Source organism: Pan troglodytes, chromosome 17 (genome assembly GCF_028858775.2).
Source record: "Pan troglodytes isolate AG18354 chromosome 17, NHGRI_mPanTro3-v2.0_pri, whole genome shotgun sequence".
NCBI lineage: Eukaryota > Metazoa > Chordata > Mammalia > Primates > Hominidae > Pan > Pan troglodytes.
The window spans coordinates 51,202,395-51,490,752 of NC_072415.2; the positions used below are offsets into that span (position 1 = coordinate 51,202,395).

Genomic DNA, 288,358 nt, shown 5'->3' on the forward strand with positions numbered 1-288,358 from the left:
AGATTAATATCTCTCTTGAACTTGTGCAAAAAAATTACTAATAACATTATCAAGTTGAATTCAGCAATATTTAGAAAGTCTAAAACATAATGACAAAGTGAGATTGATCCTAGTAACACAAGATTTGATTAATATTCAAAAACGCTCCAATGTTATTCACCACATTAACAAAAGCAGAAGAAAAATCACACAGCCATCTCAATAAATGAAGAAAAACACTTGGAAATCCAGCATTCATTTATGATTTAAAAGAGAAAAACCTATCAACAAACTAGGAACAGAGGGAACTTCCTCAACCCGATAAAGGGCATCTATGCAAAATCTGCAGCTAACTTCATACTTAATGGTGAAAGGCTGAATGTTTTCTACTTAAAACCAAGAATAAGAAAAAGAGTTTGTTCTCACCACTTCTATTCAGCATTGTGCTAGAAGTCTTATCATGTTCAATAAAACACAGATAAATAAAAGACAAACAGATTTGAAGAAAATATAAAATAGTAAGAAGCCTACAAAAATACTAGAACTGATAAGTCGATTTAACAAAATTGAAACACACAAGTTATATATATAATTCAATTGTAATTCTATGAGTATTTTAAAAATCGGTAACAAAGGTCGGGCACGGTGGCTCACGCTTGTAATTCCAGCACTTTGGGAGGCCGAGGCGGGTGGATCACCTGAGGTCAGGAGGTCAAGACCATCCTGACCAACATGGTGAAACCCCATCTCTACAAAAATACTAAAAAAAAAAAAATTAGCCAGATGTGACGGCAGATGCCTGTAATCCCAGCTACTTGGGAGGCTGAGGCAGGAGAATCGCTTGAACCGAGATTGCACCACTGCACTCCTGCCTGGGCAACAGAGTGAGACTCCATCTCAAAAAAAAATTGGCAACAAAAATGAAATAAATAATACCATTTGTGATATCAAGCCCCACAAAATAAAAAGGGGGAAAACTTAACAAAATATATGCGATACCTATGTGCTGAAAATTACAAAATGTTGTTGAGAGAAATTAAAGAAGTTCTAAATAAATGTTCATGGACTGGAAGTCACAATATTTTTAAGATGCCTCTTCTCCACAAATTGTTCCATGGATTCAATGCAATCTCAAACAAAAATCACAGCAAGCATTTTGTAACAAATGACAAGCTTTATCTAAAACTTATATGCCAATGCAAAGGACCTAATGTGGCCAAAGTATTCTTGAGAAAAAACAATTTTAGAGAATTGATGGTACATGATTTCTGGATCCATTATGAATCTGCATTATTCTAGGCAATGTATTATTGCATAAAGAAACATAGATAGATTAATGGAGCTGAATGGAAAATCTGGAAATAGACCCACTTAGTGTTTCTTCAATTGATTGTGAGGTGTTAAAGTACTACAATGCAGAAAAAGAAACACCCCAAAAATATTCTGGAACAACCACATATCTATTTGTGGGGAGAGAGAGAGAGGGCAGAGAGAGGGAATCAGTCTCTACCTCACATTATACAAAAAAAAATAAATAATTCTAGATAGCTCATAGTCCTAAACATAAGTCCATAAGGCTCTAGAAGAAAACAGGAGGTTATTAGCATAGGCAATGATTTCTTAGACAGAACAGAGGAAGCATTAACCATAATTAAAAGCTGATACGTTTATTTTATCTGAATTAAAAACTTCTGCTCATTAAGAAACACTTAAGAAAATGTAAAGGTAAGCCACATTTTGGGAAAAGAAATTTTGTAATGCATATATTTGACAAAAGATTTGTCTAAAATATATAAAAAACTTGGAAAAGTCAATATAAAAAACCCAATTTTAAAAATATGTAAAAGATCTCAACAAGTGCTTCCCAAATGAAGGTATGCAAATGCCTAATAAAAGCAAAAAGAAACACCCAAAATTACCTATCAGGGAAATATTAAATGAACAATGGCTAAAATTAAAATATTGGCAACAGTAGTGTTTGTTGATACAAATGTTGAGCAACCAGTTTGCTTAAATATTGCTGTTAGAAGTGTAACAATGTTTAAACACTTTGGAAATAGATATTCCAGTTTCTTACAAAGCTCAACATGCATATTTCCAATGACTCAACAATTATAGCTTAGGTATTTATACAAAATACTTGATAACACATATCCACAAAAATGTACAGAAATATACATAGGAACTACAGTCATAGATAAAAGGTAAAAACAATCCAAATATACATCAATAGAAAAATATGCTAAAATGATATTGTGTTTTACTCATACACAAGGGAATAGTATGCAGCAATGAAGAGGAACTATTGATATATGAAACAATGTAGATGAATCTTGAGAACAATATATTGAAAGAATAAGACATGAGTGAGTACAGTATGATTCTATTTCCAATAAGCACTAGAATAGGCAAAATAAATAGATGGTAAAAGAAATTGAGTAAGTAGTTGTATTTGAGCCAGGATGGAGATTGACAGGGAAGAAAAAATTTCTGAAGTAATGGAAATTATCTATTTCTTAATAGAGGCATAGAATATATAAATATATCAATTTTTCAAAACTTATGAAACTATATTCTTTAGATCTGTGCATCTCATTGTCTATAAATCATACCTCAATCAAAAATTATTGATCAAAAAAATCCAATGGACGGCATAATGCATGGTACATATTAGGTGCTCAATAAATATTTGTTGGATGATATTATTCCTAGGAAGAATCTCAGATAGTGATTTTTTTCCCTGCAAAGAACTATGGCCAATATTGAGGAAACAACTCAAAGAGAATGTCAGTTGCATCATCTTTGTTCATAATGGATGTGAAAATTATTTTTGCAATATTGATTTTTGTTCTGAGGGAAACTAAAACAGACCAATTTGTTCAATCTTCAGAGAGATTTAGGTAGTGTTAAAGTGGCTCATTGGGAGAGTAGAAACTAAAGCTAACACAGCTCTCTTGGCCTGACCTATACCTTTATCAAACCCAAGCCAAACACTGTGGTTGCATTTTTCAAAGTCCATTTGACAGACAGGAACTGTCAGTAACAGTCATACTTAGCAGAAATTCATTAACCTGTAGACCTTCTCCATTTGAGGAAATATTTTCTCACTATATTGAAAGCATATTCATTTCTCTAAGAAAAACCTCTCATGCACTTATTCCTTGAAGTCTTTTTTTTTTAAGCTTTGCAGCCTGAAATGATCTCTACATCTTCTAGATCTTATGGCAATTTCCTAGTGCTTCTATTATAAAACCCATCACCTTCCACTTTATATTACAGCAATTTGGGTACCTGTTTTATCCCCTCTTGGATTGCAAACTGCTTTAGAGAATAGAGCTAGTTATTCATTTTATATTTTCACAGAATATACCACACTGTAGTTTTCTACCCACATATTTGCCAAATAAGTGTATAAATAAATAAATAAATGAAGAAATGTTTGGGTCAATGACAAGAGAGAAAAAACTCACAATTACGAACAGCAGAATGTGATTTTGCATAGTAATTTTTAGCCATTTTATTCATTATTTCTCTCAAATGTATTCATGGAGAGCTATTGTTTGGCACATATTGTTCTAGCTATATACTAAGGGTGAAAGTTGAATGAGACATGGACTTTGCTCCTCAAGGAGGTCACAAATACAAATAGAGAGGTAGATATAATTGTAAAATAATGTAATGAGAGCTTGAATGGAGGAGAGATTCAGAGGAGAGTGATGGCACAAAATAAAAAAGTAATCATGAAAAATGGAGGTTTGGGTAACATCTGTAGAAAATTCCAGATGACTTTAAAGGGCAATGATAACATCTAACATCAAGGGTTTACTAGACTCTGAACTTCTTGAATCCTGTCAGCAATGCTAGAGGTACTACTATTTTTCCCATTATGCAGAAGAAAAAAAAAACTGAGACACCGAAATTAAATATTTTGCCTAAGGCCACTACAGCTCCTGGTAAAATCAGGTTTTGAGTACAGCATGTTTGGACCCAGAGCCGTATCCTCAATTGAAATGATCTGGGTCTTGAAAATGAGTAGGCCCCACCTGGTATGTGTGAAGATGTTCCTGTGAGGTTAGTGGTTTTATCAGTCAAGGTTCCTCACTGTTTCACTCAAGTTGAATTATTGAATATTGCTACTTTATGCAACAACAGATAAATTATCAGAAGGATACTAGGGTTTCTCAGAGTATCCAAGCAGGTATTCAATATTCAGACTTCAGGAAGAGCAAGAAACCTGCCAGACTAATGGGTCTTAGCAGCTGGAAATAATGGGTTTTCTCTCTGGGTATCTTTTAATTCTTGGATCAGATATAAATCCCTGGATCAATCAATTGTGGACAGGGACAGGGTCATATTATACCAGGGCTAGCACTCACATATTTATAAAAGGCACCGTTTATATTATAAACTATACACAGGCAATGTAAAAGATGTTACCTGGAGGTGTGCAATATGGATGCTCAAATGGAAACTTAATAGCAGCCATGTGATTGGTAGGGCATCACATGGCTACCCAAAGTGCAGATTTGAGTAGAAACAAAGTGAAAGAATATAATGGCTATCTGCTACAGGGATTGGGATTGGAATAAAATTCAGAATTCTCATATATGAGTCTCAGATATTTTATAACATCAAGCCATGGTTTTTTTTCCTTAGTTCTTGCCTGCCTCCAATGTACTGTGAAGTTTCCAACAATCAGGTCTCATTTCCTGTGATTTCTTTTTTTTTTAACTCAAAATTATTTTAGACTGATTTCACTTGGATTAAAATAAAGTACATTGCCCCCCTGACTCAACACATTATTTGGAATTGAACTGACCTTCACATTCTCAGCTATTCTGCCTTATGGTGTGATGGTGTGGGTAACTGATAAAGTGAATGACACATGATTTGAGTCAATTGGTGGAAGAGTCATGATCCGAGTACTGTATTTAAAGGCAAGTCTAAAAAAGGCCATTTGATTGCTCTTGTGGTGTAGGCACTCCTTAGATGCTTCACCTGCTTTGTCTTTGTGAAATAAGGGAGAACGCACAGAGAAAATAAAATAATGGTATTATCCCACCATGTATCTATTAAATGTTACATCCTATATGTGAATTATTTTATTTACTCTTCCAACTGACATACAGATTTTCTTCCCCTTATTTTAAAATGCTGAAAACAAGCTGAGGTTGATTAAATAATTAAAGTTCACTGCTAGAAAATGGCACAGATGGAACTGAAACCCACATCTCTATGTATGCTTTCTGTGACAGGTCCACCTAAAATTACATAACACCAATTTACCTAGGCTCTGTGGCTACCACCAGAGTAGTGGGGCACTCCAGGTTTATTGACTCATCTAGCACATTTACAGAGGCCCAAAGCAATGGGCACAAGCACCTCCCTTTAAATTCAACACTTCCTTCACTTCCAGGGTCTATTTTAATAGATTCAGTCAATCCCAGCTTCATAGTGAAATTGAGGTTTTCATTTGGTAAGCTCTATTACTGAAGGAAGGTCGCGTTACTTTTTTAAGTGGTAGAATTATTGTTTATTAATTACAGAATTTATGCCATTGGTAACTTCCGTCCAGCATGCCTGTGATCTTCCCAAGTCTCTTTATCTTTTTATCTTTCTTTTTTTTTTTTGAGACGGAGTCTTGCTCTGTTGCCCAGGCTGGAGTGCAGTGGCTGGATCTCGGCTCACCACAAGCTCCACCTCCTGGGTTTATGCCATTCTCCTGCCTCAGCCTCCCAAGTAGTTGGGACTACAAGCGCCCACCACCACACCCGGTTAATTTTTTGTATTGTTAGTAGAGACAGTGTTTCACCGTGTTAGCCAGGATGGTCTTGATCTCCTGACCTCGTGATACACCCGCCTTGGCCTACCAAAGTGCTGGGATTACAGGCGTGAGCCACCGCGCCAGGCCTCTTTATCTTTCAACGGGAGACACATTCCTTTGTTAGTGTTGTGTGTAACTACATTTAATAACAACTCATGTGAAAAGTGATATCTTACTCAGTAATATTTAATTAGACTTGAAAATAGCAAGTTACCGCCAACATGTAGAATAAATCCTATCTAAGGAATAAGGAGGCTGTACCCACATTCTTGGTTTTTCAGAGACTTATCAGGTGATGCCACACAAATAATATAACCACTCAAGGTTTCTCTTTCCTTATCTATCAGTTATAACATTTATTCTACTCTCTAGAAGACAAAACAAAGACTTGAACCAGCTCACGTCTGTGCAAGTGCTTTAATGAAACGTTACGTATTACTTTACCTCCACACACTTTTTTTTTAATCCACTAATTCTTCACATTTTTCAAAGTGGAAAAAAATCAGGAAACAGGAGCTTAAAAATAGAAGGGGTATCTTCCAAGAGGCTGGAAAGGGTCCTAGGGGCCAAACAGCCGAATGGGATTTGCTCTCAGGCAGGCTGGCTGTGGCACGTGTTGATTTTCTTAAACTTTAAGAACCCACTAACTTCAGCTAATAATGTCTGGGATTATAGCACCCAAAATGTCACGATCTACTGTATTCACCTGTCTATTGCCCTTTCTCACATTTTTGCACCCTACGTGATACTTGGCAAAATCCTTCCTGGCTTTCTCCGTTAGGTGTCACTCTCAAGAATGTGAAGTTATACTGCAAAATGTGCAGCCTGAAGAATCAGAGGTTAGAGGCAAAAATCTCTATCCTGCTAATAAAGTTTCAAACTGAAGGACTCGCCAGTCCCTCTGAGATTTTGTTTTATGTAAATACTCCTACCTCCTGGAGAGTCCTCCCTTATGACTTTGTTAGAAAGGCCATATATTTCCAGATTTCATTTAGGGAAAGCATTTGTTCATTCAGGGAAAGAGAAAAACTAATTCCCTGAGGCACATTGACATTGATGGGAAATAAAGCCAGAGCCCAACAAGGAGGCGAGACCAGGAGAACTCCAGCAAAGTAGAATGAAAGTCACAAGATGTTTTAACTGCATACAAGGAAAAGGGTGGAACCTTCTGAGAAACGGATCCACCTACTGGAAACATCTCATGAACTGTATTTTTTAGGGACAGAGAAAGTAAGAGGAGGTTTTCTCTGGAGGGACAGCTTCTAGGGTCTTCAGAGCCAAAATTTTGGCCCAGTCTTTCTGGGTAAAGAGGGTTAAGTCTGTGCGAAGCAGCATCAACTGGCTGGAAAACTATTTGACCTTCACTGGATCGTCAGTCATTCTTTTGCTTGAGTGGCTGAATGAAGAGTATGTCATTCTGTCATAGCAAAAATCTGGAGAAGGGGAAAAAAATTAAATCGATCCTCTCCATCTCAGAAAGGCTTAGTTTCATTGGCATCTAACTGTCACAAATACTCTTTGCTAGGTTTCTGTTTGCTGATAGTAATTAAATATTCCTGTCTCTGACTTCACAGCCAAACACCCTGGCTGACGACGAGGACAGTATGCTCCACTTTTAAAGGACAGGGTTGGAAATTTGCTTATTCTAAATGCCTCTGATTATAGACATGTATATGTATGTCTGGGTTCTCTCTCTTTCTCTTTCTAAAATCTATTCCACTCACCAGATGCAAAAAATTCTTAACAAAACAATAAAATTTACAATGTGCAATACATTGACATTTGTAGTCCTATATTAGCTGTTAATTAGAGCTTGTCCATAGACTAATCTGGATTTCAAATTAATAATTTAAGCAATTTACCAACTTACAGACTTTTAGTTATTTATTAAAGCATTAAAAAATGAATTTAAAAAGGAAGAAAAGAGGAGAGTAATAGAGATCTAGGTGACAAGGACTATTGTAATTTTGCCACAAATTGTTCCAACTGAGAGGCATTGATTGCCTTGCCTTTGTTTGTTTGTTTGCTGGCTTGCTTCTGTTTGTACCTCACCATCTCCCTGAAGTAAGATGGCAATGAAATGGTACTGTGGCTGACCGCAGTTTTTTCCCCAGACAATGGTAAGATATGGAGACTTTCCTCCCTTAAGAAAAGAGTGAATAGCAATTGTCTTGTGTGCCTTTCAATAACTAGTAAGATTAACCCCAGAGAAACCTCCTGTAGCCGAGACATTGATTGTTCTTTCTCATCTGGGCCAGAGTCTATTTGAGGAGACTCAGCCCCATCTTTAAAAGGGAAGGGGGTAAGGTAGAGGTCAGGAGTTAGGCAGTCTCATTTTCTTCTTTAGAATTCCTGTGCTCAGGACAGGTATCTCTACACAGTCTAGCTGGGAATTGGGGCCATCACCCAGAGACTTGAGAACCTAAAAATGCTTTATTTAGAGACTTATATACTTTAGGGAGTTTTGCTTTTTATTTCTTGCTTCAACTTACCTGAAGGACTCCATTCTGTTTTGCTACAACTGATCAAACAACAGTCTTCTTACATTATCCAAAAAATGAATGTCTGAAACGAAGCAGCAGAAATCCAAGGAATATCTTGAATAATTCTAGGTGCTAGATAAATGAAATTAAGATTGTCAAGGTCTCAAAAATGAGTCTTTTCTTTTTCCCTCTTTTTTCCTTTTGTTATTTTGATTTATACAATTTTAGAAACTTTTTCATTCTGATAGAAGGTATGTGAATTAGACAGTTGGAACAGCCAAAGTGTCTTTTGGAGCATCTTTCTTGTCAATATTCAAATAAAAAACATTTATGATGACCTATTAAGGTTTTAGGGCTCTTGTTAACTTTAGAAGTTAGAGCAATGTGAATCGATAACATAAACATGCACAATTCAAGCCACTGTGTTAAGAAGATTTGAGATTTGGTCTGAGTTGGGAAGTAATTAGTATTAAAAAAAAAAAAAAAGACAGGGGAGTTGTGTGTGCAGTCCTTTCCCTTTGCTAAGATAGCCACAGAGCTAAATCATCTGGATATGACCTATTTCTTACCTGCTGACTTTATAAATAGATTTGTATTTATCAGGCTAAGTTTTGTTCATATCTATGCTTATATGTATAATATCTTATCTCTGATCTTCATCACAACCCTGAAAGTTGATATTCATCAGGTTAGATTGTCAAAGTTGGGCACAGCTTATAAGTGACCCATGTTGCTTTGAAGTCAGTATTATTCCAATGCACCATGCTACTCATACGTAATGATGTGGCATGGAAGTAAACATATGTGTTTAAAGAATGGCAAGGACTCCATGGGGGCTAGGTTGAGCATATATGTTGGGGAACAGCCAAGTTAAGTTTGAACAGAAGGATTAGGGTCAGTTAAGGAAGCTCTTCAAATACAAGAGGTGAAGAATGAACTCTATTCTGAAGGCTATAGAGGATCATTTAAGTAAGACGATGGTGTGAATACTACTGAGATCATAAAGAATATAAATATTTCAACATAACTTTCATTTTTCATACATAGGCACCTATGTAGATCCAATAATATAATAATTACTAGTCAATAACACATGGAATTCAGTCATAAATCTTTTTACTAGACTAATTAAAAAGTAAACTAGGAGCCACAATCAGTTCTATTCATGGATTAGACTTCATTGATCCATTTTGATGCCAGAGGCAGGATTTGAACCTAAGTTCTTTTCATTTCTAGATACTCATTAAACAATTACATCTTAAGTACCAGCCATGTGCAACAAACATATGTTAAGTACCTGCTATTCACAACAAACTTATATTGAACACACGCTATAAAATTGGATGCTTTATAGATATCAAGAAGTGTAAAATAATGCCTCTCTTTCAAAATGCTTAAAATCTTGCTGCAGGGATTAGAATTAGTCATTTGAAAGCTTTATTAATAATAAAAGAGCAATAGAGTTTCACTAGTAAAAATATAAGGAAATACGTAATTATGTAGAAAGTAATGGTTCAGATAATATTAACTAAGTTGCCCACTATAGCAAATTATCTCCCATGTTCAAAGGGAAGATTCTATATACCTGTTACGAATGTCAGAATGTTAAATGCATAAACTTAGCAGACATTCAAATTGGATGCTTAAAGTGTTTCTAACCAATATATTACAATTGCATGAAACCAAATCTGAAAAATTATACATCTATCTGGTGAGTTCCAAGTGAAGAGAATGTTACTTTTTTATTTAGGCACTGACTTTAACTATCAGATAACAAAGGAAATGATTCATGGAAATGAAAGAGATGACAGGGTCCTACCACTGTGACTTTGTAACTACACCATAAATCAAGAGTAAAAGTCCTCAATGAAGTCAACCCATAGTCTCCTCTAGAAGGCTTCTTATTACTCTTTTTGCTCTTTAGTTCCATGTTTTTTGAAGTCTTTTTCATCTGTTGAAATCTACTTGGGAGGCTGAGGCAGGAGAATCTCTTGAACCCAAGAGGCAGAGGTTGCAGTGAGCTGAGATCGTGCCATTGCACTCCAGCCTGGCCAACAAGAGTGAAACTCTGTCTCAAAAAAAAAAAAAAAGAAAAAACAGAAAAAAAAAGACTCCTACTGATATTTGGACCTATTCCCTAGCCATAAATGGACTCTGAGAAGTGTTCATTACTGCCTCTGGTTTCCCCTTCAAGTTCAGTGTATCCATTTTGATTGAAGTCACCCCTTCCTGGATCTCACATGTGATCATATGTGCTTGTGTAAGTCAGCTCATCTTCCATCTAGACAGTAAGGTCATCACTGTACCCATGGTGGAGCAACCACTTTACCAAAAGAAGCATCTCACAAATGAAGAAACCACTCCCAACCACCTCCTCTGCAGAAAAGAAAAGCAGGTCATCCAAGTCATGTCCCATCTCAAATCTAAATCTAGCTCTATGTATTGGATTAGAGGGTGGCTATATATTATAAGGGGCATTAGAGAGGTACTCACATCCCTAAATAATCTGCAAAAGTGTGCTTCCCTGCAGTCAGAAGTCCATGCATTAGTAATCCTTGCATAAGACACAGATTTAAATGCAAATCTTCTCCCTATAGAGAGACATCCCTGCACATTAGCAACTTCAATTTTTGATTCACATAAAACCTACAGTTAGATGTCTCCTATAAGCTAGACAATTTTTAACAGGATTGAAGAACCAGGAAAGAAAATGTGACCAACATAATTGCTTGAGAGAGAAGAGCTTATTTGGGAGGTCCAAATAAGAGAATTTGCCAGGGTTCACAAGACCATTCATTAGCTGTCTAGGAAAGGAGGCAGTTTTATTTTTTATTTTTAACTTTTATTTTAAGTTCAAGGGTACATGTGCAGGTTTGTTACATAGGTAAACTTGTGTCATGGGGGTTTGTTGTATAGATTATTTCATTACCCAGGTATTACTACTCATTAGTTATTTTTCCTGATCATCTCCCTCCTCCCACCCTCCACCCTCCAATAAGCCCCAGTATCTATGTGTCCATGTGTTGTCATCATTTGGCTCCAATATATAGGTGAGAACATGTAGTATTTTGTTTTCTGTTCCTGTATTAGTTTGCTAAGGATAATAGCCAACAGCTCCATCTATGTCCCTGCAAAGGACATAATCTCATTCTTTTTTATGGCTGTGTAGTATTTCATGGTGTATATGTACCAAATTTTCTTTATTCAGTCTATCACCAATGGCATTTAGGTTGATTCCATGTCTTTGCTATTGTGAATAGTATTGCAGTGAACATATGTGTGCATGTGTTTTTATAATAGAATGATTTATATTCCTTTGGATATATATCCAGTAATGGGATTGCTGGGTCAAATTGTATTTCTGCCTCTCGGTCTTTGAGGAATCACCACACACTGTCTGCCACAATAGTTGAAGTAATTTACACTCCCACCATCAGTGTATAAGTGTTCGTTTTTCTCCATAACCTCTCCATCTTCTGTTATTTTTTGACTTTTTAATAATAGACATTCTGACTTGTGTGAGATAACATCTCACTGTGGTTTTGATTTGCATTTCTCCAATGATCACTGATGTGGAGTCTTTTTTATATGATTATTAGCTGAATGTATGTTTTCTTTTGAAAAGTATTCATGTTCGTTGCCCACTTTTTAATGGGGTTGTTTGTTTTCATCTTTTAAATTTAAGTTTCTTATAGATGCCAGATATTACACCTTTGTTGAAAGTATAGTTTGCAAAATTTTTATCCCATTCTGTAGTTTAGACAAACTCTATTGACAGTTTCTTTTGTTGTGCAGAAGCTTTTTAGTTTCCATACACCAACAACAGTCAAGCCAAGAGCCAAATTGGGAATGAACTCTCATTCACAATTGTCATGACACACACACACACACACACACACACACAATACCTAGGAATACAGCTAACCAAAGAGGTGAAAGATCTATAAACCACTGCTCAAAGAAATCAGAGATGACACAAACAAATGGAAAAACATTCCATGCTCATGAGTACAAAGAATCATTATCATTAAAATGCCCAAACTGCCCAAAGCAATTTAAAGATTCAATGCTATGCCTATTAAACTACCATTGACATTCTTCACAGAATGCAAAATAGCTATTTTAAAATTCATATGGAACCAGAAATAGCCTGAATAGCCAAGGCAATCCCAAGCAAAAAGAGCAAAGCTAGAGGCATCACACTACCCAACTTTAAGCTATACTACAGAGCTAGAGTAATCAAAACAGCATGATACTGTTACAAAAACAGGCATATAAACCAATGGAACAGAATAGAGAATGCAGAAATAAGACCACAAACTTACAACTATCTGATCTTTGACAAACCTGACAAAAACAAGCAATGAGGAAAGGATTCCCTATTCAATAAATGGTGCTGAGATAATGGGCTACTCATATGCAGAAGATTAAAACTGGACCCCTTCCTCATACCATGTACAAAAATTAACTCAAGATGGATGAAAGACTTAGACATAAAACCCAAAACTATAAAAGCCCTGGAAGGCAAAACTAGGCAACACCATTCAGGGCATAGGCATTGGCAAAGATTTTATGAAGAAGATGCCAAAAGCAACTGCAACAAAAGCAAAAATTAACAAATAGAATCTAATTATAATAAACTAAACAGCTTCTGCACAGCAAAAGAAACAGGGAGGCATTTTTAAATGAAAGTTTTCATGACTATGAAGCCCCAACATTTTTTTTTTTAATTCCACAATCTGGCCAATGGCTAGGCTATAAAGTTTACCTAAGGTATCTGAGATTTTACTGAATTTGGAGACAGTTGAGCAACTGTGCCTCTTTCATTTGATCTACCCTTCTAAAGGTTAAGAATATTTAGTTATTTCTAGATTTTAGATATTCTCCCTTCATTAGCGCCATTAACAAGACGTCCCATCAGTGCAGACGGAACTCACTGAAGTTCATGACCCTGCTATGGATAAATGTTGGTTAAAGGATTCAGACCTAAGTCTGCCTCTTTATTTTAATTCATTATGTAAATCCTGAAACACTTCTTCAGATATATTCAAACTCTTCTTTATGTTGTAATCTATATGATAACGCCATGAAAATCTGATCAAGAATTCTATCCTACTCCATTCTTTGGTGATTTACAAACTGATGGTACCTACTCTATCAGAAGACACTTCTCTCCAGCTATCGACAAATACATCAATTTTTAAGGTGGTTGAGTTGCATGTCTCTATTACCTGTCAGCCAACAAGAAGTGTGACTATGTTAATATATGCTAGTAAAAGAATGTAAGAGCAAGGAGATTACCCTAGCCATTCAATTCACCAATAATTTATTGAACTAATTTGTGCATAACACTGACCTAAATGATGCATTTGATTATTAATGGAAGGGAGGGAGGCTTAATGATAGTTGCCATTTACTTTATTACAAGAATTTTAGAAAATTTATCTTGTTTAAGAATTTCGGCACCATGTGAAACACAAATTATCCCAGATATACTTTTTAAGACGAGGAAACTAAGGCTTAGTAAGAATAACTTTTATCGAGGCCACATGAATATCTAGTGTTGAAGCTGCAATTTAAACCAGTTCCATGTCTCTGAAGCCAGCACTTGACACTTAACCCTCTAGTATATTACTCGCTAAATAGCCCTCTTAGTACTGCCATAGAGCAAATGTCCTCCCTAATCAGACTTGAGAGCCATCTTTGACATGGTAAAAATGGGTGGAAAGATGAAGCCTCTTTCTTTATTTCTATTGATTTATTTTTTTGAGATGGAGTCTCCCTCTGTCGCCCAGGCTGGAGAGCAGTGGCGCGATCTCGGCTCACTGCAAGCTCCGCCTCCCGGGTTCATGCCATTCTCCTGCCTCAGCCTCCCGAGTAGCTGGGACTACAGGAGCCCACCACCACGCCCTGCTAATTTTTTTTTTTTTTTTTTTTTTTTGTATTTTTAGTAGAGACGGGGTTTCACGGTGTTAGCCAGAATGGTCTCGATCTCCTGTCCTCATGATCTGCCTGCCTCGGCCTCCCAAAGTGCTGGGATTACAGGCATGAGCCAGCGTGCCCAGCCGCCTCTTTCTTACAGCTTTTGTTTTTTGACTAACCAGATCAATGGGTAGCACATTAACGCAAACTATATGCTTTCTAACCAATTGTCAGGAAAGCGGAATTGGTCAGCAAGCTCAGTCACAAGGTGAGGTTTAATAACTTGTTAATACAAATCGACATAGCATCTGGATTTCTTGCAGCTATAGCCTTTTCTCTTCTATACTCCCTTTGCCCAACCCACTGCTCCCAGTATCATACTCAGGTTAAGCAAGTATCTATGGCTTGCCTGCCTTAAATTCTGTTTTATTACCCTCCCAGTTCACTCCTCTTACCCTCCTATTGAGGCCAAGCTGGGAACATTGGCCTGTATATCTCGGATAGATATGCCTGACTAGTTCTTACCAGCTCCTCCAAGTAAAGCAGTGTTTCTCACTACATTAGAACCATTAAGGAAAATTGTCATCTCCCTCTCTACCATTCATTACCTTTTCTACTCTGATTGCTAATCCTGGGTTGGGTTGCAGTTTTCTATAACATAACAAAATTTGACAGCCAAATTCTAAGAGATGCTAGTGTTCATATCTCTTGCTGTAAAGTGTGATTACAGCATGGCTAGAAGAATTCTTGTAACCCTAGCATGTTTATGTCTGATTATATTACCCATCAAGGGAAAAATTCACTTTGCAAACTCTAACTTTCCTGTGAATACAGATTATGTCTGTCTTGTTTGCTAGTGTAACTTGAAAGGCACTTATAGGGCATGGCACATATTAAGTGCTCCACAAATATTTGTTTGATTTAAATCAATGGCTGGAAGACTGAACAGATGGAGCAATGGATGAATGACATTCTTGTTGGCTGAGCTAGCTTATTTCTTCTTCCCCACAACACATACCTTTTCCATATGATAGTAATAACCCTAAACTTCTCCTGAGCCTTGCAATTATGGCCTTGTTATATCACATCAGGCCAGTCTATTTCCCAAGATACCTGGATAAAATATATATGAATGATACTATGGATTAGGAGAGTTTTAGACAACCTAAGTGATGTATCAAGTTCTCCTATCACTCCTCTTTGTCTCCTGGGAAAGTGAGTTTGTTGTGTTACACAACATAATTATCAAAGTGGCAAACACATCACATATTTTCTTATCATAATTTTAATTACTTTTGTTTGCTTGTCTTTGCCTTTTCCATTGAAAGCCTTCATTCATATTGACCCACTTCAATTTTGCTTAGTTTATAAATCCTGGTGAAATTTTAGCTAGAAGTGGCATGGCCATAGCTGAAGTTTATATTCATAAGTAACAATATGGGTAAGAACATGCCTTTGGTTTTTATGATAGTTTTTGAATCAGATTTTCAATGACTTAAAAGTTTTCTTAAAATGTGTACCATATGCCTACATTTTTTTGACATTTATAAAGAAGGTTATTCTGCGCCTGAGCTCTTTGGTTATCTGACTACTAGAGAATATGAGGCAGAGAACACTTACTGCAAAGAAAATGTTCTTTTATAGCATCCTTTAGTATGCATTATAGCTCTGAAAGAAATAGAAGCCAAGATTTCCAAATATATTAGTTTCCCAAAGTTATCACTCAACAATGTTTGACACAGCGGAGGCAATAGGTAAAGTTAGTACAGTCCTTGTTAAACCCTGGGTTTAATGATTTTTTTTAGGACATTCGTATTAAAATGGGATCGTTAAAAATATACTGCCATTCCAGCAGCATAAAAAATGCATACAATAAGTTCACACAATGCATACCAATAATGACTCAACAAAATAAATGGCAAAATGAAACCAGCATTGCTCACGGTGTGTTTAAAATAACCTTTAGGCATTTGATGAGTTTTATTGGTAACCATTTGGTGGCAAACTACTCAGTGTAAAAGAACGGTTTAAAACCTAATAGGAAAAATCTGGCATTAATAACGTGGTAGAGTACAGTGAGAACAATAGTGAAGTTACTGCAGAAAGCAATGTATCTAGATAATTAAACTTAAGTCATTTTGGTTCTATAGCAGTAAAAGATATGCCTGCTAGGAACATGAGAGACCCCATATGCAAAGCTGACTTTAAGAGTAAAAAGTCGGCTTCGTGGTTACACAAATAGGTTGAAATAGAGTGTGGAGCAAGGCAGAGAAGTGTAGGCAGATCACTGGGATTCATTAATTATCCTCTCTCAGCTTTATTTTTCCTTCACTCAAAAGGTTATTACTATCGTTCTATTCTTAAATTATGTTGGTAAACACTATGCCTCCCTCTTAATCTGTGCCAGAATCATGAATAAACAACTTAAATGTGCAAAAGACCTTGGAAATGCATGCCAAGATAAACTATAGATAAAATTATCCATAGCTTGAAATTAAAGTTAAAACCCTAGTGCAGTTACTTAGTTGAGATATATGAGAATAGGCCAGTAGCATCTTTGTTTTTCCTTTTCTCAGTATGCATAATAATAAAGCAAATGTTAATAACACTTTTGTGATGCAGAGTGATTAATAAGCAATTAGGTCTGTGTCTAAATGATTTTGTTGGCAGTCTTGGATATGCGTTTCTTGGAAGTCTACTGCTGTCTGATACTGATTCTAACAACTAGTATAACATTTTTTAAAAAAATTATAGGATTGTATTAATAGCTAAACCATAACAAGAGTGGGTCTGGGCTCAGGCAATGCACAGAATATGATCAGGGATGTTTAGGTATCAATGTAGAAGACACATTTGAAAGCCACCTCATCACTGATATACAAAAAGGACCGTTGTGGGATCATCCTATTTGTTTTATTCTATTTATTATTTTAAATTTTAAAATTTACAGTGTTTTGTGTTTTGTGTTATGCTTTTCATCATTTTAATCTTGTCAAAAATCTAGATGAAAGATACACTATATTGGACACGTTTTAAATTATGGGACCCTTGAACTCTATATTTAAAAAGAAAAAGCCAAGTAGTTTTTATTCTACCTAATCTAAACATGCCTTTAAAATCCTGAATTCAGGCTGGATGTTGTGGCTCACACCTATAATGCCAGCATTTTGAGAAGCCAAGGCAGGTGGATTGCTTGAGCCTAGGAGTTCTAGACCAGTTTGGGCAAAATGGTGAAACCTCACCTCTACAAAAAATACAAAGATTAGCTGGGTGTGATGCCATGTGCCTGAAGTTTCAGTTACTTCGGAGGCTGAGGTGAGAGGATCAATTAAGCCCAGGAGGTCACAGCTGCCATGAGCCATGAGCGCACCACTGCACTCTAGCTTGGGAGACAGGGTGAGATCTTGTTTCAAAAAAATATAAAAGTAATAAAAATAAAATCCTGAATTCAAAATTTGTTGAAGACTCAATAATTTCTTATACATGAAGACCACATGAAACTTTTCAATGTGTATTATTCACATTTAGTATTTTACTGAGTAAGCACAACAACTTTATGACGCTGTATGATAAAGATGAGCTCCTCTGGGCTGATAAAGAAACCGAAGCCCAGGGAGTTCAGCAAACTTGTTCAAATAGAAAGTTTAGGTCTTGGACACAGAAACTCTGCATGTTTGAATTAAACACAGCATCAGCTGTCATGAGAGAAAGGAAATTTTGAGTTCGAGTAATGAGACTCTGTTAGAATTTCACAAAATAGCTACTGAAAGTGTTCCAAACAAAAGAGTCAGGAATTTGGACACCACCACTACCACCACACATACCCACCAAACCCAGATCATTCGAGGGAGGAGGCAGGAGAGGCTTTTGCTCTGCTTCACTTCAACAAATGACCCTGAATTTGGATTTGTAATATAAACTTTCAATACTTTTATACATTGAATTATTAGCAAGGGGAAAATGTTATTATCTCCTGGATGATATTCTCAAACATGCCAAAGTTTATTTTATATCCTAGAATCATCTCCCAAAAAACAATAAATGGCAGAAGAAGCAGGAGGGGGAGAGATGGGGAGGGAGCAGAAGAGGGAGCTGGAAGAAGAGGAAGGAACTTCCAGTCCCCACTTGCTCCTGAAATTTTTAGTCACAGACTTAGCATCATGATGCTCTTCAAATTCAATTTAGTGTGGTTTGATTATTAGTACAGAGCACCCAGAATGAGCTATGCTAGATGGCAACAGTATGTAAGGATCACTTCCTGATACCTTCTTCTCTCTTTTACTCCTGGCTCATGGCTTTGCTTTCTTAAAGCAAGAGGTGTCTGCAAGAATGGGGAGGGGGAGGCTGCTAGATGGGAAAAGAAGAAGAAAGTAGCCTGATTGCAGCTTAGCTTTGTGAATTCAAGAAGTGTGTGTTTGAAAAATGAAGGTGCATAAGTTAGTGTAGCTCCAGGGCGCCAGCTTCCCTAGTGTTAGCATAGCTGACACACTGACAGTTTATATGGAATTTATGTGCCTATTTCCTCTGCTTTTTATGGGAAAACATGTTGTTACCTTACAGCTGCCCACATCACATGCCGCCAATCCACCTCTGAGCCATAGAGCACCTTTCTTGAGGAAACATACATACATCAAGGGCTTATGTATTTTTTACAATGTCGTAAGGGGAAAATAATAAAATATGGGTTATTGTGTACACCATTCCACAGTTTAATTTTTTTTATTTCACTGGCTTAATTGACTCTGACCATTTTTATTGCCCCTTTCCCCACCTCATCTCGCCATTTTAATTGTTTATGTGTTTGTGTACAATTGGATCGCATCTGGAGAAGGACAGAAGCTGTAACCACAACTTAAAAGCCAATTGCAGAGCTTTAAAAAGTAAATAAAGCATTTAAGCTGCCACATCAGTAGGAAGATCTATGCAGATGTAAACAGAAGGAAATGTACGTTTTAGAGTGAAATGCTTAAAAATCAGCTCCTCTTTTCAATCACCTTCAGGAGCCCTGGATCCTTTGTGATCTCTGGCTGGTGGAAGGCAGTACACAAGGAAGCATGGCAGGGGTCTCGCTCTGCCTCTTCCCTTCCACTCCGTGGGCCAGAAGCTCCGCTTGGGCCAGAAGCAGAACCTTCACCTGAGCATACTTCAGAGGCAGGCTGTTCAATGGCCGAGGGCCTGGGGTCACTCTCACCTATTGCTTTGTCCCGCTGTCTTGCCCAGACTCTCGATGCCTGCGGCAGTTTTTTCTGGACACATCTCGTTTTCTACTTAGCCTCTATTCCTATTTTTTGAATGACCTGATAGGAGAAAAATAAGTGATTTATGCCAATTTACATTTCCCACAGTCATCTACACTTCCAAATAGAATCTCATTGCTATAAATCAATCTTTAATTGGGAAGTGAAGAATGTAATGCAATGAGAGAAAAATAATGGGGATAGATTAATGAATCCAAATCATAGAAGGCAACTTCTTTGCAATACAGGGGACCAACTGGCTCTGTACCCTTCAATAAGCAGTAAATGGAAATATGGTTCAACATTTATCTTGCCAGCTCTCCTCAAACTTGTATGCCTAGGTTTCTCAGGATACCCCTGCTTTGGGGCACGTTATTAGACAACAAAATGTGAAGGAGATTTTCACTTAAGGGGGAAAGATAATGTATGTGAAACTTAGCCTTCTAGTGAGTAGGTTGGACCCTAAATGATGTAAAGAATTATCTTATTTCTCAAGCCTGTGTGTGTGTGTGTGTGTGTGTGTGTTGTGTGGTGTGTGTGTGTGCTTGTGTGTTTAGGTACATCTTGAACATTCCTGCTTGAAAATCTTAGAGTCAGTGCTCTGATGCTTTTACATTGGCTAAGGTGGGTGCTTTAGCACTGAATTTTGTACCTCTCCACCAAACTACCTTTTGAAATAAAAAATATTTTCTAAGTATATAGAAAAAACTGTCATAACCTAAGATGCTGGCCCCAGAAGGATTGCCTTGTAGTAGTGAGAGGCACACAATCAGCACCTCCTGCAATCTGCCTGCTGATATTTCCTTTCCTCTCAGGGTGCTTGGTGAATTATGGAAAAATCAATGAAGTCTTCTTGTGTCTTGTTCTCCTCCTTGTAATGCTTTATCCCCCAGAATGACACATCTCCGTCCTTTAGTACTCTGTAGCAAAACTGAGACAGGGCTAGACTATTTAACTAACACATTTAAAAAGGATCTGCAATAACAAAGCAAACCCAGTTTTATGAATTAATTTGCCTTCTTGCCAAGATGCAGCTTATTCATCTTTGTGTTCATTCCACCCTGGGACTGGTCCCTCCTGTAACTCCTAACCTGCCTCCACATAGCACAGGTCCTGTTTAACCCTGCCTGTTGAAAATTCTCAAAGTTCAGGTCAAGAAAAGTCAAGAAGTCAAGATAGTTTACTTCAAATACATGAGATTCTATCATGTGGGATTTAAATTTGACTTGCTTTGTGCAGTTCTGGTGTGTGAAATTATGACCAATGAAGGTGACATGAAGAAAAAGCTCAGCCCAGGATAAGTAAGAATCCTCTAATGAGCAGCCCTAGGTTACAATGGAATGAGATGCTTTTTGAGACAAGGAGTTTGAAGTAGAGCTTGGAAGAGCAACAAAGACATAGACACTCACATTTAAGGGCTGGAATGATTTTAAGTTGCCTATAGAGCAACCAACTTCTTTACCTGAAGGTCTATGACTCTATCATGGTCTCAATATAATGTTAAGATTCTTAAAGAAAGGTTTCCAAAGCAGAGGCCCCACACTGATTTAACTCACCCTCCTGTGAGGTAGAGATGGCATTTGCCAAATTTTAGATCTGCACGGATGTCTAAGGTGGAATAAATTCTGGGAGGATGTGATTACCTGCAACACATAAGTCTTTGTGATATCACAGACAGCAGGGTGGTATTTGTTCTCTCTTGCAGTTATTTAGATAATGTTTCGGATAAGTTTTCAGTTTGGTTTTATCTCTTATTGCTTTTAGGTTTCATGTATGCTTATCCTATTTATAAAAGGGTTGTGTATGTCTTACTTCACATCTCTCTTAGCATTGTTTCTGAGGGATAGAAATATATTATGCATTTTTCTTGTCCTTCAGTTGTTCCTCCAGATCAGGAATATATATGAGAAGAAATATGACAAATGTAATCTGCTCTCCTGCAAACCTGAATTTATTTAAAGTGAAAAGGCAAAGAGATCAGAAAGTCTGTGTAGCAAAATTTGTACAGTGTCACCTGACACTGACATAGAAAAAATAGGAAAAAACTTCAACTTCTTGCAAGGGGTAATGTAATAAACAAGAAGAATATGGTTGACAGTATGCGTATGTGTGTATGTATATGTGCACGTGTGTGTGTTTATGCTTTCATTGAAAGGAGCCATTTGAAAAGCAACCCATTTTGATAGATGTTTTTCCTATATCCCCTAAATTTATTCTTTAGAAAACAATAAAAACATAGCAAGACTGGCCTGAGAGCCAATCTTAGAGAGTAGTCAACTCCCTCATTTTAGTGATGGGGCACTTGAAGTCATGGGGGACAGGGGTGGTAAAATGTCTTGTCCACAGTTGCACAGCTCTTTAATGGCAGAACCAATACTTTGCAGCAGTTTATTGCTCTTACTATCATAGCACCTCTTAGACAAACCACTGATGAATTGTCCAATGGCTTGAGTGATTGGGGGTTTAACAAGATTGCTATTGAAGTTAATTTTGTGCATCAACCATAGTGAATTATAAGTTTTTCTTTTCTTTTCTTTTCTTTCTTTTTTAAATGGAGAGGTGGTCTCTCTATGTTGCCAAGGCTGGTCTCAAACTCCTGGACTCAAGCAATCCTCCTGCTTCGGTTTTTTAAAGTATTGGAATTACAGGCGTCAGCCACTGTACCCATCTGAAAGTTGCTTTTCATAGGTATCCTAGTGTACATGAAAGTGACATGAAGCTCACTATGTTTTTGGTAGAGATTGAGCCTTAAGGACTACTGATATGACAAAATATCTAACATTGATTGAATGTTTGTCCTGCTCCATCTCACTTCTAATTGTTGTCATATATTAACCTTAGATAATCCTTAATACAGAACAACAATGTAATTAACATAAATATTCTACTTCACAGAATAAGGAAACTGAGATTCAGGGCGTGTGCCCAATTTCACAGTTCGTAAGATTGGAAACAGAATTGTAGTGTAGGCAATACCACTCCAGGAGCTGCTTTTCTTAACCACCAAACTATTTTGTCCCCCTGCAGAATTAGCATATTATGGATGATTACCTATGCTGTGTGAATTAAAAAGAGATAACAGTCACAGAATGTCTTTTCTTTGTCTTCATCAGTTCCTGAACTCTCTAGTGAATCTAAGCATTCTCAGCAGGCGTGTGTCTGCGTGTGTGTGTGTGTGTGTGCATGTATGTCTGTGTGGTGTTCACATATGTTACATAAGAAAAGTACTATAGTATTTAAGTTTATTACCACTACATGGTTCATTGTCACTTTAAAAAAGAGAGCTTTAAAAAAGGCACTCAGGATGGGTAATGTTTTGAAATGTGTTTGGTGGAAGCAGTGGAAAAATCTAGCTTCTAAAAGGATTCATCTAGAATCCAAGTAAGATAAATTATGCTAGTAAGAAGCTTCAGAAATTTAGGGGAAAAAAGAGAAAGAACTAGGATTCCAGAGAGAAAGAAAACAAAAACAAACAACGAAACAAAACAAGAAAGAAGATGCAAGGAGTTGGCAAATATATACAATACATATACTGGCAAATATATGGGTATTACAGTATGTATGCCTGTATAACCTGCTTCATAATTTATGCTCCTATATTCAGTTGTTTAACTCTTATAGCTGAAATTACAGCACATATGTCCACTCCTATCCTTTATTAACTGAAGTCCCATTTTATGTTCAGTGCCTCTTCAGTCTTTTCATTAAGTTTCCTCTACCCTGACTCAGGTCATTAGAACTTCACCTCTGGATTGGTGCACTAGTTTAGATATTATTATATGAATTTGTCTTTTGAACACTGCTCCTTTTGTTCTCCAGTCCCTCTTATTCCATTTTAATCAAGCCATTTGCTAGCTTAAATGTCTTCTTTAGGCTTCTATCTTTCAAAACATAAAACTGTTTATCATAGCGTTCAAGTTCTAACCTGAACCTGACTTTACAACCTGCGACTACTTTGACAAGTCCAGTCAAATGGATCCATTGTCCACTCACAGAATGTGTTCTATCTTCCTATTTCTGAAACTTTATGCCTGGCATCTCCTCCACTTAGAATTTCCTCGCCTATTTCTGACTTCTAAATCCTAACCCTTCTCAAGGTCCAGCTCATCTGCCACCTACTTCTGAAAGTTTTCATTGTTATATCAGAAAAATAGTTTATAGTGAATTCTAAAAGATCTTTAATAATGCAATGCCAATTGCATGCTTCCCTGAATTATAGTTATTTGTATGTAAGTTAAGAATATTCAATAGTGACTCAATCAATGTCTTCAAACCTCTGTATTGCTGGACACATTTTTCATAAGCCTAAATCATAATATGTTCCATTCCAACCCTGTCTCTAGAAATGTACCTGAAATTAGGCTTCATAAACATAAGAAGTTCTAAATGAAGCTCTGATAAATGAATACATGATAAATGTTTCATGATCTGTTCACTTGCTGGCTTTCTGACTCCATCCTTTCCTGGTCTCTCCTATACTTGTAACAGTGGAGGGAGGCTCAGCATACTGACTCCATTTTGCCTCTGAGCAGCACAACCCCCCATCCCCTGAGCCATGCCAGCAGTAGTATCTTTTAGATTAAAAGTTTCTGCTTAACTTTGCCTGTAAACCAGCTAATTATAGGAGGAATTTAGCTTGTAGTGCAGCTTTAAAACAAAATAATAGTCCCTTTCTCAAAACTAACTCCTGAGGAGATAAGGAAATGTTAAAGACTAACAGGAACACTATGACCTGATCTACTTCATCCCAACCAAAGTCAACTGACGAAGAACAAAGAAGTGTTACAACTTCTTTGAATCTTCACTAGTGCCCAGATGTCTGTGGTCTTAGGGCACCTTTTAGCCTCAACTCCCTCTTCTCCTCCCTTCCCTTAACATGAAAAGGAGTCTGAAGTTAATACTTACTAACTTAAGGTGATCCTTTAGGATGCTATTCTATCATCTTCTTGGTTAGCTGACTGTGTAAATGAAGTTGCTTTCCTTGCCCTAAAACCTTGTCTGTCAACTTACTGGCTGTTGTGGGGAGAGTAGTGCAAGATTGGACTCAGTTACATATTCACTACTAGTTACTATGTGATATGGTTTGGCTGTGTCCCTACCCAAATCTCATCTTGAATTGTAGCTCCCATAATTCCCACATGTGTGGGAGGGACCTGGTGGGAGATAATTGAATCATGGGGGCGGTTTCCTAAGGGAAACCTGGTATTTCCTAAGGGAAATACTGTTCTCCTGGTAGTGAATAAGTCTCACAAGATCTGATGGTTTCATAAGGGGTTTCCCCTTTCGCTTGGCTCTCATTCTCTCTTGCCTGCCACCATGTAAGATGTGACTTTCACCTTCCACCATGACTGTGAGGCCTCCCTGGCCACATGGAACTGTGAGTCCATTAAACCTCTTTTTCTTTATAAATCATCCAGTCTTGGGTATTTCTTTACCAGCAGCATGAGAACAGACTAATAGACCATGCTTCTTTTGTGATTCCTCAAAACTTCAAGAACAGGCTCCCTCAGAGTTTTGCTCTTGTTGGAATGCTTTTCCCATGAATATCAGCCAGACTTATTCTTCCAGTGGAAGGAGGCCTCTACTCAAATGTTACTTGATTATAAAGCCTTCTTTGACCACCTTATATAAAATAGTAGTGTTTTCACACTACTGCAATTTCCCTGGCACTGCTTTGTTTTCTTTATCCACTTGTCATCACCTAGCATTTTACTCATTCTTGTATTTGTTTATGGTCTGTCTCTCCCCATCTGAAACTAAATTCCATGAGAACATGGAATTTGTATTACTCATGGAAAGCATGCCCAGGATCTAGCAGGACCTCGATTAATATCTTTTGAATCAATAAAGAGTGAATTATTTAGTAGTTAATTTTTTTGTTGATTTTAACAGGACATGAATTAAAGAGAACGCTGAAAGCATCAGGACTCCCTAATCAAGATAATTTTAGATAAAACTATAAAGCAAAGCTATATATTATACTTTATGCCACCTTAATATACAGATAAAGGAGTTTGACTCAACAGTATTGAGCCCAAGTCTGATCCATTCTCTGGACCCAACTGCCAGTTTGTAGGAAATTCTGAGGACAGTGGAACATGTTGAACTGTACCAAGAGTCTCCTCTCAGCAGCAGACAGACCACGGGAGACTCTCTATAGGTCAAACACCTAAGAGTTTTCAGCAGATAAATTATAAAGACAAGAAGAGGCTGAAAGGAGAACTTATAGATAAAAAGAGACATATTAAGTTTAAAAATAGGCAAGATAAAGCTAATTTAGAGATCCACACTTGGGTGATAAACTATAAAGCAACACATGGAGGTGATTACTATGAAAGTCAGAAAAGACAGTACATGTGGCAGAAGGAAAGGGTTGAGTTAGGACACAGTCCATGGATGGACTTCTGGGGTGGGTAGTTTCATTTTTTTGACCTGGGTGGTAAGTCAGAAGAACTTGCCTTACAGTGAGAAACTAAGCTATGTATTATGCGTGTATATATGTGTGTGTTCGTACGTATAAAAAAATGAAATGTATTTTACAGCAAAGTGAGGAAACAAAAAGCTTGGTGCCAAAGTAGAGGGTCTATACTTTAAAATTTCAACTTTTTCTCCTGTGCTGTTTGCTCCATGTTTACTGTCTGGTGCCTGTGTCCTGTTATCTACCATGAATGCACTGAACAATGCATTTGATGAATTCTGGAACTTAATCCCTCTGCCTCACTAATTCTACCCATCCTCATCTCTCTTTCACTTTCTACTTTCCCACTGAATTCCAGAATCAGTCTGTATGTTCAGTGCCTTGTCACTTGCTGCTTATGTAGCCCTAAGAAAATCACTTTCTAATTTCCTCATTAGGAAGAAAAGCAGGGAGGGAAGGGAAGAGGAGGGAAGGGGAGGGAAGGGGAGGGAAGGGAAGGGGAAAATGAGGAGAGAAGAAAGAGGAAGGAGAGAGGAAAGAAACAAAAAATAATTTATTTATATTGTGTATTTGCCCATAGCTCTACCTTGAGTGAAAGAGAGAATGAGTTGGGTGTCAATGAAGATTCTGTTTATTCATTTATTTTCCAAACGCAGGAAACATTGGTCCTCAAACAGCTTTAAGGATAATTAAAGCAATGATGAAATACATTGATTGATTCCAAATTTCCTCACAGAAGTGATTGCATTTTGGACTTTGAGAAATTCCAAAGGAGATTGCAAGAGAAGAGAATCTTGATCCTGGGCTGTGTCAGGCATGTTTTTTTTTTTTCTTCTTCTCCTTTCTTACTGTTATTAAAATTGCAGCTATGGATGCACACTGACAGGAAGAATGTGCCCAGTGCTTAATAATATTTAAAAAAAGACCCCCACCATGTCACTGCACATCAGTGGACATGTTATAATGTTCTATAGACACTCAATCAATAGTTTAAAAAGAAAACAATCAATATATGAACACTACAGAAGCCCACAGCCAGAGTACCTTATGGAAATGTTGGCAGTTTCTCTAATGGTACAAAGTGATGGGACTGGGATTTTTTTGCTTCTTTGGGAACTGCAATGGAATAATTTAATTTAATATGGTCATGATCTCAAGAACACAGAGAAAAGAGTTAATTTTTCCTCCTGGGGAACTACGGCTCTGGTAGCTCCTTTGGCTCATTTCCCTGCCCTGAGGTACATGATGGGTTGCATCCCCAAAGCTGGCAGCCTCTATGTGGCTAGGCAGCAAAAACCCTCTCATGCAGGGCAGGCGAGCCCCAAAACAGGGGCCTAGACCAAGGGGGTTCTTGGTTTCTCCCAGGAAAGAGTTCAAGGATAAGCTGGTGGTGTTCACAATTTTTATTGGAGCAGCAGTAAGGAGCAGCAGCAGAGACACTTCTCCTTGTGGAGCAGAGCTACACCATAGGCAGTGTGCCCAGAATAGCAGTTCAGAGGCAGTTCTGCTGTCTTATTTATACTCACTTTTTATTACCTGCAAATTAGGGGGTGGTTTATGCATAAATTTCTAGGAAGAGTCATAACTTCCAGGTCATGGGGTCACTGCCATGGAAAAGGGTGGTAACTTCTGGGAGTTGACATAGCAGTGGCAAACTCACATGGCACACTGGTGGGCATGTCTTATGAAAAGCTGCTTCTGCCAGCATTGTTTTAGCTGGTCCTCAATTTGCCCTGGTGTCTGAGCCCCACCTCCAGAGTGGAGCCCTGCTTTGGTTTCTACCTCACCGTGTCCTCTGTATGATAGGAGCAGAAACTAATATTGATCATGTGTACTAAGAATTCTAGGCACTGAGCTAAGGCCTCAGATTTACTGTCCCACCATACTCTGCAGGAGACTCTACCATAACTATCATAATTAGATAAAGACACATCGGTTTAGAGGGTTTAGGAGACTGCCCTCAGCCAGAAAGAGAGGAGATGGAGTTTTCAATCCAGTAGAACATTTCAAAGCCCATGCTTTCAAAAGCAAACGCCTCACTATTTATAGTTCTACCAAAATTGCATATTATTCCTCAGGTCATCAAACATCACAGGGTGAAATCTTAAAATATTAGCCTTGTGATAACACTGAAGGGGGCAAGATGAAGGGGAAATTCCATAACATCTTGTATTGGAAACCTGGAATTCAAGTCGAAGCATACACATTCACGGGCTCTGTGATCTAAAACAAGTTTCTTATTCTCTCTGGGCCACAGTTTCCTTATCTGTAAAAGAGACACTTATACCTTTTAGCTAAAAAGGTGGAATAACAAATGTGAAAGCTTATAATACACTCTTAAGGGTCATGTGAATATAAGTTGTTGTCTATGAAAAGGAAACTGAGGCCTAGAAATATTAACTGGCTTGCCCAGAGCCACAGCACTGGTTAGATGGTTAAGGCCTGAGCTGAAAAGTCAAATCTCTTGGCACATATTTATAAACTTTCACTCAACAAGCATCCAAAACTAAATTGAATTAATACCTATTAGTCTTGGGGCCATTATAGGTAAAATAGTAATTTTAAACACTGTGCTTGGCACACTGTAGTTAATCAATAAATGTAAGGTATTATAATAATTATTATTACCTTCTCTTAGCATTGTTCAAAATAAGAAATTAGATAAGAAATATAAAAATATTCTTTAAATAATAATATGCTCTACTAATAGTATCAGGCAAAGTTAGCAGATTGTGTTCAGTATCTTCTTCAAATTTAACAACTTCTAACTTAATCACATATATTGAGTCCAGAATTGTTTGGCCATGATACTATCAGAAAGATAACAATTAATTCTTTCTGCAAGGGAAATTACCTTCCAGTCCAACCCAATTTTTAATTTGAATTGTCTCATAACCCCAATCAATGCAGACTTCCAATCTCTCTTTTTCCTCAGTAGCCAGTGTAGGTTTAAAAGGCTTTAAAGGAAATTCAACTATTTCCACCTGTGTTTGTTGTAACTGTAATCATATCTCTCTCTATTTGGGACTCAGAGAGAGGGTGCAATGCCAGTAATCCTTTGGTTTGCAACCTAAACTATGTGCTTCTTCAATGTGTCCTTGAGCTAGAGGCCATTTCTAGGGGTGAAGTGAATGAATCATTCCATAAGGACATCTACTCACACCCTACCTGCTTCAATTGCCCTCAATTTTGTACAGCTGAAGCTGGGTCACATTTAAATAATACCTGGGTAGGTACAGGTATGGATGTGTGGTAGAAAATGGGCAGGAAAATAGGAATTAGCAGTACAATTAGGGTAAAGGCCGTTCTCATTATTTTAGATGCGAGTATTGACAAGGGCAGAGCTACAATGCACCATTAGTCCTTTTAAAGGACTTGCCACATCCTCATGAAGTTCTCTATGGTAATTTGATATCCTTATCTCTGGCTCCTGGTATAGACCCCACAACTGCAGACCAGGGTTCAATTGTGTCTTGGCAGCTCACCTCTCTCTGCTGCCCCTTGCCGCACCTGAGCTCCAAATAGCTGCTGAACTTCTTATGAATCAGAAACACGTGGGTCCAAATCAATTGGCCCAACTCTTCTCTCTATAGCAGGAGATGTGTTTTCTCTGTTTAGCCTGCACAAAACAAAAGCCGATATTGGTCCCATGGCTCCTCCGTAGTCAGGAGATGGCGACACAGCTGGGTGAAGCCAATGACAGCCTCTCCTTAGAGCTGAGGGGTTTTTCAACTTGTTTTCTTTTTTAATTTGTCGACCTACGCTGTCTCCCTGCGTTTTGAAAAGGACATAAGAAGTCTGAGCCCAGGAGCTTCCCACCAGTAGTGCCTGCCAGGAACTGAAAGGACCAATTAGCAGGGTCCCCTATCCGGGATTTCTCCTCCTCTGGCTGACTTGCTGGGGACTCATAAATTACCCATGCTGAGGCAGACGCCAAGACCCTGGGCACTTGCTCACAGCTCTTCAGACACCACAAGCTGAACAGGAGCTTCCCTGTGAGAGGGCCTGTGGGACTTTCACTAAACTTGCCTCAGTGGGAAATCAGTGGTTAACTAGGTCATAGGCAGCTGATGAAATCTCTAAAGGGAGTGAGTATGCTAGGGACTAGCTTTCTTTAGAAAAGTTTGTTCTTTCGTCAAGGAGGGAGGGTTGCAAGAAGCTATAAAAGGGGCCAATGCTTTAAGAAAGAGAAGGGAGGGAAGAGAGGAGGGAAGGGGGTGAGGGAAGAATACAGGAAGGGAAATTCTACATTTTAGCTGCTTCCCAAAATAAACAGAGATATTTGGGTGACTTGAGATATTAGGACCTGATATTCATAATAAAGTCTGAATGAGCAAGAATTTGGATGTGTAAGTTTACAAGCAACCACCTTATATGTCATTTCCTTTCATTGTGATGGACATAAACTGGGACAGAGTTGGACATAGGTCCTCTTGTTAAGAATTATAAACACACACACACACACACACACACACACACATATTTTAAACACCAAACTGTTGTATTGGTCTGTTTCCTCAAGTAACAGATTGAACTAATTTTTTTCCCAACATCCTTTGTGTTCTCACTAATAAAATATTAGTTTTCTTTGGATATGTACCTCAAACTTAATTTATTTAAAAGCAACCTTCCCATCCTCTCCTTCACTCACTACCCTGTGGGTCAGTCCCTGACCTAGGGGCATTGAGGACTTCTCCTTCCCATTCTATCCAGTCATGAGCCACATTCTGCCAAATCCATGCCTATAATGTCCCGCATGCTTGTACTCTGAATGCTTGTGGCCAGACCCTCATTTCCACTGGCTGGGATGGCTCAGACTGTCATAATTGACATTCCTGCTACTGGCTTACCTCCTTTTCTGTCCTTGCTACACACTACTGTCATAGGTCTCATTCTAAAATACCCTCAGAAAACTAACAACAAATATGGAATATAATCATTAATTGCCAATTAGTCATTCAGGGCCTTCTACACCTAGACCAGCTTTCCCACCTTGTCTGGATTTCTCCCTTCACCCCCAAACTGCCCACTTCAGCCACAGTGGGAGTACAGTACACTGCATTTCTCTAGTTCATGCTCTGCCACTCCCTGCATTGCCTTTCCTACTATCTTTACTTCTCTCATGCAGGCATCTAAAAAAGATGATTTTAGATTTGCACCAAGGCAAATGTGACCTCTTGTGTCTCACCTCTTCCATCCACTGCTGAAGCACCATATCCCCAAGAGAAATTTCCTGAACGCTCAAATTCAAAATATCCCTTTCCAACCCTTTCAACGTTTTAGTTGTAACCATGCTATAGACCTGTTCTGTCTGGTACAGTAGCCGCTAATCACAGGTTGCTACTGAGCTCTTTTAATGCGGCTAGTCCATATTGAAATGTGCTACAAGGGTAAAATGCAGACTGGATTGTTATGACTTAATATTTAAAAAATTAAAATATCATATTAACCATTTTTTATTGATTACATATTAAAATGATAATATTTTGGACAATAATTTGAATTTGTCAAAATAAATATATTATTGGAATCAGTCTCACTTGTTTCTTTTTACCCTTCTAATGTGACTGCTAGAACATTTAAATTTAAAATTACATATGTGGCTGAAGTATGTTTCCAATGGACAAAGCTGCTATAGAACATTTTACATGTCATCTTACATTAATGTGTTGGTCTCCCTCCCCAGCAGATTGTAAACCACAGGAGGGCAAGAAGCAGGTTATTCTCTTTCATCCACAGTAGTTGCATATGTAGGGAACTCAATAGAAATTATTTGAATGAAATTCCAGATATAGGTAGGGTTTATTAGTTCATTCTCACATGGCTATAAAGAATACTACCTGTGCTAGGCCTGGTGGCTCACGCCTGTAATCCCAGCACTTTTGGAGGCTGAGGTGGGAGAATCACCTGAGATCAGGAGTTCAAGACCAGCCTGGCCAACATGGTAAAGCCCTCTCTCTACAAAAAATACAAAAATCAGCTGGGCATGGTGGCTGTACCCATAGTCCCAGCTACTTGGGATGCTGAGGCAGGAGGATCACTTGAACCCCAGAGGCAGAGGAGGTTGCAGTGAGCCGAGATCATGCCATTGCACTCCAGCCTGGACAACAGAAGGTGACTCCGTCTCAAAAAAAAAAAAAAATTACCTGAAACTGAGTAATTATAAGGAAATAAGTTTAATTGACTCAGTTTCATAGGCTTAACAGGAAGCATGGCTAGGAGGCCTGAGGAAACTTGAAATCATGGTGGAAGGTGAAGGGGAAGCTGGCACCTGCTTCACAAGGAGGCAGAAGGGAGTGCAAGCAGGGGAAATGCCAGAAGCTTATAAAACCATCAGATCTCCTAGGAATTCACTCACTATTACAAGAACAGCATGGAGAAAACTGCCCTCATGATCCAATCACTTCCTTCCCTTGACACGTGGGTATTACAACTCCCTCCCTTAACACCTATGGATTACAATTCCAGATAAGGTTTGGATGGGGACACAAAGCCAAACCATATCATGGGGCCTTTGCCTTTTTAAAACATTTGGTCTTTAATAAGTTTGCTTGTTATTTGTCATTTCTTTTCTGTTGGTTTCTCTCTATAGGATTTTTTTTTGGTCATTTTTTGTTTATTTGCAAAAGTCATTTATATATTCTAGATACACATTTTACATACATAAGTTGCAAACATCTCCTCTCTGTTTATGAATTGCCTTTTATTCTCTTGTTAAAAGAGAGTTTGTTATGGACAAGAAATTTAAGTTTAATGCAATTGAATCTGTTGACTTTTCTTTTATAATTTAGCATTTTGAGTGCTATTTAGAAAATACGTTATACCTATCCTGAGTCATAAAAAGATTTGTCTTTATTTTCTTCTAAAATGTTTAAAATTTGACTATCAGATTTAATTTATTGATCTATCCTAAACTAATTTTTGAGATGGTGTGTTCTTTTTTTTTTAATTTAGTATTGCTATGCCACCTCTATAATCTCAAATTTAGTGTTATATTTCTAGTAGATAAGAGTAGACTTCACCTACCTAGGAACTGCTATGAGGGCAAAGTAGAACTGTTTGGATAGTTCTTTTTGACAAGTAAAAATACAGAGGCTCAGCTTCTATTTGGAGAGAAGATTTAACAACTCCAGGATCAACCCAATGGATTTTAGATTTGCACAAAGGCAAATGTGACCTCTTGTGTCTCCACCTCTTACATCCAGGCTGCAAGCAACCTTAAACACTTCTCATACAATTTCAAGAATCCTAATGGTGATAGGTTCCTTATTGCCTGTTACCATTATTTCTCAACTGTGTTTTCACTGCTGCTAGGGACTTCTACAAGATAACGAAGGATAGAGGCAAAGAGAGAAAAATAACCTTTCATATATGTGAGACAAGGCAAAAAACTTTGTGGAGCTGGTAGATGGGCATATTTTGTGGGTAGAAGATACAGAAACAATTAACCCCTTACATGTTTTCTAGAAGTTTAACAAAAAGAATGCTTTCAAAAGTAGAAAATTATATTTTAAATATAAAAAATATGGATAAATATAAAATACAAAAATATAAACTATACATATATCAATCATTATTCTAAAACTAAAATTATCCTGTTTACTTTTATTATGTATTTGTATATTATTAATATATTATGGGTATTTTTCCATGCCACAAAATATTCTTTGCACATAAATTATTAAAGATTGTTCCATTCTATGAATGTTCCAACTCTCTTTTTGATTGGGTTTTTTTTTTTTTTTTTGCCTCTCAGAGTTTTTGTCATTGTAAGTAACAATAAAAGTATATGTATATTTTAAACAGATTTTGGTTATATCATAGTATTTCCTTGGAACAACTTCTGTAAGTGGAGTGATTGGATTAAAGGAAATGTATATTATAAAATCTTTGATACATGCAAGCTAGAGTAAATATATAGACTAATTTTAGTAAAAAAGCACTTTTTTGCATTTTATTCTTGTTCCAGAATGATGAACTCAACATATTTTCTGTCATATGGCAGAGATTGAAAGATTATATCTTCCTTCCTTTACTGTATGAATTGCTAATGATTTGGGATCTGTGTTCCAAGAAATAGTGAACTCTATTGCAAAAGAATGAAAAGAGAACAGGATTTAAGGAGAAGGCCAAAGAAATCAACAGCACTTGAGAAGGAAAGAGAAAAATATCAAATAAAAAACAATTCCAGGCTGGGGCATGGTGGCTTATGCTTGTAACACCAAGTCTTTGGGAGGCCAAGGCAGCAGTATCTCTTGAAGCTAGGAGTTTGAGACCAGCCAGTGCAACAAAGCAATAAAGCGGGACCCTATCTCTACAATAAAACATACCAAATAAACAAATTAATCAGGTGTTGTGGGAGACCTGTATTCCCAGCTATTCGGAAGACTGAGCCCAGAGGATCCTTTGAGCCCAGGAGTTCAGAGGCTTCAGTGAGCTATGATTGTACCACTGCTCTTCAGCCTGGGTGACAGAGTAAGACAAGGGAGTGGGGGAGGGAAAGGAGGAAGGAAAGAAGGAAAGAAGGAAGGAAGGAAGGAAGAGAGGGAAGGAGGGAGGGATGATGTGGGAGGGAGGGAGGAAGTGGGAGGGAGGGAGGGAAGAAACAAAGCTATAGGATAGTGGGATGAAAGGTGGTAGGATGATGGGACAATAAATCAGAGATTTTAAATACAAAAGGGTGAGGGGATTTCTTAAGCATTTACTCTTTTTTAAGAGCACAGGACTCAAGTAAAATTAAAGACTTTAAGAAGAAAGGACTTTTCTAAAACAAAATGATCAGAGAACGGTGGGATAAGTGAATAGGAGAACAAATACGTTCCCTGAGAGAATGGACACTGATCCTCATCATCCCTAATTTGAGGCAGAGCCCACAGGAGCTGTAGTGATGACCCCCTGGAGCAAAGAGTTGCTAGATCATCTTGGGCACACTGTCCCAGCAGTACAGGATGTGTCTTCTGACTTTGCCCACTGATGCAGTTTGGCTGTGTCCCCACCCAAATCTCAACTTGAATTGTAGCTCCCACAATTTCCACGTGCGGTGGGAGAGACTCAGTGGGAGGTAATCGAATCATAGGGGCGGGTCTTTCTTGTGCTGTTCTTTTGGTGGTGAATAAGTCTCATGGGTTCTGATGGTTTTATAAGGGGGTGTTTCATTGCACAAGCTCTCTCTTTGCCTGCTGCCATCCATGTAAGATGTGATTTCCTCCTCCTTGCCTTCTGCCATGATTGTGAGACCTCCCAAGCCATGTGGAACTGTGAGTCCATTAAATCTCTTTCTGTATAAATTACCCAGTCTCAGGTATGTCTTTATTAGCAGTGTGGAAATAGACTAATACACCTACAGTCATCTCCTTCTGCAACAGAAGTGAGCAAGAGGAAAGCCTGCCTTGCCACAAGACTTGCTGGTTCTTTCTGAATTTGTAGACCTCACAAAGCCTAACTTCTAGTTAAACAGACAGACTTCCAAGTATACAGGCTAACAACTAGACATACAAGTAAATGAGCAGAATATGGTCAGGAGCAAATAATTAGGACAGCACAGTAGAAAGTAAGAAGGGTGCCTACTTTAGATAGACTAAAGATCAGCTAGGGAGAGACTATCAAAGGAGGTGATGTTTAGGCTGAAGTCTTAGGGATGAGCAGAGGTGAATCAGGTGGAGAACAGCATTCCAGGTAACTGATGTACACTGAAGCCCCCAGGAGGGTAGAAACAGCCCAGCATTTGATGGAGGAGCAGGTGAGTGCAGGGCACTGAGTAAGCAAGATGGCTAAGACCTGAGGCATGAGGATGAGTTTAGTTCATATGTCTAAGTGTACAAGAAGTGGTCAAATACAGTCATGCACGCATAACAACATTTTGGTCGAAAAACCTCATATACAGCAGTGGGCCCCTAAGATTATACTGGAGCTGAAAATATTCTATTGTCTATATGATATTGTAGCCAACCTAAAGTCATACTACAATGTATTACTCATGTGTTTTTGGTGATGCAGTTGTAAAGAATCCTACAGCACCAACAGTAGAATAAAAGTCCAGCACATATGATTATGTATTGTCCATAATATTTAATAATGATAATAAACAACTATGCTACTGGTTTATGTATTTACTAAACTATACTTTTAACTGATATTTTAGAGTATACTCCTTCTACTTATTTTTTTTTAAAGTTAACTATAAAGCATCCTTAGGCATTTCTTCAGGAAGTATTGCATAGGAAGGCATTGTTATCATAGGAGATGGCAGCTCCATGTCTAGTACTGCCCCTGGAGGACCTCCCAGTGGGACCAGATGTGGAGGGAGAAGACAGTGATACTGATGATCCTGGACCTGTATATGCCTAAGCTAATGTGTGTGTTTGTGAGTTCATTTGGGGAGGTTTTTTGTTTTGTTTGTTTGTTTGAGGTAGTCTCACTCTGTCAACTAGATAGGAGTGCAGTGATGCAATCATAGTTCATTGTATCCTCAAGCTCCTGGGCTCAAGCCATCCTCCTGCTTTAGCCTCCCAAGTGACTGAGACTACAGGCATGTGCCACTATGCCCTGCTAATTAAAAAAAAAAATTGTTTTGTAGAGACGAAGTCTCATTATGTTGCCCAGGCTGGTCTCCAACTCTTGGACTCAAGTGATCCTCCCACCTTGGCCTCCCAAAGCACTGGGATTCCAAGCATAAACTTCCATGCCCAGCTGTCTTCATTTTAAACAAAAAAAGTAAAAAAACAATAACACTAACTTTAAAAATTCAAATAGCTTCTAGAATGAGGATACAAAGAAATAAAATATTTTTGTACAGTTCTACAATGTGTTTGTGTTGTGTTATTACCAAAGTGCTAAAAAGTTATAAAAAATTAAGTTTAGAAAACAAATAAGTTACAGTAAGCTAAAGTTAATTTAGTACTGAAGAAATAAATTTTATATAACTTTAGGGTAGCCCAAGTGTACAGTGTTGATAAAGTCTACAGTAGTGTGCAGTTATGCTCTACATCTTCACAGTCTCACTAGTCACTCACTGACTCACCCCAAGCAACTTCCGGTCCTGTCAGCTCCATTCACAGTAAGTGCCCTATAAAGGTATACCAATTTTTATCATTGATGTCATGTTTGTACTGCACATTTTCTATGTGTAGATAGGTTTATATAGCTTTAGATACACAAATATTATCATTGTGTTACAATTGCCTACAATATTCAGTACAGTAGGATGTTGTACAGGTTTGTAGCCTAGGAGCCATAAGCTATAACTTATAGTCTAGGTGTATGGCAGGCTATACTAGGTGGGTTGCACTACTCTATAATGTTCACAGGAGGACAATATCTTCTAACAACATATTTCTCAGAATATATCCCCATTGTTAAGCAACATATGACTGGTGATTGCATTTTTAAATGAAAGTATTATGTAATTTGTAGTTACGTTCTAATGATGTTTCCAGCTGCCTGGGTCAGGGACAAATTGCAGGGTGACAAAGATAGAAGTGGAAGGTTCTAGGAGAAGAGAGATAATGGTTGCTTGAATAACAATTATATCTTCATGTTTGCATCATGTTGTTTTAATGTTCTACCTTTTTATGACTTTAATGCCTAATGTCGGAGCCTCTCACTACTCTTTTTCAAAAATATTGGATATTTTTAGTTATTTTATTTCGGGAATAAATTTAATAATTACTTTATTACAGTTCATACCGCCTAATGGCCATTGAGATTTTGAGCAGAATTACATTAAATTTTTAAATTACTGTACAGATAATTCCTGTATGTATAATATTAAAATGAGTTTTTTCAACCATTAGGAATAGATATCTTCATTTACTAATTTTCAAAATCATGTCTCCCAGCAATTTTTGGTAGTTTATCATTGACATCCTAGACAAAATTTTTTTTTTTTTTGCATTTATTTCCAGGTATTTTATATTTTCAGCAATTCTTACAAATTACATTTTCTCTTTATATTTTCTAATACTATAACTTGGTATAAAGAAAACATACAGATTTTTTGTATGTTGTTATTTTTAATGTTTTTCAAATTACTTTTATTGGATTTTCCAAATGGATAATCACATCATTTATCAATATTTACAAATTTCTCTCTAATTTTCCATTTTATCTTATTTTTCATCTTTCAACTTTTATTGCATTCTTATTTAATTTTATTTTATGTATTGATTGATTCGCTGTTTTATTTTGGGTTCAGGGGTATATATCCAGGTTTGTTATATAGATAAATTGAATCTCATGTGGGTTTTGTGTACAGATTGTTTTGTCACCCATGTAATAAGCATACTACTCAATAGGTAGAATAGGTAGTTTTTCAAATATCACCCTTCACCTACCTTCCACCCTCAAGTAGGCCCTGGTATCTGTTATCCCCTTCTTTGTGTCCATATGTACTCAATGTTTAGCTTCCACTTACAAATGAGAACATGAGGTATTTGGTTTTCTATTCCTGTGTTAGTTTGCTTAGAATAATGGCTTCCAGATCTATCCATGTTGCTGCAAAGGACATGAACTCGTTCTTTTTTATGGCTGCACAGTATCCCATTGTGTATATGTACCACATTGTCTTTATTCAGTCTATACCATTGATGGGTATTTAGGTAGATTTCATATCCCTATTTTCAGTCTGAAATAGTTTGCTATTATAATGAACATGAACGAATATGCAAGCATGTGTCTTTACATTAAAAGGATTTATATTTCTTTAGGTGTATACCCAATAATGGGATTGCTGAGTCAAATGGTAATTCTATTTTAAGTTATTTGAGAAATCACCAAACCACTTTCCATAAGTGGTTTGGTGATTTCTCAAATAATTCATAATGGCTGAACTAATTTACATTTCTACCAGCAGTATATAAGCACTCCCTTTTCTGCACAGCCTCACCAGCATCTGTTATTTTCTGACCTTTTAGTAATAGCCATTCTGAATGGTATGAGATGGTGTCTCATTGTGGTTTTGATTTGCATTTGTCTAATAGTTATGTTGAACATTTTCTCATATGCTTTTGGCCGCATGTACGTCTTCTTTTCAAAAGTGTCTTTTAATGTCCTTTGCCTACTTTTTAATGGGGTTGTTTGTTTTATGCTTGCAAATTTGTTTAAGTTCCTTAGATTCTGGATATTAGACCTACTTCAGATAGATAGTTTGCAAATATTTTCTCCCATTCAGGTTATTTACTCTGTTGATAGTTTCTTTTGCTGTACAGAAGCTCTTTAGTTTAATTAGGTCCCTGTATTAGTCAGGGGTCTCTAGAGGGATGGAACTAATAGAATAGATGTATATATAAAGGGAAGTTTATTAAGGAGTATTGACTCACACAATCATAAGGTGAGGTTCGTCTGCAATAGGCCATGTGCAAGCTGAGGAGCAAGGAAGCCAGTCCGAGTCCCAAAGCTGAAGAACTTGGAGTCCAGTGTTCGAGGACAGGAAGCATCCAGCACAGGAGAAAGATGTAGGTCGGGAGACTAAGTCTCTCTAGACTTTTCAGGTTCTTCTGCCTGCTTTTATTCTGGCCACACTGGCAGCTGATTAGATTGTACCCACCCAGATTGAGGGTGAGTCCATCTTTCCCAGTCCACTGACTCAAATGCTCATCTCTTTTGGCAACACCCTCACAAACATACCCAGGAACAATACTTTGCATCCTTCAATACAATCAAGTTGATACTCATTATCAACCAGCACAGTCCCATTTGTCAATTTTTGTTTTTATTGCACTTTCTTTTGACATCTCTATCTTGAGGTCTTTGCCCAGTCCTATGTCCAGAATGGTATTTCCTAAGTTATCTTGCAGGATGTTTATGGGTTTGGGTTTTAGATTTCAGTCTGTAATCCATCTTGAGTTGATTTTTGTATATGGTGTAAGGTAGGGTCCAGTTTCAATCTTCTGGATATGACTAGCCAGTTATCCCAGCATCATTTATTGAATAAAGAGTCTTTTCCCCACTGCTTGTCTTTGTCGGCTTTGTGAAGATCAGATGGTTGTAGGTGTGTGGCGTTACTTCTGGGCTCTCTATGCTGTTCCATTGGTCTATGCATCTGTTTTTGTACCAATACCATGCTGTTTGGGTTACTGCAGTTTTGTAGCATAGTTTGAAGTTAGATAATGTGATTTCTTCAGCTTTGCTCTTTTTGCTTAAGATTGCTTTGGCCATTTGGGATCTTTTTTGGTTCCAGATAAATTTTAAAATAGCTGTTTTTTTCTAATTCTGTAAAGAATGTCATCGGTAGTTTGATAGGAATAGCATTGAATCTGTAAATTGCTTTGGTTAGTAGGACCATTTTAACAATATCGATTCTTCCTCTCTCTGAACATGGAATATTTTACTATTTGTGTCATCTCCAATTTATTTGAGCAGCGTTTGGTAATTCTGATTGTAGATGCCTTTCACCTCCTTGGTTAGCTGTATTGCTAGGTATTATATTCTTTTTGTGGCTATTGTGAAAGGGATTGCATTCCTAATTTGGATCTCAGCTTTGGTGGTATTGGTGTATGAGAATGCTACTGATTTTTGCACATTGATTTTGTATCCTGAAACTTTGCTGAAGTTGTATATCAGATCAAGGAGCTTTTGTACAGGGACTGTGGAGTTTTCTAAATATAGAATCATATCATCTGCAAACAGAGATACTTTGACTTCCTCTCTTCATATTTGGGTGCCTTTTATTTCATTCTCTTGCATTCTTATTTTAAAGAGTATTTTTTTAAATGTGGCAAGAGCTTCCACCATTATGTGTGATGTTGACTCTTGATTTAAAACAAATATCATTTTTAGGAAATATTTTATTTTCATTTCACTAAGCATTTCTTCATTAATATTAAGCTCAGGTTATTTTCATTTGTATTAACATTTAGACATGAATTTTAATTATTGCTGTTTAAAAACATCTTTTGTTTATCTGGTTTAAGGTTAGTGTTACATTAACATAATGAATTAAAAGTTTTTATCTTCTAATATCACACAAAAGTTACTTTTTTTTTGAAAGTTAGAAGTAACTTACTCATTGAGATATTTAAGTTAGGTAACATTTTAGAAATTGATGATTTGAAAAAATTTTCCATTTCTTTTGTAATTTTCCACTGCTGAAATTTTCTATTTGTACCTGGGTCTATTATAATTTTTTTTGAAAATTATTAATTTTCTCCATATATTCAAATATAATGGTATATATATATATTTAATTCTGTTATTATTTTCATTTCATTATCTGTCCATATGTTTATTTCTGTGGCTATATTTTAATATTTATGTCCTTATATTTTTATTACTTATGTTATTCAGAATTTTGCCTCTGTTTTCAAAGAAACTACACTAATATATTAATTTTAGTTTTCCTGCTTTCCTAGTTATTATTTTTTATTTTTAGCTTCATCCGATTTTTATCAAAAATTTCAAGACTGCACACTTTTATTAAATAATTATTTAGAGAAATGTTTTATAATTTTTCATGTAGTTGCATTTTTCTCTTTTTTAACTTTCGCTATTTATTTTAAGCTGTGTTTTAATCGAATCTTTGCATAAGATCTGGTTGATCTCTGGGTCTTTATATTCTACCCAAAATAGAAAGTTTTCAAGTATCTATTACATCAATTTATAATTTTGTCTCCTTAATCTGTTAAAGACTGAGGGTTACATTAAAATTTCCCACTATAACAGTTTTTACCGTACATATTTTACTCATTCTATAGTAGGATGCTAATCCCATGGTAAACTATACCCTGTATTTTAGAGATTTTTTTTGATGCATGATAATTCTCCCAGATGTCTACAGAACTCATATTTGTATAGAAATCACTGCTTATTTTCCCTTCTTTCCTTCCTTCCTTTCTTCTTTCCTCCCTCCCTCCTTCCATTACTTCGTTTCTTCCTTCCTTCCTTCCTTCCTGCCTGCCTGCCTTCCTTCCTGCCTTCCTGCCTTCCTTCTTCTCACCTTTCTTTCTGTCTTTTATTCTTATGGTATGCTTTCCTTTCTTCACCTTCTGAATCTCTTAGTTTAGGTATGTACTTGTCAAAGCTTTATTTTATTATACTAATCTGAAAGCTATGGTCTAATAAATCAGATGAAATTCTTATTAACTGTATTGGCCAAATGGGTATTTATAGTTTACATCATATGCTTAATGCTTGTTATGCATTCTTGCTATGTTCTTGATTTTTTATCTTTTGCTAAATGAACTGTATTTTACCTCCCATATTCTGTTTCCTGCCCAGAATTTTGGAAGTACACATTTAACTTTATAAATTCTACTTGTAGCTATTTTTAAGTTTTGAAAAACAAATATGTACTTTATCCTGTTTTTCTCTATTATCAATTTGTCTTACTGATATTGACTGTTAACATTTATTTAAAATATAGAAGCATGAGATTTACCAAAAACATTTAAAAATTACAATGGTTTTCCTCATAAGATAGCAAACAATACTAAAAAGTTCAATGACTTGAAAAATAGGATTCTATTGTGGAATACATATCTAACTGGTGGAAAGCAGGAGCAAATTAAGAAACAGCCTCAGGAGTTCAAGAGAATTAAGTAGATAAATATGCTATCATTTCAAATAGGAGAAAAAATGATGAATTATCCAATAAAGGATACTGAGGGAGATAATTATTTTTTTCCACACAACATGTAGATGAGGGAGATAATTATATGTTTGGGAAAAATGTTAAGTCTAGGCACTATATCAGCAGCACATATTCAATGAAACAAGACAAGTTGACAAATAAGATGATTCCAGTCATTTCTAAGAACACAAAAGAAACTAAAAGGGTGGAGAGAGGGACCAAGTTAGGGATAGTGGGGAATTTCAATAGGGCAGCTCCAAAAGATTTTTTAGGAAAAATATCAAGAAATCAAGATACTTAGGAGAAATCCATCATGTAAAATTTGGGAAAGTATATTCTAGGCCAAGGAGCCATAAGTGCAAAGACCCTGTAGTAGAAATGGGCACAGGAGGCTTGACTACTGAATGAAGGCCAGTTTTGCTGAAGCTGAGGGAAAAAGTGAAGAGACAGAAAATTAAAGTCGAATTAAAACAACAGTCCTCATTTTAAAGCCATATTGGCAAAATTTATTTCATAGCTAATACCTAGTTTGGCAGGCATTTGGGAAAGCAATCACTATTATAAATTCTTAGCTAGATCGTAGATTGGTAAAGTCTACTTGGCGAACAATGGGCTACATCCATCCAAATATGGAAATGTATATCTCTTTGCTTAAGTAGCCCCTCTTCTTAACCTTTATTTGACAGAAAAACTCACACAAATAAGCAAAAGTATATCTATTGCCACATTTGTAATACCAAAAAATGGAGACAGGTATGTTATGGTGCAAACAGTACAGTGGAATACAAGATGACTGTTAGAATAATCAGAGAGATCTACCTATGTGTATTAACCCAGAAATCTTCCCACAGTACATTTGCAGTTCTTGTTTTCCTTTATTTAAAATTGGCTTTCACCGGGTACCTTTAAGTGGAAAAAGATTGCAGGAACAGTAATACTATGCTCTATTGTCACTGAAAATATAATTTATTTTATTATATGTAAATATACATATGCAATGTTGTATATTTATGTATGAATTTGACAGTGAAGCAAGTCTAGAAATCTAAAATCAATATGTGCTGTAATAAACACACTTACAAGTTTTCTCTTCCATATTTTGAGTGTTATTTCTGACTTTTATGTTACAAAGATTCCTCATTGTCCCGAAGTCCTTAATTGAGGCCTAGAGTTTGCCCATATTTGGAGGGAGCAGTGTCGTCTTACCCTGTGGGTGGGTACTGACTACTCTCAGAATTTGCCTCTCAGGTGCTAAGGTGAGTGATTGATTGGTGTGCATTTCTACTGTCAGTTAAATACCTGAGATGTGTGGAAAGGAGGGCACATCTGTGTATGGGGAAGTCTTGTGTTATTTATTCTTCCAGAAACCAGCTTTATTTGGTAGCTGAGTTTCATTTAAAAAGTCATCAAATAATAAAGGCTATATTATTGTCAGATAATAAGCCTTTAAGGAGAAAGCAAGGTAGCCCCTATCTTATGGTTTCATGGTTAGCGTGTTCCCCACCACCTCCCCTCCACAAGGACTGGGTTTAATCATTCTTCTTTATAGTGAATAAAATATCTATCTTAGAAAAGCAAAGTTTTTCTAAATTTGTGTCTGAAGAGGTTGTTTTTTGTGTGTACGATGAGAAAAACCCAAGCATTTTTTTTCCACATATCTTCAATTAGCTTTTGGACCCTAGAGTAAGATTTCATTTAGCACTTAATGGTGGTGCATAGTCAAAACATTCTTAAGTGATTATAAGAAAGTGCAACAAAGCATTATGTTCAGAACTTTCACTGTCAACTTCTCAGAATGGACCACTCCCATTTCCATTACCCCACTGTTACCAAAAGAAAAAAAAAGTAAAGAGTAAAAAACAAAGTGTATTGCTATAAATACCACTTTCATTTCTTTTATCAGATAATCTTCACTTCCAGGTGAATGGCAATTGGTTTTATTCACTCAGTCAGCAAGGAATAAAGCAGAAAGGGTCTGCAGTTTTGAATAACACTATTTTAGGCAAACTGGAGATGTATCACACCCCAAAACTCACCAGCTCAAACATGTTTGCTGCTGTATCATTTTAAATAAGTAAGGACCTTCATAAATTGACTTCTTGTATATGTTTTGCTCAGCTTGCTGGTGTATCTACTCTAAGTCTATTAAATTTATCTGTTTTTTTTTGTTGTTGTTGTTGTTGTTATTTTTGAGACAGTCTCACTCTGTGGCTCAGGCTGGAGTGCAGTGGCATGATCTCTACTCACTGCAACATCCACCTCCTGGGTTTAAGAAATTCTCGTGCCTCTACCTCCCGGGTAGTTAGGACTCCAGGCATGTGCCATCACGCCTGGCTAATTTTTGTATTTTTAGTAGAGACAGGGTTTTGCCGTGTTGGCCAGGCTGGTCTGGAACTCCTAACCTCAAGTGATCCACCTGCCTCGGCCTCCCAAAGTGCTGGGATTACAGGCACGAGCCACCATGGCTGGCCTTAAAATTATCTTCTAACAGTCCTGCAAACACTCCTTCACATCTTGCCATTTCTATGTCTTTATTCAGGCTTTACATCACTGCCAGAATGCCTGCCTTTTCATCTTCCACTTGAGTGAATCCTCCCATTTTTCAAGGTCTCTCAATATTCATCTGCATATTGAAGCATGACTCACATCTTTATTCACCTTCCTTTCAGTTTAATTTGTGCAGTACTTAGTTTATACTATATTATTCCAATGAGTAATCATATGTTGTCATTTTAGGTTGTTCAACTTTCCTTGCTTTCACAGACTGAGTTTTACCAATGTACAGATAATACACCTTGTGAATTCTCTCCAGAAAAGAGACACAAGGTATAAATTTATTAATAAATAGCAGAGACATTAATTGATTTTCTAATTCATTCCAGAAAATGATGGCTTCTCAAGTGTGTCTACTGCAGTGACTCTGCTGGTAGACAAGTGCACCAGTGTAGTCCCTGCAACAGCCATGCTTGAGGACTATGGGGACTCCTCAAGTCAGGTCACCTGGGGACTTTTGAAATCATACACAACTCCTGTGTCCTCTCATTCTTCCTCCATGTCTCCACTGTGTCAATCTGATGACCCTCCTCAAGAGGACATTCTTTGTGGGAATCATCATCACAGTGATGGAATGTGTCATTGTCTTCTATGTGGTAGAGCATTAAAAAGGTTTTAACCACCCAGCTAAAGCACAGAACATGTGAAGCAGAGTAAAGGTATAAATATACGAAAGATATGTTGTTTCCTACTCCTTAATGAAAAATTCTTACCTCTGGCGAATTTGGAAGCAGGATAGGCCAAATTATAGAAGGCCCTGGATAACATGTGAGCATTCTGCTTATATTTTTACAAAACACATCTTGCTTTGGACCTTGGCTTTTTTCACAGAAAAAAATATTAAAAATATATCTTTGAGATTTCCATATTAATGTTTAAAAATTATGTTATTTTACCACTTCATACCTATTAGGTGTTATTTTCAGAAAAGTGGGAAATAATTGTTGGCTAAACAGAGGAGAGGTCAGAAATTTTGTATACTGTTAGTAGAAATGTAAAATGGTGCAGTCACTCTGGAAAACTGTTTGTTGATTCCTTTAAAGGTTAAACATAGAATTACTGTATGATCTATAAATTGCACTTCTTGGTGTATACCCAAAATAATTGAAAGCAGAGACTCTAACAGATATTTGTACACCCATGCTCGTGGTCACATTACTCATAATAGCCAAAAGATTGAAGAAACTCAAGTGTCTATCAACAGATGAATGGATAAGCAAAGTGTGGTATAAACATATAATGGAATATTATTCAGCCTGAGAAAATGAATGAAATTCTAACTCATGATACAAAATAAATGAACTTTCAAAACATGCTAAGTGAAATAAAACAGACATAAAAGGGCAAATATTGTACAGTTCCACTGATCTGAGGTACCCAGAATAGACAAACTCATACAGACAGACAGTAAAATGAAAGGTTACTTGGGGTTGGGGAAATGAGGGGTAGAGAATTATTGCTTAGTGGCTATAGAGTTTCTGTTTGGGATAATAAAATATTTCTGGAAATGTATAGTAGTGATGATTGCACACATTATGAATGGCCTAAATGCCACTGAATTTGTACACTTAAAATGGTTTAAGTATGTTTTACTACAATAAAACAAATATCTATTTTTAAAAAGTCTTATGGATTCTATAGGACTAAGTTGGATATTCGTATTTGTTTATTTTTTGTTTTATTTTTGTTGCTATTGTTGTTCCAACTGTGCCTACCCCAGAATGAGTTTATAGGTCATATTTATCTCTATTTGTGTCTTCTAAGTTCCCATGCATGAAAAACTTAGTCCTTTAGTCTGCCCATCTCCCTCCATTAAATGTGCTTACACGGCAATCTCTATCATACCATTGCCTCACTTTTCTACGGTGCAGCTACAATACTCCCTCACTCCTAACCACACTCCAGATGTTCAGTTTAACAGAGTGGCTACCTCAGACACATGCAAACCGAAAAGAATTGCATTATAATTAGGAATCTGATTATATTGCAAATGAAATGAGACTCTGTACTGTTGCTTTCTCATGAAATATATGTTTCTACTTAATTCAATCAAGGTTTCATAGGTTTAACGATATTTCCTCATTTTAATCTTATCTCACTGTTGACAACCAAGCTGTATTGAGTCTGTAAGTTTATTTTTTAAGGTAATTATTTTCATTCCAGTAAGCCTTCTTCTCCATAATTATCTAACTAATGAAGAGGTGGATCTTCTATGATTCAACTCAAACAAGTCTATTCAGATTACATTGTCTGACAATCTGACCAACAACTTTATGTTACCTATTTCTTCGTTTCTCAGGTAAATACTTACCATTCATTCTCAGGTAACATTAATCATTCTAATTAGTTCCAGTATTTTCTCTTGTAACTAGAAGCTAAAGTAATTATGCTTTTGGCTTAGTTACCCCAGAAATGTCTCTTCAATGACTGTCTAAAGGTTATTTAGCCTTCATAGAATTTTCTAGATTTCTATCCATTTTCTGGAAAAGAAATTGAGTCAATGTTCTCTTATCATAATCAATGTATTTATTTTATTCACCATTGTTCAATACCATTTTAAATCTTATAGCAGAAGCAAACTGATTAGAAAGTCAAATTTATTGCATAACAACAAATTTGACTTTAGTTACGCTGCTATTTACCCATAGTGTTAACTTTGAAATTTCATTAACTCAGTGTGACTCCAAGGAGTAAATATTAAGTCAATACATGTTGATAGTAAAAACTTTTAAGATCTCCTTGCAATAAATAAAAACTTTTATTGTGATAGGAGAGCACATTACCATCAGCCACAGACACATTATCTGAGGAGGGGGTATAATGAAGAAGGAAAGGGAAAAATTTTAATTAAATAAATCAGTCATCACAAATTAAACAACAATAACAGTAAAACATAAGTCTGCAATTTGTTTCATTAGGTATATGAAACGTAAACTCTATCCCAAAGGCTCTTAAAACATAGTGGGGGAGATAAAATAATGTGAACAAGCGGGTTGCCCTTTTTCATTGCTATGGGTTCACAGAAGAAAGCTCTGAGAGAGTCAAGGCCCAGAAATGGCTTTGCTAAATTGTTAGGTACCCCAGCATCATCAAGTTGGATAAGATTGGATTAATGCAGAGGAGGGTGTAACACCCAAGAAAGGGAAAGATCCACAGCATATGGGGGCTGTGGCAGATTTGATGTGACTGGAGGTGATTAAGACCATCAGGCTGATAGGAGGAACTGATACTAAATAGAGTTATCAGTGACTCAGATGTAGTCAAGTGGCTTGTGCAGACAGCTTGTGCAGAAAACCTGTGTATGGCTTTGAAGTCCAAAAGATCAGACTCTGTGTTTGAGCAGGGGAGGCACCACTTTTAGGGTAGCACTTTTGGAGAACAAATATACTTTGAAGAGAGAGACTATGGAAGAAAATAAAAAGAGGAAAGAGAAGAACTAAGGTTGCCTAGTGTAACCTCATCTCCATGACTTTCCTGGTGGGGTGGAGTAGGTGGAGAAAAGTACATCAGGTTTGCACTTTTCTTTATGGGGAGGGCAAAGCATTTCGTCTCACTGTTTATTTTTTTTTCATACTATATACCTTGATATTTCATAAACTAGGATTTATGGCTGGATTCAGTGGCCTATAATCCCAGCCCTTTGGGAGGCTGAAACGGGAGGACAGCTTGAGCCCAGGAGTTAAAGACCAGCCTGGTCAATAAAGTGAAACCTTGTTTCTGTAACAAAATAAAAAAATTAACCCGGCATAGTGCCATGTGCCTATGGTTCCAGCTACACAGGAGGCTGATGTGGGGATATCACTTAAGCCTAAGCCTAAGCCTAGGAGGTCAATGCTGCAGTGAGCCATGATTGAACCACTGCTCATCACTCTGGGTAACAGTGAGACTCTGTCTCAAAAAAAAAAAAAAGTTATGTATTAGTTTGTATTATTTCATTTTCACACTGCTGATAAGGCATACCTGAGAGTGGGCAATTTACAATACAAAGAGGTTTATTGGACTTACAGTTTCATGTGGCTGGGGAGGCCTCACAATCATGGCAGAAGGTGAAAGGCAGGAAAGATCAAGTCACGTCTTACATGGATGGTGGCAGGCAAAAAGAGAGCTTGTGCAGGGAGACTCCCGTTTTTAAAACTATCAGATCTTGTGAGACTCATTCACTATCACGAGAACATCACAGAAAAGACCTGCCCTCATAACTCAATCGCCTTCCACTGGGTTCCTCCCATGACATTTGAGAATTATAAGAGTTACAATTCAAGATAAGATTTGGTTGGAGACACAGCCAAACCATATCAGGATATATTATATTTTCCAATGGGGAAGTTCTTGAAGGTTAAGATCTATGGCTAAGTAATAGTTTGAACTTTTCTTGTTTATTTTTGTTAGTCCATTTTTCAATTTATTATAAGTATGAATAAAATTTTTTAAAGGCACAAATAATCATCTACATTTTTAAGACATATGTAGGATTAAGTCAAAAAAAGATTTTAAGATAACAACAATAATACAATAGCTAACATGTATTGATATTTACTATGTACCATCTAATATTCTAAGCATTTTCCTTATAAAATCTTATTTAATTAGCACAAAAATCTCTATAAGACAAGTACTATTATTGTTCTTACATTATAGGTGAAGAAATCAAGACACAGAAAGAATGAATATGTAAAGGATATCAGAACTAGGAAGTGATGGAATCAGGAAGAGAGCCTGGACAGCCTGCCTTGTGACTCATAGGTCATCTGGCCACAAAAACAATGGTAAACAAAATCCAAGATAAAACCTCAAAGCATAGGTACTCCATTAATCAATAACAATAAGAGGAATAGTTGGGATGCTATATAGTCATTTACAAATTCTTTTACCAACATATTGTTGCTTGAGATTTTCACCACTTAAGAGGAGAAACTGAAGCACTGAGAAAACTGAGTAAGACTACTTGATAGAATCCTCTCAAAGCATTGAGTTTAAGCTTGAAGTTATTTCAGTGCTTCAATACTCTTCCACTTTACTTAGCATACACACAATTACCACCAAAATTTAGCAAGTAACATAAAAAATGTGAAATGTTCCCAAAGAGAAGAAAGTCACCAGCAATCAAAACTGAAAGGAATGTCAAAATTAACAAATAGCACCTGCAGAAAATGAATAAATTAGGCACTTGTAATGTTTTATTATTTTAAATTATGGCACCACTAACTGAGCTGGGAAGGCTTTTTTTCTGATTATTGTATCTTTAAAAATATGAATTCCATCTTGACTGCCTCTTTAAATAAGATTAATTCATAGCATTCCCCATTTAATTGCTTTATCTGTTTTGGTCCATTAGATTCTATTCGAGAATATAGCTTTTATGATAAATTAAATTCTAGGGTTTTATTTTGACATCTAAGTTAATTTTTAATTCTGGAAAAAGTTCTGCCCTGTGCAATTTAGTTCTTTCAGAAGTGCTGAAAAAAATGAGAGTTGAATCGCTGTAAGTTTTCTATAAAACAGGTATTTCACAGCCAGCCTGGCTGGGTTTTCTTTGGTTTTTCTTAGGCCTTAGCCACTCCAATAAAAGCCTTCTTTGAGGGATGCTTGCATATTAGCTTTTCCTAAAATTTCCAAGAAGCGACTTCATCACAGGAAATTGTTTGTTTGGTACATGCCTGCCTGTCAGGATGGATTGAACCTCTGATATAGTTTGGACATTTATCCACTCCAAATTTCATGTTGTATTTGACCATCAGTGTTGGAGTTGGGGCCTGGTGGCAGGTGTTTGGACTATGAGAGCAGATCCCTCCTTCATGACAGTCCTCATGATAATGAGTGGAATCTCACTCTTGGTTTCCATGAGACCTGGTTGTTGAAAGGGTCTGACACCTTCTCCCCTCTTTTTCCTCCTCTCTTGCCATGTGATGCCTGCTGTCCTTTCCCTTCTTCCATGAGTGGAAGCTTCCTGAAGCCTTCACCAAAAGCAGGTGTTGGCAGCATGCTTCCTCTAGAGTCTGCAGAACCGTGAGCCAAATAAAACACTTTTCTCTATAAAGTATCCAACCTCAGGCATTCCTTTGTAGCAATGCAAATGGATTAAGATAATGTCCATGCTGTTTTCACTTGAACAAATAAAAATGCATTTGAAATTTCCATATAGGCCATTGTCTATGAATTAGTCTGGGTTTGGTCATGGCCATGGAATCAGAGCCACTCTAACAATTAGAGGGAGAAACAAATTTAATATAGGAATTAGGGCTAACACATATGTAAAAAAACAGCAGGGAGGCTGAAGGTCCAGAAGGTTGGAGAAACCGTCCTCCCACCAGCACTAGCCAATATAAAATTTTGACATATAATAGAAGCTTAATAAATATTTGAGGGATAAATGAAGATTGGATTTCAATTAACATAATATTTTTGTTTGTTTCTTTGTTTGTTTTTTTGAGAAAGGCAGAAATATATCTTTAGGCTGAGAGTAAACTCCTTGTTCCTTGTCATGGATGGTTCCCCAGTGCTAGGTAAGAGCATCACAGTTAGTGGTTAGATACCTAATCAGGAGTGCTTTACAGAGGTCTCAAACCAACAAATTAACTTTGAAACATTAGGAACTACGTAAAGAAGGACAAACTAAACACAAGCAAGCAAAAAAAAAAGGAAATAAAAAGTAATAGAGCAGGATAAACAAAATATACAGTAGAAAAATCAATGGAGAAAATTATAAAATCAAAAGTTGATTTTTTTGGAAAGATCAACACAATGGATAAACTTTTAGCTAGATATAACTAAGAAAAACAGGCCTGGCACAGTGACTCTAACAGAGTTTCTCTTGCCTTCTTTTGGGCAGCACTGTTTCGTAGAGCCACTACTACAATTCAGAGCAGGCCAGAAGAGCAAATGATAAACTTTCTTTAGTAAAAACAAAGAAGAAGGTTGAGTGCGGTGGCTCATGCCTGTAATCCCAATACTTTAGGGGGCCAAGGCAGGTGAATCATGAGGTCAGGAGATCGAGACTATCCTGGCTAACACTGTGAAACCTTGTCTCTACTAAAAATACAAAAAATTAGCTGGACATGGTGGCACACACCTGTAGTCCCAGCTACTCGGGAGTCTGAGGCAGAAGAATTGCTTGAACCCAGGAGGCAGAGGTTGCAGTGAGCCGAGATCGTGCCACTGCACTCCAGCCTGAGCGACAGAGCAAGACTCCGTCTCAAAAACAAACAAACAAACAAACAAAATTAAGCACAGAAGACACAAGTTACTAAAACCAGAAATGAAAATGGGAACATTACTACCAGTTCTAGAGAAATAAAAAGGGGTTATAAGACAGTACTGTGAATATAGGCCAGCGGATTGGATAACTTGGATGAAATGAACAAATTCCTAACAAATTCTAAATCAGAAATAAATAAAAACTATGAATAGATCTATAATGAGTAAGAAGAATGAATCAGTAATCAAATCTCCTAATGCAGAAAAGCCACGGACCTGTTAGCTTTATTGGTTAATTTACCAAACATTTAAAGAAGCACTAACACCAATCCTTCTCAACTTTTCCAAAAATATGACGAGGAGGAAACACTTTTTGATTTATCTGATGAGGCCAGCATTAACCATGATACCAAAGTCAAACAAGAGACTATAAGAGAAGGTCAACATGCCTTATGAATATTGATTTTTAAAATTCTCAACCACATACTAGCAAGCTTAATTAAGCATTAAAGGGATTATATACATTATGACCTAGTAGAATTTATTCTTGGAATGCAGAGATGAGTCAACACAGAAAAATCAATTAATGTAATATATCACATTAACAGAATGAAAGGAATCATATGATCATCTCTAATAATGCAGAAAAGGCATTTGAAAATATGTAACATCATTTTTTTCATTAAAACACTTAACAACAAAGGAGTAAAGGAAAACTACTTCAACATAACAGAGCCATATATGAAAAGCCCTGAGCAAACCTCACACAAAATAGTGAAAGATTGAAAGCTTTTCCTGTAAAATCAGGAACAAGGCAAGAATAACCACTTTTACCACTGCTATGCAATATAGTACTGGAAGTTCTAGCCAGGGCAATTAGGCAAGAAAGATCACACACACACACACACACACACACACACACACACCTGTTAGAACTAATAAATAAATTCAGCAAAGTATCAGAATACAAAATCAACATATAAAGATCAATTGCATTTATATATACTAACAATGAGCAATCTGAAAAAATGAAATTATAAAAACAATTCCATTTACAGTAGCATCAAAAAGAAAAAAAAACTTAGAAATTAACAATGGAGGTGAAGGACCACCATATATTGCTGAAAGAAATTTAAAAAGACATAAACAAATGAAAATACATCCCATGTTCATGAACTGGAAGACCTAATAGTGTTAAGAAGCCAACAGCACCCAAAGTTATTTACAGATTTCATGCAGTCCTTATCAAAATCACAATGATTTTTTTTTTTTTGCAGAAATAGAAAACCTATCCAATAATCAATATGGAATCTCAAGGGATCTCAAATAGCCAAAACAATCTTGAAACAGAAGAACAAAACTGAAGGACTCAACCTTTCTAATTTTAAAACTTACTACAAACCTAAAGTAACTAAAACAGTGTGGTATTGACATAAAGACAGAAATATAGACCAATGGAATAAAATAAAAAGCCTGGAAATAAATGCTCACATATATGGTCAAATGATTTATGACAAAAATGCCAAGACCATTCAATGGAAAAAAGGAAATCTTTTCAGCAAATGGAGCTGGGAAAAACTGGATACACACACAAAAGATTGAAGTCAAACTCTTCCCTCATGTCATATACAAAAATTAAATTAAAATGAATCAAAGGCCTAAATGTAAAACTTAGAATTACATAACCCCTAGAAACAAAACACAGGAAAAAAGCTTCATAAAATTAGATTCAATTATTTTTTGAATATGACATAGTCAATTATTTTTTGAATATGAGACCAAATAAATAGGCGATAAAGGAAAAAAATAGATAAATTGGACTTATGAATTTTTAAATGTGCATAAAAAACACTATCAACATAGTAAACAAGCAACTTATAGAATGAGAGCAAATATTTGCAAATTATATATCTGATGAAGGATTAAAATTGAGAATCGGCAGAGAACTCCTAAAATGCAACAACAAAGAAATAAATGACCAGATTCAAAAGTGGGGAAAACACTTGAGTAGACATTTCCCCAAGGACAATACGCAAATAGCTAATAAGCACATGAAAAGATGTTCAACATTAGAGAAATGCAAACAAGAAACTGCAACAAGATACCACCACACACCCATCAGGATAGCTACTACTGGGAAAAAAAAAAGTAAAAACAAAATAATAATAAGTGCTGTCAAAGATGTAGAGTATTTGAAACCCTTGGGCACTGTTAGTTGAAAGTAAAATGGTAGAACCACTGTAGAGAGCAGTATAGCAATTCTTCAAAAAGTTAAAGGTAGAATTACCATATGATCCAGAAATTGCTCTTCGGGGTTTATACCTAAAGTAATTGAAAGAAGATGCAAAGAGATGTTTGAATACCCATGATTATAGTAGCATTTATTTATAATAGCTAAAATGTAGAAGTACCCCAAGTATCTATAGGATGAATGAATATGCAAAATGTAGGCTGAGGTATGAGAGAATTTGGAGTTACTGTTTAATGGGTACAGAGTTTCAGTTTTACAAGATAAAAATTTCAGTGATAGATGGTGGTGATGGTTACTTGACATTATGAATATTTAAAATCACCAAATTGTACATTAAGAATGGTTTATAAGGTGATTTTTATGTTGTATATATTTTTGCACAAATAAAAATGTGAGAAAGAATCTTCTATGACATCTACAAAATGTCATGAAGGAAGAAATTTCCTGTCTGTGTTTTCAATATTGATGGAACTGGCAAATTTTGGAAAAACATGCATGGTATAATATTATTATAAGAAATATATACCTAGTTTTAAATCTTGGAAGACTGATTCATATTCCTATTTGACAGAAACAATTCTGAGGACTCTAGGCTTAAAACCTTTTTGTAGCCACCTTGAGCCTTCAAACAGTCCTTCAAAAACTCAGTTTTTTAACCCAACAGACATTCAATCCTATACTAAGTTATGGGTTATTTTAAATCATTGTCTTGGGTTATTATTCCCTTGTACAATCAATTCACTTTGCATAGGGGTGATATTTTTTTTCTTTAAGAACTTAAGTAACTTGAAGTTATGAATAAAATATAACAACATTTATTTGATATTGGGTTTTGTCCAGTCCAATTCAATATATAACAAGTAGTCAAGATATATCTTTAAGTCAATTCTTGATTATTTAACTCATCTCAATCAAGTAAATGGTTTAGTGACTAATGTGTGTTCAGCACTGTTCAGTGCGCTGTAGGAAGACAAATCTATGCAGGCTCCAGCATATTTGGAGAAAGAAGAGTGATGTTGCAAGGTTTCTCATCAAACACAAGGAGGTATTTAGAAATGTCTACAGTGCTTTTGGTTTTCACAGTGACGGGGCACATTGAAGCCATTAAATGCTAGAAATTTAGGGATGATCAATATTCTGCCATGTGGGGGACAGTCCCACAAAAGTAAGAATTATGTTGTCCAAAATGTTAGTAGCACTCTTAGTTGAGAAACCCTGGCTGGGTATTGTGGGAATTAGTTAGAGTTATGTGAAATGATAACTCATGCTGAAGAAGTAGGTTGTTATCCTTTAGACAATGGGAGCTATCAAGTGTGTTTAAGCATGGGGGAGACTTGATTAGCTTTTGATTTTAGAAAGGAAACTGAACATGTATAGGCAGAAATAAGATGCAGGAAGACCACATAGTGGGTAATGTCAGCAGTGCAGCTAAGGAGTTGTTTCTTGTTTCTCATCTTGGTGTAGCTCTGCCCAGGGCATTGTAAGACATAAAATCATCAAATATTTTTTAAAAAATAGTCAGGAAGAAGAGATTCTAGCAAAAGTGACATGCCCATCTTTAAGCACATTTGCATGCTCAGGTGATGGGACATGCTAATTGGATTATAGTGATTGGACTAACCCTTAGAGCTAGGAGTATGGCCAATCTTAAACCAGCTACCTGAGAATAGAGTGATATTCTATGGGAATTCAGTGTTCTTTCACATATACCAAAGAAAGAGGAATAGGAACACACAATAATTGTATATACAATGGGGAAACACATAAAATAGTTGTAAAATAGTACATAAAAGTACACATGGGAATGTGGAAACTTATTCTTCCAAAAGCTCTTGGAAGTCTTACAATACTTAGCATAGAATCAAATATGTAGTGAATCTCCAGTAAAAACCTGCTCAATTGTATTGTGGGAGGTGTAATACATTTTAATTTTACCTTTTGCAAGAGAAATATCTAAAAATTGCTTATTAATTGATTGACTGCATACAATATTTTGAGATATCTATGTAACCGACAACATACTAAACATTCTGTTCTCTGCAGAGAAATCAAAATAGCAAAGGTATTTATATACTAGATAAAAAGGTAAAAAAGAAACATATGAAGAAAGTAAAATCTAGTACTTAATTGAAGATATTTAATGCCAAGAATGAAAGCATTTCAGAGAAGAGTGATTGATATAAACTGGTGTAATCAGTAAAGTTTTTGGGGAAGAGAACAGCCTAGAAGAACAGAAAGAAGTTGGGTAAAAGGGTAAAGAATTGGGGCAAACAAATGAGACTTAAACAAATTGGGTCAAAAATGGTGATGTAGGCCTTGTCTCAATTTTGGCATTTACTTCTCTGCGATTGATCCTTTTTGGTCTCAGATTTCTGATCTGTAAATGCAACTAAAGAGGCTTATCTTACAGGACTGCTATGAAAACTAACTGAGACGGTATGTGTCATAGCTCCCGGAACTGTGCTCAGAATGCGTGCTCAGATATTCTCAATCATTTGTTTGTTCATTCTTGGAATGAGAACTTGTAACTTTCACTGTGACAAGTCAAAATTGTGAAATGTTATTTTTAAGGGACCTAAGGATCACCTCTGACCATTTCAATGTCCTCTAGCCATTCAGTTGAGTTGCCCACACTGCAGGACTGGATGCTACTTTATTAGAAAACATATTTCATTTAGTACTGTTTCCACCTCTATTCACAAAAAATTGGGGAAAAGAAACCTGTTCTCATTACTCCACAGACACTGCCATTACCCAGGTTCCTGCATGGAAACCTCTGGTTAGAAATAGGACCCCTTTCATCACCAAGGAGAAGGAGGCCCCCATTCTTCCTCATCAAGTGTCTTTAATTAGGTTCTTGAGAAAACCACAGGAATCAATGTTTGACGCCAGAGATGACTAAAATAAAATTCAGTACTGAAACTTCCATTGTATATCCTGATTCTTTCACTTGACAAAAATTATTGACAAGTCATTGGGATGTCTTTTTGTAAGACTTGTTTCCTTCTTTCAGTTGCATAATTTATTTTCTGTTTTTTAAACATTTTTATAAGCTTTTTAAAGAATGATTTTATTATTTTTTCAAGCAGTATATTGTATATAAGTTCCCAAATTCAGGTAAATTTCTTTATTTTCCTTCTGCCTGAATTCCCTTTATAGACTCAGTTTTCCTTTTCTCTTTCTTCGGTACTTCACTGTCTGCCTTCCAGTCCTCCCTCCATATGCCCTGTTTCTTTCCATTTGTTGGTTTAATTTTCTGTGGTAGTTTGATTCCTCTCCGGTTGATCCCAGTCAACATAACAAAGATGGCAGCAGAGCGGGGATTGGACCAAATTCTAGAGACAGGCGCTGTTCTTCAGTCAGAGCAGGTGCACGGAAGCCAGAGGGATGCTCCGTGCCGGCAGAGCCAGCAGCTCTGTCAGCATCAAGGTAGCTGCTGCTGCCTTACTCAGAGCTCGTTACGCTAAATGGAAGTCAGCTTTAAACATTCATTCAGATCGATTTATTTAAAGGTGTTTAAGGTTCAGCTGAGTTTATTACTACAGATGTGGCTGGGGCCCTTACAGTTTAGCATAATGTTTCATCAGTTGCAGTTCCAAATACACCCATGTGGTGTCCGTTGACAGGGGTATAGGGGTCTTTTATAGCAAAACAGAGATTGCCGGAGAAGGTTTGCTAGAGAACTTGTTTCCATAATACTCTGAGGGGGTTAACGTTTATGAAGATTTTAAATCTTTCCTCTTGGCTTGAATTATCTTTTTTTTTTCTTTTTACCCATCCCTGTCTCCAAAGAAAGCAATAAGCCTGTCAAAGGAGGAATTAATTAAGCAAATCAATCAGTCAGTTTTATTAAGGAATTACAAAACCCAAGTGGAGCATTAATTATTCAGATAATGGGATATCTCTGAGCCTTTCTTTTCAATTATTGATAAGCTGCTATCTATCATTCAAACTGCTTTAGTACTGATTTAGCTGTGAATGAAGCCAGGTCATTCAGCCAGAGCATATGCTAGTTATGAGCAGTGCTGGGAAGCTGAGGATATAGGAACTGGCTGGGGTACTGTGTCCACCCAGTGTGAATGCAAGCAATAACTATCATGAGGCAGAGACTGGGCTACACTGCAGATATCTCAGTAAAAGTCTCACCTCACTGGCATCACCCACCTGATTAAAAATGTGCACTGAGGCGATGAAGCCAGGGACTTCTTTTCCTTTACCACATTTGCATTTTTTCTTGGCCTTACAAGAATGGCTACCAAGCAAAGTAACACTTGCAATAAAGCGAATGCTGTTGTTTTACAGCTAAGAACAATTTTTTAAATGGCCTTTGTTTTTATACCTGCAGAAACTTTAGATTTTTCCCCTCCAACATCAGGGACAAAATATTTCCTTCAACCTCAGAAATATCTGGAATGCTCCTTGTTTTAATGTTTATACATATATCGATATGAATAGATATATACAGATGTAAGATTAAAAGTTCGCTCAAATCTTTTCTAATTTGTTTTAGGAGTTCGATCAATTATTCTCTCTCATCAAAGATTTATTTAGTACTTACTAGGTGCTGAATCCTGATCATGTAAAGACTGAGATTACAAGGCACTCATGGTGCTGTGACAACGGCACATACTAATACAAGATTTATTTTATTTTAATCATACAAACCATCAGTCTCTCACAAGGAAATTTAAGATAAGCAGAACCAAAGATCTCAGTGTGGTACAGAGGATCACAGCAATGAGTAAAATAAACAGATAATTTGTTCCTCATAAATCATAGAAGAAAATGTATAAAACCCAAAGGGTCCACCAAAAGGTTAAAGAAACGCTCATGGAATAAAATGATATGTGGCTGGCACCAGGGCAAAGGGAAGAGTTTCTGGGCAGAGCCTGAGAGCATAGGAACAATCCTGACTCTTTATATCACTAATGGCTTAGTTTTGGGCTCACTGGCCACAGATAGATACATTTCTTAAGCTCTGTGCTCAAGCCAAATTTTGAAACATTAACAATATATCTCAATACTTAGAAAATTCAGGAGTCAGCACCAGCTTATTGGAAAACTGTTAAGCAACACTGTAAAACTACCTACTTCCAAGTTATATCTCCCTCCTCTGAACTCTTATAGCACTTTACATTACTCATATCCCACTTAACATATCCTGTGCATGTTCAGCCAAAGGCTTTAAGCCTGATACCATATTAAAAGCTACTTGAGGCAACACCAAAAACATGAGCCATAAACTAAAACCTTGATTAATTAAAATTCATAAAATTAAAAATGCTTGCTCTGCAAAAAACACAATTCAGAGAATAAAAAGATCAAAGCCAAAGATAGGGATAAAATATTTGCAAATTGCATATCAACAAAAAAGTTACATCTAAGATAGATAAATAATTATCAAAACTCAAAAGTAAAAAACAATCAACTAAAATGGCTAAAAGTTTTGAATATAGACTTCACCAGAGAAGACATATAAATGACGAATATGCACATGAAAAGATGTTCACAATCATTAATCATTAGTAAATGCAAATTAGAACCATAATGAAATACTACACACCTACTAGAATGGATAACACTTTAAATCTGAAAGTACCAAATAAATATGCAGAGCAACTGGAATTCTCATACATTGCTAGTGGAAATGTAAAATGGCAAAACTACTCTGGAAAATAGTTTGGCAGTTTCCCGTACAATCAAACTTACACTTTTCATATGATCCAGCAATTTCACTCATTACCCAAGAGTATTAAAGACATGTTCACACAGAAACTTGTAAATGAATGTTCATAGCAGTTTTATTTTTAACTGCCTAAAACTGGAAACAACTCCAATGTTGTTCAACAGATGAATAGATAAAGACAATCTGGTACAACCATTCAGTGGAATACTACTTATCAATAGAGCGCATTGAGCTGTTTATACATGCAGTAATATAGAAGAATCTCAAAAGCATTACGCTAAGTAAAAGAAAAACAGACAAAAGCTTACATATTGTATATTCTATAAGTATAAAATTCTGGAATATGCAAAACTATAGGAACAGTTTTTCACATATTGGCAGCCGAGGTTTGGGGGTGGAGATAAGGTTTGTCAACAAAGGAGCAGCATAAGGGAATATTAAGCAGGAGGATGAAACTCTTCTGTATATTGATTGTTATTGTGGTTTTTTTTACAAAAAAAGAGTAAAGTTTACTATATGAAAATTGAAAAATATATTTTGAGAAAAGAACTTCTTGAGTGTAGGAACTGTGCCATATTCACTCTTGTAGATGTCAAAGTATCAAGATATATACATGGTAATAGTTTAACACACATTTATTGAGTAAAAGATACTATAGTTCAAACTTGAAACTTCCACAATTGTTCATAAATATTTGATAATTGTTAGAATAAACTGATTTAGAACATTATGCTTCTGCAAATAGTGATTTTTTAAAAAGATTTTATGTAAGTCCTGGTAACCAGATCTTTCTGCAAGAAATGCTCTTACTAGTGAACCAGACATCATGATAAAACAAGCTTGCCTTTACATTACTATTAGTACAGTTCTTGACTCAGCACAACTCAGCACTTGAATGACAAACAAGAAAAGGCAAATATTTGTTGAACGTTTGGGATATGCAAGGAATTTTAATAAATTTTGAACTATTTTCTAATTTGCTCTTTAAGCAACAATTCAGGAAGGTATTATCTCTGTTTTGCAGATAAGAACAGTTAAGTATCTTACCCAAGTTACACAATTGTTAATGGGGAGACACATGACTCAGCTGAAATCTTACTGGTTCTAGTCCCTGTCTTGTCCATTAATCAAAGCACTTTATATCAGTAACCACACATGGAAAGCAGCAGGTGGGAAAAAGAAAAGCAAGACATCGAGATGAACCAGGAATCAGGGCTGAGTCTGGGATAAATCCCAGAAATTATAATGAATTTTGAGCTGCTACTCTGAACCCAGATAAGTGGTGCGGGTTGATACGCCAGGGCTTGATTATTATGACCAGTGCCAGAAGGAAGAAGAAGCATGTATTAGGGAGTAAGGAGAGGGGAAAATCTTTTGCAGATGAGCTAGTAATTAAAGCATACCAATATCAGATGGCAGAGGAAGACAAAGTTCCAAATGTTTAATGTGTTCCTATTATATGCCAGACCTTCTGGTGAGCAATAGGGCCAAAAGATAAATGAGACAGTGTCAGCCTTTGAGGAGCATAGAATATATTAGAGGGAGACCATAGGGTTTGTGGCTCCTTTCTTTTTTAATTAAAGCATGCCAAAATATGCTGCAATAGTTGTAGGCACAGGATACAGAGTGGTCATAAAAAAAGGAATGGCTGCATCTATTTGGAGGATTTAGTGAAGCCTTCAGGGAGGAAAGGATGTTGTCATAGTCTCAAAAGACGAGTTGATTAATCAGATGGCCAGAAAAAAATGGAGATGGTGCTAACATTCCAGGAAGAAGGGATAGTGGGATTAAAGTGTGAAGCTGATACTGGCATGGTATGTGTGAGGATATGAAAGACATTCAAGAGGATTAGGTCATGAGATTTGAGCCAAGAGTCTATGGAAATAAGATTAAAGTTACGGGCAGGTGCATATCATAGTGACCTTTGTTTTAGTCATGGCAAGAAAATTTGACTTTATTTAGTAATTACTTGAAATTTTTGGAGGCTTCTTCAAAGAAGCATAGTGTAATCAGACATGCAATTTAGAAAGATGTGGCAAATAGTCTTAAGGATTGCAAAACTGGGGTGTGAAATCTAGTTAGGACACTACTGTTATTCCTCCAGGCACCAGACAATGAATGCCTTCTAGGTGAAGAAGATGGATTAATATTCATACTCATCTCCTTTGCTCTTCTCCTCTCCTAAACATCCTAAAGTACAATGTTGTAAAGAAACAATACAAAATGTAACTAAAAGCAAAAATATCATGAGTAGAATCATCAGTTCAAAAGAAATGTCGACCAGCCTGGCCAACATGGCGAATCCTCGTCTCTACTAAAAATATAAAAATTAGCTGGGCGTTGTGGTGGGTGCCTGTAATCCTAGCTACTCTGGAGGCTGAGGCAGGAGAATCGCTTGGACCTGGGGGACGGAGGTTGCAGTGAGCCAAGATTGTGCCACTTCACTCCAGCCTGGGCGAAGGGGTGAAATTCCATCTCAAAAAAAAAAAAAAAAAAAAGAAAAAGAAAAAGAAAAAGTAAAAGAAAGAAATGAAATGCCTGTAAACTTTTAGAAGCTAGAAAACAGAGGAGAAGTAACTGATACTAAAGAACAGAAAATACCATGGTTTGGGAGCACATTAAAAAAATTAAGAGCAAGAAGAAAGCTCTTTGTTTTGTTTCTGTAGAACCAAAAAATGTGCCAAATTCAAGGGAAGTTTGAATATAAAAGAGTTTGCCTCCTACTCCCTCACCTGGTTTCTTCTGCATGCACTAGGCTTGTATACATGTTTTGCCCCTCTTCCTGATTTTCCATCCCAACATTTTGACATCCCTTGTAGTGACTATAGTGGTTCTTTGCTTGTAGTGACTCCTTTTAAATATTTATTCAATGAATCAGAGTCATAAACCATTCATCTCTCACTATACTCAGCCACCTTCAGAGCCCCTCCTAATTTGAATGATCAGATCATCTGACTGCTATTTTAAAATACTGTTATGTACTAGACATCATGCTGGGTTGATTAAAATAATTCAAATCAGCAAATTAATATGGAAAGGATTTTGGCAACACCACCTGTAATCCCATTCAGAGTTGAGTTGCAGAATTATCAGATAGGCTATGTGATTTCCTCGGCCTGAGCACTATGTGACAGGGAGGCTATGTGCTTTGGTGGCTTCCTGGTAGAACAGCCCCCCACATCACAGAGAACTCAAGTGTATGTATTTTCTTTCCCAGCCTATTTTTTATTTCTCACCTCTGTCTCTAATGATAGACCAATAGCAATGCCTTTAAGATGGAATTTGGGTTTCATAAATAAATTTGAAAAAGAACTTAAAAGTGTTAAAGAATTGGGTGGAAAGGTGTCACATTGTGATTCTGACCTTTTGGTTAGAAATTGACTTCTGCATCTGTTTCCCCCACTTCACCACTATGACATTATAAGCCTAAGAGAACAGTATGCCAACCCCAGTAGCACTATTAAACTCTCTTGTCTTCCCAGCTTTGACATGAGGTGGTCCTCTGACTTCCTCCTTTTGCCTCTGGCTTCTTGATGTTACTTGATATTACTCTTCCTCCCCAACAGCATTGACTTCAACTCTGACTGCAGAAGGAGCTATTATATTTACGAGAAAAGGGTAAAGACGACAGACCACTTGGCCCTTGTTCTGAACTTAAATATTCTCTGCAGAGCAGTGGAGTCTTTTGAAAGCTCTGTTTATTGGTGTTCTAGGTCTGGATTCCTCATTTTCTTCTCTGTTTGAGAGGTGAGGATGAAGGGAATTTTGGTATTTGGATGCTTTCCAAAGCTGATTTTTTGTCAAAAGCTGGCTCCCCAAATATTACCAACACAACCTCTTAATAAGAAAAAACCCTAATTATTTGCTTATTATTGTAAGGAAGAACACCACTTGGCAACACTTTGTCAGTGTCTCGTGGAGAGAAGATAAGGTTAAAAACTATTGATTTTAGGCAAATCTTTCAAAGTTGGAGTTTGATTACATTTGGGTAAGGATTGTAATAAAACTGTCCAGGATTTGTGGAAATAGCACAGTGAATATTTTGAGTTAGGAATTCAAATAATTTGGGAGAACAAAGTGTTGATGTTTTCCATCGAAGAATTGAGTCTTTCAGGAAGTTCCTGTAATGAACAATCAAAATATTTGCCCAGGCAAGAGACTTTTGAAAGAATAAGGCCATGCTAATGAAGACAGAGCAATAAGAAAGACAAGCTAACAGAGACAGAAAAACGGCACAGTCATGCTATTGTAGGTGATAAAATGTGGTTTCAGTTCTCAGTGCCCAGGCAGAGTGTGGAGATCAACGGCTTTGGCTCTCATTGTCACCACAGTATCTGTCAGTATTTTCTGATTATTTTGCCCATTTGTTTTTCAACTTTATTAATTATCTCATTGTGCTCATTTATTCCACTTAGTGGAACTGAAGATATTCATATTTGATAGGATTAAGTTTGAATTCAGGGTCTGCCATTTCCTAGCACTGTGACCTTGGTTGAGTTACTTCATCTCACAGAGACTCAGCTTACTTATCTGTAAATTGGGCGTCTTAGTCTGTTCCTGCTGCTATAATAAAATACCTCAGACTGGATAATTTATACAACAGAATAGTATTGTTTTCAGTTCTGGAGGCTGGAAAGTCCAAGATCAATTCTCCTACAGATTTGGTTTCTGGGCAAGGTTTGCTCTCTTTTTGAAATATGATGCCTTATTGCTACATCCTTCCATGATTAAAGAAGGCAAGAGAGCTCACTTGAGACTCTTCCATAAGTACACTAATCCCATTTATGAGAGTGGAGCCCTTATGACCGAATTATATCCCAAAGGCCCCACCTTTTAACTATATTAGGTATTTGGGTCCACCATATAAATTTTGAGAGGATACTAGCCTTCAGACTATAGTATTGGGATAATATTACTTACCTCAAAGAACAGTAGCTCAGATCAAGAGTAGGATTTCACAGCGTTGTGATCTCTTTGATAATGCTATGTGTGTGCATTTTTACTGGGTTTTCTGTCCTGACTTTGTTTATTGTCTAAGTCCTCATTTTTGGACAATCATTTCCCTGAAAAACTGGCTAAATTTTTTATTTTTCCCCCTCAAGTTTTTTGCATTTCCAAGGCACTGACAATTTTGCATGAACATTTGATGTATTATTTGGCCCAACCTTCTGAAATTTATGCAGCCTTAAGCATGGCGAATTGGAAAGAGCACTGGAATTGAAGTCAGAAGTTCTTGACTTAATCCTCAACTCAGCTACCAACTCTCCCTGTGACCTTGGGCTAGGATAGCCAGGCTGAAATTTGGCTCATTTACACCCCTAGCTCTAAATCAGGCCCTGCTGAGTGTTTGGACTTTGAAATACTTCTCTGAAGAGCCATATACTCATCTAAGCAGTTTGCCAACAATTTCATGGAGTTTCCTGACATATCTCCATGGAACTCTCAGACTTTTCAGAGCATGGTTGGAAAACAACTGCCATGAAATCATGGCATTGAATTAACAAAACTCATTTTTTTAATCCACTCATTTATTCCACAAATATTTATTTTTGATAAGTGCCAAGCTTAATAGGAAATAAATAGAAATGATCCTAGGGATAGAAGATAATAATTTCTTTGACTTAGAAGTCTTGTGATTCCAAAGTCCTTAAAATGAAAAGAAACCCTATCTCCCATTCTACCCTACCCCCAACACACACACACATATGCACACACACTTCACCACCACCATAGCTGCCAAGCTTCATAAGTTCCTCCATCTCTGCACTGCTTGTTCATTAAGAGGGTGCCCCTTCAGCAGCACTGGGGCCAGGCTTCAGCTGCTCAGTCATTCTCAATTTGTCTCAGCCATATTATTTCTTCTACCAGCCATTTCGGAGCATGTCTATGCCTTCCTTCCATCGTTACTCCATCTCATTTATTTTTTAGTATTTTCTTAACAGTTCCTCCAGACGCTCTCATTAAGTGCTGGGCTAATTAACCTCCTGTTTCTGAGCAGTGGTGCTGTGGTGAGCTGCCTGGCCTTGCAGGAGGGCTCCCTGTTGCGTGGGAGGAAGTCGGCCCAGCTCCAACCACACCTGGCACCTACTCAGCAAGGTTGTTTTTGTTTTTGTTTTTTGATTTTTTTTTTCAAAACTGTTGTTCTTTATTCCAGACAAGCATACACCATGGCCCCGGCCACCCTCACTCACTGACAATATCAGTGATTGAAATCTCTCAGCCCCAGAAACCAGAGCTCTCCATTAACGTTGCAGACATGTTTTCCATGCTACAGACTCAGTAGGCACTTAGCAGCTCCTCTCCAAGATGCTCTGGTTCATGGTTAAGAGCAGCTGATACAGCCAGTACCACAGAAAGCCTGCACAGAATCAAAAGCTAGGGATCTCTGGAATTCTGAGGTATGCAAAATGACATGTCACCACTGTGGCTTTTCATCCCCATTTTTATATCCAAGCGAAAATATATTTGAATCTCTTCTCCTAGATTCCTAGCATACCCAGCTTTTTAGGGTCATGGTTGATGGAACAACTGTTCAATTCTGAACCCCACATTTATAAGAAGGAGAGCAGTAAAATAAACCCTCTCCCTGACCTATTCCATATATAGCTAAGAGAGGAATTTAGTATTTTGCCCATCCTTGGCTGAGTCTTCCTAGGCTGGGATAATTGATGAATCACTTTTTACTCATTCATCTTTGTGTATCCTGTGGACAAACTTTTTTTTTTTTTTTTACCATAATAGCATTGTAAGTTATTAGATGCTCTCTACTTTTTCTTCCTTGCTCTAAATAACATTAGTGTACCACTTTATAGTTAGCAAAACACTTTTAAGCCTGTCATCTTATTGATTCCTCAGTTGGATGAAAGTGTTAGCACCATCTGAGATTCAGAAAGACTTGCCCAAAGCCACCCAAATGAAAATGGGAACACCAGAAAAAAAAAAAAGGAGAGAAACTTAACTGCCTGAATCTCTGGAGGCTCCCCAGGCCTATTAGGTTTAGCCCCGATGTTACCTCCCTCCATGCCCAACCCTTTTCTTCTTTCCTTCTCACCTCCACATTCTGCAGACCTTTCCCTTCTACCTCTACCCTCTCATTTGTTCCTGATCCCCTTTCCCAGAGCATGGCACAAACATTTTCAAGGCATAAATTTATTTATACATACGGCAATTTTCTTAGTGTCCTATGTCTGATAAATGTCAAAGCTATTCTTCACCAGGTTTCCGATAAAAGTAGGGCAAAGCTTGATTAACACTATTGTTGAGGAACCACTTGAGAGGTGATATGCATGACAGATTAATATCATTTCTACTTACATACTTTGCTCTTATTTCAGCCAATAAAGCTAGTGTTGTTTTGATGTAAAAGTATTACCCTCCCAACTCCCATTCTGGTTGCTTCTCCAAGTTTTTCTAGCTGCACTTTTGATGAAGGGAGGTAGACTCAAATCTCATTGCTTGAAGCCCTCAGCTTCTCTCAGGACTCCTGAAAGTAGAACAAAGGAAATAAGGTTTTATAGCTAGAGAGCAATGGAGCAGGGAGTCAAGCCATGTTTTCTGATTCTGTATGCCTCCTGTGTGACTCTGTGAAAGTCACTAAACCCAACCTGACCTCAGTCATCTCACAAGTCAATTGAGAAGATAAGCTAATATGATTTCAGAGTTTGCTTCTAGCAATGAAATTTTACAATTTTATTTCATAAGGTAGACAAAGTTTTTTTTTTCCCATTGAGCCAAAGTTTGCTCACTTTTTACCAATTGATAGAAAAAAAATCACCTTTTCCCCTTCTTCACACAGTAATTGCCTCGAATGATCATGGCAACTTCCACTATCTCTGTAGTTATCTTCTCCTAAGGCTAATTAATTTTCCAGCAATGTACATGGCTTGGTTCTGATGCTTTAACATTTTGAATAGCTTTAACACATCTATTAAAATAGAGTATGGCTTTTTGGGTAGGATGTTCTTTATAGAAAGTGCAATTACAACCTATGGGCTGCTTTTCTTTTTTCTTTCTTTTTTTTTTTTTTTTCGTTTTTTTGTTTTTGTTTTTTGTTTTTGAGACGGAGTCTCACTCTGTTGCCCAGGCTGCAGTGCAGTGGTGCGATCTCAGCTCACTGCAAGCTCTGCCTCCCAGGTTCACGCCATTCTCCTGCCTCAGCCTCCCGAGTAGCTGGGACTACAGGCGCCCGCCACCATGCCCAGCTAATTTTTTTTTTGTATTGTTAGTAGAGACGGGGTTTCACCGTGTTAGCCAGGATGGTCTCGATCTCCTGACCTTGTGATCTGTCCACCTCGGCCTCCCAAAGTGCTGAGATTACAGGCATGAGCCACGGCGCCCAGCCTGCTTTTCTTCCTTTGTAATGTTATTCTTCCTTCTAGAAGACTATTTTTTCCCCTGATGACATTAGAAGCACAATATATACACCATCAGTCAATCTATGCTATGGTGTCTCTGGCCTCCTGGGGCTCCAGGTGGAGGTGTCCCCAACCCCAGATGCTGACTGCAGACCCCTGGGCAATATTGCTGATGTGTCAGACACTGTTGGAATGCTTTTCCTTCTTAAGTGTTCAATAGTCAGAATAATGTGAGGTATCTCATATTTCCACTATAGATGAAAACTGGAGGATCAGCTTGCCCAAACCCCACAGATCATTTGACTCCAAATCTCAAGCTTTAACCATTAGACTATGAAAAGTGGTGAGGAGGTCATAAGGAAACATAAAATAGATTCCAAGGTAGGATAACAATATCTCTGATTCCAACATAACTTAAATAATTGAAAATATCTCAATTCTTAGCTGAAATATTAAGGAAGGATTGAGCAGATGGCTTATAGCAAAAAGATGAACCAGAGGTGCCTTTGATTATGATGAGGATGAAAGAGTAAGAACATATAAACTGCTTTCAGCATGCTAACTTCTGCAAGCCTCAGAGTGGTTTCTAGTTGAGCAGGTAGAAACATGAATGTGGAGCAACTCTGGATCAATACCCTGGTTTTCCTCCTGCCATGCTATCTGCTAATTCTCAAGCCTCTTCCCCATCTCCTGACTTCGAAATGCCTGAGTACCCAGCATTCTGTGCACACCCTCAGCTCTTTTGTATCCACAGTCTCTTCCTAAATGTCCTTCACCCAGGACTAAAATCAGCCTTCTAATCTTGGAATCTGGAGACCAGAATTTGAGAGTCCTATAGCCTAATCAGTCATGGATGCCTCATTTTATTTTTTCTTGATTGCTACTGAAACTCCAACTCTTAATTTGCTACCTTTTATTAAGATGCAACTATTTGTCAGAGAGTAACATTAACTAAGGTTTTAATTGCCAATATGTTGGTTCAAATGTATTTACCCAGGTCCTTTCTTGAGATAAGCCAGTACAGGGATAAAGCTCAGCCAACATATAATACATCATCTCAAATGTGCAGTTCTTGATGGGATACCTCAGAAAACCAGGAGGCAGCATGAGGGAGACATGAGAAGGAGAGGAGAAGCAGACCATGGGGCCAGGAAGAAAACTGAGGGTGTAAACTCATATTAAATATCTCTGAGCAGGTACTATGTTGAGCACCCTCTGGAGCCTACCTCATTTGATCTTCACAAAAATTCTACTACATAAATATTGTTATCCATATGTCATATGTTATGGTAGAAACATTCTCAGAGAGTTTAGTTAATAGACCCCAAGTCAGCTGATCAAGGATGATGCAGAAATTTAAATCTGAATTTTCCTCCATAGCCCAAGCTTTTTTTCACATATGAGCTTCTCTTCCTGGTAAGGACAATGCCTAGTACTTGGAAGTAATATTTTAAATGGACTTGAAGGCTATTAGATATTATCAGATTGTACTACCTCAACTTGCAAACCACAGTTGCATCACTGTATTTGGCAGGCTGATCTTTGGTACATTGTGAGGTCAGAAGAGCTGTTGTCAAGGTTTCCCTTTTCTTCTTTTCTCCTTCCTCCAGGTGCCCACTGCTCTCCTTTCCCTTACATAAATCCATGTGCAGTTCCCTCCTTGACAGTATGGGTTTCTATTCTCTCCCCACAGCTTCTCCCTAAAATCTGATATCCTCTGCACCCAGAAGTTGTGGGAAGCTGGACAACAACCACTGCCATATTGAACTACAGTTGCAAATGGAGAGTGGCATATTTTTCAGTTGTGCTGGGTTTATAAAAAAAAAAAGTCTGAAAATTGCTTGTTTTAAATGAAAAAAAATTTTTTAAAGCAGAATTTGCATTTTAATAGGGATTGGAATGTAAAGTGAAAGGAATACAGCTTAGAAAGCAAGTTTTGAGTGAGGGATTGACCATGGCGTTTCAAGATCCCTAAGACCATGCCACAGAAGCATGTAGTTAGCTCTTGGGTTACATTCTGATTCTTAAATATGCTTCCTTGCAGTATAGAAAATACAACTTATCTTTTATCCTTTTAGACATTGTTTCCAAATGTTGTCTTAATCTGAAAAATAGGTTTCCTAAAGAATAAAAGATAGGTTTTTATTTTCCCCATCTTCAGCGTTAGAACCTTGACCACCTCATCCATGCTCTGGTGCAGATGGCCGTATTCAGAGGAGCTGCAGCAAAAGTTTGACTCTACATCTTTATGCTGCTTTGCTTTCTTCTCAGTTCATGCACAGGACCCATAGCCATAGCTGTGTGGACTATTTTTTCTTCAATCAGTGTTTTCACAGCAAGCTTGATTCTGGCAGCCAACCACAATAGAATCATCTGAGACTGGCTGCATACCAAGCCCCTTGGAACTTTGGTCTGAACCTAGGGAGAGGATCACTCTGGGGGTTTAATGCTCACTTGGCAAGTTGACCTTGAGTAAATTATTTAACCTTCTGTGACATAATTTCTTCATTTATAAAATAGAGGCATTAATAGCATCAAGCTCATAAGGTTGAGGATTAAATACCATAATCCAATATAAAGAGCTTTTTACAGCCCCTAGTACATATTCTATATTCAATTAATGTTAGTTATTAATACAATACACTCTTATTCACCCATCTTTCTTCCTTGTCAAAACATTCCTTAACTCCCAGAAGGAAGGGAAGACACCTTCTTTCAGAGAACTATAAGTATTTTCAGAAGTTTCTTGTCCCAATGTCTGCTTATTATAAAATAAATGAATAAATAAATATTACAAAGTCATTATAAGCTATCTGCCTAATATTTGTTTTATAATATACATGCTGTGGAACAATCTCACTGGTCACTCCGAGCAACTTTAGCTAGCAGGATAGAATTCTCTTTCAAGTTATAGGCCAAATTGATGGGGTCGTAGAAGGCAACTATCTGGTCAACCCCAAAAGTAAGCTAAATGAAACAGTTTTAGGCTCTATATGGACACTTGTAGCAATGACATTAATTCACTCTGAATGAACAGCTCATTGTTTAAGACTTCAGAGACACCATTGCCACTCAACTCAACTAAATTGTGATGACTACTTTTGGATATGAATTAAGCTATTGCAATAAACACTACTTTGTGCATTTACTATGTATACCCTTTGGGAAAGAACTAGGCAGTGCAGTTTTAGTTTTACCTGACCACTTCAACTTTGCAAGATCTTAACCTGGAAAATTACCTCCAATGTTATATATGTTATATAATACCTCTATCTCATGGGAATGAAGGTGATCTAATAATCTCATTACACTAAAGTGTTAAGGGTATCATGTATTAGTGTTACTAGAAGGAATTACTTTTTAAATGAGGAGTCTGGGCAGGTCAGTGGGTAATCAAAAGCAGCGAAGATTGATAAACTTTCAGATAACAGTAGTTGAGATATTTGAAGAGAGGAAAATACTTGGTATCCATCAAATCACACCACTTAAATGACTCCTTCTGTATATAAAGTTTTTTTGTAGCTACTTATTTGTTCACACAAAAGTCTTTGATGAGAAGTTACTACTTGCAAGTTAGAGGTGCTGGTGCAATAACCAAGACAAGAAAGGTAGACATTTAATAATAAATTAAAGAATTACTATAAGTTACAAAGTATAATGAGTATGTGACAGGACTTGAAGGAGTTTGGAGAGTGAGGGAAGGCTGACTTCAAGGTTTTCTACTAAGTCTTGGTAGACATTATACATAAAAGGGAGTTTAACAAGGGAGAGGAAAAGCACTTCAAGAAGATGGACTAACACTTGCAAGGGTCCTAAAGTGAGACAAGTATCATTTCTACGAAGCATTGAGAGGTTGGTATAAACAAAACATACAGGGTGGAGGAAAAACGTTAATGAAATAGGAAACTAATAGAGCCCACAGGCTTAATTTGTTTATAAACTATGGTTAATGGTAGCCCCAAGAATATTTGCAACAATGGAGTAATCAGATTATATACGTGCCTTTAGAAAGCACTCTCTGGCTTCATTGTGAGGAACAGGTTAGGCAGAAAGAAGGGAAGAATAAATGGGGGAGAGACCACACAGGAAGCTATAGAAGCTTCCCTGGGAGTTTGAACAAGAGTGGAGGTTATAAATGGAGAGGAGCGGAAGGGTTTGAGAGATAGTCCCAAGGTAAGAATTAATAAGATGTTGCATTTGATTGTATAAGAAAGCTGAGGGCAAAGGAGACATCAGGAATAGCCCTTGATTCTTTGATTTGCTTAGCTGGATGAATGATGATGCCATTTGCAGAGTCAGAATTGTCTGGAAACTCCAGGTGTTTCTTCTTCAAGATGACTCTGAGTTTGTACTCTGATCACTTCTTCTGCTTTGCCACATTTTAATTATGGGCAAAATATAGAATGGGAAAACCACAAAAACATAACTTGGAAACAAATAAAGGAAATATTTCCACAATCCAGAAATAAAAATTGAAAATAAGGTCATTTTGTTTAATTAAAAGAATAATTTAAAAGAAGGGGCTAAACCTGAAGGTCACCTTACCCCAGATTTAAAAACAGGTGGTGGTGGCCAGGGATTCTGCTTCTCTGGGCAAAGGAGACCAAAAACACTGCATTTTGGAAAGTGACTGAATTCAGGCTCTTTGTTTGAAAGTACAGGATGACTTTACCACATTCATGAAAATAGGCTACATGAAACAACTTTCTATTCTGATTTCTATTAAGAGAAATGAAAACCAATTTGCTTACCTATAGAGAATGTTTATAGCTGCTTTATAGGTAATTGCCAAAAAATCGAATCACACCAAATAACTCTCAATTGTGAAACAGATAAGCAAGCTGTGGTTCATTCATACAGTGGAATATTGCTTAACAATTAAAAGGACTAAACTATTGACACATGTCACTACATGCATAACATTCGAATACATGATGCCAAGTAAGGAATCCAGATTCAAAAGCCTGCACACTTTATGATTTCATGTATATGACATTCTGAAAAAGCCACAGCTGTAGGAATGGAGAATACATCAGTGGTTCCCAGGGGCTGAATGGTAGAAATGGGAGAAGGATGTGGAGGATGTCACTACAGAAGGTAGCACAGGGGAATTTCATACATGATGTGCTGATGAGGAATGTCGATAGAGCAGTTTTGTTTCTTGATTATAGTGGTAATTTCAGGATTACATGCATTTGTCAGAATCTTCACTGTATACCAAAAACAAGAAATTTTGTTCTATGTTTAATTAAAAATGAATACAATTAAACCTGGATTATGATTCTCAGATGCTTGCACTTATGAGACCTGGATCTTGAAAACTAGTGGAGGTAGTTGCAAAACCACTAGGAGTGAGAGACGAGCACAGAATAGAAAAAGAACTAGAGAAAAATAATCTCCACACAACATACACCTATAACCCCAAATTTCAAAACAAATGAAAACGTCAAATACCAAGTAAGAAAGTCAAAAGAAAAAAAACTGACTAGAAGAACGATTTCCTCACTTAAAACCAATGTTATAGTCAGATGAAGAATTTAAGATAATTATGTTTTATATGAGTAAGGATATAACTGATAAAATAACTTTATTTTAGAAGAAGAAATTATTTTTAAAATAAACTGTAATAAAATAAAATGCGGATAAATAAAAGAAACAACTAGAAAATCTTGCATGATCAAATATTCCTATTGATATAAATATTTTATTGGTAATGACAATTCAAGATGGGCTACAATCATAATTGTGGTACAACAATAATATTTAGAGTTGAAGAGAATATTTTTAAAAATCCGTTCCCAAAATGCAGCACAGAGAGACAAACAGGTAAAACAAGGCTAAGATATTATAACAAGGAAAAAAATCCATTTCACTCACGAATTCAGATGCAAAAATTCTAGACAAAATATTATCCAACAGAATCTGCTATCATGTAGAAAGCATAATTGCCAATGTGGGTTTATTTTAGAAACACATATTAATAGATTAAAAGGGAATATCCATATAATTGTTTCAATAATTTCATAAAACACTTAATAAAATTAAATATAAATTACTGTTAAAAGGTTCCAGCAAACTAGGAAGGGAACAAAATTCTCTATTATTAGCATTATTTTAAACAGGAAATGTTAGAAGAATTAGAAATGAGATAATACACTCACTTTTATCAATTCAACTGCTTGACTTTGTATGGGAGATCCTAGCTAGTGTGATTGAAACAAAATAAAAAGCTTAAAGTTCAGAAAAGAATAATCAAAATCTCATTAATGTAAATGATACGTGACTTTATATTAAAAATTTAAATAAACTATGAATAAATTTTAGAATCATATGGGAGTTTAGCAAGATTGCTAGATAATAAGATAACCAAAAAGAAGTCAGCTGCAATTTCATACTCCAGAAAATATAACTAAAAAGAAGACAATATCATAAAAGAGCACCAAGTAACCAAGAATGAATCTAACAAAAGATAAGCAAACCTGTACTTAGAAAATTATATTTTATTTATTTATAGTCATTAAAGAAAAGCTGAAGTGAAGAGATACTGTGTTCAAAGAAGGAAAAGATTAGTATTGTAACATTGTCAATTATTTCCTTAATTTATAAATAGATTTGATAAATTATAAATTTAAAAATATGTATGAAACAATAAAGAGCCAAAAATAACCAAGACTGCTTTGAAAAAGAGTAAGAAGAGAGAATTAGCACTATCCAACATCAAGTTTTATTGTAAACCTATAGAAATAAGTCCATAAAGCACTGGCATAGGCAGAAACAAATTGACAAAAGAAGTGAGGTTATAACCCCATAATTGACTCATGCATTTATGAAAAAAGTGGCCTGGCATACAAATGGACAGCTGTGGCCCTACAGTATTTATTAAATGGAGTTTTTCAAAATTGGCTATACACTGAAAAAACTGTTTTTGGATTTCCCACCTAATATCATATACAAAAAAATCATCTGTAGATGTGTGAGTATGTATTTAAAGGTGACCTCCAAAACAGTTCATGTGTCAAAGAGGAAATTGCAGCAATGTGAATTATAAAATATTTAGAAGTGAATGATAATAAAAGCATGATGTAATCAAATTTGGGAGTTACAACTAACACAGGACTAGTGGGAAGTTTAGCTTTCTAGACAGTAATTTAGAAAGAAAAAAGAAAGAAATTAAAGATTGGAAGTAAATGATTTATGTTGAACTCAGATGTCATAGAAAAAAACAATTTTTTTTTTAAAAAGATAAAGGAAACAAAACAATAAAAAGCAGCAAATTAAAGAAAATAAGATAAAAATTAGTGAAAGTAAAGGCAATTTTTAGGACTATCTCAGCAAGTCTGATTTAAAAAAACACAGAAAGATGGAGAAGAGAGATAAAGAAAGGAAATATGTCTATAAATTATGATTAGAAAAGAGAATAAAAATGCAAACATAGTAAGGATTTTGAAAATCAAAACAATGGCTGGGCGCGGTGGCTCACGCCTGTAATCCCAGCACTTTGGGAGGCCGAGGCAGGCGGATCACGAGGTCAGGAGATCGAGACCATCCTGGCTAACACGGTGAAACCCCGTCTCTACTAACAATACAAAAAAAAAAAATTAGTTGTGCGTGGTGGCGGGCGCCTATAGTCCCAGCTACTCGGGAGTCTGAGGCAGGAGAATGGCATGAACCTGGGAGGCGGAGCTGGCAGTTAGATAAGATCGCACCACTGCACTCTAGCCTGGGCGACAGAGCGAGACTCCATCTCAAAAAAAAAAAAAGAAAGAAAGAAAATCAAAAGAGTGGTACATAAATCAGATACAATAAGTAATTTTCTAAAACAATATCTAAATTACCAAAGTATATCAATAAAAATTTAATAACCATTAAAATATGTACCTTGTAATAAAATTTTCCTCTCTTTCAAAAGGAAACCAGTTATAGATTAATATATGGTCAAGTTTTGCCAAACTCTTAAATAACCAAATAATATTATTTTCTGAATATTTCAGTCTAGGACTTGTGATGAAGGTTACCAATTCATTTTCCAAAGTTAGTTTCACTTTAATTCTAAAATTATCAAGGGCAAGTATAAGAAATAATAATTGAAGACCAACTGTATTGATGAAAATATTGACCAACTTATAAAAAACAGTAAACCAATTTTAGCATCAGGTTCATGCATTGTTTATCCTAGGAATGCAATGATTGTTTAAATCAGAAACGTATTAAAGTAATCCTAATGTAATTCAGCTTATTAATAATTAAAAGAAGAAAGAGAAAATAGGATCTTCTCATAATACTTATTTCCCGGTTAAATCAGAAAAACATTTGATTTAATTTTACATTTGCCTATGATAAAACACTCAGCCAACAGAAGTTTCAGGTTTCTAAAGCTCACAAAGAGTACTGTATTAGATTTTTTTTTAGAGCTGCTATAACAAATTATGACAATTGTATTGGCTTAAAACCATACACCTTTATTATCTTACAGTTTTTTGTGTTAAAAGTTTGGTACAGGTCTCACTGGGCTGAAGTCAAGTTGTTGACATGGCTGTGTTTCTTCTAGAGGCTTTAGGAGAATATCTGCATTGCATTTTTTAGTTGCTAGAGGCTGCCCCTTTTCCTTAACATGTGGCTCCTTCTTCCATCTTCAATGCCAGTAATGGCTGGTTAAGTCCTCACACTCCGTCACTCTTATCTTCTCTTCTAACTCCCTTTTCCACTTTCAAAGACCCTTGTGATAACATTAGACCCCTCTGGATAATCCAGGATAATGTATCTATTTTAAATTCATTTTAAGGTTAGCAATCTTAATTCCACTGGTAACTTTAATTCTCTTTTTCCATGTATTTTAATATATCCACATCTTCTAGAGATTAGAATGTGAATACATTTGGGAGGCCATTATTCTGCCTACCACAAGTACATATGAGTTAGGTTTGTTTTCAACAAAGAACAATCAAAATCCTATCAGAAAGGGCTTACATAAGAAAATCCTCACTTGTTCCATGCTTTGAGAAGAAGCAGTTCAGGACCGTATGGCAACACAAGCATGACATCAGAGTCTCCAGCCTCTTCTACTTTTCTGTTATATAATCTTTGATGCAAAAGATGGCTGCTTCTCTTAGAGGCATCATATCTGCATTCTAGGCAAGAAGAAGAAAGTGGAAGAGGGGAGGGGCAGTGCCTATGTCAAGAATGCAAAAAGATTTCCCAGAAACCTTAAATTTGCATGTCATTATCTAGTACTGGTATTTTAGCTGCAATGGAGTTTGAAAAAGTAAGATTTTTTTAAAAATCTGGACATAGTGCTGCCCTTTTCAAAATCAATTACCTATTAGTAAGATGGAAGGGGGGTAATGAATACTGCATAGGAAACTAGCAGTGTCAGCTACTAAATAACTATCATATTTAATGGTGATATTTTAGAAGTGTTTTAATTCAAGTCACGGATAAGGTGGAGATGTCCACTATCACTTCTTCTATCCATTCTTTTGGAGTTTCCAATCAATGGTAATACCAAGAAAAATAAATAGAAGGTATAGGAAAAGAAAGCAGAAAATCATTGAAGATGGGCATATTGTCAGTAGGACATCATAAATTGTTTTGCAAGGATTTTTAGGCACCTAGATAATAACCAAATAAAACTGTTATTGTTGAATATATGGGTACATGAATAGAGATGCAAATTTGAATCATAAGGGAACAATGGCTCATGCCTGTAATCCCAGCACTTTGGGAGGCCGAGGCAGGTGGATCACCTGAGGTCAGGAGTTCAAGACCAGCCTGATCAACATGGTGAAACCTCGTCTCTACTAAAAATACAAAAATTAGCCAGGTGTGGTGGCACATGCCTGTAATCCCAGCTACTTGGGAGGCCAAGGCAGGAGAATCTCTTGAACCCGGGAGACAGAGGTTGCAGTGAGCCGAGATTGTGCCATTGCACTCCAGCCTGGGCAACAAGAGCAAAACTCCATCTCAGAGAAAAAAAGAAAGAGACAAAGAAAGAAAGAGAGAAAAAAGAAAGAAAGAAAGAGAGAGAGAGAGAGGGAGGAAGGGAGGGAGGGAGGGAGGGAGGAAGGAAGGAAGGAAGGAAGGAAGGAAGGAAGGAAGGAAGGAAGGAAAGAAGGAAGGAAAAGAAAAGAAAAGAAAAATCTCTGTAATTGAGTACAATTGCCTGGTGATAGAGAATAAGGTTAAATAGAGGGGAAGAGTTAAGACTGAACATTAAATAATTACAATATTTAAAGACAAAACTAAGAAATGTCCAGAGAAGTAGGAGTAAATACAGAAAATACAGAGAAGTATGGTGTTGATGTCAATGAAAAGAAGAAAGTTTCAAGGGGAAGAAGCGAAAAATGTTTCATTTTGCTGAGAAGAACAAAAAATAAAAAATAAGACAAAGTTGACTTCATGATATGGTAGGCTTTGATGACCAAGGCATATACTGGAATAGTGGCAATTTTGATGTGAGCCTGATGAAAATGAGTTCAAGAGTTCGTGGGGTCACAATAGTCAAGATATGGAAGCAACCTAAATGTCCTTGGACAGATGATGGGATGAAGGGTAACGAAGATAGGATACATACATACAGTGAAATATGTACTATTCAGATGTACAAAAGGACATTCTGGAGTATATGACAACATGGGTAAGCCTTGAAGACAATATGCTAAGTGAAATAAGCAAGTCATACACACACACACACACACACAAAACAAATACTGCATGATATCACTTATATGAGGTATCTAATAAAACACATTCATGGAATCAGGTATTGGAATGGTAGTTTCTAAGTGCTGGAGAGAGGAAAATGGGGAGTTAATAATCAATGGACATGAAGTTTCAGTCAAACAAGATGAATAAACCCTACAGATTGCTTATACAACATTGTACTTAAAACCAACAATAATGTTTTACACTTTTGAGTGTAGATCACATGTTAAGTTTTCTGACCATAGTAAAATAAAATACAGTTCAAGGGAAATAGAGACATTGAAACAGCATAAAAAACTTTTGAAAATTTTAATTTTCAAGTAAGCAGAAATATAGGGCAATATTGGAGAGTGGGAATAGGGGTGGAGTTGAGAGTATAATTTTATTTATGAGCGACTAGAGTTTGTTAACTGCTAATTGGGATGATCCTATAAAAGAGTCTTGTGGAAGTATCAACGAAGGGATTGGTGAGCAGAAATATATCGTTCCTAAATATCTAGAAAGGAATTGGTATTAAAATAAGATGTATAACTCGCCTTTTTTAACAAGTTATAGAGATGAAAGAATGGGTGTAGCTAGAAAGATGAAAAGACACAAGAGCTCCCATATGACGGCTTCAATTTCCCCTGTGAAGAATAAGATCATCTGCTGAGAATTGACAGGGGCAGATGGGGAGAGCCAGAAGATTAATGAAAATGGAATAGGTTTGAAATAGCCATTGTAAATATTGGAAAGAAATTGACCAGATCAACATACTAGAATTATTGGTTAGTCTTGTTATGGGAACTCAGCTGAGGTTAGCAATCATAAATTCACAATGGAATCACACTGTTATGTGATATTTTTCCAGGAAAACATGATATTTCCTGGCAATAGTTTTATCCAAGATTTGGATTTGTCCCAGATAAAAGCAATATAGAACAGAGGGGCAGAAGGATTTAGCATTTATGTAAGGTTTAATTGTAATGTTGGGTCAAGCAATCTAAGCTGCATAGGAAGGAGAGTGACAGCAGATTTAAATCCCACGGATAGCAAAACAAATAGGGGTGAAAGCTGCAGATCTGAACATTCATGGTAGGGTTGTTTGAACAAACAAGCTAGAAAGGTGGAAAATTCAGGCCAGAGAGTAGTAACTTTGAACTAGTTATTTTAAAAGTAAAATCATTTCAAGATTAAGGCAAAGAGCTGGAAAGAGTATTCAGGAGATAATTTGAGACTATGAAGAAATACGCTGCTCCTAGAGTAAACATCCCAAAGAGGAAAATAATAATTTAGGGTTGGAGTCAAGGAAAGCAATATAGAATATTTGGGCAAGATGGTGCAGTTTATAAAGTGGAATGAAAACAAGGTGAACTCATCCCTCAGATATTGACCAGGGAGCATTGAACACTGGGCAATGCCATGAAATGTGGATCTCTACTAGCCACAGTCATGAATTGAATCATGGTATGGGATCCTTTTCTATATTCACAGAATGTTCCACACATCTTCAAATAGTACTCCCTCTGGGATGACTTGGTTCATCTCAGTGATAAGTGGCATCTTCTGTTATTCATCAATTTCCTAAGCAGCCTAGACATACAAAACTGGGGGGCACAAATTATGCTGAGTGATAGTATGATCACATGATTTGAGGTTGTAAGTTCGGCTCCACAGCCAGCCTTTGACACACGATAATTTTGGGTGCAGTTTTCTTCCATCAACCCCTCCTCCTCTTTATTCATCCCACCTCCATGTATACACAATTGACTTGTTTATCCCGACTCTTGGTTTTTCAGACCTTACCTTGTTGCCTCTCAGAAGTCTTGAAGCAGACCACAATGCTCTAGGCTCTATCCTCTTGGTGTTCAAACCCACCAAATGGTGACAATCTCTTTAGATTCTCATTCCTTTTGGGTCTTGTTGGTGACTGATTGGCTAATCGGTCAAAACAATTTATGCAGAAGAACAAATGGCTGAAGGTAGCATGGTGCATTGTAATGTCCTTGTAACCAATTCTTCACTCAGGTTATCAGAGCTTTAGTCTCAAAGAGTGATTAATGGTATGAGTTTAAAGCACTGTGCAAAAGACAGTTGGAGTCTCTTTTCCAGGAAGAAAATACTTAAAAGTATTTCTCAAGTTCATTCCTTAATTCATGCAATAGCTGAGAGTCTGTTATATCTGCTATATCCCAGACATTGCTTAAGGTTCTGGCCATAAGAAATGCCTAGGTCTCTGACCCACACCTTAAATAATTTATAGTCTGGGAAGAGACAGATGCATAACAAAAATGGGTAATAGCTGCCACAATAGAAATCTGTAAGTGTGCAAAAGAGACATAAAAGAGAAAGTGAAAATCCTCATTGTCTCATCTCCTCTGGGAACATGTTTCAATAATGAACCTTTCTCTTCTGTTTACTTTTTGTTTCTTCTCTACTGGTCCTTTCTAGTCACCCTATAACTCAAGTCTATTTCATCTAAAAACAAAATAAAATAAAACAACAGCCTATTATTAACTCTGGATATCCTTCCATTTTTGTATTTCTCCTTTATAGCCTTCTTAGCAAAAATGTTCTTAAATTAGGTTGCATATTCTAATTACCTGGGGAAGGGGACTCATGCCTGGACCCCACTCCACAGAAATTCTGTTTATTTGATCTGGGAAGTAGGCATCAGGATTTTTAAAGTCTCCCGGGTATATTCTAATATGAATGAGCCAAGAATGAGAGCTGCCATTCTGAAGAACGATAAGACTGATCACTCCAACATTATGTGCAGTGCAGGACATATTAAGAACTCAATAAATGGCTATTACCATTGCATTAATCAATAAATACGAGTGTGCTTTGAGTGCATGGGTGTCACAATCTAGTTAACAGAAAACTGGTAGACATATTTGCCTGATTGAGGTGGAAATGACTTAGTATTTACCAGCTGTTCCAGATTTGTTTCATCTTCAAACTTTTGACAGCTAAAAGGCAAGACTCTTAGCACTCAGTTTCTCCATCTGTAAAATGGGAAAAATCACTTATTCTGAATTACGGGGTTGGTTAGAGGATTAATTAGCTCATCTTCATAAAATGCTCCGCAGAGGGGCAAAAAAAAATTCATAAGAGCTAAGGATTATAGTCTCTCTGAAGCATCTATAATTTGTAGAGACTTTCATAGCCCATCTGGTCAGTGAAGTCTATAGTTTGGAGACTTACTTTTGCTTCAAAGCTTTAGAACACAGACTCTGGTTAAACTAACTGGGCTTCACTTAGCCCCCGGGAAAATGACTATAAACTTGTTGCTGTCGAAAATGTCCACAATCTTTGCTCTTTATACTCTGAGTGATTGTTCAATCCTACATGTTCCCCAAATGCCATCTTTTATGTCTTCTCTTGGGAAAGACAGTGGTGGAAGTGAAGGAGAAGGGCAAATGGGACCTCCCCCCACTTAAACCTATCCATCAGTTGGATGATGTGTTTGACAACTAAACTGGATCTTTACCTATTTTTCTTGCAGGATTTTCTAGTAGCTGCTTTCATACCCCATTCCAGTAATATTTAATGTTGCCTCATCGTTCCATTGTGCTCAAAGGTCTTCATAAGGACACTGAAATAAAAACAATGATTCCTGGCATCTGCACAGAGTGAAGCAAGAGAATGTTACAAATGAGAAAATAGAGCTGGGGTCTGCTTTCTTTCTTTTGGCAAAAAACCTGCTATAGAAACTAATGTAGATGAGGGGGCACTGAGCCATATATAAGTGAGTAATTATCTACTGTTACAGGCCTTATTATCTCTCCAAATGTTTGCTAAAATTCTGTTGGGCAGCCATCTGGACCCAGAGATTTACCCGTGGATAGAGAGTAGATTGTTGTTTTAACTTGAGATAGGAAAATTTCTTTCTTTAATTCTTTTCTGTCATCTTCTGTTAAATAATTTAAGTGAATGTCTCTTACACAGCTCTCTGTGAGTCCTCAGAGTAAGTGGATTCAGTGTGATAAACTCATATAAAATATTTTTTGAAAGTTTTCTTTTTTCCCTTTTCCCCTACCGGAGAATCCAAGGACAGTTTGCCATCTGTTGTAAGAATTTCATTAATGCACCTATTTTCTCTTCCTTTTTGCAAGAGTGGTCAGTCCAAATAATTTGTAGCCCTCTCCTGTTATGGGAAGGATTCGCTGCCCGGAAGCATCACCCCATCACAGTTAAGTCCCTGCTCTCCATTATGGCTTTCTCTCAGGTGGCTTTGTTAGCTCAGAACAACAAAGCCTATGTCCCAAAGCCTGGTTGGGTATCAATAATTTAACAACATGTCATAGACAACAGTGAACCATGCTGCTAGGGTTGAAATATTCCTAAGGCTTACTATCTATTATGCTGGGTTTTCTCACTATGCAGTGAATGGAGTACACGTGGGCCCAGCATTTTCCCAATTCAGAAACTTACAAGATAAGATAATGGCACAGGGGAGGGTTTATTTGCATTACAAAAGATTCCCTGATTTACCAAAGGGTTTACTTTGGATCTTCTTTAAATTAAGGGCTCGTTTTCAGCAATTAAATGTTTATAGGCTTAATTTGTTTGGCACTTTCATGATAACACTCCCAAAGAACTGCCTTATTCAGACAAGATGACTCTCCTTCAGACTTGACTGGTCAAAAGTCTGTGCAAAAAATATTTGAAACATAATATTCAAAACAGAACTTTTACTTCGTATTTTCTTTTGGTCTAGATTTCATCACAGTCTGGTACATATAAGTGTAGCTTAGAGTCGGCTGCACCTGATTTGAACACAACTGACCCCAAATTCTCACTGTCTCACTTAGACACATGACCCAGTTACTCCCCATAGTGCCAGATAAAATGCCCAGGCACCAAAAACATCAGGCAACAGTGCAGAACGTTCTGTTCTAGTAATTACATTTGGGAGACAGAGGAAGGTTTACAGTGCAGTCCCGTAGCACAAAACCACATAGATACCCAGACATAGTTACATCATTCCTAAAGTCCCTCTCCAAGAATCACAGGTCCTCTCCTGTCTGTCTGCCTCAGCAAGTGCCCAAACTCAGGACCTGTTCTTCACCCTCTTGGAGTTTGTCCCCGCTGTGCAGAGAATTCTGCCCTGCCCAGTCCAGTTTCTGCTTCCCTACTGTCAGTCATCACTGTGGTTAGCTAAAAACCATCTCCCCAGCTACCAGAAACTCCCAGTATATGCCTTCTGCTCTTTTTCTTTTATATAATGGTTTCATTTGTTTGTTTGTTTTAGCTAAATTATTCACCTTCACTAGAAAGGTTTACTCTCTTTGAGACTGGCCTGCTGCCACATATCAAAGAGGACAAGCCCAAGTTTGGAGCATGACACAGGGCCATCTGCCATAAATCATCAGAACAGTTTGAACAAGGGGCAATTATAAATGCCCAGGAAAGCCAGAGAATCATTGCACAACTGTTTCTTACACTGTCTGAGTAGTTTACTCCAGATCAAGTCAGAGTGATTGGGAGCCTCACCTCCCCTCCTCAGGATGGACTAGATTGGCCCCCTGATCATAGGGGTTTCCATCAATCATGGGTTGTGGGTCTGCACAGGAATTTTCCTAAGAAGGGCTTGAGAACTAAGTGAGGAATATGAGGGGTCAAGGGTCAGATTTAGGAAGAGGGTACTCCTTTCCTCCTGCTTTTCTTACTAGGATTTATCAGGAACTCTCTTCTCCTATAACTATCTTTGTGTTGTGGGTCTCCATTTCTATCCATAAGAGCATCTTTGCTGCTCTCCTGGCATTCACCCTCTAAGCCCCTTGGATGTCGTGGCCACAGAAATCTCACTAAAGCACCACTTCCATCCCAGCATTTCCCCTGCTCAAAAACCTACGCTGCTCCTTATGTTCCTGCATCAGTTATAAAAGGCATGACCATATAATTTATTGCCCAAACCAGGACATATTTGAGAGTAAAAAAAGGTGCACTTAATATTTATGTCAAGACCACAGGTGTAAATGGAAAATGCTTCATGTAACAGGGATATATGGTCACCTTAAACATAATCTCCCTACCTTGTGTTTGAGACTATGTTTCCATACTACTTATCAACCTAATCTTATTCCAAAGGTCAGAGCACTACTGCAATACTAAAAATAATAGCAGCAAAAGCAACCATAATACTAGCAACCACTCATGAGTTCTCTTCTGTATAGCAAGCACTATGTCTCAGTGACATTTACTTTTTCACTTTCCACATTCTTATGAGATCAGGGTGCCATTTTTGCCATTTTACAAGTGGGTAAACTGAAATAAAGACGTTTAAATACTTGGCCAAGGTCATGCAGCTGGTAAATGGCACCCCTGGAATTTAAGTCCAGGATAGTTTGACCCTGTGCTTACCACTGTTTGCCAAACCATCTCCTTACTTTGTTGTTGTTGTTGTTGTTGTTGTTGTTATGGAGTTTCGCTCTTGTTGCCCAGGCTGGAGTGCAGTGCCGCGGTCTCGGCTCACTGCAACCTCTGCCTCCCAGATTCAAACGATTCTCCTGCCTCTGCCTCCCAAGTAGATGGGACTACAGGCACCTGTCCTCATGCCTGGCTAATTTTTGTATTTTTAGTAGAGAGGAGGTTTCACCATGTTGGCCAGGCTGGTCTCGAACTCCTGACCCCAGGTGATCTGCTCGCCTCGGCCTTCCAAAGTGCGAGGATTACAGGTGTGAGTCACTGTGCCCGGCCCATCTCCTTACATTTTTAAAGTACTTTGTAAAGCACATAAAGAATATTTAGGATTACAACGGATGGAATGTTCTCCTAGTCTGGATGTGGTCTCCCCCATACTGCTGAATGGCTGAATTAACATTACCCAACTCCTTCCCACCCTTCCATCTTTGCTTATGCTGTTGTCTCTAAATTTATTGCCCTTCTATGTTTTTCGTGTCGATCCATGGTCAGTCCATCTGGCAAAGCCCAGTTTAATTTCACACCCTCTGTGAAACCATAGCTGGCTACTCAGTTGACATTAATCCCTCCCACCTGTATCCTCTTAGCCTAATTATCGTTCGTATGGTACACAAATTTGTAATAAATTAAAATTTTCCTTTTCAGTTCTCTAATGATTTTATGTTTGTTATTCTTCTCTCCTTAACCTGTATGCAAATCCTTCAAAGACAGGGGACCTCCTAGAACAAAATTTAACTTGAAATTTGGCCAGATAAATATTGTTTAGACATTTTTTTTAACAAACTCAGTTAAGATAGTAAATAACTGATCTAAAATTCATATTAAAAAAAAACGCCCTAAAAAGATTAATTGTTTAATATTTTTTTCTACCAAAAAATGAGATATTCCTAGTAGCATTATTAAGACACTTCGAAATAAGATTTTTATTTAAGTAAATGGACACATACTAAAACAATTATCTTAAAATAAAATACTCTTGCTTTTTAAAGAAATATATCCAACTGGTTTGAGTTGTCTCACCTTGTGATGAGGAAAAGTAAACTCCAACATTTTCCTCACACCTGTAATGGGAAAAACACAATATCCTGCTGCCTGGGCCAGAAAAACCAGGAAGAACCCCAGGGATGTTCTGTAGTCTCAAATTCACTAGAAACTTATTTGGGGGGAACAAGAAGGAAACTGATCTCAAAATAGACGTGTTGACTATATTGCCCCAACAATAATGTATTGAAATTCCTGACGAGGCTGAACAATACCTAAACCATCAGCTTCACTCTGGCTTCATTCCTTTTGCTAATAAATTGGTGTGAACTTCCCTGGCCATGCTGAGGTCATCTGCCAGCCTGTGACTGATGATTCTACATGGGGAAATAACTCAGTAAGTACTACTCAGATAGCCAGCAATCTACTCCCATTGTCCCCAGGCCCAGGGCAGCATGCAAGCCCTGGCTTCATGGAGTGGTGGCTTTGGGCCTGATGAAATAGGCACTGGGCACATCACTTTCCAAAAATGATCAGAGAGCCATGATGGAGAAAGAAGGCACTAAAGGAACAGGAGGCATTCTAGAATACAGACAGTGCAGAATATTACAGTCACTAATTTGCAAAAGATTATGCCAGTAGGAAATCTTATGGCCTATTTGCAAAAACACTTACCTGAGTTACTCTGCAGGATCAGTCAGTGAAAAATTACAAAATTAGCTAAGGTGCTTTTTTTTTTCCTTTTGTTCCAGCATCCTTGGTACACTTCTGATGCCTGAAGTCCTTATGCTCCTCACTGTTCTTTCTCTAACACTCTATTGCTTCTCAAAATAATAATAATAGCAAACATCTAGAGATTGCTTATTATGTTCTAGGAACTACACTTTTCATAGAACACCTCTTTGATTCTTACAAATCCACCTTGAAATTGGCTACAATTTTTACCTTGACCTGAAGTTGTTGACAAATTTTCCCAGACACACGGAACTAGTTAAATGGCAGAACTGGGTTGTAAAGCCAGGCAGGGCCACCTGAGTCCTGAGTTTCGGCACCCACATAAAGCATACACCCAATTCACTCATGCAGCTATTTTTCCACCAAGAAGGAATGTGGTTTTAGAAACTAGTTTACTCTGAGATTACAGACTTGACCAATCCCCTTCCCAAGGTTGCTCATATTTTAAAAAATCTCAGAATAGAAACATTGCATGTGTGTCTAGTAAAATGTCATCCCAATGGTAGATAAGATTTTTCTTTGTATAAGACTAGTCTTTTTTACTTTTTTTAACTTTAAGTTCTGGGATACATGAGCTGAACGTGCAGGTTTGTTATATAGGTATATATGTGCCATGGTGGTTTGCTGCACCTATGAACTCATCATCTATGTTTTAAGCCCCACATGCATTAGGTATTTGTCCTAATGCTCTCCCTCTCCTTGCCCCCCTCCCACCCAACAGGCCCCAGTGTGTAATGTTTCCCTCCCTGTGTCCGTGTGTTCTCATTGTTCAACTCCCACTTATGAGTGAGAACATGAGGCGTTTGAATTTCTGCTCCTGCGTTTGTTTGCTGAGGACGATGGTTTCCAGCTTCATCCATGTCCCTGCAAAGGACATGAACTCATTTTTTTATGGCTGCATAATATTCCATGGTGTATGTGCCATATTTTCTTTACCCAGTCTATCATTGATGGGCATTTGGGTTAGTTCCAAGTCTTTGCTATAGTAAATAGTGCTGAAATAAACATATGTGTGCAAGTGTTTTTATAGCAGAATAATTATTATAATCTTTTGGGTATATACCCACTAATGAGATTGCTGGGTCAAATGAAGACCCATCTTCTTAATCAGCCTGTGAATTATACTAGAACAAATGTAACCTCTATGGATCACAGGACTAGAGTGGTAGGTCCTCTTCTGAGTTGCCCAGAAGCTCCAGAGGCTGAAATAGATTATTTCTTTATCCTTGGATTCAAATCTTCATGATTTCAGTTCTTGTACATGTATTCCTCCCCTCCACATAGCCGGGAACCACCTTTTTAATTTATAAAAAAAATTCCGCTAGTTCAAGACTCGTGTTTTTCTTAATGTAAGTCCTTATCAGTTACAACTCAAATATATATTTCTTCTTTGAATTTGCCGTACATACATGACTTATAGCCTATAGATGATTCTTATACTTGATTAATTCTATCATGCTTTTCTCTGGTAAATGTGTTGTTTCACTTTCTGACAAAACTCAAATGTGTTTATGTCTTACTTCCTGATAAAAGTTTCTCAGTGAATGGAAATGCAGAGAGTTATCAATATTTCTGATTATTTCTAGCACAAACTAAGTATGAAGAAGCTTCTTAAATGAGATAATGTGTGGGAACCACTTATGAGTGGCTGGTATATAGAATGTGTTTACACACACACAGACACATACATTACATTACATTATTTACCTCTCCCTTCTTTTACCTTAAAAAAACACTTTTGGCTAAACAAACAAAAACCTAGCCTTTCTATAGTTAAATTCAAACATATATTTAGTGAAATTAAGAATTGTGTTTGCCTTAAAATCCTGTGTATAACTAGGAACTGAACAGATGGTGAAAGACCTGGTCTCAGGCACATATTCCTTCTCTTCAAATAAGATGCCCCTTGATTTAAGGAGAGCAACTCCTGGGAGTCTAATTCCATCAGTAGGCTAGTCTCATCATGCAATCTTGACACATTTGAGGAATGTAGACCAAGATAATCAACTGTCCCCACTTGGGCCACCATCACCTTTGAGATCAGTGGAGCTTGTCTCATTGCAATTCGCCAGAGTAAGTCTGCTCAGAAAGTACCTGGCAGGACAGCCTAATTAAGTATTTACCCTGGCAGCCAAACTAGCTCTTTCAGATTCATTACGGTTTCTCAAACGACTAAAACTAATTTCTTTAAGTGAATAGAGAAATGACATTTTAAAATAACCTTATAAGGATACAATATTTGAATTATCACAATTGTTAGCTATTTTTAAATTCTATTAATTAATATTATTTTATCTCCAACATATGTTCTTGTTTTTATGAAACTGTACTCAAGACTCGTCTGGGATAAAATGTCATCAGTAGCCTCTGGCAAGTAGAGATTCCACATCTGGGTAACTTCACCTGTCCTTACTTTATAATGCATGAGCACCAGTCTGACACTCTGGAGTTCTTCCATTGCCGTGCCAGCAGGTAAAGGGGGCGAGGGAGAATCTGTGTTGAAATCTTATGACACAATGGCCCAGATTTTAAAATGGGCATAAAGAAGGGGGAGGAGTCCTTGGGTTTATGTGAAAATCCTCTCTCAAGCAAGACCTTTTTAATAATATAACTAAATATGTCAACATATTAAAATATTTTTTAAAGAAAGAATTAGATATACAAGTTGATATCTTTCTTGCTCATTCCTGAAGTATTTCCTCTCACTGTTGATTTGTTACATTTTTCTTTGAAATTCAGGGCTTTGGTGCATCTTCCTAACTAGCACATAATTATTCTTATTTATGATTTCGCATTGGCAATAGAACTTCAAAAACAAGAGTATTACTAGAAACAAGGGTGTATTCACTTACAGCAATATGTAGCAAACCAGATACTTTCTAATACTTAAAATGACATTAGACTAGCAAGTCACAGTAGAAAACAAAGCAATTATTTAAAATACGTCTCATCAAGTTTATATATTATTTGATGTCAGGTACTTTTTGTCTACTGGTTTTACTAAGAAATTGGGAATAGAAATAACCATTCTTTTTATGCCAGTGTTATTACTCGGGTGTTAAGGTCAAGTGTAACTGCCTCCATTAAAATCTTTTTTTCTTCTTCTTCAAATAAAGATTTTGGCTTAATCAATGGAGTCCCATGTTTACTCACACCTACGTTTGCAAATTATAACCATTCTAAAACTACACAAAAACTGTTTATATGAGTTTCCCACTTCAATAAAGCCTCCCACTCTCATATCACACCCTAAACTTTGACCCACCAGTAATGTCATTTCCTCCAAAATTTCACTTGTATTCCTATTTAACAAATCCCTCACACATTTATGCCACTATCTCCAGCCAACAGTCCATCAACATTGGTCCCTAATTCATAGCCCATCACTCTTTCATTATCAAAGAGCCATTTTTTTTCTTCTCTCCTTTCCCAGCTTTGACTCCAGAGTCAATTACTTACTCATTCTCTTGCCCTCCGGTCTCTCCTTGGTGAAACTCCTTTTCTCAACTATCCCACGTGTCCCCTAAAGCTAGGGAACATGGATTGGGAAAAATATGATAATGCTGATTGCTTTCACTTTAAGTTTATAACACTCCATCTCCTGTAGGCTCTTAAAATGTTTCTGCAGTCTTTCTATATATCCCTAGTTCCTCCACTCTCCAAATCTCCTCTAGAACACCTTAACAACTTTTCCTTTTTTCTCAAACTTTTAAATATCTTCACCCTCCTTTCTCCGTTGATGACTTCAACTTTCATTTCTGTGAGAAAACAAAGAAATCAGAAGAGAGTAACATCCTCATCTCCCATTACCAAACCCACCAATATATCTCCACTCTCATTTTACAATGCTTTTCTTTTGTTACAGTGGCTACATTTTTCTTACCTTCACTGAAATCCAAATATTCCTCTCCCACACTGGATCCCATTGTCTCTAAAATACTCAAAGGGCTTTGTTCCTGCAACTTTACTTATCTCTCTTTAACTGCATCATCAATCACTCCACTGTTTGTTCTCGTCAGTCTAAGTACTAGTTGTAATACCTCTCATTTTAACAATTTCTGTGGCCCTTCATTTCACTCATACATATTTCTTCTTCTCATTGTAGGAAAACTGCTGGAAATAGTTGCTTATACCCATTCTTTTCATTTCTTAAACTCCAATTTTATTTTTGAAGCCATTCCAGTCAAGTTTTCATCCAGTCACTCCAATAACACTGTTCTTGTGAAGTCACCAAAAACCTCCATGTAGTTGAATCCATTAGTGAATTCTCAGTTCTAATCTTCCTCTACTCTGTAGCAGCATTTGGCACAGTTAATCATTCCCTCATCCTTGAAACACTGTATTAACTTGGCTTTGGAGATACCTTCCCCTCCAGTTATACATCCTAACTCACTGACTGCTTTCCCAGACAGAAGATGATTTGTCTTCATCTTCCCAACTGGTGTTAGACTTCTATTATCTTGACTTGTCTTGTCTTGTCTTGTCTTGACTTACCTTGTCTTGTCATCTTTTCTGAATTATCACTTTGTGCATTGGAGTGCCACCAAGTTCATGGTTTTAAGAATCATCTGGGCTGGGTGTGGTGGCTCACACCTGTAATCCCAGCACTTTTGGAGGACGAGGAGGAGGATCACAAGGTCAGGAGATCAAGACCATCCTGGCTAACATGGTGAAACCCCGTCTCTACTAAAAATACAAAAAATTAGCTGGGCGTGGTGGCTGGCATCTGTAGTCCCAGCTACTCAGGAGGCTGAGGCAGGAGAATGGTGTGAACCTAGGAGGTGGAGCTTACAGTGAGCCAAGATCCCGCCACTGCACTCCAGCCTGGGTGACAGAGCGAGACTCCATCTCAAAAAAAAAAAAAAAAAAAAAGCATCATCTGTCCACTAACACTTTCACACTGGTATTTCTTACCTTAGCTTTTCCATTCAGCTCTGGAGTTGAATGACAAATAAACATCAAGCTAAACTAATAGTTGAATACAGAAGTTTTGAGACCTCTTTTTACCACCTTGTGCTCCAATCTAAATCTGGTTCTTCCCCATTTTCACAAATGGTTCCAGAATTCAGTTAGTTCTAAAGTTAAGTGTCATTCATGACTTCCCTCTTTACCTCACATCATCATCCCAAACAATATTACACAATCATTTGTTTATTTTCTTCTTTGTAGTCTATAAACCCCAATAGGTCAGGAGATTTTTCTAGCTCATTTATCATTGCATGTCAGTGCATAGAACAGTCTTTGTCACCTGGTAATAAATATTAGTTTTTTTCAATGAATGAGTGAATGAATGGTTTCTTCTAATCTCTGAACAGTTTTGTTTTGCAAGTTGTAGTTGAACATCCTTCTGTTATAGAGTAGTTCAAGATGTATTAATTTTCACTGTATGTGTTTTTATTTAGCATATATCCACATAATCCAGCAGTTGATCATGCAGTGTTGAGTGTTATTATATAGATGCTTTACATATATGGAGTTTTATCCCATCTAAAATATAAAGTTCCTTGTGGGCAGAAACCACACCTACATTCCTAGGTCTCTTAGTTTCTCACATTGTGTTTAGAACCTAAAAACTGAAGAAGCACAGTTCTTCTAAGGCATTAAAAACTACTTATGATTATTTCTGATCCTAGAGTTAGAAAGACTCTAATATTATTTGAAATATTAGTAGTATTTTACTTTAGTAAAATATTAGTAGTATTTTACTTTAGCATTTTACTTTGCCCTAGAACAAAGTAAAGGAATAACTTTCCTTTACTTGTTTCTGGGGCAAAGCTTATGTACATGGAGGCCATAAAAGGCACCAGCCACAAACAACAACAATGCCTCAAAAGTTATTCTGATAAGAAAAGATTGAGTGAAGTGTAACATTAAATAGGAGTATTTGCACATCTCATTAGTACTTCTAGGATGTTGAATTCTGATTATAAGTGAAATATATGAATTTAACATTTGAGATTATAGAAAATAACAACTGGAAGTCATTCTGAGAGAAAAATATCTGTTCTGGATAGCTAATGTGTGAGGGTCTTCTTAATATGCTGAGTGCACCTTTTCATCCAATCTTCAGGCCAACTGGGTGAGTAGAAGGGGAAGTTAGATGATTTTGTGTGACAGATCAAAAAAGGGAGGACCAAGGCAGAGGGAAGTCCAGTCATATGGAGAGAAGAGTCACGATTGTCTACACCAGTGGATTTATGTCAAGTAGCAAACTCCTCTAGATATCACCAAGGAAGACATGACAGAGAAAAACTAATTAACCAGTCCCCAGTATACATTAATTATATTAGAAGAAGAAACCAAATCATGTGTACACTCTGCTTCCATGAATGTTCAGACTTGTATCACCGTATATTTCTAGAGAACAGTCTGAAAACTTTTCTCTTCATAACCTCCCCACCACCCCCCCTTTTTTTTTTAACTTGGTAGGGTTTGTCTGATGGCATTCCACATAGAAGTCTCCTAGTGAAGCATGAATAATACCAAAGCTTCCCCTTTAGCAAAAGAGGCAGCTGTTGCAGAAGTATAACCATCTCTGCTTGTGGCTTTGGTAATTGTTGGGAGGTGGAGCACTGAAGTACAATGTCCATGTGCTTCCATCATCACATCCAATCCTCAAGACTTTTTATTTTTTGCTTTGATGAAGAGTGTATTTGTGTGTCACCCCTCATGGTATTTCCAATTCATATAGCTGTTTCTTATGTCTTTTAAATGTCTTTCCATTTTTTTGGTCCTTATCTTCATTTCTCTTGTTAAGAAAGTTTCCTAAACTAATTCAATTGATTCCTAATCAGTTATTATTCTACTTTTCACACAGTCACTAAAGTGCTCTTTTTAAAATGCATCTGACCCAGCTAATCTCCGTTTACAGGCTTTTGTGAATCTCCATCACTCACAGAGAAAATTCTGTGGCTTCTAGCATGACACTGTAGGTCATCACATGGCATGGCTCAAGTCTATCTTCCCAGTCCATCTAATGAACTAATGAACTACTACTCATCCGTAAATGACTTATGATCTAATTATATTAACCCACTTGTAGTTTCTTGGCCTTAGCATGTTCTCTCTCCCCTGCCTCAGTGTATTTCATTACCTCTGCAATACCTCCTGTGTGAATTCGTCTCTGGAAGCTCCAGGCAGAGTCCTATTTTCATACCAGATCCTATACATAGCACCTACGACATTGATGAGTGTGTTTTGCTTTTGAATTACCTGACTCTTTCGCTAACTGTCAACTCTTAAGGCCAATAAAATATCTGGCTCATCTCTGGTCCCCTAACACTCAGAACATGAAGATAGGAAACAGTTAAATGAGGAAAGAAGATAAAACATGATTTTCTGCATACATTGTATTCAAGGTACACAATATACATTGGATTCTTTATATAGTATCATATTTAATGTTTACCATAGATGATATAGTCATTATTATCCCCAGTTTATATAATGGGGAAACGGTATGTTGAAAAAAGGGTAAATAAGTTGTCAAATAAACCATTTACAAAGCAAATTCTCAAACCTAAGTAAGTTTGTTTTAGATTCTTTTCCTGGTCACACTGTTCCTCCCAATAAGCATGCAAAGCATTCATTAAATAAATGAACTAATGATTTTTCAAGCTAAAATGAAGTTGTTATTGTGGTTGTCTCTCTCTCTCTTTCTCTCTCTCCAGTCATATATGGGAACTTTGCTCTTTGGCAAAAACTGACTCTTAAAGCAAATCTGTATGTTGCTTGCTCTCTGAAATTTATGTGGCAAGAATTTCTGATTTTTGCTGTGGAAATTCCTTCTTCTTTTGATCAATGTATCTTTCTTCAAAGCATAAGGCAAGGCACATTGCTAATTTTTAAAGTGAACCAGTGTGATGACTACATCTAGATGAAATAACACAGACAATCTTTAGTAAACTCTTATGTTCCTTAATGTATACCTTAGAGTGTTTGTAGTAACTTTCTGGATTTGAGATATCTAGAAAGCATTTCCCAATGGAATGAGTCTGCTTCTTCAAAAAGCATATTCTGCACTAATTTATTGGAATTATGAAAGTATGTTTCTTCGCTAGAGCTAAAATTCATGTTGTAGATACAACCATGTGGACAGGTCACCAGATATCTGGGCTTAAACTGAACTGTTTTGAAACTGTAAAAAATAAGTCAGACATAATGATGTTTAAAATTGATAAAAGGTGAAAAGTCTATGCAAAATATGTAAGAATAGCATATATAATTGAAATTTTATGTCAATATTTTGCTATATCATATAAATATTTTTGATCAAAAGGTTTTATCATGTATGTTTAGTTGAAATGTGTCAACTCTCTATATATTTCTTATTAATCTTCTTCTGTTTATTCACTTATCCCTAATTGTTTGAGTTTCTCAGTTACCCAACCTAGCTCTAGTTTTTTTCCTACATAATAATTATGTAAATGTTACAAAATTCATTGATTATCACCCTAACAAATTTAAACTTTTTGCTATAGATTATTGTTTCAAGCAGGAAATTAATGTTGGTATGTGGGAACACAAGTATATCATGATCCTCTCTTCTGCAAGTTATAAATCAAATTGAAAAAAAAAGAAAGGAGTCAAGTATTACAGATGAACCAGTATCCATTTTACATTTGACAAGATTGGATGAGAGAATGTGGCTCACATGGATGGTCATAAGCAGGCTTCCTACTACTTTCCCTTTTTGTCTAGAGCTCAACTCAGCCCACCCCAGGAGGAATATTTGTCTTCAGGATTTGATACACTTATCTAAAATTACTGTCCTTCACACTGGTGTGATTACCCATTTATTTATCTAACAAATATTGAGAACCTACTATGTGCCAGGTTCCAGATGCTGTAGATACTGTGTGAATCAAACAAACTAATTCCACTTAAAGTTTCTTAATGCAGGAGAACAGAAACTGATAAGTCTATGCAATCCTGCAGCCAGCCAGATCCTAAAATGGGAAAAAGAAAGATCTGGGATGTAGGCTCTCTCTTTTTTCTTTTCTTTTTCTTTTCTTTTCTTTTTTCTTTTCTTTTCTCCTCCTTCCTTCCTTTTCTTTCTTTTTCTTTCCTTCTTTCTTTCTTTCTTTTTTTTTTTTTTTTTGACAGAGTCTTACTCTGTTGCCCAGGCTGGAGTGCATTGGCATGGTCTCAGCTCACTGCAACCTCCACCTCCTGGGTTCAAGCGACTCTCCTGCCTCAGCCTTCCAAGTAGCTGGGATTACAGGTGTGTGCCACCATGCCAGGCTAAGGTTTTTTGTTGTTGTTGTTTGTTTGTTTTTTAGTAGAGACAAAGTTTTACCATGTTGGCCATGCTGGTCTCAAACTCTGACCTCAGGTGATTCACCCACCTTGGCCTCCCAAAGTGCCGGCATTACAGGCATGAGCCACCGCGCCTGGCCAGCTCTCACTTTCACCAGTCATTGAACCATTCCCTATCCACCTTCAGGGAGGAGTGAGTGAGAGGATGTGAGGAAAAAAGGCTAACATGTTTCTTATATGACATTCCCTCCTGGCAACCATAAATTCCTTCCACAACATGGGAGAAGGTATATGATAGGCTTTGTGATTTAGAAAAATAGTCCTATTGGAAGTATAAAAGATAAAGAGAAGAGGGACATGTTAGTCTCAATGCCTTTTGTAAAAATTCTCTTAAATTTTTTTGGGCAAGTTGCCTTAATGATGGATGCACAATAAGTATAACATGAAGAAATGCCTATCTAGAACATAATGTTGAAATAAAGATTAAGAAATATAGCATTGTCCCCAATTCCCTTTGCATAATCACCTTTCTGGTAGACTAGACATTGTTTCTAGAATTGCTTGAGAATGTGAATATATTATTACATTAAGAGGCCATGTCTTTACACTGCAATCACTAGAATATATGATAGAAATAATGAACAGAATTTGCAGTGAGATTTTATATCAATGCTGAATTTTTCCCCTGCTTTATGATTTTCTATTGAAAATTAGAATAACTGCCAGAGACCTTGCAATTTTACTTACTCACAATAAATGCAGTTGCTCTTTCTGTGGTATCGTTCTCATACATCTTAAATTGTGAGAGTATTTTGTAATACCTTTCTAAATCACTGACACAGTTTGCTCTCATATCTGCAAAAATTGTAAGGAAAATATTTTTCTTATACAAAACCACCATTCTCTTTAATTTGCACGGACTTTAAAAAAATATTCAGGCCTGGTGCTGTGCACCCCTAGTGTCAGTTAGTCAGGAGGTTGAGGCAGGAGGATTATTGAGCCCAGGAATTTAAGGCTGCAGTGCGCTGTGATGGCTCCTAGGAATAGCCACTGCACTCCAGCCTGGGCAACATACAGACACCCTGTCTCTAAACAAATAAACAAATAATAGGCTTTAATTTTTTTAGATGTTTTAGGTTAATGGAAAAATTGAGCAGAATGTACAGTTTCCTTATAGTCTCTAATCTCTTCCCCTGCTTCTTCTGCTCTTCTAGTATTAATATCACACATTGTTGTGGTACATATGTTATAATTGATAAATCGATATTGGTACACTATTATTAACTCAAGTCTATCATTTACTTAATTCACTTTCTGCATTTTACATTCTATGGATTTTGACAAACATATAGTATGACATGTATCCAACTTTGTGGTATCATATAGTATACTTTCATTGCCCTAAATATCTCCTTCAATCTGCCTATCTCTGCCTCCCTCTCCCCAGACCTCTGGCAACCACTGATCTTTTTTTTTTTTTTCCTTTCTTTCTTCCTTTTTTTTTTTTTTTTTTTTTTTTTTTGAGACTGAGTCTCGCTCTACCACCCAGGCTGGAGTGCAGTGGTGCAATCTTGGCTCACTGCAACCTCCGCCTCCTGGGTTCAAGCAATTCTCCTGCCTCAGCCTCCTGAGTAGCTGGGACTACAGGCACGTGCCACCACGCCCGGTTAATTTTTGTACTTTTAGGAGAGATGGGGTTTCACCATGTTGCCCAGGCTGGTCTTGAACTCCTGACCTCAGATAATCCACCTGCCTCAGCCTCCCAAAGTGCTGGGATTACAGGCGTGAGCCACTGCACCTGGCTGATCTTTTTACTGTCTCTGTAGCCTTGCCTTTTCCTGAATGTCATATATTTGAAATCATATAGAATGTAGCCTTTTCATATTGGCTTCTTTCACTTAGCCACCTGCATTTAAGTTTCCTCCATGTCTTTCTGTGGTTTGATAGCTCATTTATTTCTGTTGCTGAATAATATTCCACAGCATATATGTATCACAGTTAATTTATGCACTAACCCATGGAAGTAAATCTTGGTTACTTCCAAGTTTTGGAAATTATGTACACTTTTGATATAAATATTTGTGTGCATGTTTTTAATTCATTTGGGTAAATGTGTATACTTTTAAAGCTCAAGAAAGAAGAACTTAATTTTTGAATTAGTGTATCTCCATTATATTCAACGGGTTGAACGTCATTTGTACGCATGCAATACTTTGGAGATGGCATTATAGTTCTATATGTTTTTGACCATCTGAGCTTTTATCTGCTGATTATCTCCTCCATTTACCCATACCTCACCATTCTTCCTAAGGTCTCAGCCTTGGTGCTTGCCTATCCATATATTTCTTACACCATCTTTACTTTATCCTTTCTACTAGTTCCTGGCTAAGCTTTTTTTATAAAAAAATTTTGCAGGAGATCGGAAACATAAAGTTACTGGGTTGGGGGCTGTGGCATAAATAGCTCCCTCTTGGTTCATCTGTAAGTCAGCTTTCCTTTTATCTAATCCCAGTTAAACAATTGTTAATATGTGAGTTGGGGCAGGTGAATGAGCAACATTCCTTTAACCAGTTAAGAAAAAACAAGCTGATTGGAATACACTCCTGGAACATGGTTGAGCTATGGCGAATGGAGGGAGGGAGTTGAGTTTTGAAGCATTAAAAACTATAGCAGTGACAGCATTCTTGGAAAGCAGTTCTACCAGCACAGAGAGTTTAGTCTAATTTGCCCCACAAACTGGCCTTTCTTTCCACGAAACCCATTTGTTCCAGAGTAGTCAATGAATGACTCTGGACAAAGTAGAGTTTCATCAAAACGTTGCAATACACTCTACATCTGTGGAGTGCCATATTTTGCCTTTTCTTTTCTATTTGTTTTGCAATCTGTTTTTTTTTTTTTCCACAACAAACTTCTAAGAAAGGGAATGAGGGCACAATTCCCATTTTATGGGTGGGGAAACTGAGACACACAAAGGTTCAAGGCCATGACTAATGCCACATGGGTAATTATGGGAAAACAAGAAGACAAAATCTGGTGTTCTGGACCCTTAGCCCTATGTACTCTCTTCTATAACATGCTGCCTTCACAACTGCAGTCATTAGTCTGTGGCTGGGATTGTGATGGTGTCATGTCAGTGGAGCCAGAGCAACAAACTTAATGACACAGCTGGGAAAACTTAAAAGTCTGCCCTTGGCTGGGTCATAAGTGGAGGTTAATACAATGGTGTCATTACAGAGTTTTGCCCGCCTCCCAAAACCACAGCACAGTTCAAGAGAATCAAAAAGGTTCCACTGGGGGTTGGCTCAGGTCTGAATGAGCAGCCAAGGTCAGAATGGAAATGTGGAATAGACAGGGAACTGTTGAGCCCAGTGCAAAGTTCAAAACTGCACAGTGAATCCCCCATGACCCAAAGCCTACCTTTGCCTGCCAATTAAAAGATCATCCTCAGTTAGAGTTTAAATTAAGGCAGCATACTGCTTCTTGGGCTACAGATCTGATGATTTAATGCAACTTACTTCTAAATCAATCCTTTTCAAAGTAACATGCTTGAAACAAGGCTCTATTACCTGTCCAAACTATTTTTAAAAATATTCCCACTGTAACTAAATACAACACTCCAAGGTCCCGTTGCACACTTCACACCCCCTACCGTGTACTATACCTTTAATTTCATAATATATGCAGTCTTAAATTCAACATTTATTTTTAACACCTATATTTTAATGAAACATGAAATATAAAATGAAACTCCAGTCTGCCTTGTATGAGCACGAAGAAAAATCCTAATTACCTGTTTCAAAAGTGTGAAGCGCTTTCTAATTTTCCACCAGCCAGTTTCCTTAGACAGCACCTAGTATTATAACTATTTATGCCAATTGTGCTATTTCATGCATAAAATTACCGCATTATTGTTGGAATAGATGCCAAAGAGATATCTAAGCAGGGTGCAATCACTTCAGTTTCTATCAAATTGGGCTCCTGAAAGGTATCATAAATTTTATTAGAAGGCAAGGGGCTAATGGCAGCCAATCAGTGTTAATGCTGATAAAATTGCTGTATTTTACATTATAAAAACCAGATGATATTTTTGTCAGAGGGCCACCTTTTGTTTTATTAAGAATGCATCATGAAAACTATATTGTAATCACAGAAGATACTTAGGAAAGCTGCTTCCCTTCCTCAGGATGTGGGGGTGACATTCCTCTCGGGGTGCCCTGACAGTGGTTGGTGAGGCAGCCTTTGCTCTTGGCTGTCTGATTAATGGTAGCATAAAATGAAGCAATGCAAAATGCATCCCTCACACTATGAGTACCGTAATTCAATTGCTTGCAGCTTTATTCTCTTAGGGTCCACTCTTTGGGAAACAAATATTAATGTTCCACTGTTCCCAGGTCCTTTATTGTGCTATAAAAAATTGTTTTCGATTAACCTGCCAATCGAATCTGGAGAGCTAGGTGGTTTTTAAGACTCCCTTGCTTCTTCCTGAGGCACCACAGTAAAGAGTGGCAGATTATGATGATATTGAAACGGAAAAGAAGAAAGTTTGGTGCAGAGTTCAGGCCCTTTGATACAGTCCTGAGTTGCATTTTATCAATAGTAACAATAATTTCCATAAGTTGAAGGCTAAAATGTGCGACCTTGGGCAAATCAATTCCTCTCTCCAAGGCCTCTGTGTCCTTATTTCTGAAATGATGGTATAAAATGCTGCAGTCTCTAAGGCACCTTACACACACACACACACACACCCACACACCTGGAGAAATAACTTGATATCTTACCTTTGCTTCTATTGGCAACTCCTTACTTGAACTGATATCTGAGAGAAACGCTAATGTTATCAGACTTGAGGAAGCATAGGTTGAATGATCTGGCCTTTTGTTGCTGCTCCATTTCGTGGAGGAAAAGCTGGACAATGTAACTCTCTATGGTCAGCAACTAGCAACAATAAAAACAGATTAAATAATCATTCAAATGTTCTTTCAGACACCCAAAAACTTAGCACACAGGAATTTTCTCTCCCTAGTTTCTAACAACTGCATCAAGAATAAAGTGCAATCTAACTCTCAGTTATAATAGGACTTGTGTTATCTTGTGTTCAATCAGATACAAATGCTTCAAGGAAAAAGACCTATTTTCTACTTCGTTTGAATACCCTTTATTGCTCAACACTAAGCAGTCACTTATAAGTGACTTCAGAACTCAGTGGTTAATGGTAAGTCGTTGACAGAACATGAAGAAACCATCAGTTGGCTTATATGATCGAGCATACTGGATTAAGCAAACTGTTTGCTACAGGATAGTAGGCAGACATGTTTAAAACTATGTCTTCAATTTCTATTCCCATTAGACTATCACCATAAATCCACTTTTTTAAAAGTAAATTTCATATTTGTTTGCTTCTCTTTAGGTTGATTCTGGTATTTCCCCAAAGAACCACTGATGGCTGCCTTTTCCATGGCATTACAACCCCCCTGCTGGAGCTAATAATTATAACTCTGTTACAAGTATTTCTAGAAGCTTGGGGGCATGCCTTACCAAAATGAACACATATTTATGTGACTAAACAATATATTAGTGTTTGTATAAATCAAGTTACATACATTGTATACAGTAATAAATTACCAAGATTCTGTGACTAATGACTATAACTTTGTACTAACCAAACAGGGGTGCCATATATGATTGTGCAGGTTGTGTGCCACACCAGAGTAAAGCCAGAACAGTGAGTGGTGAGTCACCAAGCTGTGCACCTGGTGTACGTGAGTAACTATCAGAAAGACATTGCGCCTTTTTATTCTCAAGAAAGCATTTACCACTCTACCAGCCATGTACCCACAGGGAGAAGCCATATTTTTCAATTCACACAAAGGGGTCAAAAACATACCAGTAACTAGTAAAGCAAATGATCTTGAAATTCCGCTAAGAACCTCCTACATGCTGAATCCCAACTGATCTTTAATTCAGTTTCTACAAAGCAACAGAAGCTACAATCTGAGAAATTTTAAATTTCCTGAAAATAGTTCCCAGACCCTAGATCCCACTGACACCAAATGAAATCAAGCCATGCAAGACAATTTTTACTTGGATTTCCTAAGGAGGGGATAAAGATTGGAACAGATCCACAAATAAATGCTCAGAAACAAATGAAACAATGAGCTAAGAGACGTGGAGAAAGCCAGGCCTGCACCTACCAACCTGCATGTGCAATGGAGAGGCACAATGTTCTCATTATGTACATCATGTGGTTGCCCCATTTTCAGATGTCTTAATGGCCTAGGAAGATTATTCCATTAGGGTTTCCTTAATTATTTTCACAGTTACTGTTACCTTTGCACCTGGCCTCAGAGTAGTTTGAGAATAGTGTATGAATGATGCTGCGATGCATTAACTACAGCTGAGCAATTACACCATTCAACCAGAATACAAAGGTAATTCAAAGCAATGAATCCTTAGCTATGTATATGACAGAAGAATTGGTTCTTCTCTACGGTCTTTCAGTCAGCCAGTTAATATGCATGTAATACAGGTAATTAGAAGTAGTTATTTTCAAGGGGAGTTAAAGAAGCTGGGACATGTTCCAAAGCTAGACATTGTTATTGATATAATTTTTTTTGTATTTCATTTAAAATAGTCAAATAATAAAAGTAAAATATGTGTAATTACCTAATTAACCTTGGTGTGACATGTACTTATGACCCTTGCCTCATGTTTAAATCACACCCTGTTCCTAATCCCTGTCACCATCCCTCATACTATTCTTGAACCTCATACCATCCCTGAAAGTGATCATTGTTTATCCCAATCCTAGGCCACTTTCTATCTCAAACTGCCTCCCTAGGGTTTAATATTTGCTTTTAAGCCAAATTAAAATGTACCTGAAGTGAAAACAGAGGCTTCAAAATGCCATGTGATCAACATAGCCTGGTCCCTCTAGTTGTTTAAATACTGTTGGGAGATTAAGCCCATTAAAAATCTAACAACGAAACCTTAACAAATATTGCCCTCACAGAGTTGTCAGAAGCTGATAAATATGACTAATATTAAACAAATGGATCTGTTAAGTGACCCAGGAGGTTGTCCCAGGAGGGACCCAGGAGGTGTGTGTATGCTTTCTCAAGTTTTATTTCTAATTGAAGATGCCTTCTGAAATTTGTTGACACCGTTAAGATGAGAAACCCTAAATAAAGAAATCTTAGCATGGATTGTGATCAGTGTGATGTGGGAGAGTTTCTTATGTCAAGAAGGTTAGGTGCCCAAGTTTCCCGACAACAAATATTCTCAATAATCTATCTCACTCTTTCAGAATCTGTTAGTCCATTTTGCATTGTTATAAAGAAATACCTGAGTCTGGGTAATTTATAAAGAAAAGAGCTGTATGTGGCCTAAAGTTTTGCAGACTGCACAAGAAGCATGACACCAGCATCTGCTTCTGGTTAGGCCTTAGAAAGTTTACAATCATAACAAAAGGTAGAGGGAGAGCCAGGAGTGTCACATGGCCAGAGGAAACAAGAGAGAGAGAGGGAAGGGGTGCCACGCTCTTTTTAACAACCAGATTTTATGGTAACTCATTACCATGGGGAGGGTATCAATCCATTCATGAGAGATCCATCCCCATAACCCAAACATCCCCCAGTAGGCTCTACCTCCAACACTGGGGATCACATTTCAACATGAGATTTGGAAGGGCCAAAATATCCAAACTGTGTCAGAATCCAAACATGGGCTCTTTGACTACGTGGAAAATTGTCCAGGTTTCCTTATCGCTCATGAAACTCTTTTATATCCATCCTACAGAGAGATGACTCATGCCCCAGGTGAAATTCAGGTCCAAGCTCTGGAGAGTGTGTGGGGACTGGTGAAAAGACATGGTAAGATGAACACATGTGTAAGTGTAAGAGCATAAAGGGGCTTTGTTTCTATTGTTTGTTAGTGATTGTTTTGGATACTGTTTTAAATTTTTCAGTTTGGAAATTGAGTAGTAATAAAGTCTCCTTGGAGTAGAAAGTTAAGGAAGAGAAGAATAAAGTGGGAATAGGTAGGTCAGAGGACAGAAGCCTGGGAGTTTTACTTTTTTTGATAAACAAAGGGAATTCAAGGAAAATTTTAGTAAGACAGTCGTGTGATTAAAGTGGGTTTACGGAAACAAAACTGGATACTTGGACAGACTATGTGAATGTGGATGATGACACACAGCATATTTATGTAGCCTGCAGCTAGTATTTCTATAAAATTATTTTGTGATCTCATAAAATCTCAGTAGTAACAATAACATATTATTTGAATCCTCAATGGGCTAAAAGTTTCACGATTCCATCCACATGCTGATTACATGAAACCTTGGTAATATACCCATAGCCAATATATCCTAAAGTCCAGATTGATTTATAACCTTGCAATCTTTTTGTACCCATTTAATATCTTTTATATAAAATCAGACATCCTGTGTTGTCTCTGATGCTGTATCTAAAGAGTTGAAAGAAGAGGAGTTTAGGCCACAGGAGTCTTTTTGGAGAGAGAATATAATGCAAGAGATCAGTAAAGCAATAAAAGGGTCTGACTGTCCCATTCCTAGTATATGAAATTCAGTTAAAAATATAACACCAAGATTTTTTAATAAAAGGATAGAAGCTTGTGGCTCCTGTCATTGAAGGTTCTAGTGCCAGATGAATCTTTACAATTCAGATCTTGGGTAGGAGGAGGAGGGATATGGGGGAAAAATGAATAAATCTCTAAAATTTGACAAGTGACAGATCTTTGCCTGGTTAACTGGCTATGCAAAGATTTTAGTAAATTCTTCTGTCATTCCCAATTTATCTTATTCATGAGAATTTTATAATATTCAAATGACACAATGGAAGGTAATCCTATATTTGCTTTGCAGAACATTTTAAGACGTGCAGTCAGAGTATGTAATGTAGTCCTAGTTTCACCACTTTGCAAAGACAAAGTTGTATAATAAACTCCAAATCAGGGGAGAAAAACATATGGTATTATTTTCATTGTTTCAGAATATAGTAACACTGATAACACAATAGTCCATAGACTTAGAGCTGTTTTCAGCCAAAATACCTAAAATGCATGAATTGCTGCAACCTCTTGGCCCTCTTTTTCTCTTCGTGTCGGCAACCCTATCTCTATCTGCCTTTTTTTCCTTTGTCTCTGTGCCTGCTATTTTTGTCTCCCTCTGCCTTCTCTGTGTCTTTCTTTGTGTTGGTTTCCCTCTTCTCCAGTTCATCTCCTTCTCCACATTCCGACCTCAATAGACACTTCCCCGTTTGCTGTCCTATGTCTTCATACTTTTCCTAACATGAAAAAGGAAAATGCAAGCCTTTGCTTGGATGTTTAGTTTGCATTTCCTTCTAATGTACTTTCAGAAAACTCTGAACAAAATCAAGAATTTCAATCCAAACTCAAGGGAAAAATTGCAATAAAGTGGTACAAATTAGAACAGGGATGAGAAAAAGAAATATTGTCAAGTTCTTGGAATATTTTAAAATATTATTACTGTAGGGAATGGATGAAGAAACTGGTTTTAAGCAACTGATGCAATTTTGATCAATAATTGAAGTTGAATAATTCTAAAAAACACTATTAGCTCACAGATTGAGGTGCTCACTATGGGATCAGAGAGGCCTCAAATTATGGATCAGAGGGACTTCGCTTCAACCCTCCCCTGTTATTTCTGGCTATAGGTCCTGAAGACTTATTTATCATCTCTAAGTCTTGGTTTACTTAACAAAACAAAATAGAAAATAATACTAGGGTAGCTGAATTAAGATAATTTAAGTAAAGTGCTTAGCACCACTCTGAAACGTAATATATGTTCAAACATGTTAGTCATTATCATCAACATTATGGTTTTTCTTATTTTTATTGGGTACAAGAATAACAATTTCCACATTAAATATTTACTCTCATAAAGACAATTATCCATTTAGAGCTCTGTGTTCTCTTCTTTCATGAAAGTTTAGCAAGTTCTTATTTTGATTTAATTTTTATTTGTATAAAACATATATGTACAAAGTTTAATAATCAGAGTATATACGTACAAAGTTTAATAAGCAAGGTTTCTCAAAAATTGTGAAGAAAATAACAGTGTTTAGCCTTATCCATTTGCACTCTAAATTCTCATTTCCAGAAGTAATTATCTTTATTTTCCAATGTTACATTTTTTTCTGAATATTCTTCCCTCCCTATGCCTAAATAACATGTTTATTCTATTTTTTTCAGGTTTTATTATTATCTGTTTAGTTCCTGCTGCGGAAGATGAGACTCTCGCTCTCTTTGTCATTTCCCCACATGCACAGAAACACACATACTTCTACTTTTCTCATCCTCTCAACAGGCTATCATAATTTTTGTTAAATCAATAGTCAGTGTTTGTATATTATTATTGGATAAATATTACTTACAGTGGAACCCATTTTGTGTATGATTAGATATTCTTTCTTGTAGAACTTTATGTTTATCCAGGAGTTAATACTTATCTGATTATTTTCAGTTGCTTAATGTCCTATACACCTGTTATTAATTTATGCTGAACTCTCCAACAGAAACTGAAATCTTGTCTTACTATGTTTAAACACATCGGGTATTCTACAAGTTTCTTTTCTTATTTATGTATAATCCTCCTAAGGCTTTCCATCTTCCTGCTCTAGTCTAAACTGGTTGTTCTCTAGGCCACTGGCAATGTTATCATCCTGATATTCTCCTTCACCATCAGCCTGGGAGTTCTGTTGGTTTTTCTCCTGTATGGAATCCTCTATTTCCTGTTATTTTTAAAAACTTGGTGTCAACCCTAATTTTCATGGGTATATTTATGCAATAACTTTTCAGAAAAAGATACAAAAAAAGCAACATTTTTTTCCTGTGATTTTGCTTACTTGAAAATATCTTTATTCCATGGGTCAGCCAACTATAGGCTGTAGGCTAAAATCCTCCCATTTTAGTGAATAAGGTTTTATTAGAATACAGCCACATCCATTTGTTTACTTATTATATATTATGCCACAATGGAAGATTTGAGAAATTGCAATAAAGAACATTTAGATGATAAAATCTACAACATTTATTATCTGGACCTTTACGAAGCAAATATTTGCTAACACTTGCTTTATTCTATGTTCACACAAAATTGTTAATTTTGCTAGATATAGAATTTTAAAGGGCTTTTTTTTATCTTCTAGCTTCCAGAGTGAATGTTTAATAGCCTTACAACATTCTGATTCCTAATCCTTTATATAAAAACTGTTGTTTTGTTTGTTTTTGGAAGCTTCTGAAACCTTCTCCTTGTTCTTGGTATGAACACTTGTTTTTCTAATGCAATAAACACATGATGAACCCATTCAACATAAAATCAAACAGTGTATGTGATAATTTTTTATCTTCCATTATTTTTCTCTTTTTCTGAACCAAATAGTCAAAGTATAGGTCTCCCAGACTAAATTAAAATCTTTTTAAGTCACATAAAAGCTGAAATAATTTATCACCAACAGACCTTTATTATAAGCAATGTTAAGAAAACTTACCCAGAAGGAGGGAAAATGATGTCAAACAGAAATACTAATCTCTAAATAGGAATGAATAGCATCAGAAATCTAACTACATAAATCAATATGCAAAATTTTTTCTTAATATTTAAATCATTTTATAAGATATAATGAAGTTTGTTGTACAAACAAAAATAACAATAATGTAAAATAAAGCATAATGCATAGCCCTAGTACCAAAACTGAGAGGTTTGTAACAATATAAAGTCCATGACCATAACACAGAAACTGAGATGTGAGAAACATAGGTATATTATTGAAGCATTCTAGTACTATTTGTGAATTGTAAAATACCATTTGAAGAGCATCTGTGATAGATTAAAATATATTCTCTGAAAACTAGCACAACCACCAAAATAACAGAACAAAGAATAATAAATAACAAGCCAACAATGACAATAAAGTAAATCATCTTTACATAATGGAAAAGAAGTCAGAGAAAGACGAAAAGGAAAGAAAGAACACATGGGACAAATAGAACGCAAAAAGCAAAATTAGAGATCAATGATCATATTACATGTAAATGTTCTAAACACACAAATTGGAAGGCAGAGATTGTGATTAGATTTAAAAGAAAGAAGGAAAGACTCATCTATATGCTGCTTATAAGTGTATTCTAAATAAAAGAAGGAAATAGGCTAAAAGTAAAAGGATGGGATAAGATATACAAACTAACACTATTAAAAAATACTCTAGAGGGAGGAGCCAAGATGGCCGAATAGGAACAGCTCCGGTCTACAGCTCCCAGCGTGAGCGACGCAGAAGACGGGTGATTTCTGCATTTCCATCTGAGGTACCGGGTTCATCTCACTAGGGAGTGCCAGACAGTGGGCGCAGGCCAGTTGGTGCGCCTACCATGCGCGAGCCGAAGCAGGGCCAGGCATTGCCTCACCTGGGAAGCGCAACGGGTCAGGGAGTTCCCTTTCCGAGTCAAAGAAAGGGGTGACGGACGCACCTGGAAAACTCGGGTCACTCCCACCCGAATATTGCGCGTTTCAGACCGGCTTAAAAAACGGCGCACCAAGAGACTATATCCCACACCTGGCTCGGAGGGTCCTACACCCTCGGAATCTCGCTGATTGCTAGCACAGCAGTCTGAGATCAAACTGCAAGGCGGCAGCGAGGCTGGGGGAGGGGCGCCCGCCATTGCCCAGGCTTGCTTAGGTAAACAAAGCAGCCAGGAAGCTCAAACTGGGTGGAGCACACCACAGCTCAAGGAGGCCTGCCTGCCTCTGTAGGCTCCACCTCTGGGGGCAGGGCACAGACAAACAAAAAGACAGCAGTAACCTCTGCAGACTTAAATGTCCCTGTCTGACAGCTTTGAAGAGAGCAGTGGTTCTCCCAGCACGCAGCTGGAGATCTGAGAACGGGCAGACTGCCTCCTCAAGTGGGTCCCTAACCCCTGACCCCCGAGCAGCCTAACTGGGAGGCACCCCCCAGCAGGGGCACACTGACACCTCACACGGCAGGGTATTCCAACAGACCTGCAGCTGAGGGTCCTGTCTGTTAGAAGGAAAACTAACAAACAGAAAGGACATCCACACCGAAAACCCATCTGTACATCACCATCATCAAAGACCAAAAGTAGATAAAACCACAAAGATGGGGAGAAAACAGAACAGAAAAACAGGAAACTCTAAAATGCAGAGCACCTCTCCTCCTCCAAAGGAACGCAGTTCCTCACCAGCAACGGAACAAAGCTGGATGGAGAATGATTTTGACGAGCTGAGAGAAGAAGGCTTCAGACGATCAAATTACTCTGAGCTACGGGAGGACATTCAAACCAAAGGCAAAGAAGTTGAAAACTTTGAAAAAAATTTAGAAGAATGTATAACTAGAATAACCAATACAGAGAAGTGCTTAAAGGAGCTGATGGAGCTGAAAACCAAGGCTCGAGAACTACGTGAAGAATGCAGAAGCCTCAGGAGCCGATGCGATCAACTGGAAGAAAGGGTATCAGCAATGGAATATGAAATGAATGAAACGAAGCGAGAAGGGAAGTCTAGAGAAAAAAGAATAAAAAGAAATGAGCAAAGCCTCCAAGAAATATGGGACTATGTGAAAAGACCAAATCTACGTCTGATTGGTGTACCTGAAAGTGATGCGGAGAATGAAACCAAGTTGGAAAACACTCTGCAGGATATTATCCAGGAGAACTTCCCCAATCTAGCAAGGCAGGCCAACGTTCAGATTCAGGAAATACAGAGAACGCCACAAAGATACTCCTCGAGAAGAGCAACTCCAAGACACATAATTGTCAGATTCACCAAAGTTGAAATGAAGGAAAACATGTTAAGGGCAGCCAGACAGAAAGGTCGGGTTACCCACAAAGGGAAGACCATCAGACTAACAGCGGATCTCTCGGCAGAAACCCTACAAGCCAGAAGAGAGTGGGGGCCAATATTCAACATTCTTAAAGAAAAGAATTTTCAACCCAGAATTTCATATCCAGCCAAACTAAGCTTCATAAGTGAAGGAGAAATAAAATACTTTACAGACAAGCAAATGCTGACCGATTTTGTCACCACCAGGCCTGCCCTAAAAGAGCTCCTGAAGGAAGCGCTAAATATGGAAAGGAACAACCGGTACCAGCCGCTGCAAAATCATGCCAAAATGTAAAGACCATCAAGACTAGGAAGAAACTGCATCAACTAACGAGCAAAATAACCAGCTAACATCATAATGACAGGATCAAATTCACACATAACAATATTAACTTTAAATGTAAATGGACTAAATTCTCCAATTAAAAGACACAGACTGGCAAGTTGGATAAAGAGTCAAGACCCATCAGTGTGCTGTATTCAGGAAACCCATCTCACGTGCAGAAACACACATAGGCTCAAAATAAAAGGATGGAGGAAGATCTACCAAGCAAATGGAAAACAAAAAAAGGCAGGGGTTGCAATCCTAGTCTCTGATAAAACAGACTTTAAACCAACAAAGATCAAAAGAGACAAAGAAGGCCATTACATAATGGTAAAGGGATCAATTCAACAAGAGGAGCTAACTATCCTAAATATTTATGCACCCAATACAGGAGCACCCAGATTCATAAAGCAAGTCCTGAGTGACCTACAAAGAGACTTAGACTCCCACACATTAATAATGGGAGACTTTAACACCCCACTGTCAACATTAGACAGATCAACGAGACAGAAAGTCAACAAGGATACCCAGGAATTGAACTCAGCTCTGCACCAAGCGGACCTAATAGACATCTACAGAACTCTCCACCCCAAATCAACAGAATATACATTTTTTTCAGCACCACACCACACCTATTCCAAAATTGACCACATAGTTGGAAGTAAAGCTCTCCTCAGCAAATGTAAAAGAACAGAAATTATAACAAACTATCTCTCAGACCACAGTGCAATCAAACTAGAACTCAGGATTAAGAATCTCACTCAAAGCCACTCAACTACATGGAAACTGAACAACCTGCTCCTGAATGACTGCTGGGTACATAACGAAATGAAGGCAGAAATAAAGATGTTCTTTGAAACCAACGAGAACAAAGACACAACATACCAGAATCTCTGGGACGCATTCAAAGCAGTGTGCAGAGGGAAATTTATAGCACTAAATGCCCACAAGAGAAAGCAGGAAAGATCCAAAATTGACACCCTAACATCACAATTAAAAGAACTAGAAAAGCAAGAGCAAACACATTCAAAAGCTAGCAGAAGGCAAGAAATAACTAAAATCAGAGCAGAACTGAAGGAAATAGAGACACAAAAAACCCTTCAAAAAATTAATGAATCCAGGAGCTGGTTTTTTGAAACGATCAACAAAATTGATAGACCGCTAGCAAGACTAATAAAGAAAAAAAGAGAGAAGAATCAAATAGACACAATAAAAAATGATAAAGGGGATATCACCACCGATCCCACAGAAATACAAACTACCATCAGAGAATACTACAAACACCTCTACGCAAATAAACTAGAAAATCTAGAAGAAATGGATACATTCCTCGACACATACACTCTCCCAAGACTAAACCAGGAAGAAGTTGAATCTCTGAATAGACCAATAACAGGAGCTGAAATTGTGGCAATAATCAATAATTTACCAACCAAAAAGAGTCCAGGACCAGATGGATTCACAGCCGAATTCTACCAGAGGTACAAGGAGGAACTGGTACCATTCCTTCTGAAACTATTCCAATCAATAGAAAAAGAGGGAATCCTCCCTAACTCATTTTATGAGGCCAGCATCATTCTGATACCAAAGCCTGGCAGAGACACAACCAAAAAAGAGAATTTTAGACCAATATCCTTGATGAACATTGATGCAAAAATCCTCAATAAAATACTGGCAAACCGAATCCAGCAGCACATCAAAAAGCTTATCCACCATGATCAAGTAGGCTTCATCCCTGGGATGCAAGGCTGGTTCAACATACGCAAATCAATAAATGTAATCCAGCATATAAACAGAGCCAAAGACAAAAACCACATGATTATCTCAATAGATGCAGAAAAAGCCTTTGACAAAATTCAACAACCCTTCATGCTAAAAACTCTCAATAAATTAGGTATTGATGGGACATATTTCAAAATAATAAGAGCTATCTATGACAAACCCACAGCCAATATCATACTGAATGGGCAAAAACTGGAAGCATTCCCTTTGAAAACTGGCACAAGACAGGGATGCCCTCTCTCACCGCTCCTATTCAACATAGTGTTGGAAGTTCTGGCCAGGGCAATCAGGCAGGAGAAGGAAATAAAGGGTATTCAATTAGGAAAAGAGGAAGTCAAATTGTCCCTGTTTGCAGACGACATGATTGTTTATCTAGAAAACCCCATCGTCGGGACATATTTCAAAATAATAAGAGCTATCTATGACAAACCCACAGCCAATATCATACTGAATGGGCAAAAACTGGAAGCATTCCCTTTGAAAACTGGCACAAGACAGGGATGCCCTCTCTCACCGCTCCTATTCAACATAGTGTTGGAAGTTCTGGCCAGGGCAATCAGGCAGGAGAAGGAAATAAAGGGTATTCAATTAGGAAAAGAGGAAGTCAAATTGTCCCTGTTTGCAGACGACATGATTGTTTATCTAGAAAACCCCATCGTCTCAGCCCAAAATCTCCTTAAGCTGATAAGCAACTTCAGCAAAGTCTCAGGATACAAAATCAATGTACAAAAATCACAAGCATTCTTATACACCAACAACAGACAAACAGAGAGCCAAATCATGAGTGAACTCCCATTCACAATTGCTTCAAAGAGAATAAAATACCTAGGAATCCAACTTACAAGGGATGTGAAGCACCTCTTCAAGGAGAACTACAAACCACTGCTCAAGGAAATAAAAGAGGATACAAACAAATGGAAGAACATTCCTTGCTCATGGGTAGGAAGAATCAATATCGTGAAAATGGCCATACTGCCCAAGGTAATTTACAGATTCAATGCCATCCCCATCAAGCTACCAATGACTTTCTTCACAGAATTGGAAAAAACTACTTCAAAGTTCATATGGAACCAAAAGAGAGCCCGCATCGCCAAGTCAATCCTAAGCCAAAAGAACAAAGCTGGAGGCATCACACTACCTGACTTCAAACTATACTACAAGGCTACAGTAACCAAAACAGCATGGTACTGGTACCAAAACAGAGACATAGATCAATGGAACAGAACAGAGCCCTCAGAAATAACGCCGCTTACCTACAACTATCTGATCTTTGACAAACCTGAGAAAAACAAGCAATGGGGAAAGGATTCCCTATTTAATAAATGGTGCTGGGAAAACTGGCTAGCCATATGTAGAAAGCTGAAACTGGATCCCTTCCTTACACCTTATACAAAAATCAATTCAAGATGGATTAAAGATTTAAACGTTAGACCTAAAACCATAAAAACCCTAGAAGAAAACCTAGGCATTACCATTCAGGACATAGGCGTGGGCAAGGACTTCATGTCCAAAACACCAAAAGCAATGGCAACAAAAGCCAAAATTGACAAATGGGATCTAATTAAACTAAAGAGCTTCTGCACAGCAAAAGAAACTACCATCAGAGTGAATAGGCAACCTACAACATGGGAGAAAATTTTCGCAACCTACTCATCTGACAAAGGGCTAATATCCAGAATCTACAGTGAACTCAAACAAATTTACAAGAAAAAAACAAACAACCCCATCAAAAAGTGGGCGAAGGACATGAACAGGCACTTCTCAAAAGAAGACATTTATGCAGCCAAAAAACACATGAAAAAATGCTCATCATCACTGGCCATCAGAGAAATGCAAATCAAAACCACTATGAGATATCATCTCACACCAGTCAGAATGGCAATCATTAAAAAGTCAGGAAACAACAGGTGCTGGAGAGGATGTGGAGAAATAGGAACACTTTTACACTGTTGGTGGGACTGTCAACTAGTTCAACCATTGTGGAAGTCAGTGTGGCGATTCCTCAGGGATCTAGAACTAGAAATACCATTTGACCCAGCCATCCCATTACTGGGTATATACCCAAATGACTATAAATCATGCTGCTATAAAGACACATGCACACGTATGTTTATTGCGGCATTATTCACAATAGCAAAGACTTGGAACCAACCCAAATGTCCAACAATGATAGACTGGATTAAGAAAATGTGGCACATATACACCATGGAGTACTATGCAGCCATAAAAAATGATGAGTTCATATCCTTTGTAGGGACATGGATGAAATTGGAAACCATCATTCTCAGTAAACTATCGCAAGAACAAAAAACCAAACACCGCATATTCTCACTCATAGGTGGGAATTGAACAATGAGATCACATGGACACAGGAAGGGGAATATCATACTCTGGGGACTGTGGTGGGGAGGGGGGAGGGGGGAGGGATAGCATTGGGAGATATACCTAATGCTAGATGACGAGTTAGTGGGTGCAGCGCACCAGCATGGCACATGTATACATATGTAACTAACCTGCACAATCTGCACATGTACCCTAAAACTTAAAGTATAATAAAAAATAAAAAATAAAAAAATAAAAAAATAAAAAATAATAAAAAAAGATAATTGACATGGAAAAAAGAAAAAAAAAAAAAAAAAAAGAAAACCCCATCGTCTCAGCCCAAAATCTCCTTAAGCTGATAAGCAACTTCAGCAAAGTCTCAGGATACAAAATCAATGTACAAAAATCACAAGCATTCTTATACACCAACAACAGACAAACAGAGAGCCAAATCATGAGTGAACTCCCATTCACAATTGCTTCAAAGAGAATAAAATACCTAGGAATCCAACTTACAAGGGATGTGAAGCACCTCTTCAAGGAGAACTACAAACCACTGCTCAAGGAAATAAAAGAGGATACAAACAAATGGAAGAACATTCCTTGCTCATGGGTAGGAAGAATCAATATCGTGAAAATGGCCATACTGCCCAAGGTAATTTACAGATTCAGTGCCATCCCCATAAAGCTACCAATGACTTTCTTCACAGAATTGGAAAAAACTACTTCAAAGTTCATATGGAACCAAAAGAGAGCCCGCATCGCCAAGTCAATCCTAAGCCAAAAGAACAAAGCTGGAGGCATCACACTACCTGACTTCAAACTATACTACAAGGCTACAGTAACCAAAACAGCATGGTACTGGTACCAAAACAGAAATATAGATCAATGGAACAGAACAGAGCCCTCAGAAATAACGCCGCTTACCTACAACTATCTGATCTTTGACAAACCTGAGAAAAACAAGCAATGGGGAAAGGATTCCCTATTTAATAAATGGTGCTGGGAAAACTGGCTAGCCATATGTAGAAAGCTGAAACTGGATCCCTTCCTTACACCTTATACAAAAATCAATTCAAGATGGATTAAAGATTTAAACGTTAGACCTAAAACCATAAAAACCCTAGAAGAAAACCTAGGCATTACCATTCAGGACATAGGCGTGGGCAAGGACTTCATGTCCAAAACACCAAAAGCAATGGCAACAAAAGACAAAATTGACAAATGGGATCTAATTAAACTAAAGAGCTTCTGCACAGCAAAAGAAACTACCATCAGAGTGAATAGGCAACCTACAACATGGGAGAAAATTTTCGCAACCTACTCATCTGACAAAGGGCTAATATCCAGAATCTACAGTGAACTCAAACAAATTTACAAGAAAAAAACAAACAACCACATCAAAAAGTGGGCGAAGGACATGAACAGGCACTTCTCAAAAGAAGACATTTATGCAGCCAAAAAACACATGAAAAAATGCTCATCATCACTGGCCATCAGAGAAATGCAAATCAAAACCACTATGAGATATCATCTCACACCAGTTAGAATGGCAATCATTAAAAAGTCAGGAAACAACAGGTGCTGGAGAGGATGTGGAGAAATAGGAACACTTTTACACTGTTGGTGGGACTGTCAACTAGTTCAACCATTGTGGAAGTCAGTGTGGCGATTCCTCAGGGATCTAGAACTAGAAATACCATTTGACCCAGCCATCCCATTACTGGGTATATACCCAAATGACTATAAATCATGCTGCTATAAAGACACATGCACACGTATGTTTATTGCGGCATTATTCACAATAGCAAAGACTTGGAACCAACCCAAATGTCCAACAATGATAGACTGGATTAAGAAAATGTGCACATATACACCATGGAATACTATGCAGCCATAAAAAATGATGAGTTCATATCCTTTGTAGGGACATGGATGAAATTGGAAACCAGCATTCTCAGTAAACTATCGCAAGAACAAAAAACCAAACACCGCATATTCTCACTCATAGGTGGGAATTGAACAATGAGATCACATGGACACAGGAAGGGGAATATCATACTCTGGGGACTGTGGTGGGGAGGGGGGAGGGGGGAGGGATAGCATTGGGAGATATACCTAATGCTAGATGACGAGTTAGTGGGTGCAGCACACCAGCATGGCACATGTATACATATGTAACTAAGCTGCACAATGTGCACATGTACCCTAAAACTTAAAGTATAATAAAAAAAAAAAAAGAAAGAAAAAAAAAATTCTAAAACATTATTAACATTAATTTGCATTAAAACATTTAGAAATTTACTCACTGTGTTGGAAATATTGAGAGAGATGGACATTTGTGTGTTATGTCAAAACAGTATATACACTGCAGTATCATGACTTTTGTTGATATATCAACAATTTTAATATATCACAATTTTTCTTGTAAGCTTTCATACTCATAGAGCAGGATAAATTTTAGTCTTAATTGAAATTTCTATATGTAACAAGAAAGTAAAAATAAACTGGTTTGGTTTTGAGGTAAGCTTTATAAAATTTCCTTTCTAAGATGTATATGATTTATTGATTAACTTAATATAACTGAAACAGTTTATCAACTTGTGTCTCATCTTCATTATCTGAATTGCCCTATTTTACATAAGTAACCCTTGATTTGTATATTTAATTTTATATATACATCATAAGAAGATAGCAAATGTTCTCTCAGTTTTATTTTTTATAATGGTGTCAAAATTCTCTGTGATTTTCAGGATTTCAGCTGTAAGTAAAACATTTATGAACAATTATAATCTTTCTAATAAAACTGTAAAATTGAAAAAAAAATACTCTAGAGTAGTTATATTTACATAAAATAAATTAGATTTCAGGACAAAGAGTATTACTAGGGTTTAATATCATACTTAGAATGACAGAGTTAAGTCATCAAAAAAATAACAATTGTAAATATTTATGTAACTAAAAACAGAGCTTAGAAAATTCATGGAGCAGAACTAATACAATCACAAGGAGAAATATAAAAATCTCCATATAATTAGAAATTTTAATACCTCTCTGTCCTGATTGGTAAAACAAGTGGACAGAAAACCAGTAAGTATATAGAACAGCACAGTCAATCCACCTGACCAAATGATATTTATAAGACACTCTACTGAACAACAGAAGAATAAGCATTATTTTCCAGTACACATGGAACATTTACTAAGATGTATATTATTCTAATCTTAATACATTTAAAAGGATTTAAGTCACACACAAAAATGTTCTCAGATTACAGTGAAATTAAATTAGAATTAAATAACAGAATGATATCTGGAAAATCTTTTCAAATACTTGAAAACTAATTAATATACATCTAAATGACTTATGTATCAGATAAAAAATCAAAGGGGAAATGAGGAAGTATTTTGAATTGAATGAAAATAGAAAGACATGGAATTTGTATAATGCCAGTAAAGCAGTACTTAGGGGAAAATTTGTAGCACTACACGCCTACATGAGAAAAGAGAAAAACATCAGATCAATGATCTCATCCCTCTCCTTAAAAAAAGCAGAAAAAGAAGTAAAAATAAATGCAGATTAAAAAGAATAAAGGAAATAATTAAGATCAGAGCAGAAAGCAGTGAAAGAGAAAAACTAGAGAAATAAATGAAACTAAAAACTATTGTGTGTGTGTATTTTGAGATATATAAAAACTTATAACTTTGTCCAGATTCAACAGGAAAAAGTACAGACAAACTATTACAAATACCAGGAATGATAGAAGTGATTTCACAAGAGTTTCTATAGATACCAAAATCTGACAAAGAGATTGCATGAAAGAATACTATAGACACACACACACACACACACACACACACACACACACAAATAGGATCATAGGGTTATCGCTAAACACAATTTCAGCAAATAAAATTCATCTCTCTCTTTGTCTCTCTCACACACACATTTGTTTAGTGTTAAAACAAATTTGGAATTCCTGAAATAACCCTCATTTGGCTATGATAATATTGTGTGTTTGTGTGTATATGGTGTGTATACACATACCATATTTATATATATAATATAGATACACACACCATATATATATACACACATACGCATATATATGTAGTACTATACTACATATAGCATACTGTAAGTTATATACACACCATACACACACACACGTACACACATACACAATATTATCATGACCAAGTGGGGTTTATTTCAGAAATTCCACATTTGTTTTAGCACCAAAGAATCAATTAATGTAATCCACCATATTAAGAAAATAAGAAAAATAACATGATCATATGAGTAGCCACCGAAAAAAGCATGTGGCAAAATCTATTTCTGATTAAAACTGTCAGCAAACTAGGAATACAATGGAATTTCCTGAAGCTAATAAAAAACATCTACTATAAGCCTACAGCTAACACGATAGTGGTAAAAGACTAAATACTTCTCCCTAAGATTAGGAATATGATAAGGAAGTTCCCTCTCACCACCTTTATTCAACATTATACTGAAGGTTCTAGCTAGTTTAATACAGCAAGAATAAGGTATGAAAGACATCCAGATTGACACGGAAGACATAAAACTGTTTTTATTTGCACACAACATTATCATTTACATAGAAACTTCAGTGATATCTCAAAAGAGCAACTAGAATAAGTGAGTTTAGCAACGTTGAATGATACAACATCAATATGTACAAATCAATTGTGTTTTCATGTACTAGTTACAAACCATCAACATTGAAATATAAAGCAATAACATTTATTATAACAAAATATGAATACTTAGAAATAAAGCTGACAAAACATGTATGCTGAAAATTAAAAAAAAAATTACTAAGAGAAATTAACCTAAATAAGTGGAAGTATATACCATGTTTATGGGTCAGATGAATGAATAATATTAGGATGTAAATTTTCCTAAAATTGTTCTATAGATTCAATGCAATCCCAATCAAAATCCCAGCAGGGATTTTTAGAAAATAGAAAGCTGATCTAAAATTCATGTAGAAATGCAAAAGACCTAGAATGCCCAAAATAACTTTTAAAAGAAGACTTAACTTAGAGGACTAACATTTCTTGATTTTAAAACATGTTATAAAGCCACAATAATCAAGACAGTGGGGTTTTAATGTTTCTTAACTTTAAAACACGTTATAAAACCACAATAGTCAAGACAGTGGGGTTTTGGCAACAACAGAGCTAAATAGTCCAAAGGAACACAGCCTAAAATTCAAACTTCACATATCTATAAAAGGAACTTTTTGACAAAAGTGCAAAGATCATACTTTAGAAAGAGATTGTCTTTTCAACAAATCAGGGTGGAACAAATGGATATTTATATGCAAAAATAAAATGATGTACTTGGATCCATAACTCTAATTAGCTAAAAATGTATTATAAACTTAAATGTGCAACTTAAAGTTTTAAAACTTCCTGAAGTAAACACAGAAAAAAGCCTTTGTGATCCTGGCTTAGGGGACAGTTTCTTAAACATGACAGCAAAAGCACAATCAGGAAAAGTTAATAAATTCAACTTCATCAAAGTTAAAAACTTTTGCTGTTTTAAAAACTGGGAGAAAATATTTTTAAATCTTATCCCTGATAAAGGCTCATATCGAAAATATATACAGAACTCTGAAAAAATTGTAAGAAGAAAACAAAAAGTGTTATTTTTTAAAATAAACAAAATATTTAAGGAGGTACTTCAAAAAAGATATACGGATGATAAACACATGAAAAATGCTCTGCATCATTAGTTATTATGAAAATAAAAATTTTTAATGTATTTCTACATGCTTATTAGAAATGCTAATATTAAAAGGACTCATCATTTCCAGTGTTGTATGGATATGGAGCAAGTAGAACTCTCATAAACCATTGGTAGAAGTCTAAAATGGTATTACCACCTTAAAAAATAATTTAGTATTTTCTGAAGAGTTAAACATACATCTACCATTTAGTCTAGCCATTCTGCCTCTTGGTATTTATGCTAGGAAAAATAAAAGCATATGTCCATACAAAGATTTGTACATCAATCTTCACAAAAGCTCTATTTTTAAGAGCCCAAAATGTGAAACAACCCAAATATCCATCAACAGGTGATTGGATAAAAAAATTGTGGTATAGCTATATTATAAAATACCATTCCACAATAAAAATGAGTAAACAATTGATAAATACAACACCTACATAAATAGCAGCATAATTATACCGACTGAAGGAAGTTAGATGAGGAAGAGTTCTTACTATATAATTCTATTTAGATAAAACTCTAAAAATTAAAAAGTAATTAATAGTGAAAAAAAACAGACCAGTGATTGCTTGGGAATGATATGAGTGTAGAGGAGAAGAATTATAAAAGGGCATGAGGAAACTTTTAAGGGTGATAGATATGTTTCTTATCGTGATTGAGGTGATAGTTTAATGGATTCATACAAATGCCAAACTGCATACTTGAAATATGTGCAGGTTTATTGTATGTCAATTGTATAAAGCTGTCAGTCTAAACAAAATACAAAAAATCTATGTAGTGAAATGTTACCCTCCTATCTTTTTCTCTTAGCAACCGTTCCTTTCTCCTGAAGTAACCATTATTACCAGTTTCTCAATGTTTCTTTGTATCTGTTTCTTCTCTGTTTTGGTCTCTTTTATTTTAAGATCTTCAAATGTCAAGTGATTCCTAATCATTTGTTCATATTGAAAGTCCAGCAGACATAGACACAGTTTGAGAAATGGTGAAATTTTCTTTAGGCTATTTGGTCAGAGATACTGTTTTTATTTGTTTTTGTTTTTTTAGTAAATCTCAGCTTTTTCTTATGAGAAATCCCATTGTCTTTGGCTGGTGAGTATATCTAGAAAGCAACACTCAAATCTTACATCTGTAGTGTGCAGGGATAGCTGTCAATGGCTTTGTAGAAAACATGTAGATGTTATTGTTCATGGCAAGGTAATATGTTCCAGAGTATTCTGCAAATAAGGCAATGGGACACAGGAAATGTGTAGCTTATAAAGTTTTTTAGGCAGTTTGACAATGCTTAACATCCTATATCAAAAAAGTTACTATGACTTAAAAATATGAAAATTATACATTAAATTGGTCATATCAATGCTTTCAAACTAACTACCTTAGAAACACAGACTCTTAATCCAAAGGGCGGGTATTAGAAAAATTTCTGAAGCTCCTTTTGGACTTGCATTTGGACCAAAAAATACTTCTTAGGAATATTCTTAATGCCCTAAAAATGACTCGTTTTGAGAAACAGGAAAAGGAGAATTAGACGAACATGAACATGATCAAGCTGAGACTACAATTGTGACCTCGAAACAGGTGTCCTTTGAAAGTACTGGTAATTAAACACCAGTACTGAAGAAAATTTTAAAAGAGAAATTTCAAATGCCTGTTGAATGTTGACAACCTCATTAGAATAGATATATCTACTCCCAGGATGACTACTTTGAAAGACAGCTCTCACTCAGATGTATAAATTTACATGTGTCAGCATGGGTGGGAGTAATTAGGAGGTTCAATTTATTTCTTTACAGATATACTTTGGATAAGTATATCAGGTGAGGTCAAGAAAGTTGCCCATTACTCACCTGCAAAAGCCTATTAAGCTGGACTACCTCCTGAAGATGTGTGGCCGATGACAGCAGAAGACAAGAAGGCTACAGCTTTGATAAATACCCCAAGGGTCTGCAAAATGGCAGTGCTGGGAGGCATGTGCCAAATCATGTTTGGCTTTGGCCCTATAACTTGTGAGTCTGTCAAGGACTCATCAGGTCAATTGGTGGAAAATGGATTACTGTCATTCTTCAAGGCACGGCACATCATTCCCCATTGATTGGCATGCCAAATCCTTCACAAAGTAATGAGTCAGGACGATTCAAATCATCATCCAACTGTCAGCTTGATTGCATAGCCCTCTATCAATGGGATTAAACTGGTGTGGCATCCAAAATGTAATGAAATGCATTACTTTACTTGAAAAGTTGACAAGAAGACAGGGATGCTGGACCCAGGAGGCCTAGGCATACGGAAAAAAATAATAATCATAAAAGTGGGGGAGTGAATTGATAGATAATAAAAATATTTCTTTTCAGCCTCACAGGAGATGCTGTGACTAAAGGGAATTACTTTTCTCTTCAACGAGTGTTTAAACTGAAAGGACATTGTAGAAAGGACATTGTAGAAATCATCTAGTTGGTGCGTTTTCTTTAACAACAACAAAAAACAAACTCAAGTAAAGTGAGTCACTAATGTTAGTTAATGTGAAGAGAATGGGGATACAATAGAAATCATGTTCTTTGGAGGAAAAAAAAATAACGTGGTTTTCGATCCTGATTCTTCAACCTACTAATTGTGTCATCATGGGAAAATTCCTTAGCCTTTATCTCCTCACCTTCAAAATGGGGATAATTATACTACATATATCACATACATCAATATCCATTGATAAATGCCAATCACATATATCATATTACATGTATATAATATATTTCATATATATCACAGTTAAGGAAGGATTAGGGGAACAAAACTATATGTAAAATAACTCTTACATAGCAGCTATGTTCCTTACTAAAATTGAGACAATTAGGATATCATATCAGTGTTTGCCAAGAAAAAATGCTGCTGTGTGCCTAGTATGTAGCATACACACACACACACACACACATACACACAAATCTACTGTAGAGACTCAAGCTGAATTTCTTATTTTTCTTCTGCCTTAGTGATCCCCATCACTTTATCTCAGAAAAAGGACCATCCCCTGGACAAACATAACTCGCTAACGTTACTTTGGTTAATGCAGTTCAGGGAAATCATAAATCTTGCTAAGGTCATATACCCAGTAAGAGGTAGGGTTTTATTGGTGTGGCTCCAAAGCCACGGGCTGTTTTGCTCCTTGTGGTGCTAATGTTTCCGGTTCTTCAGCAGCAGAGAATATTCTTCCAGTTTTTTTTTTTTTTAGCTGTAGCACTGGTAGCATGCTGGATCAAATATATAGTGCTGTCTTCTTACAGTGGGTTGTGTTCCAAGAGGGTTGCCTTGCATATAGTCACTTAGGTGATTAAGTGAAACTTGTCCACACATTGCTCCAACAACATTTGTTAAGGTACATTAAACTTATTAAAATTACATTATTTTAGATTTTAGAAAAAAATTGTTTTGGGGTAGGGTTTATGACTTCTCCATCTTTATTAGGTAAAGGAATTATTTGACAACATAAAAAATTAAGTATTTGAGAAATTGTTGGGATATTGTGTCCTGAAAAGGGAGGTATCATTTTAGGGACAAAATCTCTTCCCAGTGTGGAGGCATCAAGATCAGGGTTGAAGATGTGATTCTAAGTGAACTATATTTAGACATCTATTTCATTGTTAGAAGTTTCACTATATTTTCTGCCAGATTCTTTACATATGGATTCTGTGCAAAGTTATGGAAATTGTATATTTAGAGTGGCACTGACAATTCATGGTGCATACTAAGAAGGGAAAGTGGCCTTTGATCAAGCAAGTTGAAAAAACATTGCACACTATATCCCTTATAGCCCCAAAACTTACTAACATATTCAAGGGTCTAAGAAGTCTTGTTGTGAAGAAACCTGTTTAACTTTATCTCTCCAGCATTTTGACAGCTTCTTTGACAAGAGAAGTTCTTCATGTATAGTATCCACCATAGCACCTAGAACAGAGCCTGACTAGGAAGGGCTCAAGAAATACCTGGGATAAGAACGTTGAGGAAGTTCACAGTATATTCATGTCTAACAGTTATTATACAGAAAAAGTCGGTTTGATGGTTATATATTGTACTGTGGCAGGCACTGGGGAAAGAGTATAAAACAATAAATATAAGATATGCATTGGCCTTAAAGGAGTTTAAAGTTTAGTGGATGAGACAGAAATGTTCATAAATTACAAAATGGAGGCAGCCCCACATAAATATTTAGAACAATGATTTTGGTCTTGGACAGAGCTGGGTTCAAGTTTTGATGTTGCCACTTGTTGGCTGGATGATCAAAAGTAAGTTATTTAATCACTCGAAAGCTTCAGTCTTCCAACCAGGAAAATGAAGATAACAGTGTCACCTATGTCACATGAACATTATTTGATGTAATGTATGCGAAGGAAAAGAACAGTATCTTGTTTCACTATTCCCAGAACCATCTAATGTTGAGCTTAAATATTTGTTTAGTGAATTAATGATGACTTAATTAATTATATATTTAAAATTTCTATCTAGGACAGTGCCTTATACGGAGTAGGTACCTAAGAAAGTATTACTGAATAAATAAAACAATGAATCAGAGGGATTTTCGAAGCTCAGCTTGCACTTTCTCCTGTGTACACAACTTTCCTGCCCTGCCATTGCATTTGTACCCATATAAGGGTACATTTATAAATATTCACCATTTTCTATGCTCTCTGCGGCAGCTTTGTAATGTGCCAACTTGGATAGGCTGAACTTCATTTGCCATAAATAGTTTTCTCGTATGTCTCTGGTTACAGTGAGCCAAAAGAAAAGTTCTTTCTTTTTCTTCTTCTACTTTTTTTTTTTTTTAAGTGGAGGGGGCAATATCTCCAGTGTGAAAGTAAAGGAGTAGCTACTTTGTACCTTATCCATGTTGTCACTTACTTTCTGGCTCTTCCCCGGATATAGGGTAGCAGACAGGCCTGCAGCTGCTTCATCTTCCCCTGGATTCTCCTTCCCTTTGTCTGACTCCTGTCCAGATATTCATTTAGCTTCACGATGGATACCAACTTGACCGTCCCTATCAAGGTTAAAAGCAGCAAACATTGACATGAGTTTCAGTCTACTCCTGTGGGTTCCAGTTCAAATTGCATAAAATATTTCTAAACAGCCCGTGTTTTCCCTTTAGTTAGGAAAATGTAAGGAAAAGTCTTCGTTTCATATGAATGTGATTAGGTTCTTTAGGGCTAACTGGAGGGGCAACAGGGCAGTGTAAAGCTCGGCCCCAGACATGGGATATGGGATCTATTCCCAGCTCTCAATGTATCAGCCCTTGGGGCATGAGTAAATCAGTAATTTTGTGAGTTTCAGATTCTACTTTATTCAATGGATGGTGTCCATTCTTCTCCTGCTTATACAGCTACTGTAGAGATTAGCTATTACATGTAAAACCAATACACCTTGAAAAAATATATAAATCTCTAGTGTTTACAAATATTCAAGATTATTTTGGCACTATTGCTATTATTCTTTCAAATCTATCATGTAGTAAGAACTTACTTTATAGCATGCACCATGCTGAGAGCACTTTTCATTTTTCCATTTATTCCCTGTAAAATAGGCCTTATTGTCCCAATTACACATGTAAGAAAATGTTAGAAACTTGACTACCAACCCAGAGTTTATAGCCTACCCTATCTGCATAACCAGAGTGCCTAGGCATTTCTTTATAACAAGCAGAACACATAGAAAAATTGAACAGATTTTGTTATTATGTGAATTATCTGCATTAGTTGTTACAATAGTTGTGCTATATGAAGTTGCTTACAAAACCTTTTATGAAATTTATAATGATGCAATACTGAATTTGAAAATTATTGCATATCACAAGATAGACAATTCAACTTCGGACAATGAAAATTGCCAAATCACTTGACTCACATCAGAAGTTTTTCAGATTTAGGAAAGGTTACTGTGAACTGACAAAGTACTTTAAAGAACTCTCCCTGAGGCATTAACCATCTATCAATCAAAAACTTTCAGTTGATATTTAAGAGTAGCTATTTAACTTCAAGTAGTATTATTTTAATTAGAGAAAATTGAAAGTGAACATTTAAATATGGTAAATAGTAAATGCGCATTAAATCATTTGATATGTCTTTTAAAATGATAATAAGATTAATATTTAAAGTTTGGGTTTTGGAAATTAGCTTGTCATATTGATAGCATATTTGCAATTGACCAGAAGTGCTTCAGAAAAATATTAAGAATCAGAATGTGAAAAAGGCTTACATTGTGTTTGAGATAATGAGGAAAAAGCTATTTGTGTAAAAAATAGACTCTTCTGTGTGAATATGGGTATGTGTAGTGTATGTATATTCTGAAGATATGCAGTGTGTGTGTTTATGTATTTTAAAGAAAAACTATTATCAAATCAATATGTGTTTTATTATCAATGGTAACAGAGTTGAGGGAATTTGGTACATGTGTTTAAACTGTTGTTAATTTTAAATCTTGCAAGTTGGAGCCAAGACTACAGACAGGTAAAAATATTCCAGGTAGGCTGTTCAAAGAAATGAACAATGTGGATCACTGTAAGCAGCTCAATCTGGTAAAAGGTCTACTTCATTTTTAATATGAGGTCTAAGATTTCATAAAATTTAAGTTAACTAAATTGTCAATAAGTTAGCTCCATAAATGATGAATCTAAAAGTAGAACAATGATCTTTGATATTGAAGGAGAGATAAAGATAGGAGCTAAAGGGAGTAGGCTGAAATCATTAATTTTTTAAGATATTTAAATAAGTGCCCTGTTTTAGTAATAAAATGAAACCACAACTCTAGAAAAATTAGTAAATAAAAATGTTGGGAAGTAATTGTAACCGTTGGAAGAGTGAGTTATAGCCTAGGAAGATAAGTAAATATGTGAATTGGAAGCCTACATAGAAAGAGAAACCAAAATCGAAAATTAGTATACAAAAACAAAAAGAAAAATATTAAGTATAAGTTAACACAAAAATGCAACAAATTATATATAGCACACAACAGTTGTTTAGACAATTCCTTTGTTAAAGTTCATGACTCGATAGCAAAAATAGGGGAAAAATGTATATACATATAAAATAAGACACATTTTAGGAAAAGCAATCTAGAGTAAGAAGAAATAAATAGATTCCTAATCAAAAATAGAATATTTCACACATATATCTAATACATAAATAAATTCTCGTGAAATTATGCTGTGACTGAGCAGTTATTGGTCTTTAGGGCAAGTAGGTATATGTTCTACATTACACAACACCGGTGTATACAGTTATGGTAATACAGAATGTACATGAGTAAAATTATGATAATGTAAATATTGAAGTAGCCAACAGGAAGAAGTCAAGTGAATGGAAAGCTCAGTCCTAATCTGTGATTAAATTCTAAGAACTAAAATATGTGTTTGGAAGTATGCTGCCTGCATTGTACAAGTTCCGTACCTTGTTATTTTCTCTTTGGTATAACAATATATTCTCCATTGCATATGGTAGAACTTCCTCTGATTGTTTATTAACATTATCTTTCCAAACAAAGATTAGAAACTTTCTGGTGACTGAGAGCTTGGAGCCAGGACTAGAGAAAGTTCCATCCAGAATCAAATTTTTTGCCCATAGGGATTTGGGCTCCAATTCAAAGTAAGATGAGTTTGGAGACATGAAACACCACTTGCCATTAGTGCCAGTATAAGGTCTGGTGAGAAAAATGAAATATCTACTCCCATTTTATCTTTTCTGTCTACGTTTTTAAAATATTTTTCCTCTTTCTAATTTCTAAGTCTCTTCCCTCCAACACTTCTTAGTGAAGTTTCTCATATTAGAAAAATATACATAATTATTACCTTAAATTATGATAATAAAGCTCTCAAGTGGGATTTTTAACATTTTTCTAATTACAAAATTAAACTTTCCTTGTGAAAAGATCTCATCCATCACCAGCAAAAACTTGAGGTTTTACCTGAGAGAATAAGGGCTTTACATTGCCCAAGAAATCTTCGCATTTGAACCACACTGAAGAACTCTCAGATTCTCCAACCACTCCTTGATCCATTAGACATTGTTCTACAGTACAAATGGCTACATGGCTAAAAGTTCCATGCCACAGTGGCACAAGAGCCATGTGCAAGGAGCATCCTTGAAACTCAGGCTTAAATGTTGCTAGTTTGGTGTGCCTGACGAATTTTTGAATTTAATCAAATACTATTTGTAGATCAGTCAAAATGTGAAATACATAGAAGGGCTTCCAATTAACATTAATTCCTTTACACCCTGATCTCCCCAAGTCTGCAGAGGCCTTTCCACTGCACAGAAGCATGGTCCAAACAGCCTGGTAGTCTGGCTGCCTTTTTTTTTTTTTTTTAACCAATATTTTAAACCTATTATTTGACCTGTCTCCTTAAGGTTCTTCTTCCTGTGACAGAAAATATACGAGTAACTATTTTCAGGCCAGGCGTTATGGGTAAAAATGGTTTAATAAACCTCACCCTGATAATAATTTCCAGCCCAATAATAGAATAAAAGGGGGAAAATACATTAGCTGTATGTAATTTGAGAATTTATTTTAGGGCAGAGTTTCATGCAAATCCTACCATATAGTCAGATATTTACATTGCTTATGTTTAAAGCTGGGTTAGGTTACATGTGCATACATAACCAAAGCGTACTCTTCAAAGTCACTTTGTATGTCCACAGCTGAAAAAAAAATCCGTCTTTCCTTTGCCTGATGGATAAGAAACAGTGTGCTACATTTTTCTTAACTAAGGGTCTCACACATTGGCAATTTTGTCAACCTAGATGTAAACACCACTGCCACGTCCGAATCATAATAAATTTTGTTTACTGTAGTTAGACATTGGGTTTGCTTACATTTTAGTTAAAACAGCCGAAGATTTATCCTTCTGTCAGAGCCACTGGAAAATTGAGAGTCTTGTGCAAGTTGTAAGCTTTCTGCTTAATCTTCTGGAAACTTTTCCAATTTTCCTTTAATAACACCAGGAGGCCAGTGGTGTGCCACTTATGGATGGAGGGGGAGGAGTTCTCCACCCTGAGTTTCCCTCCTTTGCTCAGCTGACAGGCTCCACAGAAATGAAATGCAGTAATATACATTAGCACTAACTTATACACCAAGCTGTCACCATCAGGTAAAATTGATCACAAATTACTGATTACTGAATCAAGAAAGTCATCAGTTATCTTGTACTTGATTACTTTCTCATAAGAGGAATATATTACTGAATATGCTAAGATTACTCATGCATAAGAATTTGGAACTGACACTCCAGCAGCCTACACTCAGGAGGGAAGAAGAATTGTGCTGAGAAATTAGACTCTAAGTTCTATATAAAAATTATTTTAAACTGGTTCTTAAATTATGGCCAAGACCATAATGTCTCCTTGAATAATTTTCAACTGTTTTACAGGGTGAAAGCTTCTTCAACACACATTCTTCTAGGATGTACCATGGTCACGCTCATCAGCTACCCTCCTTGGTAGGAAGCACTCTGATATTGGTCAAGTTTACAGAATTAAGCCAATAGAGTTTATGGAAATTTTTCTAGGACAAGGTAAGAAATAAAACATCCTTTTCTTTGTGATGTATTTTCTCCTTGAAGACTTGTTTTGAGCTTGAGCTTAGCCAAAAGGCCAAGAAGCAATTGAAGAACTGTTTCGATTTGTCTTACTCTTCTCTCTCCTCTCCTTTGCTGTTATCACTTTAAGAGTTACTGAAAACTGCCTCTCATCAAAAAGAGGCCCTTCTGCCCTTGGAAAACCATATGGGCCAGACGAGAGTCCTAAGACAGATCTTAAGCAAAATATGTGAAAGAGATATTAGCATTCACACATTGCCTAATTAACTCACCTGGAACATGAAGCTGAAGCTTTCTTTTTTGACAAAGAGCACGCATTTGCTCATATAGAGATAATTTTATCATTGTCAACTGATAGCAGCTGATTGAAATTCAGTCTCTGTGAAAGGAGGCTGAACATACAAAAGAAATATAAAGTTAGGTTGACATCTTACACTTTACACCAAAATAAAATTCAGATGGGTACGGCATGGGTTTTCCAAATAAACTCTGGCAAGGTTTTTTCCCAAACTGGGATATGCAGAGAGTCTCAGGGAAAAACAGCAGTGTAGACAGAAGCATGAGAAATCAAAGAAAAAGCTGAAAATATCTTCCTAGATTGTTTATTTTTTGCTAATTTGGTATACTCACAGTCTGAAAACATTTAGGCCAATGTCTTATTTTTCTTTAAGTTCAGGGAGCATTATGCTTTTACGTTCAGGGAGTGTTTTACAATATTGTGTGTGTGTGTGTGTGTGTGTGTGTGTGTGTGTGTGTGTGTGTGTGTGTGTGTGTGTGTGTGTGTTATGTGCCTGTCAGCCCCATCGTCTTCACCATGTCATCAGCACAGTTGGTGCTGCGTGAATACAGCTTGTTCTGCTGGGTTAACAGCACTCACTCCACTCCTGGTGGTAGTCTGCCAGTGATACTTAGTTACTAGTGGTGGTCAGTTGGAGTCAACAAGGACTGGAAGCTAAACAGGAGGGAGAAGATTAGGAAGCCTCTCTTCATCCACTGGTATAAGTCTGGATGTACCCACAGCTATTGACCACATGTTTCATTGTCTATGCCCAAATTTTGTCAGTTTCCCCCAGCCAGTGTTACCTTATCCCCAGCATTCTAACTGCATTGCAAGTTAGCACTTAAAGCTAGTTTCCAACTGAATGGGCTTACTGCCTATAGATTCCTGATACAATTCCATCCATATGTTTGGATTTCTTTGAATAAAGATACCAGCCATAAACAAACCCAAGTCAATACTTGGTTTCAGAATATGGGTATTTGCAAAGGGCTGAATGCGGTGGCTCATGCCTGTAATCCCAGCACATTGGGAGGCCGAGGCAGGCGGAACACTTGAGGCCAGGAGTTTGAGACCAACTAAAAATAACATAAATTAGCTGGACATAGTGGTACACACCTGTAATCCCAGCTACTCAGGAGGCTGAGGCATGAGAATCACTTGAACGTGGGAGGCTGAGGTTGCAGTGAGCCAAGATCATGCCATTGCACTCCAGCCTGGTTAACAGAGTGAGATCCTATCTCAAGGAAAATAATAATAATAATAATGATAAATAGAAAATGGGCATTTGGCTAACAGATTCTCCCTATTGGCTTCAGGTTTAGCACCATCTCCTTACGAATCATTACGGCACACTCTGTTCTGACTGAGAAACAAATGTCCAGTACAACTGAGAGTCTTACAACTTTGATATTTGTGAGAGCTAAAGAACACATCTTTTCAGAGAGAACAGAGTTCCTTTTCGGATCAAATGTCATGTGATATTACAAAGAGAAAAAATAATAATTGTAACTTAGTTGTTTATCTAATTATTTAATGGTAGAGTTTGAAAGAAGACTCACTGTAGTTCGGAATGTTGGACTGTCTCCTTGTAATTCATTATAAATATGTTCCAGACAGTGCTTTATGAAAAAAAAATCCCAACCATTTAATCATCAAAGTTGGTTGTTTATAACAATAGGATATTTAATGCTATAGGACAGAAAACAAATGTCATGCAATGCAATTTTTTTTGTCTGAGCTTTAGTCTTCAGTAAAATCTGACAAATATTGGCATTATATGTCACTAAAAAGTAAAAGATCAGGCTCTGACCTTCAAGAATCCCCACAATATGTACATTATGTTGATGTGCCCTTTGTTTTTTCTATTTTGGTTTGCTTTGGCGGCCTCTGCAATTTCAGGATAAGGGAAGATTGTCTTACCGAGTTTCCAATGTCATCATTTTAGCCAAGGAATTAACTGAAAGGGAAGTCTACTTCTTCCACTATTTATTTATTTTCTTCTGACACAGCTGGGAGTCAAGACATATTGAAAAAGGCATAAGCCACATATGGCTCAGATGCTCATTTAGGGTGAGCCCAAAGTGACTTCACAAAAGCAAGTGTAAACTTTTCCAAAACAGTTTGGTTTTAAATTGAAGTCTCTTGAGAAGGAGCCCATCTGAGAAGGTCAGAATTTGTGCTTCTCCCTTTTGAAAGGCCTTCCACTCAGATGTCAAAAGTGTGCACCATCTTTAAGGTCCCAGTTACATTCCTCCTAATCCATGGAGACTTGCCCCCATCTCTGTTGCTGTATTCATTCATCTCCACTTTCTTTAAACTCCTAAAGTTCTTATAATCTCTACTGTACATTTCATTATTTAATTATATATTTCTTGTTATTGCATCATTGGTTTTGCCTCTAGCTAGAGGTCAAGGAAATTAATCTGAATGACCACATCTCTTTCTTATTACATGAATGGAACATGGTATATATACTCTTCCTCCAATTCATTTAATCGGCTTATGACCTAACTGCAGATTGGGTTTAAAAGCAGACAGATAAGAAAACAAAATATAAATATTGTTAGGTCCCTGCTTTCTCTTACAAAGTTAGATAATTTTCTTTCTAATATTAATCATATATTTTTGCTTTTCAAAGCAACTTATATTCACTATTATGATTGATCCTCATAATATCTCAAAGATAAACAGAATTGGTGTCCAAGTATATATGAGCATGTGTTCATACTAAGAGTAAGTGGCAGAGTCTAGAACTCAAGACTCAGAATTCCCAACTGATGTGCTTGACTCTAAATAACATTGGCGTAGAGCCGGGTGCAGTGGCTCATTCCTGTGATCTCAGCTACTTGGGAGGCTGAGGAAGGAAGATAGCTTGAGCCCAGGAGTTCAAGGCTGCAGTGAGCTATGATTATGCCACTGTCCTTCAACCTGAATGACAGAGTGTGACCCTGTCTCTTTAAAAAAAGTAGTCCTGAGTAACAGTGGCATGACTTACTGCCCATTTAGGAAAAATTGTGCCTTAGGTTCTGCCAGATAATGGCATCATTAAGACAGTGTTACTAAAATGTGATGGAAAAAAAGAGTTTCCATTAAGTTTGGCAGACACCAGAAAATGTTCCCCTCAAATTCGTAACTGAAAAAGGAAATGGCTACACACAGGGTTAAAGTAGAATTACTGACAGAAAATTCAGTTGGGAGGCAGAAGTAAGAGAATTAGTCTCAATTCTGTACATCTCCACTCTGGGCCTCCATAATCTCAAAGAAAATAAGGAGTTAATTTCAAGCATCCCTTCTAGCCTAATACTTATGATTGACCTCTCCATAACACTGATAATTAGGAGTAGCTTCTTTACTATTCAACTCTGTGATCCATGTCTACTCTATCATTTGGGCCTTGGCATGATACAATATTTGAGCAGAATTTGAATTGAGGCAGTATTTATTTTGAGTTCCTGGTATTGTTTACCTGGCTTATAGTTTAATTGCTTGGTTCATCTATTTATGCATATTTAAAGAGCTAACTGGTGATTATATTGTTTGTTTAAGAAGTCATGTTTCCTGGAGACATATGGCAAGTTCAATCTAGTGCTACTGAGAAAAAGAAATCCCCATTCCTCGTTAAAGTTTGACAGTGTCTTGATAAGTTGATATGTATTAAGTCCATATGCAATGCTCTATAACACTATCTGAGGCATGCTTAGAAATATAAATATAAGGAAAGGATCCTGCTCTCAAATGCTCAACAATCTTGCTAGGAAGTAAAACATATAGATGTGAGCAATTTTCTGGCAACTCAAAGAAGTAAATAATAAATAACAAATTATTGGTATGTTTACTGTCAAATCATGTGCTGATAAATGTTTAACAACTGACTCTTTGGCAGGGGCTGAGGCAGGGGTGGAATAACCAGATTAGCAGCATTTGCCAATTTTCATGGTGTAAATATTCCTCCACTGGTCAATTTCAAGCCACCAACCTGAGGTCGCTGGACAGAGTTGGGGACAGGTGCACACAACAGGCTCTGGCAATCCAATTCTAGCTGACTCCGGCATGCCAGCACGCTTGTAGAAGTTTTGATCAAGTAAAGATCTCAAGGGCCAAAGTGGTTAAGCCTCTTCTGTGGAGGAATGCCTCTCATATCCATATCTCTGAAGGACAATGGGATAAATAGGGGAGAGTTGATGTGAAAACATTCCTGAAAGAGATGATGTAAGCAATGGTCTAAGTGTCCTATGACCAAGAGAGCCCCCAAGAATAGAAATACGTCCATCAGAGCATTTATTGAGAATGATTTTAGATAGTAGGTAAAAAGAAAAATAGGAAAGAACTCTTCAGTGATTCGGATTGTATCTTGTAAGTTTGCCTTTCCAAAGAAGTGAAAGATATCTGTGTCAAGGAAGAAAAATGAATATTGAAAAATATCAAAACCATTTTCATTCAAAAATCAATTTGATGATTGCAAGAATTGTTATTTAAAAATATTTTGAAGTGAAAAATACAAAATTTGTTTATAGAGAGCTCTGCAGATCACAGGAAATCCCTGCAGCACAAAATTACTCTGGGAAAAGAAAATTTAAATCTCTCTTTAGCCAAAACACATTAAATTCTTACAGTAGTTATATTCAGTACCACATTGGAGCCCTTAAAATTCTTTTTTCCCAATAAATAAATCCATGTTTTGCCCTAGGAAACTTTTAACTTCAATCCTTCTTCACAGCAGAATCCACTGTTATAGCACTATTCCAAAATATTTCCATTCTTGTCAGTATCCCTGAAGATAAGGCTTTATTTTGATAATTCATGTGGTTGGATATCAAACAGCTGCCAGGATATCTACCGACATCTGCTGTTTAGTTTTTATCAGTTTGTCCCATCTGGCCTGCATTCAACAGGACCCAAATCAAGGCTGAACAAAATCACAGGACCTTCAAAAGCAATTTTACATTATTTTTGGAAGCATCAAGTATTCTTTCTCAGTTGTTAGAGCCACAGACTGTGTTGTCTATTGTCCTAGAGACAACTCTGAAACTTTTCAGATTAAGCTTTTTAACACTGTCCTCTCCACCAAACTTTAACATTTCTAAACTACATGCTTAGTATTCATCTAAACTGGCTTTTATTTGGCTTAGAAACATCAAATATGATAAAGAATGGTAAATTACTAGTATGCACAATTATTAAAATGCATGTTAATCATTAATTTAATCTACACAGATAGAGCCAAGAAAATTTCTTATCTTGGGAATTTCCAATTTCTTTCTAGGATTCCTTGCATCTACCTTTGCTCCTCATTTTCATGTAGCAAGTGTCTACTAATATCCTCCTTCAAGCCTCACATTCTAACTTGATGTATATCTTCTGCCTCTGCCCACACTTATCAACACAAGAAAAAGGATGAGGATTGTAAATATGGCACGTACCCTGTAACATAAAATTCCGCTGTATCTTTGACTCCACTATCTTTCAACTTCTCCTGAGCTGATTCCTCTTCTGTGAGTATTTCTAGCATATCTCCAGTCCCAGGGTCTCCCTTATGTTTAACACAGACCTGGCATTCTACCTACTTATGTGAAAATAAGATGTACAGTCTCATTTTAAAATGAAAACCAGTCACAAGGTAAACGATCTCCCAAAAGCCATGAGTGACTCAATGGCAGAACAAGGATGAAAACAGGAATATTTGACTCAAAAAATCCCATTCTTCCAAGAACTTCCCAGATGCAGACAGCAGCACAGTATGTGTTTGCTAAGGCAGACTAGAAATGTGTTCTTTTTAAAAAGAATTTCAATGTTTCTTTTAGTTTTCTGGGGGTACATGTGCACGTTGGTTACATGGGCAAATTTTGCAATGCTGAAGTGTGGAGTCTGAATGATCCCACCACCCAAATCGTAAGCATAGTACCCAAAAGGTAATTTTTTAGCCCTTCCTATCTCCTCCTCCAACTCTTTTTCCTCTTGTAATCCCCAGTTTCTATTGTTTTTATCTTTTTGTCCATGTGTACCCAGTGCTTAGCTCCCACTTGTAAGTGAGAACTTGTGGTATTTGGTTTTCCATTCCTGTTAGTTCACTTAGGATAATGGCCTCTAGCTGCATCCATGTTGCTGCAAAGGACATGATTTCATTCTTTTTTATGGCTGCATAGTATTCCATGATGTGTATATACCACATTCTTTATTCAGGCCATCACTGACGGGCACCTAGGTTGATTCAATATCTTTGCTATTGTGAATATTGCTGTGATGAATATCTGAGTACATGTGTCTTTTTGGTACTACTATTTATTTTCATTGAGAATATACCTGGTAGTGGGATTGATGGGTTAAATGGTAGCTCTGTTTTAAGTTCTTTGAGAAATCTCTAAGTTGCTTTCTACAGTGGTTGAACTAATTTACATTCCCATCAACAGTGTGTAAGTGTTCCCTTTTCTCCCCAGCCTCGCCAGCATCTGTTATTTTTTTACTTTTTAATAATAGCTGTTCCAAATGGTGTGAGATGGTATCTCATTGTGATTTTGTTCTTTATTTCAGCAAAAACTGTGGCTGAAAAATAAAAACTAATTGAGCATAAATGTATTCTTTTATTCACATCCTTTTCTATAAAATCATGATGAAAAGAAATAAATATATAGCTTGAAAATAGTAGCATTGTGGTTACATCCTTTCTTTTATTGTAGAATGCTTAACTACAGAATATTCATTTCCACTGTGTCCATACACTCAAGACTGAGAATTGAGATAATTCTCTACCATAAATCCCCTAAAGCAACCCTGCTCTCTTGCATTTGAAAAGTATCATTATCTATACAATTTCAAGTGAATTTCTATAATTTCTTCTTCCACATTGTACCAATGATTTAGTGGAACAAATAATCCTGTTTAGGTTGCCTGTAAATGTTTAAAGGTGACAAGCAAATAATTGGGAGAATCAGGCTAACTGGGTATCTGGTTTCTAATTCTCATCCTAGTAACATCCCTTCTAACACCACCTTGGGATACACAGAACCCAGAAATTTGTTACCTAATTTCTCCGAATGCATTTCCAAGGTTTGCAAATGCCTCTTCCTCAGGTCTCTTCTTCCAAGAGCCAACCATAATTCCAGGGTGCACCTCATGTCCCCACTGGCCAAGTGCTGTGAATGGGGCTTGGATATGCAGAATGAAGTGTCCACACATGTAAGCATGAACATGTGTAATGCAAACAACTGTAATGCTGAATAGAGCTGGAGATGGGAAGAACAGATCCTTGGTCAAAGACTAAAAACCAGGGCCCATGGCCAGGTCTCCCACACATCACATTCTGCATGGATCCTAAGAACCTGTGAATTCTGCATTCAGATCTGATGCTCCTCCTGGTCTTTAATTTATTTACCAGTTTTTTTTATTGAGTTATAGTTTTTTAATATTCAGATATGTGGTATGAAAACTTCTATTAGTGCGTGTTCACCAGCCCTGCAAGTGTTACGTGTGAGTCTGCTTTTTCCCTTCAACCCACAATGAATATAAATGTGTCTGACAAGGAAATTTCAAGGGATTTGATCAATGTAGTCAATAATGAACAAGAATTATTTACCTCAAAATAATAATTCTTTAAGAATTTCATCTACACATTTATGCAAAATTAAAATTTATGACTACAGAGAATTTTAAACTTCATTTTATTTTTCATTTCTTTAGTCAACACTGATCCATTTATTGATAGGATGTGAAATTTCTACTTTGTTTGAGACTCCAAAACAGAATAATTCTTTAGTTCCTTTCTACTATGTCCATTCCAAAACAGTAGCAAATTTAGCCTAGCTCTCCATTTCTTTGTATAGAGCAATGGTATTTTTATTGAAATGAGAAATTTACATGCTCATTACAAAGTGCTTATTCTTGCTCAAAATAGCTTTGGCATAGTATTGCGCAATATTTCTCCCCAAATATCAGGAAATGCTGAATTAACAGATCCAGTGTGGAGAATTTAGAGGTTGTGCCCAGTAACTTTACTATGTCTGTCAGGGAAGTCCCTCTCATCATTCTACAGTAATTTCATCTTTGATTTGAGTGGAACTTTTGTAGCTTAATGGGTGATAATTTCCTTCTGTCAGACATCTCATATTCTGCATGCCCCTCATCTGGCCTGTGTCACATAAAGAGGAGGGAATATAATTTTCCACCCACCTGTAGAAAACAGCTAAGTTTTATCTCCTGTGTGATTCCTAATACGCTGCCCCATGACAGGAATTCATTATCCACAGATGAAGTAATTATCCTCAAGAAGAGTGGAGTTGTAGCACATAAACTTTTCAGTCTGATAGGGATGGGTTTGAAAGCTGGCTCTCCCAACCCTTACATGCTATATGATCCCCGGAAAATTGCTTAATGTCTCAAAGATTCAGTTTTCTCATTTATAAAGCAGAAATAATATATCTCTCTTGTAAAGTAATTGTGAGGATTAGATAAGACAATACATATAAAGTTTCTGGCACCTGGTAGGCACTCAATAATTGCCATTATTATTCGAGCATCTAAAGAATCACCACCACGCTGCTATGAGTATTTTACTGTACCTATCACTTCTACGTGAATGATTCCTATGTGACCCCAAGTCTTTTAATTCCAATGAGGCACCTCCATTCAGATGTCTCAGAATTATCTCAATTCAATATGTGCAATATAAAGCATCATCAGATTTAAAAAATTAATCCACAAATTTCCTGAAATTAAAAAAAGTAGATACTAGATACTCCCTGTTTAATTTTTTAAAGCACTAATAAAGAAGGTGTGGAATTAAAAGTGAAAATTTCTCCCTTCCGTAAGCTCCTCTCCCATTCCTTCCTCAAATACCCACAGCTAAGCATGGTAACAGTTTGGTATGTTTCCTCGATGTCATGTTTTACTGCTCTTTCATTTTTCCAGTTTATGCTATTTATCACTAAATCCTAACTTTTATACTTTGCAAATGCCTCTCATGTCTGTTGCTTGTCCTCAGTTTCCATTCTATTGACACTGCTCTAGGTCTTCATCATCACATATTAACCTAAACATCTATCTCTTTGACACCTGATCCCTCTCATTTTCCTTCTTCTTCCACCAACTTATTCTTCTGTTCAAGTTTTATTGCCTGCTGCATCCAGTAAGTAAACCAGTGTACCTGCTTTCAAGACCCTTCTGTGTTTGTCCCCGTGTTTCTTCTTCACCTTGTATACTTTGATATCACTTGGTGGCAATTTTACATGAAGTGTATTTTTGTGCCTCAGATGCTTTGTTTATGCTGTTCTCTGCTGTTGTGGGTTGAAATCTCTTCCTCCATAATTTATCCTTTGAAGTTCTAATCCCCAGTACCTCTGATTGTAACCATATTTGGAGATTGGGCCTTAACGGAGGGAACCAAGTAAAAATGAAGTAATTAAGGTGGGCCTTAGTCCAACATAACTATTGTCCTTATCAAAAAGGGAAATTTAGAGACAGACGTCCATAGAGAAAGAACACCATGTGATCATCAAGGCAAAAATAGGGTAATGCATCTATGAGCCAAGGAACACCAGAGATGTCCAGCAAACACCAGAAGCTAAAAGACAGACATAGAACAGATTTCCCTCACAGTGTTCAGAAGGAATCAATCCTGCTGACCTGGATCTTGGACTTCTAGCCTCCAGAACTGTGAGAGAATAAATTTCTATTGTTAAAGCTACCCAGTCTATTGTACTTTGTTATGAAAGCCATAGCAAATTATTACACCACTCCTTCAAGTAATTGTCCCTCTGCAATGCTGAGTGTTGTACTCAAACTGAGAACATAATGAAGAAGTTGTTCCAGACCACACAAGCTGACACTGACTTCTCTTCTCTGCCTTTTCACAGTGCCTAACAGCTGTACCACTACTATGACATTTAATCATGGAGGCTGATACCATTCACTCTATGTTTTAATAACACAAAAGCCGTACCCCTTCATCTCTGCTTACAATAATCCTCAATTTTACTTTAAATGCAGAAAGTGTTTCACTGATTCCAGAAAATTAATTGTAAATGTTTAACCCTTTTTTTTTTTTGAGGCAGAGTTTCACTCTTGTTGCCCAGGCTGGAGTCCAATGGCACGATCTCAGCTTACCGCAACCTCCGCCTCCTGGGTTCAATCAATTCTCCTGCCTCAGCCTCCTGAGTAGCTGAGATTACAGGCATGTGTCACCACGCCCAGCTAATTTTGTATTTTTAGTAGAGACAGGGTTTCTCCATGTTGGTCAGGCTGGTCTCAAACTCCTGACCTCAGGTGATCCACCTGCCTCAGCCTCCCAATTAACTCATTTGTAATAAGTTCTTTTTTATTTGCCAGTGATTTGACTAGAGAGAGAATGTGAACCCTATATGATAGGTAGGATATAAGGGTAAAGCATGGAGGATTTCTAGGGAGGCTTTTGTTTTTCTGACAAGGGAGACAGATGTGGCTAATACTACCACCCTCCCTCTTCCTCTGGTTTTCAGTAAAGTGTGCATACAACTACAGTAACTATCTTATGACCCAGAAGGATCAAGGGTGAGAAAAAAATGGCCAACATGCTAAGAATGGCACAGAGCACAAAGACTATAAGTGCATGAGTCCTTGATGACATGATTGACAGCCAAATTAATACCAACAAACACCAATTTCCAGACTTCTTGTTACTTGAAGAAAATCACACTTTTTTGGTTTCAGCCACTTTCATGAAAGCATGCTCAATTGACAATGTGCCATAAAACTATTAAATGAAGTATTTTATATGTCTTGCTTACCAATAGTGGCTGGGACTTACTTTTTCCTGGCATGTACTAGATGCTCCGTAGATGAATATCAACGTTCTTTATGTCATATTATACTCTTTATGAAGCTGTTAACATCCAACCAATGCAGGCTTAATTATTTTGCCAAAACCCTGAGTACACACGGATAATCCAGCAAGAAAATGTTTTTGTGATCTCAGCTCTGATGGCCATTAGTAGTACTCCCCAAATATTTCAGAGTCCACCATACAGGCGCCATGGTAGAATTGCACTTGTCTACCCTATTTTAAATTAAGCATATGTATAGCACTTGCTTCAGCAAATATGAGCGGAAGTGATGTGTGTCACTTCCAGGCTTAAAAGCCAGTGCAGGATTTGTGACTATCTCTTTTGCTCCACTCTGGCAATGACAATGCTGCCAATGTGGGCTCCCTAGGAGCCTGCGTCCGAGGATAAAATGATATGAAGCAGAGCTCTTGGCTGACACCTGATGGACTTTTAATGTAAATGAAAAGTTAACTTTGTTCTAAACCACAGAGATTTTTGCTTCCCATAGAGTAACCTAGCCTGACTAGTATATAAAACAATCTTATCTTCTGAAACAAGATTTCAGGTTGATCTGAACACTAAAACCTCCTATGACCACGATTTTGGCTTCAGTGATCTGTGATTTAGGTCTTTTTCTATGCCTTTTATTAACATTCATATAGTTTTGTAATAGTATATGGCTCTCACCCTGAATGGTTATGAATAATTTTATGACTTTATTAACCCAGGTCCTGCCCTCGAGGCACTTACAAGATCTATGGTGTATTGAGTTTCTCTATAAATATTCAGTACATGCACAAACCACTGGCAAAATGTAAAGCAACAACAGCATAAAAAGAAAAATTGCCAAACACATTTGGAAACTGAAGATTTAAGGAAAGAAAAAATGGGGGTAAACAATTTATTTTTCAACACTTTCAGCTTTCAGTTCCATAAAACACTTTCTTTTATGTGTTACTGTAAGTGTTATTAATAGTCACATCTGAGTTCAGAGCACCTGATGGCAAAATCGCAAGGTCAGTAAGGTTTGTGTTATGGCCCCAAGCCTTGGCAGTAGGAACTGTTTCTCCATTTCCATAAAACTGCTTTCTCCAAACTCTATGCCCCATTTCTACTCTCTGTTTCTCCTGGTATCTTCTGCTCTTCCTTTATCAAAATCTAATCCAGGAACAAATATGTTATTCATGGCTTAAAATATATTATAATGGCAGATAATTTACATTTTGAATCTTTCCTGAAATCATGACTTGATGAGTTCTGTTACCATTTCAATGCTCTAAAAGATGGATGATCTGGTAGAGATGAAATTTTAAGTGTCGTTGGACAAACTTGCTTCTTATCTCTGAAATCATATACTAGAATTGCTTTATCCAATATATAAGTAATTAAGATTTTCTCAAACTACCCCAACCAGTGGACACCACAGCCATAATAATTACTAACAACATTCCTGAGTACTGACTATGTGCTGGGCACTCTTCAGGGTATGTCCAGTGAAATAATGTATTCGATTCTGCAAACTATTCGATGGAATGCATTGCAATATTTGGTCCTTGTTACAAATTGGTTAAGTAAATGTCCCAAAGTTGTGTGATTAGTATGATGCAAATCTAGGGTTTAAATTTAGACAGCCTGGCTCCAGATCCCACCCACTTCACGTCTCCTTAATTCTGCCTCTTTGTTATTTTAAGTGTAGCTTACATGGAGAACTGCTACTCTGGCATTATCCATGAGTCTTCGCCTAGGTGTGCCTGGAAGATGAAAGGCAAGAGAAAGACTGCCTTTATTGGATTTTTTACTTCCCTACTCATCTCCTTACCCTTCCATAGACATAAACATGTCAGGCTAGAATGTGTAGAACCAACTGCTCTGCCATCTCCTTAGAGGCTCTGTTGGCATTTTGTATTGTTTCCACACCTGTTCCATTGGACTGAAGAATAAATTTAGTCCTTATCTTCACATGCATTGGCCAATTTCCTAACTGATATTTAGCTACCTGCCTCTCTCCCTCTTGAAAGCCAGTTTTCTTGTTTTCCCATCCTATTAATTATTTTCCCAAATATGAAACAAAGTATTCTGATTTGAGAATAATGCCTTAAATTTGGAACTGGGCTATCTGTGTCAGAATTTTTATTTTTACTGTTGAGAGTTGTGCTCGGAGAATCCTCAAGATACAGAATTTTGGAGTAGGCGGGATGATACCTTGAAGGGTTTTATGTATAAACATAATGGTCATAAGATGGTTTAGAGAAAGACTGCAGGCTTCTAGCCCTCTTGCCTCTCACATGATGTTATGACAGGATGGGGCATACAATAAGAAGTCAATACATGCTATTGATTGACTTCTTAAATTCTTTGCTAAATTTGTTGACGAATTCTTTCTTCTTTAATTGTGGAACTCAAATTTATTTCAGGGAAAGTTAATTCTGTATTGGTGTGACTTATTTGCAATTTATTTTTTGAAGAAATTATTTGATGTCTAAGGGCCTTTAAAAAAAAAGAAGCCATTTCCTTTTGAACAATGAAATCACGTTTCACTGGCATAATTGGACTGGAACACAGACAGGCTCGAGTTCAGCTCTAAACTCAGAACCCATGAAGGTCGATTGGAAAAACGCAGTCGCCCATCCCAGTCTTAAGTGGCATTTTATTTTTTCAAATTGTGTCACAAACATGCATACAAAATAAGAGCTAAGTGTTACGGATTATAACCTAAAGATTTCCAGCCAAGCCAATTGGGAGAGAAAATCAAAGGAAACTTGTGATACTTCAATTTAACTTTCTGCTTTCACAGCGTGTAGGAGGATGAAGGGAAATCAGATAGATTTAAGGTATAGCCTACAATATGATCAAAAGAAAAAAAAATCTACTACCATGCTTTGCTTTTATTTCAGAGTCCTATCAGTCTGGCTACAGCCTAAACAAACAAATTCTGTCTAAGAAACATCCATTATCATAACTACCTAATAAATCAGCAACAATAAAAGGTGTGTCCAGCTCACCGACAAATGTGCAGCAATTATATCAAGCTCTCTCACCTTGTACCTTCTTTGTTCAGCTGTTCACACTTACCTAGTTCCTACTGCTTACAGCCCTGTCTTTATTCCCTCTACCAACGTTATCTGGCAGGTAATTTTACTGGCCCTAAGAGCTCTGTGAATACCATATTCATCCTTTGACTCTTCCTACTTCTAGGTCTGAGAAACTATCCCCTAAATTCACAATCACCTATGTGATTGGCTTGTCTATTAGTACCCCAAAAAGGATTTTCCTGTCACCTACCATGGAGACATTCTGCCAGACCAAAAGAGAAAGAAGCTATATGAAATGATAGAAAAGAGATAAGTCAATAGGATTAAAGAGACCTCTCAAGCAATTAAGTGGCAACACTGGCAGTAAGTGACTTCAGGGTAGACAAGTATAAAGACTACATATATATATATATATCTCCAAAGATAGTTACCCTTAGAAGGGCCCTAATTTAATCTGGTCCAAATGTTTTATTTTATAGGTATTGATATTTAGCCCCTAAAGTCAAGAGAATTAGTGAAGTTTATATAGTGAATTAGTGACAAAACTGAAATTAAACCTAAAGTGTCCTAAATTAAAGACCAGAGTGCTTTTCTTCCCCAGTTCTCCAGGGATCTTTGTACTATTTTGTGCATTAAAGGGACTCTATATATATTGAAGGTAGTAAACCAGGAAAGCAGAGATTGAGGGAGGAAGTAAAGAAGGAAGATCATGTATTCTGCATTCTTGAAGCAAATAAGAAGTATTTAGATAATGTAGTGTTTCCTGGCATAGCAGGAAGTAGAGCAGAGTCAAACAGTGAAACAAGAAATACATACCAAGATTCATTCTCCAAATGAAAAGACCCAAGAGCAACACACCTGGAAGCACTAGAGAAGATATCATCAAACAAAGTGGGGATGTTCCCAATCATGACTGAGAATGAAGGCCATGAATTAGGACCCAAAGAAAACAGGTACATAAACGGAGAACAAAAATATACCCACAGTTGCTACAGCAAAGTGACCAATTCTGTCTAGTGTGGCTTTGTGCACTTGTGGCCAATTGTAACAAGCCAGATCTTGCTCCCCATCATTTGAAAAGTTACTAATCACTTCATTTTCTGGACAACTTCAGAAAAGTAAGTGGAAGTTTAACAAAAATATGAATCAAATTATGGGAAATATAAAAAAAAATTATGGTGTGCTGTGTTGCCTACAGTATTTCAAAAATGTAAGATGAAATTGTAGAATATCAAGTTCCTAAAGTTACTTATAAGTGCAGATGAAAGTAAGAATCCTTACACAGGACAGCATCTTGAAAGCCTGCAGACATTTTTCTTTTTGCTACTTTTTTTTATTGCTATACTTTATGTTCTGGGGTACATATGTTGAACATGTAGGTTTGTTACATAGGTATACATGTGCCATGGTGGTTTGCTGCACCCATCAACCCTTCATCTACATTAGGTATTTCTCCTAATGCTATCCCTCCCCTAGCCCCGCAACCCCTGACAGGCCCCTGTGTATGACGTTCCCCTCCCTGTGTCCAAGTGTTCTCATTGTCTAACTCCCACTTGTGAGTGAGAGAACATGCGGTATTTGGTTTTCTGTTCTTGTGTAAGTTTGCTGAGAATGATGGTTTCCAGCTTCATCCATGTCCCCGCAAAGGACATGAACTCATCCTTTTTATGGCTGCATAGTATTCCATGGTGTATATGTGCCACATTTTCTTTATCCAGTCTATCATCGATGGGCATTTGGGTTGGTTCCAAGTCTTTGCTATTGTGAACAGTGCTGCAATAAACATACTTGTGCATGGGAGATATTTTTAATGAGGAAAATAGAAAAAGCAATAGGAAACCAAACATAATTATACATGATGCCTATATAGTGCCCAGCCAATTGATGGCTCAATTCTGATGTGGTACTGTGCAAAAAGAAAACAAAAACAAAAACAAACAAAAAAAAACACACACAATAGCATCTGGCAAGCAAAATAACTTAGGAAAACAATTTAATCTTTATTATATTCCCTCATGAAAGTATTAAAGGGAAAAAATACTCATAATAAGGAAGGAAACATTTAAATCTTTCTCTCTCCATCAACTCTTGGGCTATGGTAGAGGCACAAGGAACAAAAAGAGAAGGGAATTACCACATGCCGCTCAGAATGTCCAAACTTGTCTGACAACCCCCAGCCCCAGTGTTCTATGATTCTAAGCCACTGACTCTGCCCCTCGTGCCTCAGTGCTTCCCAATCTCTGCAATTTAAATCCAAAAGCAACCTACTTTCATCAAAGATCATCCATCACTCCAATTCACCAACCTCTCAGCCTAACCATGCAATATAAACTTCACTCTTGCAGCTCTCTGAAATTCTTGCTATTCTCAGAACTTGACCTGCACACTCCCACATCATTGCCCCAAAATCTTCCCTTGGAATACCCTTCTGCCATTTTCCAGTTCTTAATAGTTTGCCTTAAATACCATGCCTTTTTTGAAGCTGCATCTAGTGCCCCAGTCAAATCAAATTCTCTCTCTTGTGCGGCTATCCACACTGTGCCCCTCCATTACAGGCTTATGTATTCTTCATCTCATTCAAAAGAGACTTGTGGCACTTAGTAGCGCTATTTGTGAAATGCCTGTCTTTCCCCACCAGCTTCTGAATTCCTCATGAAAATGGATGCAGCTTTATTTATCTAAAGCCTCTGTAAAATCCATTAAGGGCCCCTTGAAACAAGTATGAACCTACACAAAGTTTATTCCCTCGAATGACCTGGCCTTATCTTACCCAACTTACATTCTGTAATCTCCTAAGTGAATGGCAAGAGTCATTTTGTTAAATGAAATTAATGTCATTAAGGTGAAATTAATTTGTACATGGGGAAAAAAATGTAGTCTCCAGGTTGTCTCCAAGCCAGTTGCCAACATTTGAGAACCACTATTTAACAATTACCAGTAAACTAGATCAGGACTGCCTAGAAGTTACCATCTGCTACCTTAGCATGGTCAAATCACAATTTATTATGGATTTGGATGCACGTAATGATTTTTTTCAGGTTAAATAAAGGAAGAAGAAAATGAAACAGAGTAGAGAAGAAGTAATCATGGTCAACAAATAATGTCTCCAAAGTAACATCAATATAATGTAATTAAAAGTCAAGAAGAAATCTTTTCTTTCTGAATGTACTTAAGTTCCTTATCTCTTTACTGGTTTGAAACATTGCATCAAACTTCCACAGCAGCTATTCCCTGTGGGCCTTTACAGATACATAACAAATGTGAGGTTTGAAATTTCTGCTCTTTTGAGTAATTTTAAATACTTTTGGTTATTTTGTATGTATGTGTAAGCCTGCATACATGAACACACAGACACATGCATACACACACACATGCACACATACTCTGGAAAGAGCAGGGAACATTCAGTCAGAAGCCAACACTGGCTCCACATCTTAACCTGAATCATTGGTGAAGCACCTTGCCTTCATGAATGGGTGTCTCCTTATCGTTGTAACTGGGACACTGAAAAAGATGATGTCTACATTATTTTCTGGTTTTAGATCTGTGAGTTCTATGCAAATGCACACCATTTAAACAACTGCCTAATGTCGAACACATAAACATTTTTTAAAAAGTATACCTCGTAAACTCTCTGGTAGAACCCTTAGGTCCCATGGATGGCCCTTACCCATGAGACTGTAAAAACAGCAGGAGGAATGTCCACTCCATAATCACACAGGAAGTCTGATGTCTAATCTAGATCAGAATTCAGAGGATGCTATCTCTGGCCCTAAAATTAATCAGAGTCCATTGCTCTCAGCCATAACATTAGAAGGAAGGATGTTTTAACTGAAACAATGCTCTGATTTAATCTCATATCAGGGGTTGCCATACAATCTTATTTTGTCTTCTCTCAGTTTGGTTTCACACATGAAAAAGAAAGCCCTTGCAAAATGTGTGCAAATTGTTAAATGTCAGCTGAATGTCATTTTCCAAGTTTGGCACTCAAATAGGGCTCTCTGAAAATTGGCTGTCATCCGCTGAGACTTAAAGGAAAGATCTTTGAAAAGGTCCTGGGAGGCTTCATTTCCAGAGGTTTTTAAGGTCCTACATGAGCTGACTGCTTCCTCACATAAGTCATTTCCCCATGGTCTGCAATGTCGCAGTTCTTCCTGCCTCCATGCCTTTGATTTTGTCACTACCCCGCCCATGAATGCTCTCTCTTTGCTCTCTGTCTATCCAAATGTGACAATTTCTCAAAGACAACACTAAGGTACTTCCTCCACAAAGCAGTCTTGACTTCTTCTGCCATACACAATCTTTCCACTCTGCAACCTGACCACCTGCATTTGAACCCTGCACCAGTTGGTCCTGGTTTAGACTAGCACTGGTCTACAAAATGTTTGCATATACTACACTGTACCCATTTCTCTTGTCTTACTACTTGTTTGTAAACTCTTTAAGTAAAAACCCAATTTTATTCTACCATTCATATTGTTTACCACAAAGCTGTTCATACAAGAGATGTTCCAACATACAATACTACTCCTATTTCATCTCCTGTTGTCCTCAAAAAGTACAGAAATTTCCATGGGCTTGTTGCCTTTAAGGATAGACTTACACAGCTGTTATTTTTTTCTAAGTTGATGGGTTACAGAGGCAGGGAATGAAGGCAAGTAATCAAATAATCAAGAGCAGAACTTACATGAGCATTTCAGCACAAAGCAACATTTGGGCCTAAATTACCCCCCACCTAATTAAACTTACACTCCCTAAAAGCATTTTCTCAAACCTGAGCTGCCCTTGACAACCCAGATATAGCTACCACAGCTCACTGGGGAACTTAAATATCACCAGTGACCAGACTGAGTACCATTAGGGAACGAGGTGTGAACTGCCTAAGGATAGACATGAGTATCTGATGGCACTACACCCTCTCAAAATCCTGGGTATTTGTCTTACTGCCAGACTGACCTTCTCTTGAGAAATACAGTTATTTTTCTCTCATTGAGGTAGCATAATCGGTGTGTTGACTCTTGTTTTTCTTCCAGGTAAATGGGACAGAGACAGATGAAGAAAAACATAGAGGGAGCTTTGATGAATCTATGCAGTGTTTTATTGCTGATGCAGGCTGATTCCATACATTTCTGGAAATGTAACACTTTAGAAGAAGAGAGGGTGGGGTCCTAATTGAGTGAGGGGTGATGTAATAGAAGTTGATGCATCTTATCAGTAGTTGGGCAGACCCACTTACTCTGCAAATGGACCTCGTCACATAGGAAAAATCAGATGACACAGAATAGAGCCTAATGTTTTCATTAAAGTGAGAAGAGACCTTTACTTGCCTAAGAAAAATGTCTTAACTAAAACATAGATTTTTCAAAGACCACAGACAACAGCAATGTAAAATGTGTCTGATTTATGGCAGGTCTAAAAGGTCTTCTTCCCACATGTGAGTCTAGGGCCACAGTAGGTGCCACAATAGGATGATAAATGAAGAAATAACTCAACAGGAAAGCAACAAGGCAGTGGGCTCTGGGGTACTGATGGCTGTACCACTCAGCCTCAGAGTGGAATCTGAATGCTGAAGGTGAGCAACTATGTTGTGAGGTAGAAGAGGCAGATAAAGAAAAGAGGATGACACTAGGAATCAGAAAGGTAGAATTTTTGTTCCAAGTCTCCTACTAATTTCTTGCATGACCTTGGGGGAAATCACCTTACCTTTCTCTGCCTGTACTTTTGCATCTCTGAATGAGAATAACAAGAGCATGTTCCACTACTCTCTGGGATGTTATAAAAAATAAAACACAATGTGATAATAGATGAACTATGCTTTGAAGAGCTCAAAAGCACTATGCAAATGTAAAGTATTAATTATGTTCTAAAGGTATCATTTCAGTGAGAGAGATAAAAAAGAAGGAACATATTATTAAATTACATATTTGAAAAGATAAGAGACATATTGGGAGGGCTGCTTTCAAGAGATATTGCAGAAGCTGGCATTCGATCTTCTAGACACCAGCCAATCCTCACATAAAAACACAGATCTGAGATGAGAGAGAAATAGATGACGGTGTACAGGGGATGAACCGTGTACCAAGGTAAATTGCAGAAACATACTGACAAAATAAAATTGGTGACTTACATAATGAGTATCAAAAATTAATAAGCATACGAAAGCCTTAACATTACAAAGAAGAAAAGATAGAGGTTTAGGTAAATTCAAAGCTACAAGATGAGCTTAAAAGGACAATTACTAAGAAGTACTCCTTCCTGCCCAAAGAAGGGGAGCAATAGAACAACAGGTTGTGAAAAACCAGGCCTTTAGGAGGTCCATCCGTCCAACGCCTGAGCAATAATTTCAGAAGATAACTACCCTCAGGTCCAAGCAAAACTAATCATTTAATAAATGACTTATGCATTAGGTTTGGGGGAGACAAGAGAAGGAAAATCTGGGAAATTCTGCCCTTGTGGATGCCAGAAAGAAAGGATAAGAATATAAAAAAACAGTGAAGTGAGGCTTAATTGCTAAACACAGGCTATGAACATTCTAGTTGGTTAGAAAAGAAATATAATGAGAGGGTTTGCTCTACTAGATATAAAAACATTTCTAGTCCTAAGATTCTAAAATTCTAACAGCATTTTCTTTGCTAGAAATAACATTCAGAGACTTCTGCCTCCTGGTTCTTAGAAGAAAAGACTAAAAACTAACTCTAAAGCGGTGGAAGCTGTGTGCTTTGTATTCAGGAATACCAGTCCCAGCTAAGAGTGAGGGTTCATGTTGAAAACAAAGACAGAGTAAGTGAAAGTCTATATACTGAAAACTGAGGTCCCTATCCTAGCTTCCAGAACACTGGCAATCAGGGTTGTATCCCCTCAAACTCATCTCTTTTACTACCTTCAGAAAAAGAGATTGGAAGATACTTTTGGAGGAAATTCACAAATCTCAGAGGAAATATATATGCATATATATAGATTTTGGCAGATAGGGCTCAAGACCTGCTTTGGAACTTACAGTAGAGTTCACTACTAGTAAGCTCCATCTACACACAGTCTTGACAGCTCTAGATATGAGCAGATAGCCTGGAGTTACCAGCAAGCAGAGCACAGCCTTCACCGGAAAAGGTAAAGGCCAAAACCAACACTCAAACAGAAATAATTAAAGGAAATAGAAGATAGCAGAAAACTTCTGGGAGAAGAAAACTTTCTTTAAAAATCATTATAATTAACATTCTCAGAGGTTAAAAAAAAAGTTGAACCCCCTTTGAAAGAAAAACAATGATTATGAAAAATTAGAGACATTGTCCAGGCATGGTAGCTCAAGCCTGTAATCTCAGCACTTTGGGAGGCTGAGGAGAGAGAATTCCTTGAGCTCAGGAGTTCAAGACCAGCCTGGGCAACATAGAAAGACCCCCATCTCTACAAAGTAAAAAAAGTAGCCAGGCATGGTGATACTTGCCTGTAAGCCCAACTACATGGAAGGCTGAGGCAGGCGGGTCACTTGACCCTGAGAGGCCATGGCTGCAGTGAACTATGATCACGCCACTGCACTTCAGCCTGGGTGACAGAACAAAACCTTGTCTCAAAAAAACAAAAACAAAAAACAAAAACAAAACAGAGACACATATCAAAGTAAAGACAGTAATATAGTGAACATTGTGTACTTACCAGCTAGCTTTAAAAATTATCAATATATTGCCATATTTTTACCTCTAAAACATCACCTACTCTCTATTCCAGATTATTTGAAATAATTCCTAGATTAATAGCATGTCATCTGTAAATATTTTATGACAAGTCTCTAAAAACTTACTACTTTAAAAAGTACATAACTACTGTATAACTATCACACCAAAAAATTATCATTTATATCATCAAAATTCAGTCAGATTTTGAATTTTCCTAATTGTATCATTTATTTCATTTCAGTTTATTTATGGGTTGCTCAAGTCAGGAATCAAATTGTGATATTATTATTTTCATCATATTGACTAAACCCTTAATCTATAGGGTTCCTTTCCTTTCTCTCTTTCTCTCCCTTTTTACCTCCCTTGCAATGTATTTTGGCAGCTATTGGTTTATTTTCCTATAGAGTATTTCACAGTCTAGATTTTGTACCTCTGTGGTATCATTAAACATATTTATTTATTCCTGATAATTCTTATTAATTGCTAATTGTATTTAGAGAGTTACTAAAACTTAGGCTCAATATTTAGGCAAGAATTTTCTGTAGTGGGTTAAAAGTACTTCCATCAGCAGGGACATATTGTCTGGTTGCCTATCTTTTTGTGACATTTTAAGCCTTGAAAATCACTGCTTAATCACTAGAACTAAGTGTATATTTCATTTAGGGTTACAGAATATTCTAATTCTGCAATTTCTTCATCATTTTATTAACTGGAATACTTCTATGAAGAGAAACTTCTTTTTATCAAATATTCGTTCCCTGAGATACCTTTGTAGAAGAAAGGCATAATAAGTATTTCACATTTACCTCTACCAACCAATTTTTACAATAATAAGTTGGTTCTCTAGCATTCTCCAAAATAATCCATGAGGTTTTTTTTCAAATATCATTATAAACACATAGAATTATATGTCATTAATTTGTTACCCTCAGTCACAATTGCTATTGTTATCAGTGCTCAAAACCTCTTCCAGTTGGCCTTTGACTTTCTCTGATATAAGGTGGAAGTCTCTGCTTTTTGATTTGGTAAGGTGTTCCAGGCTCGTCTTACACATTCCCAGCCTTAGACCTATATTCTTTTCACTCTCCAAAGCCATCTGGTTCTTTTTACTGGAAAGTGGTATTTCAAAACCGTAATTCTTTTTCCTCATGTCAGCTCTTTTTTTGCTTCTCAAGGATATTTAAAAATGTGTTTATCCAGAATGTTTGGTTATTTGAGAGAGAGGATTGGCCCAAATAACCTAGCCCACTATTCATACCAACTCTTACTGGGACCTTTGCTAAATCCATTCATTGGCAAGTGTTTCCCCTGGTTATTTGCATGGCTTATTTTCCTAATTCTGTAAAGGCTTTGCTTAAAATTGAGCTTCTCAATGAATAGTTCCCTGATTGTACAGAGTGCAAAGAAGTGAGTGTTGAATAAATGAATAAATAGTGTCTAAATAAAACACAAGGGAAGCTTATTAAAAGGGAACACAGAAAGGTCAGAAAAAGAGATCTTAAAAAATTTAGGTATCATAACAAAATGAAACATTTAGATATAAATCTGGAAGCACAGATATCTAAACACAATGAAACAAACAAAAAATCCGATAATACAGAATTATACAAAAGGGTTTTAGAATGTCTTAGACAAAGAATACTAGTTTCTAGAAAGCAATTAAAAGGAACCATAGGAACCATTGCATGCCAGTACGGTGGACTAAAAAAAAAAGACTCTCATCGAAGCATATTATAAAAAAATTTCACAACACCATGGACAAAGTGATGACCCTACAAGTGCTTATGCAGAGGCAAATGTGCTAATTAATACATAAGTTCAGGAGTTACAATGCCATTCAACTTCTCTACAGTAAAACACCTTTGCTAAATCTTGAGGAGAATGATTGTCAATCTAGAATATATTATTGATCAAGTGTAAGGAGGAGAATAAGGAAATATTCAAACACAAGTTCTCGTGAAGACAGATTTCAGAATGATAGCAAGCATAGAAAACTAGGAGCCTGAATAGTAGAGTAGGATGAAGGCCCACATGGAATATCTCCTAGCAATGAAGAACAGAGGGGGAAAGGAGGGAGAAAAAAGAGGAAAAGAGATCTTAAACATTTTAAATATCATAACAAAATGAAAATTTTAGTATCAATCCAGAAGCACAAATATTTAAAAACAAACAGACAAAAAACTACCAAACAGAAAAAGGACTACCTGACTCAGTTGAATTGACTGAAAGATTTCCACAACTTTCAGATAATTTGGCGATGATTCATTGATACATAAAAATGAAGCCAATAAAAAAATATTAAATAAAATTGAAAGAGGATGTCGAAGAAAGGAAACAAAACTAGTATACCACATGGCTCAGCAATGAGTAATGTTTACAAAGTCATAACAAAGTAACTATTACATAATGATTTCAAAAATATGGCTCACTTATACTGGGAGAATTGGAAGAGAGAATAGTCTGAGCTGATGTGTGTATACAAAGAGAAGTACATAAAAAAAAAGTTCATTTTCCAAAGGAGACATCAGAAAATACTATATTTAGCTGGAGATTTTAGAAATAACAGAATAAAAATGACATCTCTAAAAGTTAGAATGAACACTGATACAGTTAAAACTGTTAAAAATATTACTTTGGGGAAGCCAAAATTGGAGATGAGGAGATATTTTATTAAGTAAGAAAGAAACCTATTCGACTTTTTAAAAGTTTATTTATTTATTCATGTGTTAAGAAACAAGGCCTCGCTCTGCTGCTCAGGCTGGAGTGCAACAGTGCAATCATAGCTCACTGCAGCCTCTAACTCCTGGGCCGAAGCCAACCTCCTGCCTCAGCCACCTGAGTAGCTGGTACTACAAGCATGTGCCACCATGCCCAGCTAATTTAAAACAAAAATTATTTTACAGATGAGGTCTTGCTATGTTGCCCAGGCTGGTTTCAAACTCCAGGCCTCAAGCCATCCTCCTGCCTCAGTCTCTAGAGTGCACTGATCCTCCTGCCTCAATCTGTAGGTGCCAGCCGTCACACCTGGCTCCTTGGCTGTTTAAACTAGGTAAATATATATCTTTAATGAAAATGATTTTTTAAATGTGTTTTAGAAAGTGAAAAGATGTCTAAAGGGTACATTAAGGAAATGAATTAATCTGCTTATTAAAGATTTACATAAGGTAAACACATGTCCTGTAGTACAGGAGCAGGACAGTGATAGCTTGAACTATGTGGGACATGTGCAACCAAAGGTTTTCACACCTGAACGATGTGGGCAGTTTCAAGCACAGAAACTGAAAGTTTTGTTGGCTTATCCCCGGGTCTCTCTTGATTTTCCCAAAGACTAACTTACCAGTCAGGAGAAGTTCCTTACAGGTTTAGATGCCCCCATAAAATGACTGAAACTTCTGGGACATTGTCAATCTGGAGAGAAAAGCACTGTACAATCATGAACACTGGGTATAGTGACACTGATTGAGACCAGGCCAGTGCAAGAAGTGATAGGCAAGTGCCAGGCCCATGACCCAGATTAAAACATGAATACAAAACCCTTCTATCATCCAAAAGGTAAACTCTTCCCCTTATATCTTTAGTTATTACCTCAACTTCCTCCCAAACTCTATCACGCATCCTCATAACTCTCCTATGGTAACAAGAATGTAATGTTATAAAATCTCTTTCCCTTTATCCTTATTACACCATTTATGCATATTCAAAAAACTTGTTACCTAAGATGTTCCTCTAATTCTATATATTTAATATATTCTTTTTTGCCTGCAAAAACACTAGATAAAAATTATCTCCAAATATTCATGAGCATACATAGCAACCCTCAAAATGTACCTTTCTTTTATATATATATGTTATTGATATTCATGTTTCCTGTGTTTTAATACAATAAAATACTCCCTTGATAAGTACTCTTTCTCCACTTAGCTGTCATATTTAAAATCTTTTGGTCTTCTTGCAAAGTGGGGCCCATTTCTGCATTTATCCACATCCTTCTTGTCTACTAAGAACTATCCTTCAAAATTTCTATGAAAAATCGGAATAAAAATTATTACCTATTGAGAATTTATCAGTGACAAAGGCAGTGTCACACATAAACTACATTGGGTGGAGGATTTCAGCAGCATGCTAGGAGATATTGTGAAGTCTCCTGCAATCCAACAAAGTCTACATGTTGTATGTGTCTGAATTTTCTCAGAAAGATTATTCTGTTTTGGAATTAAAGAAGAGCATCTTTTATAACATGCAATTTTTATGCATGCTAAGGGTAAATATAAAACTCTCAGACTTTTATCTATAAACAAATTTGAATGGTGGAAGGAAAAATAAATATAACTATCCCAGGTAAGTAGGCAGGGGCAAGTATTACCAAAGGGATAGGACTTCAGAAGTTTGAAGATGTTGACCATTAATTTGCATCCCAGTCTTCACCCATGTCAGCCACAGTATAAGAAATCTGATTTCTGACATGGGTGGGAACACATGCAGAAAGTAAGTTACTGATCTCACATCTGTCATGCTGATATACAGAGACCAGTGTCGTGTGTCCAATCCTATAGTGACTATCTTGGGTCTGGTCTCACAAGGACATCTGTGCTGATGCCCTTTCTTTATCCTCCTTTGCACATGGCCAAACTCAGGCTCAGCAACACAGAAGGCTAAAGGAATCAAATACATCTATTCACATATGGTGAATGACTGGCGGGGCTCAATGGACCCTTTGCATAGCTGTTTACAATCTATCAGTGAAAACAGAACTATAAACTATAATTTTTTGAGCTACTACCGTATAGTAGGAATAGTCCTTTTAATGAATTGTTTAAACTCAAACCTTGCCAGGTCAGTTATTTCCCCCATTTTACAAGAGAGGTAACTGAGTCACAGGATCACCCAGCTAATAATCCACAGATAGGATTCACAGCCAGTTCTGCTCAGCTCAAAAGCTCATGCTGCGTCTACTATGCTGGTTGCTTCTCACAATAAAGCACAATTTCTAACCTCAGTAACAGACTAGTGGAGAACATCATTTGGAAAAAGTGGCCCTCAAATCAGACCAAAGTGACAACTGTATAAACTGCCTTATGTGTAAGACTAGCCCTGGAGAAGAGGGTGTGTACCCATATGTAGGTGTGTATGCATGTAAATACTGCAAATCCATGAGTGCATTGCATATATTAAACTTTTATTATTCACTTAATAGATAATAATTTGGGGCTGTTTTGTAGCATATTTAAACCCCAACCCCAAAATTTCCTTCACTTTTTCCTAACTTTTTATCGCTTTCACACTGTGAATGCAGCGTGTGCAGACCCTTGAGTTACCTAGATTAGTTATCTTCCTGTGTAAATCCCTTAGACTTTGGACTTGGTGTGGGATTTAATCCTGAGAGCCTAGAGCTAAAATAGTGAGAAAGAGATAATAAACAATAGTAAATAAAGAAAGAACAAAAATATTTCAATACAAGAAAGCAGCAATTTCTGCTTCTGCATTAACACCATCCGATATTGGAAGCATTACTCTCCTTTAAAGTATTAATCAGCAAGGAGATATTTAGAACTCAAAATTAATAAGATTTTTTTTTCAACCTGACATAAAGAACAGTCTCCCCACCCCTATGTTCATTTTGCTGACATTCTGTAACTTGATAGACATTAATAAATAGCCCAAAATGATTAACTCAGAGATTTCCAGAAAACTTGGCAGGACTTAAAGTACTGGGTTTTGGATGGGCAAGAAGAATATTAGACCTTCTGGGGTGTTATCCACCCAGTCAGAACATTTTACCATTCATCCGTCATTACTTATTTCCTCATTCCAACATGGCCACTTGCCATGACAGCCTGCCATGAGCGGCCTGACAATCGTTTCCATACACATTGCACCTTTGGCAGGGAGACTGCCATTTTTGTTTAAGGCACTTATTGGTCTCACATTTGTGACAATTTATCAAATGTCTTGCTGAAATTCTATTTTCTATGAGGGTATATAAAAGACTCATAGCATCTTTTCTCTATTTGGCGAAAATTAAAAGCTTTGAAATTTGGCCTCTTTCGAGAAGGAAGCTTAAGGCAAATCCATTCCTCATATCTTCTGAAGGGATTGGCATCACCCTCAGGGCTGTAGGGATTTCTGATGCCAAGGTTGGCATGCTGAATCGTTATTTTCTGTAATCTATTGCATTAAAATATGTAAAATTCTGACAGTTGCATTTGGAATTGGGTCATAGTCTAACAGGCACTAGAGCACTCCTAAGTAAGTCACTCAACTTCCACCCCCACCATCTAATACATCATTGCTGTCAACTCGTCTTGTACTAAGCATGTCTAAATGCATGAATACAGAGAAGAAAACAGGAAAGGAGAGAGGTCTAGGCTAGGCATCATGAGAGTTATGGGACCCTCCAATAAAATTAAGATTAACCAATATTAGAGATGGTTTAACTGAGGCTAAGAAAAAGTAAATAATTTACATAATGACCACAAAACTCAAAAGTATCATGTTTCATATCAGGACTCTCTGGCTTCAAAGACTATCTTATGTCCACCTAGTGATGTGTAGGAAGAGAATATATACATTGTTCAGAGTAAATGTCATGTCAAGAAATCTACATTTTTACACAATTGCTTGACATCCAGTTGAAAAAGATTTAAAGACACCCTCCTCTTCACTGCCAATGTATGCTGAAAGAATGCATTCACACACACACACACACCACAACAAATATACTAACTACCAGGTTAGTAACAGAGAGAAGCAGCATCGCATAGCCACATTGTATAACTAATGCAACAGAAATTAGCATTAAGGACAGTGTAATTGAAGAAAAAGTTTTCTGTAAGCATCAATTTATAAAAAATCAGGACACATACTAACAAAAACCTGACAGCCAATCTATTTTCAGAACATGGAAAGACATTTTCTTAATTGCAAGGGCACAGCCATGGTACTAAAACTGAAAACAGTAAAACTTCTATTCACTGCTATCCAATATAATCCACAAATGCAAGTCACAAATAAAATTTTAGATTTTGTAGTAGTCACATTAAAAAATTAAAAAGAAACAAGTAAAATTTTAAGAATATGCTTTTATTAGTTTAATATGTCTAAAATACTATAAACCTCAAGACATAATCAATATATAAGTTGAATAAAATATTTTATATTTAAAAATAAATCTAGTCGGTATTTTATACTTTAAAGACATCTCAATTCAGACTAGGCACATTTCAAGTTCTCAGTAGCCACATTGAGCTACTGGCTACCATTGAAAAGCACAGCTCTTCACTATGTGCCATGAAAAAGAGATAGATGGGTCAGAATGCTATTTATTTTTTTCCTAATTGGTCCTTGGCTTATGAGTAAAAGATCCAGACTAATTAGAAAACTGGGGAGTGGAAGAGAAGTAGAAGGGGCTGGGGAGAAGTTTCAAGGATAACTAAGGCAATGGCAATTGGCAACTTAATGGACAGAAATAGTCCCTTTACAAGTAAAATGTTGACACGGATGGGTGAGTGGGGGAGAGAAAATGAGAAATCTTGGAACCAAGGCTTCTTATAATGTGCAGATTTTCATATACCTAAGAGTATCAGTGAACTAGCAGCGGAGAAAGTCAAAGAGCCTTGAATGACAACCTGTCTCCAAGAATAACAGAGCAGGAGCTAGGCACATGCACTTGAGGCTGAAGTGTAGATCCCAAAAGATTTGCCCCCTGCTCAAGTTGATAAAGCCATACCTTTGGTTGACAAGTATTTTGGGTGGCAAAGATTTCTTTCCAGAAACCAAAACAACAAAACAAAAAAACTGCACAGAAATAATAATAGCAATAATTTGCACATAAACAGTAATAGCAATAATTTTAAAATAAAAAGAACACTATAAATCAGTAGCAAAATAAAATATTTTTTTAAAAAATGGCATTGAGAATGTGAATTAGAAAAACTCTATGTATATCAAAGTGTTAAACTATTCTTTTTAATAAAACAACAAGCCAGAACAAAATATCAATATTTTCCCATGATAGGAAAAATGTTTCTAAACATCAAATTTATGAAAGAAAGCCATTTGGGGGTGTGAGAAATAATCAATATGTTTGTATCAAAAATAGAACAGCTCTGAAACTCAACAAACATCCTAAACCAAATTAAAAACAAATGATAGGCCGGGCACGGTGGCTCACACCTGTAATCCCAGCACTTTGGGAAGCCGAAGCAGGTGGATCATGAGGTCAGGAGATCGAGACCATCCTGATCAACATGGTGAAATCCCACATCTACTAAAAAATACAAAAAATTAGCCAGGTGTGGTGTCATGCGCCTGTAGTCCCAGCTACGCAGGAGGCTGAGGCAAGGGAATGGCTTGAACCCAGGAGGCAGAGGTTGCAGTAAGCCAAGATTGTGCCACTGCACGCTCCAGCCTGGGGGCAGACCAAGACTCTGTCTAAAATAAATAAATAAATAAATAAATAAATAAGAAAATATTTAATATAAATTGTGGTTTTACAAACCAATTGTAATTTTTTAAAATGAGTAAAAGACATTTACAGACATTTCACAAAAGAAAAGAATAGAAAAGTAGATGAAGGAAATGAAGGACATAAACAGACAATAGCCTAAAAGAATTCAAATAAACTGAAAACTGAATTACAATATTCAGTCTCAGCCATAATAAAATGAAACCTAATGCAAAAGGCACTTTACATGTCAAATCCATCTAAAAGGTGGTTATCATAGCATTATACACAGTAGCAAAACACAAAAAAATGGAAGCATCTTATGTGCTAAGAGAAAAACTAGTTAAATTACATTAAAAATACATTCTTTTAGAATATTTACTGATATGCTTTAAATTCGTAGTGACAGAAGAAAATTTAGTCTACAAGTATTTATTTGATTTAATTTGAATTTTAAAAATGGAGTATAAACTCATCTACACATATAAATTTATTTTTGTTAAAATATTTGTTTATATTGTAATAAAATATAAAGATTAGATTTTATTAAGAATGCTTATATATGTGGTTCTATAAATAGATTAATTACATGTGTGTATACACACATATACAGAAACTGAGACAAACCTTCGGAAAACACATATATAGGAAAAAGCTTGAATACATATATTCATTTTTAAATAGTTATAAGTGGAAATAGTTATAAATTGTTGTTTTTCTATATTTTATTGTTCTAAATAGTTATATAGTAATCTTATTAAAAATTTTGAAAATTCCAAATATTAGTAGGCAATATGTTTAATATGGGACAAGCGAGTGAGATGTCTACCAACAAAGTTTGTGGGGTTTCTATTGCTGGAGATATCAAACTAAATAAGTAACTTCTGGTTCAGATGAAAAGAGTTGCTACAGTACAACATCCAGGGACAGAATACATATAGATTGGTTAACTAAAAGAACCTTGAAAAGTAGGAAGGAATCAATATGAGTAGGAATTATTAGGGTTTGTCTTATGCTGGAAATTAAAGTCGTCCATGTCCTTGAAGAGCTTGTGAAAAAACAACACACACACACACACAGAGAAGAAGGTTAAAGACTTGGGATTGTGGAACATCATTGGTAAAGTCAAAATCATAAAGCAATGCTTGTGTGCAGAGAGTTTCTTTCATACAGGTGCAGGAAATGTATCCTTTCTACAAGGTCTCCACCTTCCAAAGAGAAATCCAAGCCATGCAGGATTGTTTTTTTGTTTGTTTTTTCTTGTTTGTTTTGTTTTGTTTTTTTAGTCTGGATGTCTTTGTATCTAAGGTTGGGTAGTGGAAGACAAATCGTATCAAACTCTTAGACTTGTAGTTTAGAGACTCTGGTGTCTCTCAATAAATGAATCATCCTCTAGAATAAAACTTCTAAGAATAAAATAAGCAGTAATTTCAGTTTAGTTCATTTAATTCATTCTTTGCTTGAGTCTTAGCCAAACACACAGATTACTTATTTGGCCAAAGTCTCAGGCTAAATAATTATTATATTTTAATTGACTTCTTCCTGGACAGAGGCTGAGTTCAAATTATACGATTAATATTTACTTCTCAACTTCTAAGAATGTGTTCTTATTGAAATAGACATTCCAGTCAGTTGTACACAATTTGATTTGACTTATCTCAATCTTTATTTTCATACGGCAGGTGTCCATTCCCTCTCTTTCATTTCTATACCACTTGCTTTCCCAATCAATTCTTCCTCTTGGAGCTAGTTTTCTCTTTGTACCTAGCTCTTTCACTTGCCTTAGGAAATTGTATCTGTCTAGTATTTATCTCCTAAATGTGACCCACAATGCAACCTAAGCAGTCTTCAGCCTACATTAGAATAGATAATCCAGGGAAAAAGTCTTCTTCAAGGAAGTATCTCTATGCAGACACATGGCACATTTCCCTTTGGTTTGGGACGCAGAAATGCCAAAATAAAATAACACTTTTATTTCCAGTAAATCCAGAGCCTAAACCTTACTGTTTGCCCATTCTCAGACACGAGTACACTGTATCCTATGCTGTTACAAAACCTTTTCCCCTGAAACAATCCTCTTTCAATTAGTTGCTAAGTAGATTTCAGAGGTAGAATCCAAGCAACAACAGGGACGGAGCTGGGCATCCCAACCCTTGTAACTTGTTGATTCCTCAGGTGAACTTGAATTCTCTTCCTGAAGGTGAAATCTGTCTTCAGAGTCCACTGAGCCTTTTAGTCCCTTGAAAGTTCTTACAGTGTCTATAAAAATTTCTGCTCTTAACCTTTCTTGTGTTATAAAAAGCACAGCCACGTTCCTCATAACTATTTGATGTCTTATATAAAACCCTTTATAAAATAAAAAAAAAATCTCCCCAGATAGTCTCAAAAGAAAAGTTGCCCACCGTTGTCTTAAAACGGCATGCTTATCTAATATCGGCATGAAGACAGAGTCAGTGCTCTGAATTCTGGACTGCCCATGCTGGCATTGAGGGGCACTGTTAAAACCTGCCAGTTGCTAAAATATCCCTTCTACTCCATGGGGAGATAGTGTCATGAGTTAAAGCCAGAAAGGGAAAATTTTGGCCGGCATCCAAAAACAGTTGTAGAAAAGAAGGTTCTCTCTCCGACAGCATTCTGACATGCTTTCTTCAGTCTTGCCATGAAGTTGAAATCTTTCCTCAGGAGAGATGAGTGTATATATAAAGAGAGCATGCACGTGGTGGGCTCAGGAATTTCAAACATGGCCCAGTCTGACATAAAGGAAGGAAAGGGAAAAGGGGTAGGGAAGAAACCACTGAAGTTCCAGAAAGGGCTGTCAAAAAGTAAGCCATTTCAACAGGTTTGTCTTTGAAATATTTCTTCTGAGTGATTCTAGTATAATTGGACCCAATCCTTATATGATTTTATATGAAGCTGCTTGTTTGCTTGATTTCTGAAAGTTTGAATTTATCATATACATAATGATATATGTGATATACATGATAAAAGCAATTTTGCATTTATGCAGTAATTAGAACACAACACATTAGTATCCAAAGAGCAGCTAAGATATACAGTCAAAATTTTAAAAGCACAACTAGAAGGAAGAAATGGGAAGGGATAATAGAAAAATATACAGAAAAATTCCTCCAACCTCAACTGGCAATGCCACTGTCACAGAGAAGATGATGGTAGGCCTTTGTTATCACTTGGCTTACAGAGTCTGTGAGGAGGAGGATGGCAGGAGGGTGTGTCTGTGCATGCACATGCCAACATATACAGGCAGAGAGGGCCTGGAGAGCCCCTCAAGCAAAATAAAGTTTCAAAAAAGATACATATGCACCTCTTTTCTACACTCAAGGCTATATCTCTAAAGAGTAAGCAATAAATACTTGGCAAGCATCTAAATAATTTCATGAATGACTTTAATATTAACAGCAGGGAATGAGTATATTAGACCTTGATCAACAGTGTAGGTTTATTAAAGCTGTCTTAATTTCATGTTTTTTTATGTTTTGAATTTTAAGAAAGGGCAGAGGTTCTAATCCTAAGGACCTTCTGAATAAATGTTAATAAGTAAGCAGAGAAAGAGGCCATTGTATAATTGCTAAAAACTATTAAGAGTGAACTTCTAAATAAGCCTATGTAGCCATCAAAATCCACAATAAAAATATAAAGTGTCATTTTCTCGATTTGCCTATACAGTACGTTTCTAATCTCGTCTTGATTCTGTCCCTAGCTAGTTGTTGATCTTCTTTATGGAAAACAATTCCTCTGAATGTCAATTTCCTCATTGGTAAAATAGAAATAATAATACCTGTTTCTTAGAGTTATGTGATTTCAAATGGTACAATGTGTGTATCTTTAGCAGACTATAAAATGCTGGACACATGTTGATCATCATGAATAGTAGTAATATATCTGATCATTTCACTCACAAGATTGAAGAGAAGGGTTATTTCATAGTTTCTTAGATTTTAATCAGTTTTTAATGCACTAATTTCATGGTCATAAAATACTAGAGCTGAATGAGATCTTAGACATCATCTCATTCAAACTTCCTCATTTTTAAGGACCACAGAGTTTGTGGCGTGCTCAAAGTCAAACATTGACATGCATGGAATACAGATATTTTTAGGATACATATATCTGGAATGCAGGCTATTGTGAGCTTGTTAAATATTTCCGATAAGATTCTCTGACTGTTTCTAAAATCTGGCCTTAAAGAAAATTTCTGTAAACTGAATTTTCTGTTTACCATTAGTTCTTATAACACAAATTAGAAAAAAATGATCCCATGGGAACAGCAGTCGGAGACATCTTTTAAAGCTATAAATCCAATCCTCTCATACTCTTGCTTAAATCTTTCTATTGACCTTTGCTGGTCCTTATTATAAAAACCCCTCACCATCTCTTGCAAGGTTTACATGTTGTAATTCCTACTGGTTTAGACAAATTCATCTCTAATGAAACACCTCCTTCATGAATTACACTTTGACTCTACCCGCCTTTTTCATTTTCCTCCAAAATCTGAGGTTTGGGCTGTGATTTTTCCTTATATCATTGTATGGCAAACCTTTTGTCAGCTTAAGTGTCATCTCCTTAAAGAGAAATTTGTGACTGCCTCAGTCTCTTACCTGTTTCTCCCTATTTCACTCATGGTGCTCAGCCCATAAGGAATGGTCTTGTTTATGGATATTTTGCATGTTTCAGATCAGCCTCAGCCACTGGAACATAAGCTTTATTAGGGCAGCAATTATTCTGTTTCTTATACACCATTGAATCCCCAGTATTTAGCTAGACTAGCCAGCACTAACTACATATAATAGGAGGCACTTAATAATTAGTTGTTGAATGAAACAATGAATGGATGAATGAATAGATAAATGAGTCCGCCACTGTCACTTTTGATATGAAAGAGGCTAAGATGATGATTAGGATTGCTTTCACAGTAGAATGCAATACTGACCTGATCAAAACACTTTGGCAACCAGGACTGTGTTGGAAGAATTCTGTGAAGAAGGATTGGCACTTGATTGCAAGATGAAAGAACACCAAAGACAAACATCACTGGAATCAGAATTTCACAGGAAACTAGGCCTCAGTATCAGGTAGTCATTAATTGTATGAAAAATAAAAATATTTCAAGCACTATATTCTATGTAAATAGCATACAGGAAAGTTAAAAAGAAAAAAAGATACATAAGACACACCCTTTGACATAAATTTCATACATAAGACACACCCTTTGACATAAATTTCAAATCTGCTTTGTGATATAAAGTATAAATGTAAAACAAATTGTGTGAGAGTGAGTCAGATGGAACAGCTAATAGGTGCTCTGAATTTGAGAAGTGTTACCAACTTGCACACTGATAAAGTTTTATTTTGAAGGAAGGCTATTAAGTCATCTGCATTCATCATTTTGGGAAATAAGGGCTGTTGGGACCTCCTGATACTTATTTTATTCAGATACATAGAAGCAGAAGTGTCCATTTCCCTTTATTTCACCATACACAAATATATCCTACGATTATCCAAAATGACAGTGGAAACCATGTAGGTACAGGACACAGAGCTTGTTTGTGAAAAAACTGAGACATGGGCAATCTGTGTGTTTTATGGCTCTTACATTACCTTTTGGGGTTTGCTATCTCCTGGTCCATTTGCAAATGACAGAAGGACTAAGGTGTTCAGATGTGTTTAATTGTAGGTGATCAATTAACAGTGTGAATGAGACCAGAATGATTTCCTAGCTAGAGTATGAGTAAAACTAAGTCTCCTTACAGCTTTCTTCCACTAGACTGCAGTTGGTTATACTTCACATGTGATAAAGAAATAGTAACAGAGATACAGTAGAGTATAATATTTTAGCCCTTTCCTCCAATATTATCTTGGCATGTCTATCACAAATGGGGCTGGGTTGCTCTGGAAGCTTCTGTCAGAGATCAAAGCTTCAGGTCCCCGAAACACTATATCCGGCAAAGGACAAGCATCCACAACTGTAGGGTCAGGGCCCAATTCTGCTGGCTTGGGTTCTGATGACCCTTTCACCTTTGCAATTCTGTGTCCTGCCTGCTAGATCCAGGTAAAACATAGCTTGGTACAAAGTGATTGCAGTTTTTGCCATTACACCAACCTAATACATAGTCTTCTTTACTTTGGCTCAGTTCTATGAACCAGCACTTTTCACAGTATTGTGTATCAATGGTGTTCATCAAATATGTGGGTGGTTAGATGAATGAAGGAATGCTTGGATTTATTTGCAACCTGGCCTATAAATACATATGGTATCTGTCAGATAATTTTTTTCCTAAGCTACAATCCCGCTTTACTTTAGAAATCTGGGGAATAGTTGAAACATAGATATTGGAATGACTTGAGGCTTGGGTTTAATGCCTGCTCACCACTGCTAGGTTTGAGATCCTGAACAAGACCATCAATATCCATGAATCTCGGTCTGTCTATTTTTAAAAAGTAAGATCATACATTTACTTTCTTCTGTTAAGACCAATAAGTGAGATACTGTATATAACATACATTACTTTTCTTTTCCTGGCTATTTTGACAGGATTTTTTTACTCCTTGGTCTTAAAATTGGACTTTTGTTTGTTGGTGGTTGGACTTTATTTTTGTTTTCCCAAATCTAAGATTGTATTAAAGTATCTGATGCTTTTATCTACACATAATGTTGTGTTGCTATTTTTTTTTTTTTCTATCACTGACCTCTGCTGGGGGCAGGAAGCCAGGCAAAGCACTGGAGTAGGGGAGTCGTCTTATCCTGCACCTTAATATATATAACAACACACTGCCTTCTGGTATAATACGTCACGAATAAATTTGAAAATGAGATTTTATTTAAATTATTTTCTATTTTCCGAATTGTAACATTCATTTTGTAAAAAATATTCCCATTCGTCACTGTTTATTGTTCTCTAAAATAAAACTGTAAAATTGGAAAGGTGGTTAAGCTATTTATTTTAAAGCTAAGACTCTCTCATCATTCATATCTTTCCCCAATTTCCATCGTTCTATGACTCAGGATCTTTCTCCTTATCACTTTAACACGGCACCCAGGCTTACGGGCCATGAAAAACCTCATCGCGTCCTGGACAAGAGCAACCGTATCTCTTGGCAGCAGAACTGGGTTGGACGGTCCATTATCTGAGAAGGAGAGGGGAATGAGCACAACATTTAGAAAAGCTACTGTGGCAGACTCCGTGCAAATCAAAGATTTGTGGAAATGATCACATTTCTACTGCTCTCCTTCCCTCCACGGCACATTCTGCTCATTAATTCATTAATCTTTTTACCACCCCTGCAGCGAAGGCAACTATTATTAGCTTGGGTTTTTAGATGGAGAAATAGAACTAAAGTACAGTGAAGTTCGGCAACTTGCCCAAGATCACAGTGGGAGACATTGTTGGGAGTGGGATCTGAGCCCAGGCATTTTGTCTCCCAAGTGCCTGCTCTAACACGGAGAAATCCCCCACCTACCCTGTCCATTAGCATAATGGTTAAGAGAAACTGTCATTTTATTTCCTGGAGTTGCATTCACCTAAGCTGCTGAACTCTCCTGAACACACATACAGTTGAGTTGTTCTAACATTTACACTGCCAAACGTCTGCATAATTCCTCTCTTTTCCTTGTCTAACTGTCAGCAGCTGCCCTGCCTGACAGAATGCAGCCACTTGGTCAGGAAAATATAATTTTGAAAAAAACAAAAAAAGTACTGTTACTTTTCAGCCCAGTGCTATGAAAGAAGCATGATATTGTCACCTAGTGAAACAAATTCTGAAAGGAAAGTCATATCATATTATTTTTACGCACTGGTCCTCTCTGCGCATCCTATCCCAAGGTGCAAATGACATTTTGCTTTATCACCACGATGCTGATGATGAAAATGATCTGACAGTCAAGATGTTTGGCCTGATCAACTTGTAACCCTTGATTTGATTTCAGGATACCTGTAGAGATATAGATCAGAGAGTAAACCACTGGGGGCTGAGGGCCTGCCATGTGCCTACCACTGTGCTGGGCTCACTGATTGTCACAAAGCCACAAGGTGGGTACTTCTGCTCTAGTTACATAACTGAAGAAATAGAAACCTTGAGAGATGAGTTAGACCCAGATTGCTCAGCTACCAGCTACAGCTAGAATTTGAATCCACTTCTATCTAAATCACTCTAAATCATGTTAAATATATATATATATATTCACATTTTCCTATATATTCATATTTCATATATATTTTCATATATGTATGAAAATAAGCAATAAGCATGTATCAATGATATTTACTTTTATTTCAGTTGAACTCACCTAATAGAATCTTTACTTCTGAAAGAGAGGGCCCTTGCATTAGAAATTATTTGCTGAGCATGAGCAGATGGCTGTGCTGGGTTATTGGGATTTTGTGGATGTGTACACAGTTGATTATCAGGTCAGATTGTAATAACTGTTATTCTTGAGGTAGAAACGAAATGCACTAAAAGTGAGGTATCCCAGCCTAGACTGCTGAGTAAATGAATCTAGAGGCTGGATATGTGGAGAGGAATTTAGTGTTTGGGTCTATTAGAATCAAGGTATCCAAGCAGACAAATGTGTATTCATTACCTACCAAGTGCCAAGCAATGTGACAGGTCATCTCTCCATTCAGAAATGTTGAAACAGCTCAGAAGGAGGAGATGAGTTGTTCAAGTCACTAAGCTAGCTAGTGACCAAGCTAAGGCTGAGTCCATGTTCTCCTGACTTCTCAGCATAATTGTCACTGTGTCTCAGGGTTTTGTCCCCTACACCACACCTAAACTTTCTGCACATCTGCCAACCAATTAGAAAGCTTTCTCCTTTCTCTATCTTTCCTCTTTGTTTCTCTGATAAGCATCCTGTGAGAGGAAGGATAATTAGTCCTTCCTGGAAAATTGTTTTTAATTTCATATTTAAACTTGGCTGAAAAAGTTACTAAATGTAGTGATTTTCAGGATATTTATTTGGAAAACACATTCAGAAATATTTATACACCTATTATGCTATTTAGCATTTAGATATGAAACAAGCACCATTGTAACTGCAACTCCAGTTAAGAAAATACAGTAAGTCTTTTTCAGCACCTCAAAAGTTCCCATGCCACTCTTTCCTTTCCTGATAAAGGTAACCACTATCCTGACATATCAAATAATTCCCCCTATTTTTTCTCACAAACCTAATGTTGAACAGACAACACACCAAAATACTTGTACAATACAATTCTATTCATAAAAGTCAAAAGATAAAACTATCTGGCTTAGAAGCATATACAAGGGTGGCAAAACTACAAAGAAAAATAAGAAGTGATTTTTAAAATAATGTAAATCAAAACATGTCCTCTCTCTGCTACAGTTCATCAGCAACTTTTCTTTACCATAAAATAAAATTCTATTTCATTACTCTAACCCAGAAATGTGTGTGAAATCTGGTGCTGCCCACTTCTCTGACTTGACCTCAATGCATGCTCCCTCTCTAGCCTTTGCTTTCCAGAAACAACTTCAGACTGTTCCAAAAACAGAGCAAACTCACTGGGGCCTAGCGCCTTTCCCAGCCACATTCTGAGGACCTTCACGTTGTTGGTACCTGTCACTCAGTTCTCAGTTTAATGTCTCTTCCTAAGAGGGGTCCTCTCCCTCCACCTCCCATCTAAATTACCTTCTATTCACCTTCCCATATTTTCATCATAGCATTTATCATTACTTAATATTTTGTGTTTTGGTCTTTACCTATTTTTTGGACTATGTCTGTGTGACTCCACTAGAACATAATTTTCATGACAGAAGGACCACCTCTGTCTTGTCTGATGCTGTTTTTTTTTAGCAACAAAAACATTGCCTGACCCGTAGTAGATGCTGAATAATGCCCATTGAGTGAACAGTCAAAGAATAAATTGTCCCTTGTTTAGACTGCCATAGGTTAGGCTTTATGTCCCCACCCAAATCTCATCTTGAATTATAATCCGTGTAATCCCCATAATCTCCACATGTCAAGCGAGAGACCAGGTGGAGGTAACTGAATCATGGATGTTGTTTCCCCCATGCTATTCTCATTATAGTGAGTGAGTTCTCACAAGATCTGATGGTTTTATAAGGGGCTCTCCCCACTTCGCTTGGCACTTCTCCTTCCTGCTGCTTTGTGAAGAAGGTGACTTGCTCCCCCTTTGCCTTCCACCATGATTCTAAGCTTCCTGAGGCCTCCCCAGCCAGGCTGAACTGTGAGTCAATTAAACCGCTTTCCTTTATAAATTACCCAGTCTTGGACAGTTTTTTATACCAGCATAAAAATAGACTAATACAGATGGGAATCAAGCATCAAGAATACATACACGCTTCATTGAATTCTGAGCTTTGGGCTGAGAGCTGGCCAGTGAGAAGAACCAGCCAGATGAAGAGGACAAGGAACACTCTCTAACGAACTTTGTGCCAGAGGTGAGGCTAGGACATGAAATCTCGTCTTAGGATTCACAGGCAAGTAACGGATTCTACCTACTTTTTATAAGTCTCAACCCTACTCCCACCTTCTCGGTTATGGAAAGAAGCTTTTGATTATACCATCCCCTGCCCATTCTTTCTGTCCTCGCACACCAATAACAGGGAACAGGGGGAGCTAAGGAGTAGAAAAGGAATGTGAGAACTCAGCCCAGGTGAGCTGGGACTTTTGAAGACTCATCCTTCTCTGTGTCTAGTCCTAACTCATGCTGCAGCTGTCACCCAGCTGTGTTATCAATGGACCACAGGTCCCATTCAGGGTCAGGTGACCTTGTGAAGCAGAAATAATATGTCACAAAGATACAGTGTAATAAAAGATGCGTGCAAGGCTTGGCTGGCAAGCCAGCTTTTCTAAATAACATTCTGATTGCATTGGATGCCTCAGCAACCCCTCTATTCTTGCTGCCCAGGCACTCTGCAGCCAATATATGCACTGGATGATGAAAAGCCCAGGGACCCACTGGGCAAAAACCAAATCACATATCGGCAACATCGGCAAAAGAGCATATAAAGCAATCCTGTTAAATATTCAGATGTGTAGGGCCCCAGAGCATGACACACACTCAACTAAAAATGTACTTTTTTTAAAACCAGGAAACTTCAGATTACAAACCACTGTAATATTGTGCATTTTAAAGGAGAGTGCATCTAAGAAGGATTTGTTGCATATTGACCTATGAGATTTAAGTCATCGCCACCAAATCACACGCTGGTCTGGGACTGGGCTCATTGAATCACAGAATTAATCCCATACATTTACATTTTACTTCTTTTGTTGCAAATCACTTTCACAAGCATTATGTTGTTTGATGCTTGAAACAAAAACCCATGGAGATAAGTTTATTAGCAAGTTTATTTGATCCTTTACTCAGGACTAGGCAACAGATTATGCACTAGGAAAGATACAAAGAATAATTCACAATTTGAGAAAGAGGACACATGTAAAAATAGACAGATATTATCTCCTTGAGGGAAACTATAATGAAATGAGCATCAGAAGCATATCTAAGATAAAAGTAGAGTTTAACAGCAAGAACAAGCATTCATCATACACCTGTTATCATCAAGAAACAGTCCAGGTTTTAGGCTTACAACTGACACCCTACTCTGACACCCTATATTTGTGCTCAGAGCACAAATGAAAAGATAGAACACTTCAATAATAGAATAATTGTAAGTAAATTAATATAAGTAAGTGCCCACTGAGAAATCCAAATTATGAACATGTAAGCATTTGGAAGAAGATAGGCTAAATAGAAGAATTTTAGAAGAATTGGGTTGTGGGTTAATATTTGAAGGAAAGGTGATACAAGGATAAAAGTGTGAGTCTATGTTTTTGACAATGTATTAAGGTGTTTTATTAGTTGAGGGCTTACTTTTCACAAGGAGAACAATGTGAATTTTCAAGGATTACAAAGCTAACCAGTTAGAACCCAAATATATTGACTTCCCTGCTACAAAACGCTACCTCCAAATAAGTGACATGATCTGTTCATTGCAGTAATGATAGTCCCACTGACAAAGTAGGAAGCAGGAAATCTCCAGGGCAGGTAGGTGGGGATCCTGGATGAGGTATCTGAGCTGATTTAGAACATCAATAGGAGTCAGCAAGAGAAGACACGGAATAAGGGGATTTCTGATGGAAGAAAGAAAAAAAAATGAAAGAAGAAAGTCTTCCATGTGTAAAGCAGGGTGCCTTCCTTTTGGTAGCAAGTACTATCCAGGCACTGAGCCCAGCAGGGTCTTCATCTCTCTGCCTTTGCGACAATGTAAGGAAGAAAGGTCACAATGCACAGCCCACCAGGAGTGAGCGCTGCAGGAATCCAGAAGCAAGTGTCAACACCGAGCAGAGGAAATTACAGCACAGGTCCTCCCGTGGCCCTAGCCACAGGGGCGAGTCCTGAGGACTCTGCTTGTGACAAGATCCCAAGGATGCTGCAGCTAGGAGCAGAGCTGAGGCCTCTGTGAGGCTCCTGTCCTCACCAGTCAGAACTCCCTGGGAAGGCCAGACACATTGACCCCACTGTGTCCTCCAGGCCACACACTTGATCACACTTACCTGGGTCCAGAAGATGCTGCTCTTCAGATTCTAGTCAAGGTCAAAACAGAGGTTTAAGAATATCTGGGAACTGACAGCAAATAATGAAGATGAAATTGATATAAAGCCTCAAGTATAAGTACATTTCTTCAGCCTTCTGTATTTTTCCTTTATCCTCTTTAATTTTCTTTGATGGTTCTTGAAGGTTTGGCCAAATAATTAAGGTTAAGTATATTAGGTTTCATTGAACCACTTTTGTTCAAAGTTAAAAAATGATAGTTATACTTCTTGAACTTCCTTACTGAACTGGCTAAAGCAATGCTTTGAAGAAAAGGAATAGTCTGTAGCTATAGCTCACCATCAGGGACAATTACTCACTGAAACTTTCTTTGAAGAGAAACCCTCAGATGGTCTCACCTCTTATGTTATTGATAAGACATTCAGAATAAAAAAAAAGTGAAGAACTCATGTAAATAAATGTGACACTGTTATTTCCCCCCCCCCCCCCACTGTAATGTCAGAGAAACAGTTACTACATGGACACTAAGTGCAAAAGAAATAAAAATTAAGAAGAATCTGAGCAATCCATTCAGTCGAGCATCACTAAGTACATCAGAAGACACAGATCTGGGCACTAGATTCACCACTTCTAAGTTATGACTTTCTTAGAATCATCACTGTTAAATGTGGATAGCCTAATGGGAGCAGGTCAATTATGAAACGTGTATGCATGATCAGAGTATGCCGAAGGTCTCCCACAACCACCAGTGTAGTTATTGCTAAGCTATTAAGCCAGGGCCTCAGTGTTAACAGAGCCCTGCCTAGACCCATACAGGAATGCCGACTGACCGAGAGATCGGCTAGGTTAGTTTAAGACAAAGAGAAAACCTAAAATTGTGTATCATTTTTACCTGCACGAAGAAAAACAACTTCTGAAATTGCCATTGTAGAAAATAATGTAACCATTTCTTCAGACTGGCTTTTGTTTCTTTTTTCTCTCTGATGTTTTTCTGTAAATGGATTATTCAGGCAAGTGAAAAAGGCAAGTGAAAAAGCAAAATAAACAAATAAATAAATAAATAAACAAACACTGCTACTGTTTTCAAATTACAGCAACTACCATGGCTGTAGTAATCCTTGATCAGTGCTGCCACACTTCAGTAACAGTATCCCATATACTTCCTTCTTACCAGTAATCCTTAAAGTATGGGATGCATATATATGTATATATAATTTTTATCAGAACCTTCAAAACTGCATTTATGAGAGAAGAAATCTGCTATATGAATTTGAGGTTTAGTTCTGGCAAAAACACAGGAAAAAAATAAATCCTAAAATACAATTGTGACAGTATTGTTAAAAATATTGAATCCAGTTGACATCCTTTCTTCTGCCTTTTTTTCCCAAACACTGGGATAGGATATGGCTGTTGAGTCTGTCAACTGGAAAATCCTTCCTAAAGGGCAAAATGCAACATTATGGATCACAGTCAACCAAAAGGGGAAAAAATAAAGTAGAAAATTGTCCTCCAAGCTGATAAAAACCCACCTGCCTCCCATAACAAGGCAGAGCCATTCTTCACCACCTCTCATCCTGAAGACATTTAGAGGGTTATAATTTTCAGTTCTTTTTTCTCTTATTCTTCTTTCTTTTTCTTGGTGGGAGGAGGCAGTTCTGAAAGAAGCTACTTGCTGAAGACTGAGAGAAGATGGCCTGAACTAATTCATCTTGTGACCTTTTAGTGCCTTCACACTAGGGTGATTTAATAGCACTTAATCTGTCAAAAATCTGAAGTTTTGTAATAACTGTATATTAAACCAGTTTTTATGGAGCATTAGTGAAAGTCCTTTCAGTTTACAAAGAAAGAGAGAAAGAAGAGAGAAAACTTGCAATGTTTGTCCTCATTAAACTTCCAGAGACTCCCTACTGTATTCCTGTGCCATGCAGTGACTGACCCACAAGGCAGTCTTGTCCCTTCATTGTAGGGTGTCCCAAGGAGGGCTGGACCATAACTGGCCTGACCAGAGTAATGTAGGCTGGGTCATGCTGCTGATTCTGGAAATGGATTTCTTATTAAGAGCCACTGGGAAGATGCATGGGCAAACTCCACACCATTGGGCCTTGTGACTCTTTTCGATCCAGAGTACTTTGCTGCAAACTGAAAGGTGTTGTGATTGGTTTGTCTTGGTGTGTGGCTTTTTCCAATATTAACAACCAATTCCCCAACACCAATTGGGTGTCCAATAATTCAATTTAATTCTGACATTATCTAATGTCAGATAACGTCAGTTACTGTTAGGTCCCACAAGTTTAAGAGAGAAGTCCCACAACACTGCCCTTACTGCCAGCCACAAGCCCAGGTGACCAATACTTTCCCCCAGCTGACTACAAATTTGGGGGTTCTCATGATCCTTCCACAGGTTCAGTAGTTCGCTAATGACTCACAGAATTTGGGGAAGTGCTTTACTTATGTTTACTGGTTTATTATAAAGGACACAACTCAGAAACAACCAAATGGAAAGACACATAGGGCAAAATATAGGGCTGGGGGGCACAGAGCTGCCATTCCCTCTCTAGGTATGCCACCCTCTCAGCACCTCAATATGTTCACCAACCTAGAAACTCCTTAAATTCCATTGTTAAGAGTTTTTATAACCCAATCTCCAGCTCCCTTCTTTCTGGAGGTCAGGGCATGAAGCTGAAATTTCCCAAACTCTAATCACCTGTTTGGTGTTTCTGGTGACCAGAACCATCCTGAAGCTATATAGCAGCACCTCCCTCAACCCCACTACCTGACTCTACTCAGGAGTATAAACTTATATGTAGTGAAAAGGATTAGAGGTTGGGAAATAAAATTAAATAAATATTTTATTTTACCACAGTCTGTGCAGTCTGAAAAAGCCAGGTTAGAAATGTTATCTTGAATGGGCCTAAAATTTTACTTTTTAAAATAGTGCACTTAAATCCACCTGCTGTTCATGCTCCTGTTTGTCTCCTTGCCATTAAGCCAGATCCTTTTTTTCCATATCTGTTTAATACCATCTCCCTACCAACCATCTCCTAGTGTTCAGTTTCAGCTCACCCTTCACCCAAGCCTTCTTTTCCTGACCTCCCAAACCTTACCACCTTTACCTCCCTTCCCCTTTTCTGAGTTCCTATGTTACCTGGAATCTGTGACATAAGCTTCATTCATGTTGGATTGTCCCAATTGAATCATAACTTCTGTCTTGTTTGATGTCAAATTAGTAATAGATGGCACATTTAAGTCAGAATAAATTGAGGAAGATTTAATAGAAGAATTATTTTCAAAAGTGGTGATCAGGTACAAGAAAACCAAAAGGACACCAAGGCTAGCAATGGTCCTGTTACCATTCCTAGGCCTGAAGAGATGGAGGAAGCAGCTAGTGCCAGACCTGGACAAAGAGAGTTGTACAGAGATGGACTCCTTTAAAGGAGCCGTGATTTCTGCTAGAGAAATGGAATTAACCCCAGGTAATACCACAAAAGGGGATAAGGGAATGATGATCTCAAACCCGTTCTCTAATTTCTCACTAGGGCTTGCCATTGGATGAATCAAACATGGAACCATGGGCAAGTAAGCCCACTGATGAGTTCGTAGAGGTCAGCCCCTAGGACAGAGAGAAGGCAGAGAGCAGCTCTGGAAGTACAGTATCACAGAGAATAGTTTAATAAACAATCTCTGAGGCATGGATCCAGAGGCCTATAGAAACTTCCCAAATCCAGATAGACTCTATTCTATGGTTGTCATACCCCAGTGCATCTTTACATCCTCTGTCTGCCTGGATACCTTAAAGAAGCACAGCAGAAGTTCTCCCAGCAACACCATATTTTGATATGACTCTCTTTCCTTTTTCTATTTTTAGGGAAAGGGTCTTGCTCTTTTCCCTAGGCTGGGATTTTAGGTATGTGCCACCACATCCAGCCATTTCTAAAGAATTTTTGTAGAGATGGGAGTCTCACTAAGTTGCCCAGGCTGATCTCAAACCCCTGACCTCAAGTAATCCTCCCATCTTGGCCTCCCAAATGATCTCTTCATTGACTGACATTTAGCAAAAAGAGCAAAAGGAACTAAGGGTCTATCAAGGATTTAAAGTAGCAAACACAAAGGCCAGGGAACAATACTCTTCATGTCTTCTATCTTTAAGATGCTCTTTCTCTTAGTTTCCACAAAGCTGCCTTCCATTTTTTCTCTTTCCTCACTGCAACTCCTGGGCTCTTCTGCTAGTTCCTTCTCCTTCATGCATTCTCTTTGGGCTCTTCTGGCTTTTGTTGTTGTTGTTTAGTTTTTTTATTCTACACCTTTTTTTTTTTCTTTTGTTTTTGGAGACAGAGTCTCACTCCCACCATCCAGGCTATAGTGCAGTGGCACAATCATGGCTCACTGCAGCTTCTATCTCCCAGGCTCAAGTAATCCTCCCACCTCAGCCTCCCGAGTAGCTGGGACTACAGTTGTGTGCCACCATGCCCTGCTAATGTTTTGTACTTTTTGCAGACATTGGGTTTCATCGTATTGTCCAGGCTGGTCTCAAACTCCTGGGCTCAAGGGATCCTCCCACCTTGACTTCCCAAAGTGCTGGGATTACAGACTCGAGCTACTGTACCATGCTACACTTTCTTACTAAAAGAGCACTCAGTTGTCATGACTTTAATACAATGGATATGCTTATACCATGGAAAAATTTTAAATCTCAAATCAGACCTTTTTGGTAAATTTGAAGCAAGTATATAAAGCTCCTGACCTAGTAGCTCTTGTTGAATGTCTCACATATATCTCAGGACTCATCTTTGCAAATAAACTGATTCTTCATTTTTTCCTAACTCATTTAACAGTAGCTCTAGCCAGGGAGCTGTCCAAGCCAGAAGTAGGGGTCATATTATCTCCTTCCTCCTCTATCTCCCACCTGGAAACTATGCCAAATTCTGCAAACTCTCCTTTGCCCAGAGGATACATATTTTTTTCTATTCTAACAAAGTCATTTTCTCATCCAAACAACCACCATCTCTACTGAACTACCAACTGACCTATCTTTCTGCTTCTTCTCTTTGTTCTCTGCAAATCACTATCCTCACTGCTGGCAAAATGTGCATGTTAAAGGGCTAATCCAATTCCGTATTCTTCTTAACGCCCTTTACTGGCTTCCCCATGCACTTGAAATCAAATCCAAATTCCTTCCTCTGGTCTACAAGACCCTACATAATCCATGATCAGGCTCTGCCTTTCTCTACAGACTAACCAACCTGAATGACCCCCTAACACTCTACTCTTCCATCACTCTTTGACCTACCAAACTCATTCCTCTCGGAGAACCTTCATTATAGGTGCTGAATGTTCTTCCTGAAGAACGTTATAGGTTGCAGTTCAATGTTACCTTTTCAGAAAATACATTTACTGATTGTCTCATGTAAAATAAATCTCCATCCTGTTGACTCTTAAATCTCCTACATGAGAAAATGACTGTTTTGGAATAGAGGAAATTATGTATCCTCTGGGCAAGGGAGGGTTTGCAGGATTTGGCAGAATTTACAAGTGGAGGATAAAGAGGAGGAAGGGGACCATATGACCCCTGCTTCTGACTTGGAAAATTCCCTCGCTAGAGCTACTGTTAAATGAGTTAGGAAACAAATGAAGAAGTAGCTTATTTGCAACAATGAGTTCTGAGATGTATGTGAGACAATCAACAAGAGCTACTAGGTAAGTCAGTTTCATTCTTTCAGAGCCTTGTCACTAACTGAAATTATACAATTATCTGTTAAAAATCTTCTCCACTAGAATGAGAATCCCTAGAAATAATCAGTCTTCACTGCCTAAGTAAAGGCTGGTGCATAACAGTTCCTGAATAAATAAATATGTTTTATTCTGAAATTAGTAAATGAATGAATAAAATAAGTCAGGAATAAAAGGAAGTTCTTTCTCTAGTATTTCTTTAATTCAATTAATTAAGCACCTATCTATAATAACTTAATATATTAGTTGCTCATATAAAATATTTATTTTTCCCAAATACAATGAAAGATTTTGAAGGCTGGAGAATTTTTTATATAAGTTTCAGTCCTCATGGCTTTCAGCACATTATTTGCAGCCTAAGTGTTGCTAAGTAAATATTTGTTGAATGAATAAGTGGAAGAGTCAAATGGGAGGGAATGAAGGAACAAAGTACCTTTCTCTTCATATGATAACAAACTCAGCATCCAAAATAAACAGCTCTAGCCAACAGCAGCTTGAACACATCTGCTCATGGCTACTATCTTCTTCTTCATGCTTAATATTCTCCCCCGGTGTTCCTTATTTCTTTATCGTTTTAGCCTTTGCACAAAATCCAAAGAAACAAACAGGCACAACTTAAGACCTCAGAGAAGCTTGGTTAAAGGATGAGAAACAGAGGTAAGTGGTGGATATGATTTAAGACAGGTACTTCAGACTCCATAAATTTCCTCAGTCAGCATTAGAGCTGTTTAATATTTTACACAGCATTACTTGCCTAGGTGTGACATCCAGAAAACCTCATAAATGTATAAGCTTTCTCTTTTGATTTGTTTTCTTCTCCTGGCATTAGGGATGATTTCTGCCCATACTGCCTAAATTCTCCTCCTTCCCTTTTTACTTGTTCGCCTCAATTATAAATATCTGAAGTTTTCTTTGATTACGGTTAAGAAAAAGATTCTAGATCATTATCTTTATTAATTTAAATAAAACATGGAGATTACAACAGAGATCATTGCTTTATGCCACATGAACATGGGAAGTCTGATGAGTCCTGCATTCATTTACTCATCCCTCAGTCAGGATCTACTGTACTAAGTGTGTTGAAATAGAAACAGAGATTAATAAAAACAGGTCTATCTGCACTTTCTTCTCATGACATAGGTGTTGGACAAAGATTTCAAACTGGATTTTAACACAACATCAAAGTCCAATTTGTAAACTTGAGGCTTTCTTTTTCCCATAACCAACCCATATTCAACTCTATCCTATGTTTCATGCTGGTTTCTTACTAACTGCATGGAGTGTGTGTATACGGTAAGTGTACGTGTGTGTGTGAGAGAGAGAGAGAGAGAGAGAGAGAGAAAGAGAGACAGTTCTGCTTCCTACTGGACTTTAGATTCCATTGAAAGAAGAGGTAATTCCTGCACATTTTACATACCTCCTGCATGCCTCCCAAATACAGTTTGGATATATAGCAGGCACAAATAATCAAATAATTCTATAACATTTCATTACATTTATATATTTTTGCAACTCAATTCAATTTGGCTTCAAGCTTTCATTTGCCAAGTTTAGAGAGCTCCATTAGCAGCCATGTTCTATGCATCAATTTTACTCTCTGAGGTCCTCATAGGACCATGGGGATTACAAAGTTTTGGAAATGGGGGAAATGCTCTGGTCATCACCCTAAGCTCTCAGTACTCACTGAAGGTTCTGTTGCTAGCTGGAACCCTCACCGCAAGGCTGGCTATAGGCCCCCTTCTACTGTTCTAATAATTCTAGTACTTGTGATCATGCTCCATATGCATTCATCAGACCCAAGCATTTCCTATCCAATAACCTGTTCCACCCTGTAAATGCTGCATGTAAGCAGGCCAAATGCCTCTAATAAAACAAATGAATCCCAGTTTTTTTTTTCTCAATCTTTACTCTCCTCTGATACTCTAATATCTCCCCAGTAATTCAGTCCCTACTTATTCATTCCAAAAATTACCTAAATGTTGGTTCTCAACCTTATCAAACCCAACGCATCTATTTATAAAAAATAATACATTATATTTGTAACAAATATTTTATAATGCATCATTTTTATACTGAAATAAAATTCATAGCCTACTTGTTTATGTGATTTCACATAAACCAATAATAAAATTAATAATTCAAATATTTGCATTGACAAAAGGTTAGACTTGGTTGGATAGAGATTTAGAGAAATGAAAGATAACTCAGGAGAAAATACCTTGATTATACTAAACTGTGGTGAAAAAATGGAAATATAGCATAGAACACAAAAGACATAGAAGACACAGTGATAGGCATGCATGCTTTCAACTGGAGTCCTGGAAGAAGAGAAATAATATTGACAAGAAGCAACACTTGTGGAGAAAATAGCTGAGAATTTTCTAATACTGAAAAACACACAAAAAAACACATCACATAAAATTCAACAATTACTACAAACCTCAATAAGGATAAGTAAAAGAAATAAACCCTAAAAACATCATAGTAAACTGTTAAAGAAATAAAAAAAGAAAAAGAAAAATCTTAAAAACATCTAGCCAAACAAACTCTATTACCTTCAAAGGAGCAACAGCTGATCTCTCTCCCTCTCAGAGAAAAGTCAAAAGAAAGTGAAATGATATCTTCGAGGTGGTGAAACAAATCCTAATAATTCATAATTCTATATCCATTGAGGAAAAAATAATGCCCCAGAAATGATGACCAAGTAAATAAATTTTCAGAGAACCGATAGTTAAAAGAGTTTGTCACTGGCATTCTCCTCATAAATAAAATATTAAAAGCAGAAGGAAAAGAATCCACCTTACAAGAAAAAGTGCAAAACATCAGACAGCTTAAATATGTGGGAAATATGGGAAATATACATAATATATACATAAAATTTCTTTTCTGTGTGTGTATACGTGTATATATATTTGTATAATATGTATTGTACATAATATACAGTATGTAGGTCTTGGGTTGATGACCAGAACATTTCCCTCATTTACCAGACTTTGTAACACCCAGTCCTATCAGGACCTCAGAGAGTAAAACTGATGCATAGAACATGGCTGTTAATGGATCCCACCAAACTTGGCAAATGAAAGCTTGCAGTCAAATTGACTTGAGTTGCAAATATATAAATATATTTGCACACACACACACAGATATATACATGTACATATACATGTATATATACATATATGCATATACATATATACATATATGTATTTATACGTCTATACATATATACATGTACATTTATCTCTGTGTGTATGTACATATATACATATATACACACGTGTATATATGCATAAATACATGTACATATACATACGTATATACATATACACATATGTATACACATTTGTATATGTATGCATATACATATATATATACACATGTATACACACATGTATACACACATGTATGCACACATATATACATATATACATGTATGCATATATACATATATACATAGATGTATACATATATACATATATACATAGATGTATACATATATACACACATATACACATATATGTATATATGTAAACATATATGTAAACACACGGAGAGAAATGTACATGTATATATATGTATATACATGTATGTACATATGTACATTACACACACACAAAGATAGAAATGTAAGAGAGAAATGTTGGTAACTGTATGAGAAATGTATGAGAGAAATGTTGGTAACTGCCATCAGGGTCAAGAAAGCCCTAGAAATCAAGAACTCAAAGGGCTTCTTGCTTGTCTTGCAAAATAAATAAGAAAATTTGATTTTCATTTTTTAGTTGATAATTACACAACAAGAAAGAGAAAGACAGAGAGAGAGAGAGAGAGATCACTTAATTTCTTATAAAGTTTCACAAATGATGGTTAAATACATACATAAAAGAAAGCATTACTCTTGCATTCAAAGAGACTCAAGTCTGGAAGCAATAAATCACAGCCAAAAATCATTGAAATAGAATAGAGAACAAGTGCCATACAAAGGTAATGAAAACAATTGCAAGTGAGATTTAAAAAAATAAAGGTTACTCTTATTTTTTGTAATATATATACTCCCTGATTAGTCATAAGTATTTTTTAAATGGCACAAAAATGTTTCTAATACAATGTGAGAGACTACGGTCAATGTTTCATGTTCTCAAGTTGGAAAATAATTGTGCACTGGTATCCTAACTATACAGTTTTTACTTAAAACTTTATGCCACAAAGTTTCTTAGTATAAGATTTGTTAAAATGGATATCTTAGGTGCTACACAGAGATTCTGATTTGATTAATCTGGAGACTTATGCAGAAGTCTTCATTTTATAAGGTCAACCAAGAATTTTGATGCAGGCAAAACTTAGGACTACGCCTTTAAAAGGCTTTTCTGAAGATACTTAGCACATTTATTCTGATATGATGTATTTCCTAATTTAAATTAAGAGCGGTGGCTTCTCTCAAAAAAGCGAAGTATGTGGAGTGTAGAGAGAATCATCTATAGAGAATGGCTTACTTTAAGAAGGGAGGTGTGCATCTTCAGCCCTAACCTGGTGACATGCTAGGCTCACTCTAGCATTTCTGAAGAGCAGAGTAAAAGGAGTCTATTTAGGGAATCAGTTCCTGGTGAGCTTTAAATGTTGGGGCCTGTGAATATTGAAAGCTGTGCCTTTTTTTTTTTGTGATGGAGTGTTGCTCTTGTTGCCCAGACAGGAGTGCAATGGTAGGATCTTAGCTCACTACATCCTACTCCTCCTGGGTTCAAGTGATTCTCCTGCCTCAGCCTCCCTAGTAGCTGGGATTACAACCTGTGCCTTCTTTTCTGCAGCAGTCTGAAGATGGAAAAAAGAGGGTGGAGGGTGCCATTCCAGTTTCCATTTGCCTGTAATGCATTCAAAAGAATTCCTCTGTGGTTCCTGGAGCTGATTCTAAAGGGAGGCAGATCTCAAAAAAACAAAAAGTTGTGAGTGGTGGGGCTGCCTGGGGAGCCATAGGCCAACAAAAACTAAGACCCAGCAGGAGTGCTACTGGGAACATGGATCGTTGTCATAATAAAGTAAAAACAAGATAATACTCTGTGATACAGATTCAGTAATAGGGAGGGCTAGGGTGAACTGGACCCTGCACCAAGGCAACTCATAAGCCATCTGTGCATAAGTCTCCTCACTGGCGGAGACAAACAGCCACTTACAGACACAGAACAAACTATAGAGAGACTGCTGTGATATCCACACCTCTGAGTATGTGACCAACTTTGAAAGATCTCAGTTTCTCCATTCCCTTTACTCAGGTCCCACTCCAAAAAGAGGTTGACCCAGAGTTGGTCAAGAAATGAAATTGGAGACCATGCTCAGAAGGAAAGTCCCTCAGAGCCACAGTTCAAGTCTCTACTAATGGGAAGGTGGGGGAAAAAAGTCATACTGTGGATTAAAACTGCTCTGATTTAATTTTAATAACAAAGTGACCATGAAGTTTTGGAATCTGCTTCCCAGCGGGAAGGGAGTTGAAACAGAGAAGAGTTGAAAGAAGTACAAGTTGGGTACCACTCAAGTGAAAATTCGAAATCTGAAATGCTCCAAAATCTGAAACATTTTGAGTGCCAACACGACACTCAAAGGAGATGCTCAATGAGGCATTTCAAATTTCTGATGTTTGGATTATCAGATTAGGAATGCTCAACCAGTAGGTGTAATACAAATTTTCCAAAATACAAAAAAATTCAAAATTCTAAACACTTTTGGTTCCAAGCATTTCGGATGAAGGATATTCAACCGGCATTTGGAAAAACAAAGCCTATTTCGTATTTGAAACTCCACTGAGCTGAGACCCCTCAATATATTGGTTCATAGCTATTCGGTAGCAGAAGTGCGACTTAAAACTGACCTGAATCCCTCCCTCCAAGTGTCTGGACACTTCCAGGTCTCACTTTCTTCTCAGGCCTGAGTAATTCCTCTTATACTCATACCCCTTTTGATTTCAAAGAAAAACTGTATCTTCAGCAGGTCCTGAGTGGAACATGCCCTTTCTTTTGTTTTCATCCTTGTTATCTGAGAAAGATCTTGAGCCTAAATTTCAAGAATACAACAGAGTCCATGAATTGGCAAAGTCTTGAAACACCACTGATTGCAACTGATACCAATTTGGAGCCATGGGATCACCAGATGACTGACCTCGGCCTTTCCAACACAGGCAAGGTTGGGCTGGGACTGGCTGTCCATCAATCTGGCTTTCTTTTCTACTGCACTTCTTGGAGTGCTAAGAGCTGCCTTGCAGGTGGGGAGGAATTGCATTACCATAACTCTCCAATTAGAGAGCCTCTCTGGCAGTGTGATCTGATCCCTTTCAAGAGCTACTGATGATGGCCAAGTTTTGCCACTGATCTGCATATCCACTTGCTCAGAAGACACAACAAGTAGCAGAAAAGAGATATGGGAAAGGCATTCTGCTGAATGAATTTGGTACCTAAGGGTTGCTCACAGACCTAGCTCCCAGGTATGGGGAGGATTAGAAATTAGTAAGCAGATCACTGTCCACTTTTACTGAGAAGACACTAATTCTCCCGTTTCTGAAACTGCTTTGACTTAGGGATACTCGGAATCATCTAGGACATTTTTAGTTCAGTTGTTCCTAAGAAACTACCTGGAAGATCAGTGGGAGGACATCCTAACCCCTAGATAATTAATCATACTTCTCTATTCATCCGTTTCATAATACATAAAAAGCGAATACTGGTAATGTAGTCTCTAGTGAAATAACAGTAAGATCAGCATTTATTGAAAATTGAATAGATTTCTCTTCCAGTTCCAGGTATTTCATTCTAAAACTTAGATTCTAGTATATCATAAACAAGAGTTCATGTGTAAATGTCTGAACACCCACATGTCTACACACACTTTAATAAATACATACATGCTTTATTACATATTGCTCATTCATCACCTCATGTGTTTCAGTGCAATACATGAAATACATATGAAGGTGATGAATGAGGAATAACCCTTAATGTATATCACAGTAAGTAACAAATCATCCAAATTCAGATCAAACAGTAGAAACTGGTACGTGTAAAGGTCAATGACAACATTTTCTATTTTATTTCGTTAAGTCCAAACATACCTGATGCAATAGTTAATCTAGAATAGTCAAGAACTTATCAAATCCCTGCCTTTAATAAATGTGTGCTTGAATGATATAAATCTTCCATGAGCCCAGGGTCACTTTGATCCTTTTAGTGGCTCGTAAAGCAGCATGTATCCTCCTGCAGACAAAGGAGGCAGCCGCCAAGTCAGAGGAGAGAGCTGCAGAGGGGTCTTTGAAGGGAAGAAAGGGATTTGGTTGATTCTCAGATTGCCTCCAATACTGAGACTGCAGTTTTCTACACTCGGTTTGGAAAAGAAAGACAATGAAAACTGGAAATTTTATAATTTGAACTCATCTTCTAATCCTTCCCCATTGCTATCTACAGGTTGGGGGTATGACATTTAATGTTCAGTGTGGTGTTCTGATGCAATCAAATTTGTTGAATGGAGCTTAAGTGCCCCCTGAAAGATCATCAACCTAAGATCAGAAACTGAATGGTCAAAACAAAGGACTGTTGAGGGGAAACACATGGCCTAAGCTATTTGGAAAGTGTTTTAGCAAAAAATGGTTTTCTCATTCATTTGCCGGTAACTAATTTGTTTGATAATTTTTTATTTCTAAAACTTGAGGTGGGTACAGTTGGTTTTATACATATATATATATTTATATATATTCATATATATATACACACACAAACATACATACATACATACATATATGAATAAATAGTACTTTTACATTAAGGGCTGGTTCAGAGCTGAGCTGCCAGTTATCTGAGGAGATTGTGACACAGGCCAGTTAAACAAAGGTCTAAACTGTCACACAGGCTGCTGGGAGCCACACTCTCCTTGCTTACATGTAAATATGAGGTAAACAAGCCATTTTTGCTTTCCAGAGTCCAGAGGAGGAATGATGAGATAGTGAATTTTAAAAGCCTTTTGGTGTTTTTTAGTAAAGACAGTTTATGAGGCCAGGGCATAAATATTATTGTTCTTCTTATTCTGATGCCTACTGAGTAACACAGCCTTGCTGAAGGCGTGTTCTCTTAGTAAACTCCATCTAGAGATTCCACCAAGGGTCTGATAGGTGAAAGGTCAGACTTTTCATTAGATAACCCCCAAGCAAGGTTGGAAAACATGTTTTTAATAAGATGAGCCTTTTCCAGTCTAAGTTTTCAGTGTGTTGACATAGTTTCTCATATTGCAATTTCAGAATAAGTGCTTCTGGCAGGGCTGTAGCCAGCAAGTCTCCCTTTACTAATCTGGAAGAGAAACAGTGGTAAGCAGCATGTCATTGCAAAGGCAGGATTCCTTCAGTCAAGGCAGGGTGAGGTATCTAATGCTTCTGGCGAACCCACTACCAGGCAAGACAAATTTGCTGTTACTAACTTTTCTAAAACTGAATAAAAGTTGTCATTTATGTTTGTTTCTATCCATTGATTTAACCATAATTTTAAAAAATATAATTATTTCAACAATTAAATGGTTCCTGTCACCACTGCCTCATGTAAGAATAACATACAAACATGGAAAGAGACGAAGAGAGACTCTCTATGTGGCATATACCTGGTTAGAAAAAGTAATATGCTCATAATGCATGTTTCATAAAATATCTAGAAAGGGGGAATTCTATGAATCCATGCATTTCACTGTATGCATTTTAAATTTTTATTGTAAAAATAAATACCCAAATAAGTGTATAAGATTTATCAATAATCAATGATTTATCACAAAATTAATGTGTTACCACCTCCTAGGTAAAGAAAGCCCTCTCTGACCCCTTCCAACCATTACCCTCCTCTTCTAGTAACCACTAGCCTGGTTTAAAAGTAATCATATTAGTATATTTTTTCTAGTATTTTTCCCAAGCATGCATCCCTGAATACTATAATTTGGGTTCATTTGAGTTTTGAAATTCATGTAACTGAAATTATTCTGTATGCATGGAAGGCCTGTATAAGTTCCCTTAGCCACTCTGTCTTCAGTTCTTCCAGAAGCCAAAGGGATACAATATAGCTCAAAATTTCAGGCATACCAAAATAGGTGTTTGCCAAAAATCACATTGTTAGCATCAACAACATGGTGTAGCCTGAAGTCTCACATATACAAAACACTCTTATCACACAGGTGGGGGTAAATGGAGTTAAATCTAAGGTCTTTGCACTTTCTGGGAAAATGGTAAATTAAAAAATTAAAGATCTGGATAATTTCACTCTACAGATCCCTGAAACACCATTGCAATGGGAAAGACAGATACTTTGGTATTGTTTAGGGAGGTTGTGGCCAGGAGGCATTCTTACTTCAGTAGGGTGGTCTGTGAAAAATGGAGAGAGGGGGGCAGAAAGAGTACTGGTGGATGCCTATTTCTGTAGTCCAGGCAAGCCAATCCTTCCAGTTGGCTCGTATTTTGGGTTTGGAATTCTGACTTCTGGGTAAAAATATCAAGACAAAGTCCATATGTGTTCTTGCAGTGTGTATCTGTGTGGGAGTGTTGGAGCAAAGAGCACGAAGGGGGTGGGGGTTAAGAGATATACATGGCTGCTGTCCAGCTGATGAGGACACCCAGAGGTCATCCTCTGAATCTATGAGCAAGGATAAAAGGAGTTGACAAAGAACTCAACAGAATTTTCAGCCCTATGCACCTAAATCATTGCTTCCTGCTGGAAGTTGTAGAATGTCAGGATAAACATTATGAAGTAAATATTTCGCACAATGGGGAGGGAATTAGCTGTGCAATTCCCATTAATGCTAATGAGACTTTGGTGGTTAATTTCCCATGTCTTGTGCTGAATATTTGCCCCAATTAGTTATGTCAAGCTTGTGCCACACTCCAACCAAGTTTTCACTTTTGGGGAGGGGTGCCAAGGGGAGTGGGTAACTGTCCTCATCATTTCTTTTAAGTTCAGATGGTGAAGTCAAGGCAGGAGTCATCTAATCATATTGTTTGCTTCTTCGGATGAAAACCCTCTGAGAAGCTAGCATTTTGCCAAAACTTGCAAAATGCATAACTCCTTGGAAATCATTGTTTTCATTAGTAAGCTACCTGCTGGGGCATTCTCTTATAGGAGATGGGTTTATTTTAGTTTATTTATTTTACTCCAAAGAATAATTTCATCTCTATTCTCATTAGACCTACAGTTTGGTTTAACATCCCTATTACTTCCATGATGATGCTCCAGATAATAGGAAATTAGAGAAGATGTAGGAGTGATTTTTACAAAAGTACAATCAGATGGATCAGTCCATAATAAGCTTTTATTCTGTGTACAAAATCGGGTTTTCTTTTTTGTTCCAAATAAATGTGTGTATCCCTCATTTAAGGTACCTCTCTCACACCTGCCTTCTATACTACATATATTTCTCATATTTTACCTACTGAAGTGTAAACTCCTGAAGAGTTGGAAGTGTTTTGTGTGCCTTCGCTTCCCCTACTAATATCAAGCAAAGCATTAGACACTTAGTTTATATTTACTAATGAATGAAAATATATACATACATAACAGATATAAGTATGGAGTAATATCAGATAGTGTCAAATATCCAGTAGAAATTCTCTTTAAATCAAATCTTAGAGTACATGTAGCCACATTATATACATTTTCACAATTCCAAAAAATATGTTCTTATGAAAGTTGACCTAGGAGTAATTTGTTAAAAAGGAAATAAGAGTGCGTTTGAAATAAAAATCGGAGTCAGAAATGAGGGTGGAAAGAAGAGACATTTTTGCAGTAAGCTTTTAGGAAAGATATATGGAAATGAGGAGAAATTGAACTCAACTTCTAAGCTGGATTCAGATGGCTTTTGTGGAGTGAGGAGAGGCTAGCTTATCTATATGCTACAATGGCACAATGCCACAATGGCAGGTCTTCTGTAACAAAGAGAGTGAGTACTATATAGCTCTGGGTTTTGAGGAAAGGAGTTGATGAATGTAAACTCAAAGAGGCTGCCTTGAGGTTTTTATATATCAAACCTCCCTGTTAACCCTCATAGTTCTTCTGTGGGAAGGAAGTAGGACTTGGTAGACATAAGAGAAAAACTTCTGGTCAAGAATCAGAAAGGAACTTTTAAATTTTAATTAAAAAACATATGCAGGCAGAAAACTACAAACGATTCCTCTTTATGCATATTATCTGTAACAAAACAAAACACTCTTTAAGTGTTCCATTGAAACCTGAGAAAAGTAAATCCCAAAACAATATTAATGAGTAAAAGAAAATAAAACTAATAGTACAGTATCTCATCTTATAAATGTAAGCTATTTAAAATGTTATGAATGCAGTCTTTAGTCTTTACTCAGTAGATGCTCAATATATATGGACTGAATAAATGAATAGATTGTCCCAAAACATTACCACCCCTACACTGGTCTTGGAAGATATTAGATTTTCTGTCCTTCAACAGTAGGTTAAGAAAAGTACTCTTCCTAAGCAGCAACTTCTGACCACCAGGAAAGAGGTACATCCATGTCCTAGCCATCGGACTTTCCTTTTCATATCATTGTGCATAAAATAATTTCAATGTTTCCTGTGTGCCAAGCAATACTGTAAACATGTGTATTCACTCATTTAATCCTCCCAATCACCCTATGATGCTAATATTAATATTACCATTATTTTACAATTGTAGAAAATAAGGCATAGAGAGTCTTGATAACATCCCCAATGTCACTAGTCATTAAAAGGATCAGGATTTGAACCCCAGAAGCCTGGTTCCACACCTTGCTTGCGTTCTTTCCCTTTTATTCTTTCTTTTGTTTTTCTTTACTTTTCCTTCTTTTTTTCCACAAGAAAACATCTGTAATTTCTTTTTTCCTTCCCTTCCTTCCTTCTTTTCCTTCCTTCCTTCTTTTCTTCTTCCCTACATCCCTCCTTGTCTCTCTTTCTCTTTCTCTTTCTTTTTCTCTTTCCTCTTTCCCTTCCTTCCTTCCTTACTTCTTTCTTTCTTTTCTTTTTTCTTTCTTTCTTGTTTTCCTTCCTTCCTTCCTTCCTTTCTTTTTTCTTTCTTTCTTTCTTTCTTTCATCTCTTTCTTTCTAACTTCATTGAGATGTAATTCACACACTGCTCTGGGCTTCATTGTGCCTTCCTCCCAAATTCATGTGTTGAAGTTCTAACCCCAAGTACCTTAGAATGTGAGCATATTTGGAGATAAGGTATTTGCTGAGGTGATTAAGTTAAAACTTAGGTCATTAGGGACAGCCAAAATTCAATATGACTAGTGTCTTTATAAAAAGAAGAGAGGCCAGGCGTGGTGGTTCACACCTGTAATCCCAGCACTTTGAGAGGCCAAGGTGGGCGGATCACTATGTCAGGAGATCGAGACCATTCTGGCTAACATGGTGAAACCCAGTCTCTACTAAAAATACAAAAAATTAGCTGGGCATGGTGGCACCCACATGTAGCCCCAGCTACTCAGGAGGCTGAGGCAGGAGAATCGCTTGAACTCGGGAGGCAGAGGTTGCAGTGAGCTGAGTTCGCACCACTGCACTCCAGCCTGGGTGGCAGAGCAAGACTCCATCTAAAAAAAAAAAAAAAGAAGAAGAAGAAGTGATTTGGACACACATAACTACAGAGGAAAGAGGATGTGAAGATACTGGAATAATATATCCATCTACAAGGCAAGGAGAGAAGCCTGGAACAGATCCTTTCCTCATAGCCTCAGAAGGAACCAACCCTGCTGACACTTTGATTTTGGACTTCCAGCCTCCAGAACTGTGAGAAAATTAATTTCTGTTGTTTAAGCCATTCATTCTGCATCATTTTATTAAAGCAGCCTTAACAAACTAGTACACATACCATACACTTTACCTACTTAACTTTGCCTATTTAACATGGACAATAAAGTGGTTTTTAGTATATTCACAAAGTTCTGCAACCAACACCACAATCAATTTTAAAACATACGTCACCTCCTGAAAACTCCATACTCATTAGCTGAGGTTCCCCACACCCTGCCCCTGGCAATCGCCAGTCTACTTTCTAGCTCTGTGGATTTGCCTATTCTAGACATTTCATAAAGTTAAATTATATAACATGTGGCCTTTTGTGTGTGGCTTCTTTGACTTAAAGTCCACTTACTCGACCCCATCTTACTATGCTATATTATTTTACTATCTTACCTCTTTATTCTTGTTTTAATCAATATATAATAAGCTAACAATTACTCCTAATTCATATAAATTCTTGATAGCACTCTGAAACAATAAATTTTAAGATAAATTACTGAAACATATAACTACATGGAAGAATGATGGTGAACTACAGTGAAAAAAATGCATTAAAAAGTAAAAATGCATTATAAAAAAGAATTAATCTAGTCAGGCGCAGTGGCCCATGCCTGTAATCCTAGCATTTTTGGAGGCCGAGGCAGGCAGATCACTTCAGGTCAGGAGTTCGAGATCAGCCTGACCAATATGGCGAAACCCCATCTCTACTAAAAATACAAAAATTAGCTGGGCGTGGTAGTGGGTGCCTATAATCCCAGATACTCTGGAGGTTGAGGCAGGAGAATTGCTTGAACCCAGGACGCAGATGTTGCAGTGAGCCAAGATCATGCCACTGTACTACATTCTGGGCAACAGAGCAAGACTCCATCTTAAAAAGAATCTAGATGATATTGTTGCTTTTTCCTATGAATTATATAAATAGTTCTGTCTGCATTTCTGGGGCCTTTAAATGCCTCCAAAGCATTTGTCCATGCCCCACTTTCTGTTCAACATATATCAATGATGTAAACAAAAAAAGAGAGACATTTCAACCCACCATTTTAAAAAGTCTTTCCAAGAGCCGCCTGGAAAAGAAAAACAAATGAAAGACCTCATTTATAGGTCCTCAGGATTACCTTGGGTAACTCTGCCACTGCAACACTTCTATCCTCCAAAATCTAGCACTTAAAGATTAATAAGCATCATAGCATAGAGGAAGTAAAGTAAGGCATTAGCTCTGTGGGTGTTTCTGGACTGGATATGAGGCAGAAGGAAATGAATGGCACCCTGATTCTCAACATTGGTTTCCATCCCATTGAATCCGCCTTGCATGAAGGAGCATTCAAATGTGATGATGCTCCCAGGAAGAGCTTTGGTTGCTCATTGGATAAGCATGTTTCTGGAAATATGAGATGAATTAGAGTGCACCTTGCAGGGGACATGGGACCTGAATTGAAAGGGCTTCTGTAGTATCACGGATCCACCTGGGAACTAAGGTCCATTCACCCCGCAATGTAGCAGAGATAGACAGGAGAATTTTAAAAATTCATTTCAAAAGGGTAAGTAAAAGATTCCGGATATGTGGAAAAGAGAGACACAGATGCCCAGGTAATTTAGAGAACTCAGCCATATTGCTTTGATTCAAACTTTCCCTTTTTTTTTAAATACATAAATGCAACTTTAAAAATGTGTATTGTGACCAAGCCCCCCACCCTGTCCCCACTATATACCTAGATCTGGGCTAGGTACTCAGTGAGTGTTTACCACAGCAAGGAGACAGCAATGGAGCATACATACCCTAAGACAGGGCTCTTGTCCTATGCAGATCACCATCTACTTGAAGGTGCAACTGCACACAAATGAATCAATGCACAAAACAGAGGGTGCATGAACCAGAAATAAATTAAACAGTTCAGATTGTACTGTTAAAGGACTTCTTGCCTTTGTCTTTATTTATTATTGCCTTTAATTCTCTTCCAAACATAGATTGTAATATTCTCCTAAATATACGCCTGTTTTAAAATTATTTTCCTTAGATTATAAACAAATAAGTTTACAGGGTCAAGTTTTTATTTTATTCATGTTTAAATTTTAGAATCACCTCATCTGAGTGTGATTCAACTGGCACCAGATTTAAAAAACTCCATTAGGAGACTGGGTTTGGTCACCATGGGTGAGGCATGCCGCCAGAGTGTTCTCATCTGATCTAGGTACATAATAAAGTCATGGGCATTGAATCCCATTAGCAAAAGTGTAGGAGAGAAAAAGAAATCTAGAACACAAGATACAAAGTAAGGAACCATTGCTATTGTCATCATACAGCCTCACATAGTTTATGTCCCAGAGCTTACAGAGGACAGATTTTGCCATCCTCATATCATAGAAAGAATTTCAGAGCCCCACCCTCCAGAATTAGTATTAACTTTTCTAGTCCTCACTCTCAGGAAATGGCGTAACCACTTAAGCAGCCAAATCTCTATTGGACATTTATTATATAACCCTGTCCCATGTCAGGAACCAGGCCAGAGACAAGTTGAGAAAACACTTTCCAAGAACTTGAGGATGATGTAGAAAACATCAACACATTCAATATAAATAGATAATAATTACATCAAAAGAGCAAGCCAGAAAAGGAATGGAACCTTATAAGCTGGGCAGTGGGTAAGGGAAGGCTACAGAGAGAAGGCAGATGAAATTTGACACTGACATTTGAAATGGTCAGGAGTCTTTCAGTCAACCAACAAAACCAGGAATTTATTGGTTGATGAAAACTCCAGGTATAGTGCTGATTTTAAGCATGCCTCAGTCCAAATGCTCAAATAATGTTTTTCTCATTTTGTGTCACACTGTCTCCCACCTGGTCTCAGCACTCCTTTCCTGGGAGTTTATTTTCTTTCTCAGGCAACTCTTTTCACAGAAGAAAGAGGGCCACTTCCAGCTTCTGGTTTCTATCAGTCCTCACTATTTGGTATCCCAGCGGCAAAGCATTTTTCCTCTCTGGTTTCTGTCTGTCTAATGGAATCTCCGTAGGACACCTATTGCCTCTGCATGGCTGGGAACTCACCTTGTAGGCAGAGTACCATGGACAGAGCTGCCACAAGTATCAAATGCCCATCCCTGAGGCCAGGAGTGGTGAGGTAATATGAGTGACAGTCCTCTCGTAATCCATGAGATGGGGAAGGGCAATCACCTAATAGAAATGAGAGTAGGTAGGTAGACATGAGCAATGGCTGTCCATGCATCTTCAACAACTGAAAAATAATGTCTAGGCAGAGAGAAGAGGTGGAAAGCTATAAAAGTGTATTGATAATATATGAATTAAGTTTTATAGAAGGAAATTAGCATGGTACCTGCGTCTGGAGAGGAAAGGAGGATGTGGTATAGTATGTGCAGAATATATTGATTACAAAGGAAAATCTAAGCATGGATATCATAACATTTCTTCTTTCTCCCACTTTCCACTTCTCCTCTCTTTACAGGGTAAACCAAGCAACTGTTTGTGGAATGCCCGATGAGAACAAAAACTAATCTAGTTGATCTGATATAAGATGCGATGCCGAACTTTGTGAGTTCACATACCAACTGTAGAGAAAATATATATATACATATAGAAAGCTGTCTAACAGTGGATGCTCACAGATTAACACACAACCAAGTCTAATACTCCAAAATAAATCAACCTTTACAAGGCAGCCCCCAGGCTTGGGGTTGACACTTCAATATGAAGAAACCAGGTCCAGTGAGCTTCCTGTACGGGTCCTGCTAGACCAAAGTTGGCCTCAGATTGCAGCCTCTTCCTCACCCTGTGAAGGTCGGATTGTAGCTCAAAAGAAATCCTGGCGACATAAATTATGTAAAACAACCACTTCAGGGTGTTAAACTGAACTGAAGTCTGAATTTAACTGCCCAGCAAATCACTGAAAAGGGACTATAGCAATATCTTTAATAGATGATATAAATACTTAGGGCATAAAACTGCCTATTTTACTTATTTCCATTACAGCAATTCCCCTCCTCTCCCAGACCTGATTAGGACAGATAAACAGGCTCTCAAGCTTCTGTTTTCTGCGCATGTGCATTTTTCCTAAGTTTACCACATCTTCCACAACACCTAAACTTACTTGTTTGGGTTTTATCTGAGATTCATAACTGGGAGACCAGAAGCAGGGGCCAAGACCTGCTGTTTTGGACAGGATACTTAGATTACTAAGGTTTGTAAATTCCAGTGTTGGGCACAGTTTCAGTCTGATATAAAACCTGTCAAAATCTAGTCTGGTCCTATGTCATCCTTTAAGCTCCATATCCCTACTGCCCAACCCAATTCCCACCTCTTTTGATGACCCCTGAGCACATGATTCTGTCTTCCCTCCTGTTGTGACCATGATGGGTTGACTGTGTGTTCATTTTCCATGTCTGCATCTTTTCTCTCAAGTTGAATGAGTAAAGATTTCTCTGAATCAGAGACCACCTTTGATTTTCATTCTCCAGAGCACAGTAAAATGTCTTGGGAGGCAATATGAGGAGTTGGGGGATCAGCAAGCAGTGTTTTGAAGCCATAGAGTTTCAGGCATGAAACCAACTCTGCCACTATTATTTTTGTGCCACAGTTTGCTCCTTCTGTAAAATAAGGATAACTACCTAACTCCTAATTGTTAGAGTTAAAACAAAAGAGTAAATGTTTGTTTCTTTCATGCTGTTCTTTTTCCTTTTCCTTTTATTTTCTTCATGCTCATTGGTGTACCTTCTGGATCCTTAATGATTATTGTTGACAGGTCCAGCTGTTCTTCCAACACCTGGAGACACACCTCATATCCTTTCTGCCTCTCAAATTCTACCAGCATTTCAAAGTCCAACTCAAGTCCTAATTTTCTCATTGTCTAACTGTTCTAACTTTTACTATTTTCTGTTGTCTCCAAGAGCCCTTTTTACTCTATCCCAATAGCTAAGTACTTATTACAATTTTCATATTTATTATTTTCTCATTCCCATCAAGCTCCTTGATAGCAGGGGTTACACTTTTTTTTTTTTTTTTTTTGCCTTTTTTGTGTGCCTCCTTATAAGTAGCGATGTACTGGCCTATTAGTAGAAACAACATAAATAGGCGTTGATAACATAGACAAAAATGATGCCACAATCAATAATGTACCAAGCAGAAAATGATCAATTATAACAGAAAGGCTACAAAAATTTGGTAGGAATCAAATAGTCTTCCAAAACATTTTGCACATATTATCTTACTGAAACAAAGGCCTAAATGTATGTTTTTCAAAACTAATCATATACTCAGGAAGGAGAGATCACTGAATTATTTAAATTTCTCCAGAAAAAGCTTTTGTAGAAAAGATATAATTTCTGGAGAAATTCAAATGGTTCTAGTATCAAGGCTACATTAGAAAAAGCTTGCAGAGATTGGATAATGTTATTTTCCTATAATATATGGTCTATCAATCAGCCAGAAAATGTGTAAAATATGATTAATTCCTTAGGGTCCACTTCCCCAGCCTAATTGTGTTGTTTCTTGTGTTCCTGTGATCCCTTCCATCTGTGACCATATAGATAAGCACTTCTGTGGATACTTCTGCCTTCTTTGTGGTTTCCTGTGTGTATGATTTTGTTTCTAACTAAATTTTAACTTTCTTTCAGAGAGAGAGATGTTTTCCATCTTCAAAAAACCTAATACATACCTGAGAATACAGACGACATGCAACACATTTTTTTCATTAGACTCACTAAATTTCATCCATTCCAAATATCACTGTGAAATCCAACTACATCTCAAAAGCCTGCTATCTTTCAGTAAGGAAACACATGACAGAGTGCCACTACAAACAGCAATTCCTTTTCTAAACTCCTCTAGGAAGTGAAACCATGTTGCACAGTAGAGCATAACAATTTGAAATCCTGAAATACAAAGCAAGGTTGCACACCCAGAAATGAGGTTCATCCCCCACACTGTGGCATCTGGTTACTAACAGAGGACTAATTTCTGTCCTTGGATGCCTGAGTCCACCTCCTATTACACTAACTTAAATGAAAATCCCCAAGGGGGAACTTGACCCTAAAGATTTATCTGACAGTATAGCCATATTAGATCCTTTCAAATCCTTTAATTTGCAAAAAATCCCAAAGTCAGTGAACCAAACAATAGCAGCTCTCTCCCCATGCTGTGTAACTTGGGTGATATTTATGGACAGGGAGAAGTTCTGTGTTCAGCAATTTCCTAATCAAGTAAGAACAAACGGAGAAAGCAAATCCATGAAATAGGAAAGGGCAAGCCCACCAAGCTATAACTCAAAAGGCGGCAGAGAAATGTTAGTGCCATTATGCTGCTGAGCCTCCTGCTCCAGTCAAAATGCATCCATCAGAGATGTTACAGAAGCTGAAACTTGGGGAAATGGCTGGAAGATGTTTAAGCTAGAGCCTTGTGACAGCGTCCCTGTGGAAGAGGGCCCTGCAAACCAAAATGGGCCTGCATCTAACCTCAAATATCAGTTGCATGTCTCATTGGATTCTTTTTTTAATAGGGTATAATTCATCATTGGCTGTTTCTGAGAATCTTACAAATTCAAATCCAAGAAATCTTTTAAAAATACTATTATTTGCATGTCAATACCCAGGAAAGACTGTATAGAATCTCACAAACAGAAGAAAAGACGGTCCCATCAAAATGGAATATTCCAGGAGCTGGCTTTTGTTTGTGATGTTCCTGTTGCTTGTGCCTGCAGATGATGTGCCCTTCACTTGGAAATCCATCTCTCTACTTTTCTGCCTTCGGCGACTTTAAATATGAAGTGCTTCCGGCAGAAGAACCATGTACTCGGTCGTTTTCCAAAAGCTCTTGCAAGACCCGGTTTCACACCATGAAATCCCCACTGCCAAGAAAATCTTCCCTGAAACATGACCGAACTGCCTCCATGCTGAATTTCCCATTGTTTCTTCTCTTCCTTTCATTCATAGGAAAGAGAATAACCCGTTTTCTTTTTATGACTCTGTTTATATTCACAGACTTAGACATATGGAATCATACTTCTGAATCTATGGAATATAACTGCAGAATTTCTCCACACAGTGAGCACCAGAAGGTAAAAGAATGAGAGAACATCAGTGCTCAAGGGATTGCAGAGTGGCTCCCTTTCCGCTCAGCTTCCTGCTGTTTCCCACTTGATGACCGGAAGTTGGGGTCATCTGCACAGCGTCCAGTTCTCCCTTCCTCTACGGCATTCTGACAGTAGAGAAAGGTTGGCCCCACAGACCCTACATTAGTTTCTTTTCCTCTTGTTCCATTTTGAGCAGTTTACAAAAGACTCTTAGCCAGTAAGCTAAGACGATTATAAGTCGTCTCTCATGAAAGGCAAAAACAATGTCACACTGAACAGATTTTTAATTTTCTCTGAGACTTATATACATGTATTTCAATTTCCACTACTCTATATCTGTTTGTTTTTGCAGAGGGTTGTAGGTGGAAGCAAAGGAATTCATAACATGGCTACCTTGGTGAAATTATCAGTCATGTTTTCTGAAACCTCTAGACCAAAAATGTATATAGAGATGGAGCACAGCATCTCCACTGGGCTTGGGTCTAAGTAGCAGTGAAGTTCAAATATGAAAGGTCCTGAAGTGAAAAATAGTGGTAGTGGTCACCCAAGATAAATGTTTGAGACTGGAAATGTTTAGAAGATCTGGAGACCTAGGCAATAGCAGAGCCAAAGATTGTCACGCATCCGAATATAAAGATCAATCTCATAAATTCCTAAAAAATTAAAACATATTGAAAAGAAAAACAGGAAAGGGTCTTAATTATAAGAATGTTTTAAAAAATGTTTAAGGAGCTTGGTAATGGGAGAAAATATAATAAAACAAGGTATTGTGATGAGGAAAATAGAAGCAAAGTCAGTTATGACCACAGACTAAGGTAAACAGAGGCCAGTAAGTACTGAGCTATGTATGGTTCCCCATGTTCATGACAAGAGCCCTCCAACCACCCAAGGTTCCTCCCCTCCTCCAGGTTGCTCAAGTATCTCATGACCTGGAATCATGGTTAAGGACACTTGATCACCAGGCTAAGGATAGAAATTTGCTACACTTCTTATCTCTGACTTTAGTGGCTGAACTTTCTGACTAAAGCATGTCTGTCAAGGAACGCTATGAACAGAGTCATGATGGACATCTAAAAGAGTTCCACAGAACCACAGAAGCATTTTCTAGAACAAACTTTATACTATAGGACTAAAAGAGGTATTGGGGTCCCTTGCTCCAGCAGTTAAGGAGTTACCATGTTATAGCTGACAGCAGCTAAGACCCAGAGATACTCACAGGATGAAGGATGGAGAACAGACTAGAATCAGAACATCCCACCACTCAGCAGAGGCCAGAAAGACTTCCCAGAATGCACACTTCCCCATCTTAAGTGTGTGGCAAGAAGTCCTCCCAACATTTACAGAAACTTTAAAATCAATTAGTGTGTTGGCTTCTGAGAAGATATTGTAACCTGTCCAGAGTAATAAAGTCAGCAATGCACAGCACTACTTTCCTCTATGAAGAGCTTGAATAAATAAGACATTTATAAAAATGAGTGGAAAATCTGAAATGAATATCCCAAGAACCATGAAAAACTAAGCTAAAAGAAATTGAATTTTCTTTTGAGTCTCTAAGACAGAGGCGGCAGTTGAGGATTTTTATACATAATTTATAAGGAAAATTGTCCCGTTCACTCAGGTATACACCATATCAGTTTGTGGGAAAGACTAAGCAAGCTGTCTTCTTTTTAATTGAAATCAAATATAGGTGCGGAAGAAAATGAATTCTGACTGAGGCAGAATGCAATGAGTCACATGGCTAAAGGCTTTCTGGAGTTTACATGAGAGTTTTGTGTGTGTGAGTGTGTGTGTGTGTGTGTGTGTAACAGAGTAACTTTAACCTTATTTTGCCTTCTTTATTGATTACTAATAAGAAAAGGCCCCAAAGTAAAATCCCACTTAGTGCTAAAGCTTCCTGTTCTTATTTTCTTTCCATTCTAAGGAAAGGTGGCCTTAGCAACACATTTCTCACTGGATGCCTATGATTTTGAACGGCATCAATAAAATACTCTGGGCTGTTTATTATTGTTTCCTAAAATGTTATTATAAACTATTCAGTCCTTGGAATTTTTTTACCCAAAGATAACTGTCTAAATTGTGAATACTCCCAGATACACCACACTAACTCCTAGTAATGCGAGGTAACTCCCTCTAAGCATCAAAGTAAGAGGATTCAGGAAGGTTGGGCCAACAAAAATAGAACAACTTTGGGCCAGGTGCAGTGGCTCACGCCTGTAGTCCCAGCATTTTGGGAAGCCAAAGCAGATGGATCACTTGAGGTCAGGAATTCGAGACCAGCCTGGCCAACATGGTAAAACCCCATGTCTACTAAAAATACAAACACTAGCTGGGTGTGGTGGCAAACACCTGTAATCTCAGCTACTCCTGAGGCTGAGGCAGGAGAATCGCTTGAACCTGGAAGGTGAAGGTTGCACGAGCCGAGATAGCGCTACTGCACTGCACTACAACCTGGGCGACAGAGTGAGACTCTGTCTTGAAAAAAAAAAAAAAAGAGAACAACTTTGGGGGAAAGCCCTAAGACAGTGATGTCACAATTTTGCCACCAGGACCCAGGATAGGCCAAGAAGATGGATTCTAGCAATCCCTATAAGAAGCGTTAGTTATTTTCTGTGTGTCTGTCTTGAGACCTCCTGTCATGCCTTTTCCTCATCCCAAGAACATCATTCTGATACGCTTTGGAACACAGTGAGTTCCTTTAGCACCAGTAGCATGTAGGCATTCACCTATGTGCCATTCTTATGTCATATGTTCCCTTGCCATTGTTTTCTGGGTATTCAGTATATTTTTGTTCTGGGCCCCAGTGTAACTGAAGAGCTAATGAGTGCATCTGTCTTTGAGAGCCCTATACCATCTGCAACAAAGCTACTCCTACTAAGCAGATTCAGTATTAATAATACTAAAACGAAAAAAAAAAAGATACAGTGCTTTAGTTTCCAGAAACCATTTATTTCTGTAATTGTTTACTTATATAAACTAAGAAAGAAATTAAGCAAGACGGTATTACTATCCCAGGTTAACAGAGGAAGAAATAACCATTGAAATAAGAGCCACCACTAGCTAACTTTCATAGAAAATTACACTATGTTAGGCACTCTCTTAGGCAATCTTTTGAGTACATGATAATATTAACTAACTTAATAATTTCAACAGTGCTGTGATGTAGCTACTATTATTATTCCCATTTTATGAAGGAGAAAACTATAGCTTTAAGAATTTGAGCTACTTTCTAAAGATCACACAGGCAGTAGGTGGCAGAAATTTTCACTTGAATCTAGTTCCATTGAATCAAAACTCAATTATCTTAAATACTGCTATTCTAAAGAAGTCTTAAAGTACAGACGTAATTGTTCTCAAGATCGTATTTCCTAAGTGGCAGGATATGGACTCCTTCTGGATCTAACTTCTTATCAAATGCACTTTCAACACTACCTTGATATTTATGAAAATGCAGGCAATTTGGCTAAGGAGCAGAATGTTAAGGTACACTTGATACTGTACCAAAACTTCAGCAAACACTGTTCCTCAGCTGCAGACTCTGCTTACAGTGGAAATTTCCTATGGCTCTATTGGATGGTTTCAAGACATTCTATCTACAAGAAATGCAATGGATTTAATGGTATCCATTAAGCTTATGGTAATTTTAGCCTTTCCAACTTCTGGCAAAAGAACATACAGTGTGAGCACAGGGTAAATTCCAATCTAAGGCTGAAATTTTGATCCTCCTATGTTATTAGCAGAGTGAGTCACTCTGAGCAGCAGCTACAGGGTACATTTCTTCTGGTAACCTCTTAGAATATGACAATGAATGGATGTGAACCCAAGCACACTCAGATTTTAGAGTTCTACTCCAAAGTATTTAGACATGGCAACAATGTTAAGATCTGGTCATTTCCTTAATTATGATGATTATTCTTCTTCATAGAATAGCTTTCCTTTTTCCAGTACATACATTTGGTTAAAGAAGAGAAAGCTGAATTCGATTTATATTTCCTACTTTAAAAATCAAGTCAACATATTTAACCAAATTGCCAGGTGACGTGCTGGTCTAGGTCTATGTTCAAATTTGAAGAAGTGGTTAATAGAGAAGGTTTAGATTCTGATCAGGAGCCTCCTCCCAGTTGTGCAATGTTACAATCTGTTCTGTACTTTGACTTGTTCTTATGGAAGATACTTTTTGTACAGTTAAACCACAGGCTGTAAAGTGCTAGTTTGTACATTGTCTATAAAGTAGTCCGAGATTGCTCCAAAATATGAAATTCATCTACATAGCACCAAAGAGAAGAGAGGAGAAAGGAATTTATTTAATAAATTATATCAAATTATCTCAACTCCCTGGACCAAAAACAAAAATTGGAATGGTGAGTCTAGTGGTATGATATAAATTCACTTACAGAATTGGCTATTTTTTCTTAGATGAAATTCAGTGTTTGTTTATACTTTTCATCATTCAATAAAATTCCATTAAAAAAACAAACAAGAAAAAAAAAAACAGAGAGAGCTATTTATAGATGTAATGGCAATGGCTCTTTAGGGCCTAACAGTATTTCTCAAAGTGTGGCCCTAAAAACATTTACATAAGAATCACCTGGTGGTGGCTGGGCACCGTGGCTCATGCTTGTAATAACAGCACTTTGGGAGGTCAACGCAGGAGGGTCACTTGAGTCCAGGGACTTGAGACCAGCCTGGGCAATATTGTGAGACCTCATCTCTATAAAAAAACAAACAAAAAAAAATTAGTCAGGTGTGGTGGCAGACACCTGTAGTCCCAGCTACTCAGGAAGCTGAGATAGGAGGATCGCTTGAGCCTGGGAGTTCCAGGCTGCAGTGAGTTATGATTGTGCCACTGCACTCCAACCTGGTGTTCCCTTTATGGGAACACCCTGTCATCAACATTTGTAACACACTCCATAAGTGATGGTTTTATATTACAGTTTGAGAATCACTGGCCAGGTTCCTAGGAAAGCTAGACGTCTGTGGAGCACAGAGAGTCAAAGGAGAGGGAAGGCCACAGCAGCCACAGTGGAAGAGGGAGAAGGAAAGGCCTCCTGGCAAGAATTCCTCAGTTGTGTTGTCTCTGGTGTAACAGCTGGCACAGGATACTGGAGCCCTGTGAAAGGCGAGCCCTTCCGGGATAGGAACATGGGCCCAGGGAAGCTTGTGTCTTTGGGAGAGGGGATGGTGAAAGGAAGAGAAGAGGAAGAGCAGGGTTAAACCCTTTGATCAGCTCTCCCCCTCCTGGGATTCCTCCCCAGGGAAGAGGCGAGCTGCTTGATTCCAGGAGAATGATTTTGAGGCCAGGCAACTTGGGCCCCACCCTGTATATGGGGCTCTGGCAAGAGATCATCAGGAAACCTGAATAACTTATAATGGCCATTATCAGATCTACTCAGCAACATGATAGGGTAAGTCAGAGGGAACAGGGTCAGCCTGTGGAATGGTGCCCTGAGTTTCCTTTTTGCCTGTGAGGGCGGGCATAGAAGGCAACTGAATGGAGAGCAGTGGCTTTGCCCTAAGCCTATCCTGGTTTGAGGCATCATCTCCTACCCGGGCAGCTGAGACCAAGACAGATAAAATGAGATAATGTGTATAAAGTATTTATCAATGTGCTATTTTAAAAGTTAGCTAATAGTATAAAGTATGTGAAAGTGCTTTGGGACTCCATAAACTGAACAAATGAAACATATAGAATTAATAGAGAGAAGTTTGTAGTTCCAAGAAAATTTAAAATTGTTGTTCATCTACGATGTTTACAGTGATTTCAGAATTGAGCTTCATAAACCCTAGCAGTTTCTCTGAAGCCCCTTCCTATCACTTTTTTGTCCACTGTGGGAGGATGAAGCTCTAGGAGAGACTTCTCATCATCCACTTCACCTCTACTTTACCATCCTGTTGATGATTCTACTTCTTACTATAATTTGTTTGATCAAAGTTTCTCAACTAAGAAAGCATATGAAAAGTATTGTTCTCGAAGATAAAAAATTCACTAGGACTCCAGTAAGAAAAGTAGTAATATTCTAAGATACATACCAAACACAAGCAGCTTTAAAACCCAGAGCTGTTGTCAATCTTACCCATAATTTCCTATTTTATTTAATAATAAATGGAATTGGAATCTCAAACTATACCTCCACTGCATGCAATAGTTTATAATGCCAAAAGCCCTGATCTGTTTCCAATAAAGAACAGGACACTGCATTGACTCCAAGAGTTTACAATAAAACTCACTGAATCCCTGGGTTCCCTAAGCACTGCCTTGCGACAAGCACAATGAATTGCCTCACAAAGCACTAATACTTTGAATTACTGTCAGCACCAATTCTTATCTTCTAGAAACTGATAAAACAATCAATAGAGGTTTTCGTGTGTGTGTGTATTTGTTTCCAAGGAGATAATGATGTGCTCAGGGTTATAGGGAAGGCTTCCTGGTCTCCAGAGAGGAGCAAGGACTATAAGACAAAAGCTTTGAGAAAAACCACTGGCTGTGCTTGGTGTCCTTGGATGATTTTTTCACTCTTTGTTCAAAAGTTTTCAATCTGTAAAGTGGGATAATAGTTGGCCCATTTTCTGAACCCAGAGTTAGGTCAAATATAAAATCTAGAGTTATAGAAGACAAAAGGGCCCCAAATTATTTAGATTCCATTACTTTGTGATCTCAAATTAGCATCAACACCAGATTTTTATTATTCTCCACCACTGTGTATTATAGTTATCCACTTACATGTCTCACCCCTATTAAAACAGGACTCTGCTGAGATTCAGGGCAATGCCTTAATCATCTCTGTCTCCACAGCACAAAGATAGCATCACATTTCTTAGAGACTCATTTATTACTAATTGTTGTTTGTTAAATGAATGAAAGAAGAAAATAAATTAATGCATAGATTAATAAATAAAGGTATTGAGCCATTTAAAATTCCACTCACACATCAGAGTTTTTATAAAATATCCACAAAATGGTCCCCAAGCCTTGAAACACATGTACCAAAGATGACCAGGATGGCTGGGGCGGATGTAGGAGAAATGCCAAAAAGCATAACATTCCATTATTAATGGAGCGGAAGCTGCATATACTGGTTATTGGTAGTCACATCCTATTGTCATACCAAAATTAGGTAATGTCAGCCAGACGCTCCAATATTTTTCACATGCTATGAATTCATATCAGTTCAGGTACCTTTTGAGTCCAGAAGCAGAAGTGTCTATGAGTCTGTAACAAACACTGATATGTCAACTTGGTCCCATATTTAACTTTATATTGATGAATGACACACATAGACAAAAGTAAAAAATCAGGTGTTCAACTTGATGAATTTCCAATAGAACAACCTCTGTAACTAGTACCCAAGTTAAAAAAAGAATAAACATTACCAGCACCCTAGAAGCTCATCTTTTTGCCTTCTTCCTGTCACCATCCCAGCAAGTGCAAATGCAACCCGTATTCTAACATTGTGCATTAGCTCAGCCAGTTTTCAAAAGGTGTACCCATGAAATAATATTGAGTGAATTCTGATGTCTTCTTTTATTCCCCCTTTTTTTTTTTTTTTGTCACTCTTCACCACCACCTTTTATTCTCATTGCTGGTATAGTATTCCATTGTGTGAATACCCTATAATGTAGTTAGTCATGCTAGTGTTGATGAATGTTTGGGTAGTTTCTCATTTGGTGCCAGTAGCAATAGTGTGCTATAAACATCTTGTGCAGATTTTTGTGGATATATGCTTAGTGTTCTATTACACCCAATAGCTTTTTGAATCACAAATCTATTTCAGTCTTATCAGCTCCACCTCCAAACATTTTCAAATCTATCCACCTCTGGCTTCCCTGCTCCCAAGTTAGCCTCAACAACCTCACCTCTGATTGCAGAATATGGCAATAAATCCTAACTCATCTCTGCTTTCATAATCCATGTAATCTGTTCTACACAGCCAGACATTGTTATTTTTTAAATAATGTAAATAAGTTCATATCCCATGACTGCTTAAAACTCACCAGTGGTTTATATATCTTTATTAAAATAAAAGAAACACTCCCTAGCATGTCCTACAAGGCTCTATTTGAATGACCTCTGCCTACATCTCCAGATGGATTTTGAATATTTTGAATCATTCTCTCTCTCCTCTTCACTCTTCTCCAGCCACGCTGGCTTTCTTGCAGGAATCAAATAGGCTAAACGTGTTTCTTCTTTCTAATGCATCTGCCCTAGAATTTTCACATAGCAAAATCTTTTCCTTCATTCAGGACTCTTATCAATGTTATCTCCTTAGAGAGACCTTCCCTGACCCCTCCCACCAATCTAAAACAGCACCTCCCTCTAGGTCATTTTCCATCTGGTTAAATGGAGCTCATTTCTCTGCCTAAAGTGTCTGTTATCTATTTCCTTGCTTACTGACTCTCCTATTGTTTATAACAGTTTTATTAAGATGTAATTTACATACCATAAAATTCACCCTTTTAAAGTGTACAATTCAGTGGGTTTTAGTATATTCACAAAGTTGTACAAGCATCATCACTATTTAATTTCAGTACATTCCTATCTCCCCAAAAGAAACTCTGTACCCATTAGCAGTCACTCACCATTCTCCTTCCCCTCAGCGCCTGGCAACCACTAACCTACTTTCTATTACTATGAGATTGACTATTCTGGACATTTTATATAAACAGAATTATACAATATGTGCCTTTGTGTCTGACTTCTTTCACTTAGCATTACATTTTCAAGGTTCATCATGCTGTAGCACATAACAGTACTTCATTTTTTTTGCCAAATAATATTCCTTTTGGACATACATATCACATTTTATTCAACCATTTTTCATTAGATGGACATTTGAGTTATTTCCTTTTCTGGCTATTCTACATAATGCTGCCATGAATGATTTTGTATACATTTTTCTGTGAATGTATGTTTCATCCAGGTGTGGATGACTGTCTTTTGACATTGGAATAACATCTCATCTCTAGTAGTAGACACTGCTGGCACTAGCATATAGGAGGTACCCAACACATTTTGCTGAATTAACCTAGGATCTCAAAGCAGGATTATCCAGAACTAATTACCTTTTATAGTTTATTTTAATAATATGTTATCACTTAGGCCTCAACTGCCTAATAAAAATGGGCCAGGCATGGTGGCTCATGCCTGTAATCCCAGCACTTTGGGAGGCTGAGGTGGGTGGATCACCCGAGGTCAGGTGACTAGCCTGGGCAACATGGTGAAACCCCGTCTATACAGAAATACAAAAATTATCCGGGCATGATGGCAGGTGCCTGTAATCCCGGCTACTTGGGAGGCTGAGGCAGGAGAATTGCTTGAACCCTGGAGGCAGAGGTTGCAGTGAGGTTGCCATTGCACTCCAGCCTGGGCGACAAAGCGAGACTCCACCTCAAAAAAAAAAAAAAAAAAAAAAAAAAAATTCAGTGAAAAGCTAGTTTTTCCATGCTAGTTTTCACATTAATCAGCACGTCCTGAGAATCATGTGTTCAGAGGGATATTTGAACTTAAACACACAGTACAATTTGGAGGAGGGAGCAGATTCATGGGTAAAATAAAAATACAAAAGAAGAAAATTTAACTATGGCCACTTCTACAGATGAATTTTCTTGCAGGACCTTGGTAAAGATTCTCTGAGACCAAACAAAAAAATTACTTTAGGGCAAGCAGGTCATATCCTTTAGAATGTGCTGATCCAGTTGAGAAAATAAATGAAGCAAATGACTTTAAATATTTGGGGCTGCTGCTTACATCAAAACTGGAGTCAAATGTTTTTATCTTCATAGCTGTGGGAATTTATCTCAAAATCCTCTTGGAATCACATTTATCTCTCAGCAAGGTTGTTTAAGACCATCAAGGCACAAGAACTGCCCCAGTGGAACCGGACCAATGGCCCATCCAGCCCAGGATCTTGCCTCTGAGAGTAGCCAGTGTGGAATAGTATTAAAAAAAAAAAAAAAGTAAAAGTCCTTACTGAAATGCACATAATTGTGCAATGTCAGGGCAGGGGGCTTGGAGCAATCTCTACTGAGCCCAGCTGGTGACCAGCTTCTGCCCTGAAGCAGAAGGCCTGACGGCCCTTGTAAAACTTAGCCTGGCAAGTTTAACTGCCGGCTCCATTTCAGATCATGATTTCCTTCCCCTGGTGTCTTTAGAAAAGAAGGCTGGATATTTACCACCCAACAAGTTTGCTGCTATCACATTATGGTGGGCCATTAGAGTTAATCCATTAGCAAAGGGGGAAAGATCTTCAGGGATCTTTTAAGTTGAACATTGAGATAATTTGCTACCATTTCTTCTAAAATATTTATTTTATTCTTAGGCTTTTTTTATTTTTAAGAGAAATACTCTTTTCATTCTGCCTTACTTGGATGTGTTCCCTTAAACAAAGCTGATATCTTCAGCTAACTGTCTGTGCGTCATAAACAGGCCAGCTAGAACAGGCAAAGTAGTTAAGATTTGGAGCTGAATGGTTTCTCTTTAGCTTCCTGGCTGACACAATGCTTATATTTCCAGTCTTGATGAAAGAAGAGCAAATTATTCATTCATTTATTCTTCATTAAAAATTGAGCACACAGGCCGGGGACAGTGGCTCATGCTTGTAATCTCAGCACTTTGGAAGCCCAAGGCAGGCAGATCACTTGAGGCCAGGAGTTCGAGACCAGCCTGGCCAAAATAGTGAAATCCCATCTTTACTAAAAAAAGAAATACAAAAATTAGCTGGGTGTGGTGGTGTGTGCCTGTGGTCCCAGCTGCTTGGGAGGCTGAGACAGGAGAATAGCTTGAACCCGGGAGGCAGAGGCTGCAGTCAGCAGGGATCATACCAATGCACTCCAGCCTGGGCAACAGGGCAAAACTCTGTCTCAAAAAATAAATAAATAAATAAATAAATAAATAAGCACGAAGAGCTAGGCTAGACCCTGGAAGTACAATGGTGAAGAAAACAGATCCTATGCTTGTAGTTACAGGGTTTCTATTATAGTATGATGATCTGAAAAATAAATGTGAAGAGACAAATTAAAAATATATATATTTACAAATCAGAATACAATTGCATAATAGAAACAAAGAAGGCATTGAAATAAAAAAAAAAAATTTGGCAGCCAGGAGAGGGCTTTAACTACTTTAGATGTTTAAACAGAAATACTGCAATAGTGAAGGGTGAGCTCCAGCAGAGAGAAGCAAGGGCTGGGCTGTGAGGTTGCAATGAGGTTGGCATGCTCCAGAACTGGGCAACCACACATCTGACAAGAGCATTGTCTGTGAAGAAGCAACATGACATGAGTTTCAGTGATTTAGGCAAGGCCTATATATAGTCTTATATGCCATGAGAGAAAGTTTGAATTGTATTTTCATGCAATGGAAATGTTTAACTCTTGAGGCCACTATTTAGCAAGTTAACAGTTACTAAATAAGTACTGACAATACAGGCAGGTTTCTCTGCGAACAATTGACCAGACTGCAGAGCAAACCATGCATCTGACCCTTCTGAGGTTCTCTGGGTGTGGTCCCACTAGGGAATGACCACAGGGGTTAGGTGAAGACTGCTGAGTCTATACAGCTCCTTTATTTATCTGAGATCTTGATCTTTGACCTGGCTTGATATGCCGCCCTTCTGCTTAACGTGACCCCTAAACTTGATCAATGTCTCTGTTGGATCTTGCATTTCATTCTCTTTGTCTAATTGTTTTTGTTTTGTTTTGTTTTGTTGAAATAAAGTTTCACTCTTGTTGCCCAGGCTGGAGTGCAGTGGCACAATCTCAGCTCACTGTAACCTCTACCTTCCAGGTTCAAGCGATTCTTGAACCTCAGCCTCCCGAGTAGCTGGGATTACAGGCATGGGCCACCACGCCTGGCAGATTTTGTATTTTTAGTAGAGACTGGGTTGCACCATGTTGGTCAGGCTGGTCTCAAACTCCTGACCTCAAGAGATCTGCCTGCCTCGGCATCCCAAAGTGCTAGGATTACAGGCATGGAGCCATCGCGGCCGGCCTTGTCTAATGTTTTAGCAAGGGTATCCCTTCCCCGAATCGTTCTCCCTCATTATTAGCCACTTAATTCAGGACACCTAATCCTGATGGCTAAACCCTTTTAACCCCATGAAATCTGGCTTCCTCTCTAGGGTAATCAGTTATCATTTTAAGCTTTGGAATTGTCAGGGAAAGTTGCATTGAGATAGAACCCAGGGTTAGAGATAATAATAAAAGAAGAAACTTCAGAGACTGGGAATTTGGCTAACAGCATGATAAAGCCAGGACAGCACTGATTGAGTGCTTACTAAGTGCTAGGCTCTATGCTATACACTTTATATGCATTAACTTATTTAATCCTTCCTAAAATTCTATAAGAAACTTTTCAAGCCATGTTTTGCTGAAGAGAAAACTGTGGCACAGAAAGGAGATGTAAAATGTTCAAAGTAAAAAGATAGTGGAGCCAGGATTTGAACCAGAGAGTCTGATACTAGAGCCATTGTTTGTATACCCAGCAATAAGGAAACAGCATGGAACTAAAAGTTGGGAGACTTCAGTTCCAAGGGCAGTGCTGCTGACTCACCATGTAACACAACGTCATGCACCCCACAGCTCTTTATAAAGAACATAAAAAATTCTGCTCATCTCCATTTCCCAGTGACTTGGAGATGTGTCTTCATAGTATGTATCGGGCACCTGTGAGCAACTATGGGCTGTCTCTGCATATTTGGGAGGGAAAAGAAAAATCATATACAAACATTCACCAATCAAGTATTTAGTGAGTATTTTGCATAATGCCAAACACTTTGTTAAACGCAGGGAGAGACATGTCAGTAACTTAAAAGACATTCCATGTGTCCCAAACGACTTGCAAAGTAATTGGCATAGTTGATGATATAAAGCAGGATGAGGGATAGCAATGAGGAGATATATAGAAGATCAAAAGAGACAGAAAATAATGCTACCCGGGATACGCAGTGGAAATAGCAACAGGGCTGAGCCTGGAAAAAATGAACAGGTCTCAAACAAGCGTGGAGGAAAGCAAATTCTAATTTCCTTAATTGAAGAAAAGAAGAACATTATATATATATATATATATATATAGTTCAGATTTCTGCTATCAGGTGACTGAGACCCAGAAAATAATTCAAAGTATACGCACGCACACACACACACACACACACACACACATGCACAGGCTGCCCATGTTGTCTTATTTACTATTTGAATTATTAAACTATCCTATTGCATACAAATGTATTTAGCAGGGTTTAAAAGTTCAGAGTGAAGGCAGGAAATGGAGGGAGGTAAAGCCACTCTGTGGTTTGTACATCAGGGCAGTTGTCTTTCAACTCACCAGAGGTGCATCAAAATCACCTAGTGAGCTTTTTCCAGATATAGCTTCCTGTATTCCACCTCGGGCTTAAAAAGATGAGCCTGGGAATATGAAATAGATTTTTGGAAGATCCCAATGACCACAGCTCTAGGAAAGTGCTGTTCTATGAAACAATAGTGGAAAGTATGCCATAGAAGCCTGAAGACCCGCAAGACAAGAAATCAGAACTTGTACTCATAGGAATGCCTCTTAAAGGAGCTTTGGTTGGAAACAGGCGATATTTAGGAGCTGAATTTTCAAAATTCACAAAGCAAGAGAAAGTCAGATGCTATGGAAAACCATATCTCACCATCTTTCCGTCCTTCAATGTACCATACAAATATCAAATACAAACTGGTATATTCCAGGCATCTAATTTCACATTTTTTAAAACAGGGAATCAGTCCTAGGTCCAATCATACAAAATCCTACAACAAAAGTCTAAAGAGTATAAAGGAAAAAACACACTTCCCGCCTTAAGAAACTTAGAAATGGGACAGAAAATTTTACTATATGAAATATTTAAATAATAATATAAGTGACTGAATGACACAGTGAATGGTTATCAGTATTGCTCTATATCAAAGATCATAAAATGGTAGCCTGTAAATCTCATTCACACATGTTTTGTTTAGCCTGTATGATGTTTTAAAAATAAAAAATGAATATTTAAAACTTGGGAGATTTCACCTATTGATCAAGAATTTTTAACTTCTCTTGAAAACCTTGGGGGCTCTGGCCTCATGCTGGGGTCTGCCATCTTGCATGGTCACAGAGGAGCTGAGTGGTGGTGGCAGCTCATTAGCCAAGCTTAGAGTATCCTATTGGCCATAGTCTCCACTACTCTTTCATGCTGTCCGATCCCACCTTCCTAAATCATTCTTGTTTCTTGCCTAGCCTCTGTAGGTATTTGTGTCTCTGTGCCTGGCTACACCAATTGAGAGGAAAGGGAAGGACAGGAATCTAGGCCCTGAAAGAGAGTAAGGCACTGTGTATCTGGACTTTTGGTCAATGCAAAGAAATACACCTTAATATCCTCATCCCCAAATAAGAAAATGTTTCTTTCACCTACCCTATTTCTTCTTGAACTCATGTCAGGAGGATTAGTCATTAAAAAATAAAACCTAGGCCAGTTTTGGTTGCTCATGCGTGTAATCCCAGCACTTTGGGAAGCTGAGACAGGAGGGATCATTTGAGCCCAGGAGTTTGAGATCAGCCTGGAAAACATAGCAAGATCCCATTTCTATACGAAATTTTAAAATTAGCTGGGAGTGGTGGTGTATGCCTGTAGTCTCAGCTTCTCAGGAGGCTGAGGCAGGAGGATCACTTGAACCCAGGTGGTTGAGGTTGAGGCTGCAGTGAGCTATGACTGCACCACTGCTCTCCAGCCTGGATGACAGAGCAACTGTCTCTTTCAGAGCTTATAACTTTAAGAATTCAAAAAGAAATAGAAATGCTTATGGAAATGTGTTCTAGGATTTGCCATCCTCTACGCACCTGCGTAAGTGAAGGGTACAGGCATTGTTAAAGGAGATGGCATTCACCCATCCAGAGAGTAAATGGTTGGGTAGAAAATGCTAATAATGAGACCTGGTGCCCTGGAGAAATTTAGATTCACAGTGGGGAAAATGGCCAGCAGGTGTGTACCCCTCTGTCAAGCCCTTGGAAAGGAACTGGGGAACAGGTAGCTCTCATAAGGTTTGAACTCTAAGACATAACTACTCTATTTGCTTTTGACAAAGTGCAATCTAATTGAAATCTGATGACCTCAAAGGGGACTCTTCGATGATTAAATTCAGGAGTCAAGAACCATGTACCTACTTTTTCCTTTTCATTTCCAAACCATACAACTTAATGAGGTAAATTCAAGACCTTATGGAGAATTAGAGAAAAAGAAAAAGGAAAGAAAGAAAACAAAGCCTTAAAAATGAAGAAGAAAAGCCCAGATGGTCTGATCTGGACTTTTAAAAGTTGGCTGCAGACAGCATTGCTGAGGACCCAGCCATTATTTTTTAATCTCTCATTGACAAGGCAAAGCTTCCCTGCAGACTGGGATTTGGGACTTGTTATCGCCATCTTATTGGCCTCTTTGCCAAGAATAGCAGGGCTGATAAAATGCAGACTTCAGTCAGCAGGGAAAGAGGAATGGACACTGAGGCTCTGGGGACAGCAGAGAGCAGCCGCTCACATTCCCCATGGAGGCGGGGAAGGTTGATATTTAGTAGCTGGCAGTGATAAAGAATAAAAGGAAAGAAGGGTTGGTGTGATGCAGGAGAAAGAAGGTAAGACAAAACAGCGACAGAGAGAAAGAGAGAAGGAAAGCCGGAGGGAGAAAGAAAAGAAAAGAAAGGGAAGGGAGAGAAAGTGGAAGGAGGAAATGAGAAGAATGGGGGGAGGAAGGGTAGAATAGCTTTCTAAATGGGTCAAAATTCTATCTCACTTTTTTTTAGCTGCCTTTATTTAAAAGCAAAGTATCAAGTGACACTGTAAGACAATTCTTCCTCACTTTTCTTTGTGATGTTTGTAGAGAAAATTGGAGGGGCTTCCTGTCCCACCCTTAGAATAAAGCATAAGACCTCTATAAGTTTTACGAGGTACTGTAAAATTTCTCTCCAACCAATCGCACTAGACCTTTGTCACATAGTGCCCCCATGCGAAACCCCAACCTCTGAGATTTCATTAGTTTTTCATGTTAACTCTACCCATTCTCACCTTTCTGCTTTATTTAAGACATTTCCTCTGCCTGGAGCCCACTCCCATTCTGCTCCAATATGACTAAATTGCATTCAATGTCAAGCAGTGGGTTTCTTCTGAATGACTGAAGAGGGATGGTCTTTCAGGACAATGAGACCCTCTTCTGAAATGTATAGGCAAGCATTATCCCTGGATGTGGACAGCATGCTTTGGGAACCAGAGAATTAAGGGAAAGGCCAGAAAATGGCGATGGGAGAAGGACTTGGGTAGGATATTTCTGAAACAATCTGTGAAATAAAGGTAGGTCCAGAAGCAGAAAACATGTTGACCGTGCACAACCATAATTGACTCTAACTCTCTACACAAACATTCTCCCCTGATCAGAGATGCAACTATGTGATAGCCACTTGTGTGATGCTGGTAGAAAGTGAAAATAAAAGTTGTATTTTCTATGCTTGACCAGACTTCCTTCAAGACTATCTTGAGGACTCTGTTGATGGTTTATCCAGTAGCCTTTGCATTTTCCCAAGGAAGTGGCTCTGGGATATTCTCCTGGTCAGATGGCAATTGTGAATCATCCATTGGAGGTTGCACAGTAAGTTCTAATGCGGCATCATGAAATCTGTAAGAGATGCCCCTCAAACTTCAAACACCTGGGACCATCTGTATTAGTCCGATCTCATAGTGCTAATAAAGACACACCCAAGACTAGGTAATTTATAAAGGAAGGAGGTTTAATTGGCTCATAGTTCAGCATGGCTGAGGAGGCCTCAGAAAACTTACAAACATGGCAAAGGGGAAAGCAAACATGTCCTTCTTCACAGGGTGGCAACAAGGAAAAGTGCCAAGCAAAAGGGGGAAAAGTCCCTTATAAAATCATCAGATCTTATGAGAACTCACTATCATGAGAACAGCATGAGGGCAACTGTCCCCATGATTAAATTATCTCCCACCAGGCTTCTCTCAGTACAGGTGAGGATTATGGGAGCTACAATTCAAGATGAGATTTGGGTGAGGACACAGCCAAACCATATCAGCCTGTATAGGAGGCAGCAGTAAAAGAGGGTCATCGGGCCTTAGAAAAAGTGGTCATCAACAAAAATGGCAACAATCTTCTAAATCACAACCTGGAATATCCTGCTTTCCTGATAAACTAACTCACCTGTTGAACTGTTCCTTAAAAACAATAAGTCTGCTTTATTCAGTTTTCTGATCTCTTGGCTTTCTTTCTGTCTGACCCGTCCTGTTTCTACTTTCCCCCAAAACTTCCTAGAGTCCATCGTTCCTCATTGTGCTGAGCTCCTTGCAAACAGCCCCAACTCCATCACTTCTTTTTCCCTCATTCACATTTTTCTCCCCAAATCCCAACCCTAGGTAAACTGAATGGTCTTCTCTCCCCTTTTACTCTCATAAGTCATATAACTTGAAAGACAATTCACTATGAAATCATGATAACCAACTTCAAACACATATCCATCCTCATCTGCCATTCTCACTGCTCTACAATGCTCACTCTTTCATTCTCATCAAAGATTTCTTTGCTGCTTGGGAGGGAGAAGTGGGAGGACTGCTTGAAGCCATCAGTTGGAGACCACCCTGGGCAACATAGTGAGACATCATCTCTACAAAAACTAAAGAAACAATTAGCGGGACATGGTGGTACATGCCTATAGCCCCAGCTACTCAGGAGGCAGGAGGATCTCTTGAGCCCAGGAGTTTAAGGCTGCAGTGAGCTGTGATCATGCCACTGCAGTCCAGCCTGGGTAACAGAGCAAAACCTAATCTCTTTTTAAAAAAATGAGAGAAAGAGAGAGAGAGACAGAGAAAAGAAGAAAAGAAAAGAAAAGAAAAAGAGAGATTATTTTGCATTTCTCTCTTATTTTTAACCTCTCCTATATTTTGTTGAGCAAATTAGGGTCCATCAGCCTGGAATTTTCACACATTCCCACATCCAAATCTTTCAACCTTCCTACATAAATATTCTTCTTGCCATTTTTTTCCTCTAACTCAGGTGATTAAGTTTCTCTCCTCTACCAAGGGGACTCGTCATATGTGCTCTGCATCACAAATCCCCTCACCTTCTCAAGGGCTTTGCTTTCTCAATTGTCCCCTTTCTCTCCTACATCAACTTCTCTCTTTTCACCAAATTGTTCATATTTTCCCTGCCTTCTTCACCACCTCTGGGTGTGTGTGTGGGGGTGGGGTGGGGGTATGGGGCACATAAAGATAATCCTTCGTACATTTAAAAATAAAATTAAAATTAAATAAAATCTGCCTCCCATAACTTTAGAGTTTCCTACAAACTACAGTACATTTTCTTTGCTTTTCTTCTCAGCTAAACCTGTGAAAAGAATTGTCTGACATGCTGTCTCTACTTCTTTTTTATGATTTTTAGAGACAGGGCTTCACTCTGTCACCCAGGCTGGAGTGTGGTGGCACAATCACTGATCATAGCCACTGCAGCCTCGAACTCGTGGGCTCAAGTAATCCTCCCAGCCCAGTCTCCCAAGTAGCTGGAACTACAGGCATGCACCACCATGCCTGGCTAATTTTTTCCCTTTTTTTTTTTTTTTTTTTTTTTTTTCCATAAAGACAGGGTCTCCATATGTTGCCCAAGGTGGACTTGAACTCTGGGACTCAACTGATACTTCAACCTCCAAAAATGTTGGAACTACAGGTGTGAGCCATCACACCTGGTCATGTCTCCATTTTTTGAGCTCTTTTTCATTTTATAATCCACTCCAGCGTGACTTCTCTCCCTATGATTGCACTGAAACTGCTCCTTACGGTGGCAGCATTGAACACAGCTCCTTATTCCTGTGTTTTTTCTCTCTTGACCTTCAAACATCATCCTCCCATTGTTTTCCTCCCTCCTCCCTAGCTGTTCTGTCTATCTTTTATAGTTTTCTCCTCCTCTCCCTAAGAGAAGAGTGTTGGAGTTCCTTTGGCACTTCACCCCCCTTTTCTATTTTTTCTAGACCCTCTTCCTTTATTCTCACAGTTTTAATTGACATTTATATTTTGATACGTCCCAAATTTACATCCTCAGTATGGGCTTCTCTGTTTCACACCCATATATCCTGCTGCCTATTTAACGTGTTTGAGACAGAATTTTTCGTTTTATCCTAAAAATTGTTCTTTCCCCAGTCTTTCCCATCTCAGTAAATGGCATCACTATCCACACATTTTCTCAAGCCAGAAATCTTAGAGTGTGGCATTCCTCATCCCGCCCCCCTCTGAATTTACATCTGATCTTCCTTCCACAAAACTATACATTAAATCCTTTGAGCTTTCCTTATTTCCTCACCCAGTATCCTCAACCCAGACACCATCACTTCTCCCAGAGCTACCATAAGAACCATCTCACAGGTCTCCCAATTCCTTTGCGGTATTTCAAATACACATTTTCTCCACACATATTTTAAAGTTGCTCTTTAAAACAATATTAATTGTATCATGTCACTCTCAAGATCAAAAGCTTTCCAATAATTTCCCATTCCACTTTGAATCAAATGCAAATTCTCTATCATGACCCACGCAATCCTTTTTATTGTCCAAATCTTATTTCATGCTACCTTCCACTTTATCTTAAGTGTTTCATTCATGGAGCCCTCCACCCAGTTTCCCAAATATGCAATTCTTCTTTAAGATCTCCACATCTGCCATTTTCTCAACTGGATATCTCTTCTAAATGGCTGCCTTTTTCATCCATTGAGCTATAATCATTGCCTCCTTGGAAGTCTTCCTTCACCATCATATATAACATGACAGTAATAGTTAACTGTACATTGTGCAGCCAATACACAACTAAGTACTTTAAATTGATTATCCTATTTAATATTTTTAACAAACCTATAAGTAATGCATTATATAAAAAAATTAAGGCATAGAGATGTGAAATAACTTACTCAAAGACAACATAATTTATAAACAAAGCTCTAGGATTCAAAACTAACAAAATCTTAACCACTGTAGTATATTAATTTATGTTTCCTCCTCTTATTCCCCACATTTTATAATGTGTAAGTAAGCATTAATTCATTTGCTTCATTTATTCATACAGCTAAAATTTATAAGGACCTACTATGTGTCAGGTCCTGTCCTAGGTAGAAAAGGCAAGATATCCCACATTTTGGGAACTGTGTTTAAATGGGGATGACTGACAGTAGCCAAAGAAACAAATTTATAAAATTTGTGAGGCCAGGAACATGCTTTGAGATTCATGTGCCCACTGTATTGAGAGACAAGTGCTTAATGATATTTTTATTAAAATGTGAGCTTTGAGGAAGTCTTTGTTTTGTTTAAATAGCAGAAAGAGTGTATTAGTTTTCTGTGGCTGCCATAACAAATTACCACAAACTACGTAGCTTAAGGCATAAATAGAGTCTCTCACACCTCTGGAATCAAGAAGCCTGCAATCAAGATATAAGCAGGACTGCATGTCCTCTGGAGACACTAAGGAAGAATCCAGTTCTTGCATCTTCCAGCTTTGGGTGGCTATCTGCATTCCTTGGCTTGTGGCCACATCGCGCCCAGCTCAGCGTTCATGTCACCTTCTCCTCTGTGTTTCTGTGTTCCCCTCTTGCCTCTCTCTTAGAATGACGCCTGTGATGGCATTAGGACCCACCTGAATAATTCAGCTCATATCATCATCTCAAGACCTCAACTTAATTACCTATTTTGCCATATGAGGTATTCACAGGTTCTAGGGAGTAGGATGTGGACATATCTTTTTTGGAACCACCATTCAGCCTACTTGAAAAAATATAGGTCCATCTGCTCTTGTAAAGGATTATCTCCCAGTGAGGTATTACAGTCCTGTTTCCTCAACTGCCTACATTGTTGGAAATAAGTTCAGATCCTATCAAAACCCAGATTCACTTTTGAAGCTATTGGAGAAGTGGTCTCAAACTCCAATGTATTCAAATATCATTTAAAAGTTTATTTAAAGTTTTGATTGGTGAACTTTGTACCCAAAGATTCTAACTCCACAGTTGTCTGTTTGGCATTGCATTATAACAAATACTCAGGTGATTTTGGTACTGAAGATCACACCTTGTGGACAGTGCCCAAGAGAAAAAATGTAAGATAGATTCAGACAGAGATCTCTACAGATGACGTCAAGTCTTTTACTGTAAGATCAATAGTGCCCAGACATTCTAACTAACTCTTCAGGAAGTAAAGACTTGTATCCTGAGCAGAATCTGAAAAGGCTCCCATCTCTCAGATACCTGAAGCACTTTGTTTCTTTGGGGACACACTGACGGCTTATTTCATTTTTTCTAGAGTATAACCAATGAGAATGTATTCTTCTCAACTTTCTATGAGGCCTCTCTTAGGAACTTTCCTTTTTTCTTCTCCCATCAGGTTGCAAATCTTAGGTGCATTTACAGACCTACATGTAAGATGAAGGGCACAGCTTCTAAGAATTGTAAAGATAAATTTTGTGCTATTAGGTAAAGACAATATCATTTGTGTCATTCAGCCAAATACATTATTTTATTTGATTGTGTAAGTGGACACAGTATCAAGTGGTTTTTCAAGTGTCTGTCTTCAAGAATTTTACACTGGTACACTAATGCTATGTGAAACATCATCCTAATAATTTTTCTTGGAATAACAACCTTTTCTCTCCATGCAGGTAAAATGGGTGTATGATCTTGTCTAAGGTAAGGTACTTGCTTAACACCTTTAAAATTGTATTGTATGTCTATTTTCAAAAAGGAAATAAAGGAGCTTAAAAAATTAAAAACATATAAATGAGATAATCCGTTTTTGTATACATTTGTTTGCTTTTATAATTGCAGATAAATTAGGGATTAACTAGTTTGGAGAAATAACTCTTTAGGTTTATTAAATCCCCACAAAGATGTCAGAATTTCATTCAACCTAAAGATTGCTTTCCAAATTGTTACAGCCTGTTTTTCCAGCCCCTCCAGTGGTACCTCTGCTCACAGGCTCTAGTTCAGACAATGATGGAAAGTCCATAATAAACCACTAAAAAAATGGAATAACACACATATTTCAGTTGCTTCACAGAGCTCAGGTGAAATTGTGCCTGCAGAGACATAGGTAGGTTCTCTATGCTGTAGAGTGAATAAATGTATACATAGGCTATTTTGGAAGTATTCCATAACGCAAATTCCTGTATGTCGATTTAAGTTTACATCCAGCTGGGTAAGCAGTTTACTAAATGGTGCTTGAAGAGATCTGATGGTGACTCTCCTCACTCCCCTGGCAAGGGCATGGAAGAGCATCCTCCATTTCCCTCCACTATCTCCCATCAAGAAGCAGTCTGCTTATTATATATGATGACCTACCTAAATTACTTCTCTTTCAAAATTCTAAATCATCATTTTGATTTGATTTATTCTGGCCTACACATATGGCAAGAGGCACACAGAATTTACTTTGACACCATACACACCCTTCTAAGAATACTTTCATTCGTTTACTTAGCAAATATTAGTTGAACACCTAGCATCTTTCAAGAATACAACTGCTTCATGATTTACCTTCAAATAAATTGAAAGCCAGAGAGTTTATTTTTTCTTGGCTATATATTTATGTATTTATATTTCTATTAATACATATGGATAGAAAAGATTAATTTCAAACTTAATGTTAGCTATCAAATGTATGGATGAAGTATAGTTCACAGAGATCTTCAAAATGCTAGATATTAGCATCTTTAATTAAAAGTGTCTACCTTCACAATAGATGTTAAAAAATGAAAGTGTGCTTTTATGGCCCTGTGGTTGAATTCATACCACAGTTTTTTGTATTTCACTCAAACAACTAACTTAGGAAATGTTACCATGTGTTAGTAGCACTATCTCAGCAATGAGGTAATGAAACAAATATTTAAATATTTAAATTTCAGCACAGAGATATAGATCGATATTTTTTCAGGCTGTAGCTAGTAGTTGTATTTGGTGATTAACTGCACGCTTCCTCTCTCTCTCTGTTTCACACACACATACACACACACACATGCAAACACACACACACACACACACACATGCATACATACATCATTTGCCTATTATTTTCCCACAGATAACCAGAGGACAGATATTTGCCGTCAAGATAGCTCAGGCTTTTGGAAGCTCAGCAAGGCAGTTTGTGTAATGCCTGTGATTCCGTTTGTCACAGGAGCCTTTATGAGGGAACAGAAGATATAACTTTGCTTCATTTTTCATTTCCTGTTATCTCTCAGATTTTGGTCTTCAGCTGCTCTGTGTTCCTGTACCTCAACTGGAGCTGACGTTATCAGAGCACCACCTGCTACCACCGTTGCAGCTGAGGCTCTGTCAGCAGCTCCAGGAGGAGAGTGATTCCTTCCAGAGGAGCTGAGAAGCTCCCTCTGGGCCAGAGCAAATCAAGTCCATGATGAGGTCTCCATATGCAGAGCAAAGTGGAAACACTCACTGATTAACTAAATAATTTTACCAGAGAAACATTCTTAGATTTGTAAAGCACTTTCCATTTTATGGAGAACTTTCCCATCTATATTTCACTGGATTTTCAGAACAGCCTGTAAGACAACTGGGCTTGTACGATTATGCCCATTTGCACTTGAGTGGAGATCATGTTTTCCACATCCCCTGAATTTTGAAATGCCTAAGCTGGGGGGTGCAATTCAAGGATAAGTAATGGAGTCAGTGAGTCAGTGGTGAAGAAGTCAGGCCAAAGATGTGCAAGGAAAGGTAAATGGTTGCCATGAGGCAGGAAGAAAAGAACAGCGAACTGCTGTGATTTAGCTATAATATGACTCTCAGAATGGAGAAAGCTAAAGAACAGAAGAAAATAATTAAAAATGAGGGAAAGGAAGACAAAGCACATTACTTAGGAATTGTTGGAGGCATGCATTACGAGGAAGGACAGGAAGTTGATGGCAGTGGACTGTCCCAGCCTATTCTTCTCTGATGCCATTTCCTAGAGTTGGCTCCTCCAGGCTGGATCCTAACACATCTTTCATTGGCTTCTAGGTGCCATTCACTCTCCCCCTCCTCCTCTGGAAATTACTTTCCCCTTGGTCAGCGTTCTTTTGGTTGGAGATTCTCACTGCCTCCCAAGACTGTAAAAACAGAGTGAGAGGAGGTGGTATGGGGTCTTGCCTAGTCCCAGTCTTGACAACCACATCTCTTCATCCTCCCATCACTGCTCCTCCCCAGAAACACAATCTTGCTCCCATATCTAGTGATAATTCTAACCTTGTTTTAAGGTTGCTATTCAATGATATGCCTCAGTCAGATCATTGGATCCCAGTCATTATTATATACCCATACCTCTGAATCCTTTAGGGCTGTGGCTCTGAATAATTCCCAACACTCCCAGGAGTAACCATGTGAACCTGTAGCCTAGGGATCTGGGATTCACTAACTACCAAGAAATGATGTCCTGGTGCTGGCTGCCTGCCTGCCAATCACCTCATCCACCGAAACTTTACATGTCATCTGCTTGTCTTCTCCAACCTGGTGTTTCTCCAGCTTATTGGGAGACCTTCCCATTTGTTTTAAATCTCTCTAAAATAGATGTCTTGCTTGGATTATAACCCATTGCCCTATGTTTTTGATGATCTAATTTTACCTACTCTAGTGGAACCTACACCAAAAATCATTACCAGCAATTATCTAACCTAAATGGGACCTGGGGATCTAAGTTTTGATCTTACTTCTAGTCTGCCCAGGCTCTTGGACTTAAGCTTCGTTATGTGATATGAAGATTAGAGACCATCACCAGAGTGATTGGAAGAAAGTTAACATTTCAGAGAACATGTGCCACTAAATAGGTTAGACCACGAGCAAGAAACAAGTAAGACCTGAAAAAATTACCCATTAAGAATCCATATTCGGCCGGGCATGGTGGCTCATGCCTGTAATTCCAGCACTTTGGGAGACCGAGGCAGGCGGATCATGAGGTCAGGAGATCGGGACTATCCTGGCCAACACGGTGAAACTCTGTCTCTACTAACAATACAAAAAAATAGCTAGGCGTGGTGGTGGGCGCCTGTAGTCCCAGCTACTTGGGAGGCTGAGGCAGGAGAATGGTGTGAACCCTGGAGGCTGAGCTTGCAGTAAGCTGAGATCACACTACTGCACTCCAGCCTGGGCGACAGAGCAAGACTACACCTCAAAACACAAAAAAAGAATCCGTATTCATAGAGCCTTGAGAAACTAACCCTACAGGTACAGATGGGTAAAGCCTGGCCAAGGGTGTGACATGGGGCTCACTGGGATATCCTTCCATGCCTACAGTTTCCAGAAGTCTCAGTCCATGTGGCTACTATAATAAAAACACTATAGACTGGGTGACTTATAAACAACAGAAATACATCATTCACAGTTCTGGGAATTCCAATGTCAAGGTGTCCTCCTGTGAGAGCTTGCTTCTTTGCTCATTTAGCTATCTTCTTGCTATGCCCTCATGGTGGAAGGGAGGGAGGAGCTCTCTGAAGTCTCTTTTATAAGGACACTAATCCCATTAATGAGGGCTCCACTCCCATGACCTAATCACCTCCCAAAGGCCCCACCTTCTAATAACATTGTATTGGGGGTTAGGATTTCAGATTGAATTTTGCACAGACATAAAAGCATTCAATCTATAGCAGCAGACTTCTTCAAGCTGTTAACATTTTGCTTCCTTGAAATGTATTGGTTGTATTATCACACATGCTCCCTTCCAGTTGTACATAATAAAACTTATGACTAATTGTAGTTTGATGCACTACTGATACTAAAGATATTTGACAACTTGCTATGGAAAGGGCCCAAAGGGAATAATTCTTTAATGAAGCATTTTGCAAGGTGCTGAAGGCTATGGAATGATGACGAAGGAGAGATTATATGCATGGGGTTGCACCCATGATAAGGCAAGAGGATGGAGAGAAAAAATATTTAGCACGGAGGGGCTATAATTGAACCTTCCACAGAAATGACTATAACCATTAGAAGCTCCACTCTGTGATACCTTTTCACAAGACATCCTCGCTGAAACAGAAGGGCCTCTTGATTTCCAAAGTGTACTATTTATTCCCTCCAGTTGCTTCATTCAAAATAATTTCTGGCTGGGCGCAGTGGCTCACACCTGTAATCCCAGCACTTTGGAAGGTCAAGGCAGGTGGTCACCTAAGGTCAGGAGTTTGAGACCAACCTGTCCAATATGGTGAAACCTTGCTTCTACTAAAAATACAAAAATTTAGCTGGGTGTGGTGGCACATGCCTGTAGTCCCAGCTACTCAGGAGGCTGAGGCAGGAGAATCTCTTGAACCGGGGAGGTAGAGGTTGCAATGAGCTGAGATAGCACCACTGCACAGTCTGGGTGAAAGAGTGACACTCCATCTTAAAAAAAAAAAAAGAAAAAAAGAATTTTTTCTTGGAACTTCTGATAAGTTTAAAACTGAACTCTAGTGACTTAGAGCAGTATTTTCCCAAGTGTGAAATGCTACAGATAATTTTAGGTGGTGCACGAGTTCGGCAAATAAAACTGAATCACACAGTGAGAAAGTTATTCCCTTTTCAATTCTCTTTTGATCCTTCTGATGACACCAAAGATAAATTCTCAGTCTGGAATTGTACATCTTTAACACCTCTCTAATGCTTGCTTTTCTTCTTTTTTAGCAAAGAAAGTACATGTTTGAAGCTCAGAGCCTTTGACAGGTAATATGTTTCCAGAAATTAATAATGTCTAGTTATATTGTATGTATTTTCATACTTACTGTCCTTTAATGGAAAATAATATTGGTCATATATTTGAGATAATGAAATTGAGATTTCTTTTAAAAATAAGTTTCTAAGTTAAAAGGAGTGACTATATTTAGGAAAAACATTTAATAGCTGATAGTACTGGTGTTATGTGGCAACAGACACTGGAAAAACGTTAATGGTGATATGCAAATGACTAGTAGTCAACATCAGCTTGGGTCATACTCCCAACATCTTCACTGGGCTGCATAATTCCTCTTTCTCATAATTCCTTTCCTTTTTGCTATCCTTTTGCCCAACATAATGTTTTAGTCGAAGTGCATTTGCCCAACATAATATTTTAGTTGAAGTGCACCTTGATTGACTGGACAGCAAGCATACAAACTTCTAGTGTTCATTCATTTCGTGGTGGCACTACAAGTCTCACTAAAAACTCAGATGTAGACAAGGGAATGAGAAATTTAGCAAAGGGAAAGCCAGCATCCTTTGCCATCGGCACGGGGGATGATAGAACAGGCATAAGGGAAAAAGCATGTCAACACACGATGGGATATATATGCCCCTTGTAGCCTCCCCACCACCCTTCCCCTTAATGTCTCCTATTGCACAGGGGGACAGAGGGAGGGGAGAGGGAAACCACAGACCATGTATTTGGGTAATTGCTTTCTCAAAATGAAATGGCATCTTCTTTTTATTTCCCTTACTCTCACCTAATTACACTAGCATATTATATTCCCCACACTGAAATCTGGGTGTATAAATCTTTGCAGGCACAGTGAGGCCTTGTTGGGTTTGGCTGTTGTTTCTGAATAGAGTATAAGGGGACATAAAATGTAAGTGAATCAAGCCCTCAGCTAGCATTTAATTGATAAGAACTAAAGCTAATATTAGATAACAAATAAACGGTCTGTTGCACAGGCATTTAATTAAACACCAAATTAATGCAGTAATGACCTACTGGAACTAACAGCCAGGAATGCTTTACTGCACTCCAGCATCTGGACGCTTTCACCTTCCAGTCCCCCTCCTCCTTCCCCCACCTCCACAGACAGATACATTATAAAGACATACATTCACTCACAGCCCATATCCTCATGTTTTCATATGCCAACTCATCACATATAAGAATCTACTTTGCCCAAGGAAGCTTGACTATTTAGTTTACTCTCTACCTCATCTTCCCCATCATATGTCCCAAATCTCAGCATTTGAGACTATTTGAAACCCTAGTCTTGTAACCCTTGGCTGATTACATGCTGCCTTGAAGATTAATTGCAGACAGTGTTTTAGTTAACGGTTTCAGGGAAGAGCATGCAAAATCATGAAGGGGAGTTGAGGAATCAATACGTGGCTTTGTCTGGACCTATCCAAGAGCTTTCAGTCATACAATAAAACACATAATAGGTACAGGAGATTAACTCCACTCAGGTTTACTCAACTCACCCTTGTTGGCTTATCTGGGCTGCAATCATACAAATCAACATTTTCATGTTGACTCATATCCACAAGTTAGAGGTAAGCACTGGAGATGTTTTTTGAACACATTTTGCATACAGAGACCACACACATCCATGTGCATGCTACATCCCTCTTATGGTCCATGAGACTTTGCAGTTCCCTGCTGGACATATGAACAGACTCTTTTTCTTTTTTATTTTTTTATTATACTTTAAGTTCTAGTGTACATGTGCACAACATGCAGGTTTGTTACATATGTATACATGTGCCATGTTGGTGTGCTGCACACATTAACTCATCATTTACATTAGGAACAGACCCTTTTCAAGGATGTCCCCTAAGAGTTTCTGTTTTCCTACACTCCAGTGTGACTTCAGTGAAAAGAAAGTGCTCTCTCAGCGCCAGCAGCCTTGCATCCATGCATCGTTCCAATGCTGGGCTTTAAAAGTGAATGCAGGTGACTTTACTGGAACATTTCTACAGAATTCTTCAGCCCCATATGGCCTAATTCTACCTGCTCTGAGAGCTGAGAAAGCAAACCTGTACTGTGTGGCACGTGCTATGCACTTACAAACGTGGAATCTCTATCTATAATCCCTGAGGTGAGGGATTCCTGTATCAAAGGAGGTTTCAATGAATTTGGAGTATTTTTTTTCCCTAAACCAGCCCCCATCCCCTTCTCCAACATGATTATAAATCAAACTGGTTTTGACAAGCTTAGTTAAACCCCATTGACTCTAGAAGGACAGTACAGAAAAATCTATATTTATATCTATGTATCTAACATACACATGTATATTATATATTTTTTTAAAGGTTTTCATGTTAGGTTTTCTTTCCTGCAGTATTCTCCTATATACCTTACCATACTCTACTCCTTTTACATCACAATATCTCTTCCAATCCCACCTTTACCCAATTCCCATATCCATCTCCTTTATGGGACCCTCATTATCTCATCCTTCCTCAGAACTCCCCATGTATCTCCTCATACGTACAGACCATTTCTGCCTCTGGAAGTTGTGAGTCTGAAAGTCAATAGCAACTTCAATGAACTCTTTTAAGGTTTTGTTTTCTTTTGTAAGGAAACTGAAAAAAAGTAAATCTCTAATGGTGAAGTTTCCTGAAAAATTCAAGGTGAATAGGGGAGATATTAGGGGCCTAGGATAGAGCTTTCCTGCATCTTTTAATAACATCACACATGTTCCTCTTTCCATGTAAGGTCAAGCCTCTGTGGATGGGACAGACAGATTCAAGGGAATCTTGTCCTATAACTTTTGGTACCATTGGCTCCTGGGGTATATATGAAGTCTTCTGAGTGACCTAGAAATCATAGTAACAGCTCATATTTATTAGGACTTACCCTGTGTAGGACACTGTTTTAACTTTGTGAGAAATGTACTTTTTTTAAAATCTATATAATGTTTCTGGATATTTACCCAACATCTTGCTTTCTCATTAATGCATTAATCCTAAGATTTATCTTGCCATTAAATAGCTGACTAAAAGATTTCCCAAATTATTCTCCTCATGAGTTGTTGCATGCAATAGTCTTCTCACCCCTGTGAAATAAATTGGGCTGGTATAACTACCCCTTTTGAAATGAATGCATTAAACCCAGAGAAGTTGAAAAATCACACAGCAATTTAGGGCTGGAACTAGAGAAGAAATCTGACTTTCAGAGCAAGGTGTTTTTCGTGATACCATGTTGTCCCTTTTCTTTATAGGCTGCTATGCACAGTGTTGAAATAAACTACCTGGGAAAAGGCAACCATGTAATAAACTTTAAAAATAAATAAAGAGGTATTAAATTGTCTCCTCTAATTTTTGTTCTTCAGTCATATGTTTTATCCCAGGATAGCAAATTGTTTACAAGCAATTACAGTAATTAAGCATAAATACACTCCAGTGAGGCAAATATTATTATCCACTTTTTAACAGATGGGAAAGCAGAAGTAGAGAAAACTGGAATGACCTGCACAAGGCCAAACAGTGTGTCTGCTACAAAAAGAGAGAGAGGGCCTAGGACCTCAGAAACCCCAGCTTTATCCTCAGACTTCTAGATGGTCCACAATCTTTAAAGAAGTTTTGACATTTAACAAAAAAAAAACAAAAAAAATAAATAAAGGATGAAGGTGGTTTGTGACAATGCCAGGGAGAGAGATGGCAGAGGTAACAATGCCAAAAGGGAAATGGCTTGAAAGATGTAATGTGACATAGCCCAATGCCTCAGAGATAGCTGAGACAAGGTCCAGGTTCATGTTCGGGCTTCCTAGGTTTAGCAGCAATGTTTATAAATAGAATACATACAGCAGTCTCCTCTCAGAAATAAGGTGGTTAAGCTTTTTTTTCCTTTACATGTTCAGAATGAGTCTGAGCGCATAAAATGAAGATTACTGGAACTACGGAATAAAACAATGTGCTCGTGATGAAAATACAATTGCCCTTTCTGAAGGGCTTTGGGATTTGTGAGTCAAATGCAAAGTTGCATTAATATAAAGAAAATTACATCCATGGGAAAATGCTGAAAGACAAGAAGGCTAGCTTCTCATGCTGCATCTTTCTACCCATTATCACATTTGACAAACAGTTAGAATTCAAGCAGAAAGTGGATGGCCAAATGGAGTAAGACAGGAATGAAACAATGGCATTAAGAGTTAACAAAAATGCATTTGAAATGAAAAGTTGGCAGACAAGGTTCATGTCACATTCCTGAAATCCAAAACAGTAAAGCCAAGACAAATACTTGTTTGATTTTTCTGTTGAAATATTTAAGAGATTTTTTCTATCCTATTCGTCATCACTTATCAATGTAAGATGGATTCAGCCTGCAATAAAACAGAGGGGATTTGAATGCCTTCCTCAGACAGCTTTATGAAGTTGTATGTATAGGACAGAAAAGTATCCAGACACCAATTCCTGCAAAGAAGCAAGAAGTTATTTATGGCACTGGTTATTTCTAGGAAAACTTGTACAGACACCATATACCAACCACAAGAGAGTGGGAAAGAGAAAGAGGAGAGAGAGAGAGAATACAAGCTAGAGAGTACAGCACTTCATTGTCAAAGTTACTGATTTGCATACACCTCAGGGAGGCAGCTAGGCACCTCCGATTTTCTCAGAAGAGGCAAGAAGATATTGAGAAGGGTATGTACCTTCTTGGAGAATTCTTCATGCAAAAATATTTTGGCCACATTAGAACAAGAATGGAATATCACTGCCTACAATGAGATGATGTTAGTTGGTTCCAATAGATTCTGAAAGTTTGCTGAGGGGAAAATAACTTTAAATGTTAGCTGAAATAAGCAATTCTAAGTCGTTTTTTATTGTGACTCTCACTCAGAATGCTAAAAAATTATGCTTCTATTTCTATTTCAGTGATGCAGGTCTTTTCTCTCTGACTTCCACCATTCATGAGATATTTCTACATGAATCAGCTGATTTAGGAATAAAAAAGAAGAATAGAGAGACAAACAAGAGACTTAAGCTGTGTAGCCGATCACTAATTAAAAATAAACATTTCCACTCAATAATAAATCTTTAGATGTTAAATGAAAATGATCTCAAAGATCAAAATGTGAATAAGTAGGGCAAAGTAGGATGATTGGAATAATAGATGTTGACTGTCAGCTCTTTTATTTCTATTATTTTATTGACTTCTAAGTGTGGCTACTTAAATTCAGTAGTGTGAATTCCAGTTAAACAAGGCCACCAGCCTAAATGAAGGGGTGAATGAATGCACAAATGAATGCATTGCATGTAACTTATACCAATGCTCTATTTGCATTAGCTAGTCAATTTAGGAAATGTGATACTTAAAACCTGAAGTTTTCTTATCCCTGTCTTAGACTGTTCAGTCATCCCTCTCACAGGTGACATGTCAGTTGGCACTTGGTGGTGTGCAGGCTGAGACATCATGCAATTCCATACGACATTCAGCAATGGTGTTTTGAGGCCAAAATGTCCCCACAGACTATTATCACTCACAAGTCTTGGTTTGGGCTGGTTTTGATTTTCACTTTATATTCTACCCACCAAATAACTTCTGGGTAAGAGGATTCATCTGCCATTCAAACATTAGACGCTGGTCTGGATAGCATCATTTTTCTCACTTTGAATACAAGTGCTTGATGAGTAATAGTGTTGCTACCTTCCAACACACTGGAGAAGAATAGGCCCCTCTGGAAGCAATTAATAATCCTAGTGGTCAGTACGTGAGCTATAGTTCCTGTTCTCAGGCCTCTAATTCAACAATATGACCAAACATACCTGTTCTGTAAAGTTTGCAATCCACTGCATGCTTAAAAGACAACAGCCCAGTGAAGGAGTATTTAATGACCTCCCCAGCTGATGAATCTCCAAATTTTCAATTTGACATTTGAGCAAAGTCACATTTGTACTCTGAAAATTTTTCCAGGTCCAGATTCTAGTTCATAGGTCAGTGAATCAGCTTTATTGGGTCTCAAATCTCTCTTGTACTTTCCTGCTTCTCCAAACACTCTATAATCATTAGAATCACATAGTGACACCATATACTTTATGGACAATAAATGAAAGAAGCTATCTATAGCAAGTTGCTAAACTATTTCTCTCAATCTCCCAATTTGACATCCAGAGGATTGAGGTGTTGTAGGACAGGTGCCACTGGCTAGATAATTATTAGAGTTTAATTAATTTATTTCTAAGCCAGCTGCCACATCCTCCTTCATTGGTCAGTATTTTAAATTTCCTTTAAATTCCTCCTGCCTTAAGCAGCAATAACAGGGATTTAGAGAAATAAAAATTAATGTTTAATTAGGAAAGATATAGGATTTCTTTGTTTGTTTGTTTTCCTAATGAGAACACAAAAGCCCTTTGTATTTTTTTATGTTGCGACTAACTATCTTTCCATTTTTAAAATATAAGCATAGAGTGCTTCTAGAATTCTAGTTTCTTTTATAGTTTTAGCAGTCTCCCACCTGGACAATATACTTCTCTGCCAATTTTGATGGAGAAAACATCAAGATGATCTTCAGTAATTAGCCAATGCATATGGATGATTTGAGAATATTACCACCTTTTCTCACATAGTAATAGTTCTTTCCAGGAAGTGTGATACTAGTCACAAGCCCTGATAGCCTAGGTGGATGGACATTGCACCTAAGTGGATTCATGACTAACAGTGTCATGGCCCACACACCTCAATTAAGAAAATAAGCCAGAAATACCCACCACAGAGAGTGGTCTGAATCTAACGCTGACACCCTCCACTGCAGGTTGCAACGATTTTGCTGCTTGATGGGGAATCATCCAGGCTTCTCTTGATTTGGCTTCTGCCTCCACTCTGGCCTTACAGCTCAAGGTTTCTCAGTCCTACCTCTGTGTGCTGACACCACCAAACTGCACATAACCCACTGCTCCTCCAACATCCCTAAACACCCTTACCCTGTACCCTCACATGTTCCATGCTGCTTCTCACATCTCTGCTGAGTTGAACTGTCTCTTCAGTCTGAAATGTTCTAAGTGTGCTTTATTTAGGTAGTGATAATGAACATTGTGTGTGTTGTAATTTACAGTCCCTTACTAAACAAAATGAAATGGAACACCATGAGGTTTGCATTAAGAAACACTGAAGGCCTATTTTTCGATATAAAATTCAAGTTTCCATATCATATGGATTTATAATTCAAGAAGTAAACCTTTAATAAAAGATTTCTTGAATATAAAATTCAAAATGAGTTTTCTCAACTCATAGCTTTTTAGAAAGATTTGTTTGAAAGTACCAAAAAAAATTCAACTGGAAGATTATTAAAAAATTATTTCTTCTGTCTAATCAATGCATTTAATAGGCAAATTGAAAAAACACAGAACCAAAAGCCATAGACTGTGCCCTCAAAAAGCTTAGTCTAGCTGAGATAAAGTTCCCATTAATTGTCACATTATAAAATGGCAAACTTGAAGTGCCAAATGGATGACGGGTAAACAATGAGTACAACTGGAAGAAATAGAAAAGAATTTAGGCATACCTTAATGGAGGAACAGCACCATCACAGATGAGGAAGTGTTCCCCGGTAGCCTTTTTGAAAGGAGTGTGGATGGGTTAATGAATTTAGGACACGTCACTCTATCTAACTAAGCAGAGGGATTGTGTTGGGAAACAGTGACGGTAAGTTTGAAAAGAAGAAACGTGACTGTCCCAGTTTATTTCATGCAGTGTCTCCTCATATTTTTCTATAAAATAAGACAGTACACACTGAAGATGATTTGTAATTCCACTTTTGTCCAGCTTTGACCTCAAAGTGCACCTTCTCACCAGCATGTGATTGCTTAGGCATGTAACAACTGCATATTCATTAGCTGATGACTCTGCTGCATCTGACCATCTCTAAGGGTTACGTTCATTATTACTAAGCAACCTGAAGGGCTTAGCAGTCACAGCATAACAATTCATGGAGGAGGGAACAGCAACAACTTTCGCCCTTTTCATTTTTTCGTCTCTGTTTACGGGTTAAACTTACCATTAGTTTCCCCAAATTAATGCGCCTTCTAAGGGTACACTGAGACCAGCCATTTATTTCAAGTCCAGTTCTTTTTTTGTTGGCCACCCCATCTTATCACCCAGCTTTCTAAATTTCCAGGATAACATAAAACAAATATACATCAGAAACTCAAACACTCAGCTATACGTACATGGAGGAAAAAGAATGTTCGGTGAAGACTTTTGGTTACTGGTTGAAAAAACTTAACTTAGAATCAGGAGCCCTCTATGAGCTAAATGTACTTTAAATTAAAGTCAATAAACTGCAGTGTACTTTTCTGCAAATATTGACAACTAGTAATCTTTAGCCACATTCAAAATATAGACTGAATACAGAGCCAGTGAAAGTGAGTCAGAACCCATGACCTGATGTTCATAATCTGAATTATGGCTTAAATTTATAACTTTATATTTCCTAATGAGACAAAGAACAGGAAACTAACATCTGTAAGGTTACATACTATTACTTAGTATCCAAAATAAAAATGGTCTTAGTTTTAATGCTACTCTTTTTTTGCTCTGAGATCCTTTTAAAATATTATATCATATTTCAAGATACTATATTTAAATTATTTTCTTAAAGTTTATAACTATTGGGCACAGAGATGTGACTCTTAGAATTTTCTTTCCACTATCCCATTTTCCATTTTCCAGGAGTACTTCACATCTGCTCCTTAAGATTCCTTTTCAGTACACACTAGAAAGACGTTCTTGAACTTGTCCACAGCTATTTCTAATTTGTCTGATCTTCATCAGTCAGTTTAAAGGAGCATAAAATGTCATCTGCCTCATCCGTCACTGTGTGTGTGTGTGTGTGTGTTAATGTATTTATCTGATTCACTTCCCCTGAGTCGTCTAAGCTTGATGCAGTTCTGAATCTTTCCCATCTCCTAATTTATTTCAGTCACTCCTCGGGTGTAGTGGAGCTGAATTTTTCAGGTAGACTCATCTGAAAAGATGCCATGCTCTAGCAATTCCATAAGCAATTATCATCTTAATAGCTTGCAAATCCTGCTTTGTATATTCACTGTTGGTCTACTTCCAGACAGAGGTCCATTTTTCCCTAAGCCCTTGACATAGTATTTTCAGAAGCCTTTACAATGGAGGAGTTGTTTGACTCCTTTGGGATGGTCAGAAATAGTTAATGATGCTGTATCATCATAAGAGGTTGGTATGAACATTTGGTGGTAGTATGACCACAATTGCTACTACTGAAAATTTCAGCTCAACCTCCTGCTGTAGCTGACATGGCGTAATGGAATGGTCAAACCTACTACTTTTCAGATAAGGCTAATATGGTTCTCAGTGTCAAGAGAACCTTCTTCATCACCACCATCATCAAAATCTATTATGATTATAATTACTTCATCAGAATGTAACATTTACTACAGGCTTCTAACACTTAGAGTCTTACATTAGGTTTTATGCATACTAACAGGGAGAGTGATATAATAAGATAAATATCAACATAAAGTAGCAGATGCTGTTTCTCAAATGAATAATACAGATAGGGATTCTAGGGCAGTAACGGAACAGTAAGAAAAGACACCAGGACACCAGAGAGCTTTTGGAATACCAGCTGGGCCTGAAAGACAGGAATGAGTATGCATAGAGAAGATCGGAGAATGACCTGGTCAGTGGTGTGGCAGTCATTCTGTGCTGGGAATAATCTAGGCCAAATCAACTGATATGGAGGTCTCATGGAGAAGAATATTGAAAATTAATACTGTGTACTGAAAAGTCAAGTCACAAAAGGTTTTGAATTGTGTGAACTTTTACTTTAGGCTAGAGGAGAAAATGAGAGCCACAGCATTCCAAAGAGGCCCCTTGTCCAATGACTACTATTTCCTTGGCATGATTGTTTCTCTAACATGTGTCTCATTCAGTCTTTTGTTTATTCATTCAGCAAAGGGTTCTTGAGTGCACACTATATGCCAGGAACTTTTCTACTTGTCAGACACACAGCAAGAAACAAAATACAAACTTTATTGTTCATTATGGAGAATATTAGTTTGCTAGGGCTACTATAGCAAAATACCACAGACTGGGTGGCTTAAACAAAAGAAGTGTATTTTTTTTTCTACATTTCTGGAGACTACAATTCCAAAGTCAAGGTGATAACTGGATTGATTTGCTCTGAGACTCCTCTCTTTGTCTTGCAGATGGCAAGCTTCTTACTGCCTCATCACGATTGTCCTTTCTTGCACATGTGCTCCCCTGGCGTGTCTCCATCTTTTAATAAGTACATCAGTCATATTCAATTAGGACCCACTCTAAAGGCCTCATTTTAACTTAGTCACCTCTCTAAAGACCTTTTTTATAAATACTTTTACAGTCTGAATACTGGGGTTCGTAACTTCAACATATGAGGTGTGCAGGTGCATATTTCACCCCACAATGTGGAGCTAACATTCTAGTGGGGAAAACAGATACCCACTGTCATAAAAATGAGCTCCTTGGGGGCCTCGTCGAGGGTTTCCCTATCATACTCACAATTCATGAACCCCGGAGTGGACATAGCTGATGTTCAGCCTGATCTCCCTGTTACCTGCACACGTATAACCCCTCTCCCACTTTCCTGGCAACATCCAGGCAAAGGGAAGGGGGCAGTGAGGATCTGTCTCTTCTATGATGTGCCTGTTGGGACTTAAATTCTCCAAATCCTTCTCATAACCTGATTTCTCTTGACAATGATAAGGTCAAAGAACCAACACAGTGAGATTTGGCCTTAGATCCGCATACCCCAGGAATGGTCCTGATCAGAAGGCTCAAATAAGAATATAATAAGAAACAAAAATGCTTAGAAAAGAGATATACTATGTGTAACCTGAATTTTCCAGTCTCAGCAGTCTGTGGGTAAAATAAGGTCACATTAATATTAATAATCAAATTGGCCTGCAGCCACGCCTGTAAAACCACAGATTCTCATTCTTCATTCTCCTGGCCTACACCCCAAGGTCTTTGATCATCTCTCAGTTATTTCTGGGAGGCCCCAGGGTGAGTCTCACCTCATGTTTGTTCAAGAATAAGTGCGCATCTGTTCTTTCTCTCTAAGAGTCTTGTAGAAGTCCACTGACCGGGATATTTGGGGGCAGCATTTCTCTAACACCACAACTGATGATATCTTCTGAGAGAGAGCGCAGCTCCCTACCACTGTGCCTCACCACTCCCTAGTTTCTGCCAAGCTTGGCCAGGCTGTCCCTTAAACTAATACCCTTCTCCAACTTGGCTTGCCCTTCTTCACCTGGATACTCAGGCAATGCTGCTATTTTCCCCAGTCTCAAATCCTGCTAAAGTAACCCCTGGAAACGGAGAAATGGTGCATTCCAGTCCCTGAATACAACCCCTCAAGCATACTAATTCATGAAAGCAGAAGACCCCACCAAGGGCTAGGCATGGTGGGTCAGGCATAACTTGCTCTCACAACCAAACTTCACTTTGATCCACTGATATTAACCATACCATTTTCTATAGGAAAATAAATTTCATCATTATTCGTGAAGATGAACAACAATTATCATATCATGTATTCTATCATTTAGACATTGGTTACTTTATTTTCTGCCAAACATTTTGTCACGATAAAGAAAACAATATTTATTATAAATATATTTTTATAGAGTCAAAATGAGTTTAACCTATTCCAATCATCTAATTTTTTTTTTTTTAGTATCTACTGTGTGCAAGGTATTTTGCAAGAAGAGTTATTGGTATGGGCTGTGGGTGAAACAATCCTCCTTCTTTTTAAAATGTGTTAATGTTTTTTCTGTTTTCTAAGGATTTAGTGGCAAGGATACTGCATTTTTTCCTTATACACAAAGGATGACTTTCTTCTTTCATCTCAATGTTGTTAGAATCAAAGATAAATAAAGTGAATAAACTCTACATGAGGATCCAACAAGTCACATGTCTTGATGGCAAGGTACAGCAACAGACATCCAATTGATATCACCTATACAGTGGATTTCTTTTTTTTTTTTTGAGATGGAGTCTCGCTCTTTCACCCAGGCTGGAGTCCAGTGCCACGATCTTGGCTCACTGAAAACTCTGCCTCCCAGCTTCAAACAATTCTCCTGCCTCAGCCCCCTGGAATAGCTGGGACTACAGCAGTTGACTAATTTTTTATTTTTAGTAGATACATGTTTTCACCATGTTGGTCAGGCTGGTCTCGAACTCCTGACCTCAGGTGATTTGCCCACCTTGGCCTCCCAAAGTGCTGGGATTACAGGCATGAGCCACCCCACCAGGCCATCACCTATACCATGGATTTCTATTGGGCATCATCTAAGTGGCTCAGTTAACTTTATAAACCAAGGAACTAATTCCTTGCTTTTCGCTCTTATCTGAACACATTTGAGATAAAACATCTATTTAATCCACTTCAAACAGGAGAGTCTAGTAAAACTTATGAAACCAGTAGGCATCAGGTAGATAATTGACTAACATTCTCTTTTCCACTGTTTGCTATGTATGGCATGGGCAAAACTTTATTTTCCAAATATTCCCCACACATGGAGTATTAGGCTGATTTCTATGTAAACCCATGTTTGAAGGTTATCTCAAGATATATATTTAATCTCCAAAAATAAATTCCTCCAAAAAAAGTTAACACTGGTAAAGTAGAAGTAACCCTGGTAGCCCTCCATTTATAAGAGGAAATTTAGTGTTTCCACAGGGCTTTGTTGGGGAAACTCTCATGAATTGTTTAATAATCCATGCAGTAGTGATTATTATCTGAAATCATCAAAAAATCAATAAGTGTGGTTGATTATAATCATGATAAGAATTTTCTTTTGCACAACTTCAGAATTTACACTATGCTGTACATTCTTTACCTCATTTGAATCTTCCATTCCTGATTGATACATATATAAATATTACAATAGCCATCCGAGAGTTGTGGGACTAGACTTAGGTTAATTGCTTTATCCAAAATTATTAGATCAACACAGACTCCAAGCCAGGTTTCCTGACTTCTGTTTTCATTTTTTTTTCTGCACTGTCATCACTGTCCCATCACTAAAAGCTACACTTGTGCAACTCACACACCACTCATTTTTCCATCCTTTCTCCATTTTCAAATTTTATAGCCATACAGATGCGAATAGTTATCATTGAGATTTTTGTAATACTTTATGTCAGCACCCTTAAACAATAGTCTTCTTAATTGTATGCAAAGAAATTTCTACAATAACATGTTTTCACTAATTTCTCTCAAGAAAATTTTTGTTTTGGCCTAAGTTTTATTCTAGACCCGGGGATACATGGATAAATACCATGTTGCTGAGCTTTGGTGCACAAAATATCCTAAATCTTTAATATTTACAGCAATCTTTATGGCCTACAATTAAATTTACCTTAAGAATGCAAATATGCCACCTACCATAAACTACTATCAAACTGGTCAAGACATATAAGCTCATTGTTTTCAAGTAGCAGACCAAAGGAAAGGCAGGTGGTAATTCATAAGCGAAAGGGAACACGTGAAATGAGTTGAGACCCTCATTCACCAAGGCTCTCTGACTGGGGGTACTTTCATTACAGTGATGCAGGGAGGTAAAGCCCAGGCACGGCAGCAATCTTGCTGAGCTGAAGCAACAGACAACACCGTTCATGGCTGCTAAAGCAGCTGGGGTTTGCTGGGTAAAGCACCAGAGAAGGGAAGAGGCCCCAAAATTCTGAATGGGGTTTCTTTACTGGTTTCTGGCTGAGGCTGGGCTGGGAATGCATAGGACAAGACTCTGTGAAGGACGTTTTATAGCAGAGACCACCTGCTATTGGGAAAAATACTGAATGAAGATGTCTCATATCACAAAGTGCTGGGAGGTGCTGGATTTCTGGTCGAGTCAAGAGTGAAGAGGCCTGAGTGCCTCAGGCCTTCAGTAGGCCATGTGGTAGGTAGGGCTGAGAAACATACTCTAAGGTAAGGGCAACAACTTAAGATTAAAGACAAAACCAAAAAAGAACAGCCTTAACGATGAATACAATCAAACCTGACATAATCTGAAGGATCCTCTGGTAATTTAACTGTCTACTTGAAGAAAAGTTGACTTTCTTTGGAAGCAGAAAATATAATCCAGATTCCAAACAAATCATCCCTCCTTATATCTATGGTACAATCAAAAGATTAATAGACACGCAAACAGGCAGAAAATGAAACACACGATCAAGAAAAAAAAAAATCAGTAGAAACACACCCTGATATAACCCACATACTGGAATTACCAGACGAAAACTTTAAGAGCAGCTATTATCAACGTGTTCAAAGAATTATAATGAAACATGGTCATCTTAGGTGAATGAGTGGAAAATGGAAAATAAAACAGATGCCAGATTCCAGAAATGATAAATACAAATTGTGAAACGAAAAAGCCACTGAATGGATTTAATGGTGTATTGAAAACTGCAGAAGAAAGGGAATGAAAAACTTAAAGACAGTTCAGTAGAAATTATCAAACATAAAAATCAAAGACAAAAATATTTTTTAAATAAATTAACAGAGTCTCAGAGATCCGTGAATCAATAGCAAGAGATCTAACTTACATGTAACTGAAGTTTCTGAAGATAGAGAAACAGAATGAGCAGAAAACTATTTGAATAAATAATGGTAAAGTTGGTGAAAAACATCAAAATTACAGATCTAAAATCTATGTGAATCCCAAGCAGGATAAACACAAAAAGAACCACACCTAGACACATCAAAATCAAACTGCTGGAAACTGGAAATAATCATAAAAGCTGCCAGTGGAAAAAAGACACACTGCAGACAGGAGAACAGCAACACAAAATGATGGCAAACTTATTATCAGAAACAATGAAACCTACAAGACAATGAAATGGCAGCTTTAAAGTGCTTTAAAAACAACACAAAACAGAAGAATCAACCCAGAATTCTCTATCCATTAAAAATAAGGATGAAATAGGAGAAGCCAAGATGGCCGAATACTAACAGCTCCGGTCTACAGCTCCCAGCGTGAGCGACGCAGAAGATGGGTGATTTCTGCATTTCCATCTGAGGTGCCGGGTTCATCTCACTAGGGAGTGCCAGACAGTGGGCGCTGGTCAGTGGGTGCGCGCACCATGCGCGAGCCGAAGCAGGGCGAGGCATTGCCTCACTTGGGAAGTGCAAGGGGTCAGGGAGTTCCCTTTCCAAGTCAAAGAAAGGGGTGACGGACTCACCTGGAAAATAGGGTCACTCCCACCCGAATATTGCGCTTTTCGGACCGGCTTAAGAAAAACGGTGCACCACGAGATTACATCCCGCACCTGGCTCGGAGGGTCCTACACCCACGGAGTCTCGCTGATTGCTAGCACAGCAGTCTGAGATCAAACTGCAAGGCGGCAGCAAGGCTGGGGGAGGGGCGCCTGCCATTGCCCAGGCTTGATTAGGTAAACAAAGCAGCTGGGAAGCTCGAACTGGGTGGAGCCCACCACAGCTCAAGGAGGCCTGCCTGCCTCTGTAGGCTCCACCTCTGGGGGCAGGGCACAGACAAACAAAAAGACAGCAGTAACCTCTGCAGACTTAAATGTCCCTGTCTGACAGCTTTGAAGAGAGCAGTGGTTCTCCCAGCATGCAGCTGGAGATCTGAGAACGGGCAGACTGCCTCCTCAAGTGGGTCCCTGACCCCTGACCCCCCAGCAGCCTAACTGGGAGGCACCCCCCAGCAGGGGCAAACTGACACCTCACACGGCAGAGTATTCCAACAGACCTGCAGCTGAGGGTCCTGTCTGTTGGAAAACTAACAAACAGAAAGGACATTCACACCAAAAACCCATCTGTACATCACCATCATCAAAGACCAAAAGTAGATAAAACCACAAAGATGGGGAAAAAAGAGAACAGAAAAACGGGAAACTCTAAAACACAGAGCGCTTCTCCTCCTCCAAAGGAACGCAGTTCCTCACCAGCAACAGAACAAAGCTGGATGGAGAATGACTTTGACGAGCTGAGAGAAGAAGGCTTTAGACGATCAAATTACTATGAGCTACGGGAGGCCATTCAAACCAAAGGCAAAGAAGTTGAAAACTTTGAAAAAAATTTAGAAGAATGTATAACTAGAATAACCAATACAGAGAAGTGCTTAAAGGAGCTGATGGAGTTGAAAACCAAGGCTCGAGAGCTATGTGAAGAATGCAGAAGCCTCAGGAGCCGATGCGATCAACTGGAAGAAAGGGTATCAGCAATGGAAGATGAAATGAATGAAATGAAGCGAGAAGGGAAGTTTAGAGAAAAAAGAATAAAAAGAAATGAGCAAAGCCTCCAAGAAATATGGGACTATGTGAAAAGACCAAATCTATGTCTGATTGGTGTACCTGAAAGTGATGGGGAGAATGGAACCAAGTTGGAAAACATTCTGCAGGATATTATCCAGGAGAACTTCCCCAATCTAGCAAGGCAGGCCAACGTTCAGATTCAGAAAATATAGAGAACGCCACAAAGATACTCCTCGAGAAGAGCAACTCCAAGACACATAATTGTCAGATTCACCAAAGTTGAAATGAAGGAAAAAATGTTCAGGGCAGCCAGAGAGAAAGGTCGGGTTACCCTCAAAGGGAAGCCCATCAGACTAACAGCGGATCTCTCGGCAGAAACCCTACAAGCCAGAAGAGAGTGGGGGCCAATATTCAACATTCTTAAAGAAAAGAATTTTCAACCCAGAATTTCATATCCAGCCAAACTAAGCTTCATAAGTGAAGGAGAAATAAAATACTTTACAGACAAGCAAATGCTGAGAGATTTTGTCACCACCAGGCCTGCCCTAAAAGAGCTCCTGAAGGAAGCGCTAAACATGGAAAGGAACAACCGGTACCAGCCGCTGCAAAATCATGCCAAAATGTAAAGACCATCGAGACTAGGAAGAAACTGCATCAACTAATGAGCAAAATAACCAGCTAACATCATAATGACAGGATCAAATTCACACATAACCATATTAACTTTAAATGTCAATGGACTAAATGCTCCAATTAAAAGACACAGACTGGCAAATTGGATAAAGAGTCAAGACACATCAGTGTGCTGTATTCAGGAAACCCATCTCACGTGCAGAGACACACATAGGCTCAAAATAAAAGGATGGAGGAAGATCTACCAAGCAAATGGAAAACAAAAAAAGGCAGGGGTTGCAATCCTAGTCTCTGATAAAACAGACTTTAAACCAACAAAGATCAAAAGAGACAAAGAAGGCCATTACATAACAGTAAAGGGATCAATTCAACAAGAAGAGCTAACTATCCTAAATATATATGCACCCAATACAGGAGCACCCAGATTCATAAAGCAAGTCCTGAGTGACCTACAAAGAGACTTAGACTCCCACACATTAATAATGGGAGACTTTAACACCCCACTGTCAACATTAGACAGATCAACGAGACAGAAAGTCAACAAGGATACCCAGGAATTGAACTCAGCTCTGCACCAAGCGGACCTAATAGACATCTACAGAACTCTCCACCCTAAATCAACAGAATATACATTTTTTTCAGCACCACACCACACCTATTCCAAAATTGACCACATACTTGGAAGTAAAGCTCTCCACAGCAAATGTAAAAGAACAGAGATTATAACAAACTATCTCTCAGACCACAGTGCAATCAAACTAGAACCCAGAATTAAGAATCTCACTCAAAACTGCTCAACTACATGGAAACTGAACAACCTGCTCCTGAATGACTACTGGATACATAATGAAATGAAGGCAGAAATAAAGATGTTCTTTGAAACCAACGAGAACAAAGACACAACATACCAGAATCTCTGGGATGCATTCAAAGCAGTGTGTAGAGGGAAATTTATAGCACTAAATGCCCACAAGAGAAAGCAGGAAAGATCCAAAATTGACACCCTAACATCACAATTAAAAGAACTAGAAAAGCAAGAGCAAACACATTCAAAAGCTAGCAGAAGGCAAGAAATAACTAAAATCAGAGCAGAACTGAAGGAAATAGAGACACAAAAAACCCTTCAAAAAATTAATGAATCCAGGAGCTGGTTTTTTGAAACGATCAACAAAATTGATAGACTGCTAGCAAGACTAATAAAGAAAAAAAGAGAGAAGAATCAAATAGACGCAATAAAAAATGATAAAGGGGATATCACCACCGATCCCACAGAAATACAAACTACCATCAGAGAATACTACAAACACCTCTACGCAAATAAACTAGAAAATCTAGAAGAAATGGATACATTCCTCGACACATAAAATCTCCCAAGACTAAACCAGGAAGAAGTTGAATCTCTGAATAGACCAATAACAGGAGCTGAAATTGTGGCAATAATCAATAGTTTACCAACCAAAAAGAGTCCAGGACCAGATGGATTCACAGCCGAATTCTACCAGAGGTACAAGGAGGAACTGGTACCATTCCTTCTGAAACTATTCCAATCAATAGAAAAAGAGGGAATCCTCCCTAACTCATTTTATGAGGCCAGCATCATTCTGATACCAAAGCCGGGCAGAGACACAACCAAAAAAGAGAATTTTAGACCAATATCCTTGATGAACACTGATGCAAAAATCCTCAATAAAATACTGGCAAGACGAATCCAGCAGCACATCAAAAAGCGTATCCACCATGATCAAGTGGGCTTCATCCCTGGGATGCAAGGCTGGTTCAATATACGCAAATCAATAAATGTAATCCAGCATATAAACAGAGCCAAAGACAAAAACCACATGATTATCTCAATAGATGCAGAAAAGGCCTTTGACAAAATTCAACAACGCTTCATGCTAAAAACTCTCAATAAATTAGGTATTGATGGGACGTATTTCAAAATAATAAGAGCCATCTATGACAAACCCACAGCCAATATCATACTAAATGGGCAAAAACGGGAAGCATTCCCTTTGAAAACTGGCACAAGACAGGGATGCCCTCTCTCACCATTCCTATTCAACATAGTGTTGGAAGTTCTGGCCAGGGCAATTAGGCAGGAGAAGGAAATAAAGGGTATTCAATTAGGAAATGAGGAAGTCAAATTGTCCCTGTTTGCAGACGACATGATTGTATATCTAGAAAACCCCATTTTCTCAGCCCAAAATCTCCTTAAGCTGATAAGCAACTTCAGCAAAGTCTCAGGATACAAAATCAATGTACAAAAATCACAAGCATTCTTATACACCAACAACAGACAAACAGAGAGCCAAATCATGAGTGAACTCCCATTCATAATTGCTTCAAAGAGAACAAAATACCTAGGAATCCAACTTACAAGGGATGTGAAGGACCTCTTCAAGGAGAACTACAAACCACTGCTCAAGGAAATAAAAGAGGATACAAACAAATGGAAGAACATTCCATGCTCATGGGTAGGAAGAATCAATATCGTGAAAATGGCCATACTGCCCAAGGTAATTTACAGATTCAATGCCATCCCCATAAAGCTACCAATGACTTTCTTCACAGAATTGGAAAAAACTACTTTAAAGTTCATATGGAACCAAAAAAGAGCCCGCATCACCAAGTCAATCCTAAGCCACAAGAACAAAACTGGAGGCATCACACTACCTGACTTCAAACTATACTACAAGGCTACAGTAACCAAAACAGCATGGTGCTGGTACCAAAACAGAGATATAGATCAATGGAACAGAACAGAGCCCTCAGAAATAATGCCGCGTATCTACAACTATCTGATCTTTGACAAACCTGAGAAAAACAAGCAATGGGAAAAGGATTCCCTATTTAATAAATGGTGCTGGGAAAACTGGCTAGCCATATGTAGAAAGCTGAAACTGGATCCCTTCCTTACACCTTATACAAAAATCAATTCAAGATGGATTAAAGACTTAAACGCTAGACCTAAAACCATAAAAACCCTAGAAGAAAACCTAGGCATTACCATTCAGGACATAGGCATGGGCAAGGACTTCATGTTCAAAACACCAAAAGCAATGACAATAAAAGACAAAATTGACAAATGGGATCTAATTAAACTAAAGAGCTTCTGCACAGCAAAAGAAACTACCATCAGAGTGAACAGGCAACCTAAAAAATGGGAGAAAATTTTCACAACCTACTCATCTGACAAAGGGCTAATATCCAGAATCTACAATGAACTCAAACACATTTACAAGAAAAAAACGAACAACCCCATCAAAAAGTGGGTGAAGGACATGAACAGACACTTCTCAAAAGAAGACATTTATGCAGCCAAAAAACACATGAAAAAATGCTCATCATCACTGGCCATCAGAGAAATGCAAATCAAAACCACAATGAGATACCATCTCACACCAGTTAGAATGGCAATCATTCAAAAGTCAGGAAACAACAGGTGCTGGAGAGGATGTGGAGAAATAGGAACACTTTTACACTGTTGGTGGGACTGTAAACTAGTTCAACCATTGTGGAAGTCAGTGTGGCGATTCCTCAGGGATCTAGAACTAGAAATACCATTTGACCCAGCCATCCCATTACTGGGTATATACCCAAAGGACTGTAAATCATGCTGCTGTAAAGACACATGCACACGTATGTTTATTGCGGCATTATTCACAATAGCAAAGACTTGGAACCAACCCAAATGTCCAACAATGATAGACTGGATTAAGAAAATGTGGCACATATACACCATGGAATACTATGCAGCCATAAAAAATGATGAGTTCATGTCCTTTGTAGGGACATGGATGAAATTGGAAATCATCATTCTCAGTAAACTATCACAAGAACAAAAAAACAAACACCGCATATTCTCACTCATAGGTGGGAACTGAACAATGAGATCACATGGACACAGGAAGGGGAATATCACACTCTGGGGACTGTGGTGGGGTGGGGGGAGGGGGGAGGGATAGCATTGGGAGATATACCTAATGCTAGATGACGAGTTAGTGGGTGCAGCGCACCAGCATGGCACATGTATACATATGTAACTAACCTGCACAATGTGCACATGTACCGTAAAACTTAAAGTATAATTTAAAAAACCCCTAAAAAAAAAGGATGAAATAAAGACATCTTCAGATATATAAAAGCTGAAAATTTTTATTGTAAGCGTACCTGAATGACAAGTAATGCAATAGAGTTATTCATCCTGAATGCAAATAACATCGGATGGAAACTCAGATATACAGAAAGTTAGTAAAAGATGGTAAATATGTGAGTAAATATAAAAATTATCTTTTTTTCTTTTGTCAATTTCTTGAAAAGACAACTATTTACAGAAAAAGTAGTATTTTACTGTGGGGTTTATAATGCATGTAGAGGTAAAATATTTGACAATAATAACACAGAACATAGAGTTGGGGGACAGAATAAATTAAATAATACTTCTGTAAGATTTCCACATCTTACTTGAAGTGGTATGGTATTAATTCTAAGTAGACCGTGACAAGTTGAGAAAATGTATTTTAACTCTCATCAACCACTTAAAAGACACAGAGGTATAGCTTAAAAGCTTGTAGATAAACAAAAAAGAAATACTATAAAAGATTATATTAAACTAAAAGAAGCCAAGAAAAAAAGACAGAGGGATAACAATAGATTAGTCAAATAGAAAACAAACAGCCAAACAATATCAACAATGACATGAAATATAGTGGACTAAACCCTCACCTCAGTTATATGGTTAACTGATTTTTGACAAAGTCTCAAAGACAATTCAATGAAGTCTGTTCAACACGTGGTATTGACACAATTTGAAAATACATGTGCCCCCACCCCCAAAATAAGAGCATTATATCACACACAAAAATTAGCTAAAAATGAATTATGGACCTAAAGGTATAATCTAAAAATATAAAACAATAAATCTTCCATTAAAAAATCATGAGAGAAAATCCTTGTGATCTTAGTTTTAACAAAGATTTTTTTGCTTGCGACACCAAATGCACTATTCATAAAAGAAAATAAACAAATTAATTTGACTTCATCAAAATTCAAAACTTGTCCTCTTTGAAAGACACTATAAAGAAAATGAAAATATGGACAGGTGCAGTGGCTCACACCTGTAATCCCAGCACTTTGGGGGGCCGAGGTGAGAGGATGGCTTGAGCTCAGGAGTTTGAGACCAGCCTGGGCAACATTGTGAAACCCATCTCCATTTAAAAATAAAATAATAATACAGAAATTAACCAGGCGTATTAATGCAGGGCTGTAGTCCCAGCTTCTCAGGAGGCTGAGGTAGATCTCTTGAGCCCAGGAGGTCGAGGATGCAGTGGGCCAAGATCATGCCATTGCGCTCCATCCTGAGTGACAGAGCAAGACCCTGTTGAAAGGAAGGGAAGGGAAGGGAAGGGAAGGGAAGGGACAGGAAAAAGAAGGAAGGAAGGAAAGAAGGGAGGAAGGAAGGAAAGAAGGAAGGAAGTAAGGAAAGAAAGAAAGAAGGGAAGGGAAGATAAAGGAAAGGGAGGGGAGGGGGAATGGGAGGGGAGGGGAGGGAAGGGGGAAAAAGGAAGGAAGGAAGGAAAAGAAGAAAGAAAGAGAAGAAAGAAAGAAAGAAGAAAGAGAAAAGAGGGAGGGAGGGGAAGGAAGGAAGGAAAAATAGAAAGAGAAAGAAAGAAAGAGAGAGAAAGAAAGAAAGGAGAAAGAAAGGAAGGAAGGACGGAAGAAAGAAAAAGAAAGAAAGGAAAGAAAGAAACAAATAAAGAAAGAAAGAAAGAAAAAAAGAAAGAAAGAAGAAAGAAAGAAAAAGGGAAAGAAAGAAGAAAGAAGAGGGAGGGAGAGGAAGGAAGGAAGGAGGGAGGGAAGGAGGAAGGGAGGAAGGAAGGAAGGAAGGAAAAATAGAGAAAGAGAGAGAAAAAGAAAGAAAGAAAAAGAAAGAAAGAAAGAAAAAAGAAAGAAAAGAAAGAGAAAGAAAAAGAAAATACCCAACTAGCTGCAACATTCCCTTAAGCCAAATCCTAATCCAAAACCAGTAGATGAAACAGTCTTCTTACTGAAAGATGCCATCTAGGGCTTGTATAGCTAGAAAGGAGAAGTCAATGCTTGGCTTAAAAGCTTCAAAGGACAGGCTAACTATCTTGTAGGGGCTATTGCAGATGGTCATTTTAAGTTGAAGCCAATGCACGTTTACCATTCTGAAAATCCTGTGGCCCTTAGGAATTATGCTAAATCTCCTTTGCTTATACTCTAGAAATGGAACAACGAAGCCTGAAAGTCAGCAGATCTGTTTACAGCATGGTTTACTAAACATTTTAAGCCTACTGTTGACACCCACTGCTCAGCAAAAAGATTATTTTCAGAATATTACTGTTCATTAACAATGTACCTGGTCACCCAATAGCTCTGATGGAGATGTACAAGGAGATTAATGTTGTTTTTATACCTGCTAATACAACATTTATTCTGTAGCCCATAGATCAAGAGTAATTTTTACTTTCAAGTCTTATTTTTGAGGAAATAAATTTTATAAGGCTATAGCTGTTACAGATAGTGGTTCTTCTGATGGAAATGGGCAAAGTAAACTGAAAGCATCCTGGAAAGGATTCTCCATTCTTAATGGCATTCTAAGTTCCATTAAGAACATTTGTGATTTATGGGAAGAGGTAAAAACATCAACATTAACTGAAGTAAGTTGATATTAATTTTCATGGATGATTTTGAGGGGGCTCAAGACTTCAGTGGAGGAGGTCACTGCGGATATAGTGAAAATAGCAAGAGAACTAGAATTAGAAATAGAACCAGAAGATGTGACTGAATTGCTGCAATGTCATGATAAAACTTAAATGAATGAGGAGTTGCTTCTTATGCATGAGCAAAGAAAGTGGTTTCTTTAGATGGAGTCTACTCCTGGTGAACTTGCTGTGAACATTGCTAAAATCACAGCAAGCGATCTACAATGTTACATAAGGCAGCAGCAGAGTTTGAGAAGATTGACTCCAATTTTGAAAGAAGTTTTATTGTGAGTAAAGTGCTATCAAACAGTGTCACATGCTACAGAGAAATCTTTGGTGAAAAGAAGAGTCAATGGACACAGCAAATTTCATTTTTGTCTTGTTTTAAGAAATTTCCACAGCCACTCCAACCTTCAGCAAACATCATCCTTATCAGTCAGCAACCATCAACAATGAGGCAAGACCCTTCACCAAAAGATTGTGACTTGCACAAGGCTCAGATGATCATTAGCATTTTAGAAATGAAGTATTTTAAGTTAAGGTATGTACATTATTTGGGGAGGTATAATGCTATTGTGCAATTAATAAACTATGGTATAATATAAAGATAATTTTTATATGCACTGGGAAACCAAACTATTTGTGTGACCCTCCTTATTGTGATGATATTCGCTTTATTATGGTCATCTGGAATGGAACCCATAATATCTCTAATATATTCCTGTTCTACTCAGCAATAAAAATAAATGAACTATTTATACACACAATAACATGAATGAATCTCAAAATAATCATGCAGAGTGAAAGAGAGGCAAAAAAAGTATATGCTATATAATGCATTTGTAAAAAAATTTCTAGAAAATGCAAACTAATCTACAGTGACTGGAAGCAGATCAGTGTTTGCATAGTAATGGAACAAGAAAGGTACAGAAAAGAGTGGGAGGGAAGAATTATAAGGCCATAAGAAAACTTTTGGGAGTGATAAATATTTTCCAAATCTGGATTGTGGCCATGGTTTCATGGGTATATACATGTATCAAAACATCGAATTGTATACCTTAATATGTGCAATAGCTATACCGCTTGCAAAAGCAGAAATCTAAGCAACAGAAATGTCCATCAACAGTAAGATACATATTTTGTTTTATTAAATTTATTTACATGCAGCAATAAAAATGTGAAAAAACCCACAACTACATGCAACAACATGAATGAAACTTCAGAACACACTTAGAATAAACATAGTAAATCATAGAAGCATGAACAATAACATTATTACAGTTGTCAAAATTGGAAATATAGCAAACTAAATGATATGTTGTTTTGGAACACTTCCAAATGTTATTAAACAATAAAGAGAAAATCAAAGGGGAAACAACAACCACACAACTCAGAACAGTGGCTCTTCTGGGCAGGTGGAATGGAAATGGAACTAAGGAAGGGCACTCAGAGTGTATCCAAAGGTAATTGTGATGTTTTATTTTTTAAACTGGGCGGTGACCAACCTGGGTGTTCCTTGGATTGTTATTCTTTATGCTGAAGAAATGGTTTGTATATATCAATTTTTATCTACTCAGTATTTAATGAAATATGTTAGGAAGCCTTAGAACACAAACACTCCATTTAAAAGGTAGACATTGTCAGATGGAAAAAACAAAGCATGGCCGAGCATATACTGTCTAGAAAAGGTGAGCTGAAAAATATAAAGACTAAAGAGGTTGTAAGTTCAAGAATAGGGGGAGAAATCATGGAAAAAATAAGCATAAGAAAGCTGGTGTGGCTACATTTCTACCAGTCAAAGTAGACTTCAAGAGTATCATCAACAAGGAGAAACATTTCACAGTAATCAGAATCAACGCGACAAAGTTATGGGAAGTGAATGAAATAATTATCTGCAAACGCCAGGGCAGACTGACTAAATAGTGGGGACCCTGAATAGGAGTATATGCTTTGGTATCTCTGAAGTGGTGGCATGATAGCACTTTGGTTCTTTTCAACTTCATGGACCCTCATTTCAGTTCTGAATTCCCTTCTTCTAGAATTATTTTACTTTCTATTCATAAACTTCTGTCATTTCCAAAGAGAGAGAGAAGAACAAGAGAAAATCGTAAACAGCAATAACAGGACAAAAACAGCAAGAAATAAAAAGTAGGGTTATTTATAAAGCAATCAATGTTAAAACTATTAACATTAGTAATTCAAAATGATACCTTAATATTTTCTCAAATTCTAAAGACAAGTTGTTTAGGCTGTAAACTTTTTATTTGTGGCTGTATTTGCAACTTGCTTTTTTGCTTAGTTATGTTTTCTCTATTTGATTCTGTTTGCACTTAAATCAGAAATACAAATATTGAACTTAAAAATAACTTGATACATGGTTGAGCCCATGTGTGATCAGAAAAATCGAAATCATTTTTCTTTTCAGACAAAAGTATTAAAATGAATTGCCATCCTGACTAACTGGAGACATTACAGTGACATGAGTAATATTCCAAGTCACTGCAAAAGGCTGCAGTGTTTGTTGATTACTCCATGGTAAGTGTGTCAGAAACAGAGCTTTGGGACAGATTTCATTTTCTAAAATTATCTGCACTCAGGAGGAGAAGCGGGCATCTTGATGACTGTGAAAGAATAAACAAAACAAAATAACTCAGGCATCTGACACTGGCTGGAGACCAGCACAAACTACCAACTTTACTGGCCCCTGTCCATCCAGTCTTCTCTCTTAATTTACTTGCTGATTTATACCATAAATGGATTTATTCCCTTTTTTCCCCAGCTTGTACTTCAGTTGTTCAGAGTCAGAATATGTTTGCTAGTTCCTACTCCTTCAGGTAGGAGCTGCAGATTTGCTTTGCCTGGGGTTGATCACAGAGGGGTCTCTGTATCCGCAGGAATCTCCTTTCTTCAAGCTTTTATGACTGTGACAATCTGAAGGACTATAGGCTACAGAGAGGTTGATTACAGCTGGGGATGTTAGCAAAACATTAACATTATTTCTAGAGTGAAAATATATTTATTCAGGCAGTGCATAACCATTGTTTAAATATTTTCTGACAGGTGAGGTATATAGGTTTGCATGTATTTGTGTGATTTGCATAAACCACACACAAAAATTCATCACATAATTTAATGTTAGTACACACATGTGCTCACATATGGAGAGGAAGTTTAGCAATATAAATATTTTCACCATTCATCATTTCAACAAACACTGATTCATTAAATATTTATTGAGCATCTATGATATACTAGGCCATGAATTAGATGCTATGGGAGCTACGAAGATGAATTAATCATAGACTGTCCCCTAAGCAGCTTATTACCCAGGGTCAGAGACATACCAAGGACTCAAAACTTTATTTCCAAATACAAAGTGATATATTCGACGAGAAGACAAATTAAAAAATGCCCAGGGAGTCTTAGAAGGGGAAAACTAACTCTGCAAGTGCAGACTGGGTGGAAGAGAAACATCAAATAATGCTTTTAAATGGGCCAGATGACCTGGTCAGATTTTGATAGGGGCATCTGGTGGAGACAAGTTACATTAAAGCAAACTTTGTGAACCAGAGTTGTAGAAATAAGAGAGTGGGGTGCATTTTCAAACAATGCACAAGCTTACAAGAAGGAGTCCTGGGATATGAAGTCTGTGATACAGGGGTTGTAGTAAATGTAATGGACAATGGAGAGTCATTCAAGGACTCTGAGTATGAAGATGACGTGCACTGAGATGTGAGCTTCTTGTTTCATTTACTTTCAAACATCTCAGTACTCAGTAGAGAGCTATGCTCTTAGCAGATGTCCAATAAAGAATAATAACATTTATAGTTTCCATTTATTGAGCTCTTATTATGTGCCTGACTCTGTTCTAAATACTTTAGATGTAGAACTTAATTTAATCCTCACTACAACCTTATGAGGTTTTTGATGTAATTATCTCTGTTTTATAGATGAAGTAATTGAGATACAGTCTTTAAGTTAAAAACTTAACCAAAGTCACGCAGCCTGTAGATAACAGAATGAGGACATAAGGCAAAGTTTCAACTAGGTTTCTCTACTCCTTCTCAACAAATAAATATCTATCAAATAAATAAGGGCCTTAATACACTGAAGAACAAAACATTACACTCTTTCATCATATGATTAAATGACAGATGAAAGTAGACACAACCCACTGAACTAAGTTACAGTCTTAGTTGTTACATTCTCAAGGACATAAAAGAGGAACTGTTGGTTCGCATGAGATTTCTGCTATCACCAGGAGAATGTGACATGTGGTTTTGTTTTGTAATTGAATCCTACAAAATGTGCAAAGATAGCACCCAGTTGCTACTGCCAGGCAGCAGCCATCAAGAAATGACCACCAGTTATGATGTGGCTGCAGTGTGTGTCATCCTGTGCTGGGCACTGTGCAGCTTTGAGTAAGACATGGCAGAATCTGCAAGTGACCCTTGTGTGGAAAGGAGAGTAAAACAGAACCCCTGGGGGGTCCTCAAGATGTGTGAAATTGCCTCTTCTCCTGAAAGCAGGATCAAAATAATTCCTTACACTAGGATAATAAAATTATTCTGCAATTCGTTGAAGAGTTGGGAGAGGGAAATGAGCAGGCTATAGAGACATTTGAGGTTGGTCTACGCCAGTCATGGAAGAGGAAAATAATTATGTACTCTTCATAATTATAAAGACAGCTTAGCTCTAATGTGTGAAGTTCCAAAAAGTCATCTTTGTCTTTGAGGTTAATTTTTCTCTTCCCAAATGATATAAATGCCTTAAATCTTTCTAGGAAGACAAGGCCTTAGGATTTCTGAAAAGTGACATCAATCCAGTCTGGAAGTACTTACTAAGCATTTATTATGAACCTGTCCAGGACCACCGTGTGGGGCATTAGAAGACCATGAGGTAGTGTGTGAAGGGAAGAGAGTGAACTTTGACACCAGATCAATCTCACTCCTGCCTTTAGTGGCTGAGGGGCCATGGTCCAGGCATTCCACTGGTCTGAGCTCATTTTTTTCATCTCTAACATGGAGACAGCAATAGCATCTATATAATTGGGAGGTGGTTGGTTGGTGAGATAATAGAAATAAAAAATTCTTATATAAACACTAAAGTATTCAATACATCCTAGTGTATGTCTGTGTGTGTGTGTGTGTGTGTGTGTGTGTCTGTATGTTTCTAAGCATCGGTTGAAATATATTTCAAGTTAAGCTATTGCTGAAAATTTGTTTCTTTCACATTTACTCAGATTACAGAGCCAGGTCAACAAGGTTTAACATAATCCCAGGTACACCCATTTATAACAGATTCATTGGTGGAATGAATTATCCTTTCTCAAACTTTAACAGAGTCAGAAGGATGAGTGAGTCAAAATTTCCCCATTCTTGCTTCCTCTTTTTGTGGGTTCATTGAAGAGGATGAGATAAGACTAAATACGTAATAGTAAGGACAGCAGAGTCTTTAGGGAAGTATTAGTATAGAATTTCAGAATTAATTTTGATGGGATTACACTATAGGATGGCACTGTATAGTGATTCCACAGTTCTAGTTACATGTTTCTTTAAAAGTGTTTATGTATTAGTTTGCTGTTGCTGCTGTAACAAAGCACCCCAAATGTAATTGTGCTTTCTTCTATAGTTCTGAAGGTCAGAAGTCTCACTGATCTAAAATAAAGGTGCAGGCAGGAGTGTGTTCCTTCTAGAGCCTCTAAATGAGAATCAATTCCTTGCCTTTCCTGGCTTCTAGAGGCTGCTCACCTTCCTTGGCTGGTGGCCAAAGCCAGCAATTAGATCATCATTCTAGCCTCTGCTTTTTTCTCTCCTGCCTCTTTCTTCCCTTGATAAAGATCATTGTGATTCCAATGTGTCCATTCACATAATACAAGATGATCTTTTCTCCAGATTCTTAATTTAATCACATCTGCAAAGTGCAGTCTATTTTGTCAAGTAAGGTGACTAGGGGTTAGCTAGTTTTCTCTACTGCTGCTTAACAAATATCCATTAAACAAATAGATATGTGGACATCTTTGAAGGCCATTATTCTACTGGTAACAGTTTTGTGTTGTTTTCCAGCCCTGACCTCCCTCTCCTGAGGCCAGCATTGTCACTGGGCCACAGAGATATCACATTAGCCTTTGAAATAACTCTAACCATGAGCAAAGTTGCTCACCTAGGAAAGGAAGTATTCTGAGGATGGTCAGTGGTAGAATTGGTTTGGTCCAGCTACTTAGGTTTGCAGAGCTGTCTCCCTTTGTATCTCAGCTAGGCAAGTCTTCACACTGGCTTTCTAAAAGCAGCCCCAATTCAGGCAGACACATAATACATTTTGAATTGTTCAGTTTGAGAATGTAGCCACCCCAAAGGACAGAGATGACAGTGACCTGCTGTCCTTCCAGAAAATCGGCCTTGTGTACAACACTTGGTCTCATTGCATATGGGTTGCTCAATAAACCAGAATGGTCATGTTTCCTTCAGTCATATTCCTACAACTGCAGCCAAAGAAAAATAGTGCTGAAGAAAAGGCTTTTATTATCTTTTATTTTACCCTCTAAAATCTAATTCAGAGCATGAGGAGAAATGTACGCACAGAGCCAAATTTCATGTTCATTAATGTAATTGGACATTAGTGCCGTAGCCACGTCCTCTCACTCAGCAGCGAAAATGACCCTCTTCCTGTGTTATCATCAATAACGGCATGGTGATGTCCTGGCTGGGACTGACCAGAGTGTAACAGAGCTCTCGGTCCCTTGGGCAATGGGGTGATTTTTATTTACAGTGACAAGATGATCTTTACACTTGTTTCTCTTTGGACTGTACACGCACAGCTCTATCCATAAGCCAAAATACAGCCAGGCTGGCTCTTTCTGCCCTGCACTTTACTTAACTGACGAGGTGTCAGCATTAATTTCTTGACTGTTGGAAAGTTTCATCGCTCTTGCCCTGGGGATGTTTTCTTGACCTCTCTAGTCCTGTGATTGGAAGTGGTTTGGTCTTTTCTCATAAGCTCCAAACATTTTCTTTCTCTTCCATTGCAATTATTATCTCCTGTGACATTTACAAGGACCGGTTCTGCTGTAGCTAGAGCTGTAAACATACAAGAACCCTCAGCGACCCAGAATTCTTTTCTGCTTGAACATGCCAGTTAATAATTTTAGGGGCTTTCAGCATGAATTTATGATTGGAGCTCTCTGAATAAGTATTTAGCTTTAAAAGCAGTCTTTGTCAGTAGAAATCTTTGAGAACATGTTTGAAAAAATTGTAGTCAAGCATAATTCTGTAAATAAAACATTTAATTATTCAACTCTACAACCCTCACATAATTATCGTTTTTTTTCTTATAACTGCATGAGTTTCACACAACAGCTGGAAATGGCTTTGCACTAGAGTTGATTTTGAGACTCAGAACAATGGTGAAAATAGTGCTGAGCTAGAAATGGGCTGAACCTGGACCACTAATGAGTTGTACCATCTTCAGTGACTCACCCATTTCCCCAGAACTCCATTTCCTTAATTTGCAAATAATAATAATAAGAGTTATAAGCTTAGTTAATACAAAAGTTCTCTTCCAGCTCTAACATTTGGGAAATAAATAAATAACCACCCAGCACCGTTCAACTTTTATTAATATTTTTCTATGGGAGTGCTGCTTGCTTGCAACAGATGAAGGATTAAGCAGTAGACTACCCCTTTTGTGCTTAGTACTCTGACGTCAGTGCTCACATATTTTCACCACCTGACTGTAGACAAGAAGAACAAGCTGGAACCAGCCGGTGTTTGCCCTCTTCCATGGAGAGATTCATTCAGAGGCCCAGAGATTTTGAAGCAAAGTAACAAGAACACCCAGTCAGTCTCTGTTTTCTAAGGTGGATTCTCCAAGATGCAATGATATTGGTTAACTGCTAGATGATTTTAATATTCTGAAGAGATTTTGATTTTAAGTTTTGTGTTTGGAGAGTGAAACTTTGTGTTCAAGCAAGAAAAACATTATTTGTTAAGGCCAATATAGCTATCCATTTTCAAAGTATCTGCTGAATTTTCCTGTCACTGCTTTATCTCTCTTAGGTTCTCCTGAAGTTAAAACAGAAATTTGCCCTTATCTTCCATAGGGAATTCGCAGCCAGTAGAATTCACTCTGGTCCTTGGCCCCTTCTTCTGAGTGTTAATACTTGTTGTGTCCTTTCCTCTGGCAATATAGATCCTGTCCCTTATGCAAGGCCCAGTGAATTCCTGGTTTGCTTCCACTCTGACCCCAAGATTCTATGAACTCCATGCTCTCATCTACAGCATAAGGACATGCACCATGCAATTTAACTTCTGATATACTGTCAAAATATTTCATTTAAAAAAAAATTCTTTTCCATTAGATTATGAAGGCATTGATAACAGACAACATACTGCACTCTTTCTACTTTGAAAATAGTAAGTGATCAATTAATATTTAATAGACACTCCATGATTTTTGCCATATGGGAGGGATAATTGTAGATAAATATTTGTCCATATTGTTTTCAAAGTGGGATTCCTGAACCAGCAGCATCAGCATCATCTGGGACCTTGTTAGAAAAAATTCTCAGGTTTACTGAATCAGAGATTCTAGAGGTGTGGCCAGCTCTGTGTTTCAGTAATTCTTCCAGATGATTTAAATGCATGTCAATATTTGAGAATCACCATCACAGACCAATTTCTAAGTCTCAGAAGTCTATCTTCAATAAACTAAAAACAATACAACTTTGTTACTTATAACAAATATGCAATGCATTTATTTGTGTTTGCATTAATTAATTCATTCATTATGTTGGTAGAGGTTTATTTATATGAATGCAATGTTTGCCACCCAGCCCCTCACCTGCAGTAGAGTGTACATAACAGAATCAGTAAAGGTTTTTCTTCCCCCAAAAGATTGCTTTTTATAAATGAAAAACATGACTAACATCATCTTGCTAGAAGTTAATTTTTATTCACTCTCCTGTCGAATGTGGCTAAAGCCACCAAGATCTAATGCTATTCTATAGGTTACTGCATGGAAACTGGGGTGGCTTGACTGACTTAGATGGAGAGGTGGATGCTTCCTCTTCTCCTTTTAATCCTGAGATTTATTCCTACCTGAGCACCCTGGAAAGAAGACATGACATGTGGTCACCTATAAAAGAATCCCAATATATGATCAAAATCCATTGTTCAGAAAATATTGAATTCTCTAGATTCATCCTAATGAGGAATTGCATGTAGCCTTTATTACTTTATTTATTTATTTATGCCTTTATTGTTTTCAAGTACAGATTATCTGGTTTCTGCCAGTGAATCTTTATTGATGTACTATTAGGGCCAGTGACCCTGAATAATGAATATAGTTACAAACTGAAAAGACCCTGAGAATGTGTGGGTTTAGATTTGTGTGTTTGTGCATGAACAAACATTATCAAGGACGACAGTGAAGAGAAAGATTTATTCCCCTAGAATACATCGCCAAGATTCCTGAGGGTTAATTACTTCTTTTGAGAAATTAGTTCCAATCTGTCACTGGCTTACTGACAGGCAGTGATTTCCTCTGGTAAACACCTGGAAGCAATTGCCTTCAGCTGCTTACCTGTGATTCAGGTATATATAGGAGCATACACAACATAGGAGTTTCTACTTAAAGTTATGCAAATTTTTATTAACTGGGTGAAGCACAGAATGCTCGAGAGATTTGAGAAGTTTCTACAAAAGATCAAGTAATTAATTGATACAAAATGTTTAAGTACTTTTCTACTCACCCCATGTTAAGCAGACAATAGACACCTTCTTCCCTGTCACTTTGGGAGCATGTCATCTAAACTGAGAGTGCAGACATGGGAGGCACAGGAAGGAGGAAAGGAAAGAAGGAAGAAAGGAAAGGAGGAAGGAAGGAAGGGAAAGAAAGAAAGAAAGAAAGAAAGAAAGAAAGAAAGAAAGAAAGAAAGAAAAGACACAAGTAGAAGAAACTTAAAACAAAAAGTAAAGAAATTGTATAGAAAGGGTTATATATAACAAAGAAATTCAAGGAAAGAAGATTTTGCACAAGATGAATAGATGGGTAAAATTTCCTAGAGCACTGAGACTTGAGTTGACCCTAAAGGAAGAATAGATGGCAGCAAAAGGAAAATGTTTTCTACCAAACAATGGCCTCTCCAATAATTTCTTCTTTTCTGATTAGGCTGGAAAATGAGGAGAGCAGGCACAGACCTCTTTTATTTGAAGCATCCTGACTATTTAGCTCCTGTCAGTGTACAGATAAATTATATTACCACTTATTCCCAATCTCCCAGTGGATTTGATACTTCAGAAAGGACGTTTTTACTGCAGGCAAATTAATCTATTCCTTTTAAAAAATATTAGGTTTACATTGATATATTTAAGGAATCTGTCAATTCCTGCACAAACTGCTAAATCATTTGTGAAATTTAAAAATACAGCTGAATATTTAAAACTCTTCAGACAGTAATACATGAGCTTAGACTTGAAGAAAGAAATATGAATACATGGAAGGCATGAAAACTAAGTTAACCAGATTTCCCTAATTTTGTGGATCCATATGGATTACAAACAATTTATGGAATGGAAACCATACATGGCTTTCCACCAATTATGCCATGACTGGTACAATGTACAATGAGAAAATTACATTTCCTTGATAACTAATATAGTTAGAAATGGCAAATAAGAATTTAGGCAAAATTCTTCCTCTTCCATAGTGCTAGAAAACTCTGTCACTCTACCTACTTCAAAAACAGCAGGTGTTTCAACATTTATAAGATCCTTTGGAATAGAATTTAGCAAATTACTACCTTCCACTACAGAATTTTAACTTGAATCCCATAAAGATGGTCAATATTATATTTCTTCCCTCTATCTATTCATTGTGAAGTCACTCCCTCCTCATTGCCTGGTCAATAAGATAGCAAGGAAATAGGATTTTAACTTACAGTCTTAGTTTTTTAAGAACAATAACTCATATTACTTTATAATCAATTACTAGTATTAGCATAATTTATCTATTACATCAACTAACATAAATAGTTATTAGATGCCTACTCTGTGCAAATCAAGAGATGGTTACACACAATCTTCAACTACATAAGATTTAAAATTTAGTGTTGGAAAGCAGGTGAGTACTTATGAGACATGTTAAAAATACAAATGGAATTAAGTAATAATTTGTGATCTAAAAGCTACAAATTATATTATAGATTAAAAAGTTAAGTGACTACACAAGAGCTTTAAAAGCAAGTGTCTTTTACAATGCTTTGAACATAGCATGCACTCATTGAATATGTGTTGAATGATAATACCAACAAAGATACTAATGCAAAAAATATCACTTTTCTAAGTAAGCTAAAATGATCCAGGGAGGCCTCATTAAGGAAAAATTACCTAGACCCAAGAAGAACAGTTTTTCAACAAGTAGAATTTAAAAAAACAAAAACAAGCCGAAACAGGAAGCATAGATGAGAGGAAAGAAGATGAGTGAAGCCTTGGACCTGCACTGTCCAATTCCACAGCCACCAGTCAGATGTAGTTCATTCAGCCACATGAGCCACACCTCAAGTGCTCAATAGCTACTGTGGCTAGTGGCTACCAGGTTGGAGAGAGCAAATACAGAACTTGCACTTCCATCATTGCAGAATGTTCCATTGGGCTGAGCTGGCTTAAACTCAAAAACACACTGAGAGAGAGAGAGTGTGTTGAGAGCAGAGAGAGTCTGATGAGTTGGCTCTCTGCGAATCTATTTTCTTATCTATAAAATAAGTAAGAAAATAATATAAACTTTGCCACTTACAGTTCCAAAATTCTGTGTCTATGTCAACATATAAATTCAGCAGAGCAGCTGGTGTACATAAAGGAGAGTGAAAGTGAAATTTTAGAAAGAAGAATAAAAAGATATTGTTGAGAAATTTTAGAAGGAATAAAAAGAGATTAACAAGGCTTGCATTCATCCTGTGGGCAATGATGAGACATCAGAAGCCTTTGAGGAGAGAATTGATAGTCAGTGTTGCTTTCATTTGCACATTAAAATGTACCTTTCATTTATGTAATATTTTTTGTCTCAATTATCAGCTATCATTGAAAAATCTTATCTCCTTACTTTAAACAATGATATGTTCCTAATTTCCAGATGTGTCAGTTGCATCCTCTGGGAAGCAGATACTTAGACTGAGCTAAGAGTACAAGCAACTTATTGGGAGACTAACACCTATGGAAGATGAAACAAAATAGAAGACAGAATTAGGTAAAGCCTTCAGATTGTGATGTGCCTGTGAAAGAAAAGAGCAGTGAAAGAAGAATGGGGCAGGGGGAGAGCCTCAGATCATGATACACATCTGACAAATTCTCAGCCAACCCAAGGGGAGCTCAGAGCAAGTTGGTCCCTTAGAGGGGTCCCTCTCTGGGCAGAAATAGCAAGGCCCTAGTACCTCTGCTGGGCTCAATTCTTGGCTGGGTACTACGTATGAAGAGAGTGGTCTTGGTTCAAAAAGGGAAGCAGATCCTGATGGTGCTGCAACTCAAGGATGTTTGGTAACTGCACTCCTTGCAGCCGAGTGGTCAGTTCTGTATGAAGTGGTATCTGAATGGCACACCTCCATGGCTGCAACCCTGGCTTTCAATGCAAACGTGCCTCACAACTATTTCTCCACTCTGAAACCTCCCATTTGATTCTGTTTGGGTTCATTCTTTTCCCCAGAACAGCAAAAGGCAGGACAGATTGAAAACAGGCTACTGTTTACAAAAGTTAGGACATTAAAGAAGGAAAGGATTTGTTAGAGAGTTCTCAAGCCTGTGGTCCCTAAGTCATTCTTGTTAACTTGTGGTGAGCCAAAATTTTATACCTGTAACCTTTGCTCTGCTACTGGGAAGTCCTAGGTGGGTTGTTATAGGGAGCAAAAAGTACATCAGATGTGAAAATAGTTTAAAATTTAGTTATATAAAGGCATACCTCCTCTCTATTCACATTTATGTAATAAACCCTTCCGTTACCAGGAAAACTCCATAGCTTCCAAATATCCATTTCATTTGAACTGCTTTTTAGGTGATAGAGAATAACTCTCCCTATTCCAGTTAAAAAGGAAAGAAAAAATGTCACACATGTGCATTCCTAACATTACACCAAGAGTTCAACCTGGAAATTTTAATACATTCAGACTTTGGGCATTATAAACAAGTTCCCAAAACATAAATGAGATTGCACAGTATTTTTTGGTTGCCTTCTTTTACATAGCATGAGTATCTTGAGATTTATCTACATTGCTGTGAATATCAATAATTCATTTCTTTTATTAATAAGTAGCATACCATTATATGTTTTACTACAGTTTGTTTACCCATTTACTTATTGAAAAACACTTGATTTGGTGACTAACGACTAATGATGCTGACCATTTGTTTCACATACTTGTTTGCCATCCATTTATCTTCTTTGATAAAATATCTATCCAGATCTTCTTTTTATTTTTTTATTCGGTGGGTTTTTTTCCTTACAATTGAAGGTTGAGAGTTATCTCTTTATTCTGAATACAAATTCTTTATTAGATCTGTATTTTAAAATATTTTCTCCCAGTTCATGGCTTATTTTTTCATTCTATTATCATGTCCTTGAAGGTCAGAAATTCTTAATTTGGGTATACTTTATTTTATCAATATTTTTATGTCATGAATTATGTTTTTAGTAACAAATCTAACCTAAGGTCTTGACAATTTTACAGTATGTTGTCTTCTAGAAATTGTATCGTTTTAGGCTATACATTAGGTCTAAGATCCATTTGAGTTAATTTTTGCATAAGCTACAGAGGTATAAATTAAAATTATTTTTTTCTTTTTTCTTTTCTTCTTTATTTTTCTTTCTATTTTGCAATATCCCATTATGTCTTCATCTACTTGTTTTAAATGGATATCTACTTGTTTTAAAACCATTTGCTAAAAAGGATAACCTTCTTCTACTGAATTGCTTTTGTAATTTTGTTGAAAAGCACCTATTAATATGTGTTTACATGTATTTCTGGAATCTATATTCTGTCCATTAAACTTCTTATCTACCTTTATTTCAGTACCACCCTGTATTGAACACTGTTGTTTCATAAGAAGTCTCGAAACCAGACAGTACTGGTCCTCCAACTTTATTGTTTTTTTCAGAGTTATTTGGGCTATGCTGAATTAAACATCCAAACTAAACTTAATAAGAAAAATTTAAGAAGTTACTGAAAAAACATGAATATGTAGAGCAATTATAGCTCAAAGATTTGTTTAAGAAACTTATTTTTTTGGAATATCAGCAATAACATGAAGAAGAGTTTTGTTATCAAAACCCATTGTGAAATTCTTCGTTAAGTGATGTAAACATATTTCCTGGCAGAAAGACTTCTCAGGACCTTTAATAGGATAACACATGTTGGGACTCTCCAAGAAAAAGATCCAGCAAGCTGCATTTTACCAAGATCTTTGACTATGGGTGCTTTAATCATCTAACGAGACAATGTTCCACAGAACTTCTTTGGGAAGCAGTTAGTAGACAACAGAGAGTCACACAACACATAGTTGCTGTTTCTAGAGAGTGTCTAGTTGGATTAGCCCAGTGAGAGAGAAAGATTGAGCTGGGTAGAAAAGACAATTTGAGAGGAGCAGAAAAAGGAACAATAACTTAAGCTCTGGAAATAGGAAGTAGAACATTCAGACACATGTTATATATAGAAAAGAAAAAGTGTCCTATGGAAAGATTTAGTTAATGGAAAGGCATATAGAATTATCTCACTCCATGATTCCTCTTACAGAGAAACTTGGAAAGAAAAAAAAAATACCAAGAGATGTAAGTACCAGTCCTAAAAATGCATGAAGAGATGTGAAAATACATAACATGATTCATTGTCAGAATGAGAGCTAGTGATGCAATTGTTCTCAAAGGTCAGAAGAGGAAGAACTCATGCTCAACTGGGTGGGTGAAATGTGTCATTTAACTCAGTCCAGTATAGAAAATCATAAAAGCTGCATCCTTATCTACCCTTTGTATGTTCATGGTCACTACTTGTGTCTGCACTGGGCAGTTCTTCCATATTTGAGACTCTATAATTATGCGGCACATCTCTGGTTGTTTGTTCTATTTGCAGACAGATCATTCTGGCCTTTGTATCACAGGAGGAGTTCTCTTCCAGACACACTTCTCTGTGCCTCTGGCCTTGTCACTATTTCCCTATCATTATGAGCCTAACAGGTTTGCACTGGATATTCCTTAATTTTTCATTTTTTTTCTGTTTATCCTTCATACCTTCTCAACCCTCAGCTTCTATGATGCTCCAATATGCTATAAGAGTTGGGTTTAGAAGTGCACAGAAGATGATTGCCCATTCAGGTATGGGGTGAGCTAGATTCTCCATGCGTGGCTTAGTGGCAGCTAAGCGAGGGGAAGCTTACATTGATCATAACCTCATATAAGTGAGAGAATGTCTTTAGTCTTTATCAGGTTCAGAAAAAAGTTACCCCAAGTAAAAGAAACAAGAAGGGATCAGAAAATACCATGAAATGGGGAGTGTTAGAAGCTCAGTCCAAAAAGGAATGGAAGAATTCAAAATGTTGAGCTTAAATGAGTCAGACAGATAATACTAAACACACAAAGGGAATGTTGAGGGCTGTGAAGTACTCAAGAGGGCATGCCCAGCCTAAAAGCATTTCACTTCATGTTGTAAAGCCCTCCTCTGGTGAAATGAAAACACCTCTAATGGCTCATGTCTCAGGTCAGAATCAAAAAGAGCTGGGCAATGAATCTCGTCAGAACCTTTACCGCTACATTCATTCAATAAGCAGGCATTTATTAAGCAAGAACTGTGTCAAACACTAGGGATATATGTTAAATGAAATCCAATGCTCAACTACAAATAGCTTACAATCTACTTGAGGGACAAATATCTGTCTGAGAAATTAAAGTGAGACTTCCAGATGAGATGACACTTGATGAGATTTTATGTAACTGGGACTTACTTAGCCAATCAGATTTTAGTATTTAACAGCAGGTATGAGAATTTCTTTGCCAACAATGGGCTGTGATGACATCGTCCCATTCCTTGTGACTATTTTTATCCTGCTTGTTTTGCTATAAAAATATCCTAAGCGCACATACACACACACACACACACGCTCACACGATCTGATAAATATCAAGGCTTCATTGGAAGTATAGCAAGAAATACCAAACTTTACCTTTTTCATAATTTCTTCTATAGCTAACCCTGCACCCCATGAGAAATGTGAATATCAAGAATGTGAGATGCCTTTTCCTTTGACACCTTCAGAATCTAAACAAGACAATGAGTTTTGATACATTGGATAGTTATATCTATAAACAAAAAGTAGATTTGAAATTCAGGATGGTCTGAGGACAGTAAGGTTAAATTGGATCTGGCTTTTCTTATTCTTCCCATCCTTCTCTGCCTTTGACCTCCAATGCCATGAGGAATGTTCTGGACCCACCCTATTGGGAACAGAGTCACAGAAATGCCTCTGGACCTTGATAATGGCTAGTGAAATGTTACTGCCCTTTTGGTGAAGATCTGGGCTTGTGAGGAGGGGTGGACTTGCCTGAGAACTTATTCTGTGACTGGAGCAGCCCAATAGACATACAGGAATTACTATTTTCCTCAACAGTCTCAGAAAAAATTGAGAAACACTCATTCCCCTTGTCTGCCTCTTGTCCTCATGGATTTTAAGCAAAATTTTTACTTTTGTCCTCCACTCAGGTAAAGTCTTGGCAACTCTGCTGCCCTTTGCCATCTCTTCACTTTGATTTGGGGCCAGGAGCAAATCCAAATTATAAGGACACGTAAAAACAGAGCACAGAACATTAGCATTTCCAGTGTACCACACCGGGAATCTTGGTATTTTCAATATATATTTAAAATAACAGAGTGAGACAAGCTGCTGCCTTCCCTCAAAATTGCCAGCGTATGCTCCAAGATCTCCTGCATTTTGCATTGTGTCAGTCTGTGTCAGAGGTTTCAGGAAAGGTAATATAGAAGATGAATGAAAGTCTATCATTGCAGTGCCAAGATGAAAAAGTGACAGCTCATAATGAAAAGAAAAATAGTTTCCATTTTGGGCCTCTGTAAGTAAGAAAGTGACAGAGTCTTGGGAACTGTGAGCCTGAAAAATGGTCCCTTTGACAGACATGCCTGTAAGTGAGAGGGCCCCGGATATAATACCACCTATAATAGAGGGAATAATGATTATTTTAGGCATTTCATGATTTTGAATAAATCCTTGACTACTCCCCAGAAAATGGAGTTGAAAGGAATCTAGGAAGAGTGGTGGGTTAATTTAAGGAATAAATTACCACTTTTTTTCTTTTATGCCTAAGTTGGTTAAATATATTTTTGTCAAAAATGACCAAAAGCCAATAGTATTAATTTAAAAATTGCCTCCACAGGGATAAAAAAATTGCCACCCTAGAATCTTCCTGCAGGGTTTTGTTTCTTTTTGGCCAAATCTTTTAGAATTAAGTTCTAGATTAGTTATTGCAATTCAGTGTTTGCGAACTAATTGAATTGAACTAAATTCAAGCTAAGACAACAGTGTAAAATACTAATATATTTTTAAGTTCAATTCCAAATTTCAAGATGCTTGGTATTATCTGAGAAACTATTTTCATTTTTCTTTAATAGCTGGTATTGCTTGGATGCAGCCTCAGATGTTAGCCCATTTGCAGCGTTTACAATTACTTACTCTGCATAATTTCTGTATCCATCTTAAAATAAATACAACCAGAAACACACTTCCAACTCATTTAACAAATGCTAGGTCAGTGGCTCTTCCTTGTACATTTGCTCTAGTGAGAGCACAGAGTATTGTATTGATTTCTTAAACTAGGCTATACAAAATCATTCTCAGAATTGGAGCTCCTAGAGTTTCCACTCTCTTGGTTTCAACCATCAACTAAAAGAAATAAATGATCACTAAAAAAGTTATTGCTACCCATTGAGAGCTCAAGAGTGGAGCCTGAGGGAGAATGTGAATTTATTTATCACAGAGCCTTAGACCTGTAAGGAACTATAGTGGTCTCCAGCCTGGGCTCTGCTCAACACTCCTGGTGGTAGGGAATTGGATGCTTCTCACATGTCTATTCCATTTCAGAGCAGCTCTAACTATCAAAAGAGCTTCTTGACTTCAAGTCCATATCAATCTTCCTCCAACAGGTGTTCTTTGGTCCTGTCTGGCACCCTGAAAATACGGACAAAGGATCTATCTTTGTTCTGAAGAACAGCCATGTGCCTATTTGTTAGTAGATACCTTGTTGACCGTGGACAACCCTCTTACCAATCTTTTCCCCAAAGGAAAGTTGAGTTATAAAGAACACCAAGAGGAGCCACAAAGAAGAAAAGACCCAGCTCGGCCGGGCACAGTGGCTCACACCTGTGATCCCAGCACTTTGGGAGGCCGAGGCGGGCAGATCATGAGGTCAGGAGATCAACACCATCCTGGCTAACGCGGTGAAACCCCGTCTCTACTAAAAATACAAAAACAAAATTAGCTGGGTGGGCATGGTGGCAGGTGCCTGTAGTCCCAGCTACTCGGGAGGCTGAGGCGGGAGAATGGTGTGAACCCAGGAGGTGGAGCTTGCAGTGAGCTGAGATAGAGCCACTGCACTCCAGTCTGGGCAATAGAGCGAGACTCCATTTCAGAAAAAAAAAAAAGAAAAGAAAAGAAAAGAAAAGAATAAACACAGCTCATGTCTTTCCTCCGTGTTCTTCCCATGCGTTGTTCCCTCCAACACTCATCGTGCTATGAAGTGACCATGTCCATATCCACGTGGGGGCCTTGGCCACAAAAGAGTAGAAAACAGTCTTTCTGAGTAACTGAGTTGTCATCCGGGTCAGCCTCTTGCAGGTTTTGTTGTCACAGGCCAATTATTTTACTTTCTGAGCTTCATCTGTAGAATGGCAATAATTTCAATCTGTTCCAGTTGCAAAAATTAAGTTAGTTAGAATGTATAAAGCTCCTGGAAAATAGTCAGTATTCAATAAATAGTAGTTCCTGTTTCCCCAAGGCTTATGATTGAATTTTAGTTACCTTTGTTTTCTGAATAAATGGTGCATAATAGATACTCTGAAAATATTTGGGGAAATGGGAAGGGAGGTAGAGATGGAGGAAAGAGATTTCAATTTGTTTCACAATGGGGATTGCAGAGACAGGGCAAAGTCATAGTGTATAAATGGGGTTCTCAGCTTTCTTTTATTTGGCTTTTAAATACACCATGTCCCTAAGTCACAGCAGTATTTGGTGTTTGAATACAGTGTCTGGAATAATCACTGTGGTCCATCTTCCCAGAGACTACTTCTGAGCAAAAGTCAAAATAGGAAAGTTCATGAATAACACTGGAGAAAGTACATTTTGGTATAATAAGTCTCAGAAAAATAAAGGCTAAAATTCTGAGTTAGTACAAAGAAGCAGTTCCTGATGCTGAGATTTATTAGTAAAGGACAATCTGTCCAACTAAATGCAGGCAGCTTCCGCTCTCAAAATAAAAAACCAGAATGGACAAAAGGCAGAGGAAGAGACTGTATTATTCTGGGAACAATGCAACTCTGAAAAGATGGTGAAGAGATGCCCTAATAGATCTTTCATTCCTCACACTCATTCACCAAGAACAAACAGCACAAAGAGAACGAGCATTTTCTCAGGGTGCTGAGAATAAGAAGAATAATTTCCTGAATGGAGCTTACTGTTAATCAAAGCGGTTTTTTGTGCACTCATAAGGGTATGATATGCAAAAGCACTGGATTATGATTTTGAGAGGGAAAATGAGACAAGAACATGTCTCAAATACTTGGTTTTTGCACCATAGTCTCCTGTCTGCTTCCTATTTGTTTGCTCATCTCCAGCCCAGTAACTTAGTTCTTGTACTCACCACTATGCACTCTGCTTTCATTGTTTAGAAATGAGAACCACCTTACCATCACAACCAGCACACACACACACACACACACACACTTGTGTGTGTACACTCACACATGCACAAACTCCTTTCTATCAAAATTCAAATCACTTGCAAGGTGTGCCTCAGACTTAAATATCAGATCTTCTTCATAAACTTCTCTCAGACTCTGAATTCGCAAAGCACAGATTGCCACTTCCATTGAGCATGACAGTTACGGGACAAGGTGCTTTATTTTAAGGAACCAGCAATCAGATTGGTGTATGAACACTTATTGAACACACACATGTGTGCACAAACACACACGAGAGAGAGAGAGACAGAGAGAGAATGAATGAATGAGAGAGAGAGAGAGCAAACTACGTTTTTTCAAATGGATGGTAATGAATAAAAACACCATAAAAAAAAAAAAGAGTTGTGTTGAGGGAGAGATGATGTCAAACTGAGGAGGGGGATAGGATTTCAATTGAACCTTAAAGCAAGGATCTGGCTTAGATAAGCAAAGAGGAGAGGAAAGCAATTTCCTAGGTTTCTACTTGAACATTCTGCCCACAGACAGGGGAATTTCCTGTTGTTGATTCAATCAAGATAGACTCCATATTTAGCAGCCTTTCAGCGTAATGAATCATACCTGGTGGAGGCTCTCAAGACTCATATAGAATATCCAAAGCCACACACATTGCTGCCTGCAGTTTCAGCTTTAATCAAATGTATAGATTTGTATTTGTGTTGAATTTTACTCCTAGATGATGGCTTAAATGGTAAAATGGCAAGACCTAAACTTTGCCAATGAAAATCTAAATTGCTAAGCTTCAGCAGTGTGCCAGTTATTAATTAATTGCTTCTCGGCTGCAACCCCAACTTGTTTTTGTCCTACTATGTGATATTTAAGCTGGCACCCTGCAAAGGACTTCATTTCCTTGTCATCTGGGCAGAGGAGGCTGGGTCTCAGCCTCAGGAGTCCTCCTCTGAATTTCCAAGTTCCTTCTTGATCACTTTTTCTTCAACCTGAGAGGTGGTAGTTAGTTGCTTTCTACAGTTGCCACCTCTGTTAGCCCCTAGAGCTCTTTTTCATCCCTTTTAGTAGTGAATCACTTTTACACACTTATCAATCCTTCATATTAAGTTTTGCCTGATCAAATCACTTGTAGGTTTCTGTCTTCTAACTGAACCCTGACTAATAAGCAGAACTTGCTTTTCTTTAGGGGAGAGCACCTTTCATTTCATCTGTGAAATAGAGGTAAGTATAGAGGTAGTGATGAAGAGGAATGGGAGAGAGAAAGTTTTAGCCATTAGTATAATCCTCTAACCTATTGGGCATGTTATTGGCTGGTATTAGAGATATTGTGTTGCTAATTCTAGCTATGCTGTCTATTCACCTGTTTGCTCTCAGATTCATTTTCTGCCCTTCTCCTTCTCTAGGGTGTATCACAGGGGCTTATTCACAATTTTTGCCAACCAGTTTTTTACTAAGTTCAGCCATTGATGGTAAATGTTATGGAAGGAAAATGGAAAAATTCTGGTCACACCCCCAGCCTCACCACCTCATGCCCCAAGGCAACCATTTTCAACATTGTGGCCTCTGTCCTTGGTTTCAACTCTTAGTGTAAGTTCAATTTCGGTCAGACAGCCCTGACCCTTAGTCTCTGATAACACCACCTTTCCCTTTGATCTCTCCAGTTCTAGGGATAGTAGCATCTTCTTACAGTTAGTAGCCTGAAATAAATTTCTACTACTGACCTACCTGGAGAAAGCTCTGTTTTGCTGATTGAACTCTGACTGATAATGCTATAAAGGTACCTCTCACATAATCTTCATCAATTCATGTATTTGAATGTTCTCTAATATCACCAAATACATTAGTTTCTTACTTAATTTATCTAGATAGTATCATGGTTGTCACACTGACATTCAGAAGAAATGTCAATTTGTTTCTCATATAGGTCTTCTTTCTTCTTCTTTCTAGTTTTTTGTTTCAAGTATCATAAAAATGAGTAAATAATGTAGTCAATAAGGGTGTCTTCATGAAATTCTACATCATCACAACGCACCTTCATATGCTCAAAGAAAATAAAAATATATAAGAGTCTCCATTAAAGCCACCTTTGTCCTAACATGTCTAGGTAATTGGAGCAAATACATTCCTTCCTCTTTCATTTACGAATCACTGGCCTAAATTCCCACCTAAGATATGAATTTAAAAAGGGGGAAAGGAAAAAGAACCAGAAAAGAAGGAGGATGGGTGGAGGAGGAGTACAATGACAGCAACTAGAATTAATTGAATGTTATTCATATAAGTTGTTCCTTTAATTCACACAGGAAGCCATGAGTTGGATATAATTCTTATTCTCATTTTACAAATAAGATAACTGAGGCATAGAGATGTTAAATAGCTTGCCCAAAGTTACCCACTGGGTCAGTGTGGTAGACCTGGTAGGCCCAACTTTAAGACCTAATTCATACACTTTGAAAGATGACCAGAAAAAGGGAAAAGCCTGCGGTTGGAGAGAGAAAGTAAAGTTCTCAAAAGCCTCTTATGGGTCATTGTGAAGGCCTAGACATGCAAAGATGAACTCCAGAAGGGAGAGCCCTGAGGGAGAGGAGGAGAGGCTGAGAGCAAATCCCGCCTGCTTCCGACCTTTGTCTGGCTGCAGGCGGTAGGGAGAGAAGAGGTGCGGTGATAGCAATTGCACAGAAAACCTCTGGAGGGGAGAAGTGGCCACATGTGAGAAATGAGCTTGAACTCCGCAATGGCATCCACAAGGCCAAAGTGTCTTTTTAGCATATGCCATCCCCCTAATAAGCAGGTAATTGCTTTGGTACTCTGGTGTAGAGGAGCCTTCAGTTTGGGGTACCTTATTAAGATGTTGACAGACCCTGGAGAGTTCAGAGAGGAGCAAGGAGATGATTACAGGGGCTGGAGGGGTTGATTTATGAAGCAAGATGGAAAGACTGGTGCTGTTACCGCTTGGATAAATGATAGCTAAGAAAGGCATAATGATATCTATAAATATTAGTAGGGCAGAAGCAGAGAGAAGAGAAGGGATTCATGCGCTACAGATGGAATACAATACCCTCCGTTTCCCTTTGCTGAACTTTCAGGAAAAACTTTCTGACAGCAATGTCATCAGAACGGCAGAAAAATCAGCCACAGGGGAAAGGGTGAAAGTAACAGCCCAGGAACACTTGAGACCAAGCTCCAGAAAAAATCAGTGTGCTGAAGGGCATCCTCTGTCCTGACTTAGGATTGCATTGAAGAGGCCCTTGTGGAACCAGGAGCCATTGCAGAGTCCAGGGTTCATCTTGCTCTCCAGACTTCCTTCTCATCCATCCTCTTCACACCAGTCAAGCTTATTCATTGTGCCTTTGTTCAAACTTTCCCCTTACCGCAGAAACCTCCCTACTGGTCTAAATCTACCCAATCTATATCCACAATTAATGAAAGCCTCGAGTAGCCATGGTACTGAGCTAAGGGGATGGATACAATGGCAAGGAGAAAATCATGGTCTTCAAACTGATGGTTAGCTGGAAAGCCAGTCAAGTTATCACATAGGTAAATATAGTGTAATGAGAGTGATGATTGATGTAGGGCCAGAGTGTTCTGGAAATAAGGAGGGGAGGTACGACTGATACGACTGAAGGTATGGAGTGATAATTGCTGAAACGTGACAATGTTAAACTTCACCTGAGCCATAAAAAGACAATGGTTAAGAAATCTCCCCACGCTTTCGTGTTCTGGGAAGCCAAAGCATCACCCTTTCCCCTATGACTTGGAAAAGACTTTTGGTCCACTCTTCTCACAACTCCCCATAAGATTCACAAATAACTCTCTTGTTTATCTGTGACAACTCCAAACACAGACCTTTCTTATTTTGCCTGAACTTGCTGAAAGGCCAGACGCTGACCTTCCAGCTTTCTATTCTTCTCATGAATTAGTAGCTGAGGTTAAATGTTGTCCCCATGAAAGTAGAAACATTTCCTGTTTGGTTGACTAATTGAGACTTTTCATTGCAAATCATCCCACCTGTAACTAGTCCACTCCTTTCTGTAAAAGTCTAACACAAAGTCACACTGCTGAGGCACTCTGATCTTCAGATCTGAAAGGTTGTCCCTGTTGCAGTAACCTGAATAACATCAGTTTCCTTATTAATCTGATATTTGTCTCTGACAAAAGAATCTGGAGAAGTGAATTGCAATTAAGGAAAGAAGAAGAGGAGGCATATGGAAGGGAGTTACACGGAAAGGAAGCAACTCATACACAGGCCTGGAGCTGAGAAACAGAAGACTATGTTAGTGCACTGCTGTGACTGAAGGGCCACACCTTGGGAGAGGGGTAAAGTGAGAAATTAGACTGGAGACACATCTTTTATCACAGAGCATGACCCTAGCCAAAAATCTTTCCTGACTTAGATTCTTTACTATAAAAATGAGGGAAATAGTAATGAAGGAGATCACAAGGGCCAAGCTCTTGGCACGTGGTAGATGCTCAGGAACCAAGTGGCATTCTCAGACCATGCCTGGCATGTGGTGAATGGAGAAGTACTGTTTCCTAAATGGTTGGTGGACTGATGTTCCCACCTTACCTCCTACATTCAAGTGAATTATTGCAGCCAATTCTGTTGCCAAGTGGATTAGAAGCCAATACAGTTGTGATCTCTTGATGTCACATTGTGTATAATGATAATTCCATCCTGCCTTAGGAGTCACCACCATGGTTCAAGCCTCTTTGAATAGAAACAAAAGCAGAGAATGTTTCACTGGAGAGCATAAACCCACAGTAAACTCTCAGAGCAGGTTGGCCAGATTGTGGACCTTAGAACCTGAGCAGGGCTGATGTAGTGTGCAGAACCAAATGGTGCACACTGGATGCGATATGGCTCTGGTAAGCCTGACGATGTTGCAAAGCCAGCCCCAGCTCACCACACGGCCACCTGTGGCAGCCACAGTTTGTATGGACTGGTTCGGAGGGATAAAAATGCATTTCTCAAACCAACAGTATTCAATGCAACATATTTTTCACATGTTTAATGGAACAGAAATTTTTATTTTAACTGACATTTATGGGCATTATGGTGTTCTGTGGAGAGAGCAGAAACCTGGTGGGGAGAGATAGCGGGTATACGAATCACATTATTTTTATCATAAGATTAGTGCATTCTGTGTTTTCCTCCCCCAAGGCTCCTTTCTCCCCCTCCCAGCCTAGAAAAACAAGTGATTATCTATGGAGGCTCTTGCTATACAAAGCCCCAGCTTAGTTAACCCTTTCTCCATTGCAATCTGGCCACCAGAGATACCGTTATTTAATGTTAATGTATTGTTTTCCCACTGCCTGGCTCTGAGAGACCCAGATTCTTGGCGCCACAGACTCAAGCATCAGCCAAAGCAATAAAGAGGAGACAATTCTTCATTATCATCCCTGGAAGCTACACAGTGACAATAAGGGGACTGCCTTTTGGGTTTGCTAGTGTTTCTGTATACATTCAGAAAGCATATCCTAAAGTTGTGGTTTTAGTGACAATCAGCTTTAACTGTTCTGGCCATCTTCTTCCTATATTTTGCTTTTAAAAACTAGAGCAGCCAGGCGCGCTGGCTCATGCCTGTTATCCCAACACTTTGGGAGGCCGAGGCAGGCAGATCACAAGGTCAGGAGATTGAGACCATCTTGGCTAACACGGTGAAACCCCATCTCTACTAAAAATACAAAAAAATTGCCAGAAGTGGTGGCACACACCCGTAATCCCAGCTACTTGGGAGCTGAGGCAGGAGAATTGCTTGAACCCGGGAGGTGGAGGTTGCATTGAGCCGAGACAGTGCCACTGCACTCCAGCATGGGAGACAGAGTGAGACTCCATCTCAAAATAAATACATAAATTAATTAATTAATTAATTAAATAAAAACTGGAGCTTCCAGGAGGTCAACAGAGATAACAAATTTGAGAAGGAATAAGGGGTCTTTGAGACAAGTATGCCCTTTCCTAGTTCTCTTTTTCCCTTTTGTTCCCACCACACCCCAGATTAACCTCTTTTTCTTGTCTCTTCTTGTCCTGCCATCTCTGTTTCAACTGTTGTTTTTCTGCAGATGTAAAGAAAACCCTGGCTATAAATCAAGATTCTAATCCTTGCTGTAACCTTACCAAGCTGTGTAAACATGACTATGTCAATCAAGCAAGGCTGCAGTTTCCTCTCCTGTGGAAGTGGTCCTGAGGCCTTTCCAGTTTCTCCACAGACTGAAATTCCATATGCTTCCTGTGTTCCTCAGTCTCCATGGCTTTAAAACCAATTTGTGCACTAAGAACTTTTATGTCATTACTTCATCACTGATAAAACAATGTAAAGTAATGTCCAAGTTTCTGGTGGTGGAGTTGACTTTGTAAATTGCATAATTCAATATGCACCTCAAAGTTTAATTTCTAAATAGTGTTTAGTATTTGCACAGCATCATTTGCTGAGCTTCCATGCAGCTGGCCAAACACACTGAGCTGACCATTCTCCTGGACATTGTAAATAAATTACAATTATGAATCAAAGAAATACGGACCAGTACTTGAAAAGCCCCAGGAAATCCTGCAAGAGCAGTATCATATCTGTAGCAAAATCCAGATAAATGTTTCCTATGATGAGGATAGGCAAGGAAGTTTGTAAGACTAAGTTGGCACAAATGATGAAATCCCATGGACACCCCATCCTCTCAGCCCTGCGCCCATTATATTCTGTTCTTTGTATGTGAGTTTCAGTCATAATGTGAGTCACAAAACATACTCGCTGGCTCAGAAAACTGCAGAAAAGCAGTCTAAGTTCTTTTCAGCCTGGCTTTGATAGTTGAAAGGTATACCTCTTGGAACTAGTGAGCATATCACAGATGCTGAGCAGGTGAGCTTTAAAAAATGGTGTTCCATCTGAATAATCTGTCAGGCTACTGACAACAAAAAGCTATTTCTGACTGTAGCTGGAATGAGTGATTACTTTGATACCAAATTAAAACAAGCTTTGAAATTGGAAATAACCAGAATTAAGCTATCTCCAATGAATGACTGAGCTCCCCCCTTCAGTACATTTTCTTCTATATTAGCTGTAAACATGAGCTCTTCATTAATAGAAATTGGCTCATTGCTACTAGCCACAAGGGGAATCTATAGGATGTGTGGCACTAACTTCCAACCTGATCAAGAAGACAACTTGTTCTTAATGTGAGTGCTTTCTTGGGAACTTAAAAATTCTTCATGTCCCCTTTGGCTTCTTGCATATGAAGCCAATTGTAATGTTCAACTTTTAAATGTTCAAATATTTTCTCTGCATGGGATGTTTATGACACCAAATAATTTCTGGATGATTACTGTTTTTAATAACCATCTAATTACTGTATTAATCAGAAATGTCCTTTTGGCTTATAGAAGGCACAAGGGACAGAGGTAAGAAACAAAGATATTCCTCTTGCAGTCCCCTTGTACAGAACTTCTAAGCTTCCTATTCAGATGATACAGAAATGTTGCTAAATTGTGGGCTCAATCCATTGTAACTAGAAGATGTTCCAGTCTTCCTGTACCAATTATTCAAAGCATTCCAAATAAATGGGTGTCTCATGACCTCCCAAACTCCTGTATGTCTTGAACACTTAATTGAATCGCCCTTTTATATTTTAACTTTATACAGTGGAAAATGTTGTCACTTGGCAGAAATTTTATTCAGACATTTTCTGTTAACTGCTTTTTTTCCTGATCCCTGATCTATATATGATGACCTTATACAGCAATGAATCGGAGAGGTTAATATTCCAAATAGACTGTGATTTTTCTTTGCATTTATCTTAGCTTTACCAAGCTTCCATTTCATCAAATGACCCTTGCCACCTATTTAGCTAGCAAATTTTGTGTAAATCACAATAGACATCTTCTCTGCTGCCCTCTCATTTCCTCCTCCCCTGGTGGTTTTTCATGGAAGAGATGGAAATGCTAGTGATATCTGTCCCAGCTCTTCTTCAACCCTCACTCATGTTCCTGGCAAGAATATGTGTGTGTGTGTGTGTGTGTGTGTGTGTGTGTGTGTGTGTGTGTGTGTGTGTGTATGTGTCTAAAGAAATAATGAAAAATAGCCAGAGAGAATTTTCTGAAGTCTTGGGAGTTTCATTAAAAGAATTGCACTGATTTTTTTGCATTTGATGAAATGGTAATTTTGCTGCTTCTCTTTCATACTGAGCTTGATGGACAGGCCCTTCTTTAATGTACAAATAATCTTTATGACCCTTGTAAGCAGGTCTGATGATACTCAGCTGAGTAATGTACCAGAACTGAAATTTCCATCTACTTGATGTTTTGCACAGGGGTTTTGATGAAGTCACTGTCACCTGCTATTAACTTAATATCAAGTCTTAATAGGGTCCCTTTCTCACCATCTCCACGCTGTTGGGGTCCAAATTAATTATGAAGTAAAAATTCTGCCACATAAATCCTCACTTCCCATGGAGGAAAAAAAAGTTTCTAACCTCATTTGAAGGGCTCAGAGAGCAGACTGTGCAAGAAAATTTGCCTTCAAGACACGTCTAAAAATTCTGTATACCAGTGCGAAAAACAGAGGACCCTGCAAAGTGGGGCTCACTTCCTTATGCTCAAGCACTGTGTCTTCTTTCTCGGCATCTCATATTTATTCTCATAAATTGTTTGACTCTTCACTTAGTGCTCCCTGGTACTGAGCTACGGCTGGAGATAACAAAATCTTCCCTAAAAATAACCTATTCTGTGAGAATTTTTTAAAAATCTACTCAATAGTCATCTGGTATTACCTAAAATTTTACCATCAGAAATAAATTTGTTATTAAATGATAACATCTCTAAAAGGTCAGGAGAAAGGATGAAGAGTATGAGAGGATAAAAAGAACTTAATCTCTGTTAGACACGTAAAACTTCATATGAATTTGTTTAGAATATCACTGGGAGTGAAGACAGGGTGTTGTCGTGTTTGGGAGAACATGGGGGCGAGGGTCATATATACAATAATAGTTGAAAAGATGGGAAAATCTTTCCAAAGGTATGGTAGAGTATGAAAGATAACTTTGCCTGGGTCACAATTCTGTCTGCAGATCTCCAAGGGCAACAGAAGAAAACAGGAATAGGGGTAATATTAGTGTCTATACATTGGAAAAATATGCAAAGAGAGATAATAATTAAAAGTTTAGATATACTTATACATTTTCATTAATATATAGAACCCTTAACTTTGATTACTTATTAGACACTAAAAAACAGATTATTCATTTCACTCTTCCTCCTAAAATCAAAAATTGCACTTTTGAAGCTTCCCTCAGATTCCATCATCTTCCTTTTGCTGTTTCTAGCCTCGACATTACTGATTCCAGCTGACCACCCCTGCAGCTCTTCTTTAGCTGCATTTATATTCTTGGTTCCTAGAGTAAATTTGCCAATTCAGGCAAACCTAGAAGTTTGTGTTCCCTAAGCTCTTAGCCAGCGAGTGAATACTAGGGCTACTGGAATATGAAAGCCTGGCACCCTCACTTCCTGTAGAATGAACACAGAGGCATGACTTAAAATCCAGAATTTTCCTGGATCAGATTGAGCTTATCCTTCACAGGTCCTTGCCCGAAATCTCAGCCTTGCTTGGCTTCCTCCCTTTTTCTGGGCTACTTCCCCACTTTCTTACTAGATTCTCTTTAAAAAATCATTTGCACACCATCTCAGAGCCTTCTTCTGGGGAACCCAACTATGACATGCCATTTCCATATATATCCACTTGAAGATTTGGACAAACTTGAATTTATCATGGCCAACACCAAATGCATCACCGTGTCCCACTTACCACTTCCAATAATCATTCCTGTTAGGAATGCAACATTCTCATAGTTACTCAAGCACAAAGGTTTGGAGGCATGTTTAAATGTTTTCTTTTCACTCCATGATTTAACTAACACTGGTATTACATTTTATAGTTTACAAAACATTTTCATTTACTTAATGTCATTTGATTCTCAAAATAAACTTTGTAAATCTATAGGTTAGATTTGATCATCTCAGCCTCAAAGGGAGGCTTCAAAGCATAAAGAAAATTAAACAGTGAGTAAATTGAGTAATTGGTATGAGGACTTGTGCCTTTGACGTTGATTGACTACTTTTCGACAAAGCCAGATGTTCTTCCTTCAGGATATCTTTCAGATGCCTCTCTTTTTTTCTGTTTCTTCGACACAACCTTGGTTTAGACCCGTGCTATTCTTTCTCTCGTTATAACAATGATCTCCTAAATGGTTACTCTACCTCTACTTCTCCTTGTTTTATGCCTGCATGCCCCTGCTAAATCACAACTCTTTCTCACTTTACTGTGATCTGGATCCTGCAGTCATTTCTAGTTTTAACTCTTGCTTGTCCCTTCTATCTAATTCTAGGATTTATTTGTTACTGAATTATAGCATAGCTATACTCATGTACAGACATGAGTACCTTTAAGTCAGGTGATGCTATAACAAACACCTAATGTGTGTGTGTCACTGACTTAGAAACTGAATGATTAGAGGCAATAAAACTAATAAAGAAAAAGAGGTTAAAAAGATTGACCAGGCATGGTGGCTCACTTTGAGAGGCCAAGGCGGACAGATCATGAGGTCAGGAGATTGAGACCTTTCTGATCAACATGGTGAAACCCTGTATCTACTAAAAAATACAAATTAGCTGGGTGTGGCGGCAGGTGCCTGTAATCCCAACTACTCGGGAGGCTGAGGCAGGAGAATTGCTTGAACCAGGGAGTCTGGGGTTGCAGTGAGCCGAGATCGTGCCACTGCACAGCCTGGCGACAAAGTGAGACTCCATCTCAAAAAAAAAAACAAAAATGTGGCTATGCATATTATGCAGTGAATAAACTTTGGTAGAACTGTTGCCCGCTAGAACTTGGAAGTCAGATTACATGTCTAATGAGCTTATGGTACCGGAAAAGAAGTTGAAACACTGAAAGTACAGTTGACCATTGAACAACATGGGGCTTAGGGGAACCAATCTCTGTGCAGTGAAAGATCTGTGTACATCTTTTGACCCCTCTAGAACTTAACTACTAATGGCCTACTATTGAACAGAAGACTTATCAATAACATAGTCAATTAACACGTATTTTGCATATTATATGTTACATGTTTTATATACTGTATTCTTACAATAAAGTAAGCTAGAGGAAAGCAACTGTTAAGAAAATCATAAGGAGAGGAAAATATATTTGCTATTCATTAAATGGAAGTGGATCATCATAAAGGTCTTCATTTTCATTGTCTTCATGTTGAGTAGGCTGTGGAGAAGGAGGAAGAAGAGGGGTTGGTCTTACTGCTTCCAAGGTTGGAGAGGTTGAAAAAAAATCCTTTTGTAAGTGGACCCATGCTATACAAATCCATATTGTTCAAAGGTCAACTGTAGTGTGTGTTGGAAAGGTGATTAGGCTTTAGTCAATAAAATGTTCACCGAAGCAATGAAGCCACCTCTAGATCTGCACTGAAATCCATCCTATGCAGTCCTCTAGCTCTTTCCCTCCACAGAAACCTTGGAGATGCTGTGTAGAAGACAGCAGAATCTAGAGAGAGAAGGACTTTGGACCTCTAACTCAGTGCTGGAAGATAGTCTCCAAGAAAAAAAAAAAAAAAGGATCTACACAGGACTCTGAAATGAAAGAGAAGTAATCTGTTGTTGTGTTAAGTTCTGAGACATTGGGGTTTATTTTTATACAAAGCATGCCCTAGAGTGTTGTGTTTGATAGTCCACAAGGTCTACACCTTCAATTCCAGTACCTAGCACAGTTCTATGCATACAGCTAAATGTTCAGTTCTTCTTAAATCAAATAGAAACAAAAACTCATATTTGGAACTGATTTTAATGAGTAAAAAGTATACAGCCATTCATAGATACTAGTGCACAATTACTATATAAATAACATAAGAAATAAACATCAAGGAATAAAATGGTGATTATATTTAATATCTTGAAATAATTATTCTTAACAGCTATGAGTTGAATTATTCAATTATAATGAAATGAATAGAAAATAATAATTAGTTGAGACATTTTCAGAAAATACTCATCACAATGCCCCCAAATTGTTTTTTATTTACATAAACCATTAAGTAAATTGATGAAACATATAGCTACACTCTTTATTACAAATTTATTGCTTTCTTAGTTAACACAATTAAAAAATCCTGGTGATTATTTATTTCCTCAGGGGGTAGAAAATATTAGTCAACAATTTTAGCAAACAGCTTAGAGCAAGGGAAGTCAGGCTTACTGCGGTTTGTGACATTTACAGCACTTGAGCCTATGTTCATAAATGGCTTCTTTGCTTCTTCAATGGTTCTGGTCTATCCACTGCATTAGTCAAGGTGAGTTCCCTAAACATGACAAAATCTGACACAGTGCCAGTGTTGCAATCCAGCACACACTATGGATCACAAACTTTTAAAGTGGCTTTTAGAGACACAACCTTTCCCATCCTACTGGTCTCCACAGCTGCCAGTTTTGACTCAGCATAATGTATCAGCCTTCTTCTCCAAGTCCCACTGCTAAGAATTCAAGGATCACTTGTAGTAAACTCAACCTAACACATTCTGGGCCACTATCATTTAACCTCTCTCCACTCACACCCTCTGAGTGGCGTCTTCTCATTCCGTTCATATCCTTATGTCTGTCTGGTTCATTTGTACCCATGTAGTGAGATCATGGCTTTGTGTCCGTAGAATCCCTTCCAACTTCTCTTCAAGCTTCCCTGCTCAGCCTCTGGCACATCTAGAATTCACCCTTTTTCTGCTGCTTCCACTCATCTCATCCCTCCAACAGGATGCCAGAACTCCAATCACTGCTGCAGCATACCCTGCAGGGAGCTATCCAGAACCAATCCTGGCTCCGGAATGCTGGTCCCCCGCCTCTGCTCAGACCTCCATTTAATCCTCTAACAGTACGATTATTCGCAGGTATGTACCTGTGCCTCACATTCGTGTCCTTTTTGATGTAGTTAAAGCAAATACTTAAAATGTAGAACATCAAAGCCAGTCAAGAGGATGGAAATGGATGGGTCTACTTCTGGGCTGTCCCTTTTAGTGCCCCAAAGCAGAGTCACTGTGTCATGCAAGGTTTCTTCTACTCTCCTAAGACACCCTCCTAGGCCCAAATGCAGGAAACCCCAAGCCTCAGTCTTTCCTACATATTTCCCACTCAGTCTCCAAATTCAACCCCTGTCCCATAAGATACTTGGTATGTCTTATGTGAATGGCATTAGAGAGGGGAGAAGTGCAGAAATTATCTCAAAAATTGACTATTGGTAATACTAAAATACACATGAGTCATCTTAACAGAGAGATAGAGAGTGATGCTCTACCAATTTTGTGCACAATTATTTATTCCAAGAATTAGGGAAGATAAAGAGGTAAATATTTTCCAGAATTTCTGGAAAACTATCTCCATAAACAGCAAGGTGACTTCAGCCTAGGTAATTAGCCTGGGGGATTAACCTTAATGGACATAGCACATTACTAATGCTCTGAAATGGTCTTGAATTTATTTCATCGTGCTTCCCATTTTAAAAAAGTTCATGTGCACATATCGCTCCTCTTTTATGTTTAGAAACCATCATCAGATACTACTATACAAACACATTATATACACTATAAAATCTTCGTAACAAATAGAAGTTTTAAAGGATGAGATGAGAGAGAAAGGGAAAGAAGGGGAAAAAAAAGAAACTCTCCCAGTTAAGAGTCCTACACATTCCCTGAGTGACAGGAATCCCACTTTGGCAATGACTATACTAAGAAAAGTGTGGTAAGCTCACTAAAAGGATGAGTGGTATGACTTGGCAAAGAACAGACATAAGTGGACAGAACTTTAAAGGCCTATTTCTGAATTCCTGCTTGTGAAATTTCTCTCTGCAGCTGGAACATGCATTATTTGTGTCTTTTTTTATGAATATAAGACAGCGTATATTGTTACGGATGCCATGGATAGATCTATCATCATAAAGAAACCTATGGGATATTCAACATTTCCCAGTTGACTTTGTTCTCTGATGCTGTTGCCTGAATTCTTCTCATCTGATTTGCTTCCTTGAAGAATTCTTCCTCCCATTCCTTGCAAAACTTCCTTCTTGTGGATCCATCTACAGGAATCCTTCTATGAGAAGATGTGGAGGTGTTGGTGGGGATAGAGGATCCAAGTGCCTTGGCATCTTTGTTTCCATATACTAGGCACCTACTAAAACCAGCTAAAGGGCATCGTGAGCTGTCCTTGACTCTCTAGAGCACAAATAACATTTATCTCTGGGCAGCGGGCAGCACCAACGCGAGTTTTTGTCAACCTGTCAATTTTTTTTTTTCTTAAACAGAAAGCAGAGTTCAGTAAATAAAGATAAATGATTGTGCTCTTTCTCTGCAGACCCTGGAGCTAAACTGAACAGGCCTCTTATGGTTTGGCCCTGCTTCATTGACTGTTCAGACAGCCCAGTAATACGACAGATGTACCCAGCCGTTCCCTCTTCCCCGCTGTCCATTAGATTATGTTCATTTTGTCTGAGATGCCATTAGAAATCTCAAGGTCAAAGAAGTCGCAAGGAAGAAAAGAGGATGACTAATTTTTTCCTGCAGCCCTTCATTGCCCAAAGAGCCTCCAGACAGGTGGGCTCCTGCTTTGTGAGGGGCACAAAGAGGGGGGCATCATGCAATTTACTTAAAAGAAAATGCAGGTGTGCAATTAACCCAGACACACTTCTAGCAACAAGCACGGCTTGGCATTGGAAGTTTTATTTGAATCAGGGGAGAATATTATTTGAGATATTTTCCTAAATGACAAATGAATGATTTACCTGCAGCAATGTGTTAAGAAAGAGTTTGTGGAGCAGAAGAGGCTTACGTTTTCCTTTCTGTCTTGTCTCTTCTTTCTTTCTTTCTTTCTTTCTTTCTTTCTTTCTTTCTCTTTCTTTCTTCTTTCTTTCTTGAAAAAGTGGTAATGGTGTTTTGCTCCTAAACAGTGTTTCCCTTGGGATTTCTTGAGAATATCATGCAAACAGGGAATTTGTCCCTGTTTGGCAGCTGTGATTATGCATGTAATGGTCCTTGAATTTATACAGTGTGTTACTCCTGAGCTCAAAGCCCTTAACGCACATGGCCACATCATTAACACTTAGAGTCACAGAATGTGAAAACTGGAAGAGACTGTGAGGATTACCTGCGTCAACGCCTCCATAGACAGAAAAATACACAGTGCTGTTATGGATCCTCTACTTGCTTTGTTCATGTGAGTCAGGTTATCCTTCTCAATAGTGGTAGGGACTATAATGTCTTCATCTCTAAAAGCCCTCACAGCATCTGGTTTAAGCCTGAGTACAAGAGAAACAGAGAGATGTATGTACACTGGCAATTAGAATTATAGAATCAAAAAGTTAGAAACTTAAACACCTAATCTCTTCAGAAATGTAAGAATTTTGCTCAATGTTCAGAAAGAGGCACAAAGAGAAAGTTATGTAAGAGGGCTCCACGTTCCATCACTATTAACAGATCCACTCTCATTTAATTTTTAAATAATTTGTGAGATGTGATATGAGAGTACTGTTTGAAGAAAAGTTTTCCATTGCTTAGAAAATAAATTGGAGAAATTTTTATATAGCACCCCAACAAGATTATCATCTAACATTTCCTTATGCAAGTCCATGAGAAACAATGGACTTTAATTCCTATTTCACAACACCTTGTTGAGTTGGGGCCATGCAAGGCAACAGTGTGTATGACACACCAGCAGAGTGACCACATGTAAGTTTGTGATGCTTTTGTTTCTATTCAATTGCATTTAAGAATTATGTATTGAGCATGGTCTTATGGTTTTCATTGTACTAGGCTGAAGGTTATATTGAGAACAAAATACAACTCTATGAGCTTTTCAATTTATTTGAGCAGAGAAAACTCACAAAATCCATAAATGACCCTACTTTTAAGAATATGAATGCCAATAAGCACAGTTAAGAACATAAGAGAATTGTAAAATGACAAATCAGATGAAAAGAGGAAAAACTTGAATTGGAGTTTATTGGAGTTATAAGAGATCTTGTAGACCATTTCTTTAATGGATGGGTAAGCTGAGGCCCAAAGAAATAATGTGACTTGTCCACAATTTCCCAAGTCAGAGGAAACATAATTGATACTGTTCCACACATCTCCTCAACCTCCAGTTTATTGTGCTTTTGTACATTGTGCTGTCTTCTCTAGACTAGGGAGCATTAGACTATTTGAAGAAATGAGGGTTAAAACTAGGAAAGGAGAGAGCAATTCTCCTTTGACATAGGAGGAAGAACTAAGATATGGTGCTCCTGGGCCATGGCCAAGACACCTGACACAGGAAGACCTTAGAATTCATTTAGCAAGCAATCATTGAATGAGTTCCCAGTATAAAGCACCATACTAGACTCAATGGGAGTGACAAAAAATAGATAATACAGTTTCTGAGCTTAAGGAACTCTCTAGAGTAAGGAGATGAGAAGTACTCAGAGATGTCTATAAATCATGGTAAGGTGATCTTCATGATAGAGGGGCAATCACAGTGCTTCAAAGGCTGAGAGCATTTACATACAAATGACTGTCAAATCTCTTCCAGATTTAGCTTCTTCTTTCCAGACCCATACATCCACCTGCCTGTTGGCATTCCCACCTGGATGTCTCATAATCTCCTCAGTGTCAAAAATTCAAAACTGAATTCATAACTTCCACCCCCCTGCATCTTCCAACTCCAATCCTCCTCCTGAGTTCCCCATCTCAGCAACACACTTTAGTTTTCCACCTTAGTAAGTGGCAACACCATCCTGACACCACCTCCCATGTTACTCAAGCCAGAAATATGGAGGTCATCCTTCAGTCTTCCCATCCATTCACTTTTTACATCCAGTCATCTCTGAGTGGTTTCCTCTCTTGGATGGCTCTAAAAACTCAGGACTCAGTGCCAATGACCTAGTCCAAGACCCCGTTATCTTCCTCCTGGATGATGGCATGAATGTACTAACTGCTATCTTTGCTTCCTAACTCCTCTCCTCCTCCAATTAAATATATAATATACACTCAAACATAAATGAACATTCTTTAACTCAATCTAGTTCTATCTTTCTTCTTACCATTGCTCTTAGCATTAAGTACAAAACTGCTTAACATCTTGCAAAGCTTCTTTCTCATTTTTCCCCTGCTCACCTTCCCAATCTCATCCCCACCAATTTTATTTCCCCTTACAATATCCCATCTACTCCATTAATATTGGGTTCTGCTTGATTCCTTGGTATTGTCATATTTTCTTCCCTTTGTACATACTGTTTCCCTATCTGAATCCCTGTTACATTCTTTCCACCTAGTCACACAGCCATACACATGAAGACAATGCAGATATGCATACATATTTCACACGGCTAGCTTCAACTTGTCTTTAGATTTCAGCTTAAGCCTCACTTCTTTTAGAGGAGTTTCCTTGACTCCCTAGACCCTGTTCCCATAGTATTTTATTTGCTCAGACCCTGTTTCTATAGCATCTTATTTGCTCCATCACAATATGTGCCTCACTTTATGCTAATTTCTTAAATGTCTGTCTTCTCCATAGAACTGAAAGGTCTGACTTGTGCCTCAAATTGTCCCTGGTGTTTAGCACAAAACACGCACATGATGCTTAATAAATATTGGATAAATGAATGATTACTCAACGATAACCAGACCATTTAATCTGAGGCAAGCAAGTCTCCAAGAGATAGAAAGGAGGACACTCTTTAAGTGAGAATTAGGCACATTGGAAGCAATTTAAATGGTCCTTATCCCAGCAGGATGGTGCCATGCCTGGATCAGACCACAGCTGAGATCGTCATTTTCCTGAGCATTAAATTCATTCACAAATGTTAATGGGTCTGAAAAAAATAATTACAATGGTAACAAATTAGGGGTCTGTTACACTAACTAACTTTTCTCTATTAACGCAGAATTTACTTTGAAGAGCAGAAAGAGCCAAGTGAGCAGATTTCATAATTGCAGAACTTTATTTTCACTTTGCTCTAACTTTCCCAGTGAAACAGAACATAAAGAAAGCTTTTTGCAAATGGATAATTACACACCACATCTCAGGATTATGAGATACTGTGTAACCTTTTCTCCTCCTTTTGTAATGTGACCGAGCACCATCATAGAGCTATTCTTGCCCTTATGGGGAAAGAAAGCACTTCAAGTCACTCTTTATGTCTACAAGCATGATTTCATGTTTATTAACATATACTCATAACATTTGTAATTTTTCGCAGTACCTGAAAAGATTATGTAGATCAGCTAATACAAACTTCTATTCTAAGAAGCTGAAACTAAGGTCAAGAAAAGTTAAACACCTCCTTGTAACATGAAAATCCTGGAATAAGAGAAACTTACATCAAATGAACAGTAATGACTGCCTTTGTAGAGACATGAAATAGAGTGTCAGCCTTAGGTGTGGGAAGAGAAGATACAGTGGAGACAGATGTCAAATCAAAAACAAATCAAAATAAATAGCAAAAGTGTACTTATTTAGCTCACATGTCTTAAGACAAACCATTTATTTGACATTTAACCCCTGCACACACAGAAAAGTAAGATACCATAATGTAAAGAGCACAGATTATGGAATCATACAGACTTACCTCCAACCCAAAATGCATCCCAACCCCACAACTACATAATTTCTCTTAGTGTGTGCTCCAGGTACTCATCAAGCCCACCAATATATCATGTTTGGGCAACTTTGGCAATTATGTCCATTTTCATAACTTAAGTGTTCAGAGCTTAATCATGCATGTGGGAAAAACCCCAGACAGCTCTGTAATGATGACCTTTCATATGGTTTCTTTCCCTATCATCCAAGTGCTAAGAACTATCTATTTTGAGTCACTTCAAATATTTACATTCAACACCCCTTCTCTCAAGGCCTTCGATTTGTATCTGGGTGGTGGCTACCTGGATCATTGTGGGCAAATATGTGGTTCAATTGGTCATTTGAAGTGATACAGACCGAACAACAGGTTGACTACCTCTTATCTTTTCAACGTGTATTATTTAATCTCATTCATTTGAAAAGTTTTCCACAGTCAAGGAAGTTAGTTCACTTGTCTTACTAAACTCAAAAAACCAAACCCATGATCAAAGGTTTCAGAAGATTCATCCATAGAATTCAAAGAATGAAAGATTCTTAAAGGATCTCTGTTTCATTCACCTGTTTAAGGAAGTAACATGCATATTTTTACAAAGTAATTCAACTTTGAAAACCTTTGATAAATCCACTGAAAAAACTCTTGCTAAAGTCAACAATGACCTCTGTGTTGCTGAATTCAATGATCGTATGTTAATCCTTGATCTGGCCTCTTCCATCAGTAGCATTTAAAACAACTAACCACTCCCTTTTCTATGAAGCCCTTTCTTCTTTTGTCCTTTGCAACAATGCCCTTATTTCATCCTGGCACACTGGCTGTTCATTCTCATACTCCTTTTTGAACTTGTCTTCATTGACCTAACTTTAAACATTGGGCTGCTCCATCTAAGATTTTAGATATCTTTATTATTTACACACATGCCCTGAGCAGTTTCATCCAAGTGTGTGACTTCAGATATTATCTAAATGTTCTTGACTTCCATCG

The 288,358-nt window shown here is 37.6% G+C and overlaps 1 long non-coding RNA gene across 11 annotated transcripts; it reads right to left on the reverse strand.

Moving 5' to 3' along the window:
• Positions 1–59,871: 59,871 nt before the first annotated feature.
• LOC134808600 (uncharacterized) lies at positions 59,872–240,776 on the reverse strand. 11 transcript variants are annotated; one of them, XR_010151902.1, is made up of 11 exons: positions 240,411–240,776; positions 134,429–134,600; positions 130,445–130,564; positions 129,451–129,659; positions 125,492–125,627; positions 101,327–101,483; positions 82,639–82,771; positions 82,078–82,153; positions 80,952–81,463; positions 77,433–77,593; positions 59,872–67,594 (listed from the first exon to the last, which is right to left on the reverse strand). It is a non-coding gene; the product is annotated as an uncharacterized LOC134808600 (long non-coding RNA). The 11 variants fall into 11 exon arrangements; XR_010151898.1 differs by having other exon boundaries at positions 77,449–77,593; positions 240,411–240,773; XR_010151899.1 differs by having other exon boundaries at positions 77,449–77,593; positions 82,639–82,743; positions 240,411–240,769.
• Positions 240,777–288,358: the final 47,582 nt, after the last annotated feature.